General features: G+C 36.5%; 1 protein-coding gene across 1 annotated transcript; it reads right to left on the reverse strand.

Annotated features, from left to right (window-relative positions):
- Nucleotides 1–3707: 3707 nt before the first annotated feature.
- RAI2 (retinoic acid induced 2) lies at nt 3708–139872 on the reverse strand. Its single transcript, XM_012546049.3, has 2 exons — nt 139806–139872; nt 3708–5718 (listed from the first exon to the last, which is right to left on the reverse strand). The coding sequence occupies exon 2, from the start codon at nt 5617–5619 to the stop codon at nt 3949–3951; it is 1671 nt and encodes a 556-aa protein (XP_012401503.1). The 5' UTR covers nt 5620–5718; nt 139806–139872; the 3' UTR covers nt 3708–3948.
- Nucleotides 139873–288358: the final 148486 nt, after the last annotated feature.

Genomic DNA, 288358 nt, shown 5'->3' on the forward strand with positions numbered 1-288358 from the left:
CCTGCCATCTAGGGGAGGGGGTGGGGGAGGGTAAGAGGTGAAAAATTGGAACAAGAGGTTTGGCAATTGTTAATGCTGTAAAGTTACCCATGTATATATCCTGTAAATTAAAGGCTATTAAATAAAAAAAAAAAAAAAAAAAAAAGAAATATAAAAAAAAAAAAATATATATATATATATATATATGCTTTGGCCAACTGAATTTTGAATTCTTTTCCAGAGTTTAAATTTCTGAAGAATTTCTAATTCTTCTAATTTCTCATTAAAAATTCTGATTGTAGTGCAGGTTAATTTTTCCATACTTTTTCTTGAGGGGAGGTGGTAAGGGTAGGAAAGAGGGTAGAATACTCAAAACAACAAAGAAAATCTATAAAAACCAAACAAACCCTCCAAATTCTGCCAAGTCAAATTCTGCAGATAGATGGACTGGGAATTCATTGAACTACAAAGTTAAATAGAATCATTAAGCTGAGATCTAGAGAGAGTGTAGGTGAGTTAGTCACCTACAAAGAACTTGAGATCCACAGCTCAGTAGTTTCTGATGAATGAACCTATCCAAAAGGTGACACTTTTAAACTTATGTACCCTTTGATAATACCTCAACCCCTCCCAAACATTGTTAGTAAGTAATGAAAAAAGAACAATATTAGTTAAAATTTTTTGAAATAATTTATTTTGAGTTACCTTTAGACTCAAGCAAGATGAAGGAATTTGGAGCTGTCAACTGAGCAATGCTGGACAAAATGTCAAAGTAAACTACCCATTAGTACAGGAAACTCAAAGTGACCACTAGGTTACCCTCTCTTTGCTGGAAGAAACTGATAGTAGGGGAGATAACCCTACATTTTATGATAAGACTTTTTATAATAAGATTAAGGGAAGAAAAACATTATTTAAAACTTACTGAGATATGTATTCCTCTTCCCTCGATGTCTTCTTTTTTAGCTTCAATATTGAAACAGACAGGTGACAGATTTATGACATTTGACAAAGTTCCTGGGTGCATCAATTATTTGCAAGTGTGAAATACCTACCAGCTGAAAAAAAAATTGTCACTTGTGAAATGACTGGAGGAGTGATGGTAAAGAGGAATGGAAGATACAGATTCCATTGTCACTTCAGTGACAACCAATCCTTACAAAGAATCCTCTTTTTCAGAAGACTCTAGCCTGCAGTCGCCTTCCACTGGCTGCCATCAGCAGTAGCAGCATCAACCAGAAGCATTTATTAAATGCCTACTATGTGTTGGGCATATTAATAACTAATGGTAAGCCCAAAACAGCTAGATGGTCCAGAGTGCTGGGGCTAGAATCAATAAGAATCATTTTCTCAGAGTTCAAATATGTCCTCAGATATTTCTTAACTGTGTGACTCTGGGCAAATCATTTAATCCTATTTGCCTCAGTTTCCTTAAGTGAGCAGGAGAAGGAAATGGCAAGCCATTCCAGTATCTTTGCCAACAAAACCCCAAGTGGGATCATGATCACAACTGAACAATAACAAAAATCCATTGGACAGTATGTGCCGAGTAGTGGAATTATAAAGGAAGGCAAGAATATGGTCTCCTTCCACAAGGTGATTCAAAAGAAACCTGCAAATGGAGGCAAGTTAAGATACTGTGATAACTCAAGTACCTTATTTCCCATTCACAGAGAGGATCTAACCATCCCACCCATTCACCAGCACAGATAAATGTGAGAAGTAGAAGAGGGGGAGAGATGGTGACTAAAGCAGTTGTAGCCTCTGTGCTCCACATCTGTCTGGCAGAGATGGCCCAGGCTCCAACACTCTTGTCTCCTCCAGAAAATGGTGGGTGTCATGAACCATTAAGAGAAAGCCTGGCTGTGGTTGTTGGAATAGGGGCTACCTCCATCAGTTTTTTTTTTTTTTGTTTTGTTTTGTTTTAGGACATCAGGCATGGCTCCAACCTGTTCTGCTTGGATCCCTGTGATATGAAGAGTCTGAACTTTTCAAAGAAAACCCCTGGAGGGTAATCTTGTGACTAATTACTCTCTAACACTTTTGTATGCATCCCAGAGTAACCGGGAGGATAGACTATTTTTTCTCCCTTCAGGTGGTGGGGAGCTAAGAGTCTTCTCAATATATCCAGGAAATTGAAGATTGCAGGGATAACAAGGGAGATGAACTCTCACTAAGGAGTTTCTGCTCCCCTTCTTCTGCCTCGTCTTCTATCCAGGGACAAGCATTAGGTGATTAAAACTTGTCCCCAAACACAACATTTTTGTCTTGTTTGGAAGCAGAACTAAGACTAAGGGCTCAGGTCAAAAACAAAACAAATAAACAAAAAACTTCAAGAAACATAATAAAATGGGAAAAGTTTGTACCATTTAAAAGCAGAAAACTTCAGGGAAGCAGAAGGGAACAGTTAGCCTGACAGGAAATATTTCATTGTTCTGATCTTACACTTTTAAAAAATTGGGATGCCAAAAAACAAAACAAAACAAAACAAAAAACAAAATCAAGCAGTGCACCTTCTGTGCATGGTATAGGAACAGTTCAAAATATGACTCTATATGTGGAAGCCTGGTAATAAAAGCCATAAAGCAATTGGCCAATTCCTTTTTTTTCCATGTTTGGGCCCATACTAACAAATGGGAAACTCATGGATTCCAATAAGTGAACATGTTTTAAGCTTAAAAGCAGCCATTCAATAAGTAACCTACCTCTGGCACAGTTTCAGACATAATGTGTGGGGTGCCACCTATTAGGTTTATTTTAAGTTCACATTCTTACTTCCTGACTAGTGTGGGTAGTTTTTACTTTGTCAGGTGAAAGTGCTACAATGTGTCTTTTCCTTGTGGACATCCATCAAGAAATAGTTAAATTAACTAATGCTGTCTGTCCCATTTATCTTGATTCAGGCTGGAAAAAAACCCCTTATCCACATATAACTAACTTTCTCCCCTATATCGTATTTCAGGCTGGGAAAAAAAGGAAAATTCTCTTTACCCATTTAGTACCCAACTTTCTTCCTATCTTGCATGACTACCCCAAAGATCCTTTTCATATAAGGGTGTTTTATCACTTAGACCAGTTACAGTAGCACCTTGGAATTTTGGGTGCTTTCAAAGCAGGTTCAGCTGTGGAGATCCTAGGATCATAGATTTAGAATTGAAAGGCCCCTCCACCTTATGCAAACTTATTTTTTAAATGAAGCAACTGAGGCCCAGTAAAGTTAAATGTTGTTCAAGGTTACATAAATAGTGCCAGAGGCAGAATGTGAACCCAGATTTTTACTTTAGAGTTAGGGCTGACCTTCCATCATGCAAACTTGCCTCCCAAATATTACTTCTCTTTGTGTCATTCTCAATTTGCAGATAAGGAAAAAGGACTCCCAAAGGAATGTGAAATGACTTGCTTGGGATCATGTGTAATATGTCTGGTGGTTCCTTTGACGGTGCTATTGGGTAATAGAATTATTCTCAGTCTTCTGGAACCTAACAGCTTAGAGTTATAACCCAGATAAATGTTTCATAGTTTACAGATTTTGGGCCAAACCTACCCAGTTAATCAAAGCAAACTTACAAAGGACAGAATACTGCAACCAATTAGCACATACAAACATTTATTTTGAAATATTCATCCTACCCATTATTAGGAATTACATCATCAAAGCACTTTATGGCAGTGAAAATAGCTTTTACCCCCTCTGACTCATCTGTTATTCCATTAAAGCTGCAAAAATGTGCAATCCACTGGAAAAATAGGTTGCTTTTATTTACTCTTTCAGGAAAAGTTGAAAATTAAAAAAAAAAGAAACCAAACCAGCTTACAGGGAATCTAGAGCTGATCCTTTCCTCCCACCTCCCTACTACTCCCAAAAAATAAGTTACAAAGATAGTTTAAGTTTTAAATGCATTTTTTAAACCAAGTGCATCTTTCCCCATAATATTATAATCTTAATTTTTTCTTTAAAAAAGCCATAATTTACTTTCTTGGAAAAAAGGCAGCCAGCCGTTGCTTTTTGATTGGAAGAATGTGTATTTCCTGGGAGTTCATTTTCTTTAACTTTACACTCCGGTTTTTGATGGGTTTCCTAAGGGATTCTGCATTTTCCCTGGACTCTGCCTGAGCCTTGACATCATAGCACTGCAGCACAGAATCCTGAGGAAGGTCTCTCTTGAAGGAAAAGTTTTTGGTGGACACCCCTGAGAGGCCCTTGATCTTGCCACAAAAAATTGTGGGCACTGCATCTTTGACAGAGACTATCACCTTGGCTGTCTGGGACGTGCTTACAATCTCAATGTTATTTCCAGTCTTGGGTTCACAGCCTGGCCGGCTGGTCTGGTCCACCAGCCACTTCTGCTGTTGCCTCAGGAGCTCTGAGGAGTTGCTGCTGCTGCTACTGCTGTTGCAATTGTCTTTGATGGAGTTTTCATGTGGCTTAGTCTGGGTGAAAGGGATAGCCGTCCCCGACAGTTTCTCCATCAAGGGAAGGGCTGGGCTGTCCATGGCTGAACTGGGACACAGGACTCCTTCAGGGAGAGGCCCAGAACTTCCTGCCTTTCGGGAGGAAGAGAGGGATAGGTCTAGTGCACTGTCTTCAGAATATGGCAGGGGGCTGACCTCACTTGCTTTGAGCAAGGACATGGACTTCATGGAAAGGTCCAGAGCCTCATTCTCATTGCCCATTTTGATCACTGTGTGGCGGCTGAGTTGGGAAAATTCTCGCTGCTGGAGAAAGTTGAAGGGTTTTATCTCTTCCTTTTCTAGAGGGGTCTGAGTTCCTTTACAGGAATACATACTGAAGGAAGGTGGCTTGGGAAAGTCAGGACTGAGCTTGGATTCGGAACTATGGGGCACAGTGATGGGAATGGGAATGGGAATAGGAACGGGAACTGGCAAGGGGACAATCACAGGATATGGCACCAGGAGAGTAGCTGGTGGAACCAGAGGAGACAGTGGAGAGCTAAACGGTTGAGGGGGGATGGAAGTATAATCTGGAGGAGGTTGACAAGGTGATGAGCCTAAAGTCCCCTGGGAAGGAAACAAGTCCTGAAGAACAGCAGCAAACCCTGGTGTCTGAAATACTGGGGGTAATACAGGTTCTTGGGGTTGACTGGGGGGTTTCTGATCTAGCAGCTGGGGTTGTCCCACAGAGGCAGAAGCCCCTTGGAAAAGATTACTGTGGATGGGATTGGTGGGGCAGGGAGCACTTTGAGGCAAGACCAATGGAGAATTTAAATGTTGGAACACATGCTGCTCTAGGAGGACAGGCAGAGGCACTGGACCTTGGGTAGTCATGACATAGGGGGTATTGTTATTGGGACTGATCTGAGGTGTGGTGCTTCCTGCTACTTGCAGATGTATTGGCAGGACCACTGGGCTATCCCCTAAGCAAATTGGCTGAAGTACAGTCGCTGCGACTTTCAGGGCTACCCCACTTTGTGATTCTGCTGGGGGAGTCAGGATGGAAGGGGCTGGAACAGTTACCAAAGGTGAAAGTGCTTTTTTCATCAAGTCTGTTGAGTTGATATTCCATGCCTCAGCTGTGATTAGCTGAGCCACCCCATTTTCCAGTTTGTTATTGGCCAAGGAGGGAGGAGAGCTGGTAACATCCATGGGGAGATTTTGGGTATCCTTGTATAATTCCTCCATTGTATGGAATTTGTGAAGTTTCACAGAATGAAAGTTTACATTGCTGTTACCAGAATCCCTGTTGTTCCACTAAAGACATTTGCACCAACATAACTTGGCCTGGAAGAACACAGAAACATATTTTTAGAATGATATAAATCTTGATTAAAATAATATTTGTGAGTACTTTAAAAATGACTATCACAAACTCTGCTACCACCACCCCAAAATCCAAACCAAAAAACCCAACCCCTTAAGAAAATCCAACCACCCATCCTTTTAAATGTTTCCATATTTTAGCTAACTGTAAACATTACTGATATCTCCTTTAAAATATACAAACATAAACAATCATCTGTGGATGAAGGACACTAGTGAATTTAACATTATTGAGCTATAAACACAGATGATTTAATGAGTAATCTACTAAAGTGAAGTCAAATGAAAAAATTAGAGCTTGGAGGAAAGGCTCTTCCCCTAGGCTAAAACTCAGCTTCTCTGTTTAACTTCTTAAAGTCATGTCAAGTCAAGGAGAGCCTTGACTGTGCAAGGCACTGGGCATTAAATCCAGGGCCATCTCCAGTCATCCTGATCTCTATCTGGCCACTGGACTTAGATGGCTCTGGAGGAGAAAGTAAGGCAGGTGACCTCGCACAGCACTCCCTCACTTAAATCCAATTCACTTCCAAGTCATGGCAGTCCTTCCCTGATGTTATGGTCCTCTTAGAGAACAAAGGACAAACAACTTCTGGGAGGTACTAGGTTAAGTGCTAGAGATACAAAGAAAAAGGAAATAGTAAAATATAAAAATAATAGCTCACATTTATATAATGTTTACTATGTGGCAGACACTATATTAAATATTGGGGATACAGAGAAAAGGAAAAATAGTCCCTGTTCTCCAGGAGCTCACAATCTAAAGGTGGGGACAACATACAAACATTTATGTACAAATAAGATAGACACAGCATAAATTGAAGGAAGGCATTAACATTGAGGGGGACTGGGAACGGCTTCTTGCAGAAAATAAAATTTTAGCTAGGATTTAAAAAGCCAACAAACCCTAAAACATAATCCCCCAAAGCTTTTTTATTATGTGGTCCAGTTAAGAGATATTGAGATCAATATTTACTCTCAGAAAGATAGCAATGGTTAGTTTTCCTGAAAAATTGACTTTAAGAAAAACAATCCCTTCAGGAGAGGGAGGGAAGGAAGGAGATGGGGGGAGGGGCACTGAAAAATAGATATATTTTAAAATTTTTTTGTATCAATGAATCTCTTAAAAATAGAACAATGCATAGGAGTGATCATGTGAAATGTAGAAAACAATGGGGATCGCATTTCTTCCTCACACAAGTAATTTTGTCATTGTCTCTGTGTGTGCAGGCATGTTTTATTAGCCTTTTTTTCCAATAAAAGGAAATTCCCTAGAGCCTGACTGTGCCAATAAGAAGAAGCAGATCTCTTGCTAAATGGTAAAGAATCTAAATCAAAGCTGGTTTATATTTTCTTTAACCAGCTAATCTGTCACCTGACTTCCTCAAATTTTAACCTGACTTGAGAAAGCAGAGAAGGATGAGGAAGCGGTTTGGGGGCTTGCAGAATTGTGGCACTTTTTGAAAACATTTGTTCCTAAGTTGTTAAGAGTCCTTGGGGTCAGAATGACCCTATGTCAGTGAAGCTTTGAATTCTCTTGGTAATGAAACAATGAATGAAGCATATATAGTCCCTAAAGTAAGGATTGCAGCCTGTGATACTAATCACCTTGGAAATTTGTCCATATTTAGCATTGTTACCATTGAGAAGGCAGAGACCATGTCTAACTCTGGGATCTGTACAGTGCCTAGAGCCCTTGCTGATGCTCAATAAAAATGAAATAATGATAGCACCAGGTCTACATCTTCATTTAGACTGGAAAATTCTTCTTCAGTTCAAATTCTGTACCTATATGTAATGATCTTTCTCCTGCCTCAAAGTTTTGGCCTCCAACCTCCAACCTCCTCGTTTCTTAGCCTAGGTCACCAACCCAATAAAAGGGAGAAAAACAGGCTTCTACCAAGCTGGGCACGTTGCATTCTAGGCCACAGGCTGAGATGGTCCCTACATGAGACAGCTTGGCAGTCATAAAGCTATAGTGATAGCGAGGAAATAAAACCCAGCAAATGAAATTAGGGTTAGAAGGGCAAGTTGGGCAGGCCCTGGAGGATGAGCTAAGATTGGGGAGGAGGCTGGGACTGATTCCCAAGAGTTCTGAAGCAAAGCTATTTATTAACTCTAGGCAGAGGCCTTGCAAAACCTCTTCAAATCAAATAGGAGAACCATTAACTAATGAACAGTTGCACCTTGTCAAAAAGAGGAGGTGCTATTTTATTTCCTTGGTTGCAGAGAATGGATTATTTTGAGAGCATTTTTTTTTTCCTATTTTCTTTTTTGAAATGGGATTAAATGAGGTTATCTCTCAACTCTTTCTCCCCTCTCCCTTTTCTTCCTTTCCCTCTCTCCTTTTCACTTAAAAGTTATAGCTAGGTGGGTGAAATCACTGATATGCCAATCAAGATAGATAGGAAGATCTACATTTATCTCTGATTTATTTGTCCGGGGGATAATCTGCCCTTTTCATCACCACTCCTCCTCCCTTCACATTCCCCATCCTCCTCCCCCAGCACATCAAATTCTCTTTCTTCCTCACTCCCATCTCTCCTTACAGAAATAAGACTATCTGGGGCAATCAGAGTTTATAAAGCCCATTATAAATCTTGTGTAACCTAAGGCCTGACCACTCACTCTTATTCTCCTACTGGCCAGGCTTGGCTACTCCTCCCTTCAGAGTTCTTAGGGATAATTCCTGAGTCAATATTCTCAAGATCTCTCTTAAGAAGTTTTGAATCAATTATATGACATAGGAGATACTGGCACAGGACCACCCAACAACATGGCCAGCCCTCATCAGAAAAGGTGCTGTGCCCTATGAGCAAAGCAGAAGTGAATTAGCCCAAAAGAAATAAGATTCACAGTTAGGGAGTCCACCCCAATTATCCATGGGGACTACTGATATCCATCCTGTGGCAGAGCATTCCGAGGTCATATTGGTCTGCTCAACCACAATAGGATACACTGCAACTCAACTCTAAATATAGTGATGTCATTTTGGTCATCTTTGAGGACAATCACTACCATCACCAGTCAATCAGCAAACATTTATTGAGCACTTCCTTTGTGCCAGGCACTGTGTGAAGTGCTGAGGATATGGGGGAAGGAAAGCAAAAAAAGGCAAAAGGCATTCCCTTCAAGGAGCTTACCTTCTACCTTGGGAGATAACTTTCAAACAAATACAAAGCTAAAGAATAGTGGATTAATCAGGAAATGATTAAAAAGAACTGGAATTGAAGAGTGTGGAGAAGTCTTCCTGAAATAGATTGGATTTTTGCTGGGACTTAAAGGAAGACGGGGAGGTGAGTAAGTCAGAACAGAGGAAGGAAATGTTTCAGGTATGGGGGACAGCCAAGAAACTGAGTGTTCTGTTCATAGAACAGCCAGTGTCACTAGATTGAAGAGTATGTTATTGGGACTGAATTGAAAGAAGATTGGAAAGGTAGGATTAGCTCAGGTTATAAAGGGCTTTGAATGCTCAATTGAACATTTTTTTGAGCATTTTTTATTTGCTCCTGGAGACAATAGGAAGCTCCATTTGGTCACTTAAGTGTTTTTCCTAAAATGTAGGACTTTTGTCACTCTTTCCTCTACTCAAACTTCTAAACATTCTAAACTGAGGAAAGAGTTCTTGCAATGGCAGCATTATCCCTTGGAGTAATTCTCTCTTGAGAAGGATCGAAATGTTTAAAGCCATTTCTTAAGAAAGGAAGATGGGGAGTAAGGGTGAGGAACTATAACATGTAAAGATGGAAATCTTTTGAGTGAATCAAAGTTGATAATACTAAAAAGAAAGTATCATATATTACTGGATTTGAACTTGGGAACATAAGTCTTCCTGACTCTGGATTTAGAACTCTATGGCAGAATGGAAAAAGCACAGCATTTGTAGTTAGGGAAGATCTGAATTCAAACCTTCTCAACAAATATTTATTAGCTGTGTGGCGCTAGGCAATTCATTTAAATCCTGCCTTGTCTATCTTCCTCAACTCTAAAATGGGAATAATCATAACACTTTATCTCCCAGGATGGTGATGAAGATAAAATAAGATAATATTTGCAAACCTTAAAACACTATACAAATGGTAATCATCCTTAAGCTTATAATTAAATAAATTGTCATAGATAGGAAACTTCTTGCCTGTGCTTGTTTTATCTCTGAGTGTTCAGAGATTTTCTTAATAAATGTTTATTGCAATGAATTTATAAAGCTGCTTTTTACCCAGTTGGTATCAGTGCACACACATCTTTCTGAGTTCTTCATTTTTTCCTTGGCTATTTTCTCATATAGATCTATTCATATTTCTATGCTTCTCTCAGCTGTCATTGCTAATGGCTGCATTTGACTATCACATGATTCTGTTGTGATTCTCTTGGGAAACTTTCTGTTTGATTTTGGCCTCATGAATATGGTCTGTCATTGGGATCAGGATGTTGTCTGAGGTTTTGGCTCTCAAAAAGTTACAGTCAAAGTAAGGCTTTGTTTCTATTTAGAATTTTTCTGTGAGGTTCAGATTTGGTACCTGATCAGTCAGACATTCAAGATTTTATTAAAAACTCACTATGTTCAAGGCGCTTTACTAGATGCAGAAAATACAAAGAATTGCCCAAACCAGTTCCTACCTGCAAGGAGTTCTGATTCTGATACATTCTGATATGTAAATAACTATGTATTTGTACATACAAATGATATGTAAATTAACTAAGTACATACAAAATCTATGCAGGCTGAGTAGCTGGTAACCTAAAAAGAGGAAAATAGGAGTAGCTGGGGGGGCCTTGGAAAAGCCTCCTTTTTTAGAAAGTGGCCCTGGTTGAATCTGGAAGGAAGCCAGGGAAACAGAGACAGAAATGAAGAGAAGGAACATTCTATGTATGGGGAACAAACTGTACAAAGGACAGTGACAGAAGAGGATTGTCATGTCCAAGAAATTGTTCAAGAAATCTCTATCAAATGAGAGAATTGAACTAGATTTCTGAGTTCTTTTTCTAGCCTAGATCTCTGATCTTAATATCAGCTACTACCATTTTAGTCTTGGGGGGTCTTTGCCTTTTCTGGGGTTAAATCAGTAATACCATGCTGATTAGCTAAGTCCTGTAGAAAACCATAAGTCACAAGAGGAAGCTGAGTGGTAAGGCAGATAGAGAATTGGATCTAGAGTTAGGAAGTCCTGGTACAGTAGATACAGCACCAAGTTTAAAGTAAGGAGGACTCATCTTCCTGAGTTCAAATCCAGCCTTAGACACTTACTATCTGTGTGACCCTGGGTCAGTCACTTAACTCTGCCCCAGTTTCCTCATCTGCAAGAAGCTCCCAAATAGGGTCACAAAGAGGACTCAACTGAAATGACTAAACTATCTTATAGTTAACACATATTCCATTGGGAAATCAAGCACACTGCTAAACCCTAAGTAAGTAGATATTGTTCCATAGATTCTTGTGAATTGAATTTAGCCAAAATTCTCTAAATAGACAGGATCTTTGTTTTTCCTCTAGTCTAGAATATGCAGCTTACCTGATTAAGACCTACAGCAGCTTATCAAGTTCTGACTACAGCTCGGTTGCTAAGTGAACACAGATAGATTAAAGAATTGTTAGTCCACACCAACCACTTCCATTTTCCAACCTCATGATAATAATAACATTTTATGTAACTATTAAATAGTAATAGTATTTATATTGTTTTAAGGTTTGCACAGTTCTCTGCTTGCCATCTCATTTAAGAACGTATTTATTATTTACTTAATAAAATATTTTTGTTAGTTTACTTAATTATTTTACTTAAGTACCAGGCACTGTGCTAACTGAAGAGGATCTGGAAGGGGTTGGGGCACAATGGCTTAGTGTGGGAGATTGGAGGCCTATTTCCTGGGAAGATAAAATAAATACTTATATAACAGAGACCAGGGTCCCAAAGAATATTGTTTGAGATTTGAGTGGGAAAGGAAAAAATGGAACGATACTGCTCTCTATTTCTCTTCCCCATACTTCACATCTCAGTTCTGCCCAGCTTCTTGGTCTTCATTATGACTCTATCAAGGGAGAATTTAATATGAAAATCAATGAATCAGTCTTAAAATGTTACCACTTACAAATAAGTAATTAAAATCCAAACTGGACCTTAATAGAGGACCTGTATGAAGCAACCTTTTGAACTATGCTCCAAAATTTATTATACTGTGCATGCCCTTTAACCCAGAAATATCACTATTAGGCCTATACCATAAAGAGATAAAAAGTAAGAAGAAAAGGACCTTATACAAAAGCATATTAATTCTTTTTCGTGGTGGGAAAAAAGGAAATTAAAGGGAGTGCCATTTAATTAAGGAATTACTGAACAGAAGATGAATATGAAGGAATGCTATTTTGCTATAAGAAACAATGAAAGGAATGGCTTCAGAGAAACCTGGGAAGATTTGTATGAACTAATGCAGAATGAAGTGAGTGGAAAAGAATAATCTATGTAATAGGAATAGCATTGTAAACAATGTAAAATTTTGTCCATTGCATTACTTAGCTGCTTAATTGAAAGTCACATCTCCATGAAAAAATGAGTAAACTTCCCATCTTCTCCCTACCCCAGCCCTCTAATATTTGTTTTATTGATAGGTTAGCCTATTTTGCTTTCCAATCATATGCTTTCTGTTGCTTATATAAATTTAAACTTCAATAAATTGTGTTTTATTGTGATAATACTGAGACTGGGAATAACATCAAAAATGGCAGGAAGGGGATGTCAAATTGAATGCTATTGGATTGAAGGAACTATAGAAAGATGGACAAGGAATGTGGAAGAAAGTAACAATTGCATAAATACAGATGTTTGTATTAATATATATATATATATATATATATTCTCTTCCTCTATTGAATCATAATGAATAATCCAAAACACAAGAGGAGCTGCTTCATTTCATGACTCAATCCAGCTTTTTTACAACTTGACCATAAGAGAACAAACACATTTGATTCTATTTTTAGAACAAGGCAATTGAGGAATTTCCAATATAATGGCAATGCAGACAATTGTATATTTTAGCATTTTCCTAAAGTTTCTATACACATTTCAGCTTCAATAATTCAGTTTGTAGATGTGCTAGAAACAATTTGTAAAGAGCACATTATTAAGATTACACAGCTGTTCACAATGACAGGGTAAACAAGGCCTTGTGGTGTGGTTAACAGGTTCAAAAATTTTCATCAGTGGTGAGAAGATATAACTTGTTTTTAAATGTTGTTTACAGATCTTAAATGTTTGCTGAGTCGTGATGTTCTTTTTCCAAAACACAGCCAGGTGATAAAAGAGTTCAGATCTTTTATTGTGTCCTTCAATATAGCCTGGTTAGCCCAGAGACCTATCTCTCCGCTTGGTTCTAAGAGCTCCGCCCGAATGTCTCCAAATCCAAAGGTTTGTCCTTCCGACTCCAGCCAGCACCAAGGTAGAAGATACAATAAATCTCTCTTGCCTCGAAGATAGGGCTTGTGGGCTTTCTTGCAGAGTGCTCCTCTCCAACTCCTGGGAATGCTCCCAAGAAAACTCTCTCCAGCTCTAAGAGCTTCCTGTATATATATATATGATCTCCCAAAGGTTAACTCCTCCTTCTGGAGAGAGAGGGATTCTGGGTTATCTCCCAGAGTGCTCTCTGGCCCTAAGGGAGGTGTGAATTCGGATATCTCTTTCTAAACCCTGAACTCTCCCAAATGTGTGAACTCCATTGAGTACTTAGATACTTATGAGCTCTCTAAAACACTGTTTCCATCAGTTGTACTTAGTACCTTGTTTCAAGTTCTGGCCCAAAATATCTCCTTCTAAGATCAAATCAATCATATTGAACCATGCCAAATTAGATAATTATTGTCTCTATCAACTCCAATGGCTTAACAATTTGTAAAGATTCCAACACTGAGTACCTACTATGTAGGAGGTTCTGGGAGTAAAGAATGCTTTTGAACAGTATTTAATAAATATTCATGAAGAAATGCCCGAATGAAAGAGGGGATTTATAATCTACTATTCACAGCCTGATATTCAAGTATAAAACTTTAAAAACATGTTAACTTCATGAATATACTGCCTATGCACATATGTAGTCATGCAGACAAAATAACACAATTCATTTCTTGGCCCATAAAATCAATTTTCTTTTCACTCTCAACTAAATTATGTATATCTAGTAGAACCTAATTAATTTGGATCTTATTCATTCCTTCAGTTTGTGATCTCTTCTGAATACTCTTTATGAAAAACAATCAATTAATCAACAAATATCTTTTAAATACCTACTCTGCCCAGGCCCTATGTTAGGTGCTGGATATACAAGCACAAAATATGAAAATATCTCTAGTCCCAGGAAAATTATATTCTGAAGAGGAGAGACAAGTATTATACAAACATAATATAAATAAAACTTCAGGAGTAAAGTTCAGTATATTAAGAAGCAAAATTTTTCAAGTGCCTTTAAAGATATATGTTTAAAAATGTATGTTTGTAAATTTAAAATTAATAAAAAATTAAGAAACATATAAATTGCTCTGAGCATATCCTTTGACCTAGCAATAGGTCTGCATCAGTTGTGAATGACTTAGGTCTACAAAATTTCTAGACATCAGGATAGTGCAGTGGATAGAATCTTGGAATCAGGAAAACTCATCTTACTGAGTTCAAAATTAGCCTCAGACACAATTAATTGTATGACCCTGAGCAACTCATTTCACCCTGTTTGCCTCAGTTTTCTCAACTGTAAAATGAGCTGGAAAAGGAAATCACAAACTATACCAGTATATTTGTCAACAAAACCCCACAGGGGGTCATGAAGAGTTGGACATGATTGAATAATAATAATGGAATCTCTACTGAAGTTATAAAACATAGTTTCTTTAATAATTCTATAATCAATAATTAAAAAAAAAAAAACAAAACTAGCTCAGACTGTACTCCTTCTCCTTCCCCCTGTCCTCCTTAGGTCATGGTGGATAGAGTGTTGATCTTTTAGTCAGAAAGATCTCAAATTAAGTTTCCCTTGGATTTTAACTAGCTGTGTGATCTTCAAATAAATTAATTTACCTTCCTAGATATCAATTTTCTTTTCCAAAAATGAGTGGGATAGACTCAATGAATGGTCTGATCCAGTTCTAAATCTATTTATAATAAATTATGTATATGTATATGTATATGTATATATATATGTATGTATCATATATAATTTATAACATTATTGAGGTGTGGGTATAGAGAGATATTCAGTTTATATATAGGATTAGTAGAACAAAATCAAACTTGAAAGGGCACGGATGTCTATTGCATGGTCTTACAGTTTGGAAGAGCAAGGGAATATTTATGCACAATAATAATAATAAATCAATATAATTATATTGGTTTAATCTCTTATATAAACCAATATAATTATATAATCTCTTATATAAACCAATATAATTATATTGGTTTAATCTCTTGGGGTAAAATATCACTTGCATATTAGGTCACTTAGAGGATACCACACATAAATATCTCTGGCACACTAGTCCTCTATTTTTTTATCTAGTTAACAAATCAGATAATAGATATTCATGCATAAGGTAAGGAGATAAGGTATGATCTCTGCCTTCATGGAATTTATAATCTATTTGGAAAATAAGATGATATAATAGCTAAAAATATGAACTAACATTTTTTATTATTTTAAGAACTTTATATGTATGTTATCTCATTTGAGTTTCTTAACAACCTTGTGAGGTACATTTTATTATTAATGTCATTCTGTAGATGAATAAACTGAATCTGAGAAGACTTAACGTGACTTGCCCAGAATCTGAGGCAGAATTCAAACTTAGGTGTTCCTATTTTCAATCTAGTATTTCATTATACTATTTAGCTTCCTGCTGTTGTTCATTATTTGTGTCTGATTCTTTGTGAGTCCCACAGATTTATCTACAGGGTTTTTTTTTGAGCAAAGATATTGGAGTGGGTCTCCATTTTCTTCTCTCCATTTTGTCCCCATTTTACAGATGATTACCTGAGAATAAGGTTAAGTGTCTTGTTCAGAATCACACAGCTAGTAAGTTCCGAGGTGGGATTCGAATTTAAGTCTTCCTGACTCCAACTCTGGAACTCTATCCATAGCACTATTTAGTTGCCTATATACACCCTTAAAAGTTATCCATCAGATGATGGGTACAGGCAGTAGGTTGTATCAGAGTTTTATCTAGAGGGGTGGAGATCACCCTGTTCTGAAGTGTTATTAATTAACCTAGTTTTTAAAATTACCTAATTTTCTGTAGAGTTGAAAACTTTAATATCAGCTGTTAAAAGGGTCTTGCATCATAATTTGGAGTCCTGCTTTTTCCTCCTCCTTTATATCCACATAAAAGGTATCTAGCCCTTTCTAAAAACATTTTGTTCTAAACACTAATCACTGAGAACTTGGAAATACCCTTTGTGTTTAGTGTTAGCCAAAGATGTCTTTACATAATTATGAATATTGAAATTGAAATTTACTAAGACTGAGCTGGAAATTAAAGGAAGCAGAATAAGCAAATGAAAGATTGGTCTAGTAATGAAAATAAGTGCAATAACAAATTATTTTTGATTCGAAGTCTAACTTACAAGTGAAAGGAAGCAGAAAGATTCTGTTTATATTAAGCATTTGGAAACTTGGGAGAATCCAGCTCTAGGTACTGTTGTTTTTCCTAGTTAATATTACTCACCATAGTTTTGTATTTCAGCATAAAAATCAACATGGGTGATTTTGTTTGAAGACTGTTGGTTTGCTCACAAGCTAAATATTAGAACAGGGCTAAACATAGAACATGCTTAGAGAGCATGAATTGGGGATGCTTATTTTGCTCAGAGACTGCTGCTATGGAGGGATAGTGAAAAACCTACTGGAAAACCTACAAATCTGGGAGTTAGGAGACCTTTGGCTGGGTCCTTTCCTGGCAATTACTAGCTGCTAGTTCAGGCACAAATAATGTGCCAAATGAGTCTGACTTTCTCAATTCAAATAAATTTGTCAAGTCCTGGATCTTGAGAAAGTAAAATTTCTTCAATGTTACTAAAAATAGCAATAATAATTGGCATTTATATTGCCCTTTAAAATGTGCAAAGCATTTAACTGAAACCCAACCTTAGTTTTCTCATCTGTAAAATGGGGTTAATGTTTGACCTCGCTTCCTTACTAAGTTGTTGTGAAGTTCATATGAGATGTTATAAAAATAAAAGCATTTGGAAAAGTATTGAGCAGAACAAAATGCATGTTTTGTATAGGGAGAAAGGGAAACTGGCGCCTGTCAGTAATCAAACTCTGGACCTTTACTCAGTATCCAGGCATGCCCAAGTTAAGTCAACAAGCATTTATTAGGCACCTATTATGTTCTAGGCACTCTGCTAAACACAAGAGATATAAAGAAAGGTGACTCCCCTTCCTCAGAAAACAGTCCCTGATCACATTTTCAGTGTCTGCATATTATCTCCGTCATTAGACTGGGACACTCTTCCCTCACCCACATGGATATATATGTAGGCATGTGTATATGTGTGTATGTGTGTATATATATATATATATATATGTATATATATACATATATATACACATACACATAAATGCAAACACACACGATTCATATATATGTATGTATGCAAATATAAAAAATATTTTGAATGTATGAATATAAATTCATATAACTATAATTCAATATAAAATTAAAATATATAAATACTATAAAGATATGATAAAAGTATATAAAATAAATACATGATATGTGAATGTATAACATATAGATGTAATATAGAAAATGTATTTACATATAAACATCTATTATCCATATATATGTGGGTATATATCTGTATGTGTATGCATATCCATATATATGTTAATATGTAATATAAAATAAATTGGAGATAATCTCAAAGGGTGTTAGACACTGAGGTCTTTTTGACCCCAGGCTCTGTGCTCTACTCACTGTGCCATCTACTTACCTATCTCACCTTATGGAAGAAGGTTTTTTTCATTTTTCCTTGAGTTCAAATCCAGCTTCTTACACTTAGTAGCTCTGTGACTGGACAAGTCACTTCATCCTGTTTGCCTCATTTTCCTCATCTGTAAAATGAGCTGCAGAAGGAAATGGTAGGCCTCTCCAGAATCTTTGCCAAGAAGACTCCTGAACGGAGTCACGAGGAGTAGGACAAGACTGAACAACAAGAAATAAGGTGAGACTTCACCATTTCTCTGCACGGTGCTAACTAAAGTGTAGGAGATAGTGCAGTATAAAGGTCACTATCTTCAGGGGCAGAAGAGCTGGATTCACACTCGGCCTTTGCCAAGTGCCACCTGTGTGACCTACTTAACCTCTCCAAAGCTTCAGTTTCCCACTTAAAGAAATGAGTCGGTCAGTCGAATCTGAGATTACTTCTAGCTCTGGATTTATAACCCTCTTTATCTCTTCAAATCATCTATCTAGACGTGCTCCAAGGTCGCTTCCCTCTGTCGGGAAAAATTATTCAAAGCCTAAATTAATCTTTAGCCTTTAGAGAACTTCACATCAATGAAAAAATCGCCTCTGAATGTGGCATCTCTCCTCCAGGAAGAGAAAGCTGGGCTGCTGCCGCAGCGGGGAGTGCATAATTAAGCTCTTTTCGCTGTGGGGCTGATCGCAGTCAGCGTGGGGGCCCCGCGCAGAGCTGGGCTTTGGGGAGGTAGGAGAAGCGGCTGTGGCCGGGGCTCCGCCATTGTGCAGACCTCCAGCGAGGCAGTCTCTCCTCCCGGAGCTTCTGCCTCCTCATCTGTGAAATGAATAGCACAGACCACGTCACCATGTGCAAATAAATGCTCGTCTGCAGCAAACATTTCCCCAGCTGCAGAGCGCGGTGAAATGGACAGAACTTGAAAAGAAAACCACAAGATAACGAAGGTGGATGGGACACTTTTGTTATTAACTTGTAAAATTATATCCAATACGTATACAATAACAATAACTAGCATTTGTGTAGCGACTTGAGATTTACCTAGGGGTTTTACAGTGTTTTCTTATTTCAGCCTCATAACAGCGCCGGGAGGTAGGTGCTATTATTATCCCATTTTACAGAGGAAGAAACTGAAGCAGAGTTAAGTGACTTGCCCAGCGTCCACAGCTAATGTGTCTGAAATTGAACCTGAACTTAGATCTTTTTGATTGCAAGCTGATTCTGACCTTTACAAAAAATGTTATGCCTTCAAACCAATGACAATAGCTAACATTTATACAATGTTTCCTATGTTCCAAGCACAATTATCATCTCAATTGATTCTCACAACAACTCCACAATCCCAGGAGGTGGATGCTATTATTATTTCTATTTTACAGAGGAGAAAACTGAGTCTAACTGGGTTAAGTGACTTGCCCAGGATCATACAGCTGTCTGAAGTTGGATTTGAACTTAGAGCTTCCTGACTCCAAGCCCTATCCACTGTGCACCTTGCTACAAGCCTTTGGAAGAACTGAGTTTTATATCAGATTGTATCAGATTATATCAAATTATATCAGATTCATATCAGATTATATCAGATATATCAGATATCTATTGATAGCTTCAATTTGGGACTCATGGGAGTATTATTGTTTTCAGAGAAACCAGCTTAGACCACAATGCTGTTTGTTCAAGACTACCCCTAACTTTCATGGCAAAGACCCCCTATCCTCTCCTGCTATTTGAAGTTCTAATTCTAAGAACCAAGGTTCTGATTTAGAGGAACATTCAAATTTTTACAATAGTGAGCTATAAATCAGAAATGTATTATGTGTGAATGTTTCATTGATGACAATTGAAACATATGTAGCCTTTATTTAAAAAAAAATTTTTAAACACATATCAAGTAATCCAAAAAACAATTTAATCAACTTTCTTCAGACAAAAGTATACTCATAATCTTAGTGCTAGTCACTGATCAAGTGATGTCCTATTGGCCCAATGGTTTGCATGTCTTAAACAATTAAAAAAAATTTTTTTTAGAAACCTTGTCTCCAACAATCAAATTTAAACCTCTTGATGGACAGGAATACTTCATTTTTGCCTCTGTATTCCCAGTGCCTACTATAGTAAGTTTTAATAATACTTGTGGACTGACCATCCACTTTATGGACTTGATATGGGAAAAAATGCTTTGTAAACTTTAAAATTCCATAATATAAATTGAATTGTAATTATCTCATCTTCATGAAGAACAAATACCCATGAAACTGTCAAGTAAAAGCCCTAAACCAAACTATATTGCTTAGAAGAACAAACATTAAGGGGTCACAGGCACCAAACAGATTTATTTTTTTAACTGAAGAAGACAACTTGTTTGTCCTAACTGCTTCTAAGAGCTGCTCCCTGTGTCAATTCTTGTACCCCAAGGTTACAAAAGGTTTGGAAGAAGAGGGAATCCCTGCCACATTCAGATTTTCTTGTCTGAATAAAGGACTGGACTTAAAATTATTATTATTATTTCACTTTTAGTTATCATTTATAGAACAGTATTATTAAAAAAGACTTTAGAGAGCATCTGTTTCAATCCCATCATTTTACAGAAAAGTAGTTCCTTGCCCAAGGTTACACAGCTAGTTACTCCCTGAGTGGAGACTAAGACTCAAATTCTAGTCTAGATCACCAGCCCTCTGGGCTCTTTCAAATACTCCATAATTCCTCCTTTTAACCTTCTTTGTTTCAAAAGGCATCAAAGAAAAACCCTTTCCTAAAAAAAGAGACAGCCTTGGGCCCCAGTTTCTAATTTCTAGGTTTTTGAATACTCAATCTAGGAAAATTTTAGCTGTGGTAAATATGTCTCCTTTTTTTTATGTGAAACTAATATATCCATAGAAAATTAATAACTCAAATCTTCTCTCAGATCATAATCTCCTGTCTTTCCATCTTTCTTTTTACTTCATTCCTTCTAAATTGCTTCTCCCTCCTCAATGAGACTCTAATCCTTCCATTCTTCTCTTTCTTCAATCTGGATCCCATTGTTACTTAGTTTAACTATGTATTTACAATCTTTTACTCTTGAGCCCTTAATCTCCTTGTGCTTCTGCAGTTCACATCCCATTTACCCAATTTTAGGTCATCTCCACTATCTTTGCTGTCACTCCAAAGCTACTGAATGTGGAGGAAGTTAAGCAAATCTATCAATTCATGCTATCTAATCTTGTCTGGGACTTAACTGATGCAAAGCAATCCTTACAGTTTTCTTTGGATTAGGTCACTATCCTGCTTCTTGGAAATGGCTGTTCTACAGCTTCTCCTCTCTCCTTAAATCCTGATGCCTTCTCACTGATATGGAAGATTATCTTGTCTCTGATTTTCCTGACAAAACCAAGATTACTCATTGAGATCTCCCTCATTTCATCTTCTCTGCACCTCAGATCCTCTATATTTTCATTGGTCCTCCCTTTCATTCTAGTCTTTGAAGGAGAGGGTTCCTCCCTTCAGTTCCTGTGCCTCTGATCCATATCTCCTCTGTTCCATTAATTACTTTCACTTTTGGTCTCATTTTCAATTTGCCCCTGTTTACTAGCTTTTTCTCTGATGCCTAAAAACATGCTAAGATTTCTTTTACCACTGGAAAAATCTTCATTTGACTCCCTCTCAAAATATTATTCTTGCCAAATGCCTAGAAAGACTCCTATTTTCTTCTGTTTGCTTCCCACACATTATTCAACCTTTTTGCAATGTAATACCCATTGAACTGACACTTCTTTTTTTTTTTTTTCATTCATTTATTCATCAGTTTCTTTTAAAAATTGATAGAATTTAATTTTTCCAAATACAGGCAAAGAAGATAGTTTTCAATATTCATCTTTGCAAAACCTTCTGTTCCAAATTTTTCTCTCTCCTTCCTACCTCTCCTTTCCCCAAGATGCACCTCTTCAGAACATATTTCCATATTCATCATGCCCAAGACAAATCCAATTAAAAGCAGGAAAATGAGAAAAAGAAGAAAAAAAAAAGCAAGTAAACAAACAATAACATCAACAAAAGATGAAAATACTATGCTTTGATCCACATTCAGTCTCCCATAGTTCTCTGGATGCGGATGGCACTTTTGTGTCACAAGTCTATTGGAATTGCCTTGAATCACCTCAATGTTGAAAAGAGCCAAGTCCATCCCAGTTGATCATCACACAATCTTATTGTGTACAGTGTTCTCTTGGTTCTGCTCACTTCCCTTAGCATCAGTTCATATAATGGGCTGACCTTCTTTCTCAAAGATTCACTAAAGACCTTTTCTTAGTCCCTATCCCTTCTTGACCTTACCAAAGCCTCTAATATCAGTAACCACCTTATCCTCCCACATACCCTCATTCTCTTATCAGTACACTCACAGCCCCTTCAACCCTTACCATTTCCATCTTCTGTTATCTTTGCCAGTTTCACAGCTTCTTTCTGATAACTGACCAAAGTGTTGTGTATTTACCTTCATAATTACTATCACTCAATTTGGGTGTCACAAAGAAGTGGTCCCTGTGAAATTTGACATACCAGTCTCAGATCCACCACTTCCTAAGTGGGTAATGAGCAAGTTTTCTCCTTTGAAATTCCTACATTGTCAGGTTAGTCAAATCTGACATTCTGTAGTGTATTTGCCAGCTCATATATAAACATACAGCTCCGCAGGCCCTACCTTTTTTGTTTTGCAAATGCTAGTACCTGGGTGACAAACAGTAGACAATGTAGCCTACTGTGAGACAGCATATTTGATCTCAAGTTGAAATGTGGAAATCTGACATATTATACATGACACACAAACCAAGAAAATAAGCCCAGTAATGTAATTATGAGAGAACAGCACTCAGCCTATATTTGTCAGTTTCCTTAGATCTTACTGGCAACCTGCTTCTTCAAGCTTCGTAGTTCAAACTCAGAGACAAAGTGTGGAGCTTTGAGAATCTACATAGTCACCACCAATTTTCTATCAAGTGTCTGGCTTAGATGTCTCAATATATGCTTTGCAAGCTTCTTGATAAGGCATATTTCCTGTTCTCCTATCTTTGAGTCTAGGAAATAAACAAAAACATGAAGGGTTTTTCATTGTTTTTGTCAGGGAAATCTTTACTTCAAGTTTTAGCTCCCAAGGTCCTCAGAAAATTTATTTTTCTAAACTTAATCTTGGGTTTGTATCAAAGATGTTACAAGGAAAACAGAGGTTTCAATCCCAGGTGGCTTCTTAACAATTCCTATTAATATAATTACCTCATATGGTGAGAGTATCTGACTCTCAGAGAATATGATATCTGACTTAGCACTGGAGACCAAGAGGTCCTGGGAGGTCATGTACAGCTGCTCTAGTCTCATCAGTTTTATGAAGCAGCCATTCCCTTATTTTATAAAATCAATAAGGCCTTGCAAGTTCACTGGAGTCTGCAGACCCAACTCCTAAAAGAAGCTAGGTAATGATGTTGTTCTGAATCCAAAATGATATTATCACTTAGAGCAGTAGCTTAGATGGTGGTGTCTAATCCAAAATCCCCTAGGATAGAGGAAGAGAAAGGAAGCAAGGCAAAGAGGAAAAATCTAGTTTTGGAATCAGAAGACATAGGTTCAAATCTCAGTTGCATCAGATAACTTCATCTCAAGGGTCTCAACTGGAAAATGAACTTGATAGTCCCTTCTAGTCCTAAATAATGATGATGATGATGAATATTTATATAGCACTTTAATGTTTACAAAGCACTTTTCATTTATTATCTTAGTTGATCTTCCTGACAACACAGTGAGATAGATGCTATTCTCACCATGAGGAAATAAGATAGAAGACTTGCCCAGGGTCATGCAGCTAGTAAGAGTTTGGATTAAAACTCAGATTTCCTGAGAACACTTTTCTTTCTTTCTTTTTTTTTTAATTATAACTTTTTATTGACAGAACATATGCATGGGTAATTTTTTACATTATCCCTTGCTCTCACTTCTGTTCTGACTTTTCCCTTCCCTCCCTTCCCTCCCCTAAATGGCAGGCCGTCTTACAGATGTTAAATATGTTATAGTATATCTTAGATACAATATATGTGTGTAGAACCGTACAGTTCTCTTGTTGCACAAGAAGAATTGGATTCAAAAGATAAAAATAATCTGGGAAGAAAAACAAAAATGCAAACAGTTCACACTTATTTCCCAGTGTTCCTTCTCTGGGTGTAGCTGATTCTGTCCATCACTGATCAATTGGAACTGAATTAGATCTTCTCTTTGTCGAAGATATTCCATCAGAATACATCCTCATATAGTATTGTTGTTGAAGTGTATAATGATCTCCTGGTTCTGCTCATTTCACTCAGCATCAGTTCATGTAAGTCTCTCCAAGCCTCTCTGTATTCATCCTGCTGGTCATTTCTTACAAAACAATAATATTCCATAACATTCATATACCACAATTTACCCAACCATTCTCCAATTGATGGGCATCCATTCATTTTCCAATTTCTAGCCACTACAAAAAGGGCTGCCACAAACATTTTGGCACATACGGGTCCCTTTCCCTCCTTTAAGATCTCTTTGGGATATAAGCCCAGTAGTAACACTGTTGGATCAAAGGGTATGCACAGTTTGATAACTTTTTGGGCATAATTCCAAATCACTCTCCAGAATGGTTGGATGTGTTCACAACTCCACCAACAATGCATCAGTGTCCTAATTTTCTCATATCCCCTCCAACATTTATCATTATTTTTTCCTGTCATCTTAGCCAATCTGACAGGTGTGTAATGATATCTCAGAGTTGTCTTAATTTGCATTTCTCTGATCAATAGTGATTTGGAACACTTTCATATGAGTAGAAATAGTTTCAATTTCATCATCTGAAAATTGTCTGTTCATATCCTTTGACCATTTATCAGTTGGAGGATGGCTTGATTTCTTATAAATTAGAGTCAATTCTCTATATATTTTGGAAATGAGGCCTTTATCAGAACCTTTGACTGTAAAAATGTTTTCTCAGTTTGTTGCTTTCCTTCTAATCTTGTTTGCATTAGTTTTTGTTAAAAAAAAAAAAAAAGGCTTTTAAATTTGATATAATCAAAATTATCTGTTTTGTGATCAATAATGGTCTCTAGTTTGTCTTTGGTCATAAATTTCTTCCTCCTCCACAAGTCTGAGAGGTAAACTATCCTGTGTTCCTCTAATTTATTTATAATCTCGTTCTTTATGCCTAAATCATGGACCCATTTTGATCTTATCTTGGTGTATGGTGTTGTGTGATTCCATGCCGAATTTCTGCCATACTAATTTCCAGTTTTCCTAGCAGTTTTTGTCAAATAATGAATTCTTATCCCAAAAGTTGGGATCTTTGGATTTGTCAAACACTAGATTGCTATAGTTATTGACTATTTTGTCCTGTGAACCTAACTTATTCCACTGATCAACTAATCTATTTCTTAACCAGTACCAAAAGGTTTGGTGACCATTGCTTTATAATATATATATATACCTTAATATATTTATAATTATTATAATTAATATATTAATTAATTATATATTTATATATAAATATATATAATATATAATTAATTAATATATTAATATATTATTATAATATATATACCTTAATATATTTTTAGATCAGGTACAGGTAGGCCACCTTCATTTGATTTTTTTTTTTTCATTAATTCCCTTGAAATTCTTGACCTTTTGTTCTTCCAGATGAATTTTGAATTTTGTTGTTATTTTTTCTAGGTCATTAAAATAGTTTCTTGGAAGTCTGATTGATATAGCACTAAATGAATAGATTAGTTTAAGGAATATTGTCATCTTTATTATATTTGCTCGGCCTATCCAAGAGCACTTAATATTTTTCCAATTATTTAAATCTGACTTTATTTGTATGGAAAGTGTTTTGTAATTTTGCTTATATAGTTCCTGACTTCCCCTTGGCAGATAAGATTCCCAAATATTTTATGCTATTGACAGTTATTTTGAATGGAATTTCTCTTTGTATCTCTTTGCTGTTGGATTTTGTTGTTAATGTATAAAAATGCTGAGGACTTATGTGCATTTATTTTGTATCCTTCAACTTTGCTAAAGTTGGAACCCTCTTTTCTATAGCCACCTATCTTGGTCTTAATATGTCAGTGATCTTATATCTTACTTGTTGTTCAGTTGTCTCAGTCATGTGCAACCTCTCCATGATCCCATTTAGAGTTTTCTTGGCAAAAATAATGGAGTGGTTTGCCATTTCCTTCTCTAACTCATTTTACAGATGAAGAAATTGAAGCACACTGGGTTAAGTGACTTCCCCAGGATCACATAGCTAATAAATATCAGAGGCTGGATTTGAACTTGGGAAGTTAAATCTTCCTGAATTCAGACCTGGTACTAGATCTACCATACCAACCAACTGCCTATGTTTTAAAGAAAAGAAAAAAAATCAAAGAAAGATGGTACTTCAGATTAGTTTGGAGTTGGAGAATGCCAAGGAGATAAAAGGAGGAAGAAAAGAACCCAGACTGCTTTTCTGAGGGGAAAATGACAGTTAGGCAGGTTCCACCAGAGGGATGGAGGCAGAGACAATTTGTTGTGAGAATTGGTTTCACATAGGATGAGATAGTTGCCCAGCTGGAGATTAAATTTTAGTCATCCCGATTATTCAATTGTGATAGACTCAAGGGACATATTTGTATTAATTCAAATGCCACGAAGTAGGGAAATTTAATAAGAACTTCAGATCAGTAAAGAAATTGGATTTATTTTAGAGAGTGATAAGGAGGAGGGAAAAAAGTGGACAAGTTCTGAAGAATAACTTTATGATGATTACCTCTTTAGCAGGGACAAGGCTAAAGATTATTTTATACAGGAATGAGATTGTCTATAGGAGACATTATGACTCGATTTGACGAAAATGATATTTAACATACTCACAATTTCTAGAAAGGCAAAAAGCTTAAGGATCTGTATTTTGGGACTTGAGAAAATAAGTCTGAAGCAAGAATGTGGTAAGGACACTAACTATCTGGTGCTTTTCATTTGGGAACAGAGAAGGGTGATAGTTGGCATAGGAGGGCAGCTAAATTTCTCAAGAAATAATTTAATAATAATGTGCAATTATGAAAAGGGCTTTAAGTGTGGAGAAAAAGAACATGGTATCATTTTCTATATAAAAAAAAGGACCTATGTGTATTCTTTTTGGTAAAAAAGGACATATTGCCCTAGAACATGCCACAATGAAAAAGGAGACCTGCATAATTAGACCTGAAGAAAGGAAATACTAACTTTAGAAGAGGCAATCTTGTCTGAAGTCTAGAGGGAAGAAAAAGAAAGGGATATAACATTCAGAGAAAACAAATGGCAAGAAAGACCAAATAAAATGAAAACAACAGATCTGCTTTAGATGGAACCTGAACCTCAGACAAAGAGGGTATTCAAGAAGGGAAAAATCACACTAAGTGTGACAGGATAATATAAGGCAGGTAAAGAAATCCTAGTTTAATAAATTGCCAAAACATTATTCCAAGAGCACGTTAATTCTAATGATAGAATTTATTGATAATATATCAACAGAAGAAAATGATACAAGAATATATATTCTTGTTCTGGCAAATGTTTAACAACTAGTTCTCAGGGGGAGGGAAGGGGAGAAATATATTACTGACACATTTTAAAGTTTAATCTAAATTATTAACATTTTCTACATCACTTAAGTTCGGTTAACAAAATAAATAATTCAAGCCCTAATTTGTAGTGTCCATACATTTAAGAGGAGATAAATGCTCATATCTCATTGGCTCTGGTTAGAGTTTGCCCTAGCACACCACTGCATGAATTTTTATACTCTTCCAGTTGTCTGTTCTGGGTTAAAGTAGCACAGAAGCATAGTATCTTTAGGAAAATTAGTCCTATCTGAACTACAGGGATAAGTCAGAGTGGCAAGGAAAATTAAGACTAATATTGTTTTTTACTCAGGAGGAAAAAAGGAATTGGAACCTTTCTCACATTAGTAATTTAGGGTAATTGGGCCTCAGGAACTTTTAAATACACCAATCATGAATAAGTTACAGTAGATGATGTACACAGTGATTGGTCGAGTTCCTGTGATGGATCTGTCTCATGAATGCAGCCGTTATTTTAATTATTTCTGTTTTCTTGTTCTATCTTTCCCTATGGAAAGGATTCACTATGGTCAGATTACATCACAATTATATTAAGGGAGGACTTTGGCTTCCAAATAATACTTTATAATTCTCTGGCTCCAATTTTTTCCATGGCTAAAAGGGAAGGGAGAAGTAAGGTATATACAGGAGTAGCAATACAATTCCAATTTACTGTAACACTTCTGGATGATATTAGTAGGACATCAGTTGGGAGAAGGGAAGGGACTACTATGTGCCAGGTACTCTGTGAAGTACTTTAAAAATATTGTCATTCACAACAAACCTGGGAAGCAGTTGCTATTATTGTCTCCATTTTACAGTTTGGGGGAAATGAGGCAAACAGAGGTCTTGACCAGGCTATTAAAGTTAGTTAATGTCTGAGGCCATACTTGAATTCAGGTCTTCCTAATGCCAGGCTCAGCTCTTTGTCAATTGTGCCAGCTACCTGCCTCTCATTGGGCATTGGTGGTATGGAGTTAAACAAACTGAATTGTACTTTTCTATTCACAGAATGGTTAAGTCTTTGGAGCAAGCCTACAGAATACTTAAAGATCGCTCAAGTCTAGGAAAAAATGAATAAATCTTATGTTGGAATCTTTACTAAAATGTTAAGACATTTCTTTACAAAGTGTTAAAGACATTGGAGTTAAATTAATCTTAGAGTTATTTTGGGCCAGAACTTGAAACAAGATACTAAGTGGAACTAATTGAACAATGCTTGTGTTCACACCTTTAAAGAGCTCATAAGTATCTAAGTACTCAATGGAGTTCACTCCTTTGGGAGAGTTCAGGGCTAGTATGGGAGCTGAATTCACACCTCCCTTAGGACCAAAGAGCACTCTGGGAGATAACCCAGAATCCCTCTCCCTCCAAAAGGCATAGTTAACCTTTGGGAGATCACATAAATATAGGGAGCTTTTGAAGCTTGAAGTTACTTCTTCAGGTGGGACAGACTGGAGATTGAGAAGCCACGAGTCGGAGCTGGCTGGAGGCTGAAGAAAGCAGAGGCAGAAGCCAAGGACAAAGCTGCAAGATCTCTTGGAGCCAGGCAGAGAGATAGGTCTCAACTAACCGGGCTATTTTGGAAAGAGAAATAAACGTTTGCAATTTTTAGCAGCTGGCTGCGATTTCGGAATAATTATTTATTGCAACTGAGACTAAGGCTGCCTCTTCAAGAAAACCCCTCAACAAACTTATGCTGGTTTAAATGTGGTTCTAATTTCCTTCCTTTTTGTTGAGTTTATAAAATAATATAGAAGTACTGTGTGCAGTTAACATGTCTGTCTATATGGCATGGTTATTCCTAGAGGTCAATCAGATAGCAGATTCAGGAATAGGTGGTTTCCCCATAGGAGAGGGGCTGAGAATTTTTCTGATTGAATAAATCCACATTGCACCCCTAATAAAGAAGTGAATCTGGGCAATATGTTCTGTAGGTTCTTTGGGAACCATAGAACCTTTAGTATTCCTTGGAGTTCCCTCTGGGGTTGAAGAGAGCACAAAACCAATAGACAATGGTATTTTCTTTAGTGCCTTTCTTGTCCTTTTGGTAACTACAATCAGTTTAGTGGTAACAGCACTCCCTGATGTTTAAATGTTCAAGAAATCTGAAATTTGAATTTGAAGAAGTATAATTATAAAAATAAACTGGGGAAGCAAAATAATCAAATGTGTGAATATTCTCATTCTCCCACCCCTCCCCATGAAAAAGGAAAGGGAAAAATTCAACAATGTGGTGTCTTTTTTGAACATTCTTCTTGAGTATTGTTGGAATGGAATTTAAAGTGTTGTTTTAATTGTTCATTCTTCCTTTTTGAAGACCACAGGCATAATGATATTGACTTGTACATGAATCAGTACTCCATCTCAAAGAAAGAGGATAGGACTTGAAGTAATCAATATGCAACTTATGAGAACAAATCAATTTCTAAGAATACAGGATTAAAGAATACTTACTTGGCAACACATGCTTACTATCTCTGGAATAGACTTATTTAATAAGAAGTAGGCCAAAGCAATTGATATATTTCTATGCAAGCAAGAATGAGAGCATTCATGAAAAAAGGATATTAGTTTTTCTAAGCGTGCTAGGATGATAGCTGGAATTAATTTCTCAAGTTAGGATATTTGGCAGAGGTATAGGGGGATTAGCAGATTCCTGTTATAACAGGAAGAAATTAAATATATCATAAGAATGATCAAAGGGAGGCAAAATGTCATAGAGTGGTGGGACATGTTAAAATTTCATACGAAGAAAGTTCTCAAGGAAAGGAGGAAAGTGAAACACTTGGTTAAAAAAAAAAAAAAAGTAAAAATAGATGTTCCCAGCTGCAGAAGTGCTTAAGAGGGAACATAGAAAAACACATAAAGGTGAGGACACACAAAATAGAATGATGAAAGTCAGGGAATAAATCACATTTTATGGATAGGTCAAGTGATTAGAAAAGAGGAGGTTAGACATAAATAAAGATATGACCTACAGATGTCTTAAGCTATAAATGAATGGAGAGACAGGGTGATGCTGGGCTTCAGAAAATAAAAATGGACAAATTAAAAACATGTCAAAAAAGGGTACTTAGGTAATGGATATGTTCTTTTTAGAACTTTTTTAGGAATAACAAAAAGCACATCAAGAAGAGAGAGACAGTGGTAAAGAGCTGGGGAGGTCATGTGTTGAAGAATGGAACAGGGTACAGGCAAAAGGAGAAGAAAATGAATTATTTACAAATGACTTCACAGCCCAAGAAGCAAACAGTACAGCCAAGCTATTAGAAAAAGGAAGTGTCCCTGGGACTGATGGCCTTACTGACAACTTCTGCAAGACTCCTGAGGATACTCTTTGGCTGTTGTTTACTGACATAAGAAAGAGAAGTGAAATAACTAGTACAAGCAAATAAGAATATATCATAACATATAATATATTATCTAGTTAATATCTGGAAGTTATCTAATATTTTAAGTTTAAAAAGTGCTTTATCAATATTTTATTTAATCTGCACAACAAACCTAGAGATACATGCCATTATTATTCCCATTTTACAGCTGAGGAAACTGAAATGAAGGCAGGTTAAAAGAATTTATCCAGGATCACATAGCTAATGAGTATCAAGGTGAAATTCAAACTCAATCTTTTCACATTCAAATCCCACACTCTATCTACTGTGCTGCATTGCATAAGGTCCCTGTTTTTCATGAACTTGGCACATTCTCTGTTAGATTATAGTTTTGGGGGTTGATTTCCCTTATTATAAAATAATGCTTTCATTACATATTCAGAAATGAGGAAAATGCTTTAAATACTTTGAGGTACTACAAAAATGTGAGCTGTATATATTATAAGAAATGATGAGCAGGATGCTTTAAGAAAAACCTGGAAAGACTTACATGAACTGATGCATAGTGAAGTGAAAAGTACTCGGAGAACATGATTTAATTATTCGCAGCAATACAATGATCTATGACAATTCTGAAGGCTCTATGATGAAAAATGTTATCTGTCTCCAGAGAAAGAGCTGATGGGAGTTTGAATGCAGATTGAAGTATATTTAAATTTTTTTCTTTCTTTTTCTTTTGAATCTATGTTTTTTTTTTCACAAATGATCAATATGGATATATGTTTTGCATGACTGAACATGTCAGATTACACATGCACAATTTACATCAAATTTCTTTGCCTTCTCAATGAAAAAAATGTTAAAAATTATTTGTAAATTAGAAAAAATATTAAAGTAAATAAAATCTGTCACTTAAAAAAAACATAATTTGTGTTGTGAACCTCTTGGAGACAGAATCAATCCTATAGTTTTCACCCTACTTCAGGCCCTAATTCCCTGGATTATTTCAGTTGCCTACTCTTTGGTCTCCTCCCATAGCTCTCCCCATTCCAATCCATCCTTCACAGAGCTGGTTGAGTAAGGGGAAAAGATTGACAATAAGTAAAATGGGCAATTAATTTTTTTAGGGAGAACATCCTCATATATGATTTCATTTATGTAAAAAGTTCCTCTGAGAGCAAATTCTATGTACAATTTCTGTTGCAGATCAATAACTGATCAGAACATATTGTACACATATAGAAATGTGTCCAGAGAAGCTGGAGGAAGAGTCAACAAAACTAATGCAGAAGCAAAAAACAAAAAAACCCAAAAAACCAGAGAAAGAGAAAATTTATGCTTTTGACAATGCCAGAGAAAGACAATATTGGTGGGGATACTTTGTGAACATTTTGGAGAAGCAGAAGACACAATAAGAAATAGGGAAATCTAGAAAGTAACATTTCCTAGGCACTGTGTGATATACTTTATAATTATTATCTCATTCCATCCTCACAACAACACTGTGAATATTCCCCTATTATAGATGAGGAAAGTGAGGTTAAGTAATTTAGCTAGTCACACAGCTAAGGTCACATTTGAACTCAAGTTTTCCTGACTTCACACCAGATATTCTATCTACCCAATTAGCCACTGGAGAGAGGAAGGAAGCTGGGTTAGAGCAAGACAAAATTATTCTATAGTTTAAAATTTTTATGTCTCAAATTTAAGGAGACAAAAGATAACAGTTGGGAAAGGGAGATTGAGTTTCATAAAATAGCAACAACAACCCAGTATATTCTATTTAGCAGCAAGAACACACAAAAAAGAAACTACTTGTGGACGCTTGTCAGGATCTGTTGTGTCTCAACTTACATACTTGTCTAGGGTTAATATATATATATGTATATGTGTCTATATACATATAGATATCTGTGTACCTATATATGTATGTGTGCAAGCATCCTTTCCCTGCTCTCCTCTACACATAACAAAAACTCTAAATGTATCACTGTCATGAGTTAAAAATCATATAACAGGCTCTTAATGAAATGTATGTTCTTTTAAATTGAATGAAAAGACTTTTAAAAACTGAAAAGGGTAGTTTTCTACTAAAAGAATATGGCAAAGAGGATAGCATAATGAAAAATAGGGATTGAGGATCCCAAAAGAAAAAAAAAATGTTACCCAGAGAAATTTCAAAGGAGCCTTCTATTTATAGATTAGAAATTGATGGATAGGAGGATGAAGACATTAAAAAGATGTTTAACAGGTTTTTGGGCAAAACAGAGATCCCATGTAGAACACAGTATGTGGAGTACTTCATACAATGTCAGACTTATTTGATCTATTGGTTTTGCTAAATTTCCCCCCATTCCCTTCCCTTTCTCTTTATAATTCTTTGTTACAAGAGATTGCCCTTTAGGAACGAGAGAGAAAGTACACAACAGGAAATGTCAGTGATGTAGGTGAAACAAAAGTTGGGTGGGGCAATAATTTCAAGATTTCATCTTATCATCTGCTGTGCTCTTCAGAATTTTGATCTATCTCCAAATGAGGAAGGGAAAGAATCCTAGATCTCAACACTATATAATTATTTAATAATCATTTCTCTCACATATATTATGTCTATTCACTTTGTCTTTCCCATTAGAATATTAACTCCTTGAGTGAATCAGAGAATTTGTCTCAGTATCCCATTGTGCTTAGCACGGTGGTTGGCAACAATAAGTGCTTTTAATAGCTTCTTGATTAATTAGGAGTAAAAAAACCCAGAATTGATAATACACAGAACTGGCTAATTATAAATTGTGAAGACTATATATATATATATATATATATATATATATATGTAATATTTTTAGACATTACATGGATTATTGTAGAAAGCACTGTTGATTTCTAAGAACAGATCTCTTTTAATTCTAACTCTATTGTAAATTCTTGAATGAAGACCAATCAGAATACCTGAATTCTAGGACCAGTTTTGCCATTAATTAGTTATATGAAAGTCATTTCACTTGTTTAAATCCCTATTTCCTTATTTATGAAACAATACCAGCCGCTGCCTAATTGGTAGTTATTACCAACAGGTAGGCTTGCTAACTTAGTTGAAGTAGCAAAAGTACCCTAAGGAGAGATAAAAATTTATGGGTGCCAAGTTTTCATTTATATAGCTCCATAAAGTTTTCAAAGTGCTTTACAAATATCTTATTTTATCATCACAATAACTCTACTATTATTATTCCTATTTTACAGATGGAGCCACTGAGGAAAACAAAGGTTAAGTGATTTTCACTGAGTCTCACCTATCAAAGCTCATTTGATAAACTTTCAAGTATTTCATATGATGTCAGACTTATTTGATCTATTGGTTTTGCTAAATTTCCCCCCATCCCCTTCCCTTCTTCTTTATAATTCTTTGTTACAAGAGATTGCTCTTTAGGAGTGAGAAAGAAAGTGCACAATAGGAAATGTCAGTGATGTAGGTGAAACAAAAGTTGGGTTGGGCAATAATTTGGAAGAAAGGTATTATTATTGTTCTTATTTTACAAATGGGGAAACTGAGGCAAATAGAATTTTTTTAAAGTGATTTCCTCAGGATCTTAGCTATTCTTAGCTAGAGGCCAAATATGAACTCAGCTCTTCCTAAATCCAAGTCCAATGCTCAATCCACTGTGCTACCTAGATACCCCAATTAAGTAGCACAAATTACCATATTCCCTTGTGCTTTGATAAAGGCAGTCTGGGACTTTGTGCCCAAGGACCAGAGAATAGCAGTACTCTGCCCTTACCCTATGCCACTGGCCACTATTTTCTATCAACCCTAAAACCATCATCCAGCCCCTATAAAAAACCTGGGGGAAGAGCCCCAAAACATTTTTGCCACCAGAGTCTTTGGCACTGTCAAAGCATTCCATGTCAGAAGTAGATATGAATTTATCCATGGAAATGGCACTAAAGAAAATGCATGAGTACCACAAGAGGTTTTACCTATTTGCGTTATTTTTACCATCTGCCCTAAGGCTGAACTCATCTCATATGTGTTATGTCTCCCTTTTTAAGAATGAATGTGAGCTCTGTGAGAGAAGGAGGTGTCTCACTTTTCTATCTGTATATCTAGCATTCAGCACGGTTTTAGCATATATTTCCTTGATAAAGAATTTTTCATTTATCCAAGTACATTATAATATTCAGTTACTGGGATAGACATCTGGTGATCCCATAACATGGCATGTTCAAGCTGGAAGGCACCTTTAAACTATTACCTCATCTGGTACCATACATTGAGAGCTCCAAAGAACTTCAGAGAACATCTAGTACAATCCCCATATCTCATGGAGACTGTGAAAAAGTCACCCAGATAATTAAGTGTCAAAGGTGGGATTTGAAAGTAGCCCCTTGGACTTCAGATCCAGAAAATGTTTCCAATAAACCACTCTGTTTCCCGCTTATATTTTATAGAAGTAGAAACTGAAGTCCAGAGAATGAATTGATTATCCAAGGGGCTCCTCTCTTTCCTTATTCGATTAGATTGGAAACTATATTTGATTGGATCCATTGACTTTTATCTAGCATATTTTATTGCCTGTGAAATACTGTTGCAGAAATATGCCAGGAGATTAGGACCCCAGGGACTATATAAACAGAGGCAGACTTTACAGTATAATTGTAGACATATAGTCAATTAGTGGACATAGAAAACAATTTGAACATATATTTTCCATAGTCTTATTTTTCTCTAACCTCTAATGCTAACCTATTTCTGTATAGCAGTAGTGTCAAATTGAAATAGAAATGGAAGACCACATATTGACACAGAAACCCACAAATTCACATTATCTATGTTGTATTGTATTTTTATTTATTTTGTCAAATATTTTTCAATTATAATCTTAATTATATTTAAATATAATCAATTATATTTTAATTAAAATTAATTTTTAGTCAATTTGATAACTCTGCTTGTAATGTTAAAGGTCACTTTTAATGGGGTGATCAGTTCTTCCATTTGTCCTATTTCATATTCTGCCTTAAGGTTATGACCATCCCCTCTTAATGGTTGAGATAAAGGTGTTATAGACATTCCTTAATGTCATTAGAATATCAGTAACCTCCATCTATGAGGCTATCCCCACCTAGGTATCTGCATTATGTCATTGTTAATGTTATTCCATAAAAGGCTTACTGTCCCGATACTCGGGGCTAGACCCTTTGAGATGATAGTCTAGTCTAGCCCTGGGATCCATTGGTCCCAGTATTTCTCTCCATTTAATAAATTATTAAATTGGTCTCTAATCTCTGTTTTGCTCAGTTTCTTTTAACATTACATGCTGTACAGTATTTTTCATACAGAAAATGGTTAATAAAAGTTGTTTACTTACCAAAACATAGATAATCAAGATTTCAAATATCAGGATATACTAAAATTAGCATTGTTGTTGTTATTCAATCATATCCTTTTTTTCTTTGTGACCCCATTTAGGATTTTCTTGGCAAAAATATGGGAGTGGCTTGCACTTCCTTCTTCAGCTCATTTAACAGATAAAGAAACTGGGAAAAATCGTTTGCCCAAGGTCACATAGCTAATAAATATCTGAGGTCATATTTGAACTCATGAAGATCAATTTTCCTGATTCTAAGCTCAGTGCTCTATCCATTTCATCACCTAGCTGCCCAAAGTTCACATATTCCTTTGGTGATTCAGAAGGTAGTTTGGAATCTAGTAATGTTTCAGAACCATCACTTTGAATATTCAATACCATTGCATAATACTCTAGATCAGAGGTTGGCAAATTATAGCCCAAGGGCCAAATTTGCCTGTTTTTGTACAGCTCTAAGCTAAGAATTGTTTTTACATTTTAAGATACAATGAAACTTGATTTTAAAAAATAATTTCTTAGCCTGCTTCCAGTACATAAGCAAGGCAGTGGGTCAGGTCACAGTTTGCCAACCTTTAGTCCAGAAAAGATGATAGTATAAAAGGTTGAACTTAATCTTATTTGATTTTGGACAGACTCTAGAATTATTTATTTTATTATTTTGGAAAAAAATCCATGACATTAACTTGTTCATTTTTCATCTGTTTCTTCCTTATAAAAATAAAGGACAAAATGTACAAAGAGGGAAAACAACAACAACAAAAACCCAGAACAGGGCAGAGGTCATCAAAGGCCAACAATTCAAAAAAAAAAAATCAACATTACAGCTTTCTACACTAGAAGTAGTCATTTTCCCCAAGTTACACAGGTAGTTAAGTTAAGGAGAGGCTATCCTCTCCTAGTTTGAATTCTTGTTAAGTAGGAGTTTCCTGTTGATAAAGTGCAAATGTCAGCAAGCTGGTGGCTGAACTGTGCATAGATACCAGCTCTCCTGACTCCCTCATTATTCTTCTCCATGCTCAAGGTCAAGGTCAAGGTCAAGGCTTGTTGTGATCACAACCACAATCAAGGTCACTATTCTGGAACTGTCTGCTTGAGGGAAAGGTTTTTTTGTTTTGTTTTGTTTTATTTTATTTTGTTTTTGGCTGGGGGGGGGCTCAAGGTGGGGGGGAGGGGGGGGAGGGAGGGGGAATAGTCTCCAAATTGGCTGGCTTTGGAACGAGCCCGGAGGGTCATTTTTAAAGAGCACATACATCTCACTGAAGACACTCTCCTCTGGAAAGGAAAAAGAGGAGAGAGAACAGATCAGAACTACAAATAGTCTTTTCCTCTTCTCCTTTTAAAAAAAAAAGCAACTGGGGGGTTGAGTCATTTGCTCAAGGTCATATAGCTAGTAAGTGTCTGAGGCAGGATTTGATCTCAGTGAATAAGATGAGGTGAGATTTTTCAAGACAGTTGTTTAAATCGAGTAAGGCTTCATCTACTTCAGAGTTTGAGTAGGCCTGAAGGACTTTGAGCGTTTAGGGTCCCCTTCCTGCTATCCTCCCATGACATCAGTGTCTCCCCCATTTCAGTCAAATATGGGCAACTATAGACTCTGGAGGGGTCTCTGGACAGGATAAGATAAGCCTCCTGTGAGGCCCTTGAGTCTAGTTGAGACTCTGGAGAGGTCTCTGGACAGGATAGGCTTGGCTAGGCCTTCTAGGGTGACTGGAGTCAATTGGCGACAATTGGCGTGTTTGGGCATTTTGGAATTTAGATTCAGTCCAAATTCAATGGGTGTGGCCCAGTCCCAGCCACCCTCGCTGAGAGAAATGAGAAAAATGATCAGAAAATACCGGTAGATAGTCCCTTGGGAGATAAATTAAGTAATTAGAACAAACTGCCAAAATATATAAGGAAAAAGAAAAAGATGATAAGTATTGTTGTTTTGTCTGGGATGACAAAGATATTGGTGGAGGCACTATTGAAGACTGGGTATGCCAAAGACTGAATTTGTACCTGAAAGAGAAAGAAAGGATTTAATTCCATCAGCCCCTCAAGGAGCCCTCGGGCCAGGAGGAAAACTTAGGTCTATTTTGAATTCTCTCTTCTCACAAGAGGAGAGAGGACTAATTGGAGGTGCAGCTATGAAGGAGTGCGACAGGAGAAACCCTCCAGCTGCAGTAGTTTCCGCTGATCAGAAATACCTTTAGCAGATCCCAATTGGGATCACAATAATCCTATACATCGGGGAAGTATGTGGGATCGAGTGAGTGAAGATGGGGACTTCTTTCCTTTCCCTCCCACTGTCCTGACCTGCAGTAGGGCCAAGTGGGACCAAGGGAAAGAAACTGCTATTTGGTGAAATCTATTATTTTATATATGGTGGTGAAAGTGGTTTTATATTATTGGGAATTTAAAGCTGTGTTTGGAATTTTAACTTAAAATATAGGTTATTAAAACAAAATGCTGGTAGCTTACCTTAGGGGAGGTTGGGGTTGTATCTCCCTATTTAGATGGTGTGTTATTTTCTAGAAGTAGTGGGTAATTTGTAACTGGGTTATGCCTTAAAAATTTGTCATTTCTGTTGGGCATGTATAAGTTTTATGAAATTTGGTTCAGTTATTTGAGAACCTTGAAGTTTAAAGCTTAAAAAAAATTTTTTTTTTTTCTTTGACTTAAAGACAAGGGACAAGAAAGATGGATTTTCAAAAGCAATTAATAGTTTAAATTGGTTCTAGTATTGGTTCGGGAGTGTTTAACATGTTGGAGAAGGTTGAGCAAGTAAGCTTTGGAAGGAGAGAGAGATGGGACAGGAAGAGATGGTGTGAGAGAAGGAAGGAGAAGAAAATAGCTCTCCAGAAATGGGGAAGAAAAAGGCACAATTCCCTAGTGAATCTGCCATTTGCCATGGGAAAAGGAGATATATCCCATAAGGTTGGGGCCTGTCTTGAGCTGGTAGATTGGATCCTGGGGAAATGGCACCCTAAAAAAAGTTAGCTGTGATTAAGTTAAGGTTCGGGAAGCATGGTGGAGTGGGGAAGAGTGGCCACGTGAAGAGGGATCTTGTCAGGTGATCTAATCCCCTTTCCCCATTAAGTATGGTGGCTTTTTAACAACTGCAACACCTTGCTAGTTCAGATATTAATTGCTTCTATTGTTTAAAGGAACAGCTTACATTTATATGGTGTTAATAACTGAATGTTTTATTTTTATTTTTCAAGTCTATAGCTGCTCTAAGAAGTTTGTTGGAACTGTTAAGTTATCTGAAAGCAATTTATTTCTACTAAGATCCCAAGCGTCTAAAGCAAATTACTTTATGTTTATTTACATGCATGATAGTCTACTTGTTTAAGGAATATGATAAAAAAAAGTCTAGAGCAGGATTTTAATCTGATCTGATAATTTGATAGTGTTATTTCCAAAAATTCTTTTTTTTTTTTTTAGAATGAAGAGAGTATTAATGTTAAATCTGAAAGATCTGAAAGTTTCTTTTATGTGGAAATGGGATAGACAGCATGCGATTTAGAATTTTTTTCTTTATATTTGAGTATTTTAAAGACAAAATGATCTGTGTAATGTTAAACTTAGAACTAAGCTGTGAATGTTCAAGGACGAACCCTTTACTGTGATTCTTGAGAACTAAATTCATCTGAAGCCTTGATTAATGATAATTGCTGTTAGGAGATAAAATCTTTTGGTACTGCAGCTAATATTTGAAGTTTTGAATTCAGGTATGACTGTCTGCATAAGTCATAAGGTGGAATGGTTAAAACTTAAGGACAGTTACCTGAAGTAAAACTGCCTTAAATAGATATTTTAATTTGTGGCCAGACTTTGGTTGCTGCTATTAATCTTTTAACCTTTTTACTTCCTGGGGCTAGAGTTTTTTTATCTAAAGGCTTACTTCACCCAAGTACTTGGGGCCACTCCCACTTTGCCTTTTGTTCTTTGAGAGAGAGCTGGGAATCTCATCCCGCCCTGATTAGGCCAAGTTTTAGGCTTAGAGTCTTTTACACTGTATGGAAGGCAGGGCTATCTCTGGAACCCCAATCCTAGGCCCCTGATTTACTTATCAAAGATCTATAATGTCTTCAGATGTGTTTTTCATGTTTTGCATAATCATGGGGGGGCTATATGGAAAAAGAAATTTTGACACCCAAACAATTCCCCATTAAATATGCAGAGAAAATGAAATGGTGGGAAATTCACTCTAGGTGAAGGGAAGGAGGCTTATAGGATCAGCTGCCCATGTTGCATTGCTGATCCTTTGCTTCTGACCAGTGGCTTTTCTTTCTAAAGTATTAGACCTGGTAGCCAAAGGATGGCTGACCTGTGTACAAGCAGTAGTTGCTACCACTCTTGGTAGAAGAGAGTAGGAAGCCCACCTTTGGAGGCTGTGTTATAGTAAGTGTCCCACACAAATAAGAACAATATTAAATCAGAGGTCTGGGAGATAGCTCACAGATTCCAAAATGTTGATAATCTTAATCCTGCCTCCTTTTTGTCCCCTGGAACAGAACCAGCCCTGGAGAGGAATATTGTTGTTCAGAGTTGATTGATTTTCAAACAAAAGTAAGAGAGAATTTACAAGAATCCCCAATGCCTGGGGGAGTAAATTGGTTTATAGATGGATCTTCTAGAGTGGTAGATGGGAAATTCTTTTGAGGCAAGGGGAAATAGATTAGCAGATGAGAAGGCCTAGGGAGCTGGAGACTAGGAGATTTCTCATATAATGGCCTTGATAGCTATACTTCCCCCTGGTCTATCCTCTCCCAGTTTTACCCAGAAGGAAAAAGAGAAGGCCTCCACTCTCAGAGCAGTTGAGAATTCGGAAGGATGATGGCTCTTACCTGATGGCAGAGAGGTACTGACCTAACCAAGTATGAGGCTGGTCCTTCAGCAACTGTACCAGGGCAGTCACTGGGATATCCAAAACCTGTGTGATGCTGTGCTGACAAGGTATATTTCCCCTGGCCTATATACTATGGTCTGACAACTGGCGGACAGCTGTCTCGATTGTCGAAGGACTAACAAGGCTGCTCAACGCCAGATCCCAAAAGGGGGACGAGCTACAGGAATCAGACCATTCTAAAGCATCCAGGTGGATTTCACTGAGCTGCCACCAGTGGGTCGCCTCAAATACTTGCTGGTCATAGTGGACCATCTGATATTATGGGTGGAGGCATTCCCCTCAGCCGAGCAACTGCTTCGACAGTAAGTAAGGTCTTATTAGAACAAATTATTCCCAGATATGGAGTAGTGGAGAGGATAGACTCGGATCAGGGAACACATTTTTCTGCCCAAGTATTGCAGAATCTGATTGGGGCCTTAGAAATCACCACACCCCTTGGCATCCTCCCTCTTCTAGGAAAGTAGAAAGGATTGTTTGGGGCAATTGCACTACCCAAACTGACTACTCAGGAGTCACTCCAAATGATGTATACAAAGAATTAATTAGAATCTTGAGAAGCGGATCGCCCTGGCCTGTGGGCCCGAAAGGACAGCAAAGATACCCACAGGAGGAGAGTCATTCACTTGAAGATGCTTACAACTTTTATACATTTCAGACAAAGAACCCCCAAAATCCCACCCTCTATAGGTTGTGATTGGTTACATAAAACTTTATCTCCCTATTTGGTCAGTGGAATGCAGTGACAAAGGTGATATACAGCTTCAGCCACTTAAATTCCTTCTTTGGACAATGGAATGCAGTCCAGGTCTCATCTAAAATCACGTGACTGGGGCCTATAGACCTGAGCTACTTTTCGATCAGCATTTCTATACATTGCTTGTTAATCTCTTCATCAGGATCATTCCCTGCTACTGTCTTCCATCCCTCCTTTTGTAAAATCATCATTTTAATGGCATCCTATGTCTGTCAGATTCTTGACAGTGACCTCCGAACTATTTTTGTTACCAATGTAATCATACGGGGTAAACATAGTGGCAACAGGATGATTCCACTTAAACTATTAACCCATATCGCAACAGTTGTTTCCACCAGCTTCCATCAAACCATGACCACCAACCAGTACCAAAGGGAGATTTCCAAACCTGCACAGGTATATGTGCAGTCTTACGGATGTTCTTGGTGATTTCCTTAACAATTTGCCCATTATCATCAATCTGCATACAGCAGGTGGACAAATTCAGTTTCCCACAGACCCCTCCTTCCTCTGCTGCAAATAGTCTAAGACTAGCCGATGTTGTAACACTGCTTCCCTTGTTGGAGTTGCCTGATCAGCATTAAGTCTAAGGATTGAGCGGTTTGGTTGATTATTGTCTCTAAAGCTGCCTGTAGCCTAATCAACCGATTTAACACATATATCAGCATTCTGTACCCCCAACTACCGTCCTGGGCCCCTGTTGCCGGTTCGGAGGCCGGGCATCTCCCCACCCATTGGCATCATTTGTCTGGGTCAAAGAAGTGTCAATGTGGGTTAGGGAGTGATCTGCACTTCGTGTTTCCCTTTCCAAATCTTTGTATAACTGTATCCCCAATAGCCCGCCAACACTTGATGGGAGAAAGAAAAATTTAGGTCTAATTATACCTATATAACAAACCCCAGTCCAATTTTTGGGTAAATGGGTATAAGCTGTCTGACCACAGATCCAATAATGCCCCTTCAGGGCAAGATTATCATCATACCAAAATATAATGTATCCACTTGAAGGTGGAAAATACTTGACATCCCAGGGACCTAAGGGCCCCTCCTCCTGTATTAGAATTACATCTCCAAAGATGACTTTTAACTACCCATTGGCAGGTGCAACCATTTTCCCAGTTAGCTCCTGATGGCTCCAGAAATTGTAAACATTTTCCTAACAGGGCCTTCTCTATTCTCCCACTTCCATTCCATCGAAGTGTAAGTTGAACCTGGTGCTGTTATACATGTCCATATCTGGGGTCCCTCTGGATCAGGGATTAAACAGGCAGGTGGCATTTTCCTTGCACACCCCTCACTATTATTAGAACATTGGATTACATTGGATACAACAAACTACTGATCCGTCATAACTGGTTTGATTCCATCTATTCACATACCTATTACAGTCTATGGCAATTTCCTTTTCTGGCTTGTGAGTAAATGTCCATGTACATTCACTTTCTCCCATCCATGGCCCTGTACCAGTCTGATTCAGGCAATATCTCCCTCTCATTGTACTGGTCAGAGTCCAGTGCTGCTTTTCTTCTGCTGACCAGAAACCTGTTCCATTGTGCATCACTGACCTGTTGCTCAAGATCCAGGCGGGAGACAAGGGAACAGGAACCCAGGGCTACTATGTAAGCTGATCAGATCCCCCACATATCCAACAGTCAATCAATCTAAAGCTGGTGGCTACTGTTTGGATTAGGGTTTGAAAGGTATTTTCATACCCCACTGCTCTCGAGGTACCAGTACAAAAGGAGTACCCACATAGAATTACACATATATATATATATAGAAAGTGCAGTCCCCAACCCTTCGGGTTTGGTTCACACCCCATTCTTCCTGATAGTATAATATAATCCCCTAATCCTAACAATACAGTTCAACAAAATGTAATATCTAATACAAACAAGAAAAGTCCCAGGAGAGTTCCCCAAATGAGACAAGTCAAAAAGATTTTACATGCACAATTCATCAGTCTTTGCTAGGTTTCTTGTACTTTCAGCCACACTTTCAATGTTCCTGCATCAGTCTCTACTGCCCACTTCTTTGGTGCATCCACGGGACCTTTGACTGGAGTGTGATATGTCCAACCTCTCTCTTTGGTGTGTATTGCTGTATCTGAAGTCAACAGGATCTGGAACAGTCCTTTCCAGCTCAGGGTCAGCTTGTCCTCCTTCCACGTCCAAACCAGGACCCAGTCTTCAAGCTAGAACTTATGCACTGTGAATCCTAAGGAAGGAGTCTGAGCAAGAAGCCCTTTCAGTTGTAAAGTTTTCAGATGTTACAGTAAAGACAGAACATATTCCTTTAAAAACAAATCCTTGGTCTCAAATATTGGATCCAAGGAAGAATTTTGAATCCCCTTTATGGATAAGGGTGACCATACAATAATTCATAAAGTAATAACCCCACATCCCTCTGGGGTTTTGCTCTAATTCTTAAGAAGGCAAGAGGAAGGCACTTGGTCCAGGGCAATTGTGTCTCTAACGCCAGTTTAGTCAGTTGCTATTTAATTTCCTTATCCATCCTTTCCATTTCACCTGATGAGGATGGATGCCACAGGGTATGTAAGTCCCATGATATTTCTAGAGCTTGGGCCACAGATAGTAGGATCTTAGCTGTGAAACAGGTACTTTGACCCGAATCTATCTGCTCCACCATCCCATACCTCAGAATGATATGCTCAAGGAGGACTTTTATGACTGCTGAGACAGTTGCCCAGGCAAGGGGGGAGGCCTCCACCCATGAAGCCAGATGATCCACTACGACCAACAGGTATTTGAGATGCCCTACTGATGCAGCTCGGTAAAGTCCACCTGAATGCTTTGGAAAGGCCTGATACCAGGGGGCCTTCCTCCCTTTTGGACTTGTCATTGGGCCACCCTATTCATCCTCTGACAAACAGGACACCTGCTGACCTATTGCCTCCTATTGTGTACAAACCAGTGCCACCAATTTAGTCAGCACCACATCACACAGGTCTTGGACACCCTGATGACTGCCTTGATGTAAATGTTGGAGCGCATGTCTCATACCTGCTGTGGTCAGTACCTCTCTGCTATCAGGGAGGAGCCAGTGCCCCTCTTTATCTTCCTGAGCGCCAAGGCTTTGGATTTCCTGCTTCTCTTCTGGGGTAAGGGAAGGTGAAGACATTGGAGGCAGAAATGCCAGAATTAATACAATCATTTCCTCCATACTTACAGATTCCTCTTCTCCAGCCCATTTTGCCTCCTCATCCGCAAAGCAGTTTCCCCTTGTCTCAAATGAATCTCCTCTTTGGTGCCCCTGCACATGAATCATTGCAATGTTCTTAGGTAACATAAGATTAGTCAAAATTTTAGTGACCAATGCCCTGTGTGCCAATCCCTTACCTTTACTGTTTCCATTGTTTCCCTCAAATAATTTACAGGATCTAATTTCTTTTTTTCCTTCACTTATATATGTTTTATCTCACGTTTCACAAATTGCAATTGGTCTTGAGATTCTCAGTCCCTGTGGTCCTAAATAATTTAACAAACTGATAGTGACTTGGACAAGGTCACTCTTTTTCCTCCCTGCTACAAGAGGATCATCTACATATTGTAAGACTTTTAACAGTAAGAAATTTATCCCAGAATGTTCACATAATTCTTCCATACCCAAGTAGATGTTTCATAAATTGAATATTATACCAATCATTTTGCTTTAAAAATACCCAATACACAGAAAAATCCCAAACTACATATTGTCCATAACAAAAACTTTTTCAAAAGGACAAAAGCAAAAACTATTATCCTTGGAGTCCCTTTAAATAATTGGCATCAATACAGTTAATTAAAACTTCCTATTTTCACATAAAAGAATCTGAAAAGTTCTTTAAAACATCAATTAAACTTTTTTGAAATAATCCTTTCAAACTATAGATCACATTTATGATCATTTCCTTAAAGAAGAAAACCATTATGTTTCAAAGAAACAAATATTCAGTCAATTAACCAAGCCACTACAGAAAATGACTGAACGGCACTTGGTGGGGGGGAAGGGAGGAGAGAGAGGATTCCATGTGGCCACCCTTCCCCCACTCCTGCACTCCTAGACAAAGGATTCCCTCCAGTTTCTCTACTCAATTTCCTACTTGGGAATCCTTCTCAAGATTTAGGCAATCAGTTTATTTCCTTTCATTTTCCAACTGATTCTTTTTGATCTCATTCAGGCTCTCAATTTGCTCCTACAAACCAATCCTTCAGTCTCCCTGCCTTCTTCTTTCCAGTTCCCTTCAGAACTTTTAAGATTCACAATATAGTGAATAGCTAGAAAAACTCCATAAAGCATAACTTACAATGTTAACAAATTACCCAGTATGTTTCCTTGTTTTCCACATGTCCAACATTCTAAATTTGGATTCCTCAGTGCACCCTTTCCTTTATTATTTCTTGCAGACTCCCAGTCCCTCCTGGGTCCCTTATATTCCTTTTTAGCAGCATCCGAGTTATGGATCTGCTGAATCATGATCCTATTTCTCTCTCTCTCTCTCTTATCCCTGGGCTTTTCCCATTCCTTTCTCTGCCTTTCTTTTTCCTTAGCCCAGTCCTCATCTCTCCTTACATAAACCTTTGTAGCTTCCTCCAATAAAATTTCCAAAGGAGATCACATCCACTCTTCAATCTTCTGTAACTTCTTATTTATATCCGCCCAGGAATTAACTGCACCTTTAACATCTGTTCATTCTCTGGGCTATCAGGATCTATTCCTGAATATTTTCTTATTCCTTCCCTAATTCTTTCTAAATACTGCGTTGGTGACTCATCCTTTTCTTGGGTGATAGCTAAGGCCTTGTTTATATTTTGCCTCTTTGGGAAGGCATCCCTCACCCCCACAACTATTAACCCCCTCAGGTCTTGCATATTCTGTCTATGCGCCTGATTATTACCATCCCACTCTGGGTCATTCACAGGATGCTTCCGTGACAGAGACCGCCCCATCATTCAGGGGTGGGTGCCTCCTTTCCCATTCCCGCATGGCTAAATGCCCTGACCTCACTTCTTGATAGAGGTGCATTCACATATCCAATGCCCCCTTGAGCCCCATCTAAAGGGACTTCCCTGAGGGGAACATATCGGCATCCCCAACCAGGAGGGGGACCTCTCTCTCTATATCCCCCACTGAACTCCATGTCTTTCTTGGGAGTGATCCTGCCTCCTCCCCAAAGGGGAGGCTCTGAATATCTGCAGTTGGTGCAATTCCCTGGAAATGGGAGCATACGGTCCTTTTATTATCTGCTCTCCGGGACCTTCAGCCATGAACTGAGCCTCAACTGGCTGAGGGGGCAGAGCTTCTAAAGGGTCGCGAGCTTCTAAAGGGTCCCAATCCTGCTTTTCTTCCTTTACTACTTTCTCTTTAGCCCCTGGCTCTTTTTCTGTTTTCTCTACTCAGGTTTCTGGGGCTGGTTCAAAAAGATTTTAGCAACCCATCAAGCCAGAGATTAGCATAAACTGATTCCTCTGGGTTAAAAGGTCTTTACCATTCACATGCAAATTCAATTGTTGACATACCCAATCCTCGGAGGAACCAAATCAGTTCTCCCACCAATATTCTGGCCGCTCCAAAACAAAGCTGCAATATTTAACGATCTTTTTTTTTGTCCTTTCCTTTGTATCTGGGAAGTTCCTCCCAGTCCTTAAATCCACTTCCTAATGGGCTGTTGACTGGAATTCCCTGACTAAGGTCCTGACACTCACTTTTGGACTGTGATTTCCCCATCTCACTTAGTTCTCCAATAAGTTCAGCAGTTTCTCGGCAGCCTCCCTTGGCAGTTCTTTACCATTGGGGCTTGTCACAAGTCCAGCACTCAACAAAATTTAGGGAGGGCTATTCCCTCGGGTTCCCTAAAACCCAGCCAATAAGACCCCCAAACTATTCCAAGAGCTTACCAAGCCACACGGTGTGGATTCTAAACTGCGCCGGCCAGTCAGGACATTCATTTCTTCCAAAATATTAGTTTCTGTACATCACTGAGTCCCCCTGCTTCGGTCCGTTGTCTGATAGGGAGGGAGGATGCACACGCTTGAGTCGGAGACCACTGGAAAAATTCTTCCATGGCCTCCGCTCCAGGTGCACACCCCTCTCCCCAAAAGACACCAATCCCAGAGAGCCCCCAAAACTGTTTGGGGCAATTGCACTACCCAAACTGACTACTCACGAGTCACTCCAAATGATGTACAGAAAGAATTTATTAGAATCTCGAGAAGCGGACCGTCCTGGCCTGTGGGCCCGAAAGGACAGCAAAGATACCCACAGGAGGAGAGTCATTCACTTGAAGATGCTTACAACTTTTATACATTTCAGACAAAGAATCCCCAAAATCCCACCCTCTATAGGTTGTGATTGGTTACATAAACTTTTATCTCCCTATTGGTCAGTGGAATGCAGTGACAAAGGTGATATACAGCTTCGGCCACTTAATTCCTTCTTTGGATAATGGAATGCAGTCCAGGTCTCATCTAAAATCACATGACTGGGGCCTATAGACCTGAGCTACTTTAGTGAACAGTCTCTGATCAATATGTACTTAATCTATAAGTTCTTTACCTTTCCACACAGGATGAATCAAGAAATAAAATGGCAAATGACTAAATTATCTTTAGAGACCCAACTACCTTGGACTAAATGTCTTCCTCTTGCTGTGGTCAGAATCAGAACCAAGCCATGTAGAGATATTGGGCTTTCACCTTATGATTTATTGTATGGTCATCCTCTCCAGGCATATCATATGGGACCCTATCTTAGAGACAAAGGATTTAGTTCTTAAGAGATATGTTAAGTTATTGCTAAGGCATTTACAAGAACTTAAAAACAAAAGGGTTAATAGCTCAGACTCCTCCTTTAGGTTTCCTTGGTCATAGAATTCAGGTTGGAGATTGGGTGTTGATCTGTTCCTGGAAGGATGAGAAGCTGACTTGGTGTTGGGACAGACCCTACCAGCTGATACTGACCTCGGACACTACAATTCGCACCGAGGAATGAGGCTGGACATACCATACCAGAACAAAAGGGTGGCGCCACCTTTATCTGAGTGGACAGTTGAAGATGGGGAGACCTCAAATTACACCTGAGGAGGGGATCTCCACTGAATGGGACCACAAATTCTGAATCCAGTGCATTGTAACTGTATGACTTTTCTTACATCAATTACTTTGGGAATTACTTTGGGAACTCTCATGGGCTTTCCCTGAGCTTTGGGTTTGCCTATTTCCTCATAATAGCCATAGAAACCAGACCTCTGTCTTCCAGAGAATAGAACCAGCTCCTCCTGCTCATGCAGATATAGGGAGAACTTTTAACTTATCAAATTGTTGGATCTGTGGTGGATCCCAACAATTGAGCCAAAGGCCATGGGTACCTATCCCCTTAAGCCCAGCCTGGATCCTTAGTAACTGATCCCAAATTCATAATGGGACTGACTTCTGGAACTTAGAAGAGAAACATTAGTGGCCATTGACAGAAGATAGGAAAGGGAAATACTGCTAAAATCAGACAGGGCAAAGTTTGAAGCTGGGAAATAGTGTATGTGAGTGGACTTAACTCTGGACAAGGTAAAAGACTTTTTCTTTCCTTACCTTGCAGTGGACACCCAAGACCTTGCGACGGACTTGGGTCATTGTTGGAGCTCTAAGATCTGCACAATTCTTTACAAATTGCTGTGGATTGACAAAAGACCTTCCCACCTTTTGGAGTACCTCTAACCTAACAGGTCAATGGCCAGTTGCCAATTGTAGTTGGAGGAAGGAGCAGGGTTTATGGAAATGTCAGTATGTCACCTTTGTAGGGGGAGGTACCCTAGGGATGGGAGACCAGCAATATTTCCCTTTTACAAGGAATAGTTCAGACATATTTTCGAGGGAACAACCTGATCTAATGGGTCATTATTAGATCTGTGGCTTAACTGCTTATACTCACCTACCTCTTAATTGGACAGGGATTTGCTATATTGGACTAATAAGGCCAAAATTTTTCTTTCTCCCTCAACAGGCCAACCAATATTTAGGGATTCAATTGTATGATGATTTGGGAAGAGGGAAATGGGGTTTAGATACCTCCATTACTCAGATTGGCGATGCAAATGGTTGGGGTGATGCCTGGCCTCCAGAGAGAATAGTTAAAGAGTATGGGCCAGCCACTTGGGCTCAAGATGGAAGTTGGGGATATAGAACCCCAGTATATATGTTGAACAGAATAATTAAGCTTCAAGAAGTTGTAGAGATTATCACCAATCACTAGATCTGTTGACTGACCAAGCTACTCAAACCAGAGAGGCTGTTTTACAACATAGACTTGTGCTGGATTATTTGTTGGCTGAGTCAGGGGGAGTTTGTGTGAAACTAAATTTGTGTATTTGTTGTATAAAAATTGATGGCAATGGAAATCTAGTAAAAGAAGTCACTAAGAACATTAGGAAACTTGCTCATGTTCCTGCACAGACCTGGACCTTACAGTTCAATACTTCCTGATGGTCCTGGCTTGGGGAAAGCTGGCAGAAGCAGCTCCATTGGTTTGGCCTTAATAGCTCTCAGTAAGAGAAAGCTGAAGGATCTGTTAGATTGATGGTGTTAAAAGGACAAGGATGGGAGCCGGTGGTCCAAGAGGACCAATGGGAGCCAGAAGGGATGAGGAATTCGATAGGGAATGTGAAGTTATGTTACAAAAATTTGAAGAGATCTCAACAGGATGAGGTGAGATCTTTTAAGACAGTTGTGAAAATCGAGTAAGGTTTCATCTACTTCAGAGTTTGAGTAGGCCTGAAGGACTTTTGAGCGTTTAGTCAAGGGCATCCTTAAGTCCCCTTCTTGCTATCTTCCCATGACATCAGTGTCTCCCCATTTCAGTCAAATATGGGCAACTATGTACTTATTGGTCAAGTTCAATTTCTTGGGTAAGCCCCCCCCACGTTTAGAATGCAAGATCCTCAGCCAATAAGGATGAGAGTCAGTAGTGGGAGGGAGTATTTGTGTTAGTGATTAAAAGTGTTGACCCTGCCCCCTACAGGGCTTCCTCCCTTTGTTTGCTCGATGGGTGGGATGCCCTTCTTGCCAGAATGTATAATAAAATTTGCTTTGCTTCTAGAGATCTCTCCAGCTTTTTTTTTTTTTTTTTTTTTTTTTAATTAAATGGTGACCCCTCACCATTTCTGAATTACACATCAGGTTCTGACAAATCCAGGGCAGCGACATTATCCACCATCACATCTAGGTTTCCCTGTCCTTGCCTTTTTTAATTCTTAGAATGGACTTGGCTTTTAATTCTCTACCCTATCTTCATTACTTCTGAGACTCAGATACACCACTCTATCTCTCTGAGTCTCAGTTGTTTCATCTGAAAAATAGGGTTATTGACCTTTTAGGATTGTGAATAAATCACTTTATAAACATAACAGGCTATTAAATTGTGAGACATGATTTGGAGAGGTAAGCAGACTCTTGATTTAATTAGTGTAAGTAATAACTGGAATAGAAACTCCCTCCTCTAATGCAAATTTGTGATACATTTTAATTTATAGTTTTTAAAGAGTTGTTTGGTAAACAGAAAAGTTTGTTTTCAGATTTTAAATATGTTGTCTGTTTTTCCTTCCTATAAAAGCAAGAGGAATTTTGTAGAAATGAAAAGAGCAATAAAGTGGAAAGTGAAAGGAGCAGCACATTTGGGTTCAAATGCTAGTACTCTCCAGTGCTGTAAAATGAAGGGGTTCAATTATATAATCTCTAATGTGCCTTCCAATTTAATAGAATGATGCTATGATCAATTTCTGAATAACTCACACATATGTACCTGAAGCCTCCTACATCATATTTTTTGTTGTTTAGTCATCTGTCTGACTCTTCATGACCCCATTTGAAGTTTTCTTGGCAAAGACAGTAGAGTGGTTGTTCACCATTTCCTTCTCCAATTCATTTTGCCAATGAGGAAACTGAAGCAAACAGGGTTAAGTGACTTGCCCAAAGTCACACAGCTATTGAGTGCTTGAAGCCACATTTAAACTCTGGAAGATGATTCTTTTTGACTCCAAGTCTAAATAATCCTGTACCTACTGTTCCACCTAGTTGCCCTTCTATATCATACACAACTAGAGATTGTATAGATGGTACTTCAAAAGCTCTATTGTGGAGAAGTCCATTACTTTGGATTGCTTTAATTGTTAGGAAGTATTTCCTTAGTCCAGCCTAACTTGTTTCAACTTTCACCAATTTCTAGTTCTGCCTTCTGGGGTCAATCAGAACAAGTTTATTCTCTCTTTCTAAAGATAGTCATTCATTCATTCTAAAGATAGTCATTCATTCATTCATTCATTTAGTGAACAGCATTTATTAGTCATTCTTTGTATGCATAAACTACATGAGAAAAGAACACCCTAGAAAATATATAACAAATGTTTCCCGTGCTGCAGTAACAGCATCTATATGTTTAAGATTAGACAGGTTAGACAGGACTCCCCTGGGCAAATGTCTCTGCCTCCTGTGCCATTCTAAATAGTGTTTCATACCAATAAAATATATGATATAATAGCTAGTGAATAAAAATATCCAAACTGGATATGTTTACTCACAAGTGATTATAGGGATGTATTTTAGGCCTGATGTTTTAATCAGGGCTTTTAAACTTTTTTCCACTTGGGACTTCTTTTCACCGGAGAAATTTTTATGTGACCCTTATGTGTACATAAGTATATAATAAAATAGGTATACAAATCAAATACTTTCTGATAATAAATCATAATTTTGCAACTCCCATATTTGTTTATAAGACCCCATCTGGGGTTGTGACACACAATTTAAGAAGTTGGGTTTAAAACCCAGGAATTTTAATACTTTTTTGCACCTTTGACCTCTATGGTCTGGTCAAACCGACCCTACAAACTATTTCTCAGAATAATGTTCTTTTATATACATTATATATAAAATATATGTGTGTACATATATTTCCCAATTACATATAAATACAATTTTTAAACATTCATTAACATTTTTTTTTTAAGTTCCAAATTTTCTTCTTTCTTCCTTCTCTCATTTCCTCCTGTCTTCCAGGAATGGTAAGCAGTTTAACAAAGGTTATATATGTGCAATCATGCAAAAATATATTTCCTTATTAGTCATGTTGAAAGAAGAAACTGACGAAAAGAAAAAAAAATGGAAAAAATAAAGTGAAAAATAGCATACTTCAATCTGCACAACAATGTTCTTAGAGGCTTAAAATAAAATACATAGGATTACAAAGAAAGCCAGCCTGATTGAGATAGTTATTAAAGTATTGTAAAAAAACAAGATCAGGGACCACATGTTAAAGGCCCAGTTCTACACTATAAATAAATCTCTAAATATTACACAACACCTTCATACCAGTTAAGGAACATTTACTATCTCCAAAAGAACATTAATTTCTCCCACTCTCCCTTCCTCACAGAATCTTTGCATTTTCAAAAGTTGATGAGCTGTAGTATATAGACCAAGAAGCAGCACCTCAATCTATCTCCACATGATCCCACATTACTTGTTTTACAGCCACAACAATGATTTATTTTCAGATAATGAACAAGATTGAAATTCAAAGGAGGATTAGACATTTTCCATCCTGGAAGTTGAAAACAAAAGGTAGTGATATAATCAGTAAAGATTTATTAAGGCTCTAAGAGAATTAACAAGCGTCCAGAGAAGGACATAAGTTACCAGGAAGCAATATGAGAAAAGCAACACTATGATTTTCATGGAGACACTCCATGGCTCTCTTCATACTGTTCTTGTAATGCCAAAGAAACTGAGCAAGACAAGAGATTAGAGACCAATTCAATAGTTTATTAAATGGAGAGAAATACTGGGACCAATGGATCCATGTTGATCCCAGGGCTAGACGAGACTATCATCTCAAAGAGTGTAGCCCCGAGTATCGGGACAGCAAGCTTTTTTATAGGCTAACAAGAACAATGACATAGTGGGGGAGGCTCCTAGATGGGGATAACCTAATGGTGGGGGAGGCCCCTAGGATGACACAATGGAGGGGGGTTACTGATATTTTAGAGACATCTAAAATGGATAAACCTTTATCTTGTCAAACATTAAGAAGGAATGTCTATAACTAAAGATATAAAACCTTTATCTCAAACATTAAGAGGGAAAGATTATAATCTGAGGCAGAATAACTAAATAGCGGAAACTAGGTCAGGACATCAAAATGTAACTTTGGCTCAACATTCTTTCCACCTGGAATTCCTGTCTTATCTACTTGTTCCTATCTCTGTCTATATAATTCCTTTCAATCCCCCAAGTAATGGTTCAAATGTCTTCTCCTGAGAAGTTTTATACTTTTTTCCTCTCCCTTCTCACCCTCCCATCCCTAATTTGTTCTGAATCTTGTATAACATTTGGACCATATTCATATTCTACCCTGTATTATACCTCTCCCTATGTATGTTTTACCTTTGAGGAATATCATTTTTTTTAAGGGTTGTGCTCATTTAAGGCATCAAGACTGCTGTGAGAGCATATAATGTAAAAACAACAACAGCAAACTGAAAAACAAAAACAAACAAAAAAAACCCAAACCCCCAAACAAAATTATAGTTTTTTGAGTTTGTCCTAATAGCAAAGAAACACCCAGGGTCTGGTTCAAAAAGGCAAAAATAAAACAGCATTTAGAAGCTAATTAATTCTAATTAATTCAGAGGCAAAGGTTCAATTTCCATTCTTTTTTTTTTTTTTTTTTTTTTTTTTTTTTTATTTAATAGCCTTTTATTTACAGGATTTATACATGGGTAACTTTACAGCATTAACAATTGCCAAACCCAATTTCCATTCTTGAGAAGGAAACTGTTTATGATCCCAAATCATTAGGAAGATGCTATCCAGGGACCAAAGCATAGCAAAAAAGACAGTCTGAGGATTAACTGGAAAGGGGTGGGGATTTTTGCCCTTCCACGATTGGAATTATGATTTTCTCTTTCCTCTGGAACATGTGACTAGCATCAGGGTTACTAGTGGGGAATATTAACTCCATCTTTACATGTGGCACAATATAATCGTTCCCCATGGAGACAGAAGACCCTATGCTCTTGCCTTACAAAGGCAAAGGTGATAGAGGAGGGCTTTAGAATTAATTGTTGTTGTTTGGACTAGATGTCCAAACTAGATGCCCTTCTCATTCAACATGTGAGGAAACTAAAGCCCACAGTGGTTGTTCCTCAAAGTCCCAAGAAAGTAAGTGTTAGAATTAGGATTTAAACCTATATGCTCTGAAACTGAGTTCAGAACTCTTTCCACTGTACTATGATGCTTTAGGCAAAGATCAAAGAATTATTAAAAAACCAAAAGGGACTTTTAGACAGTTCAACTGCTTCATTTCATACCCAAGGAAACTGAGGTACACAGAATAGGAAATGAGTTTTCTGATTCCTAGTAGTATGTTCTCTTTACTTTTAATATATGAATGGCCAAGAACTTCTGAATATGGTTAAAAGATCATTTCTGGGAAAGTTAAAATTAAGATAAATTTTATTTAGCAGCAACAAAAACAAACCCTAGATTAATTTGGCAAAAATATGAGCACACAACATAGAAACAAAGGATTTAAACATTTTGGCCGTAGGTAATGCCAATAAACACTTATTTATGAGTCTGCATTTGTTTATACAGGCAGTCCCAGAGTATGTCATGAATAGTTATGTTCCCAAACTTTGTTGTTTGAAAAGCATAATGCCTTTTCCCATAGAAACAAAGCTATAAATAGTGGTTAGGTGCCCAGGCCAGACCACAAAAACCTATTTAACCCATAAGGTAGCAGAAATGCAATAGAAATAATCATCCCCAATGTGATCACAATAGGCTCTCCTCTCCATCTCTTCCTATGCCATATCTCTCCTGAATCTCTTCTACTGTCTCATGAGATCACCAATCTCTTTACTTCTTGGTATTTTCTCAGCCCATTATCATCCTCTGACTTCCCTCTATCTCAACCTGATACTTAGTTATTTCAACTCTATATATGTTCTTTGTATTTTGCATTGTAAAGCAATGGGAAAATAGCAGAAAATAGTTAAGTAGCAAAATAAAATGTATCTTAACAAAATTATATAAAAAGATTTCTGTCAGCATTTACCTTGAATGCTAGTTGTTGAAGAAAAGTGGGTTTAATTAATAGAGTGAAGAGATAGAGCTTTGTGGAGATTCTACAGAAAACTTTAAAATATTGCCATCTATGGCCTTCTCTCCTCTCTCCTCCCCTCCCTTCCCTTTCCCTTTCCTTCGTTCTCCTTCCCCTTGGCCCAATTTGCCTTCTCTTCCTTTCCCTTCTTATCTTTTTTGAGATTGTGTCCTTCTATCGCAATCACACTAGAAAACAAGGGCCATTTATAGGCCTAATCCTACTGGTGATCAGCACAGGAGCTTTGATCTGCTTTATTTCTGATCTTAATTTGTCCCTCCTTAAGCAGTTTGGTGGAAGCCCATACTGCTCCCCGACCTCAAGGCTCTACATCTTGGTTCTGGACTTAAAGTTGATAGGAGAGAAAATTTCTTCTTTATAAAAGAAATTCAAGTCAGATGTTCATAATTTGGGAATTGCCTGTATCATGCTTTAAAACAATGTTTGGCTGCTAGGCAAAACTGTGAAATAATATGGATGAGATAGCACATCTAACCTTTTCATTCCCTTTTTAATGATAAACTCTTCTGTTCCCCTGCCATTTGCAAACACTCTCAAGAATACTCTCCATTTCAAAAAGAAGTTGATAAATCATAATCTAAATAACTGATTAGGTTTTAAACTATGAATATATTTTCCTCTTTATTAGATACTATACTTGTTCATTTTTCATTCATGTCTGACTCTTCATGATCTGTTTTAGGATTTTCTTGGCAAAGATACTGGAATATTTTGCCATTTCTTTCTCTAGCTCCTTTTTACAGATGAGGAAATTGAGGCAAAGTAAAGTGACTTATCCAGGGACACACAGCTAGAAAGTCTGAAACCAGATTTTAACTTAGGAAAAATGAGTCTTCTTAACTCCAGACCTGACTATTTACTGTACTACTTAGTTGCCTTGATACTCTGCTAGTAATGCATAATGGTAGGCAGTTTTTATCAGTGGGGACTCCTTTTTCCTTCCAAAATGATCAGATGAATTCAGCTCTCTTATCTCCTTTTCTCCCAAGACCAGCAGAATGTACACCCAAGAAATTTATCATCTGGGAAAACCCCAAGCCAAGACATTATACCCAGAAATTCAAAATGAAATTTGAAATGGGTAAATTTCACAGGGGCAACACCAACTCAGTAAATTAATAGGGATACAGTCCTGATTGTATCATTGGATTGGATCCAACTGATTCAATGATAAGCCCCTTGCTACTGTCCTCTCACAAGTATATTTGCATTTTGTATTGTAAATGCAATGGAAAAATAACAGAAAATAGTTGTCTAGCAAAATAAAATGATACCATGACAAAAATTTCCAAATTATGGTAGCTGTCCTATACTGAGCCTATAGATCATTTTCTCTCTTTTCTCAAATAGTTTAGCACTTAGTTCACTATCTTCCTCTCTTCTCCAACTTCTTTTAAAATAGGAGTCTTTAATGTTTCTGTCGACTAGATATTCTTTAAACTTCTTTACCTTTTTATTCTTCAGCTTTCTTAAATTCCATGAGTTCCTCCATTCCATCATAGTCGTACCTGGGTATCTTACCATTATGTATAGGCTTTCCACTTCTTTAATTAGAAACTGTGAGATTCTCTTTGTTGACCACAATGTGCACTTCCTTGATTGTTCCATCTTTACATATGCCTAACCATTCCTAAACCTATTCTCTGTTCTTATGTAGATCCTTAAGCCCTCTATCCCTCAATATTTTCTCAACAAATCCTCTCCTTTGAAGTCACTTTTCTCCCCTCCCAGTCTTAACTCTATAGCTCTCCATTTCAACTCAATGCAGTTCTTTGCTCTGGAATACTTTGCACCCTCCTCCTACCATCACTCAATTTTTGCCACTCTCCTAGAAAGCACACCAGCATCTTCTTCCTCCATTCCTATGCATAAACTGATGAACAAGATTAGAGAGGACAAGGAGGAATGAAAAAGGGCAGCTACGTGGCACAATGGATAAAAAAAGCACCAGATCAGAGTCAGAAAGACTGTTTGTTCTTCCTGTGTGTGAATCTGTCTTTGGACACTTACTAACACTGTGATCCTTAGCAAGTCACTTAATACTGTTTACCTCAGTTTGCTCATCTGTAAAATGAGCTGGAGAAGGAGATGGCAAGCCACTGCAGTATTTTACTGGACAATCATGTCTAGTAAGACATGACTGAAATAACTGAATGACAACAATAACATCAAAGGGGAATGAAGCAAGCATTAATTAACCACTATGTGCAATGTACTCTGTTATGCTCCCTACAAATATTATCTCACTTTTGATCTTCACAATAACCTTGAGTCCTATTATTGGGTACCAGGTACTATTATTACTCCATTTTACAGTTGAGAAAACTGAAGCAGATTGAGAGTAAGTGACTTGCTCAGGGCCACATAGCTAGTAAGTGTAGACTTGAATTCAGGTGTTCCTGATGCTAGCCCCAGAACTCTATCCACTGCACCACCTAATTAATTACCTCTACAGAAAGTCACACAACAATGCTTCCTCAGGACTACAAATTCATGCTATCCATGACGAAAATGAAGAGAGGTTTAGGAGAATTGCACGTTTACTCTATATTAGATTGCTTGCTATCTTGGGGAAGGGGTAGGAGAAAAATTTGGAACACAAAGTTTTGCAAAGGTGAATGCTGAAAACTATCTTTGCGTGTATTTTCTTAGTATTCCAAATCTAACTCTTTTCATTGGATCATAATGCCTCTCAAAGTATTGGGCCTCCTGTATCATTTCATCAGAATGTGTGGGATAACAACCCCTAATTTTTAGTACATAACATATCCTGCCTACTAGAGCATGTTTCTTAAGCATAGGATCTGTGTAATTTTTCATCTCTGTATTTCCAAGTCCTCTATAGCTCAATGCCTTGAAATACAATCAGCATTTAGGGAAAATTTATTGAACTGAATACCCCTTCTTTTTCCTTTTTTAAGCTATTTTATTTTTTAAATAGTTAAAAAAATTTTTTTCCCCAAATACATGCAAAAATAGTTTTCAACATTCACCTTTGCAAAACCTTGTGTACCATATTTTTCTCCCTCCCTCCCTCTTATCTCCCCCCATTGATAGTAAGCAATCTAATGTAGGTTAAATATGTGCAATTCTTCTAGTCCTTTTCATTGAATACCCCTTCTAAAGGAGATAATGTATAATGATACATTATAATGATCTGCATCCTGTTTGAGAAAGACACCCCAACAGGAATTCCTACAAAGGGTCCTTGGTACAAGGGATCAGGAATCAGTTATGTTAGAATTCATCAGCTTTCCAAAAAGCAGAATGACAAAGGATGGTCAGGATGGGCAAATGCTTCCATTTGCCAAATTCTAACTGTGACTCCAAGGAATGTTCTTTGAATATTATTTACAGCACCCAGAATCTAATCAAGTCCTGAGCTGATCACGGCAGGGGTTTCTTTTTGGTGATCTCCCATTCCAACTCAGAGACAAATCAAAATAAGCAACTTTAGAGTTCATCAGACTAAAAAAAATAAAATCCCAACCTAAGAAGTATGCAGGAAACACAGAAAGCCTAGCCTTGGGAAGATCTAGGTTTTAGGAGGCACATCCTTTCTGGTATTCTGTTTTGTTCAAAAAGCACTCTGGCCTGGAGGCTAGCAGATGACAGAAAGCAGCCCCATTAGGGGCCTAGAGCTAAGCATGCCTTTTGAAGTCCTCACTAATTCATTGTATTTCTTTTACATCAGGCATCTTGTCATAGCTAATGTAACATAAACAATACAAAATCAGTCTGGTAAACCTGGGAGGGAGGTGGGGAGAAAGAATAAAGGCTGCACTATATTTGGCTTGATCCCAACAAAAGATTCTGGATTTCATTTACTCTAGTAGTAAGGTGTTTATATATCCACATGTGGACACACAATAACAATATGAAAAAAGGTATGGTACAGTGGAAAGAATACTGTACTTGGAAGGCCTGAGTTCAAATTTTCAACTGGCCATTTATTATCTGTCAAGTCACTTAAATTCTCTTTCTTTCTTTATTCATTTATTTGCTGAGGCAATTGGGTTAAGTGACTTGCCTAGGGTCACACAGCTAGGAAGTGTTAAGTGTCTGAGACCACATTTGAACTCAGGTCCTCCTGACTTCAGGACTGGTACTCTATGTACTGTGCCATCTAACTGCCACTCTTTATTCATTTATTTAAAAAAGGGGGGGAGGGTGAGGGTTGGAAGAGATGTTTTCAAAGGCCCCTTCTAGATTTACATATATTTTCTTGTTATATGTCTTTGTTGTTTGGTTATTTTTCAGTTGTGTCTGACACTTGGATTTTCTTGACATACATATTGGAGTAGTTTGCTTTTTCCTTTTACAGCTTATTTTATATATGTGAAAACTAACACAAACAGGGTTAAGTGACTTGCTCAGGATCATATAGCTAGTCAATGTCTGAGGCTGGATTTGAATTCAGGAAGATGAATCTTCATGGATAGGCCAAACAAATATAATAAAAATGACAATGCTATCTAAATTAATTTACTTATTTAATGTCATACCAAACTACCACAAACTTATTTTGTTGACCTAGAAAAAGTAATAATGAAATTCATTTGAATTTCAAAGTTCAAGATAAGTCAAGAATATCAAGATAAGTAATGAGAAAAAGAATGTGAAAGATTGTGGCCTAACAGAACCAGATCTCAAACTAAATTGTAAAGGGGTAATCATCTAAATAATCTGGTACTAAGAAAAAAATAATGACGAACTGGTGGAATAGATAGGTATTTAATACATAGTAATATATAATTCTAGAAATCTAATGTTTAATAAATCCAAAGAGCTAAGTTTTTGAAAATAAATTTACAATTCAACAAAAATTGCTAGAAAACTAAAAAAAGTTTGGCAGAAACTTAGTATGTGTAATGACAAAGGTCACTTTTAATGGGATGACCAGTTCCTCCATTTGTCCTATTTCGGATTCTGCCTTAAGTTTATGACCATCCCCTCTTAATGGTTGAGATAAAGGTGTTATAGACATTCCTTAATGTCATTAGAATATCAGTAACCTCCATCTACAAGGCTATCCCTACCTAGGTCTCAGCATTATGTCATTGTTCTTATTATTCCATAAAAGGCTTGCTGTCCCGATACTCTGGGCTAGACTCTTTGAGATGATAGTCTCGTCTAGCCCTGGGATCCATTGGTCCCAGTATTTCTCTCCATTTAATAAATTATTGAATTGGTCCCTAATCTCTGTCTTGCTCAGTTTCTTTTGACATTACATTTGGAGGCCCCAGCGAGATAATTAGAAAATGAGCAGGATAAGAGATGAGACTTTGGGGTCTCTGCTTTGGGCCGGGGTGACTGCGAATCTGAACTCTTGGCCTGGAGAGGTCGGGCCCTCCTGGATTTCTTTCCAGAGCTTCTGGGAAAGAGAGCAGTTTCCAGCCACAATAGTCTGATGGTAGACAACCCCATTTCAGCCACAGGAGAGTAAGTTTGTCTGGGTACCTTTTGGGGTACCATGTGGTTTTGTTTATTTGGTTTGGTTGATGAATAACCGGATTCACCAGGTTGCACGGTTGTACGGTTGTCACTTTTGGGGTGCCCTTTTCTTGGAGTACCGGTTGGTTTGGTTGATTAGTGAATTATCAGATGCGGGTGTCACTTGGGGTTCCCTTTTTGGGGGTGCCATTTGCTTGGTTGATGAGTGGCCTACTGGATGTAGGAGGTCGCTATTGGAGTGTGATGGAATTTTGGACAAGGTAAAAGACTTTTTCTTTCCTTATATTGTGGTGGACACTGCAGTCATCAAGACTTCAGTCGTTGTTTGGAGCTCTTGGGAGCTCTGGCACAATTCTTTAGGAACTGCTGCGGCTCTATCTCTAAAAAGAGATACGAGGGAGGCTGCAAAGGTTGGGAAAACTAAGTTTTTACTTGTCTGCAATCTAGACACTCCGCCACCTCAAAACTCTTTTCCTGGAGCAGATGCTTTGCTTGAGGAAACTCTTTCTGTCCAACTCTTTTCCAGAGACAAAGGCCCGTCCTTTGCATTTCTAAGAGAGGTCCTCCCACTTCTTCCATCGAGTGGGAAGTATGTACATTTGAAAATGGGACTCAGTTTTTCTGTTTGGGTCATCCTGTGTTAGTTAGAGTAATGCCGACCCCTCCCGCTTTTGCATGGTCAGGGGGCTATCTATAAAAGACTCGGGGTTTTAAAAACGCCATTTGGTTTGGCTTTAATGTTAGTGTCCTACTAAATGTTGTAATTGTGCAGTCTAAGTGTGATCAGGGTTCTGTATGTCTTGTATGTTATTGGACAGTCTAGTTGTGCTCTGTGTTCTGTGTGATTTTTGTGAAATTGTTTGTAATTTGTCTGTTTCAGTAACTTAAGAGCTCTGTTAAATTTAAGAACAATGATCAAATTTGGGAATTGGTGAAAACATTTGATTAGGAATTTAAAGATGATTCTAAATTTGGGAAATGAATTGGTTTTCCTTAAGTATAAGATCTTAAAGGAACAATAGCTTGTTAAAGAATGTTTGTTAACTTGCCTGAAAGAGGTGATGTGCCTCTATATGTAACAAGGACTTTTCTGAAAGCTTTATCCCTGGCCAGGCTGGGCTTAGGAGAAGTCCATTGGGAATAATGGCCACATGGGGCCAGAAGGAGAGAAAGAAACTTATGTTTTATTATTTGAAATGAGATAGAAATGGATTATATGCTTTAAATCCAGCTCTGCTGCACATTTAGTTTTATGGGATTCCCCCACCCACCCACTGATTTCTGCTACTTTAAATGTTGGGTGGGGTAGGGATCTTTTGTAAAGATTTAAACTCGCCCCCCTCCCCACTGCTGTATATATGTATATGTATATATATATATATATATATATGTATATATTATATATATATAATATATATATAGATAGATATACAAGTTGGATATGTTGGAACTGGTTAAATGACCAAACCCAGCTGCTACTTCAGCTATAGGAGCCATTTAGTTAGCCTGGAGTGATTTCCCTCCCCACCCTTGTGAAGTTGGGGGAAGGGTAGTCACATGGAATTCTATTCTCCCCCCTTCCTCTAAACTGTTCCAGACATTTTAAAAGCAGCAAACTGATAAGGTTATGGTAAATATCTGTTACTAGAGGTAAAATATCTTGGGTTTGTAGTTAATAATGCACTGCATTTTTTCCCTCCTGTAACTGATTTCTATAATGGTCAATAAGAAATAGTTAATTCAATTATGTCATACCTTGCTGTATGACATCTGATTATGTGTAATCACTATATCCTAAATACTTGAGCAAATAAGTATTTAGTCTGGTCATCTATTGGTTACCAGATATTGTGTCTGGATATTCAAGTTTTTTTAAGGTTTTTAACTAATAAAGAGGCCATCTTGTAGCAGTCCTTGTGGAAGTCTTTCTATCTCAGACTGTTCTAACTTTTCTTTATTAGATTTGTTTTATTTCTGATTTGGTCAAATTGCAGATATATTGACTTGCTTCTGGGACCCAGATCAAACCTTTGTTTGTCAGCTGCCACACTACAGATCCATCCCCTAAGTGGACGAGCATCGTCCCTATTCAGCTTAAAAAAACAAATGCAACCATGCCACTTTTCCTGATGTAATTTGGACTGATGGGGGGAGTGGGAAAGTGGTTGACTTTTCAAAATTTTCACTGTATTACTTGTGTTTAAGATTTGGAATGGAAATTTTAAACTTGTGTAACTATTGCTTTATTTTGAGGACTTTTAGTCTGTTATGTATATCAGATGTGTATAGTTTGTATGTGGGATGGTCATTATAATTCCTTTCCAAAAAAAAAATTAGGGGAGAAGAAATAGGAAATTAGGAAAACTGGTACCTTGCTAGTTCAGATTTAATTGGAAGTTAGGAAAACTGGTATCTTGCTAGTTTAGATTTAATTGGAAGTCCTTACTCCTTGCTTAAATTTACTAGACTACGATTTGCTGGTTGTACTTTAACAAAATCCCTTATTCTTTGGAATTCCTTGGCGACTCAGTTTGGATTTTTTTTAGAAACAACCAGAAATTGGATACCTTCTTGGAACGATCTCTCTGAGCTGTTTCTTTCTCTTTTACTCAGATCCTTAATTAGTAATTCAGCGTCAAAGGGACCTTATTGATATCGAGGCCTCTAAAAGTTTGGGGCTTGCCTGCCTTGGTCTAACCAAATCTGCTCGAAATCTGCATTCTAGTGGCCCTTTTTTCCTCTGGGTGGGACAGGGGGGGCTCTCAAGCCTCACCCTTTCCTCCGCTGCCCCTCTGAATGGGCAACACAACCCCCTTGAGCCTGCTGCTCTCTGTAAGCAGAGGCAGGGTCATGCACAAATGACCACAGCTGTCCATATGCTCCCCAACTGCAGAGGATCTGACAATTGATTGTCAGAAATAATTGAAATAAGGAACTTTGTGTATAGCTGATTAATTCTGGGGTTATCAGGGAAGACTTGCCCTTGCATTGGTCTAGCTTTATTTTGATTTACTTCACATAGGGTTGTTCAAATTATAGTGCTAAGGCCTTCTAGAGGAAGGTAATACAAAGCTTTGAATAGTTCCAAGAGAAAAAGGAGGGAATGTAATGCCAAAGGTCACTTTTAATGGGGTGACCAGTTCCTCCATTTGTCCTATTTCATATTCTGCCTTAAGGTTATGACCGTCCCCTCTTAATGGTTGAGATAAAGGTGTTATAGACATTCCTTAATGTCATTAGAATATCAGTAACCTCCATCTATGAGGCTATCCCCACCTAGGTATCTGCATTATGTCATTGTTCTTATTATTCCATAAAAGGCTTGCTGCCCGGGATACTTGGCATTAGACTCTTTGAGATGATAGTCTTGTCTAGCCCTGGGATCCATTGGTCCCAGTATTTCTCTCCATTTAATAAATTATTGAATTGGTCTCTAATCTCTGTCTTGCTCAATTTCTTTTGACATTACAGTATGGACCAGCACCTCACACTGTATGACAAGATAAAACCAAAATAAGGACCTAATTTAAACTTAAAAGAACTGATACAAAGTGAAGTGAGCAGAACCAGAAGAACATTGTACATAATAAAAGGAATATTATAAAGATGATCAACTTTGAATGACTTAGCTATTTTCATAAATATGATGATCTAAGACAGTTCCAAAGGACTTATGATGAAAAATGTTATCTGCCTTCAGAGAAAGAACTGATGGAATCTGAATGTAGATTAAAGTATATTATTTTTACATTCTTAAAAAAAAAAGAAGATAAGTCTTTTTGACTCTATGCTCAGAACTCTATTGATTGCATCACCTACCAGCCCCATTATATAACTATCAATCTGCTAAAATCCTTGACTGATTTTCAATTTAGTGTCTGGGCTGATGCTTCTACAACATCATTACTTTTTTACTTGTCTATAAGCCATTGGTAATAATAAGGGGTATTTGTATGGAAGTGAATGTGTTCTCAAAATATAGCCACACACATATATGTATATGTATATATACATACACATATAGCTCATTGGATTTTCATAAACATCCTGTGAGGTCAGTATTACAGGTAAGATAACATATACATTTTGTTGATAAGATAAAAGAGGTGACTTATCTAACCTTCTATAGCTTTGGAAATTGGATTTGAACCAGGTATCTCCTGGCCCCAAGTCTGAGGGTCTTTCTTCAGCTGTCATCACACTAAGAGGAACACCAACCTTAGCACTCAGTTATATAACCCTTTAATAAAGAGTACTTTCCTCATAAGACTTTGTGAAGGAGGTACAAATATCATTGTACCCATTTTCCGTTTGAGGGAATTGAGGTATAAAAGATATCATGGGATTTAGAGCTCGAAAGAATCTTGGAGAACATCTGATTCAATCCTGCATTCCAAATCTACTTTATCCCTAACAGCCTCTGTTTTTGCCTTTTTTTTTTTTTTTTTTTTTTTTTTTGGTAAAATGAGGATAATAGTAGGACCCACAGTTGTGAGGATTAAGTGAGTTAGTATTTTTAGGGTGCTTAGCATAATACATTGTACATGCTTAATTAAGACTTATTTCATTTCCCTTTGTTGTGGTAATTTAGTTATTTCAATCATGTCTGACTCTCTATGGCCCCATTTGGGGTTTTCCAGGCAAAGAGAGAAATAATATAGTCAAACAGGTACTAAGGAGTATATGGATATTCCTTCCTCCAAATTGGTTATGTTTTCCATTATATTACTTCTAGAGTCTACTTAGTTTTGTCCTTCATTCTCAGAGAGAACCAAATTGACATCATTTATATTAGAGTCAAGTTACAGAGTGTCTGACTGTGACTCAGAACAATACAAGCTCAGAATGCTTTGCCACAGATCTGACACAAATAGTCCCTATTGTAATGGGCTGAGGTTGAGTTGATGCACTGAGGTCCCAAGTACGTGAGGCTAAATAGTAATTGGGCTATACTCTATTAATATACATGATTGGATAAAGAATGGCCCCCGCCCATTCTCAGTGCAAGTCCTGATGTGTTGTATAGGAAATGACGATTTTGGTGGGTGGAGGCAGAGAGAAGAACAGGAAGAGAAGCTGGGAGAGATTGGGCCTGGGTTCGAGACTCCGAGCTGCTGGTTGTGTGGCTGCTGATCCAGCTAGCTTCTTGACTCAGCTGCACACATTGCTATCGCCGATTCTCTTCCACCTCCGATCCTTCTTCACTGAGAATAAAGACTGACAGTTTTCCCCTAACCTGAATTCCTGACTCCTGCTGATTTAAAAATACATGATCTTCACACCTATGAACATTTGGGGTGGACTCTCTAAGTTGCATATCTCACATTTCTTCTGAGCTAATTAAATTCTGTTTTGCTCATAGAGCATAACACCTCCTCTGATGAGGGCATGCCAAGCTGAGCAGTCCTGTTCCAGTGTCTCCCATGTCACACAATCAATTCTAAAGTCCTTAAGGGAGACTTTGAGAATGTCCTTGCATCTCTTTTTTTGACCACCTTGTGAGCGCTTGCCATGTGTGAGTTCTCCATAAAATAATCTTTAAAAAACTTCTAGAGTCACATGATTATTAAATGGCAGAGCTGGAGCTCAAACCTTCATCTTCCAATTTGAAAAGTAGTGAGTACCTTATTCCACTACCCTTCATTATTATGTTAAAATACATCTAGGTCATCTTTAAAAGAGTGTCAAGACCCTCAACAATTCACTTTGAGAAAAAAAGAGGCAATGAGTAAATCAACTAGAATTTATTATTCATTTGCTATATTCCAGGTACTATGTTAAGTGCTAGGGATGTAAAGAAAGGAAAAGCAACAACAACAACAAAAAAAAAAACAATTTCAATCTCTAAGGAATTCATAATCTAATAGGGAGAAAACATGCAAACATCTGTTTATAAACAAGATATATACAGCATAGACTGGTGGGGTAATCTCAGGGGAAGTCAGTAAGATTAAGAATAATTGGGGAAATGTTTTTACAATAGGGGAGACTTGAACTGAGACGCTGAAGGAAACCAGAACAGCCAGGAGGTGGATACAAAGTGGAAGACCACACAGAGACAGGAGAAACTCTTGGAAGTGGAATTGTCATATGTGAGCAATGCATTAAAGCCAATGTCATTAGATGAAAAAGTCATGGTAGTGGAGTAAAACAGTTTGATTGTTGTCCAGAAAAATTAGCTATGAGGGTTAGGAGGAAGATGAACTAGTACAAGGGGAGTAGATGAGTCTTGGGAGTTGACTGATGGTATAATTGTCATTAGTTAAGTTGTTATGGGCCAGAACTCTTGTTCTTGAAACAAGGATTCTTACAAGGTGCTAAGTAGAATTGATAAGACAATGGTTATATAGTTTAGCATGGTGATTAATAGTTCTTTAGTTCAGTATGACTGATTTAATCTTACAAGAAATAATGGTTCCTTAGTGATATAATGATTGGTTTATACTCAGTATAATTATCTAATTATAATAGAGCATATAAGCTGGGACAAACTCAGCCAGAGTGGGACTGAGAGACAGATTCATTCTATCGTCCACCTTTGTGACGGCTGGAGGCTGAAGCACAAGCCCTCAGACTCAGATTTACTTCATCTCACATCACCGTGGTAGCTGGTCTTCTGCACTTCCCCCACTGAGACCAAGGCTCTCCAGAAAGCTGCCCAGCTCTAGGCAAGGAGACAATAAAGAATTTGGACTTTAATACCTGGCTATTCTCTTAGTGATTACTGAAATGAAGGGTGCTCCAAGGCCTCTGGAAAACTAACTGAGAACACTACATTAATAAATGAAACCATTAGGCTGAGTAAAAGTATCAAATAATTTGCTGGCATCTAGACATTTCTCTTTGGATCTTGATGGGGCAGAGAGAATAGAATTGATGAACATGCTGGCCTGAGGAGAGTAGAAATGGACTCTGTCTTGGGAGAAATTTAGAAATTTAGATTCTCAGTTAAACCCATAGATGAAGCTATTATAATCTCACAGACAGACTCAGAACACTCTCTCCCCTCCTTCCCCAACATGAATCTACCTTGGGAGGCAGCATAGGGAAAGGCTTGGTACTTTTGATAACTTTGCCGAAGATTGCCCATACTACATAGATGGAGTATGTCAGAGACATAAGATAATGTAAATTTGTGCAATGCTAGAAAGACACATCTGTTGGGTAGCTGTGAGGGAGACCAAAATTACCTGCCCACCATCTGAAATTCTACAACTGGAATAACTTTTTGGAGATAAATTATGATTACTATTTTTTGGTAGTCAAATTATTTTTTCTATAATACAAATACTTCTAACATTTAAATACCTTTTGAAACGGTAAGATTCCAACTATCTAGTGAGTCTCAGAGACATAGATAAATAAATTTGTGCAATGCTAGAAGGACAAACTTTTGAGGTATGAGGAGACAAAATTACTGCCACCATCGAAAGTTCTACAACTAGGGAATAACTTTTGGTAGATAAATTGTATTACTATTTTTAGGTAGTCAAATTATTTTCTATAATCAAGATATTAAATTTAGAATAACCTGAGAAGTAAATTCAATATTTAGTCTAGTACCAGTAAATAGGATAGTGATAAATGGAAAATGAAGGGTAATAAGGACAGTAAATAAGAAGTATAAATAAGTGAATAAGTAAGTAAATGTAATAGAGTAGTAAGTACATAAGTGAAAAGTAGTAAGGAGAATAGGTAAGAAAGTAAGTGAAGTAATTAAGGTAGTAAGTAAAATGAAGGTGATAAGAGAGTAAGATAAGGTAAGTCAATAAAGTAATAAGGTAATAAATTAATAATAAGGATAATAAGTATAAGGTATGAGTAAGAGAATAATAAGTAATTAGGTGTAATAAAGGTATAAGTATAGGAGTAGTAGATAAAGGTAAAGGTAGTAAGGGTAATAACTAATAAATAAGGATAATAATTAAGGATAGTAAGTAAGTAAGAATAGTAAGTGTAAGTAGGTAAAGTAAGGATAATTAGTAAAGGTAATAAATAAGGTATAAGATAAGGTATTATAATAAGTATAAGTAAGTCTAGGCAAGTGAAGAGATGAAGATAATCCATAAAGGTAATAAATGAGACTTGTATAATAAAGGACATAAGGTAGCAAGGAAGAGAAAATATCTAATCACCTAGCCTTTAATTAGCCAAGCAATCTTCACTGTTTATAGCCTCAATCATCAGTAAAGATGCTTATTTTTGTCAAAGATTTGTTGAGGTAGGCTCCACAAAGAAACAGAACTGCTCAGTATTCTGTCTTATTTCTGCCCATAAGGCTGTGAAGGAATGGCAAGTTCAAACACTCCTAGGCTGGTAGGTGGGACTTGTACCTTTTATTAGGAATGGGAATAGATCAAGGCACATTAATTACTTTGAGGGCAAAATCAGACAGAGGTTCTTTAAAGCATGAAGCATCTGAGCTCCTGAGCAAACTGTGTCAGCAGGTAAGGAAGTCAGAATTTGGTGTCAGATCAACACTTTGATCCATTAGACTTGTGATGTCTGGGATGTCTAATTATCCCAGAACTAGATTTGCTGCTTTCCCATTGTTTTTCTCTCTCTTAAAATTTTGTTGTCATTGTTATTTAGTCATTTCATTGCATCTGACTTCTTTGTGACATCATTTTGGGGTTTTCTTTGAAGAGATATTGAAGTAGTTTGTCATTTCCCTCTCCAGTTCATTTTACAGATGAGGAAACTGAGGCAAGCAAGATTAGATGACTTGCCCAGGGTCACAAAGCTATTACGTGATTGAGGTCAAATTTGCACTCAGGAAGATGAGTCTTTCTGATTGCAGGTTCAGTGCTCTGTGCACTATGGCACTACCTAGGCATCCTATTGTTTTGCCCTTTTGTTTTTACATCACAATAATTTCCAAATAATCATTTCTTCCCCTAATCTATTAGCCTCTTCTTGTAAAAATGATAAAAATAAAACCCCAAAACAACAAATCTAGAACTATTAAGCAAAACTGACTCTAATTATATCTAGCAATAGAAACATTTCATTTCCACTATCCCTCTATTCCTCTCCAATGAATGGTGAGTGCTGAATATTCTGGACTTTTTCTTGGGCCAAGATTGGTCATTATAAGTATACAATGCTCAATTATATGGATGTGTATGTGCATATACATTGTGTGTGTGTGTATGTGTTGTATGTGTGTTGTGCGTGCCTTTTCTGGTTTATGTGTCTTTCCAAGTTTCTCTGAAGACAGAGAATTTCTTGTGGCTCAGCAGCCACAAGGTTCAGGCAAGGGTCAAACATTGTGAAGCCATTTTCCTACTGATGGTACCCATTTTGTTTCTAATCCTTTACTACCACAAAAAGCACAAAATATATTTTTGTTAATTGGGGAAAAAAAGCAGCTCTGACCTCTCCCAAGTACTGGTCTCTGAAAGGTTCTAGCCCAATGGCAAAAGTCAGAGCTGCTACATCCTAATCCTTAGGTCATCCCTCTTTATCTTGTTTCCAAGATAAAGTTTCCACATGCATATAAGAGATACTGCTGACTGACCCTCCAGAGAGGACGACCAGGCAACATAGTGACTAGAAATGATACATAAAGAAGTGTCTCAATTATTCATAATCAAGTTCCTGGGTTGGACATGGCCCTCCTTCCTTAGGGAAATGAATCATTCCAGCTTTTTACCTTAAGTAGATTTATTAACAAGATTATTTCTTACTTCTAAACTACATATATATCTACCAAAAGACTTTGTTTCTAGCTTGTCACCGACTTGTTCAAAACACTCGGTGGTGTGTGCTGCCAGATGGAAGAGAAAGATAGTGACTTTATTACTCTGCATGAGGCCGACCTAATCCCTGAGGAATATCTCTCCTCTATCTGTGGGAAGGTATGGGAGGGTGAGGAAGAAACATCCCTGGCACTCCAGAGGGAAGCGAAAGAATTAGCAATTTGGCATCAGCAAAATCTCATTCATCATGAATTGCTTCAACAAACATTCATTCAAACATGTGTTGTGTATTGTGCTAGGTTCTAGGAGAGAGAAGGAACAAAATTCTTTCTTGCCCTTAAGAAGAAGACTAAGACGTTGAAAGACAAAAGCCCAAGTGTGAGAAAGAAATTGCCATGTTGAAATTCAGTTATATTATGTAAAACAAAAGGGTTCTGATAATAATAATAATAATAACAACAAGTTATTTACTTATTATCTTATGATATGGACTGGGATTAGAAGGTTCTGGACCTAACTTCCAGTCTAATTGTGTGATTTTGGATAAGTCCTTTTATCTCTCTTGGTTCAATTTTTCTGTGAAAACATGAAGTCAAATAATCTCTAAGGCTTGCCTCTTCCCCTCCCACACTTCTAGCTTCAAAGGTTTTGATTCTAAGATTCTTTATAAATCAGGGAATTCAAAACTATGCCATATATGAGAAAAGATGGAAGGAATTGAACTGATTTAGTCAGAAGCGGAGAAAATTTAGGGGGACACAATGATTATCTTCAAATACCTGAAAGGTTGTCTAATGTGGAGCAGGGATTAGATTTATTCTGCTTTACTCCAGAGGACAAACTGGAATTGACAGGGAGAAGTTACAGGAGACAGAATTTGGCTGACCATAAGGAAAAATTTCCCTCCAAATCTTAGAGCTGTCCAAAAATGAAATGAGGTCCCTTGGGGCGGAGTTTCCTCTAACCAGAGGTTTGTAATTGGAAACTGTGTGATCACTTATCAGGGATGTTGGGGGTAGGATTCATAGTTCAGATAGGAGTTGGACTGTATTACCTTACTAGTTCTTGTAAACTTGTAGATTTATATTATTTCTTTCAGAAATCATGGGCAAAAATGAAAGGAGAGAGAGAGAAAAAACCCCCAGAAGATGTGATTCTTCTCCTCAAGGATTGAGCAGATTTGAGTTTAATGCTGTTAAAAAGGATTTATTTAGAGTTTTATCCTGAGAATGAACTTGTAGGAACTGCAGAATCTGGAGTTTGGTCATCTAGTCTAAACCACAGTCAAAACACAAATGCCAGTGATATCCTCAACAAGTATTTATCCAGACTCTTTTTGAATACTTTCAATGAGAGAGAACTCACTGCTATTCCATAATACAATTATAAGAATAACAAATATTGGGAGATCTTAAGGAGTATCTGATCTAACCCCTTCATTATGAGGAGGAGCAGGAGCTCTTAAGGTCATAGATTTAAAGGTGAATGGGACCTCAGAGATCACTTAGTGCTATGTGCTTATAGGGATCCTTATGTGCAGCTCACTGGCTCCTTCTTATTTAAGTCTGTCACTATCGACTGAGAACATTTATAGTGTAACCTATAACATATATAGTGCATAAAATGTTTGTGGCTACCCTTTTTGTAGTGGCAAGGCACTGGAAACTAAGTGGATGCCCATCAGTTGGAGAACGGATGAATAAGTTATGATAATTGAATGTTATGGAATATTATTGTTCTGTAAGAAACGACCAGCAGGATGATTTCAGAGAGGCCTGGAGAGACTTACATGAACTGATGCTAAGTGAAATGAGCAAAACCAGGAGATCATTATACATGGGAACAACAAGATTATACAATGATCAATTCTGATGGACGTGGCTCTCTTCAACAATGAGATAATTCAAACCAATTCCGATTGTTCAATGATGAAGAGAGCCATCTACACCCAGAGAGAGGACTATGGGAACTGAATGTGGTTCACAAAATAGCATTCTCACTCTTTTTGTTATTGTTTGCTTGCATTTTATTTTGCTTCTGTTTTTCTTTCTTTTTTTTTTTTACTGGTTTTATTTGAGTTTTCTTTTGCAGTACGATAATTGTATAAATATGTATGCATATATTGGATTTACCATATATTGGACTACCAACTGCCAACATATATTGGACCTTGAGGTCATAGAAGAAAGGGGTGGGAATTGGAAGGCAGGATTTTGCAAGGGCTAATGTTGAAGAATTGTCCATGCATATGTTTTGAAAAATAAAAAAGCTTTAATAAACACAGAAACACACAAAACATATATAACGCATATGTATGCAAGTCAAGTATAATGATGCTAAAGAGGCAAAGTAGAACACATTTAAGTGGGACTAATTGGTAAGGCCTGCAGGAGACCTAGCCTATCAATTCCCCTCTGTCCTGATCAGAATGTCCACTGGCTCATATTTAAGCTCCCATCCTTGAATTTATTCAAAGAACATGCTTTAGTTCTTCCTGAGAGGAAATTTCCAGCTTATAATTACTCTTTCTATCTAATCTTTCTATCCAAATAGATATACTTTATTTGCATCATTATTACAAAAATGTACCTAAAATTATCTTTCTACCACATAAAATGGTTCTTTGGCTCAGTAGCAGCAATTCTAGAATACAAATCATGGCACTTGTGCATTTTACCTTAATTTAGGTAGTTATTTTCATTTACTGTTTGATTTTTGAAAGTTTGAGGGAGTGATTGAGTTAGAGATATTGACCTGACTGGAACTTATGTCAAGTGTACCCAGTCACATAAAGTTCCTTTTAAGAAACGTTAGAATATGATATAGATTTAGCTTCAGGGTGTGTGTGTGTGTGTGTGTGTGTGTGTGTGTATGTGTGTATGTTATGAAGTAACATAGTAATCTATGTATGGTCCAGGTGCTCCTGCAGACATTATCCCCAGTGATGTCTGATATTCCACCATTAGCAACCTACCTCTTTTAAATCAAGCAGTGGTCTCTATGGACTGGGTACTACATTAGATAAATAACTTTATCAGATATTGTGATAAAAACCAACTTCCCCAAGAAACAAACTTGTGAATATAAGTTTGTGGGTTGGTATATGATTGCAGTTGTACTTGTGGATGTATATGGGAAGAGTGGGGAAAGGTCCCAGAAAAGTGAAATGCGAAAGAATCCATTCCACTCCATTCAACAAAACTACTGTGTTAAAGATGTCTGTACTAGATGCATGATCTTTTTTATCATGGAGTTCACCATTTTGTAAAGGATAATGCCAAAACACATATATCTATAATTATCTATCTATCTATCGCTATCTAGATATCTATCTGTCCATCTATCTATCTGACACAATTAAAAAGTTATAAACCAAAGCAGTAGGAAGTCTTGGGAAAAAAAAAGTTCTTTGGAAAAAAGGTTGTTTAAAAAAAGGATAAATGGGAAGGATTGCAGAAGCCAAAGAGGGTAAGAGGCCCTTCTAGACATAGAGATTAGTGTAAACAAAACCAAACTTAAACTATAGGGTGTGTTCTGGGGAAAAGAATATCAAAGTTTCAATAGAAGTTTAGGTGAATGAAAGGGAATAATAAGAATAATTTTACTTAAAATTAGCTGTCCTTGTTGGTGCCAGTTAGTGTCTACAGAAAAATCTTATGTATAGCAGGTTAGTATTCTCTTGGATGTATTTTTTCTTTCTTCTTTTTAAAAAAAATTCTCTCTTCATTCCATTTTTTCCCCTTCTGCTTTTTTTTTTTGTTGTTGTTAGTTAAATTTTTCCATTTATGCCTTAGACCTGTCTTGGTGCAGGCAGACATAGTTTAATGGCAGACAATACTTGAGATGACTAAAGAACAGGATTTGGAGTTTAATGAACTGGTCTGATTTGTTTGTTACTACCTATATGCCAGTGGACTTAATGTCTGTGGGCCTAAATTTCCTTCTCTATAATATGAGGGGATTGGGCAGATGAATTCTAAGGTTTTTTCCAGCTGTGGACTTTGTTATGATGCTGGAGGCTGCATTCTGATTCTTTTAATATTTCACAAATTCTAGTGAAGCTCTGCCATACTAAAATAGACTGAAAAGACTAAGCCTGAATGGAAGTAGAGAATTTTGCAAAGAAATGGCTCTCTGAATGGAGGCAGGCAGCCTAGCTCTCATGTAGTTTTACCATAAAGACCTAAAAATAGCACTAGAATAATGTCAAGAAATCTAGTGAGAAAGTACAGTTAGTAACTACAGTTAGTAGTTAGTGGACAAAGGTCCACTTTAAAATTGCAAAGATAGCCAGAAACTCAAGAGCAAAAGAAAAAGGAAACTTCCTTAGGAGCTAGAATAGTCAAAATTAAAGCTTATGAGCATTGAGAAATACTTATGGCCTTCAAAGGTCTGTATGCAAAGGCAGTAAGAGCACGGGGCTTCTATAAGGAAACCCTGGAGTGGTCAGAAACCCACAGAATGGCTCCTAAAACCATTTTCAACAGAAACAATAATAATGACAAGTCCCTTTGGGCTGTTTTCAGACTAGGAAAACTCAAGCATTGTTGAGAGTCCTAAAGATACAGCCTTGCAACATCAAATAGTCAGGGAGACCTAAAACCTATCAGCACCTTTGCATAAACATACTCTGAGAGGTTGAAATTAATACAAGAACCCAAACAATCCAGTTTGAGAACATACAAGAGCAATCCACTCCATAGAGAGCAGATCCTAGCCCTGGAGCAATATCCTAATTCAAGAACTAAAGCTGGACAGAGAGATGATTAAATAGAAGAAAACTTTAATCACTATAAATAATTATCATAAGTACAATGATACAAAAATAAATCTACTCTATAAGAAGAAACTCGACAACAAAAAAGGAGAAATTCAAAGTAAAAATAAAACAAAACAAACAAAAAATTGGATTTTTCCACAAGTACTAAATTAAAAAAAAAAAAACTCTGAAGGAAAGACTTGGAAGAATAATTAACTCAGAACAGTAAATGGTAAACCATATCCAAATAATAGATTCCATGAAGATTAGAATAGATCAAACAGAAATAAATGACTCCTTAAGACAAGAAAGATTGAAAAAAAATAGAAGAAAAAATGTATTTGTTATAAAAAATAACAACTGAAAAACAAATCAAGGAAAAATAAATTAAAAATAATTAGACTCCCTGAAAAATTTGATAAAAAATCTAGACATTATATATATCTCTATCTATCTATATATTGCTGAGGCAATTGGGATTAAGTGACTTGCCTTAAGTGTTAAGTGTCTGAGGCCAGATTTGAACTCAGGATCTCCTGACTTCAGGATCTCCTGACTTCAGGGTAGACATTATATTTCAATGAATCATCAATGAAAATTATATAAATCTATTAAAACCAGAGGACATGGGAATAAAAATAGTCCACCAATCACCTCCTGAAAAACAAAAAAAACAAAAAACAAAGTAAAAGTACAAAGAACAAGAGCTTCCATGTCAAAGAAAAATACTACAAGTATCTAGAAAGAAAAGGTTCAAATACCAAGGAATCACAATTAAGACCACATAACATCTAGTAGCTTCAATAATAAATAAGAAGAGATCTTGATACACAATATTTCAAAAGGCAAAAGACAAAGGCTTTAGAACCAGGAATAATTTACCCTTTGACACTGAGCATAATCTTAAAAGGGAAAAAAATAAATCTTTTTAACATTTTAACCTATTTATTTTTAGCATTCATTAAAACAATTTAAAAACATTAAAAAATATTTTTATTTAAAGCTTTGAGTTCCAAATTCTGTCCCTTTCTCCTTTTCTCTTCTTTCTCTTCCCTGAGATGGTAACCAATTTGATATAGATTATACATCTACAATTATGTAGAATATTTCCATATTAGAAATTTTTTTTTCAAGAAGACTTAAATTAAAAAATGAAAGAAAGTAGAAAAACAGCATGTTTCAATCTATATTCAATTCAATATCAGTTCTTTTTCTGGAGGTGGATAATATACTTCATCTTTAGTCCTTTGAGATTGTCTTGGAACACTATTGCTCAAAATAGCTAAGTCATTCACAATTCTTCATCACACAATATTGCTATTACTGTGTCCAACATTTTTCTGTTTCTGTTTACTTCACCATGGTTCATGTCTTTCCAGGTATTTCTGAAATCATCCTGTCATTTCTTATAGAACAATAATATTCCATTATAATTATATACCACAGCTTGTTTATAATTCCACAGTTGATGGGCACCCCTTTGATTTTCAATTCTTAGTACAAAAAGAACTGCTATAAATATTTTGGTATAATTCCTTTCCTTTTCTTTTGAGATGTCTTTGGGTTTGGCTTGCTTCAGTTTCTATGTATGTCATTAGTATTGAGGATTTCCACAGCACAGCTTCCCAGAGAAGGACTAGTGAATGGTCTAAAATGATTGGCCACAAGCCAAGGCCCTGAATGGTAGGAAAATGATTGAATAGAATAGCAATAAAGCATGGGGTGGGATGGAACCTTAGAGGACAGAAAAGATTAGATAAATGGAAGGGAATTCTTCAGGCATTTAGTCTAAGCCATTCTTTTACACATGAGAAAACTGAGGGCTATAAAAGTTAAATACCTTGGCCAACCAAAGTTGCACTGAGAATAAGTGACAAAGTAAGGATTTAAATCTAAATTTGATTCCGTTGATGAAATCCCATTGACTGGCTAGCAAATATTAGAGCCAGGGTTCAAGAAGCCTACAAGAACCCAGAACTTCAAGAAATTGTCAGGGGTTACATTTTTTAAAATTGTAGGTAATAAGAATTCCAGAGAAGTAAAGATCTACTGAGGATTAACAGTTGGAAAACACTGGCCCCTAGAGAGAGGGGCTAGATCAGTTAAATATGCTAGCCACTGGCAAGACTATGATTCTCAGGAGTGAAAAAGCCCAGATTAAAATGTACTTGGGAAATGTTAAGCAAAATAAATGAAAATACAATAAAACATAGATAATATGTATCCCCCTTAATATATGGTTTGACTCTATTAGGTTAGATGGTGTATTCTACTCCCTATCATTCTAGGAAACAGTCAAGAAAAATTCACATAGGTCAATAAAATCACCTATGGCATTAGAATCTGTCCAAGAAAAAAATCCTGTCCCTCTTTAAGATTAATGCCCACATGTCTTTACTTTTCCATTGAATATTCCCCACTTTCAAGATTTGTTTTTCCTACAAGATATTTTGCCTCATTATAATCAATTAAATAAACTTGTTGAAGAGCTCTGAATCTACACTTCTAAAAATTCCTCCCTTTTAATGTCTAAATTTCATTGTTGAATTCCTATTATTAAAGATGACTGCTGTAATACTCTGTTAATTTTTTTACCTCTATAAATAAAAACAGTTTTAAAATTTATATAGCTGAGATAACCAAGACCTCTGGTTTTAATAATAACTGAACATATATAAAAATGTATGGTACACAGCATCCAGATTATCTTCAATATTGTGGATTTTTAGGGAAAAAAAGACCTCCTTTCCACATGTTAAAATGTATATTTACATACATACACATACGCATAATACATATAAAAACGTATTATACATACACACATGTGTATAATGTACACATATACACATTTTTTTCTTGATTTGTGATTTCATTAGATTAGGGAATTAACAGTAAGGAAAATCTCTGCTGATTCAAGTAGGAATCTGCTTTATAATTTATATCCTGGAACAACTAGGTGATACTGTGGAAAGATTTAGTTCTGGGCCTGGAGACAGGAAGATCTTGAGTTTAAATTAATAGCTGTGTGATCCTGGCAAGTCACTTAACTTCTATTTATCTCAGTTTCCTCATCTGTAAAATGGAAATAATAAAAGAATCTGACCCCCAAGGTTTGTGAGAATCAACTGCGATAATTATAAAGTGCTTAGTACAATGCCTGATACATTATACATCCACCCTTAGCCTGGATCACACTGCCTTGTGGTAGTGGGACTTTCATAGTTCAATGAAATTATGGACTATATGTAAGGTTACCCCAAATAAACAGGTCATAGTGGAGAGTTCTGACAAAAGGTGATTCACTGGAGAAGAAAATGGCAAAACAGTCCAGTATCTTTGCCAAGAAAACCCCATGGACTGTACTAAAATGATTAAAGCAAATCTGCAAGCTAGGCTCAAGCTATATGTGAAATGTCAGAAGAGCAAGCTGGTTTTCAAAAAAGCAGAGGAATTAGAGACCAAATTGCCAACATTCCCTGGATTATGGAGAAAGTAAGGGAGTTCCAGAAAAATATCCCTTCTGATTTATGGACTACATCAAAGCCTTTGACTATGCGGATCACAGCAAATTGTGGCAAATACTGCAAAATATGAGAGTAACAGATCATCTTACTTTTCTCTTGAGAAATCCATGTTCATCCCAAGAAGCAACAGAAAGAATCAAACATGGAACAACTGGTTGGTTTAAGATTGAAAAGAGAGTACAACAAGGTTATCTTATTTATTTGACTCATATGCAGAATACATTATGTGAAATGTCAAGTTGGATGAATTTAAAAATGAATAAGGTTGCCAGGAGAAATATCAGCCATTTCAGCTATGCAGATGATGCAACTCTGATGGCATAAAGTGAAAAGGAATTAAGAAACCTCTAAATGAGGGTGAAAAAGGGAGAGTTGTAAAAGCTGGTCTGAAGCTCAACATCCAAAAAACTAAGATCTTGGCAAACTGTCCTGTGACGACTGCGCTAGCACCCTACACACCCCAGAATCAGCTGGAGTTAAGATAAGCAAAAGTCCTTAGTCTTTTATTCTTGGTCTTCAGTCACAGGATTGAACAGAATAGAAGCAGAATCTCCATGACCACCTTCTTCCTCGGCTACCACAAAGAGTGACTCTGGCTTGTCTTATTCCACCTCCTAGTCCCTCTTACAATCCTCTGTATACACCAATCATTGAGCCAGCACAGGATAGTGGGAAGGACCATTTTCCAAGCATATGCCCATAGAGTATTGTCCAATCAGTAATTAGCCTTAAGTGCTTGAACTGCCCTCAGTGCAAACGATTCAAGAGTTTCAGCCCTCTATACTGTCCCATCACTCCCTGGCAAAAAAGGGAGAAGAGATGGAAACAGTGTCAGTTTTTATATTCTTGTTTAAAGATTACTGCAGACAGCAAGTGCAGTCATGAAATTAAAAGATATTTGCTCTTTGGAAAAAAAAGTTTTGGCAAATCTGCACAGCACACTAAAAAACAGACATTGTCTTGCCAGCAAACGTCTGTATAGTTTAACACTTTGTTTTTTCCAGTATGGCTGTGAAAGTTGGAGTATAAGAAAAGTTGAATGCTGCAAAATTGACATTGTTGAATTATGGTTCTGGAGAAGACTATTGAGAGTTCCTAGGATAGCAAGGAGATAGAACCAGTCAACACTTAAAAGAAATTAATTCACTGGAACGTCAAAAACTGAATCTGAAGCTTAAATACTTTGATCACATAATGAGAAGATGGGATTTATTAGACAAGACCCTGCTGTGGGGAAAGATTGAAGAGAAAAGAACATGGAAAGAACAAACAAGAACTTGGACGAACTTTAAGAGATGGTGGAAAATAGAATGGCCTGACATATTATGATCACAAAATATGAGTCACAAAAAGTTGGACATAACTGAATGACTGGACAACAACAACAAAAATAAATATAGGTATATGTTAGATTTTATTGTTACTAATGAATTGCCTGGATCATGGAGTGGTTTAAGTGACTTGCCTAGAGACAAATAATTAGTATGTATTGGAAGCAGGATTTGGATCCAGGTCTTATTATTGACTCCAGGTTGACTCTCCATCTACCATGTCTGTCTGATTCTCTTTCTCAACTTTAAAGAAGGTTTGCTATATAAAAACCTAAGCTTTAAACAATATTCTAAAAATTCAAAGTAACTTTTGATTCTGGTTAAAATTGAATTAGAAAGTGTTCTATATTAAAAAATATATCCCAGATGATTTTATGAGAATTGATCTATTAAAAAAAAAAATCCAAGCAAGGATTTTGTGACCAGAGTGATATGGTAGGAAGAATTCTCCAATTCCATTATTTCTGTGTATAATATGACATAAATAAGCAAAGAAGAAAAAAATTATTTTTAGTTACTAAAAAAAATTGTTGACATATTTAAACTTCCCTTTCATCCCATGCCATACCAAAGGGTTGATCTTGATTTAATTTGTAACTGGAGTTTCAATAAATGAAATTATTAAAAATGGCCACAAGCAAATGAAAACATTTAAACAATATGGAGCAAGAGAAATAAGTCAGAAGGTAGTAATCATAAATCAGGCTTTGTCCCGTTGAATAAGATACAAAAATAGCTGCTACCATAGTGAGGGGCAAAGAAAGAACTGAAGATAAACATTCTTCCACAAACTATTCTTTTTTTTTTTTTTTTTTAATTTTATTATAGTAACTTTTTATTGACAGAATCCATGCCAGGGTAATTTTTTTTACAACATTATCCCTTGCACTCACTTCTGTTCTGATTTTTCCCTCCCACCCTCCACCCCCTCCCCTAGATGGCAAGCAGTCCTATATATGTTGAATATGTCCTAGTATATCCTAGATACAATGTATGTGTGCAAATCCAAACAGTTTTCTTGTTGCACAGGGAGAATTGGATTCAGAAGGTAGAAATAACCCGGGAAGAAAAACAAAAATGCAAACAGTTTACATTCATTTCCCAGTGTTCTTTCTTTGGGTGTAGCTGCTTCTGTCCATCATTGATCAATTGAAACTGAATTAGGTCTCTTTGTCAAAGAAATCCACTTCCATCAGATTACATCTTCATACAGTATTGTTGTTGATGTATATAATGATCTCTTGGTTCTGCTCATTTCACTTAGCATCAGTTCATGTAATTCTCTCCAAGCTTCTCTGTATTCATCTTGCTGGTCATTTCTTACAGAACAATAATATTCCATAACATTCATATACCACAATTTACCCAACCGTTCTCCAATTGATGGGCATCCACTCAGTTTCCAGCTTCTAGCCACTACAAAAAGGGCTGCCACAAACATTTTGGCACATACTGGTCCCTTTCCCTTCTTTAGTATCTCCTTGGGGTATAAGCCCAGTAGAAACACTGCTGGATCAAAGGGTATGCACAGTTTGATAACTTTTTGGGCATAATTCCAGATTGCTCTCCAGAATGGTTGGATTCGTTCACAGCTCCACGAACAATGTATCAGTGTCCCAGTTTTCCCACATCCCCTCCAACACTCATCATTATTTTTTCCTGTCATCTTAGCCAATCTGACAGGGGTGTAGTGGTATCTCAGAGTTGTCTTAATTTGCATTTCTCTGATTAATAATGATTTGGAACACTCTTTCATATGAGTGGTAATGATTTCAATTTCATCATCTGAAAATTGTCTGTTCATATCCTTTGACCATTTATCAATTGGAGAATGGCTTGGTTTCTTATAAATTAGAGTCAGCTTTCTATATATTTTGGAAATGAGGCCTTTATCAGAACCTTTAACTATGAAGATATTTTCCCAATTTGTTGCTTCCCTTCTAATCTTGTTTACATTAGTTTTGTTTGTACAGAAGCTTTTTAATTTGATGTAATCAAAATTTCACAAACTATTCTTTACTATCAGATCTTTACAAAGGAAAATCTGGGGAGTATGATCATCACTCAAAAACTGTCAACAGGTATATTAGAGAGACCCATGCCTTATCTAGGGACATGAAGATAATGAAATTTATCAATCAACATCCAATTTATTGGACTACTTCCCCTAGAATAAAGTCATCTAGACAAGGCAAGTAAAAATAGAACCCAACATATCATCCAGGATGTTTCTAAAAATGGAAAGAAACAATTTGAAATTTGTTGCAGAAAGTTCCTTTATTCCTCTTAGTCTATAGGCAAAGAATAGGAGGAACCATTTGCTGAATAAATGTTGCTAGGATTGAAATAGGGCTGTGAAATCTGTGAAAGGGAACTTAGACATTATTTACTTCAACCTTCTCTTTTAAAGATGAGAAAATTGGGACCCAGATAGGGCTTCCAAGGTCCTTGAGCCAAAATTGAAATGAATCTTTCTTATCAAAGAGAGGCTGAAAAGCATATTAATTGATTTGCAAAATAAGTCCTAGATGGGAAAGGAAAGTCTGGAAAAAAAATATTTTTCCACTTGCCACTCATAAAGTTGAGCAAGTCACTTGACTTTTTAGCTGCAGAGTATGTAGCTTCTGCTGTCCCAATTTTACAAGGCTTCTTATTTTCCAGGGCCATGTTTGTCATCAGCAGTTAGATTCCTCTTGGAAATGCTCTGCTAACTACTTTACTAACCCATCTTTTAAAGGTCTCTTGTAAGACTGGTTTATCATTCTTTGTTATCTGCTAGTGGCTTCTATTCACATTTACACATGAGACTAAATCCTTCTTAATGAAAGGATCATATTACAATTATTTTAACACCATATTATTCGATCTGTTTTCTCTGATTAGGTCTGTTTAAGATCAACTTTCATATACTATAAGGGAATTGGACTAGCTAGTCTTATAAGTCCTTTCAGACCTAATGCTGGGATCCTATGAATATGGGCAACAGTGACTCATTTTGCAAAAATATACTGTTTTTATTTATATTGAAAACAAGGGGCCTTTAAATTTCAAATAACTTACTTCGGAACTGAGTTCTTTTTCTTTTATAGCATAAAGCCTTCCTCAGCCCTTATTCCTCTGGGGTTAGTAGTAGGTCTTTCCATTAAGATATGCTCCAAAGTTTTGTGCTGTCTTTCCCCCATCATCTGTATTTATTAAACCAAGAGGACTCCCTTCAGTGTGTTTAACAATAAAGGTAGCATAGATACATATACTCTCTTAGGAGATTGGGGGAATGGGAAGTTGCCTTCTACTCAGATGCCTTTGTGAATCCTGTGTGCAGGTCAATATGCCTGGAGAGAAGGCACAATATTCAGTGGATTTTTTTATATCTAATATATATCATTGGGCCTGCTTCAAAATGCTTTCTTTGACTTCATGACAGCTGCCATTTATTTCTAAGAAAAAAATAAATTTACAAAGCCTCTATATTATGATTAACTGGGCCCTAAGGCAAGAGATTAGTTTTTTTTTTTTTTTTAAATAAGTTTTTAGTTATTTATTTAGAAGCATATTCTGTTCTGTTGTTACCCAGCAGGTTGAATTTCTGGCATTAACATCTTAATTCTATGGTTTTCCCTGTAAAAGTTAAGTATATCCAAACATAGTTTAGATATTATTTGCCCCTAGACATCTTACCATCCTCTCTCTTATAACAGTCTATTCAGCCTGTTATGCGATGGGATAAGCGAAGAAACATCATATTCTAACTTGTACTGAAATTGCTTGTATGCATACCTTTCTCCCTATTAGATTATAGATTTCTGGAGGACAGTATTATTTCATTTTTTATATTTATATCCTCAATGTTTCTTTTCAGTGATCCCTTCTCACCCATTTTGGGTGTCCATCTTTTATCCAACTCTTCTCTGTGGCTCCAAGAAGTTGTAGCACAGGCAATACTCTCTGGTAAAACTCTCAGGAGATATAAGCTAAATCAAGTTGAGGTCTCAAACTGTCTGTGATTTAGGGGGATATCTATCCCAGGCATGTGACACTTCCCCCAGTGAAATGGATAGATGAAAACATTTTACACTGCAGTGGCCATGAAGGCTGAAGAAGGTGCAGTGGAGTGCAATTGTTGGCCCCACAATATTCCCAATCGTGGCCAAATTAAAATGTAATTAAGAAATCTTTAATAAAACAAAAATATATTAAATATAGATAATATTACATTTTAAAGGTAAGTCAATATGTCAACAGGAATCTTTATGTACCACTTAATGGCTCTGTTCCTATTTGAATTTGACACCACTGTTTTAAATCAGCTCTCTTATGAGGTATGCAGTATAATGTAAAGGACAGAGCTGACAATTTTCTGGTTAATTTGAGTAATGAAGATGACAAAATCATATAATATAGACCTTAAATTAAACTGGAGAGGAGTTAGTTATTTAGTTTTGATGTCTATAAACCTGCTCCTAATTGAACACTCCGCTTTGGGGAGATAATTCAGTTTAACAAGCATTTACTAAGTGCCTACTATGTGCTAGACATTGTTTTCAATCCTGGAGACAGAAAGACAAAAACTCTGCTCTTTAGGAACTTATATTATGGGGGGAAAACATGTAAATCGAGGGCTAAATACAGTATATAAGAAAAGCAATTGCTGGGGTGAGAGCATAGTTCTCCAAGGAGCAGTTTGTTAATGATATACTAGGGAATCCAGAAAATGCAATGGAGGCTGATGTGGATGGATATGAAGGAATTGCAAATGGTGGTGTAGGAAGGTCACACAATCATGGAATCAAAGGGATTCTGAGGACAGCCATGGGGAAATTGATCATGATTTTGACAGAAGATACCTCAAAGTTCATTTGATTAATAGTACTTGAGTAAGTGGTACACAGAACTGGGGGGTGGGGGGAGGGAGAACAGAGGGAATACTGTGAATTGCAACAGGGCAAGTGAGAAATTCCACTAAGACCTGTCTTTACCACCAGATAAGACCAAATGAGAAATTCTTGGTCTTGTCTGGTGGTAAAGACAGGTCTTAGTGGAATTCCAGGATATGATATGGTAATAGAGGGATGAGGATTACTGATGTACTCACCCTCCAGTTACCATAGATCTTCAAGTTAAATGGTAGACAAATGACTCATACTGTATTTATTTTAGGGGGAAATACATACATACATGTGTACATGTATACACACATATATACACATTTGTATATATACACATATATGTATGACATAATCTTACATATAATGAATTACATATGTATTCATATTGTACATAAATTATATATTAAAATATCTTTCAAGTAGACTTCTATTTATTCACAGTCCAAATAACTTGAAAGTTGTAGCTACCAGAATTTCTTTCACAGTTAGAAGTGATTTTCATAATGATGACTCTGAGGCATTTTTAAATCCATATGTGGCTTTTAGATCATAAAAGGGAAATGGAAGTATATTCCATTGCATTTCTCTGAAAATGGTTAATTTATGTACAGTAATTTTCAGTTAGGCAAGATATTCAGTTAATGAGAACAGCCCATCCTCCAACCAGTTTGGGTAAATGAAAATTACAGGCAGTTCCAAAGTGCAGTACAGAAAGTCCTTGAAGGCAGAGTCCATTGTTAAAATTTCAGTGTGAGTAGTTAAATCTTGGGAAAACCTCAAAAGCTACAAATCAGGGCTTGATTTACTGTTTTGTTGATTGTCTAGATTTAAGAAAGTGATGGAGAAAATGTTCATAATGAAGAATAAATTTAAAGAGGTGGACAAAGAGAGTCATTTGTTAAATGTTTACCAACATACCTCCCCTTTTTTTTTCTTGTTTTTTTTTTTTGTCTGAATTCCTTGTGCCTTGCACAGTACATCATAACAGGTATTTATTTAATACTTTTTAGTTGTTTTCGTTGTTTGTTGTTTGTTGATGCCATTGTACAGAAACAGGGCAGGTTTCAAATTGAAAAGATCTCCTGTTTCTAAGAATCATTTCCTACTTGTTGAGCTGTGATTAATGGGAGATAAAAATATCATAGATTTCAAGTTGGAAGAGGATTATAGATATAGCAATGAACAGGACTTTGAAAGTCACACTACCTAATAAGACCACTAAATGGTCTTACTAGATGTGTGCTGGGCTTAGAGTCAGGAAGGCCTGAATTTTTTGAATGGAGAGGGATGGTTTTATTTTTATCTTTTATCTTATCTCTAAATTTTTATATTTTATCTCTATATATTATCTCTATACTTTATCTTATCTCTATATTATTTTTATCCATAGCACTTAGAACAGTAATTGTTGAATTGTTTTTCAATTGTATCCTATTCTTCATGACCTCATTTGAGGTTTTCTTAGTAAGGATAGTAGAATGGTTTTCCATTTCCTTTGCATGCTCATTTTACAGATGAGGAAACTGGGGAAAACAGGGTCAAGTGGTGACTTGTCCTAGGTCACACAGCTAAGAAGAATCTGAAACCAGATTTGAACTCATAAACATAAGTTTTCCTGACTGTAGGCCTAGCATTTTATTCACTGTGTCATCTAATTGCCCACTTAAAATAGTATCTAGCACATAATAGATATTAATAAATGCTTATTGATGGATGGATTGACAACCAGTTAAAGGAGGATAAGCAAAGAAATAGCAGTCAAGTTTTATTATTCATTAAAGGTAGTGTGAAAATACCTGAGTAATCTATGTGAAGGTGAGTTTGAACTCTTTAGAGAAGATATTCTAATGATGCTAATTAAGTTAAAAACCATTCATATAAAATTGCCCCAAATCTGAGGTTATTTGCTCACTATGTCACCATTCACAATGAAATGGGTGTACACTTGTGTGTTTTTCTATGAGGCCTATGTTTATGGCTCTATGTGCCAGGGTACATCCAGAGATACTGGATTAAAGTCATGAGAAAAGGAAGTGGTGGCCCCTGGCCCCCATTCTGTATTATGAGCCCCACCATGCTGCACATGGAAGGCATTTATACTTCCTTCAGAGAAGGGTAGCTCGTTGTAATGTATAAAGCATTATTATACCTACATGGTTTGACTGTCAAATTGAATTAGATGAAATTGCATGAGATGGCTGTTCAATCTCATTTGTTAAGTGGATTCATGAAATACAGCCATGTCAACTCCAGTGAAATTAGGCTTTGTCAAACAAAGGTGTTGATTTAAAAATTAAAAAAAAAAAAAAGAAGAAAAAGACAACTTTCTGAATTTAGGACTCATTTCACAATGTCTTTCTAGTGGCTGCATTTTGTATCACATCAGTCAATGACAGGCAGCAACCCAGATGTTTGCTGAATTCTGTTTCCTAGTACATGATCATTTCAAAGGTCATGTATATGTTAATTTATTACCTGGCTGTTATTGTAGAGAATTTTTATGGACTGATTTTAGAATGATTTATCTTTTCTCCTCCTCTAAGTAATTGTGAGGTCTCACTCAACCAATGGTGAGGAAGCTATGGGCTCGTGCAGAATTTCAAAGGAATTTGCTGAAGTTGTTTTTCAAATTGAGTATGAAAACACATGTGACATCCTATGCTGGGTTGAGGTTTTGTTTTTCTTTTGGTAAGAAGAAGAAAAAAAAAGATGTGTGTGTATGTGTGTGTGTGAATGTGAGTGTGTGTGTGTATGTAAGAATTGTAGATGGATCTAAGAGAAAATAATTTTTTTTTTTTTACTGTAGATCTTTTGTATTTCCTTTCTGCCTATGGATTCTTGGACATAAAATCCAGGACAAGCTTTATAAAACATATCTTCAAATCAACTTTTATGGATTTTCAGGTGATGGTGGAGGGAAAGTCTCAGAACATCATGAGTTGCTGGTAGGGAGATCACTACAATGAGGGAGATGGGAAGAATAGAGCAAGGTTGGACCCTCCTCAAGTTGCTACAGTTACTGGTTGTCTGACTGTGGGCAAATCATTTAAACCTTAACAGGTCTTGTCTATTCACCAAATGAGTAAAAGGAGAGTTGCTCTATGAAATCTCTTTCAGTTCTAAAACTTTGCTCCTATGATCTTATAATGGCACTGATTATTCTTTCTATCATATGCTAAATCCAGTTGTTTCCATATTGCTGGAATAATATAAGTATTACTTATACACTTTAAATTTCAGTGACCTAGAACAAATCTCTAATCATCCCAACCTACTTATGGATGTGCTTAGAACATATTCCACTCCACCCAAAGAAAGGCCTATCTGTTAAAATCTCACTCAATCTTTGAGTCCCCATCTTCTTCCAGAACTCTGCAGTCTAAAGTTATCCAAGTCTTTCAGTTTTAGTACTTCATTTTTTCTTTTCCTTAGGCACTGAGATCTTTGGGGGGAAAGACTCTTTTCTTCATCTTTGCTTCAAACATTAGAACAAAGCTTTATTACCAGTAAGTTCCTAATAAATGTCTGCTGAACTAGATTGCAATCATTTCATTATACTTTCCCTACTAAGCCTCTCCAGTCGATCAGGATGACTATCCCCACTTAAATCCAATTCACTTGAATATCATGACATCCTCATGTCATGGTCCTTTTTGAGAACAAAAGGACAAACAGCTAAGCAAGAAACATATTAAAACATTCTTCAGAGTTACTGTAAATAATTTGACTACAGAAGCTAACACTAAGAAGAGTGGGCAGGAGAAGGGGGAGATAGAAACAAGAAGGAAAGAATGAGCTATTTCTATATGGCAGCTATATGAGGCAGACTATGAGTTGGGATGCAGTAAGACTGTGAGGCTGTTCCAGATGGCCGACAAGGGGTGAATTGCTTTTTCTTTTGTATGAAAGAAAAAGTGAAATGAAGTGGTGAATAATCCTTTCAAGAGCCAGGACAAGAGAGACAAGTACCAGAGTATAAGTGAGGACATCCAGCCTTTGTTCACTTTTAAATATACATTTTCAGTATTTTGCATTTGCCAGAGTCTTTATTTGGCAAAATCTTCCCAATAATGTATATTGGGGAAACTAAGAGCTCTTGCTTCATATCATTAGTGTAATCCTCTTTATTCTTCTGTACAAATATCACATTCAGAAACACTAACTGTACCATTCAGACATCTATTAATGGCAAAGTGAAGTCATGAACCTCTCTGACCTACTTTTTACTAGGCAGTTTCCACAATCAGTGAAACAGCAAAAACGATTAGAAGATGTGAGTGGTATGTTGTCCCAGATTGGTCCAGGCAAACAGCAAATCCAAAAGGTTAATGGGATGTCATTTCACAGTTTGCACACTTACAAATCTGCCTGTGCAGTGAGATGCCAAGGACAAAATGGGATTTTTTTTTTCTTTTTGTTTCCCCACAGGTACAAAAATATTTATTTATTTATTTTTAATTAAAGCTTTTTACTTACAAAACATGCATGGGTAATTTTTCAACACTGATCCTTGCAAAGCCTTCTATTCTAAATTATCCCCTCCTTTCCCCCACCCCCTCCTTTAGATGGCAGGTAGTCTAATACATATTAAATGTGTTAAAATATATGTTAAATCCAATATATGTATACATATTTATACAGTTATCTTGCTGCACAAAAAAATTTGAATCAATAAGGAAAAAACTGGGAAAGAAAACAAAATGCAAGTGAACAACAACAGAGAGGGTGAGAATGCTATGTTGTGGTTCATCCCACAGTCCTCTCTTTGGGGGTAGATGGCTCTCTTCATCACTGAACAACTGGAATTGGTTTGAATCATCACATTGTTGAAGAGAGCCATGTCCACCAGAATTGTTTATCATATAGTCTTGTTGTTGCACAAAATGGGATTCTTTAACTGATACTACTATCCCCATCCAAATTCTACTGATAACCATCAAAATAACTATTCTTGTTCTTTTCTTAGCTAATAGGAAAAAATGTTCTTTTTTCTTAGTTACAGTTGAATAACATTTTTTGGTCAAGTCAAGAGAGCTTCCATTTTCTCAGTAAAGGTACATTATTTTGCAAATTCCCATGAATTTTCCTTCATAGATATTGAGATAGATAGACTTTTCCTTCATAAAAGTTTTGCTAAACAATTCCATTAAAACAACAACAAAAAAATCAATTAATTTTTTATCTTATGTTACTGGCACTAACACTGATGGATCATAGAAAGAATGATATTGAAATTTCCCTGTGGTCACAGGATCTTCAAATTTTGACTTGTAAGGATTCTTAGAGATAACCCTCATCTTACAGATGAAGAAATCAAGACCAGTAAGTAGAACTGATTTACTCAAAATCGCAGGTATAGTAAATAACTAATATTTAGCTCCATTAGCTAAAATGGAGATGATAATAAAAGCATCTACCTCTCAGGGTTATTGTGAAGATCTAATAAGATAATATTTGAAAAGCATTTGGCAGAGTGCCTGGTATGTAGCAGGTACTTAATAAATGCTTGTTTCCTTTTCTTTGAAAAGTATGAAGTGCTATATAATATATGCTACATAAAATATGACTACAGCTATGACAACAGAAGTGCTATATATAATATATGCTATACCTATAACTTCAGCAAAGTTGTCTCCCAAACTTTAAGGGTCTAACTGCTCTTGAGAAGATAGATAGCCACCTGGAGACATCTATCCTGGCAGTGCCCCCCTGCTTCTTTGGCTGCCCTAGGGTACTTAGGAATGCAGATTCCCTCAGGGGATCTAGATGGGGAGAGTGTCCATCCACATATATTTGGGAGCAGCTTGGTTGTGAGGGCAGAGAAAGAATTTGGGTCAAATTGTTCAATGGTAGCTCCCTCAGGTGCTGAAACTTGAGGGATGGTCCAATAAGGTTTTTGGCCTCAGCCCTGGGTGTGGGGAAAGCAGAAAGCTCCAGATCAGTGTAATACAACTTAGTATCATCTTCAGCTAGAATGAATTGTCAGAGGATCACAGAATCCCCTAGCTGTTAAAGACTTTAGAACCCAAGCAGTCCAACTTTAATCTGAGCAAGAATCCTTTCTATAGTACACAGGAAAAGTCATTATTTAGCTTCTGCTCAATAATGAGCAACACAGAAACTTCTAAGACAGGTACCTCATTCTACTTTTGGACAGCTATAATTATTAAGGTATTTCCCTCTTAGAACAACCGAAATCTGGCACATTTTCACTCATAGTTCTTAATTCTGCCCTTTGAACAAAGCAGAATTAACTCTAACACCTTAACATGTCTTTCTACCTTTACTTCTCCTCCTTGGAGGATCTCAAGAACTGAGATTAACTTAATTCATGCAATATACTGGCAAACTGATTTCCCTTAGGTTTAGACCTGACCATGGCCTTTCACTGCTCAAGACTCTTCAATGGCTCCCTATTGCCTATGCTGTAAAATTAAAATGCTTTAGATTTACAAGCTGGTACCATTCTACTCTCCCATCCTTCCCAAATATTATTCTGCTCCACTGAATGTCTGCTCTAGAACTCTTCACAGTGCCATAAGCTTTTCTGTCTCTGAGTCACCTCATGCTATTCTCCATGATGGACTCTTCCTATCTCCATTCCCTACTCTGTCCCTTCCCCTTCCCTATATATCTTATGCTATATAAGAAAAAAAAGAAATGGGTATTTATTAAGAACCTACCATGAGCCAGATACAATACTAAGTGCTTTATAAATATGTCTTCCCAAAACTCTGGGAAGTAATCAATATTATTATCTCTATTTTACAATTGAGAAAATTCAGGCAGATAGAGAAAGAATAAGTGACTTCTAAGATTTGTATTTGTTTCTGTATTTGAATTCAGGTCTTTGTGACTCTAGGATCAGGGGTCCTCAAACTATGGCCAGATGCGGCAGCTGAGGACGATTATCCCCCTCACCCAGGACTATGAAGTTTCTTTATTTAAAGGCCCACAAAACAAAGTTTTTGTTTTTACTATAGTCTAGTGTTATGGGCCAGAACTTGAAACAAGATGTTAACTCATTAGAGTTGATGGAAACAATGCTTGTGTGTTTAGGATTTACACCTTTGGGAGAATTCACACATTAGAGCTCACACCATTGAAAGTTCACACATTAGCTCACACATTGGAGTTTACAAGTTCAGGAGATTCAAGTCAGAAACCCACAATCTCACTCTCTCAGAGGAGGAGTCAACCTTTGGGTTCACACCTTTAAGAGATCATATATAAGAAGCTCTTAGAGCAACTGACCCCAGTCAGTCAGTTGAAAAGATTGAGAGGGGAGCGTCAGTTGGAGATTGAGAAGCCACGAGTCAGAGTTGAGCTAGAGGCAGAAGCTGGAAGAGATAAAAGACAAACCACAAGAGCTCTTGGAACCAAGGAGGGAGATAGGCCTCTAAGAAAACTAACTGGGAGATTTGAAGAGACAATAAAAGATTTGAACTTTTAACACCTGGCTGCATTTGAGGTAATTATTATTTTGAACTGAAAGTAAGGCTGCCTCCAGAAAACCTTCCCAAGAAACCTGCTCCCACAGAGAACCATCTTATATTTTAAAAAAGAAGAGAACATCACATTTTGGCGCCTGAACATGGGACTGACAGGACCCTTATTTCTTTCCTTTTTTTTTTTTTTTAAGGTTACTGGAAATCTTTAATTAATACACTAGTAGTTACATGTGATAACAAAGAGATGACATCAGTATCTAAAATATTAATAAGCAGATAGGAATGCTTAAGCTGGAATTTAAAAAAAAATCTTTTTTTTAGTTTGTCAGAATGAATCTAAAGCAGGCCAATAGTACAAATTATATAATTGTAATAGTGATTATGAATGAATGCATTCTCCCACATTACATTTCAGGATCAGCATACAGACTGGTAGCCATGTAGTAGGACTACCATAGTGGGTGGGGCTATCAAGAAAAATTTCTAAGGAAGAGAATCAATCATCCCATGGAATAAGAAATTTAGGAAAGTTTATTTTTTTAATTATAAAAGAATTAGAAAGATAATATCAGAACCAAGATGGCTAAAATAGTAGAAATCTCAAACATTATATTGCATAATTAAAGACCACAAAAATGAAACATATTGAAAAGAATTCAATAAACAAAAACTTATCCTAATATATTTTTTTTCCTTTACTCAGAAATTAAAAAGTTAAGGCCATACAAAGAGTTTAAAGAACACACACACACATACACACACACACACAACACAAACATATCAAACAAAACTTCATTACAGAGACTTTAGAATTAAAGAAAACACCCTAAGAACAAGGATGTGGAAAATTTGTGATCATCCTTGTCATACACCTATGATCATCTATATCCACAAAATCCAAAACAATGAAGAAACAAGTCAGATCAAATAAGAATCATAGTCTGTGCTATAAGGAGAATTACATCAGAGAGTTAATTAACATGTTTAGCCTCACTAAAAAACCAGAAAAATGTATATTTGGAGAATACAAATCATTTAAAACTCAAATACTTCTCATTGGTGTGTTAATTACTACAAAAGCACCATCTCAGTAATGCTCATTAATGAGCATCTCAGGACCTTTATTTCAGTGGAAAAGCTCCAATCCTGGTCTCAGTGAAAAAGCCTTTAATCCTGATTCTAGTGGAAAAATCTCCTCAACCCATAAATTAGGGTGAGTACAACAAAGAAATTTTATTAAAAGAATTAAAGTAGAATTTCAGCTAAAATGGGACAGATGTTTAGAAAACAGCCTTCTGTTTCTGTTCAAGGAAAATGTTTAGAAAGCTTTGTCAAGGTTATGAAAAGCCAAGGGTTGATTATAATTTTGCAGCAGATCATTGAACTTTTAGAAACTGTAAAGCACATATGTCCTTATTTCTCTATGGAAAAAGAATTGGATCTGGAAGAGTGGAAATTAGTAGGAGAGGATCTTTGTCAATTCTACAATAAAAATGGACCTGACTCAATTTCCAAAGACATACTTAATACATATAATTTAATACAACTGGTTTTAGGAAATTATATAAGTGTTAGAATAAGGAAAAAGAAGAAAGATCAGGAGGGGGAGGTGCCAACTAAACTAGGTAAAAAGGGTGAAGAATCAGATTCACAGCAGGAGAAATTAGGTCATTCCTCATCTCATGACCCTCCCCCCTCAATTAACCCTTCATGGGTGGAGGAAGAAGGAGGAGGGGGAGAGGCAGTAATGCAATCAGAACCACCTATTAAGGAGCCTGTGACAAGATTAGAAAAGGCATTAATTAAGGCAATGAAGGACAAGATGTATCTGATTTTATAAATGCATATCCTGTGATTGAAGAGCTCCACTCTTCAGGTCAAAAAGGAAGAAGATACACTCCTTTTAATTTGGAAAAAATTAAGAATTTGAAAAAGGGTTGCACTCTTTATGGGGCTACATCATCTTATGTTAAGATGTTACTAGATAATTTGTCTTATGAAATCTTAACCCCAAATGATTGGTAATCTATAGCAAGGACATGTTTAGAACTTGGACAAAACTTATTGTGACTTTTGGAGTATCATGAATTATGTAGGATTCAAGCCCAACACAATAGGCAAACAGGAGCTATTGTACAAATTGCTTTTGACCAACTAGCTGGTGAAGGTCGGTATGGAGAGAATTCAGAACAGATTTATTATCCCAACTGTAATAAAAGCTTGGGGTTCTCTCCCCAGACAGAAAGATGAAGGTAAAGCCTTCACAAAACTAGAACAAGGTCCCAATGAACCTTTTGCTGATCTTGTGGGGACATTTGCAAACAGCTGTCATAAGAACCATTGGAGATAATTTAGCTACAGAAATAATGACCAGACATTTAGCTAAGGAAAATGCCAATGAGGTTTGCAAAAGAATTATATGGGGACTAGACAAAGATGCTCCTTTAGAGGAGATCATAAGGCTCTGTGCCACAGTGGGCACAAATGCTTATTATACCCAAACTATGATGAACATGGGAAGACAGGGTCCCTCTTGGCAAGGGACTTCTAGAGAAATTCGTAGATGCTTTCAGTGTCGAAAAGTTAGACATCTTAGGGCTCAGTGTAGATATGGAGATAGAGTGAGAAGACAGAGTAAAAGAAAACCCAAAACCCCATGGCAAAATGCAACCAAGGCTTCCACTGGGCCTCAGAATGTAGATTGACCCAGAGAAATGAGAGGCAGGGCCCAGCTCCTAGATATCATACAAAAGACTGATGGAGTACAATGTCAGCTGAGGTTACACTAAGAGAATCTTTAGAAGGTCAGGACTCTGATGTGATCAATCAGCCTAAAAGTAATCACATGGCAGAAAGAAATTATAGTTGGGGACAATACAGGCCTTTTAACCCAACAGGGCAGTGTCTAGTGCAAAGAGCTCCAATGTAATTGCCAGATGATGAGGAGAAATCCCAAAAGTGGTAAATAGAAGGGAATTAGATAGGTTAACTGCCTGGGAGAGAGGGTTTGCTTGTATTTCTACAGATGGAGAAGGAATCAGATGGGTGCCAACGAGCCATATTCTCCTTGTCCATCAGAGAGAAATAGAAAAAGAAAAAAACCTCAAAACAAAGGAGAAGATTTAAGAAACATCTGACACTGAAAGAGCATGGCTGACAATGAGACTGTTAAAAGAACTTTAAAATCTTCAGGAACCATTGGATTCCCTAACACAAGATGAACAAAACCCAGCAGGAATCATTGCATTCCCTGAGACGAAAAATTGTTGATGAGACTATTGCAGTACTTCAAAGCTTGTAGGAATTATTGGATTCCTGGCCATGAATTAATGGACAATGAATTCCTTTTGGACTATTTCTAGGACTTATAGACATGTATAATTTCTCTTGTTGATTTATGTTATCACTACTAGCCTGTGTTATATTGCTATGTGCTTATGCAATTATGTGTAATACCTCCTATATTGGTGGATTTACATATGCCTGTTTCAAGTGAGCCCCTTCAGAAATCCGCTAATCTGATTTGATTTCCCTTTTCCTTGGTGTTTTCATATCCCTTCCTGAGCAGTCAGGGAGGGCATGATCACCTTCTTTTTTGGGGTTCTCACCTCATTGAGAAGTCAGGGAGGTCATGACCACCTATGTTCTAAATCAAAAGAATGCGGGAGATGTTATGGGTCAGAACTTGAAACAAGGTGTTAACTCATTAGAGTTGATGGAAACAATGCTTGTGTGCTTAGGATTTACACCTTTGGGAGAATTCACACATTAGAGCTCACACCATTGAGAGTTCACACATTAGCTCACACATTAGAGATCACAAGTTCAGGAGATTCACAAATCAGAAACCCACAATCCCACTCTCTCAGAGCAGGAGTCAACCTTTGGATTCACACCTTTAAGAGATCATATATAAGAAGCTCTTAGAGCTTCAGTCAGTCAGTCAGTTGAAAAGATTGAGAGGAGCGTCAGTTGGAGATTGAGAAGCCATGAGTCGGAGTTGAGCTAGAGGCAGAAGCTGGAAGAGATAAAAGACAAGCCGCAAGAGCTCTTGGAACCAAGAAGGGAGATAGGCCTCTAAGAAAGCTAACCAGGATATTTTTGAAAAGACAATAAAAGAATTGAACTTTTAACACCTGGCTGCATTTAAAGTGATTATTACTTTGAACTGAAAGTAAGGCTGCCTCCAGAAAACCTTCCCAAGAAACCTGCTCCCACAGAGAATCATATATTATACAAAAGAAGAGAACACCACAGTCCAGTCTTCCAACAGTCTGAGAAACAGTGAACTGGCCCCCTATTTAAAAAGTTTGAGGACCCCTGTGTCTAGGTCCTACATGCTAATCATTACACCACCTAGTAGTTTATATATTTTGTTCTGCCTGTTTTTTGAGGACCAGATTGGATATAGTGGGCAGATAGCTACAGAGGTCAGGTGAAAGGGGAAGCCTTCCTAAGAATTAAAGGTGGTATGGATAGGATCAGGAAACTATTGTTTTCACATCACTAGATGTCTTCAAGTAAAGAGATCTCCTAGCAATGTTTCCAACTTCAACACAGATTGTACTAGATGGTCCCTGAAGTCCTTCCCAACTTTTTAGAGTGTATGAATTGCCATACATTCCTGTATAGGCTTGAATACAGTTATCATATCTATCTATAAGTTTTTCCTTCTCTAGGCCAGACATCTCCAGTATCTTTAACTGATCACTAGATGGCATCTGGATGTATGCCATGTAGACACTACTGCCATGAAATTGGTCAGATTCTTCCAAGTCATACATAACTTCCTTTGAATAAGTAAAGCATGTTTGGAATCTGCCTGAATGCTTACAGTCCATTCTACTGGGAGGAGGGGAAGGAGAATAAGAGGAGAAAGAGATTTTCTAAATGACAAGATTTCAAAAGACATGACAAGATTTCAAAAGATCCCAATTTTCATATAGAAAATTATTCAAAATATAAAGTCAATTCAAAAATAATATATTACAGAACAAAAAATCTTCTAGGAAATTTGCTTCTCTCATGTGAATGATCCATTCATTAAAACTTTCAAGTGAGATACAGGAGATGCACTATTTAATTATATTTTTCCTTTCTTCTTCTAAAACTCTGCTTTGATTAAAAAAAAAATCTTTTTCTGACCTTCCTCTGTACAGTGTGGAACTTTGGAGAAGTATACTTGAAACAAGGTGTTAACTCAGTGGAATTGATGAGATGATTGTTTTCTAGTTCACATATATAGTTAGTACTTAGCATGGTGATGAAATGGTTCTCTAGTTCACACATACTCAGTATACTGTAATGATGTAATTACAATAAGGCATATAGGGCTAACAGGGACTGGAAGATAGACATTCTATCTTTGACCAGCATTGTGGTGGCTCTCCTGCCTCCTGCACTATTGGGGAGACTGGAGAACTTGGCAGACTGGTAGACTGGTAGAAGAATCTGGGGACAGTGACTGTGAGTCAGACTGATGGAAGAGACTGTGGAGCAGACTAGTTCAGAGTGGGAGACTGAAGGAGTCAATAAAGACTTTGGACTTTATCCCTTACTATTCTCATGGTGATTATTCTGCTGAGACCAAGGCTGGTCCCAAAGCCCTCCAGAAAGCTAGCCTGGATATTACATTCTTCAGCAAAAATAGTGAAATTCAGAAGACAGTGAATTTAGAGAAAGATAATGAATTTCTTTATGGTCATGTAGAATTTAGAATACTTTGGGGGTAATTATAGGCTGTTAAAGAGTTAAGAATGGAGCTCAAGAAACGATAAATATGTGTGTATGTGTATGTATATGTATTATATATATGTATACATGAAATATATATAGAAATTGTTTACAGAGCTATATTAATAATAATTAAATTATATGTGTTTTTAAATATTTAGTTTTAATTTAATTATTATATGAATAACATAATTAATAAAAACAGTTTTATTGGATTTAGAAATATGACATATATACATATAGATATTATATAGAAGAAAGAAAAAACAGTATGTATGTATTATCTACATAGAGATTCATAACTAAACCTATGGGAATTAATGATAACATAGAAAAAGAGTATAGATGGAAAAGGGAGGAGAGTTCAAGTCAAAACTTTGGGAGACAACCAGTTAAGATTACTTATCAAGTGTGGTATGGTAGGGATTCTTTTCAGATTTCAGTTGGAATAGATAGCCTCAGAGGTCCCTTCTATATTAAAAAAAATTAATGTTATTTATGGCAGATACCTCTATGATTCCTTATGAAGTTTTCTCAGAATATTTATATGATAAAATACACAGGATAACAAAGGAAACTAATTATTCTGAAAAATCCACATATCCCCTGCAATCAGTCCACAGAATTTTTGAGTTTTAGCCTACCGAGGTTAAGAATCCTTTCTCTGAAATCTATGATTCCATAACTATTGTCCCTATTCCAGATTTTATTGTATATAAAACACTTGGCAAAAATTAGAATCCACCTCTGGAGTTTATAAATTTGACCAGAGAAAGAGCAAACCGCACTTTCCAACAAACTGGCCTCACTGGTCCATGCTGGGAGAGATGCCAATCTCCTTTGAAAGGAGCAAGAGCTAGCATTTCTGCAGAAGGAAAAAGAAGTGAGAAGCAGTCTAAAAATCCATGGGGAGGGCAAAGGCTAGGATAAAGCAGTGTAGAGGAACCCTCTGGAAGCAACAAAAATGAGCCCAGGAGATCTAGGCAACTCACTAGGGAATGGGGAAGGGCAAGTCTTTTCCTGTAATTTAAGTGCTAGCAATGAGTTCCTGAGGTATGATGGGTAATTATTTGCTTCTTCCATTTCTCATCATCATCATCATCATCATCATTAGCATCATCACCACTAATGCCAAAATTCCAGTGACATCTCAGAAAGCAAACAGCTGTGCAAATAAACAAAGACATCAAACGGTGTCCTTTTCCTCCTCTTAAAAACTGTCAAGAAAGAACACTTTTTTTTCCCACCTGCTTTTGAATAGCAAATTCTCCTGTGAATGTCTTTTGATGAAATGTCTTCCTTCCTTCTTCTTTCTCCTTCCTCCCTCACAAATGTCCTATTTTCTTTAAGTAACTTGTTCTGCTCCTCATTTTTGTATGTTGCAAACAATTTCCTTTGGTGCCCCAATCTGTAATGACCTCTCTGAAAACACTGTTCTCATTTTCTACACAGCAGGTAACTATGTAGCAAAGCCAGTTGAGTTTCTAAAAGGTGAGTTGTATAGGAACTGGACAGGCCTTTTAATTTCTTTTTATTCATAGATAGTTAGAGCTGGAAGTATCCGTAAGGTTGTTGAGACCAAACCCCTTATTTAACAGATACAGAAATTGAGACCTATAAAATTTAAATAATTTGTCTTAGAGTGCCCAGAAAATTTGTGGGGAGTCTAACCTAAGTCTCTTGATTACAAATCCACAACTATTTCCATCGGAAACCTTCCTCTGCATTGTGCAACCTCCATTATCATGTTCACAATCACCTCTTCTTTCTTTCCCATTATTGTCTCCTATGGGGGTTATAAGAGTTGGAATACAATCACAATGTGAGTCTATTATTATTTATAATAACAAACTAATTCTTCTAGAACTAATTTTCTTCCATCACCCTTTGACACTTCAAGTACAAACGGATTGGTTGGTGCATTAGCTCATACATTTTGCTGTTCTCCTAGACTGCAGTTTCCTGGAAACAGGCACCAGAAAGAACAAGTATCTCTCTAGTCTTTTCTGTTTCTGAGGAGCAAGTTAATGAGGTGAAAGAAACACTTCTCTAAGAACGAAAGCTCATGAGCCTAGGGATTTTCATGGATGGCATACTACCTTTGGCCGATGGCCAAAAAGCCCACCCAAAGCAATGCAAAACAAAAATACTTCTCCTGGATATTTCAGCAAGTTTTGGCATTGCCCTGATATGAGTACTTTCAAACAACCTTAAGAGAAAAGCTAATTTGACCTCTCTGTTTTATTTTCATTGTTCCTCAAACAACTTTGAGCTACATTTGTTTTTTAAAATTACTATCAATTCAGACCATGAATACAACTAGGTGGCACAATGGATAAAGCTCTGGAACCAGTCAGGAAGTCAGATATTGACTTCTTATTGGTTGTGTAATCTAGAGCAAGTCACTTATCCCCTCTCAGACTCAATTTCCTCATCTGTAAAATGATGATAATAATGCCTAACTCAGAGAGATGTTGTAAAGGTCAAATAAGATAATATTTATAAAGTACTTTATAAACCTTAAAGTACTAAGTACTATATAAATAATAGTTTATATTATATGTAGATTTACATATATGTATGCACATATACATATATAAATAAATTTATATGTGCACACACACACACACACACACACACACATACACAATGAACTAGAGCAGTGGATAAAGAGCAGAGTTTGCAAACCTGAGTTCAAAGGTGACTTACTAGTTGTGTATCTTTGGATAGTCACTTAATTGTTTGCCTCAAATTATAATATAATTATAGCAGATAGGAAACAGCTATCCAACAGTAAAAAGGTTTCTCTTGACTGCCAAAGGGGTCTACGAACATCAAAAATAAAGAAAGAAAGAAAAAGAAAAGTACTTGACTTGAAAATTCTCTTGAGAAATGTAAATTAAGACAACTCTGAGGTACTACTTCACACCTCAGACTGGCCAAGATGACAGGAAAGGATAGTGAAAAATGTTGGAGGGGATGTGGGGAAACTGGGCACTAATGCATTGTTGGTGGAATTGTCAAATGATATAACCATCCTGGAGAGCAATTTGGAACCATGCCTAAAGAGTTATAAAACTTTGACCCAGCAGTGTCACTACTGGGTCTGTATCCCAAAGAGATCATGAAAGAGGGAAAAGGACCCACATGTGCAAAAATGTTTGTAGCACCCCTTTTATAGTGACAAGGAACTGGAAATTGAGTGGATGCCCATCAATGGCCGAATAAGTTAGGGTATATGAATGTAATGGAATATTATTGTACTATAAGAAATGATGAGCAGGCCAATTTCAGAAAAGTCTGGAAAGATTTATATGAACTGATGCTGAGTGAAGTGAGCAAAACAAAGAGAGCGTTGTACACACTAACAAGATTATGTGATGATCAACTGTGATAGACTTTACTCTTCTCAATGATGCAGTGATTCAAGTGATTCTAATAGATTTGGGATGAAAAATGTCATTCATCCAGAGAAAGAATTATGGAGACTGAATATGGATTGAAATATATAGTATCCTCACTTTTTGTTTGTTTTTTTCTTTCTCATGTTTTTCCCTATTGGTCTGATTTTTTTTTTTTTTGTACCACATGACAAATATGGAAATATGTTTAAAAGAATTGCACAATGCCCCTTGATCCAGCAGTGTTTCTACTGGGCTTATACCCCAAGGAGATACTAAAGAGGGGAAAGGGACCTGTATGTGCCAAAATGTTTGTGGCAGCCCTGTTTGTAGTGGCTAGAAACTGGAAAATGAATGGATGCTCATCAACTGGAGAATGGTTGGGTAAATTGTGGTATATGAATGTTATGGAATATTATTGTTCTGTAAGAAATGACCACCAGGATGAATACAGAGAGGCTTGAAGAGAATTACATGAACTGATACTAAGTGAAATGAGCAGAACCAAGAGATCATTATATACTTCAACAATAATACTGTATGAAGATGTAATCTGATGGAAGTGGATTTCTTTGACAAAGAGACCTAATTCAGTTTCAATTGATCAATGATGCAGCTACACCCAAAGAAAAAACACTGGGAAATGAATGTAAACTGTTTGCATTTTTGTTTTTCTTCCCGGGTTATTTTTACCTTCTGAATCCAATTCTCCCTGTGCAACAAGAAAACTGTTTGGATCTGCACACATACATTGTATCTAGGATATACTACAACATATTTAACATATATAAGACTGCTTGCCAGCTAGGGGAGGGGGTGGAGGGTGGGAGGGAAAAATCGGAACAGAAGTGAGTGCAAGGGATAATGTTGTAAAAAAATTACCCTGGCATGGATTCTGTCAATAAAAAGTTACTATTAAAAAAAAAAAAGAATTGCACATATTTAACCTCTATCAGATTACTTTCTGTCTTGGGGAGGAGAGAGGTGAGAGAGAGTGGGAGAAAAATTTGGAACACAAACTCTTACAAAAAACAAATGTTGAAGCTATCTTTTACATATTTTGGAAAATAAAATGCTATTGAAATTTTTTTTTTAAAGTTCTCTTTAATCCTTTATGGGAAGAAGAGATAAATAATTTAGAAAGTGACATGGTGTTGCCCATAGTTTTTACACTCAGCTTGGCATTCATGGTTCTTGACCAATGAATGACCTATAGGTTACACATTTGACACATATTACAGAAATTCCCCTATACAATGCTATCCAAATACAGTTTCAGAGAATCATGGGAAGATATGTATGAGTTTGATGAAAAGGGAAGTAAGCAGAACTAGGTGAACAATTTATACAATAACACCAACATTGTAATGTCAAACAACTTTGAAATGCTTAAGAATTCTAATCAACGTGATGACCAACCACAATTCCAAAGGACCACTGATGAAATATGCTATCTACCTTTTGACAAGGTTTATGGACTCACATGATGGATGCAGATTGAGACAGGTTTTTGGTTTTTTTTGGTTTTTTTTTGGCTCTATCCACTAAGGGAATTGGACATATTAAATTAACAATAAAAACAACTCTGAATCAATCTGCATCCATCACCTGAATCCATAATCTCTCTATCAGAAGGTCAGTAGCATGTTTCATCATTAGTCCTCTGGAATTATGGTTGATAAAATGAGCTGGAGGAGGAAATGGCAAACCACTCCAGTACTTACCAAGAAAACCCCAAATGGGGTCTTGAAGATCAGTAAACAAGTGAACAGCCACAACAAAGCAGCCTCTGACACTTAAGTTTAATAACTCTGTGGCCTTAGGCAAATCAGTTAATCTCTCTGGGTCTCAGTTTTTTTTGAACTATTAAAGGAAGAGGTTCTTTCCAGTTCTAGATCTCTGATTCTATTTATGAAGCAGAATGCCCTAGTAGAAAGAGATCTAGTCATATACAGAAAGATACATAGTAGCTAAATGACCTGAGGGAAATAATTCACTTCTTGCCCCAGGCAATTCTTTCCAAAACTAAAAGTTACAAAGCAAATATCAAAGAAGTAAAACTGAATACTTCGTGATATAATGATCTTGGAGAAGAAATGAAAAAAAAAAAAAAGTGTCTCCCTTCCTTCTTTGCAGGGATGGTTGTATATTGTCAGACTCAGCTGATATATTAGTTTTGCTGACCTGATTATTTCATCTTTTTCTTTTTTTTATTACAAGGGATGATTTCCTGGGATAGAGGAGAGGAAAGGATATATTGAAGAATAATGGCAGTGTAAAAACCAAAGATATTGATAGTTTTAAAAAAATTACTACAAATTATGGTTAATTTGGTGATTTGTCTTGTTTGTGGGAGTTTCAATACCAGAAACTCTCCACAAATGAAATCACATGACTGCATCTCTCTCTCTCCTCTCTAAAATGAAATGAGCAAAGCATTTTCTAGGTTCTAGGAACAAAGAAACAAAACAAATAACAGGGCTCATACTCTAGGAGTTTTCATTCTACTGGGCATATACAGAATGCAAACAGATATGTAAATATACGTAATTACTTGGGGAGAAAGGAGGGTATTGTTCAGCTCTCAATTTTGCCCAATTCTTTGTGACCCCATTTAGAATTTTCTTGGCAAAGAAATTGAAGTAGTTTTACCATTTTCTTCTCCAGCTCATTTTATTAATGAAGAAATTGAGGCAGAGTTAAATGACTTGCCCACATAGCTATTAAGTATCTGAGGCTGTATTTGAGCTCAGGTTGTCCTGATTCCAGGCCTAGAACTCTATCTACATAATTATTTGAGGAGAAGACAGAGAGTACTAACCACTAAAGAATTCTCTAGGGGCAGCTAATTGGTGTTATGCATAGAGCACCAGCCCTGAAATCAAGAGGACCCCAGTTCAAATCTGGCCTCATATATTTAACACTTTCTGGTTGTGTGACCTTGGGCAAGTCACTTAATCCTAATTGCCTCAGCAAAAAAAAAAAAAAAAAAAGCAGTTTTCTCTAGAAGTCGATGGACTTCTTTGCTTAGTCTTTTGACCAACTTAAATGCAACAATTTGTTCGTCTATATTCAGTTTATATTAATCAGTTGCTTTATTGCTAAATAAACATATTCTTCATCTAAATGTGTGTGTTTGTGTCTTACCAACTGTAACATAAGCTCCTTCAGAACAGAGATCACACCTTCTATATTTTTTGAGAAAGATGTCTAATTTTGCTTTCTCTATTCACAGAAAGTAGCAATTAATGATAGTGGATGTTCTCTTTGTCCTTCTGTTAATTTCACTTCCTTTGCTAGGAGTGAACAAGGCTTAGATTTGCCAACTCTCTGATGTTAACACGATAGTTCAGAATCTCAGGCTTCTCTGCTAGATAAGAAGGTAGCAGCTTGTCCTCTGCTGTTTTATTCCTGAATTTTTTTCCAGGCTGTGTGCCTTAGGAATAAGTGAGAGAAGCTTGAGAGGACAGAATGAGCACTTTTGAAGTGCCTACTATGTATCAGGTATGGCATTATTAACTCATTTGATTCTTACCACAATCCTGAGAGATAGGTGCTATTATTGCCCCAATTTTACAGTCAAGAAAACTGAGTCAAACAGATCATAGAACTAAAAGGTATCTAAGGCTGGACTTGAACTCAGATCTTCTTAATTCCAGACCCAGCTCTCTGTCTACTGTGCTACATAGCTGTTTTGCCCCTTTGAGTGCCAGCTGTCACTTTCATGGAACTTTGGTGTGAAGACCGTTTATTTTTAAATCAGCAGGAGTCCGGAGTTCAGGTTAGGGGAAAATCGTCAGTCTTTATTCTCAGTGAAGAAGGATCGGAGGCGGAAGAGAATCGGCGATAGCAACGTGTGTAGCTGAGTCAAGAAGCTAGCTAGACCCGCAGCCACACGACCAGCAGCTAGGAGAAAATACCCAGGCCCAATTTCTCCCAGCTTCTCTTCCTGTTCCTCTCTCTGCCTCCACCCACCAAAATCGTCATTTCCTCTACAACACATCAGGATTTGCACGGAGAGTGGGCAAGGACCATTCTTTATCCAATCATGTATATTAATAGAGTATAGCCCAATTACTATTTAGCCTTATGTACTTGGGACCTCAGTGCATCAACTCAAACCTCAGCCCATTACACTTTGGGATCTATTTATGTCTGTATTATAGATTTATAGCTTTGTCCCAAGATAGCAGAATTGGGCATGGCAAGTTGTGGAGAATAGGAAGGGCCTAGTCTGCCTTATTAAAACCTCTTTCTTCCATTTTTCAGTTCAAACAGGCCTTCTGGCTATCCTCCCACAGAGCATTATTTCTCCAATTTCTAGGCATTTGCACAGGGTGTCCCTCATACCAGGAATGCATCCCCTCCCCACTTCCATCTCTTAGAAATTCTAGCTTTCTTCAAAGCTCAGTTCAAGCACTACTTTCTATATGAGACCCTTCCTTCAGTTATTAATGGACCTATCATAGTTGTCATGACCACCACCACCATCTCCCCCATATAAATTACCATCTACTTAACTTGTACACTGTTATGGTGTTTCTGAGAAAATCAAAACATGGAAAGTGCATACCTGCTAGTCTGGGCAGAAATCACACCAATGTTTTCCCTCCTAGATCTCCCAGAATGTCTCCTTGACCTGTGACTGACAATCAGTCTTTGACTGATAAAGAGGCCTTCTTATCCTAAGGAATTGGGGCCAGGGGTAGAGAGGGGGGGAGAGGGGAAGGACCTATAAGAGTGGATAATACATCAGTGCTGAAAGAGACCTGAGAAGCATGAATGAAGATCAGTGAAATTATGTGACTTGGGAGGGGGAAAACAAGGAATGGAGGGAAACAGCCACAGGTTCTGAAGTCTCTGCTCTGGACTCCAGCACTAAGACTGTGTGTGGGCATCCTATATGAAGAGTGTTAGAAGGACAGTACTCTCAGGCAGATAACCCAAGGCAGTGATTTTTCAGTTTTGTTTCTGTCCCTTTTGCCTCAATTGCTCCCTAACCTTAATCAATGAATGTTCATTGTTTCAGTCAGACTGAGACCTGTTGAAGACCTGAACTTAAAAAAGCTCAGGTCTTCCACTGCACCCAGTGTTATCTCCAGTTGTTCTGATCTATATCTGGTCACTGGACTCAGATATTTCTGGAGGATAAAGTGAGGCAGGTGACCTGACACAGCCCTCCCTTATTTAAATTTAATTCATTTGGCAGCACCTTCCTGATGTCATGGTCTTCTTCCAGAACGGAGGACAAACAATAACATCAAAGTTTCTCATAATCTGATTTATCCTTAAAGACTTTATCTTTAAATCAGGGATGATGGTAAACATGGCTAATGGCTGCATTACTAATCCATGTCTGTTCTTAATCAAATGCAGAATAGAAAGGCTTTAAGAGGAAATAGGAAAGGAAAAAGAAGTAGATTTATGACTTTAGCTATATTTTTGCCCCAGTTGTTCTCTGGTTGGGATCTCTGGGCTGAAAAAGGATAATTATTGATTCATTTTTACAACTTCCTAGCTCAGAGATAAATTGTACCTAGATACCTTTAGGCAATGACTGAATGAGGTAGCACTCGCTGGAGAGTGCTGTGAGAAGCTGACCTGTTATATGAGATGAAGTTTTCAGCATTTTCATTTCCTTTTTTTCTGAGCTAAATTTGAGAAGAAAATTCCTCCCAGATGGAAAGAACTATTATATGGCTGGAGAAAGTCATGCCCAAGGGGAATAGACTTTCACACTGAAGGGTAGAAACAAGTACAGGAAGGAAGAAAATATTTATTAATAAGCACTACTTAAGTGACAGGCATTGTGCTAAACACTTTACAAATATTATCTTATTTAATCCCTATAACAACCCTGTAAAGTAGGTAGTATTATTATCCCCATTTTATAGTTGAGGAAACTGAGGGAGACACAGATTAAGGTTTCTTGCTGGGGCTCACTGAGCTAGTGAGTATCTGAAGCCAAATTTGAATTCATTTTTTCCTGACTCCATATTCAGTGTTTTATCCACTGCATTACCTAACTGTTTTTGGCAAACAGTATGGCACCAAACTATCAAGCCATAGCTAAATGTGAGTTTATGTGTGATGCATAAAGAAATATGGACAGTTCTGAAAGGATCTGAAAGAAAACATACTCTCAAAGGAAAGCACTGTGAGAGCCGGAGAGAAAGCAGCTTTTTTTTTTTTTTTTTTTTTTTTTTAAATTTTTACCAAAAAAGTATTTATTTAGACATATCATGGGAAGGGCATTCATTCAGAATAGAACCTTAATGCAGATAAGCAAAGTTTGTCCTTACAGGCACTGATCTTGTTGCTGGTCTATGATTAGAAATCTGACGCATAAGTTTTATGTCTTAAGTCATTTTAGTCATTTAAATCTTAAGCCCCTCATGTCTTAGTTATTTTGGTACTCAGGAAAAAAGTAAAGTATACCAACAGCTCATCAGTCCATTGACACTGAAAATAATTTATCTTTTTTTCCTCTTTTTTTGTTTTGTTTTTTCCCCTTAATTTTAATATTTTATTTCCCCAAATAAATTCAAAAATAGTTGTCAACATTCCTCTTTGCAAAAACTTGTGTTCCAAATTTGAGAAAGTAACTTTTCAAAGAAAAAAAGGTAACTTAAGGAAAGTAGGCTAGATTAATTGGCATAGTGAATAGAATTCTACTCCTGAGTCAGGAATACCTGAGTTCAAATATATCCTCAGACATAACCTGTGTGATCCTAGATGAGTCATTTCATCCTGTTTGCCTCAGTCTCCTCATTTATAAAATGAGTTGGAAAAGAAAATGGCAAACCATTCCAATATCCTTACAAAGAAAACCCCAAATTATGTCATGAAAAGCCAGACAATTAAAAGGACAGAAAAACAACATTAACAAAAATGATAAATATTGGTTGAAGGGGGCTGATTTCCTACCATGCATAGCTAGCCATTTCCTGGAGCCCTATAGTTAATAGTGAGAAAGGACTACTTGATCTGTACAGCAGGAATTGTACTGTTGCCAGTCAGTTTCATTCATGTCCAAAGAACACCAGGTGCTTCGTTTCTCCTGAGTGCAGTTTCCCCCAGCAGTGTTAGAACTTTGAGTACATTCAGTATTCTTCTTGGTAACCACAGGCAGCATCAAAACTCATTTACTGGTTTGGACATAAATTTCATTAAAAAGGATCCAGTTTGCTCAGCCCTTGGCATTGAGGCTCTTAGAGTAGTGTCAGCCAGACAGGATGGTGCCATGCCTCTTCAAATGGTACGGAATGATTTCTTATTTCAACATACTGCTCTATTATTTCAAAATTCCCTGACAGTAACCGCTAGTGGAGAAAAAAAAACATGCATTAATCACGAAGATATTAGGTACCAATTTCCAAAGCTTACTTTTCATAAGGGCTTTATATTATTTTTCAATTAAGGCAGGATCATCATAAAAAAATATTGCTAATGTGTAAAACCACATTTCCTTCCTTTGGTATACTCTCTGATGGTTTATACTTTTAATTTCTTTCTAAGTGCTAAGAGAAGAGTCACAGAAGCCAAACTGAAGAATACCATAGTGAGGCTAAAGCTAAAGAGCCAAACTGCTTCCAATATCATAACAATGCTTTGGGAAGTTTTAAAAAGCAGGCTAAGAGCACCACCAGGTGTGTGCAAAAGGGCAGACATCATTTACAGTGACTATTGTGAAGATGACACATCAGCTCCAAAAACAAGTTGATGAATGGTCCCCAAATGCACTAGGTACCAAGATCTAATAATTTCTCAATCTTGGATCTATTTATAAGTGACAGAATATATAATTGGTTTTTTTTTTTAATATTCTCACACTTTAAAAAAATAAAAAAGCAAAACAGACCAAATAAAGACACTCTAGGAATAAACACATAATCATTCAGACAAATAGATTTTGTAAAGGGCTTAAGCTGATAGCATGAGATTTTGTTTTCAGTTGGGAATGTTATTTTAGAAAAAGTATAAGCAATGATAGAAAATCCACAAGAAACAGCTGTGTATACAAACAGTTCATTTCAATAGGAACAAAAATGCATTATGCATAGCTAAAATATAAATATTTTTATTAATCCTCTGTACCCATGAACATGACTTTTGGACTTAATATTGAGAAAAACAAGTTTCCTATAAGTTTCATCATCTACAGTCTTGTGTATTCCATTTTGTTCATCAAGGAAATACCAGCTGCGAAATCTTATCTTCCATTTTAGTGACTTGTTTCCTATTAGAAGTTTTTATTCCTCCCAAAGAGCAGCTCTGGGCAAGGGAAGATTAGAGAATTTCAGTTTCATAGTTCTGACAAGCTGATAAGTATTCAATCAGTTATTGCTCCATAGACAGAGACTCAGAATAAGCTCATTTCTCATACCATTCCAAATGTGTTTCATAGTTAGCTGTGCCCTCAGTGCAAGAAAAAAAAAAAAAGGTGGATGTGGGGTTTTAGTGGATTGTGTGGAAAAACAGCTAAAAAGCCAATGCACCCTATTAGGGAGCCATATCAGCTACAGCCTGGCAACACTGTGGGAAATCCAAGAAAAAATATTGATGTGATTGTGTGTGTTTTAATGAATCTGCTTGGCTCTGGTTTACCAGAAACATCAATGTGTTCAGAGCACTTGCTGCCATGGCATTGTCCCTGTTTCATTTCATAATGTTTCCAGCTCTGTTTCTCTGTTTGAGTCAGCAGAGACTTCACTAAGAGAGATAAGGTCAGTTCTATCCCTGCCTTTGATAGAGGTGATGCCCTCAGCATTTTATCAATTGGGTGCATAGAAGCCAAATGCTTGACAACAGACCTTCTTTCAAGCCTGAAAGGAAATAGACATGGGCTCCTTCTTCCGGTCAGTAGTGGATGTTGCAGGGTCTTAAAGCAGAAACAAAGAAAGAAAAAAAATCCAAAGCATGCTATTTCCTTCCATCCTCTCCCTGCCAACAGAATTCAAGGAATATATTTTCAATATCTATAATCAGAAAAATACTGAATAAAATATTTTAAAAATAGGGGTTTTTTTTTTTTTTAAAGTGTGTCTTTGTCTAGTTTTATTTTTGGTTTTTCCAGATCAAACAGATAATGAAGTAAAGACTAAGTGATAAACTGTATCCCACCATTGCTTTAAGAAGGAAAACAAATTCTGCTGTCAGATATAATGAATATAAGAAACAATATATTAGCAAAACAGGAAGCATTGTTGTGTAGGGGGAAGGGTATTGAAGTGGGAGTTGAAGCCCCTGGTCTGAATCCCATCATTGTGTGACTTTAGGAAAGTTCTTTTAGAACATTGAGCCTCAGTTTCTTTATTGTAATAGATCAGATAACTTCTCATCTTCCTTCCAGTCCTAAATCTAGGCTTTTATAATCCTATTTGTACTTCAAGGAAATGAGATAGAGGACTGGATCTGGAATCAATAAAACTCAAAGTCAGCTCCTGACTCACCACTTATATTCTGTGAGACTTTTAGGAAAAACGCCTTTACTTTGCTCAGCCTCAGTTTCCTCCCTTATAAAGTGAGATAAGTGTACTGGACAATACCCAAGGTCTTCTTCTGACTCTAAAGCTTATATTCTTATGACCTGCCATTCCTTAAAAGTAAGTAGTGCTCCCCCTACCAATATAGATAGCATCCCCTTCTAGTGATGAACATTATTAAGCATAGCTGTTCTGGTCCTTGAATGGAGATATTGGTAAGGATAAGAGTGGTTCTGGAAAGTCTAGGACCGGACCATAGAATAAGCACAAAAAAAAAAAAAAAAAAAAAAAAAAAAAGACTTCTGAGATCTTGTTTTTTTAAAAAAATATTTTAATAACTTTACTTCAACACAATGAGTTTCCTTTATAATACAGAATATTTAAAAATAATATTCTGAAAAGAGATTCATATATTACCAGATTGCCAACGGGGTCTATGACACAAAAAAGGCTAAAAATACTTTCAGTTTAAAAGATGGCACCAGGAGATCTCTTTATGAGGAGCATAATTATATCTCTGGGGCTTCATCTATAACAGGTAGGTCAACACTCTCTTTCTAGCCCTTTTTCTTTGGCTTTCATATACTTTCAAAAATGCTTGTTGACTAATATACAGCCTGTTTCCAAGTCCTTACTTGAATTTCTTCCATTGGCCAAATTCAATGCTCTATTGGTATTGTCTTGAAGGACCTCGGATCAGTTCTATATCACCATGAAATTCTGACATAAAACTTGAGTAAAGAAAGAAACAGAAAGTAATGAATTAATGGGATGGGGAATAGATTTATGATTTAATTGTTGAAGAAACTCCTTCTACCCAGATCAGCAATTTTGGTAGTTAACCATATTTTATGTTTTGAATCTTTGAGTTACCATTTGGTTTTTAATTATCAGAAAACAATAACAATAATGACCAAAAAAAATTCTAAAGTCATATAGAATGTCTTCCTTGGTTCTAAGTTCAGTTCTCTTATCAACTAAAGCATTTTGCCTCTCATTTTCCATGAAATCTCCCCCAATCCTGAGGTAAATAAACTATCTTCTTAGAGCTAAATTAGCCACTTCAAGGAAGAAGGAAAGGTGGGGACAATATAAACACCCAGGCTTATTTCCATTTCTGGAAACACATTGGGAAGCAAAGGTGTAGGGAACAATGTCTTGATGGCTAATGACTCATTTTGAGCTCTACCATATCTTTCATGACAGTTATGATGAATATCATCAGATTGCCATACTGTTTCTTAGTCCTTAGTCCTTTGTCTCAAAGTGATGTAGGCCATTCTCCCACCCACCCCTAATTTTTTCCTCTTTTCTTTTCCTGAGTTATTTCTAGATTGCCCATTGTTCCACATGTAATAAAAGATCTGGAGGCCACCACAAGACTGAAATCTGAATGTTTTTTTTCCCATGTTACTTTTCTTCTTAGATATGGGAATGGTGTTATTTAGTTTCCCTGGACAGTTTTTTAAACATAATTTTTAAAAAACACGAGTTTGCTGTTCATTTTTAATCTTAAAGATATCACCAGGTCCTAACAAGAAAAATATGTGTCATTAAACTTCTCTTTTAAGAGTTGTTCTGCATTGAACTTTATGGCACATTGTTGATTTAGTTGCTGAGAAATAGGGGAAAAAGGGAAACTTTTGAAAACAGAAATAGAGTTTCAAAACAGTTATGAAGAATAAACTGTTGTCATTTTATAAATTATAATTCTATTGAGTTCTTGTTGCAAACTATTCTGTATTTTGTACTTTAAACAATAAAAAATGTTAGATAGGCTTTGTTGGTACATATGAAACATGATTATGAAGAATCTTTAGATTTCTTTAGATTCTTTAGATAGAGAACTTAGAGACAGATTTTACAGCCTCCTCATTTTACAGATGAGGAAATTAAGGCTTTGAAAGGTTAACTTCCCCAAAGTCATGCTGGTACTAAATAGCATCAGTAAGAGTCATTTCCAAATTCAGTGCTCTTTTAACTAGGTTCAATTGTTTTTCAATCATATCCAATTTTTCATGATCCCTTTTAGTGTTTTCTTGGCCAAGATACTAGAATGGTCTGCCATTTCCTTTTCTAACTCATTTTTTTTTTTTTTTTAGATGAGGAAGCTGAGAAAAACAGATAGGAGTCACTTGCCTAGGATCATATGGCTAGTAAATATATAAGGCCAAATTTGAACTCTAGAAGATGAATCTTTCCTACTCTAGGCTCTACCCAGTGTGCCACCTAGCCCCCCTTTTTCCTACTAAGACATCCTGACAAAATATGGGTTGACCTTAAATTAAAAAAAAAAATCAATTCCTGTATAGGGAAAAAAAAAAAGGATTTCTAAGCCCCAGAGAATTTCAAATTATATTTGGTATGTTAATAGTATAGTATAACCAAAGAATTTAGACAGTTCTTTGGAATATTTCTATTTTGGTGATTACAACCAGATTACTCAATGCTATTTAGCCAAACAGAAATGAGTAAGTTATACTATGTTCTGTTTATATTCCTTCCTACTTCTAGAGCCTTTGGTTCTAACACCATAAAGAGTTGCTTGACTACTTTTAAAAGGAATAATTTAATTCTCAACTCTAGAAATTGTTCTGAAATGCTTCACAATATTCTCTTCAGAGAATCTTTCAGAAGCACTGAAAGATAAAGGGTGTTATCTCTAGTTTCAGAGGCAGTTTGGTGGTACAGTCAACATAGCACTAGATCTTGGAGTCATGAAGACCTGAATTCAAATCTAGTTGCAGATACTTATTAGTTCTGTGACTATGGTTGTTCTTCAGTTGTTTCAATGTTTTCTGACTGTGTGATACTATTTAGAGTTTTCTTGGCAAAGATACTAGAGTGGTTGGCTATTTCCTTCTATAGCTTCTTTTTCAGATGAGGAAACTGAGGTAAACAAGGTTAAGTTAGAGTTTAGCTAGTTTTAGCTAGGATTACAAAACTAGCAATTTAGATTTGAACTCAAGAAGTGTCTTCCTGACTTTAGGCCAGCACTCTATCTTTTTGCACTGAAAATAACCCTTGCAGGGTTATTATGAGGATCAAATGAGATAATATTTGTTTTTAAAAAACTACCTACCAAACCAAAACAATAACAACAACAAAAATCCAAACAACTAAAAAAATATTAAACACAGTGCCTGGCATATTGTAGGTGCTATGTAATATTTATTCCCTCCTCTGTTTTGAGGGGGCATCTATATTCTGGAGAAGTGATGTGGAATTCATACTGTATTTTTATTTATTTTGCTAAACATTTCCCAATTACATTTTCATTTGGTTAGGCTCTGGGAGTTGGGAAGGGGCTTCTTGTAGCTAACAGACCATAAATTTTGAATCCATTTTTGTAGAGAAATCATACATTTGATTTACATATGGTCCCTCTCGCTTTATAGGTAGTAGACCTGAAATAGACCTGAAAATTTGAAGATGCCAGTTGTTTAAAGTCCCCCAGCAAATAAGAACCATAAGTTGAATTTGAACACAGGTCTTCCCCCCCCCCCTTTTAATAGTATTTTATTTTTCCAAATACATGAAAAGATAATTTTCACCATTTACCTTTGCAAAACTTTGCCAAATTCCAAATTTTTCTCCCTCTCTCTCTCCTCCACCCCCCAAACAGCAAGCAATTCAATATAGGTTAAGCATGTGCAATTCTTTTAAATATTTCCATATTTGTCATGCTCCACAAGAAAAATCAGATCAAAAGGGGAAAGAAAATCATGAGAAAGAAAAAACAACAACAAAAAATAAAAACACTATGCTTTAATCCACATTCAGTCTCCATAGTTCTCCCTTTGGAAGCAGATGGCACTTTCCATCCCAAGTCTACTGGAATTGCCTTGAATCACTACATTGTTGAAAAGAGTCAAGTCCATCATAGTTAATCATCACATAACCTTGTTGTTACTGTGTTCATTATTCTCTTGGTCCTGTGCTTACTTCATTTAGCATCAGTTCATGTAAATCTTTCCAAGATTTTCTGAAATCAGCCTCTCTTAATTTTTTTTACAGACTAATAATATTCCATTACATTTATATACCATAACTTATTCAGTCATTCCCTAGCTGAAGAACATCCACTCAGTTTTCAGTCCCTTGCCACTATAAAAAGGGCTGTCACAAATATACTTCCACATGTGGGTCCCTTTCCCTCTTTTAGGATCTCTTTGGGATACAGATCCAGGAGAAACACTGCAGGACAAAAGGGTATATGCTCAGTTTGATAAATCTTTGGGCACATGAACTTAGATCTTTTGAGTCTCAGTCCTGTATGTTGATAGCTGACTCTAGTAGAGAGAGTGATGCTAATGACTGCAACTCTGCCATTAAATTAATTCCAATTAATTAATTAATTCCAGTTAATTAACTCTAATTCACAAGTCAAAACATCCCTGGTGCTGTCACTGGTCCTCTTGAAAACAGACAAAAATATTGTCTCCTACAGTAACTCTTTGGCCAGCCTGAACTTCTGCTTTCATCAGGCCAACCAAAGCATCCATCTTGCTATTGGTCCATTAACCAATAGGAATAGCAGTCAAACATATTTTCAGACAAGCAAGGCAGAGTCAAGTATAGCAGTTCTGTGAGGCCAAAGGAGTGAGCAGTCCTTGGGAGCTCTTCCAACTTGGCAACGTGGACTTGAACATGGAGGGTGGGGGCAAAAATGCCCAATATACAAAGTACCTTTTGATGACCATTTAATAGCCTGTTGGAATAGTATGTTGTGTTTTTTTTTTTTTTTTCCTTTTTCCTTGGAACAGTGCTAAACTTGAATCAATGACAACATTCCAGAGTTCAAATTTTTTTTTTAATAGCTTTTTATTTACAAGATATATGCATGGGTAATTTTTCAGCATTGACAAATTGCAAAACCTTTTGTTCCAATTGTTCTGCTCCTTTCCCCCACCCTCTCCCCCAGATGGCAGGTTGACCAATACATGTTAAATATGTTAAAGTATATGTTAAATACAATATATGTATACATGTCCATACAGTTATTTTGCAGTACAAAAAGAATTGGACTTTGTCTACAATTAGCCTGCGAAGGAAATCAAAAATGCAGGTGGACAAAAACAGAGGGATTGGGAATTCTATGTAGTGGTTCATGCCAGAGTCCAATTCTTAGCATTTTATCTCCATGTCTTGCTCAGGCTGTACCTCATGCCTCATAGGACTCCTTCTTCACTTTGACCTTAGAATTCTTTGCTTCTTTTAATGCTCAGGTGTTAAGGGACAGGTCAATTCTCCGAGAGTCTCCACAGCTGTGGATCATAACATCTGAAGGAGTTGCAAGGCAGCCTTTGTTGACATAGGTATTGCAGACTGGGAATGAGATAAATTGGAGGCAGAGGAAGAGGAGAGAGGTCAGACAATTCAACGGCCTTTCAGTCAGCGAGGTCAGAGAACATCAACTGCTTCTCAGTCTCCTTGTATCATCCTCTCACAAGTGGAGATCCATTCTGGGTTGTCTCTCTAGTACCCACTGTCAGGTGGCTCCCAAGTATTCCAACAGCTCTCCTATGTATTCCAACACTCAGGTCATGTGCTGTTCCCATTGGAATCCTTTTCCTGATCCTCAATCAGCGACTTCTCCTTTCTCAAACTTACATATATTCTTATCCGATTACAAGATGTAGTTCCCCATTACACATCAATTATGGCATTCCAGCATACTGACTGAACTGTATCTAGTCACTAGCCATTGAGTTAGGCTAGATGCCATGTTTCATTATCACAATATATGAAAACGGAATTGCTCAACCAGATTTGTTCAATAGTTTTGATGATAATAGCCTTTAAATTAGAATATGATATAAAAATGTCATTGTCCACTAGTCTAGTTTGAATGTTTTATTTCTTCATGATAAGAATACGTATCAGCATCTACACCGAGGTCCTTTCAGTGGCAGGGTAGTTTTTTCCTTATAAAATCTATACCATGGCTATATATACATTTAGGTGCTTAATAAATGCTTTTTGATAATGGTGGTGGTGGTGATAATAATGGAGACTTTGATGTTGATGATAAAATAGTTTGCAAATATAATTGTAAGGGTGACAAGGATGAAGGTGATGGGGATGATAGAGATTATAATGTTGCTGATGACAAGATATCCATGAGTTACATTACAAAGGATGGAATGGTAGAAAAAGCATAAACAGGAAGGAAGTTGAGAGAATTAGTTTCTGTTGTTATGAGATTATGGTGGAATTATTTTTCCTCTCTGGGCCTCAGTTATCTTACCTTTAAAGTGGGTGGGTTATATACTATTGGGCACATTCCCTCAAAGAAATCAAAGGCAGAAACAAAGATCCAATGTAATCCAAATATTTATGGAGGCATTCCTTATGGTGGTGGTAAAGAACTGGAAACAACATGTGTACTCATAAATTAGTGAATGGCTTTAAAAAAACTATGGTATTTGAAGATAATGGAATATTACTATACAGTAAGAATTAGTAAATGGCTTATAAAAACTATGGTATTTGAAAATAATGGAATATTATTATAAAGTAAGAAATAATGAATATGAGGAGGAACCAGGAGAAATATGTTAAGATTTGTGTGAACTGGGACAGAGTAAATAAGTAGAATCAGAAGACACAAAGAAGTCAAGGTATGAGTGATAGAAAAACCAGAGAAGATCCCACATAACATGATAAAATATAACTGCTATCTATACAATCTTTTCTAACATTCTATAGTTCTATTAATTAAAAAAATAAAATTTTATTGTTCTTTTTTTTTGTTTGTTTGTTTTTAACATGACTTACATTTCCTACTATATCCATTCGTGAATCCTTTCCCAGAGATTCTCAATTATAAAAAAATGGAAAAAACAAGGGAGGAAAAAGGTCAACAAAATTAACAAATTTTTAAAAACAATGACTTTATACGCAGGCTTTTCCACCCATGCTTCCCTACTTCTGTAAAGAAGCTAAGGGAAGTATTTTTTTTAATCTTTTCTTTAGGGGCAAAGCATATTAATTTTGTAATAGAATGCTGGATCTGGAGTCAGACAGATTTGAGTTCAAATTCAGCCTCAAATACTTAATAGCTAGGCAAGTTATTTAATCCTGTTTGCCTCAGTTTCCTCATTTGTAAAATGAGCTGGATAAGCAAATGGCAAACCATTCTTATGCCAAGAAAAATACCAAATGGGGTCATGAAGAGCCAGACATGACTGAACCACAAAAACAACTTAATCGCGATTGTTTTGCTGTGTTTTCCATTTATTTTAGTAGTGATTATGTCTATTATTTTCCTAATTCTGCTTACTTCATTTGATATCAATCCACATAAATTTTCCCACTCTTTTCTCTGTTCATTATTTCATTCACATATTCACATTTCATTGTATCTGTGTACCAAATTAATTTAGACATTCTATCAATGGACATATAATTTTTTGTTTGTTTTTGGCTACCATAACAAGTACTGTTATAAATATTTTGACGCCTTTCTTTTTATCACTGACATTCTTGGTCAATGCCTAGCAGTAGATCAGTGGGTCAAATTATATGAAAAATTTATACACTCCTTTACATAATTCCAAATTCCTTTCTAGAATGAACCGATCATTTCATAGGTCTAAGCACAAAATATACTTCTATCTTAAAACAAATCCTCCCAACACTGATTATTCCCAACTTCTATCATCTTTGCCAATTTGCTGGGTATGAGGTGAAATCTCAGGGTCTATTAGATGTCACATGGTAACTTAAAAGAGTTTGAAATTTTATCTCCAGAGAATGTGATGACATGAGGATGGAAGGAGGTGGTAAAAGCAATATTTCAGATAGTAATTCAGATGATAATATGAAATCTTCTGAAATAGGATGATTTTACATAGGTTTTTACTTTGCCATGGAGATGTAGCAGGTAACTTATATTCAACACCTAAAGACCAATAAAATATAATGAAAGAAACATTGGCCAGAGGATTAGGGCCTTGTCATTATCAAAAATAGCTGTATTGAACATGTTCCTGTTCAAAGAATTTGCTAGGTACCAAAGTTACCCTGGAAAAACCTCCAGTTACTTATTGCTCCCATGTAACTCAAATGTTATGAAAAGAATGTGGATTTGCATGTGAATGACTTCCAAACTATTTTTAAAGTTATTTTTTCAAAGAAGAGATACTCGGAGTTATAGAGGCAACATGCGGTGGTAGCAAAAAGGCTATATAATTGGAGTTAGTCAGATCTAGGCTGAAGTCCCAGCTGTGATACTTGCTAGCTGTGTGATCTCATGCAAGTCATTTTAATGCTATGTCCCTCCAAGACCTTGGTGAAAGGAGTTTTCACATTGGGAGTCCTTCATATTGCTAAAATCATCGTCTCTTCTCATATTTGTCTACTCAAAGTTAGAAACTAAATTTCCTCACAATATTATTTAGGCATTAGTGTTAGGGCTAAGTATCACTGAGCTGTTAGATAAATACCACAAACATCAAAACTTTAGGATCAGCTTCTAATTCCTAGAGAATAAGTTTCTTACTCTCAGGCTCATATAGCCAATCCTCCTGATTTTCAACATTTAGTTTCATAATATTCCATCCCCTTTTGCAAAAATGCCTTAAAATAATTCAATGTCTAATCCTAAATGTGTTTTTTTCTCTGATCTACTCTCTTACTGTCAGAGAAAAAAGTTATATCTTTTGGAGGTAATTGGGGTTAAGTGACTTGCCCAGAATTACACAATCAGTAAGTATCTGAAGCCAGATTTGAATTCAGGTCCCCTTGACTCCAGGATTAGTCAAGTATCCTGTGTACCATGTAAATGCCCAAAGCCAGAATTTGCAAGACTGTCTAGGCCATTCTTTTATTTTTTGCAGAAGAAGAAACTGAGATCCAGAGAGATGATCTAGGCAGCACTACAGAAGGTACTCAAAGTTGGGAGTCAGAATTCTGGTCCTGAGTTCAAATGTTATCACTGCTAATTGTACCCTTAGCTTTTGTGATATGAGGGACTTAGTATCTTTGAGCTTCAGCTTCCTCTTCTATAAAATGATGTATTTGGACTAAGAGATCTCTGAGGTTCCTTCTAGCTTTAAACTTATTGTCCTGAATGATATATTCCAGGTCATCCAATAGGTTTCTGGCATAACCAGGACTAGAAATCATGTTTCCTGACTTTCATTTTGTGTTTTAGTCTATGACACTATAGTCACTTTTCAAGCAACAGACAAAAGATGTTCATTGAGCAAAAGTAGCCAATATAAAATTCCCATTTTCGCTGTGTTTTTTTTTTTCTCCCAACATGTATTTTTTCACATCTATCCTCATCCCACTACACCCATAAAAGAGAAAGATACCAAAATGTCCTTGGGATATACTGAATAAAAAGAAACAAATCATAGTTTTACCAGTCATTTCTTTGCTAATTTGATGTTTTCTTCCCAGATGTATTTCTTGCTCATTTTTCATCTTATTGGCTATATTGGATGCAGGAGGGGAAAAATTGTTTCCATCCAAGCTTTCATAAATCATCATGTGTGTCCAACCAGTGGCTGGGAATATTGCCTTTTCCTTAAAACAACCTAACTCTACATCTTTTCTCCAAGGACCCAATAATTACAATTAACGCATTAAGAAACAACTGCCAGGGGAGTGACCAGATATAAATTGCTGCTTTAATAAGCCTTCTGATTGGGATAGGGATGTCTCCAGGGATAAGGAGTGTGGAAATGAATCTGAGCACATCACAATCTCATTTTAGTGAACTGAACTCTTCTTAGCTGGTCTAGATAAATATAGTTGACTGACTGGTAGCACTGAATTATATCACTTAAAAAAATTTACCCTTCCTTAAACCTAAATTCAAGCACACTGAGACAAAGATTTACAATTTTCTATTCTCTGTGGGGATTTTTTTTTTTTTTTTATGTGATAGATGGGGTCAGGGAATCTGGATACAAAAATATGGGTAGTTAAATCATGGAATGAACTTTCCCCCTTGGTTTTATGGTCTTTCCTCACAGCTATCATGGATCACTACATCCTGATTTCCAACTAGTATTTATACAATTGGTTATACCCTTACAGAATGACCTTCCTATTCTCTGTACCATCTATGGTGACAACTTGACATAAGTGGATTTCACATACAGAATTTAAATTTAAGAGATTCAAAGGAAAGCTTGAGAAATTCAAAGAAATTCTGTAGATCTAAGGTCCAGTAAGTCTCATTATGAATATGTATATATGTATTTTTTTTTTTTTTCCTTTTCTTTAGCTCTATTCTAATTTTATCACTCTGGGGAAGGATCATTATATTGCATTGGCAGGTCTTGAATTGTTTTTCACCAGAAAGTCCCCCAAGAGATTTTATAACTCTCTATGCCCACATGATCCCTCCATATATGTACACACACACACGAATTACGTACACACACACACACACACACACACACACTCCAAAACAAAACATTACAGAGCAACTATATAGAATAAGAGATATTTCTCTTATAATTTTTACATGATCTCAATAGTGTTGAAAAACCATTATTAGGTTGTCTAATTTTGCCAGTGTTTTTGTGATTCCTATGGACTATTTTGACTCTGGCTTGTCTGTATGTTTCTTTTCTTTCTTTCTTTTATTTTCTTTCTTTTTTTTTTTTTTGGCCGTTTTTTTCTCTCAGAAATTAGGTGGTAAATTTTTTGCACTTAATTTAAGAAGCCTGTTTCATTATCATCAAATATCTCATAAATATGAAAACTAATTTGACTATCAGCTGAAATTTTCCTTAGTCTATATGGCATATTAATATGTTGCTTTCATGCAATCTGGCGGAAATTAGGTTTAGACCAGTAACTTAAACCATATCCCACAATTAGTTTCAAATGAATATAAGACTTAAGTATGAAAGGTCACATCATAAAAAATTTAGAAGAGAGTGGAAAAAGTTACATTTTAAAGAGAGAATTCTTAACTAAGGGACAGAAACAAATAGAAATGAATAGGCAGTTTCAATCACACACACACACACACACACACACACACACACACAGCTTTTAAATGAGGATACTTGGGGAGAGAGACAGAGACATGCAGAAACAGAGACAGACAGACAGAGTTGTTGGCTCACTATCATATTCTTTGAATTGTCTTCTATTTATGCTGATGAATTTGCTATGGCCATTTATTAATTGAAACCTTTGGCAAATCACTTAATTTCTATTTGCTTCAGTTTCCTCAAGTGTGAAATTAGGATAATAACACCTACTTCCCACGGCTGTTATGAGAATCAAATGAGATAATATTTGTAAAAAAAAGGGCTTAGCACAGTGCCTGACACATAGTAGACACATAATAAATGTATATTTGCTCTATCTAAGCCTCCCCCCCAAGTTTATTATCTTTCCTCCTAAATCTACTCTTTCCAACATTATGATTTCTGTCATCATTCACCTCATCTTTTATGTTTGATGTCTTGGTATTATCTTTTATCTTTTCTTCACCTAGTTGTCCAATATGCTCAAGGCAACCAGTGTACTTATCTGCGCCTTTCTGCTATACTTTTACTACTAGTGACTTAGAAGAAGCCCTCATTACCACTTGCCTGAATTATTGCAATGGTCTTATAGGTCTTCTCATACATTATCCATACCTCTGCCAGGCTAATTTCTTGAAGCATAGATCATGTTCTAATCTTCTGCTCACAAGGCTTCAATAGCTCCCTAGTGCCTACTGAACAAAGTTCAAACTTTATTATTTTATTCATGGTCCTTCATCATCTGATGTCTTTCAAATGAGACAATAAGGAGTATCTCCAAAAATATTTTTAGTGTAGTCAAAGATTAAAATTACACCAAGATTTTGGGAACATGAAGTGTATATTAAAAAAATGAATATATATATATATATATATATATATATTATATGTAATACTTTGCAAATCCTGAAGTGCTAGGTAAATATGAATTATTATTATCACAATCATTGATATTATTAGTTTTCTACCCTATCTCATATTATACTCCCCTACACTCCATGCTTTAAGAGACCAATGGTAACCTTAGAGAAAATAACTTTAATAAAGTGGTAGGGACAGAAACTAGATTTCAGATGTTAAAAGATTAGATGGTAAGAAAATTGAGGCATACATATTTTTTCACATCTATGCCTTTTCTTATGCCATGTCCAGATTGTTGTTCCTCCCTTCTTTCCTCTGTTGAATTATTAAAACCATCCTCACTTACCTTTAAAACCCAATTCACATACTCCATCTATACAGCTTTTCCCAAATCACATGCTATTCCATTTATTCAGCTTTTTCTGACTTTCCATGAGTAGCAATTTCCCTTTTCCCCCATTTATCACCACACATTTTTTTTTCACCACTTTAATGCACTTATCATATATTATAGTTATTTGTGTATGTGCTTTATCCTCCCACTAGCCTGCTAGTTTCAAGGGCAGAGAATGTGTCTTATCAAAACTTGGCATTGCCCTCAGCCCTAAGCACAGTGCCCCCTACACAGAGGCACTTTGTATGTGTTTGCTTGAATGAATCAAACATATCATAATCTTGTAAATAAGGCTTAAAATTTCTGGTCTGAATATGAATAATAAGGACAAACATTGTCCTACTGGCATTACTAATTGTAGGCATATAGGAACCTTCTTAAAATGCAAATGAGGAAATAAAAAAAATCCTTAAGCAAATTCTGAGACCTGAATATTTTAATATTTAAAGATTTTATCATCTGAAAAGTGAGTAGATTTTGAAGATATCTATCTCTTCCTGTAGTCAATTTGTGATGTTCCTGGACATGATTTAAAATAAAAAAATTCAGAATCACTTCAGAAACCTAGCAAACAGAAGAGATTTTTATTAAAATGTCATTAATTTTTTAAATGAAATTTAAAATATCTGGTTAATTTTTATTTTATTCATTTTTTTCATGTTAAAATTTTAAATGCTCAAGGGAAAATGTTTAAAAGCAATTGAGTATGTCTTCATTCCAAATTTTCTTCACTTATTCCCACTATGCATAATAATTTATAAATTAAAACACAAAATTTGCCATAGGGATTGACATTATTCCCATCCATCAATTTGTTAACCAATCAATGGCTATTTTAATCTGCAAAAATAAATCCAGAATTATCTCTAGTCACCACGAACTGTTCAAAGTCAGTACAATTTCAGCCGAGCTTAATAATGGCACCCAACATAAGCACCATCTGGGAAACATTCTCTCAGAACTGTGAAAGATAGTGGCAGACTTTGTCCAACCTGAATAAATATGCATCTCAAAAAAAAAAAAATTAAAAATATCCAAATTAAAATCTGTTTCTACTTGATACAGCTGCAATAGAGTTTATTTAATTTATCCCTAGTGCAGGAAGACTGTTTGCATTTTTATGACAAGGGCCTGAATGTTTTTCACAGTCATTCTCATTGCCATTATTTTGACTAACAACACACCATTGCTTCGGTGTCAAGATGCACTAGGAGTAGCAGCAATGCTCTATCCCATGGAACTGGTCTTTAGGCCCCAGATTTATGGTCCTGTTTCCTTTAGCAGTGTCGCATCTATCATAAGCACCTTGTCTTGAGATCTGCTAGCAATTGAACCCTAAGAATTACCAAATGTTGTATGTTTTTAATCAATTACTTATCTTCCTGGACTAAATATACAGCAAGTACTTTTTCTTTTAATACAGAATTCTTCCTTTTAGCTTCTACACCAGAGACCCAAACTGATGCTTCAAATACTCAGATGACAGGCATTAATTGTGTGTGTGTGTGTGTGTGTGTGTGAACAATTCTCCTACCATAGTTTTCTTGCACACAAGCCAACCTGGAAAAATACTGCTTTTAAGTTTAGAGTCTAGGGAAAATTTTTGGTAGAAATGTGAAACTTAATTCTATGCAATTATAATAACCAAGCTTGACCATCAAGAAGAACTAGGGGGAAAAATGTATTTTCCTCTTTATAGAGGCAGGAGACTATGAGTGTGAAATATTGCATTTGCAGTCTCATGGTTGATATATTGGTTGTGCTGAACTTTTTTCTCTCTGTCTTTTTAAATGAATGAAAAGGATGGGAACATTAATTATGCAGGTTAAAATTAAAAGTTTCATGGGTATGTTTTCAGAAAGTGGGTTGCTGAATAATTACTAGTATAAACTTACCATATCCTCAAGTGAAGGTGGTATAAACAACAAGTTTCATGTAGTAAACAAAAGTTAATTTGCAGATAACTATCAGTATATACTAATCACATTTTCCTGTTGACATTTTTTTAATCAAATAATTATTGGGTCCAGTTGGTAGACCTGAGAATTTCTAGTGACACTAGATATCCCAGAAAGTTATGACCAAAAAAGATTACAGAGTGGAAACAAATTTTAAAAAAGAAAAGTCTACTTAGGAAAAAAAGTTTCCATTTCTATTGCTTTTGCAAAATATCTCTATCTTTTTAGCACTGACTCATACTCTCAACAGGACTATAAAATTCAGAAATTAGTGGAGGGTAAAAGAGATGCAAAAATCAGAAGCAAGGCTATTACTCTCTTTTCATCAAGTCTCTCCTAAGTACACTAAAGGGCTAATTTAATTGGCTCAAGCTTAAAGAACATTATATTAGAAATGACAGCATGGGGAGAAAGGGATATAGATAGGGATATAGGGATATAGAAAGGGATATAGAAGAAAAATGTCAAATGATTTGGATGTAAAGATTTGAATTAAGTACGTATGAAAAAGAAAAAGTCTTCTATATGACAAAACTGAGAAAACTTAAGTTAGCAGCCTGTTCCTAGAAATTACTGATTACTTATGCAGTTATCTACTTTAAACCTTCCCCCCATCAAACTCTCCCCCAACAATAACCACCCAGATAATAGAAATTTCTAGACACATCTGCCAAAAATTTAAGACTGTTAGGTACAAGTTAGGTATACAAATACATCAGGGTGATATGATGGGTTAAATATTGAAGTTATACTCATAATGTTTGGGTTTGAAGCTAGTTACTAAGTGGGCAGTTAACCAGTTAAGGTCTCAGTTTCCAACTCCTGTAAAATGAGAGATTTGGACTAGAGGATTTCTAGGGATTCTCCTAATTCTAAAGTTTTATGATCCAAGTGAACATACTAAAAAATGGTATACAAGGATATATTAAAGAGATAATTATATATGTACATTTTAAAATTAAACTTATAAAATCACAAATCAAATGTCAAATATCACTGAATTAAAGTCCAAATATTTGACCTTTTCAGTGTGATCCTTAATAGGGTGATCCTCACTATATGTGAGGACCCTATTTCCTTAGAAATCGATAGTTGGTTTAATGAGAAACTAATAAATAATAATTACCTCTCTACTGAGGTGAAATGGGTTCTTACTGGGTAATAAGTGCCTCTGAGGAAATATCACTGGGGGCAAGGAAGGATTAATTAAAAAAATAAAGTTTCCCCTTACATGATTCATGAGATGAGAATGAATATATGGCAAAATAAAATGTTTCTATATTCAATTCCATATGAGACCAAGATCAATACACTGCTCTATCCTGCTTAGCCTGCAATTATGGAAAAATACTGGCCCTGGGAAATGTCATCTTTTCCCACTCTGTCTAGCTGGGCACTCATCTCCCAACATTCCAAGAATATCATTTTAAAGGGGACCTTCCAAAACGAGAAATCCTTGTGGGGTCCTGGAAAGTTCATTGTGTACCCTCAGAATGATCCACTTTTGGATTGCAATACATGAAATCTATTCTTTTGATTCTGCCTTTCTAACTTTTCAAATGCCCTTGATGCTGAGACAATGGCTTGCATACTTTGGCTCCCCTGTTTCATTTAATAACAGACAAAAAGAATTCAGAACACTAAGGCATTAGATTGGGGTAAAGGATTTTTTTAAATTGTGGTTTCATTTTCTCTTTCAAGAAACTGTTTCCAAAGCTTCATAGGGGCAGATGCAGTAGTCATTATTAGAGATTTCCTAAAAGCCCTCCCTTCGGCTCTAGAATGTTGCAGCAGAATGAATTATCTGTGTTCTCTGTGCAGAGACGCGCCAGAGGAATGCAAGGTTGGCAGCTGATGAACGCCTAGGGTGAGCCATCATCTTACAACTTGGCCCTTGAAAATACAAAGGATTCTGAAAGGCAGTGCCTGATGGTTATGCTACAAAACTGCCAAGGGTCTTTCGAAACTGCCATTGCTTTCTCTGAATTTTGAAGGACAATAGTCAACCACACAAAAGCTGGGGACCAAGGCGGGGCGGAAGAAAGCCCTCCCTGCTAGAATCAGCACCACCACTGCCACCATGGCCACTGCCACCATCACTATCATCACTAGCAATAAAAGAATTCTTCCTGCCACCTACCCAGGTTGGTAATGAACCAGTTGAAAATGAACAGTTGAGGGAGTGCAGCTGGAGGAGCTTTTCAGAGCTCTGGCTATTAATTAATTATTTTTCCTCTGGAATGCAACATTCTTCGTGTGCTCCTGTAAACAATCTGCCTTTGCCATGGGAAAGAAAATGACCTCCTTCCAATAAGCTTGGGCGAGGTCAGCCAAAGTTCCTGTTTTCGGGGAAGCCCCCATGTGATCTGTGAGCTCTAGGACTCACCCAGTCTTATCAATCATCATCTTTGATCCCAATTTCATTATTTCATCTATGTATATAAGAGGCCCCACACTGAATAAAGACCCCAGGAGTTTTCTATTTATGCCAAAATATAAAATGACCCAGTGGAAAAGTATAGGAGTAACTCCCAGATTCTAAGTTTGCCTTTTGCCAAATCTTCATTGTATGTAATATTAGAGGATGGGAACAGTCTGGGAAAAGGAAAGCCATGAATGATCTAGAAACTATTTATGAGACAGAAGTTTTAAAGTCCTGGCCTCCTGTATACAATAAGGATGAAGTAATATGAATGTAATGAATATAACATGAATGAGTATAAAGCAATAGTGGAAATGAAGGCTGAACTCAGAGTAAGGAGATGTCCAAGTTCCAATTCTACCTTTGTTATAGACTAGATGTGCGAGCTTGGAAAAATCATTTTCTCTATTTTTAGCCATATGAAAATATGCTCCAAATCATTATTAATCAGAGAAATGCAAATTAAGACAACTCTGAGATACCACTACACACCTGTCAGATTGGCTAGAATGATAGGGAAAGATAACGCGGAATGTTGGAGGGGATGTGGGAAAACAGGGACACTGATACATTGTTGGTGGAATTGTGAACACATCCAGCCATTCTGGAGAGCAATTTGGAACTATGCCCAAAAAGTTATCAAACTGTGCATACCCTTTGATCCAGCAGTGTTTCTACTGGGCTTATACCCCAAAGAGATCTTAAAGAAGGGAAAGGGACCTGTATGTGCCAAAATGTTTGTGGCAGCCCTGTTTGTAGTGGCTAGAAACTGGAAAACAAATGGATGCTCATCAATTGGAGAATGGTTGGATAAACTGTGGTATATGAATGTTATGGAATATTATTGTTCTGTAAGAAATGACCACCAGGATGAATACAGAGAGGATTGGAGAGACTTACATGAACTGATGCTGAGTGAAATGAGGAGAACCAGGAGATCATTATATACCTCAACAACGATACTATATGAGGATGTATTCTGATGGAAGTGGATTTCTTCGACAAAGAAAAGATCTAACTCAGTTTCAATTGATCAAGGATGGACAGAAGAAGCTATACCCAAAGAAAGAACACTGGGAAATGAATGTAAACTGTTTGCATTTTTGTTTTTCTTCCTGGGTTATTTCTACCTTCTGAATCCAATTCTCCCTGTGCAACAAGAGAACTGTTCGGTTCTGCACACATATATGGTATCTAGGATATACTGTAACCTATTTAACATGTATAGGACTGTTTGCCATCTGGGGGAGGGAATGGAGGGAGGGAGGGGAAAAACTGGAACAGAAGTGAGTGCATGGGATAATGTTATAAAAAATTACCCTGGCATGGGTTCTGGCAATAAAAAGTTATTTAAAAAAAAAAAAAAAAAAAAGAAAGAAAAGAAAAAAGGAAATCATTTTCTGCCTCTAACACATTTGATTGTCCTTCGTTCTGAAGAGGACCATGACATCAGGGAGGGGCTGCCATGACTTGCAAGTGGATTATATTTAAGTGAGAGAGAGCTGTGCAAGGTCACCCACCTCACTTTCCCCTCCAGAGCCATTTGGGTCCAGTGGCCAGATAGAGATCAGGATAAGTGGGGATGGCAGTGACTGAAGTGGGAGACCTTGGTCTTTTTAAGCTAAAGTCTTCAACAGGTCTTAGTTGACTGAGGTCACATCCACTCATTGATTAAGGTTAGGTGGCAATTGAGGCAAAGAATTTCCTCTTTCACCTAGTCCAAAAAGAAATCTAAATAAATAAATCTGGCAGAAGACCCTCAGGGTTTCTGGCCAAAGTAGAAATGATTGCTATTTATATTCAATCACGATGTTTCCTGCTAATTCATGTAATACTGTTGTGAGTTTTCAATTAGATAACTGCATGTAAATATAGTACCACATAAGTATCAATTATTTAAAAGGAATTTAGGATTTTAAGACCAAAGTTGGCAGAAAAGAACCGTTAATTTTTGTTGTTGTTGTTGTTGTTTTTTTTCAGGTTAGCCCTTTATTTTCACTTCTACCCTACTCCGACCAACTAAACACATACATTTTCCTTCCTCATCTTACTGGAAGATACCCAAAGTTCTTTCCACAGATTTTTCTTAATTGTAAGATCCCTACTGACACGAGAAAATATTTCTAACATGCTTACCATAGTAGCTGGTACCCAGTAGGTATTATATAAATGCTTATTCCCTGGGAAGGGTAATATTTTAAGTTTTTATTAGTCACTGATATTTTAACATTTAAGACAGTAATGAGCAGGTTTTTGATGAAGGGTAGAGTAGAGGAGAGATGGCATGAGGGAAATAATAGGTTTCATGGGAAGAGTTTTTAATCTAGGCAAGGCTGATTAACAGTTTGCTGTGGATCATCCTTGCCTTGATCCATTTTTTGGAATGTACGGCACCACAGAAAAAACAGCCCTGAATTTAGAACCAGAGGTCTGGGCTTCAAATGCTGCCACTTCCTATCTATCTGATGTTTATCACTTTGTGTTTCATGGTTTTCACTCATAAAATGAGAAGGCTGTGCTAAAATTCTTTCCATCTTTAAATATTAAGGTCCCTTCCAGCTTTAAATCGTAAGTTATTATAAGTTATGATATGACCAAAAGCTGACTAGCTGAAAGAGTCTGGGAAACCATAACTTTCCTGATGTATTATGGAAAAAGGAAAAGTTAAATTGAATTACATTCAAAAACCATTTATTAAATACCTACAGTATGTAAAGCCCTGGGAAACCAAAGATAAAAAACAAGTACAATTACCTCTTCCACATAGCTGGGGTTAAGGGTGCGATCTAGAAAATCTGCATAAAATATTTTGGGCTTTCCTTTTTACCAGAGAAGAAATGTGTTGATACTATATAATACTATACATACATTTTATATATTTCTGAGTTTCAAAACATTTTCTATGTTTTCTGGTGGCCTTTGTGTGTCATCTGTGGCTTCTGCAAAACTCTTCCAAAATTCCCATTAAATTTTTTATGTTGACCGATTATATGTTGAAACTACAATGGGGAAAGTTACAATGTGGAAGGGATAACTATAGGCCCTGTCTTTAACAAGCTTACATTCTAAGGGAAAAATATAATATGGACACGGATAAATAAATACAAGATATTTTGAGGAAGAAGTACAAACAATTGGGGGGAGGAGGAGAATGGAATTGGGGAAAATTTGCATATTAGATGACAGCTGAACTAAGCCTCAAAGGAAACTGAAGATTCTAAGAGGCAGGAGGTGAAGATAGAGTATATTCTAGATATGGGAGATAAGCAATATCGAGTTGTGGGTTGTGCTAATAGATGTGTTTTCTTTCTTTCTTTCTTTCTTTCTTTTTTTTTTTAAGAGTATAAAAAGGAATAATATAAAATTATGGAGAATGAAAGTGTTAAATTGATGGAATGCATATTTTATCTTACAGCCAATAAGGATCGTATATCATAGAATGATAACATAAGAGCTAAAAAGAGCTTTAGATGTCATCTGGTCCAATACTTTCACTTTATAGATGAGGAAACTAGGGCAAAGGGACTTGCCCAAAGTAATAAAGATAACAAGTAGATGCCAGGATTAGGATTTGAACCCAGATTCAAAGGCAAGAACTTTTCTACCAGACCATGTTGCCTCTTAAAATTATTGAGCTACTGACGATTTTTGAGTCTCATGGTCACATTTGTACCTTTGGGAGATTATTTTGACATTTGGTGTGTAGGGGAAGATTACAGAGGGGAGACACTGGAAACTGTCTTATTTCTGATGAAATCTCATTAGGATATGACCTATAACAGTACCCATACAAATGGAAAATCAAATGAAGCCAGAGTGGATTCTTGAAGTAAGATAAGATAACAAGATACTCTCCCCACCCCCTCTCCTCTCAGTCTCTTGTCTCTCCCCTCTGCAAACTATCGGGGTAGTTTTGTCTCTGTCTCTCTCTCTTCCCTCTGCAAACAATCAGGTTAGTTTTGTTATTGCCATGTTAAATTAATATATTTTTAAAAACTCTACATAACAGAAGCTCCTGATTTCACATAATAATTCTCTTTTCTGAGAACCAGCTGTGGTTCTAGGAAACAGCCTACCTGTTACACCACTGCTAAGAACATAACTTATGTATCAGGGTGAGGCAATGACTGCAAACTTGCTAGCTGAGTTTCACACCAAAGGACAGAGAAAACAATGAGAAGGGAAGGGACGTAACTCATAGTTGGAGTTTTGAACTATCCAAAATTTGCTATTTAATTATGAATTGGAATAATCTCAAAGCCCTGGTCTAATCACTAAATAGTGTGTGTGTGTGTGTGTGTGTGTGTGTGTGTGTGTGTGTTCAGTGGTTAGAACTCGCTTGCTTTTAAAAAAAAAACTTTGTATATATATCATATCTTTACTTATGTAGATGTTATATCCCCTCAGTAGAATGTAAACTACACGAGGAAAGAGACAGTCTTTTTTAATCTTCACACTATCAGAACCTAGAAGAATGCTTTGCATATTATAGATGTTTAATAAATGATTGTTGATATTTTAGTTGTTGAATGATATTAGTAGACAGAGGAATCAAAAAATTCCCTGCATCATGAAATACTGTGAAGCAAACAGAGACAGAGTGATTTCGAGTGGAGTGGCTGTAATGGTTTCTGTGTTGGCTTAAAATGGTAGACAGAGTTCAGATCTTGATATACCTCCATTCTGGCTATTCAGACAATAATCTGTGACAGATGATCACCAAATTCATCCAAGTTCTTTCAATGACAATTACAGATTTGCAATCTAATTTAGTGAACCAGATACAGGAAACATTATTAAATTAGGGATATGGATTATGTGTGTGCCTGCCTGGACCTATCCTATTTGCGTCCCTGGCCTGTTGATAGGAAGAAAGATCATATATGGAGTTCAGAAACACTATTGTTGCTGCCAATTAATTTTTTAACTAGCTTTTATTACCATCCTGTCTCAGGTACCTGGAGGCCCATGATATAGGAGTATTCCAGTTGAGTTAAATCAACAACTTCAAATAATACAATTAAGAATCTTAAGCCATTCATTCAACAAACATTTATTAAGTAGCTTTTGTGTAGTTACTTGTTAGTCTCTAGATAAATAATGAATGGTTTCACCTCCCCCGACACTCCATTTTATAATCTAATAAAGGAACTTATAATTGAGTTTTGCTTATTTTAAAACTAAATCCAGGGGCAGCTAGGTGGCACAGAGCCCTGAAGTTAAGAGGACCCGAGTTCAAATTTGACCTCAAACACTTAACACGTCCTACCTGTGTGACCCTGGGCAAGTCACTTAACCCCAATTGCCTCAGGGAAAAAAAAAAAAACAAATCCAAAATAAATTTTAAAGTGTTGGGGCCAGGAGGCAGGAAAACTTAACTTCTTGAGTTCAAATTCAGTCTCACACACTTCCTAGCTGTGTGACCTCAAGTAATACTTAACCCTGCTTGCCAGAATTTTTAATCTGTAAAATGAGATGAAGAAGGAAATGGAAAACCATTCCAGTGACTTTGCCTCAAGTGGGATAATAAAGAAAGGACAGAACTGAAATGAATAAATAATAACACACACATATATGTATAACCATGACACAAGACAGCTTTTGATAAGAGTATGCTCAAGTCTCAAGGGGATAGGCTTTGGAAAGGAGAAGATATGGAATAAGAAATTCATCTTTAATATCAAATCTGAGATAGGTAAGGTAGGGCAAGAATAAAGGGTAATTAGCAGTTCAATAAGTAGACCAATTGGCTTAGTGTATATAATAGGAAGTAGTATAAGAAGACTTTGAGTGATAGATTGCAGGAAACTATTACCATCATCCAGGAGAGAAGTGATGAAGGTTTGATCTAGAATGGTAGCAATGAAAATAGGAAAAAGAAACGGATGTGAGAGAAACTGACCAAAGAGAATCAATAGTACTTTGCAATACATTTGGAAGTATTAAGTCCAAAATTGAGTCCAAAATCCAGATTACCAAAGATAATAGTTGCACATGGATGACTGAGAGGATAGAAGGAACATCAATGAAAAGAAAGAAATGAAGGGGCAAATTTGGGACAGAAGATGAGTTTGGTTTTTGTTATGTTGAGTTTGAGGTACTAGCAGGACATCTAGGTGGCAATCCCAGGATTACAGAGCAAGAGCTAGAAGAGACAGCAGAGGCAATCTAGTTCAACAGAATATACAGATATACAGAAGAGGTCTAGAGAGGTTAAATATTTTTTCCCATAGTCTTAGAGATGGTCAGCATCACAGGTGAGTATTGGAATCTAGATTCTGATTCCAAACCAATGCTAAACCAATGCCAACCCAATGCAAACCAGTTATATCATGCTGACTCTCTAGTGCCCTGAAAGAAGATGGAAGTATGGAGCTGACACTCAGGAGAAACATTTGGACTGCAGATATAGATTTAAGAGACATTTACATAGAAGTGATAGCAAAGCCATGATGGGTGGGCAACTGTAGTTGTCCAGCAAGCACTTGAAAATGAAAGTAACTGGATTTAAGATAGACTTTGGGGATTAAAGACCATTTGTGGGATTATCCAGAGATTAATTACCAGTCTTGTCCTTGTATATACTCTTTGGAAAACACCCCAGTTGGAAAGAACACTGAATTTGGAGCAAATCTTGGTTCTGTTACCTATTACTTGCATCATCTAGGGCAACATTCATCTCTGGGGCTTCAGTTCCCTCTCTAAGATGAGGAGGCTGGAGTGAATCTTGGAATGTGAAGTCTATCACTGAATTTCACGTTTGTCAAAACAATCTTCACCTAAAGGTCATTTTTAATCCTGAAGCTGGTCTGGTCCAAACTTTTCTTCTTGAGGAAAGCTTGATTAAATATTTTTCTCTATCCTTGGTTTCTCCTGTCATTTTGTTATCATGACTTTTCAATTAGTCTCTGCCAGCTCCCATTTTATTGTCAATATTTCCTTGCTCCTTTTTGAGGTTCTAGTAACCCAAGAGCACTCAAATATAAACACAATGATTTGCCATTTAATATTTATTGAGCACTGAGTATATTTTGGATTTTAGCAACTTCTGTCTTTCAACCTAAAGCATGGGAGAAATAAAAGCACATTATTGCTGGACCCCATTTGCTAAAAATGTTGTACTTCAGAACACAGAATTCTGAGTATCAAAACACCAAACCGAAGCTCAAGGGCTCTGTTGCTTACTAGCAGGATGAGTTTATGTAGATCATCTCACCTCCAAATGCCTCAGTATCCTTATTTATTAAAAAAAAAAAACAGACCAAATCAACATTTCCCAGACCAATCTAATCAAAGAACTTTTGTTTTTTTTGACTCTTAAGAGACAAATAGTGTGAACACAGACATTTTTCTCATGGAAATTCCATTAACATTATGCAGAACACTGGAGAACTAGAAAATACAATTTGGGAAACAATGATGTAGATCATTTCTATGATACTTTCTAGCTTGAAGATCCTATGAAAGTAATTCATAACTGTCTGAAATAATAATATTCCAAATCACATATGTAAATTTTATTCAACATTTGGAGAATTTAATGAAAAAAATATATATTCTTAGATTTTATTTTAAATCAAGTACCTCTTTTTGCTGATAGACTCAAAACTATGCGCTCATTGGGAAAAAAAAATGGGTGTCTGAGGAAATAGAGGGGGACATCTCTTTAAACTTTTCCCAGCAAAGACTGGGATTTGGACAGGCTATTGGAAAGTTATCTATCATACTAATTTGATCGGATCCTGCAGAAATTCAAGGAGTTAGAAAGCAAAAGCCTCCTTAAGGCATCTTCCCTTCCTGATAAATCTCTGACCAAGGGAGTGGGATGGGATTGTTTTTCTACTTTGGTCAATGAGACAATAAAAATTCCCTATTACTCTTGCTGGATTCCAAGTCTTTAATCCCTATCTTAAAGGTAAAAGATCCTTGCTATTTTCTCCTTCAGTCATCTTGTCACTAATACTGTTGAATCTTTCTATGCAATTGGCAAATGGCCAATGTGACTATTTTCAGAACATAGATGTAAGTGTAAAAACAAACTGTATTTTCCAATCTCTCATTCTCTTATTGGCAAATAATATGCCCTAGAAAATTATATTTTTCTTTGTTCCTGGTATTGGGCTTTCCATCTTAACAGAACTTTTAGAGGTTTGTTGCCTTCTTTGCATTAAAAAAGGGTTCCATGTTGGGTGTGTGTGTGCAAAATGGCATCCTGAGTCAGTTTAATTGTTGCCCTTCCCCTTGTATTTATTTCAGTCGGCCTTTGGTCACATGCAAGATAAGATTTAATTGTCTCCATGAAGCCCCTAGTGGACATTTGCCTACACTGCAAAGCAATCAAACAACTGCCAACCTGCTCTAAAGCACATTCCCAAGCTACAGAGGGAGAAGATTGGAAGTTCATTGTTACAATGGGGGTATGGAAACTGGCACTTAGTACACTTTATTCTGGGATTTCAGAAACATCTCCAGTTCCAAACAGTGGCAGAACTCCATGTATTTATACCTGAAAAGAAAATATTAAAGAAAGAGACAAGATAAAAACTATTTTCATTATATACACATGTAGAAGGGCTTTGGTAAATGATTCCTTTCCTTTCTCTCTTCCTCCCTCCTCAGATCTCCCTTTCCCTCTTTTTCCCTGTCTCTTCTTCCCTCCTTCTCCTTATTATATAAGCTATAAAAGATGGTTCTCATCATAAATTACATTTATTACTTTATTTTTAAACTTATCAAAGTCACTTAACTGAAGAGGAAGTGTGCTAGAGAAGGAGCAAAGTTATAGTCTATTAGCTGTGAGGCTTAGGTCCTCATAACTTCCAGAGCTCAGTTTTGTTATTTGTAAAGCAGGGATGATAATCTGCTCAGCCTAGGACTGTTACAGAGATGATATGAAATATTGAAGATGAAAGCACTTGAATTGCTTTTCAAATATAAAATATTAAAATAAATATATGTGATAGAAAAGCTAAGAATGATTTTCTTCCTGATGGCTATTTTTGCATTGTGCTCCAAAGATAAGCTTTCAAGAATCAGCTAAATAAAGAGATAATACCAGAGGATATGAGATAATGTTAAACCAACAAAAACAAAGAAAAATGAAACAGAAAAGGTCATGAGACTAAGTAATTATCAAAACTTTGCTTGGTCATATCTATTTACTATCACTTCACACTCAGTCTTTACTGGGTATCTTTTTGTTGATATAGCTTATCTTCAGCAAAATATTTACACATACTTTAAAATGCCAGATAATGTAAGCTCAGGATGCTGAGCACTGAAGCAGCAGCCCCTGGGCCATGATTGTCTAGTTCAGAGCAAGCAATCATTGGGCCCATTACAAAGAAGAGAGGTGAGAATTTCCCATTCCCAGAAATCTTTGCCAGGAAGCCAACAAATTCTTAGGTTTTGTTGCAAATACAGATTCTGTATGTATTTCTCCTCTATGACTTTGGAAGAAACAGTAGGGGTTGACAGAGGTTAATAAATTAATAAAAATGATTTGTAATTAACTATGGTTTTCATTTTTAACTTCCCTTCCCCCTTTTGATTGAAATTCTTAAGCCATTGTTAATGCAAAGATGCTTGCTCACTTGAAAAGTGTGCTGAATCAATTAAGCTTTTCATTCCTACAAAAGGAATATTCATAAAAGTTTGGCAGGCTGCAGAGGGAGACCAATGTACAAGGTGACAATCCTTTCCACCACTCTCTTTCTCCTTCTCCCTCTCCTTCTTCCTTTCCCTCCCCTTCTTCCCCTCTCTTCCTCTGTCTCCCCCTCTCTTTTTTTCTCTTTCCAAAATCTACTCCATGGACAGTCACAATTGAAACACAAAGCAGCAGCTGTTTGGCAACATTTCTAACCCTAAACAGCAACTGTGATGGGATTTTATTTCACTAACCATGTAAACCGGTGGAACAATAGTCATGGTTTAAAAGAAAAACACGAACTCACACACACACACACACAATACAACACAAAACAAAACAACCTGCTTCCTCCTCCTTCCCCACAAATAACCCTCTACACAAACGAAATTAACTCCTTCGGCTGGAAAAGACATACTAAAGACAGAGCTGAAATACATCCAAATGCAAGGAACAGTAAAGCTGTTGAGCCCCGAACATGGCAGACAGCCCAAACTAGGAAACCCGGTTACTCCAAGATTCTGTTATTTCTCAGCTCAAGGCATTTGGTGACTGGGCAAGTGATCATGTTTGTACCTGGGGAGAAGATAGGGGAATGATAAGCATGAATCCAGAGATTTGGCCTACTGCTAGTGATGCGATTCTATATAATATGCTAGCAAAAAGTCACAAAGAGGGATTTGGTAAAATCCAAGTTTCAACCACGCTTTCCAGGGCGGCACGATATACGTCAATAGAATCCATTTTTTGAAGACGCCTGGAAGGGATCATTTTCTTCCGACTAGAGCAAAAAAAAAAAAAAAAAAAAAAAAAAAAAAAAAAAGGGAAAGGAAAGAAGGAAGGAAGAAAGGAAGGAAAGAAGGAAGAAAGAAAGAAAAAAGCAAGCAAACATGCAAGTAAGGAAAAAGCTGCAGCTCCACAATCTCTTTTCCCAAACGCAATTTTATTACTAAGGAATCACTCCCAACGCTGCTTCATCTGTCCTATCAGCCACCTCTTCCTCCAATCATCTAGCTCAGTATCTACCCAAAATGACTACACACACACACACACAAAATCACTTTCCTACCCCTGCCCCGCCCCGCCCCACCCTGTAGCCCCCTACAAAGCCGCCTTTTGGTTCCTACAGAACATTGGCTATTCCTAAGTCTCCATCAAACATCACACTCCTTTGGAGGGTCCGACCTGTCAGTAAAAACAACCTGCGAAGTACCCACCCTATTCTAGCGATCTTTTAATGTTATCGTCTAAGAAACGACAGAACAACCCACTCCCCTCCTACATTTCCTCTCTTAAATCACCGCTGCCTTTTCTTTCTCAATAGCACCATTAACACCTCCAGCCACCAGCGCACCCCAATTCTGCCCGTAAACAGGCTAACCTGCACTTCTCACTAGCATCGGTTTACCTCTTCAGCGTATGCCTCTCCAAATCCCACCTCCTCTAATTTCCGTTTTGCCACACACACCCCACCCCCCTCCAACCTAAGGCCGCTTGCTTTCGGTATTGGTATTCTGTAACCATCTTCTTTCCTCCCCAACTCTTCCCCTTCCTCCTCTCTCTCCTAGTCCCCCACCTCCATCCCTAAACAACAACCTCCAACTATCGCGACCCAGCGTAACCTTTCCCGATCCCCTCCCCCTGCCCCCTTCCCCCCGTGCCCACCCCCACTATGATCTCTTCCCCGACCTGGACTCCCTACCTGCCTTCCGCCACGCTACCACTTGGATGGATATTGCTACTGCTCCCGTAGGTGTAACAGCTACACAACGCATCTGCGCTCTGGTGTATGTTGTGTGGGGAGCGGGGGAGGAGGGAGGGAGAGCGGTGATTGTGTGGGTGTATGTGTATGTGTGTGGTTTTCTGCATAGCTCTGTGCCTCCGAGCTCTGCTTTTTCCTCCATCCCCGCTTTCCGGGTAGCTCTAATCGCCGTCCGGACTTTTTACCTCGTGCAGCTGTCTCCGGACCTGCAGAGATGCCGCTGCCGCCGCCGCCGCCGCCGCTGCTGTTGCCGCCGCCGCAGGCGCTGGGAGCTCGCAGGAGAGCTCCTTCCATGGACCGCAGTGTCACCTCGCTGGTGGCGCCCGCCTCCGCTGCTGCTGCTGCTGCTGCTGCTGCTGCTGCTGCTGCTGCTGCTGCTGCTGCTGACGCCGCCGGTGGAAGGATCAGGGGACAGTGGCTGCCCCCCACCCCGCCCCCACACCGGCACCCCCTTCCAACCCTGAGCTCTCAGAGGAGCGCGGCCCCCTCCCCAAGGTTGCTGACTTCTCTGGGGGGCCTGGGCCCGGGCTGGGGCTCCTGGAGCTCTCCCTGCTCCCTCTCGCCTCCTGGCTCGGGCTCCTAGTCTGCCTGCTCTTCCGTCTCGGCGGGGCCACCGCCGGGGCCGCCGCCCGCCTGGCAGGGGGTGCCCAGCTGTAGGAGTCGCAGCCGCTGTCGCGAATCTGAGTGTGCGTGTGCGTGTGCGCGTGTGTATGTGTGCGTGAGTGTGTCTGTGTGTATGTGTCTATCTTCCCAGCTCTCTGGCTCTCTCTCCCCTGCTGAAGCCAAGTGGGAGGGAGGAGGCGGAGAAGGGGAGGGCTTGGGGGAGGTGTAGAAGAAGGGAGATGAGAAGGAGGAGGAGAAGGGGAAAGGATAGGAAAGGGGAAAGGGGAAAAGGAAAGGAGTGGAAGAAGCTGGGACAGGTGTCCCTGGGCCTCTCCCCCCTCCTTGCCCCCTTCCTCCCCCGCGGGCCAAGCTTGAAAGTACATGGAGGAGAAGGAGGAGGTGCCAAAGGATGGGGAGCCAGGAGAGACTGAGAGGGAGTCGGGCTCGCCTTGAAAGAACTTGAAGACAGATAAACCCGAGAGAAAGGAAACTATGGATTTGGGGAAAGGGAGGTTGAGGGAAAGACAAGGCTGGGAATCAAATCCAGACATGAGAATGATGCCAACTACAGTCAGGATGAGAGGAAAAGGCAATAAGGTCCAAGAAGAAATTAAAGGACAGGATAAAGAGAGGAAGGTTAGATAAAAGGAAGACTAGAGGAATACAGAAGGAGATATGGACACAAAGAGAAATTTCAAATGTGCATTGACGTTAAAAAAAAAAAAAGTGTCTCTCACCAGCCAAAAGTAGAACTCCATCTCTAAAGCAGGATCTTAGAATATGAAAACCATTTTTAGATGGAGTCAATAATGATAGTTTTAAATACCATTAAAAAAACAACAACATACAAACCCAAACACACACACAAATAGTAGTGGGAAAACACAGGATGCATCTATATTACATTAAAATCTGTAAAATTACATTACAATTTGGCCTGTTTTTAAAGACAAAAACTAAAGAAATACTTTTTAGAGAACAAGATCCAACTAATCAGACTTTTTTTAAAAGGTTGAATTTCATTGTCCCTTCCTAGATTTTGAGCCTACACAAATCCCAACATTGAAAGTAGCAATCATAATATTCTTCTTTGGCTGATACCAAATTTGGGGTTGCCACATATGGTGCTTGTCCTCGTCCTGGGAGATAGGTTGGAGACAGTCAGATCCAGTTATAATTGATGTGGGAATACAAATTTCCATTTTAAAGGAGCCTATTTCTAACTGATTTGTCTTTCTAGCCTAATGTGATTTTTTTTTGGGGGGGGGGGAAGAAATATATTTCTTTCTGAAAGGAGGAAAAAGGCAAAAATTAACCATATACAATTAATATCAAGGCACAAAGGAAAACAAATAATGAAATAACAAAAACCAATAGAAAAATCAATGTGCCAATGTACAATGGAAGTTTTGATTCTGCTTCCTCTATTCACTGATTAATAGCACTTTTAGAAGGAAATCTGTTCTTATATAAATGTGTAATAGGTAGACAGTTGAAAAGAGGCCTAGATCCAAGGATCTAAAATCCTGGCTCTCTCTGCTCCTTAATACCTGTGTGGCCTTGGCCATATTACAATCTCTCTGCTTTAGTTTTCCATTCTGAGTTTCTTGAGACTAGGGACTATCTTTTGCTTTTTAATTGTAATCCCATTGCTTAGGACAATACCTGTCACATAAAAGGAACTTAATAAATGCTTATTAACTGACTGATCTGTAAAAATGAATGGAAGGACAAAGTGGATCCCTGAAGTCCAAATGATTATCTGATAAAACTTTCTTTATGAGATACTCTACTTATTCTGAGAACACTTGCCAAATATTTAAGTTCAATTTAATTCAAATTCAACAAGCATTTAATAATCACCTTTTTACCTATGAGGCCTGCTCTCAGGTCAGTTTTGTTTTGCTGGAGTGGTGGTGGTGCTAAAAACCATGAAAAGTTTAATTAATAGCAACAACAATTCACATTTATCAAGTGCTTTAAGGTTTGCAAAAGCACTTTTTCCCCACAACCCCCTTATGTAACAGTGAAAATACTGTTGCTCCCTTTTATAGATAAATAGACTGAGGTTATGTGAGGTTAGAAGACTTGCTGTGGTCACCTCAGGTAATAACTAACAATTCATTTAGTTAAATAATTATATTTAGACAAATTCATGGGTCATTATTATAGCAATTTTTTGGGGGGGGGAGGGTATATCCTTAATCTTTTGATGCTGACAAAATCTCTACAAAGGGCTATATACAGGGTGCTACTTAATGCTGTTTTCAGAGACAGAACATGGGACAGATGGGTCGTTAAATTGATCTAATTATCCAGTTGCAAGTTTTACATTCTTTCATCTTTTGTCCTTCATAGAAATACATTGACATAGGTATCTACCAATAAATAACAAAAAAAGTGAGTCAAGATTTATATGGGATTTTATAATGAAAAAGTGTGCATTCTTCTTAAAATCTCAGTGACTCTCCATGTCCTGCAGTATTTAAAAAAATACATACACACACACATACAAGCCCTTTAGCTTGGCAGTGAAGGTCATCCACATAGTCTGAGTCCCACCTACCTTTCTAACCTTATTTTAAATTGGGCTCTTTCAATACTTTATGTTCCAGTCTGAGTGCACTGTTTCCAGCTGTTTCCAGATCCCATCCTGCTGTCTCCTGGTTTTGTGCATTCATCTGGAATGCACACTGTCCTGTTCTCTGGCTAGTAAAATCCTTCTCTTCTTTCAAGGCTCAGCTCAGGTGCCACATCCTCAATGATTCCTTCCCTGATCTTGGTGACCGAAAGTGATCTCTCCCTCCCTAGTTTTTCTTAGAGCACTTACTTAGGTTCCATCTCTCCTTTTCCACTATCATGTTTTACTTTGCATCATGCTTAATTGTGTGTTCATGGCATGTCTCACTTAGCAGTCTATAGGCTCCTTAAAGTTAGGGACTGCATCATTTTTCTTCTTTGTGCTCCCAAAACTGGCACAGACACATGTAGGAAATTATTATTATTTTTTAATTTAATCATCTTATTTGATTCTTACAATGTTGTGAGATGGGTAGCACACATATTTTCTCCAAATCAACTGAGCAAAGTTAAATGATATCTAAAATCATATAAAATCATATAGCTAGTAAGCTTTAACCTAAGTCTTCTAAAAAACTGGATTATTTTCTATCTAGGATATTGGAGCCAGCTAGAAACCTTTTTCCAAGAGCAGATTGTTCAATTTTCAGTGTGAATATTTAGCAATTGGCAAATAATCATGGTTTGATATATTATTTTGTTAATTATCTAGATTAAAGAAAGTGTTAATAATGCAAATTAAATTTAAAAGTGTCTTGAATATCCTGTCCCAGTTTCAAAATTGTTAAACATTTACCAGTACACTCCTAGTCCCACGCATTTATGACAAGCTTCTTCTGTTTAATGAAAGTTTCCATGAAAACATAGATTTAGATGAGACAATATTACAAGTATAGGAACAGAGAATTGAGAACAGAATCAATTGGCCAGGAAACACTATCCATAATGTTCTGTTCCGCACTCCCCACCCCCAACCTCCTAGCAGCTTAGGGATTGTTAATAATGTGTCAACACTACTATTAAGAAGCTGTAGTTCTGTGGGCTGCTGTGGCTGTTTATATGAAGCAAAGGAAGGAAACAGGAGTAGAAAAGAAATACGATGGAGAGGAGCTGGTGGGAATCAGTTGAGGTAGGTGGGGATGGTGCTTGTTTAAGGCACTTAGATGAAAGAAATGTCTTTGCAGGTGATAGAATGGCTGAACGACAAAAAGAGAATAAAGCAAATAAATCCAAAATGTAGCCTCTTTTGCTTATTATCGTCATTATGGGTGAAATCTGACCTAGTGTGAATTTGGTATCAAAGAAAAAAAAAAACTAAACCCAAAAGGATTGGACAGGATAATCTTTAAAGTCCCTAACAGCTCTAAAATTCTCTGGTTATAAGAAAGAAAATTGGAAGGCTTTCAGGTGTGTTTGCTTTGTTCTTGTTCTGTTCCTAGAGCTGGCAGAAGCAGATCTGATAAAGGATGGAAAAAAGAAAAATACAAAATGCCCCTAACTGCAATTATTTTAAGATTAATCAAATGGACAATGATGATAAAACACTGCCCTCCAAGGAACTTTATGGACGTTATCTAATTTCATTGCACATACTTGCCAAGTAGGTGATTATAATTGTTCATATTTTATAGAAGGAAAAAAAAACAGGGGTTGATCAGAAACTTGCACAAGTTCCCGGAAACTTGCACAAGGACTTCATGGTAGAGCAGAGATTAGAATGCCTGAATTCCAAGCCTGATATAAATACATAGTATTTAACAATGTTTAAAACCTAAGGATCATATTCTGCTGAAAGAATTACTTGAAATATGATATATATTAATTATTTATTTGGTAAATGAACAAATAATAATATGTTCTCTTTCTATTACATACATAGGCAAAGTAAGATAGTGGATAGAGTGTTAAACTTGAGTCTGACAGTCTTGCATTCAAATCTTGTTTTCAAGGCTTGCAAGTTGTGTGACGATGGACAACAATAATAACTAGTATTTATGTAACGTTTTAAGGTTTGCAAAGCTAGTTTCTCATTTTATTCTCACTACAAATCTGAGAGATAAATGCTATTATTTCTATTTTACAGATAAGGAAATTGAAGTAGATAGAAAGTAAATGACTTGCGTAAGATCACACAACTAATAAATATTTGAACTCAGGTTTTGCTAACTTCAGATCCATCACTCTTTCTACTATATTACCTAATTTCCACCACCTGCCTTTTAATCTCTCTGAACCTCAGTTTCCTTATCTGTAATAATATCTTGACACAATCAATCAATAAATCTTCACTAAGTGGCTACTATTTATGATATATATATATATATATATATATATATATATATATAAAAGCAACTTTTTCAAGGAAATTATATTCTATATATTATATAAGGGTCAGTTATTTTTTTATTGTTAAAAAGTGATCTTTATCTCTGATTCTCTACCACTGATGCTTACTACATAGGAAGGGTGTTTAATAAATCACAATCCATATAGTACTTCAAGGTTTAGAAAGCACTTTTCTTATAACTACTTTATGAGATGATTCAGTTTTAGTGTTCCATTTTAGAGATGAGAAAACTGAGGTTCTGTAAGATTAACTGATGAGTATTTGAGATAGAATTTTAGCCAAGGACATCTGTTTCCAATGCACTTTCCAATATTGACTTTCTCTTAATAAAATTCAGTCTCCATAGTTCTCTTTCTGGAGGCAAATGGCATTTTCTACCCAAAGTTTATTGGAATTGTTTTGGATCATTGAACTGCTGAAAAAGACAGTCTTTCATAGTTGAACATCACATAATTTTGCTGTTATTGCATACAATATATTCTTGGTTCTACTTGTTTTGCTCAGCATCAGTTCACATAAATTTTTCCAGATCTTTCTAAAATCAGCTTGTTCACTAATTTTTAATAGAATACTTTATTCCATTATTTTCATGTACTATAACTTATTCAGCCATTCCCCAATTGATGAATATCTACTCATTTTCCAATTTTTTGCCTCCACAAAAAGAGTTGAAAAAAGAGTAATAGCACTACTGGGTCAAAGGGTGTGAACAGTTTTAAAAATTCTTTGGGCATGATTCCAAATTGCTCTTCAGAATGACTGGATCAGTTCACAACTCTACCAATGCATTAGTGTCCCAATTTTCCCAAATTTCCTCCAACATTTATCATTATCTTTTCCTGTCATTTTAGCCAATCTGAGAAGTGTGAGGTGGTACCTCAGAGTTGTTTTAATTTGTATTTCTCTAATCAATAGTGATTTAGAGCATTTTTTCATATAACTATAGATGGCTTTAATTTCATCATCTGAAAATTGTTTGTTCATATCCTTTGACGATTTATCAACTTGGATTCTTATAATTTTGAGACAGTTTTTTATATATTTTAGAAATGAGGCTTTTATCAGAAACAGTGGCTGTAAAAATTTTTTTTCACAGCTTTATACTTCCCTTTTAATCTTGTTTGTGTTGGTTTTATTTGTGTAAACCCTTTTTAATTTAATGTAATCAAAGTTGTCCATTTTGCACTTCATAATGTTCTCTCTAGTTCTTCTTTGGTCATAAATTCTTTCCTTCTCCAAGGATCTGGGGAATGAATTCAAATACTGTTTTGAAGATCTATCTTTTTTCTTTCATAATACAGTTAATTTCAGATTTTGTTCTGTTTATAACCTGAAATATCACATTTATTCAAGTCCCATTTATCCTTAGTCACTTCCATGTCAATTAAAGTATTGTAGCCATTGGCATGCATAAAGCATTAGATAAAAGTTTACTATTGTCTGATAATATGTGCTGGGTTATCTATTTCTCCATATTGAGGTATTCCCTGATCCTGTTCTTAATACCATTGACACTTGTGGGGTTAGTAGAAGAGAAAGCTGTGTTAAATATTTGGAGAGCCAGAACTGAATTCTGGCTCTGTACTTTTCTTCCCCATCATCCCTCTCTTTTTTCTTTTCTTTCTCTCTTTCTTTTTTCTTTCTTTCTCTCTTTCCCTCTCTCTCTTTCTTTCTTTCTTTCCTTCTTTCCTTCCTTCATTTCCTTCTTCCTTCCTTCCTTCCTTCCTTCTTTCTTTCTTTCTGCCTTCCTTCTTTCCTTTCCTTCCTTCCTTCCTTTCTTTCTTTCTTTCTTTCTTTCTTTCTTTCTTTCTTTCTTTCTTTCTTTCTTTCTTTCTTTCTTTCTTTCTTTCTTTCTTTCTTTCTTTCTTTCCTTCTTTCCTTCTTGAAACTAGGTAAGGATGTTTCCCTTATAAAAGCATCAAGGAGTTTGTTGTTGATGTTGAGTTCTCTCTGACTCTTCATGACCCTATTTGCAGTTTTCTTGGCAAAGATACTGGAACAGCTTGCCATCTCCTTCTCCAGCTTATTTTACAGATGTGGAAATTGAGCAAATAGGGTTAAGTGACTAGCCCAGGATCATATATCTAGTATGTGTCTGAGGACAGATTTGAACTCACTAAGACCAGTCTTCCTGAGTCTACATCCAGCACTGTATTCCTTGTGTCATCTAGCTGCCTCATATTAGAATGGTTTGACATTTCCTTCTCTAGCTCATTTGCAATTGAGGAAATTGGAACAAACACATTTAAATGACTTACTAAGGGTCACATAGCTACTAAGTGTCTGAGGCCCTATTTGAACTCATGAAAATGAATCTGTCTGATGCCAGATAACTGCTAGTAATATTGAGTGATGACCATGCATGTTGTTTAATATCTTTGTTGTTAATTCCCTCATTTGTAATTTAAAAATTTTTCTTCACTTTGAGGAAATTTGATTCCACAATTGTACAGTGACTTAAAAGCTTAGAAAATTATCTGGTCACTGATTGGTCACTCACTTATCCAAAATCACTATCCATATGTATCTGAGGTGGATCTAGAGCCACAGTTATCAGAGTTCTGAGTTTTACCTCCCTCCCACAATTCATTCTGCCTCTCTCTATAAAACTAAGGTTGAAAATATTTCTATTACTTACAATAACTTTCCATTACTTATTAATAATAAGTTATATTTTTCTGAAAACAAAGAAGATGCTCATTGATTGGAGAATGACAAACAAAGCATGGTACATAGCTAAAGGAAAATTGCTGCTCTATAAATAATGATGAATATGAAGATAATGGGAAAGATATGTATTACATATCTTACATAAAATATGCTTACATAAACTGATATAGAATAAACAGTGGGTTGATATATATTTAAGAATACAGATGTATACTCTATAATATGTTTTATATGTCCATACAGGGTGCCTCAAAAATCTTAGTGCATTTGTAAACTTTAATATGTTTTAAGCTTAAAATTGTATTAAGGCTTTTGGGACATACTATATATAATAATTATAAATGAAAAGAATAATAAAAACATGCAATCTAATGTTGTGTAATTGTAATGATCAAACTTGGCCCTGAAGAATAGATGAGAAAGATGTACCTCCCCCTTTTCTTTGCAAAAGGGGGGTCCTATAGGTGTGGAACATGACAAATACTATCAGACATGTTGTATTGCATAACTTTGTTGAACTACTTAAATTTTTTTTTTATTTTTTAACTTTTTCATTTTTGTTCTTTGTCACAAGGGAAGTTTCTGTGGGGAAAAGTGAAGGAAGGAATAAATTTAGAAATAATTTTTTAAAAGTCACATTCATGTAGTTCTTTAAGGTGTTCATTATTTTCTTGATGATCTCTGTAACACAGGAAATACAATGTTATTTCTCCTAATTTCTTTTAGTTCCAGACCTTTGGTTTCATTGATATAGGGAATTCCCTGTGTGGAATCTCCCTCCAAATTTGAGGGCCTTTTCATCACTTAAAATCTTAGAGAGTTACCTGGAACAATATAAAATTGAGTGACTTGCCCATGATCATGCATGGTCTGATTTGATATATATCAGTCAGGATAACTGGAACCCAGATGTTCTTGATTCTAAGACCAGTCTTCTGACTTCTTCATATGCTTTTCATCTTATAGACCTAAGTCTCAGAAAAGGTAAGTCATTTGTTTGACATAACATAGCTAGTAAATCATGGAGAAGGGATGTAAAGTACTTTATAAATCACAAAACATTGTTTAAATTTAATTACTACAATTATTATACCACAGTACTTCCCCAATCTGGCTTTCTGATGGGTAGACACTTTCAAAAAAATACAGATTGTGTGAGTTATGGACTAACTTTTCTTTTTATTTACATGGAAATTATTCTTCTAAAAGACTATTCTTAAAACAAATCTTTAGAAAAAACCTCAAAACAGATAAACCAAATGAGTGACCTCATATAAGATGATTAACATAATTTAGATCTTTAAAGGGCATTAAAGACCATTTTTTGGTATATTTTCTATGTAACTTTCATTTTATTTGACTTAAAATTTATTTTCTCTTTTTCTCCTCTCTATCTCTGTCTCTCTCTCTCTGCTTTAAAAAAAGAACTTCATTAAAAAAGAAATTTCATTACAAATGTGTTCAAACAAATTTCTGCATTGGCCATATCCAAAAATGTGTCTCCTTCTGTATGTTGAGTTTATCACCTTACAGTTTGGAAGTAGGTAATATACTTTCTGATTTGTCCTCTGGAATTGTGGTTAGTCATTGCATTGATTATAATATTTTCTGTCTCTCAAAGATGTTTGTCTTCATAATTTTGTTGTTACTGTATAGAAGAATTTTGTTCTGGTTTTTCTCACTTCACTCTTTATCAGTTCACTTAAGTCTTTCCAAGTTTTTCTGAAACTTCACTGTAGTATTCCATTATACATTGTTCACCCATTTTCCATTTGATGTACTCTCCTCTTGTTTCTAGTTTTTTCCCACTACACTAATAGTAGTATTACTATTATAGTATCACTATTAGTATTTTTGTACATATAAGTTCTTTTCCCTATTTCTTTCATCTCCTTGGGTTTTCTCCCTAGTCAAAATTTAGTTTAATGACTTTTGGATATAGTTCTAAATTATTTTCCAGAATGACTAGACCAATTTATAATTCCACCAACAATGCACTAATGCACCTGCTTTTCCATAATCCTTCCAACATTTGTTATTTTTCTCTTTTGTCATCTTTTCTAGGCTGATGGATATGAAGTAGAATCTATGAAGGGAAGGGGAAAGAGAATAAGCATTTATTTAATGCCTACTATGTGCCAAGAGCACTATAAATATTAGCTCATTAAATCTTCACAATAGCCCTGGGAGATAGTTGCTATGAGCTGCTTTAATTCACATATTTTTTCTAATAGTTAACGATTTAAAATTTTTGTTTTTGTTTTTGTTTTTTTTTTTTAACATAAATACTGATAACTTGAGTCAATTAGAGGATGCAGTGGAGAGAGTGCTAGGCCTGGAGTCAGCAAAACCTGAGTTCAAAGTTGAACTTAGACATGTACTAAGTGTCTGCCCCTGAACAAAGGCAAATTACATCCTCTGTTTAGCTTAATGTATTGGAGAAGAAAACAGCAAACCACTCCAGTATCTTTGCCAAGAAAACCCCATGGACAATATGGTTATGATATAATCTATGGGGTCATGAAAAATTGGATACAACTACATTACGCAACAACAAAAATAAGTGGTAACCTGGATATCTTTCTTTAAAAACTGCATGTTCACATCCTTTCAACAATGATGACTTGCTCTTATTATTATTATTATTATTATTTTTACAAATTTGAATCAATTCTTTATTTATCTTGGTATGAGATCTTTATCAGAAGAATTTCCTGCAAAGATTTTAGAGATCCTTCTGTCTAACTCTTTCATTTTACAGATGAAGATCTAAAGGTTATTAAAGTAGAATGACTGGTCCAAGTCATCCATAGAACAAAAATCTAGATTGCTTTATAATTCACATGAAATGTCTATGTATTTTGATATATATATTTTAGAAATTATCTTTTTCTATATTCATCCATATGCTTTCAATTCAAATACTATGTAAAAAGTATTCTTTTAGATGCTGGATATATTGAGGTGTGAAAAAGTCTTTATCCTGAAGAATTTATATTATGGTAGGAGGATATCCAGACAAGATAACATAAAATACAAAATTTGGTAATTTTTTTTTGAGACAGAGTAGTTATTTGTGATTTCATTGATATAGTTGCTAAAGGTTCTATTGACTTAGAGAATTATCTGGAACAGAGAAATTGTGACACATTTAGGGACACATCCACAGTCAATTGAACTTGAATACAGGTCTTCCTGACACCCAGGTTGACTTTCTATCCATTAGAGTTCTATTACCTTTCACACTGCAGTATTAGGGGAAAGCCACAGGTAAGTTTTTATTTTTTAATTAAAAAAATTTTTTTATGAGTGTCTGGAGTGTTCAGGAAGGACTAGCACCTCTGGTGTGAGGGCTTGCCAAGCCCTTTTCAGGGCTGCTCGTCTTTACCCAATTCCCATCTATGACTCCAAGAAGTTGTGATATGCATAATGGCCATAGCCCAGGATTGATCAGGTTGCCCAATGAGTCTCAAATCCAATGGTGACTTAGGGGGTATCTATCCTAAGAATGTGAAAATTTCTGTCCCTCGAGGAATGGGCTTAAGAGAACAATTTGTCCCAATAGTCATGAAGGCAGCTGAAGTAAGAGTAGCAAACCACTTAAAACTTGGTTAGACATCAAAATGGGTGCCAAGGTCACCCATTGTATCCTGGGCCATTGCCACTTATTTTGATTTTTGTCTTGTTACTGGTCTTTGAAGAAAGTAAGACTGAACAGTTCTGCCTCACTTCAATTCAATTCACTTGCAAATCAATATATGACCCAAAATCAATTATCTTCTAATTTACCATTGATTCTCTTTTGAAAATGAAGGATGAACCCCACCATTCACATAGCAGCTATGTAGCATAGTGTACAGAATGCTGGGTCTGAAGTCACAAGGCCCTGCATTCAAATTCAGACTCGGATAAGCAATGTAATCTCAATGGGCTTCAGTTTTTTCACCTATAAAAAAGGGAATAATAATAGAATTGTGAAGATTAAATGAAAAAATAATTGTGCAGCACTTAGAACAGTGCCTGGAATAGAATAAACATATAAATGTTAGTTATTATTCTTATATACACAGTTTTACAAAACAATCTCTAAAGGAAAAAAGAATATTTCCTGAAGGAGGAGTCATATTGTGGAAAGCTTTAAATATCCTATCCTATTCTAGAAGCAATAAAGGGTCATATAAAATTTTTCAGTAGGTGGGAAATGGACAGATCATGATTTTAGAAATATAGAGGATGAATTACAGAGGAAAGAGAGACCAATTTGAAGCCTATTAGGATGGCAACTGACTAAACTGTTTTAAGAATTAAGGTACTTTGGGAACACTAGAGTACTATTTAGAAAAATATTGGCCTAGCGATTAATCAATCAATCAGCATTTATTATTCTTGATATTATATGATATGTGCCAGGTACTGTGCTAGGTATTAAGAGTACAAAGACAAAAAGGAATTATTCTAAGCCCCCCAAAAACTTCTAATCTGCTGGAAGAAAACAACCCTGTGCGCATATATATATAAATACTAAGTAAATTCAAGTTACAGACAGGTCTTGTTTTAATGTAAATTCATATTAGGCAAATTTGACTTCACTTAAAGAATTCTAAAAGATATCCTTATTTTAAAAAATTGTAACAACTCACCTATGTGAATTTTTCTATATAGTACAATGCTCTTTCTCTTTACTTTTGTCCCTTGACTTGCCACTCCCTAACCTCTCATTCCTACCACTTCCAAAAAAACCCTTAAAAAAAAGAAAAAAAAAAAGAAACCCTCTAAGTGAGAGCAGAATAGACTGCATCATGGATGCCACAGGAAGAAGGCTTTGCTTGAGACCCAGTGCTAAAAGAGACTTGTCTACCCACCTAGCATGTGTCAGCCCATCTATAAGTCTGCCTTTCCCTTCCTTTCATGGTATTATTCTCTTGATTCTGTCCAGGTCCTCTGTGTGGCTGGTCCCAGCCTAAGCATTTCTCTGTTACTCTTGTTTCTTTGTCCCTGGCCCCTACATATTCTTGAACGGTGTATCATTCCCCTCCATCCACTGGCCCACAAAACCTCCTCCCTGCCTCTTTTTCTTACTTCCTCCCTTCCTCTTTTCTCCAAGTCCTTATGCAAAAGTATTTCATGTAGAGGTGTGCAGAACTGAATGATCTACTTACTCCAAGTGAAAACTATCTGTAATTTCCAGACAGAGTAACATAAATCCATTGGGAAGAATCAGGAAGAGTCTCATGTTGGATTTGCTGAGTTGAGCTTTGAAGGGATCTGGGGATTCTAAGCAAAGAAGTGAGAAAGTAGCATAATATAATTATGGGGAGACAGATTGTGCAAAGCAAATCCAAGAGGTGATGTTGTGTATGAAATACTAAATAGGTCAGTTTATCAGGCCCATTACAGTTGTTTGAGTGAAAGGTTCTGAGGACCTAAACTAGCATAGTATCAATAAGAGGGGAGGATATGAGATTGTCTTGGCAGACTAGATTATTTGGAGAATTAAAGGGAATAAAGAATTTATATATTGGTACCAGTATAACTAGAAAAATGATTCATCAACTGAAATAATGAAAAAAATAATTAAAATAATGAGTTTTTTTGTGGTGGAGGAGGCTAGAGTGGTGAATTCTATTTTGGACACATTGAGTTTAAAATGCCTATGATCTCATGGTTGTTGATGTGGTTCTAGAGCTCATCTAAAAGTTGGGTATATAAATGCAAATTGTTTAAATGGAAAAAGTAATTGAACCCAAAGAAGTGATCAGGATAGAATCATGGGATTATGGAATGGGACATGCTTGATGATTCAAGAAAGGAAACTGATAGGGAATGTTCAGATAGATAGGAAGAAATCCAAGAAACATGCAAGCACATACACATACACGCACGCACGCACGCACACACACACACACAAACACACATCAACAAAGAGGACTGAGAAAAGTCTTTGGTCAGAGGCGAGGGTAAAGGTAGGGCAATGCTGTGTAACCCTGTTTGACTCAATTCCTCATCTATAAAATGAGTTGGGAGATAAATGTGGAAATATGTTTAGAAGAATTGCACATGTTTAGTATATATTGGATTACTTGTTTAGGGGAAAGGAGTGAGGGGACAGAAGAAAGAAAAATATGGAACAGAAGATTTTGCAGGACTGAATGTTGAAAACTATCTTTGCATGTATTTTGAAAAATTAAAAACTGTTAGAAAAAAATGATCTGGGGAAGGAAATAGTAAAACACTCTAGTATCTCTGTCAAGAAAACCCCAAATGTAGTCACAAGGGAATCAAACATTTCAGGGTCATACCCCAAAATGAACAGATAAAGGAGGAACAGTATAGTAGAAAGAACAGTATAGTGTAAAGTCTTATGTTTGAATCCAACCTAAACTTCTTACTATCTATGTGACCTTAGGAAAGCCATTTTACTTTTTTAGGGGCTGATTTTCCTAGAGTATACAATGAGAGATTACAGAGGATCTTCAATGTCACCTCCCTTTCTAAACTCTATAAGAAGTCCCAGCATACTGAAAGAATTAATGGAGTACATCCAAGTGCCTAACCTATAAGCAAGAATATTGCTTCCTGTCTTAAAAAATGTGTGAAGAAATTATGATGCTTTAATAATGTGAGCCTTCACATTATTAAATCACAACTATGAGAAAAGGTGAGATGCCAAAGATTTTGGAAAGAATATCAGGTTTATAAATGACTAGTATGAAAATTAGTAAATTTATATAAGTTATTACTCAGTATGAAAGAATCTAGGTTCATGTCCACAAAATATCATTCATGTGATGCAGAGATGATTCATTGACAATAATGATTGGTTCATTTCACTTGTAGGGCAAGGTGCTGGCATCAATAATTTGACAGTTCTGCAGAACAGGAGGCAGGTCTAACTTTGCAAAGCTCCTTGGGAAAATACAATCATTTCAAACCTCTTTCTTAGTCTGTACTTTGCTAACATTTTTGGGCATCCTCCCCAGACCCAATGAGGTCCATTGGTGTAGAGATATCACAATTATTATTTTATTTGTCATAGTTACTGTTAGTGCTGCAATTCTTTTTTTTAATAAGAGCTTTTTATTTTCAAAATATATGCAAAGATAATTTTCAACATTCACCCTTGCAGAACCTTATCTTCCAAATTTTTCTCCCTCTCTTTCCCTCACCCCCTCCTCTAAACAGCAAGTAATCCAATATATGTAAAATATGTGCAGATCTTCTATACATATTTCCACATTTATCATTCTGCACAAGAAAAATAAGATCAAAAAGAAAAAAATGAGAAAGAAAAAAAGCAAACAAACAACAAAAATGGTGAAAATACTATGCTGTGATCCATACTCGGTCCCCCTAGTCATCTCTCTGGGTGCAGATAGCTCTTTCCATCACAAGTCTATTGGAACTGTCCTGAATCACCTCACTGTTGAAAAGAGCCAAGTCCATCAGAGTTGATTATCACATAATCTTGATATTGCTGTGTACCATATTTTCTTGGTTCTACTCATTTCACTTAGCATCACTTCATGTAAGTCTCTCCAGGCCTCTCTGAAATCATCCTGCTGATCATTTCTTATAGAACAGTAATATTCCATAATATTCATATACCATAACTTATTCAACTATTTTCTAACTGATGGGCATATACTCAGTTTCTAGTTCCTTGCCACTACCAAAAGTTCCATACCTTGCCACTGCTACAAACCTTTTTGTACATATAGGTCCTTTTCCATCTTTCCATGATCTCTTTGTTATACAGATCCAGTACTGCTGGATCAAAGGGTATGCACAATTTGATAGCTCAGTGCTGCAATTCTTAAACAGAAAACTGAGACAACTATTCTGAGAATTTAGCTTTATTAACCACCCAAATCATAATCTTTTGGTAGTAATCTTCCTATTGAGCCTGGGGGCTCAGAGAAATTCTTGAAAATATATAATAACATATTTTGGATTTCACATATATTTTTACCATGTTTAACACATATTGGATTACTTGACATCTAGAAGAGGGGGTGGGGAAAAGGAGGGGAAAATTGGAACACAAGGTTTTGCAAGGGTTAATGTTGAAAAATTATACATACATATGTTTAGAAAATAAAAAGCTTTAATAAAAATATTTAAAAAGAAAAGAAAATATATGATGATAACAGAAGAGCCTATAATGTCCAAATGTTAAGTAATTATATCAATTCTAATATGTGTAGGTGGTTGTTATAACTCTGTCTACATACTCATCCATTATTACTGTCATTTCATTTATTTTACAATAGGAATTATTAACCTGGGATACATAGAAGGAAGCTCAGCTAAGTAGCACAATGGATAGGATACCAGGTCTGGAGTCAGGAAGACTCATTTTCCTGAGTTCAAATATGAACTCAGACACTTACTAGTTGTATGACCTTGGATTAGCCACTTAACTTTGTTTAACTCAATTTCCTTATCTGTAAATGAATTGGAGAAGGAAATGCCATACCATTCCAGTATCTTTGTCAAGAAAACCCATGGAAAATCCAGCATGATTGAAATAACTGAAAAATAAAAACATGGAAAGATCCATAGTTAGAATTAAGGAAATCTGTGAACCAGATTGGGAAAAAAATGCAATCACATGCTTATTTCAGTGTAATTGGTTTCTTTGTAATTCTACATGGTTTATTTCATATATAAAATGGTATCCTAGAAAGGGGTTAATAGGTTTCTCCAGGTTGCCAAAAGGATTTACTGCAAAACAAAGGTTAAACATTTTTGTAATAGTACCACAGGCTATAATGGAAGGGAAATCCATCTCAAGGATCATTTAGTTCAATCCCTACCAAAATCATAAATCCCATTCACAAAATATCCACAAATGGCTTTGCAGCTTTTGTTTGAAAATCTCCAGTGATGGGGAACTCAGCATTGCACAAAGCAGTGCAGTTCAATTTTGGACAGATCTAATTGTTAGGAAGTTTTCTTCTCACTTATGTTGAATTTAAAATCTATATTTTAGGTTATATATAATCTCTTATTCTTTGGTCTGAACTTTTTAGGGTCGAACAGAACAAGTCAAATCTTACTGTTACATTACAACTATTTCAATATTGGATGACAGTTATCCTGTCCCTTCTATGTCTTTTCCAAGCTAAATAACACCAAGTACTTCAGTTGATTTTCAAAGGACATAGTTTCAAATGTTCTCACCATCCTCCTCCTTCTCGATACTTTTCATCTTACAAATAGCCTTCCTAAGAATGGCACCTATACCTGAAAAACATACATAAGAATTGGTCTTACCAGTAACCAACAAAGAAGGACTACAATTTGCCTTGTTTTGAGTATCCTGGCTATTAATGCAGCCTAAATAGCTTTTGGGATTTTCATGTCATGCTAATGTCTGATATCAAATTTACAGTCTGTATAGATAATTTTCTAGCTCTATTTCCACAATTCTATTAAAATACAGTTGGCTTTTTGAACTTACATGCAGGATTTTATATTTACTTACATGAAATTTCACTTTATTGGAATCTGAAGCTGTTTCATTTCTGTTTTGATCCTAGCAAAACTATCTATAAAATAAATATCATTATTGACACCATTTGAATCATAGATTTGCAAACTTTGAAGAACTTAGAAAATATCTATTTCAACATCCTAGTTTTATAGATTCATTCAGTTGCTCAGGGTCAGCAGCTGGCAGTGCTATGCCCTTCTCTTTGCTAGAAATATCCATCACCCTCAGGAAGCAAGTGGTAGGATATTCCTTTATATCCAGTGGAGCTTAACAAATTCTGGTTGAAGCTGCTGCTCCATATTTGTTCTAAATGGCTTTTATGTAGAGGTGTGCTCAATTTTTGGTGTGCTCATTTATACTGCAGAAATTGGCAACCACTACAAATCAGAGGTTGATTTATTATTTTATTGATTGTTTAGACCTAAGAAAATGATAGAGATAGTGTTAATAGTGCAGTTTAAATTTAAGTGTGTTATACATAAATTTATTTTGGGGGGGAGGATGTGGTTAAAGATTTATTTGTTTATCCATGGCTCCCTGAACCTAGTGGTTAGGGATCTATCATTATGGAATAATTTGAACTATCTTATAAAAATTGTTTCTTTATAAAGGCCTTTCTGAGACTGCCTTAATTAACCACTTTTAAATTAGCTTCTAGAAAATTTTTTAACCAAACATTTAATGCTTCTAAAAAGCATAAAAATTGCCTTGACATACCAGGATCTGACTGATGATCCATTGACAAGCCTAGTAGTTTAACTCTGTCAGAGATATTAAGGGACATAAAGGACAAAGGGCTTCTTTGTCCTTCTTGAGGTCAGTCATAAAGGTTAGGTATATGCTCCGAAAACATATTAAATTTCTTCATTTAACAAATATTTACTGAGAAGTTGTGCTGGATAGGATCTGTGGCCATTACAAAGCAGTATTAAATATAGGGGAGGTATAAGGGTTAAAAAGCCTCTAGAAGCAAGGAATGCAGTTCAAGGCATGTGGGAGGACCTGAAGGATGAGAGGTACCGAGGCACAGGTGAGTCCTACATGGAGGTGGGGCTTAGCTCCAAGAGCGGTATCTGACCCCAGGTACCATGTCTCCCTCCTTAGTGCTCTCAAAGCCTAGCCTACCTCCCTCCCTCTTCTCGGGCCAATCCCATTATGCCAGTTCCTAGAGGACCTCCCCCTTTCTCCTAGATTGGGTTGTGTGTGTGTGTGTGTGTGTGTGTGTGTGTGTGTGTGTGTTAAATATGTGCTATCTAAGAATAAAGTTCTCTTTTGCTTCACCCCTACCTCTTGGTGGTCTGTCTCTATGTTATCCATGGTGCCTGAAGACAGGTAAGTGTGGCCTAGCTGTGCTGTTAAAGGATGGGCATTAAGAATAGCTCAAAGGGGAGCTACAAGATTAGAGTAGTCCAAAGGGGGGTGTAACAAGTGGTGCCCGAACAGCAACAATTTTGGCTAGGACCTCACCTTGCAGCAGGCCTACAGGTGGGAAGAGAGACAGAACTCTGCTCTAGTGAGTGAGTAGAAAGTTAGGAAATGGGACAAATTGTTGTGAGGGTCCCAGACCAGGAGGTACCAGGGAAAGAAGCTTATAGAATATTAAAGCAAGCAGGATTGGAAATGGATTTTAAAACATAGGTAGTCAGATGGCTTCCTATGGATATATCCATAGCCATATCTGGGAGCCATCCCAGAATGGTATCACCTCATTTATCAAGTGATTGGGAATACTTTAAGAGTGCAAACATCAATCCATTAAAAGTAGATAATGACGTGCAAACAGAGAGTCATAAAACAAATGAGGGTTGTAAACTAGCACTCACTGGAACCAGCCATGCCCATAAAATGGAGCTGGTGGAAGTTAGCTGTGGGAAAGAATCAGGAAGTAAACAGGAATACGAAGGAGGTGGATGTGATGTGAAAGAAGAAGAGATAGTGAGGAAGAAGCAGGAAGTGGATATGATGGAACAGAAGGGGGAAGGGATAAGAAGAGTAATGAGAAAGTAAACAGAGAGACATATGACCTTGAGGAAAAGGACGGTGATAAGACAAGGGAGGAGAGAGTGAACAGAGGGAAGGTCGCCTCCGTCTCTGAGACATGGCCTTCTCCCTCATCCCCTGCCCTCCCTGAGGAGATATGTCTCCTGCCTGTTCCCTCTGTGCCCCTTTGTGAAGGCTTTGGAGATTCCCAGACAAGTTTAGAACAAATAATACAGAAAGCTGGAAAGTATAAAAGAAATGAGAATCATGCAGCAGTGTACGCAGCTGTGTCTCAATGTGCCCAAAGAACATTTAGCAAAATTCAAGCTTCTGAAAAGCAGAAGCCCTCAATGACTAAGATTAAACAGGGTCCAGATGAACCTTTTCCTGATTTTGTGGCCCACCTACAGGTGGCTGTTGAGAGGTCAGTGGGCAGAGGAGAAGCCTCTAGCCTCCTTATACAGAAATTGGCAGGGAAGAATGCTAATACTAACTGCCAGAAGGCCATGCTTACTCTAGATGGGGAGGCTGACCTGGAAGAGATGATAAAGAGATGTGAGAATGTTGGCTTCATTGCCTTTCAAATGGATGCCCTTGTGGCTGCTATATTTAAAGGGGTTGCAGTAGAAGACCTGCCTTGGCAATTTGCAGACAAACTCGGGGTATTCTGACCCCTGGTGATCACAGGTCTCAGGTACAATCAATGGGGCAGGGACATATTAAAGGCTTGTTGGGTCTCAGTTTATATACCACCTCCACAGGATTTTTAATTGGGGTCATTGGGTGTTTGGGCACCACCTTTCATATCATGCCCACACCATTAACATAGAAATCTAACACTCTGGTTTGGGTACCCCTATGGCCTTTCTCAATTTATAAAATCCAAACCTTATGTGAAATTATGCAACAACAGTTGAAGGTCAGACATATAGAACCAACGTCCAGTCCATGGAATAACCTTCTATTTGTTATGAAGAAAAAATCTGGAAAATTCAGAATGTCAATGGATCTTAGGGTCATTAATGCTCCCTATTAAACATATGGGAGCCCTATAGCCTGACATGCCATCTCCTAATCTAGTACCCATCAGCTGGCCAGTTACAATAATAGACATACAAGATTGTTTCTTCATCCCTCTGGCCCGAGAGGATAAGAAAAGATTTGCTTTTACCATTCCCTCTATAAACATTGCAGGACCTGATCTGCACTACCAATGGAAAATTCTCCCCCAAGGGATGTGTTGTAGTCCCACTTTGTGTCAGGTGTACGTAGCGTAAGTGCTAGAACCAATTAGGAGGGCATGGCTTCATGCCATGATATTGCACTATATGGATGATATACTGTTATCAACGAGCAGTGGGAAAGATCTCTCTGCCCTGCTTAAAGAGACCAGAAGCATTCTCACTCCATATGGACTGGTGGTAGCCCAGAAAAGATCCAACATAAGTATCCCATCATTTACCTGGGATTCCACATGGGGACTTCTGCAGTTACTAATCAGATACCTAATTTACAATTAGAAAAGGTGAATACTCTGAACCTATTTCAGAAATTAGTTGGACAAATTCAGTGGTTATGGGCTCATGCCCCTATTCCTATTTCTTTGATGCAGCCTTTATATGACATCTTAAAAAGATGTAAGAGACACCCAGAGCCCATTCACATCACATCAGACAGCTTATATGCTGTCCAAGTGTTTGGAGGCATTGAGGATGCTGTCTTACACCTCAGAATCCTTCAATTGCTGACCTCCTTGCTGACTTGCAGCTGATTTTACAGCCTAGGATACATCCCATTTACATCCTGCATGTATATTTTCACCAATGCGGTGCAGAAGGCATATTTGCTGGCAATGAGGTGATGGACTGTGCTTTACAATGCTCCTTTCTCACAGTCACCACATCCCCTGAATGTGCCCATGATTTTCTCCACTTACCTGCTAATTCTGTAGCCTTTATGGCCTCACCTGGGAATAAGCCCGATATATAGGGAAGCAGTGTGTTCAGTGTGTTCAGTTTCTCCCTCCTCCATCCAGTATAGGAATTAATCCCCAATGATTTGTGGCAAATGGACATGACACATGTGGGCCATGTGGCCATCCACGTCTGTATTGACACCTTTTCTAGATTCCTTTGGGCCACAGTGGCCTCCCGTGAGAACACTCCTTTGGTCATTAAACATTTGTATAGCTGCTTCTCCTCTCATGGAATTCCTAATACCATAAAGACCAACAATAGGCCAGCTTATACCTCTAAGCAGATGGCCACCTTCCTTGCCACATTCTCCATTAAACATGTTATGGGGATCTCTATAATCCACAAGATCAGGCCCTGTTCTAGTGGAACAGGCCCATTGTATTCTGAAGGCCACTCTTATTAAACAGAAAGGGGGAGGAAATAGACAGAATCCCTGATGGCCCATAAGACCTTATATACTTACAATTTTTTGTGCATGGATAGGGATAGGGCCTCTCTCCAGGAATGATACATTTAGCACAATCTTATAGACAGGACAAAAAACTAAGCTCCATGAAAACTGCGCTTTAAGTGCCAGAGAACATCCAAAAGGTCCTTTGGAAGGATGTGGAAGGACATTGGCAAGGTCCATCCTTAGTACTTTGGAGAGGGCCGGGATATTTATGTCTTGCAGGTCCTGATGGGGAAGGCTGCTGAATTCCAGAAAGAAGGACAAGGAAAGTTGCCCCTATTAAAACAGGGCTGAAAAAGAAGAGAAGGAGATGACCCAAGAGACACCTGAAACAGCACCATAGCTGTTTAGATAGGTAGATGACTACCCTTGCCAGACTGGCTTGGTGATTAGATACACCATACTTTCTTCCCAACCCCTTCTATTGTATCCCAGGGGCTCTATGTAGCCATTTTGTATTGTTGCTTCTTTTGCTTTTGCCTATTTTTCTAGGATGCTTTATACGTATTCTTAAAAAAATTCTTTAGAGATGCTTATGGAAGAGCTTCTCATTTGTCAACATTGGTCTTATTAATAAAAGAGGGGGAGATGTAGGGGTTAAAAAGCCTTTAGAAGCAAGGAATGCAGTTGAAGGCATGTGAGAGGATCTGAGGGATGAGAGGTGCTGAGGCACAGGTGAGTCCTACATGGAGGTGGGGCTTAGCCTCAAGAGGTGGTGTCTGATCCCAGGTACCATGTCTCCCTCCTTGTGCTCTCAAAGCCTAGCATGCCTCCCTCCCTCTCTTGGGCCAATCCCATTATGCCAGGTTCCTAGAGGACCTTCCCCTTCCCCCAGATCCTCAGGGAGGGTATAAATATGTGCTGTCTAAGAATAAAGTTCTCTTTCATTTCACCCTTACCTCCTGGTGGTCTGTCTCTATGTTATCCAGGTTGGTGCCCGAAGATGGGTAAGTGTGGCCTAGCTGTTTTGTCGAAGGATGGGCATTAAGAGTAGCTCAAAGGGAAGCTACAAGGTTAGAGTAGTCTAAAGGGGATGTAATGGGGAAGGGAAGAAGAGGAAATATTCCAAATATATTTTTGATTAGTTATTTCTTCAATATAAGGATCTTCTGATGAAGATTTCCTCTGCCGATGTAGAACCATACCTGCTCTGTGAGAGAAATGATTATGAATAACCAATATTTGGGGAGATCCAGAGTTCCCCCCCTTTTCTAAAGTCCTCATTTGAAAACTCAATCTTGCAAAGTTACATTAACTTTCTCCTCAGTTGTGTTTAGACTCCACCCAACCTTTCAAGGAATTTAATCTAAGGTAAAGAAGCCCATTGTGCTCCATTCAAGCTTGGGTGGGGAGAAATTTTTGATAATATTACCCCAGGTTGGGCAATTAAGAAATAAATGACATAATCAAAGTTCATTAGAGTAGGTTCAGCCCCTCATTGTAATATTCATTCTTTCTCACTACTTTTTAACTAATCAGAGTTGATTGTCATCCTCTGGAACACTTACTTTTCCAAAGGCATATAAGCCTTGAGCCCACTGCCATAAAGGTCTTTGGCATTTGAGAGTGATAATAATATCTTTTATTATAATACTATTATTATTATTAAAATAATTAATTATCCAAAATTATGTGTCTTGCATCTTTTAACATCACAACTATAAGTTAATTATAATTATCTGGGACACCAAGAAATTAAATGACAGGATCACATAATTAGTAGAGTCAGTGGCTATTTCTCTATTTACTGTGCTATATTGTCTTTAAAATAGAGAGACGGAACCAAAGGCAGAGAAAGTCAAAAATTAGGGTAGAATTAGAGAGAAAGTTATGAAAAGACAATCAATAACACAAAAGACTATAATAAGAGATTACTTCTTGTGAAGACCGAGTCAGCACCCTGGATACCTTAGAATCAGCTGGAGTCAGGATAAGCAAAAGTCCTTGGTCTTTATTCTTGGTCTTTAGAGGTAGGAGTGAATTGGGATGGACTCAGAATCTTCACAACCTCTCCTCTTTGTCTCCCACCCAGAAGGGACCCTGGCCAGTCTTACTCCACCTACTACAATTCTCTTATACACCAATTATCGAGCCAGCACAGGGCCATTTTCCAAGCATATGCTTATAGAGTGTTGTCCAATCAGTAATTGGCCTTAAGTGCTTAGTTGTTCAACCTCAGTGCATTAACTCAAGAGTTTCATCCCTTTACAACTTCTGACTGGGATACTCAAGGAGAAGTGGAAATATGATTTGTGCTTTGAAGGAAGCATAGAATTTGTGTAGGTAGAAAGAAGGAGGGCATAGCAGGCAAGAACAATGATGTAAGTAAAGGAGTAGAGGGAGAAAAAGCAGAAAGGTTGACTGGGGAAGTAATGAAAACGTAATGTTTGCTTGAAGTCTTATTTTGAAGGGTCTTAAATATCAGATCAAGGGGTGCTCATTTTGTTTTGTCCTTTCAAGGCGAATCTCTGAGTAAGGAAGTGGTGAAAATATTGTTTTAGAAAGATTGATCTGGAAGCAGTGGGTAGGCTGGTTTGGAAAGGGAGAGTTTGGAGGTAGAGAATACCAGAATAGAGACTTTTGTGTACATTAGAGAATTAAGGCAGGAATGGACAGAGGAGAATGGATTTGAAAGATTTTGTAAAGAAAGTCACCATGGTGACAGATTAGATGTGGGAGATGAAGAAGAAAAGAGGAATTGATGAAATGAAGTTGTTAGCCTGGGCAACTAGGAAAATAATGCATATTTTAAAGAAGGAATTCTTAGCAACAATCTATGGATTTTTAAAAATATTTTGATAACTATATTTCAATATAATTGGTTAATCGTTTATATATTTTATGCAGTTAGAAACATTTTTCTTTGAAGGAGTTTATAGATTTCACCAGACTGCTAAAGTGAGAATGCAGGAAAAGAGATCTTTATGGTGACTTCAAGGTGAAGGTTTCAGACTTTGGTACATGGAGTTTGGGATTGCAAGCTATCTGTGGGAAAATATCCAGAAGGCAATTGGAGTTATTGGACTAGAGGAAGGAAGGAAAGAAGGAAGAACAAGAAAGGAGGGAGGAGAGAGAGAGACAGACAGAGAAACAGAGACAGAGACAGAGAGATAGACAGAGAAAGAGGGAGGGAGAGAGAGATATGGAAAGAGATGGAAGGAGAGGCAGAGAAAGAGAGAATAAAGGTTAAGACATTATTACTTAGCAGCCTTTAATTTTTCTAAATAATTTTGTTATCTATTTATAGACTATTTTTTATTAATAGCAATTGAAAAGAGACTACTTATTGGGAGGATGAAGTTTTGGTGGGAAGTTTCTGAGTTTTGGCACTCTTAATAAACCAAGAAGCCACATAGGAAAGAATAAGTTGAGAAGTTTGAATTGTCTGCCATTATTAAAGTTTTCCTAAAAAGTGATGTAATGGAAATCCTCTGAGGAACAGGGGAAAGTTCAAGCCTGCTCAGTGTCTGCTCCAATTCACTGGGAGAATCTGCAGATTTGTGAGCAGTAAGCTGATCTATGACTGTTTTGAACCCCAGAGTGAGAAATTTTCTGTTTATGCTTTTTGACTAAACTTTTTATCCAAAGTGCCCCATCCTGGACGTGCATGACCAAGGGAGAATTTCATTGTTTAAAAGCATTTTCCAGTAAGGAAACCATTTCTATTTCCCCTCACCCCCCTTCAATTTGTGAAGACAAATGCAATCTGCTCTACAACATTGATTCTGTATCAGGCAGCCACAATGTGCTGTGATTCTGCACATACCTTCCAACCTCACTGAGGGTCTGGCTGCTTCAAGTGAGGTGGCTCAGGCAGCTTTCTGTGTGAAGTCAAATCAATATGGTTGACCCTGAAGAAGACATGTGTTGGAAAATTTCGGAAGGGAGTAGGGACGACTGACGGGGAGATGGGGTACAAGTCTGAAGGGTTGGGAGACATTCATTCCATGGATGCTTTTTAACCAACTCAGAACTGTTATTATTTAGCATTGATATAGCAATTTGCATAGCATGGAGACAAGCTGGGGAGTATTGCTGGCAAGAGACTGCTATGTGTGTGTGTATAGAGAAGCTGGGGAGAAATAAGATACAGACCACTGAGTGCCCTCAAGAATTTCACTTGGGGAAGATAAAGAGGCCAGGAACATTTATTTCACTGAGTTTTTCTTTCTTTTTTGTTCCAGTCTGTCATGCTGACCCCTCTCTTTCTTTGTTCTTCCTTTTTCCCTATAGCTATCTTTTGCTTTTTGTTGCTTTGTGTCCTCCCTCCTTATTTACCACCTATCTACTGAGAAGAATAGCTATAAAAAAGAACAATAAATCTACAAAATGCTTTGCAATAATTTCTGTTATTCTTTTCTTATAATCATGAAAGACACTGTCTTATTACTGTCTCCATTTTACTGATGAGGAAAAGAGAGGTGGCAAATTATTAATAATTCTCCAGAGTTACAGTTATACTGATATCATCAGTTCCTCTCATTGTCAAACTGTGATTGAAATAAGATTGAAAGGTGAATGGCAGGGATTAAACAATGAGATTGGAAAATATTTTTGTTTTTAATTTTCATATGCTGGACACACAAGTAAGAAAGATGATTATATGATAGTGGTTCCAGCCTTAGTGGAGGCTGTTTAGCATCCCATGACGTCAAGTTCCCTACTTCCTTAGAATATATTCCCAGAATTAAGACCAGCAATTAAAAACACAAATCTATTTTAAGGTAAGAACTCTCATTTCTGTCATAATGGATAGTTCAAAAAAGCAAAGAATGTCCTAAGGATCTGCCTGGAAATTAGGGTAGACTGACTGTATATATGAATTGGTAGACAGAAAGAACCTTTTGAAATGAACACTCTTTGGTCTGCTTTGTTATCAGTCATAGCTTTGCCTGAATCTTTTGATTTATGTTAAGGGATTGGGCAAAGTTCCTTTTGCCATTTAAGAATCTTTCCAATGTCTGAAATTTTCATTTCACTGAATCACGTTGACTAAATCCCACAAATCAGAGATTTGAATTAAAGAGTATCTTCTTTCAACATATAAACAACTCTCTAAGAGGTAAACCATTTCTACCTTAGTATGAATTGATTCAATCAGATGAATTTTAACCTTAATACTATCTGAGTTTAAGGAGAGGGGAATGGAAGTTTTGTTGGGAGGGAGAAAGAATTTTAGACAAAGGGAAATTTTTGAAGGAGAATAAACCATGGAATTTTTTTACTTAGGTGGGGGGGTAGAGGGAGGAGTTGGACAATTGCAGGACATGGACACCATGGAGAATGGCAAAAGATGAGGAGCAAAGACACCAAAGATTGCCCTTTCCTTTGCAATATTGCCCAAAGCCAGCCTCACAGGTCATGTATGTCCTCACCAGTCCTGAGTAGAGCAGAGTCCAAGAGGATGAGGAGGTTGAGGTTGTTTTTGGCACAAATAACTGAGAAAAGACCAATAAGCAGCCCAACAACTAACCACAGATAATTTAGTTGATGCACCATCAGGTTGAGAGATAACAATTCTTACAAGACTAATGGCAGAATGAAAGGAGCAATGAATTTAGCTTCAATTTGAATTATCTTGGGTTATAATTCTAATTCTTCTTCCACTATTTGTATGATCTTGGATATCACCTTTTACCTCTCTGGACCTCAATTTCTGCATTAGCATGATGAAGAGATTTTACTTAAAAATCCTTAAGATACTTTTCTAGCTTGAAATTCTAGGAAACTGGATTCCTTTGACCAGAAGCCATTGGCGTCAGTTGATCTAACATGTTGACCATTTGCCTATGAGAGGCCCTATAGAACTTTTTCTACAGCTGTGAAGCTTTTTGTCATAGTGCCTGAGCAAGACAAGTGTCCAAGAAGAACAAGATGTGATTGGCTCCAATCGCATATAGTAGCCTGCCAGCCAAAGGGAGTGGATCCAACCTAGAGGCTGAGCCAATGGGCAATGGGCCCCAGCAACTGAGCTCTGCTAGGCAGGTCCCTGGAATGGGTGCCCACTCTTGTATGCCGAATTACAGCTTGCCAAAGATGAGCCACCAGCTGAGTGGCTGATTATAATCTTCTTTGAATATAATAGATAATGAAAGTTAATCCAAACTGAACTAAGAATTCTTTAAAGGGACAGTCCTCCAAATGTTGCCTTTTAAAAGACCTTTTAGTATGTATCATTTCTCTTTTACTCCCCCCTCCCCACCATGAATGCTATAGAAATAGAAATTGTCTTCTTCTATAGGACATCTGGCTTTACCAGGAACCTGCTGTGATTTCAAGCTTTCTGCCTTTGGTAGCTTTATGGGTGAATTCTTCAGCTTTTGGAAGAGCAATCAGACACAAATAATGTTTCCTTTTTAGAATATCTTGATCCTGGAAAATAACTTCAGCCCACCATTATTTTCTCTATTTTCTCCTTTTTGTTTTGTTTTCTCTTGAAAATAAATCTTGTACCTGTTGAATTATTTGTTCTTTTGGGGAAGGATACATTTTCATCACTTGATCAGTGAAATGTTTGATTGTTCTCTGAACATTGGTTAGGGAGTCACAGGATCACAGATTTGGAACTACAGAAACTTCAGAGGTAATTAACTTCAAGCCCCTCATTTTACAAAAGAGGTTTTAAGAATCACTTTGCTAGTAAGGGTCTGTACAGGGCTTTGAATTCAAGGATTCCCTTTCTCAAAGACCAACATTCTATTATGCTTTCTCCCGAATGAGGGCTTCACAATGTCCAATATACATTTGTTACCACTTCTTTCTAGTGTTTAGCGGGACACTTCAGGTAGTTACTTTTAAAACTTCCTCCACTTAAAATCTTTTCTAGCTGAGGAAAGCTCAGTAATACTGGAGGGAACTCAGTGGCCATCTTTTAGGTGTGTGCTGTTAAATGTTTAACAATTAATTCCAGAAAAAAAAATTGTACAAGACACTCTCAAAATTTAATCTGCATTAGCATTTATAACATCTCCATCACTTTAATTTTTTTAATGTCAAAATACATTTTTATTGATTCTCCTTGCTATAGAATTTTAAAGCAAATTTATTTAAAGTTTTGAGTTCCAAATTCTATCTTTCACTTTTTTAATACCCTTCCTGAGATGGTGGGTAATCAGAAATAAGTTATATATGTGCAGTTATGTGTAAAACATTTCCATATTAGCCAGTTTATATAAGAAGTCTCAAATAAAAATTTTAAAAAGACAGTAAAAAATAGTATGATTTAATTTATATCCAAACAAAATCAATTCTTTCTCTGGAGGCAGATAATGTGTTTCATTAATCCTTTGGAATTGTCTTGGATCATTGTATTTCTGAGAATTGCCAAGTCATTCATAGTTCTTCATCAAACAATATTGATGTTGCTACATACAGTGTTCTTCTGGTTCTGTTCACTTCACTTTGCATCAATTAATATAAATCTGTTCAGATCACAAATTGGGGTTGATTTATTCTTTTGTTGATTTTCTAGATATAAGAAAATGATGGAGAAGTTGTTAATAATAATGCAAATTAAACTGAAAAGTAAGTTGTATTAATGATATTTTATTTCTGTGGAGAATTGGTTATTGGACATTTATCATTATACTTCAACCTCTAATATGGGGCTTAGCTCAGTCTCTAGCTTCCTCAGAAAAATTGAGATTCAGTTTGTAAAAGTGTGCTTTATATACAACTAAAGTCTTTTTTTTTTTTTTTTTTGATAATCCTAGTTTTTTAATGACCTCCTCTTCCTCAATAACCTGAAATTTACTTGTCTGTATGTATATTATAGCCCTACTTTCCCCCTAAGGGCAGGAATTTTTCATTTTTGTTCTTATATCACCAAAACCTAGCATAGATTTTGGAACTATTGAATTGAACTGATGTGATTTGAATGATCTCTAAAAACCCTTTCCAATTCTAAGACTCCAAGATTTCCTATTAATACTGGGCATAGGTATGCTTGAAGTGTTATGGGTCCAGGATAAGCTCTTAATTCTATGACAAGAAACTTTTCTGGAGCTGCTTATTTTAGGTTCTGGTAAGAGACCTCTTATAGATTCTAGAACCAGGATTCTTAACTTGAAGTACACTTTAGGTCCTTGGATAGATTTCAGTGCATCTATATACTTGGATGGGAAGAAAAAAAATACATTCTTATTTTTACTAACTTCTAAAGGAAATCTAACATTTCATTCAATTATGAATTAAGAAAAAAAAACAAAAAAAATTTATATTGGCCAGCGATCACAGGCTTTATCAGATTGACAAAGGGGTCCATGACAAAGAAAAGATTAAGAACTCATGTTCTAGAGTAAAAACCTCAGGGGTCAACAATGAGGTCTACTTCCCTGATTTTGAATACACTCTATAGTATAAGGTCAAAACACTTAGGAATCTCTTCATTACTTGCAAATGGTAATGATATGAATTTCATCTTGGATCAACTTCATATGTTATTTCACTTTTAGACAGGGTTATTAGACAGCAAAACTGTCCTTGCATGGTAGATCAGAGGAATGACAGATACAATGTACCCTGATTTCAGTAAGGCATTTTGTGGACATTCTTGTGAACAATTTGGAAGAATGAGAGTTATGAGATGGATTCAAGGGTGTATTTTAGTTAATGGATTAAAAAAATGTTGATTAAAGGAGAAAAGTCAGTTTGGAGAAAGATCTCTGATGGTTGCTTTAATGCTTTTCATTGGCCCTGTTTTTTCCAATATTTTTATAAATAAATTGGATGAAGACATGGAGGGGGAGGTAAGTGTGGAATGCTGGGTTTGGACTCAGTTTCCTTGTATGTAAAATGAGCTGGAAAAGAAAATGGCAAACAACTCCAGTATTTTTGCCAAGAAAAACTCAAATGGGGCCACAAAGAGTTGGATACAAATGAAATGACTCAATAACAACAAAAAAGAAGTTATTCTTATGAAATTTGCAGATAACACAATGCTAATACACTAACTGAATGGCAGAATGCTGTTCACAAAGATCTCAACAAGTCAGAATGATCACTTTAAAGGTGACATTTAATGAGCATAGTATAAAATCCTGCAGTTGGGTTTAAAAACTTAACTGCCTAAGTCCAAGGTAGAAAAACTAAGTAAAAAAGACCTAGGGGTTGATTCAACCTGGGCCAACAGTGCTTGCTTAAAAAGAAGCAGTTAATGAACACTTAATTTATGTAGTTATCACCATATAATTTTATATATAAAGAAACTGAGGTTCAGAGAATTTAAATGGTGTATATAATTACACAATTAGGATGTATCAGTTAGGATTTGAACCCATGGCTATATGCATTATACCATACTTTCTCTTTTAGATCTGTGACTCAGGGAACCTTTGCCACCAAAGGTCTCTGTTTCCAGACTCATTCCAAGAAGAATGAAGATGTCTTGATCCTAAAGAAAAGGATCAGTATTTTTCTGTATTTATGGCTCATTATAACCCTGTTATGGAATGAAATTCCAGAGAACATAAAAACCAAAGCTTAAGGGTCATGGTCTTTCTAAAAAGGATTAGGCAGGGTGCATATTGGAAAAGTACTCAATTTTCAAAGTAGATGTTGAGTATAAGGCAGCTATCTATTTTCTCCATGGCAAAAAAAAAAAAAAAAAAAAAAAATTAAAACAAAATAAACGTATTTGAATGAATAAATATTGAAAAATTAAAAGAAACCATCCTGCCCATTATATTCTCTTGGATATTGTTTTTCAGTTATGTCTGAGTTCTGTGACCCTGTTTGAGTTTTTTTTTTTTTTTTGACAGAGATACTGGAGTGGTTTGTCATTTCTTAATTTAACTGATTTTGCAATTGAGGAAACTGAGGCAAATAGGGTTAAGTGATTTGCCAGGGTCATATACAGCTAGTAAGTGTCTGAGGTCATATTTAAACTCAGAAAAATGAATCTTCCTGACTCTACATTAGTGCTCTGTGCACTGTGCCACCTAGTTCTCTTATATTCTCCTGAAAGTAGCAATAAAGATAACTTTGTGGGATTACTGAACAGGTATTTGATTTTATCCTCAGACCTGCACTTTCTGAGTGACTCACAAGGTTTAGACCTATTAGCTTCTCATGGACAACTCTTTTGTTCCTTCACCTTCTGAATGGTCCTTCTCAAGGTCATGAGAAGTGATATAGATATAGGAACTGTCTCTAATTGGGTGGCTAGTATTGTCTTAGGAACTTTCAAGCTCATGAAGTTGTTTAGAAGTTGGGTAACACCCATTTTTTAGGATCTATATTTTGTAACTTGAGTCCAGGAAAGCAACATAAAACAGGAGAAGCAAGATATGACATCCATTTACAAGCTGACTTAGTTAAGGACATATATTGCTGTTAGGAGCTCGAAGCCACTTTGTCAGATGGTAAAGCTAAAAGTTCTAGATCATATAGAAATTTTGATTCAGGGTTTCAAAAGGAGATGTGTAGAGGGCTGAAACTATTGGGTTGATGCACTGAGGTTGGGACTGGCTGAGCATTTGAGCCTAACTACTGATTGGACAATATTCTATGGGCATATGCTTGGAAAAGGGTCCTTACCACTATCCATATTAGCTCAATGATTAGTGTATAGAGGATTATAGGAGGGACTAGGGGGCAGAGTAAGACTAGCGAGGAACACATGCTTGGCGGTGGACAAGGAGGAAGACGGTTGCAAAGATTCTGCTTCCATCCTGTTCAATCCTGTGTCTAAGACTGAGAATAAAGATTAAGGACTTTTGCTTATCCTGACTCCGGCTGATTCTGGGGTATCCTGGGTGCTAGCGTGGTCTTCACATTTGGCGCCCAAGCATGGGAACCAAGGACCCTAACTTCACTGAAAAAGTCTCCAGTGACCAGGAAATAGGGTGAGTATTTTAATAAACAAACAGGGAACTTAACTTTGTTAAGGGCTAAACTTGTAACCTTTTCTAATTGCAATGGGGCAGATATTAGGAAAAGATCCAGCTCCAGCCCCAACCCCACCCAAAAGGAGGTATTGTATTGTATATGCAGGAAGCATACTCAGACTGATAAAGAGACAGGGCTTATTTGTGACTTGGGAGTAGATTGATGAATCCTGGATTCATTAGAATGTAAGTCCCCTTGGTTCTTTGAGGAAGAAGAGATAAGCCTAAATAATTGGAAACTTGTAGGAGATTATGTGACTATTATAATGACAATGGTTCCGACTCACTTTCCAAAGAAACACTATATATATATGTGTGTGTGTGTGTGTATAAACACACACACAACATAATACAATTGGCCTTAAAAAACTCTGCAAGTTATAGAAAAAAGAAGTTTTCAGAATGGCCAGATGCATAAGTGTGAGGAAAATGAGGAGGACAAAGGAGGGATTAAAGGCGATATCACCAGAGGGCATGAGGAGTTAAGTGAGGATGAAGGGTTTGGTGAAGGGCAGGGTGATTTTTGCTCTCACAAAGCAGCTTCAACCCCACCTAAACCGGAACTGGTTCTTGACACGCCCCCATCAACTTCACCTTCCGGGATGGAGGGGGAAGAAGTAGTAGGAGGGGCTGTGACACCACTAGCACCTCCTCCCAAAAAATCACCCCCTCCTATGACTAGATTGCAGAAGAAAGTAGTTAAAGCCAGAGAAGAAGGCCATAATTTAAGTGATTTGCAACTGGAAATGTATCCAGTGATTTAAGAGTTTGACTCTTCAGGTCAAGAAAGAAGAAGATATGCTCCTTTTGATTTAGAAATCCTCAAAGACCTGAAAAAGGCTTGTACTCTTTATGGGGCTACATCAGCTTATGTTAAGATATTACTACAGAATTTGCCTTATGAAGTCTTAACCTCTAGCGATTGGAAATCTATAGCAAAGGCATGCTTAGAACCTGGACAAAACTTGTTGTGGCTTTCTCAATATAGTGAGCTCTGTAGGATACAAGCCCAACAAAATAGTCATAGTAGACTTAATCCTCCAATCACCTGTAACCAACTAACAGGTGTAGGTTCTTATGCAGAAATTTCAGTACAGATTAATTACCCCTTAGCAGCATATGGGCAAATTGCTGCTGCTGCTATCAAAGCATGGACTCTGCTTCCCAATAAGAACGACAAGGGTGAAGCCTTCACAAAAATAACACAAGGGTCAAATGAACCCTTTGCTGATTTTGTGGGACATTTGCAGACTGCTGTCGTATGAACTAATGGTGAAAATGCAGTAACAGACATTATGATAAGGCAACTTGCTAAGGAAAATGCTAATGAGGTTTGTAGAATAATTATACTAGGACTGCGCAAGGATGCTCCTTTAGAGGAGTTCATAAGATGCTGTGCCACAGTGGGCACAAATGCCTTTTATAGCCAGGGTATGATGCAGGCTTCCTAAGATCCAAACATGGGAAGACAGGGTCCCTTTTGGCAAGAGACTTCCAGAGAGACTCATCAATGCTTTCAATGTGGTAAAGTAGGACATCTGAAAGCTCAATGTTGGCATAGAGACAGAGTGAGAAAACAGGGTGGGAGAACAAGACCCAAAATCCCATGTCCAAAATGCAACAGAGGCTTCCATTGGGCCTTAGAATTTAGACAGGTTCAGGGAAACAGGATGAGGGGTCCAGCCCCAGGGCCCCAGGCAAAAAACACTTGGGGCATGATGGCAGCCAATGGTGCACCCAGAGAGTGCCTAGAAGTCCAGTACCCAGACATGAGCAATTAGCCAGGAAGCCATATGATGGGAGAAGGGGATTACACATCAATAATCAGAAAGCAACCTGATGGGAGAAAGGGATTACAATTGGGGAGAATAGAGTTGTATGCAGCTGGGACAACTGAGAACCCCCTGGAGAGGTGAAATCTGTTCCTCTCCAGCCTATGGATCCCTTTGCCTCCAGGCACAGTAGGCTTGACCATTTCACCTCCTGAGAGTACTTACAAAACAGTGTCCTTCCACACACTGATGTGGGAAACTGGGGAATGTGTAGATAATATCCCAGTCACTAATACAGGTAGACAATGTATGACTTATCAAGCAGGAGAAGTAGTAGCATCAGGTTTACTAATACAGACTCCTAATAAGGAATCTGGTGATAGTCACCCAGATTCTGACTCCAAGCAAAAAAAATCCAGGGATATACTGGGCAGCAGCTGTGACAGCTGACCAACCTATGCTTACTATCTATATAAATGGCATACCATTAGAAGGATTGGTAGACACTGGTGCAGATCATATAGTCATTAAAGGTGCCAACTGGCCCAGTCACTGACCAAAGATTAAGATAGACACCTACATGTCTGGCATAGGGGGATCAATAGTAGCTGATGATAGTGCTACCCCTTTGAGATGGATATTTGAAGGTGAAACAGGAGTTTTTACTCCTTTTATAGTTGAAAAAATCCCCACCAATCTGTGGGGAAGAGACATTTTACAACAATTAGGATTAAAAAATAAGTACTTCATTTTTAGGCATGGCTGCTGTTGAAGACTTGCATAGACTTCTAAACATTTTGCACACTTTTGTGCACAGTATAAGATTTTACTCACCACTGGCATACCCTTTAATCCTCAAGGACAGGCAATAATAGAGAGGAGAAACAGAGACATTAAGACGCTCCTCCAAAAACAAAAGAAAGGTAACCCTAGAGAACTTCTAAATCTAGCCATTTATACTATTAATTTCTTGGTTTTTGACAAAGATGCACTGGCTCCTGCAGACAGGTTTTATAACCCACTGGAAGGGCAGTATCCAGTGAGAGCAGCTCTACTATCTTTAGATAATCACCAGGTGATGTGAAGAGACCCACAAAGTGGTGAATGGAAGGAACCAGATAGGCTAACTGCTTGGGGGAGAGGGTTTGCTTGTATCTCCACAGGTGGAGAAGGAATCAGATGGGTGCCAACAAGCCGTATTTGCCTTGTCCATCAGAAGGAGATGGACCAGACACTTGAAACAAAGGAGAAGACCCAAGAAACATCAGATGGTTCCATTGCTGACTGTGCCCACCACTGAAAGAGCATCGCAGTTACAGCGTTTGACTCATGGACATTGAAAATTGTTGGACTTCAAACCCCTCAGGAATCATTGGATTCTCTGAGACATAAGACTTTTGTAGGACTTCAAAATTTGCTGGGATCATTGGATTCCCTGACACATGAAGCAATGGACAATAGATTGGTTTTGGACTATTTCTTGGTTGCTGAAGAAGGTGTATGTGTGATTGTTGTTTACATACCCTCCTTCTAGGACTTCTGGAAATCTCTTATAATACCATATTAATTTATATTGTTTGTTACATCACTATTTGCATATACAATTCATGTCTGTTGCACCACATTAAGCCTGTACTGACTGTGGGGACTGTGGGGAGACTGTGGAGAGAATCATCACTAATAGCCTGTGCGTTATTGCTATGTGCTCGTGTAATACCTCCCATGCTGATGGGTTTGTGCATACCGGTTTCTAATAAGAGCCTTCAGCCCAGAAACTCGCTAGCAATCCCCACTTCCCTTTGATGACTTTCACATCCCTTCCTGAGAAGTCAGGGGGGTGTGATCACCTCCTCTTTGGTGTTTTCACCTCTTTTCCTGAGAAGTCAGCGATGGCATGGTCACCTGTGTTCTAAAACAAAAGAAAGAAGGAGATGTAGAGGGCTGAAACTATTTAATCAATGCACTGAGGTCAGGACTGCCAAGCAGTTGAGGCTAACTACTGATTCGACAGTACTCTATGGGCATATGCTTGGAAAAAGATCCTTTCCACTATCCATACTGGCTCAATGATTAGTGTATAGAGGATTGTAGGAGGGACTAGAGGGTGGAGTAAGACTAATGAGGGACACACTCTCAGTGGTGGACAAGGAGAAAAGTGGTCACAAAGATTCTGCTTCCATCCTGTTCAATCCTGCATCTAAGACCGAGAATAAAGATTAAGGACTTTTGCTTATCTTGACTCCAGCTGATTCTGGGGTGTCCTGGGTGCTAGTGTGGTCGTTACAGAGATGACTTTCCAAGATTTCTGCTAAGTATAACCAGAAGTCTAGCTTTGGTCCACATGTTGGTGTAAGTACCAAAAAAGCAACATATATCTGTTAGGAAGGAGACAGGACACATATACCACTGAAAAAGTTCATGTTCATGTTTATCTCCATAGGAAGTACTTGTATATATCTCCACTATACTTTAATAGAAATAGAAACTAAGCATCTTGAAGGTAGGTAATGTTTTGTCTTGTCTTTGTATCCCTAGTACCTACTACAATTCTTGTATATATCTTTTGGGTTTTTTGCATTTTATCACTTCTTTTTTTTTTCAAAAAAAAATTAATGTATTTTATTTTTTACAATTACATGTAAAGATAGTTTTCAACATTCATTTTTGTAAGATTTTGAGTTTCAATTTTTTTTCTTCCTCATTCTTTTTTCTCTCTCCCCAAGAAAGCAAGCAATCTGATAAAAATTTTACATGTACATTCATTTTTAATATATTTTCATGAGTCATGTTGTGAAAGAAAAATCAGAACAAAAAAAAAGAAAAACCATGAGAAAGAAAAAAACAAACAAAAAAAGATGAAAATAGTATGCTCCAATCCTCATTCCATCTCCATAGTTCTTTCTCTGGATGCAGATAGCATTTTTCATCCAAGCCTATTAGAATTATTTTGGATCACTGTATTGCTGAGAAGAAGTAAATCTATCAAAGTTGATCATTACACAGTTTTGTTGTTACTGTGCACAAGGTTCTCTTGGTTCTATTCATTTCACTTAGCAACAGTTCTTGTAAGTCTTTCCAGGCTTTTCTGAAATCAACTTGTTCATCATTTCTTATAGAACAATAATATTCTATTACATTCATATACATTCATATAACATAAGTTATTCAGCCATTCCTTAATTGATGGACATTCCTTCAATTTCCAATTCCTTGTCCCTAGGAAAAGAATTGTCACAAACATTTTTGCTCATGTGGGTCTTTTCTCCTCTTTTACAATCTCTTTAGGATGCACACTTAGTAGTTACAAAACTGGATCAAAGGGTATGCACAACTTTATAAACCTTTGGATGTAGTTAAAATTGTTCAGAATGGCTGGATCAGTTTACAACTCCACCAATGCATTAGTGTCCCAGTTTTTCCACATTCCCTCCAACATTTATCCATTATCTTTTCCTGTCATCTTAGTTAATCAGATTAATCTTAATTAATCTGATAGGTGTGAGGTGGTATTTCAGAGTTGTTTTTACTTGCATTTCCTTAATCAGTAGTGATTTAGAGCATTTTTCATATGCCTAGAAATGGTTTTAATTTTCTCATATGAAAATTGTTCATATCCTTTGACCATTTATCAACTGGGAAATGACTTTTTCCTGTAAATTTGACTCAGTGCTCTATATATTTTAGAAATGAGGCTGCTATCAGTAATATTGGCTGTAAAAAATGTTTTCTAGTTTTCAGATTTCCTTCTACTCTTGGCTGCATTGATTTTATTTGTGCAAACCCTTCTTAATTTAATGTAAGGAAAATTGTTCATTTTGCATTTTATAATGTTCTCTACTTCTTGTTTGGTCATAAATTCCTCCCTTCTCCAAAGATCTGATAAGTAAACTATACTTTGCTCTCCTAATTTGCTTATAGCATATCTCTTTATTTCTAACCATGAACCCATTTCTATCTTACCTTCATTTAGGGTGTGAGATGTTGATCTATGCATAGTTTCTGTTATACTATTTTCCAGTTTTCCCAGCAATTTTTTTCAAATAGTGCATTCTTATCCCAAAGCTAGAGTCTTTGGGTTTATGAAACAGGGGATTACTATAATCATTGACTATTGTGTCTTGTGTACCTAACCTATTCTACTGATCCACCATTCTATTTCTTAGCTAGTACCAAATAGTTTGATAACTGCCATTTTATAGTAGGGTTTTAGGTCTGATATAGCTAGGCCACCTTCCTTTGCATTTTTTCATTGATTCCTTTAATATTCTTGACCTTTTATTCTTCCAGATGAATTTTATTATTTTTTTCTAGCTCTATAAAATATTTTTTTTGGCAATTTGATTGCTATGGCATAGAATAAGTGAACTAATTTAGGTAGAATTGTCATTTTTATTATATTAGTTTGGCCTATTCATGATCAATTTATATTTTCCAACTGTTTAGATCTTACTTTATTTCTGTAAAAAGTATTTGATAATGTGTTCATATAGTTCTTGGATTTGTCTTGGCAGGTAGATTCCCAAATTTATTATATTGTCTATTATTTTAAAATGGAATTTCTCTTTCTATTTCTTGCTGCTATGCTTTGTTGGCAATATATAGAAATGCTGATGATTTATGTGTACTTATTTTATATCCTGCAACTTTTTCTAAGGTTGTTAATTATTTCAGGTAGTTTTTTGGTTAGTTCTTTAGAATTCTCTAAGTATACCATCATATCATTTGCAAAGAATGATAGTTTTGTTTCCTAATTGCCTGTTCTAATTTATTCTATTTCTTTTTTCTTTTCTTATTGCTAAAGCTAACATTTCTAGTACAATACAATCTTGTTTCACTCCTGATTTTTTTGGGAATGTTTCTAGTTTATCCCTATTACATATAATGTTGCTGATGGTTTTAGATAGATATTGCTTATCATTTTAAGGAAAACTCCATTTATTTCTATGTTCTCTAGTTTTTTTTTTTTTTTGTTTTTTGTTTGCTAAGGCAGTTGGGGTTAAGTGATTTACCCAGGGTCACACAGATAGGAAGTATTATGTGTCTGAGATCAGATTTGAACTTAGGTCTTCCTGACTTCAGGGCTGGTGCTCTATCCACTACGCCACCTAACTGCCCCATTCTCTAGTGTTTTTAATAGGAATGGATGCTGTATTTTGTCAAAAGCTTTTTCTGTATCTATTAAGATCATCACATGATTTCTATTAGTTTTCTTATTGATAAGCCAGAAATTTTCCTGATACGAACCAGCCCTGAATTCTTATATATAAATCCCACTCAATGATAAATTATTGGGATCTCTTTGTTAATATTTTATTTAAATTTTTTCATTACTATTCATTAGGTCAATGATTTTTTCCCTCTGTTTTGGCTCTTCCTGGTTCAGGTATTAACACCATATTTGTGTCATAAACTTATATATGGTATTTTAAAAAAATTATGATTTCATCAGCATGTGGAATTTCCTGGGAGAAACTTCCTCTAGTGGGGCAGATAGGCAGCTTATGTGCAAGTTTTACAGAGTTATGTCTGGGGCACTGAAAAACTGTCTTGCAGAGGATCACATATTTCAGGGCTGGGACTTCAACCCAGGGTTCCTGCTCTAAATCCAGCTCTCTGTGTCAGTGTGCTTAATACACATCTACATAATCAAATTTATTGAAGTGTACATGGTACTTGAATTATATATACCTAATTAATGCATATTCTTTACATATGAAATATGCTGTTCCAGTTGAGTGGCTCAGAATCCACAGGAATTATCTTTTCCTCTTTGCTACCATGGTTTAAGATTGTCCTAATCTTTTTTCCTTTTTTCTCAATTTGATATTTGGGGCTTCTTCCTGGACCACTAAATTATGAAAATGTCTACTACCTTAAACCAGATTCTGTGTCAAAATTCCTAGAAGAAGCCAAGTTTGGCTTTCTTCTAAATTACAAATGAATATTCAATCCTTCAGTTACTAAAAGAGTCACAGCTTTGGATTTATATGAACTAGGCTTAATTTTGGGGGATCTCACAAATTACCTACATCCAGGATTTCCCCTGTGAAAACATCATAATATAGACCATGTTTAATTGGGAAAAATATTTGAAGGAAACTTCTGTGATAAAAGTCTTTATGACTCTGTCTCTTTCTACCTTTTGGATATAGTTCCTTCTTGGTCCTAGAGCTAGGTTATGAAGTATTCACAATTCTTACCTAGCTTTAATCACTGAATAGGTGTTGCTTCAGTTAAACTGAGATTTGTTAAAGACTTGAGCTTTAAAATATCAAGGTCTCCCAATGCATTCAGGATTATTTCTAGTCATCCTCAGTTGTATCTGGCCACTGGATCCAGATGGTTCTGGAAGAGAAAGTGAGGCAGGTTATTTTGCACAACCCTTCATAATTTAAATTCAATTCACTTGCATGTTATGCCATCACCTCCCTGACATCATGGTCCTCTTTGAGAACAAAGGACAAAGAACAATAATAACAACAGATGATTAAGTAGAGTACTAGGTCTAGAGACAGGAAGTCTTGAGTTCAAATGCATCCTTAGACATTTGTTAGCCATGTGACCTAAGCAAATCATGTCTCTCTCTCTCTCTCTCTCTCTCTCTCTCTCTCTTTTTGCTTCTGCTTTATTATCTATAAAATGGAGATATTAAAAGACATTCACTTCCCAGAGTTGATGAGAAGATAAAATAACATTTGTAAAGCACTTTGCCAATATTAAATCATTGTATATTGCTGTTTTGTTGATTAGTCATGTCCATCTCTTTGTGACCCTCCTTGGAGTTTTCTTGGCAAAGGTATTGGAGTCATCTGTTATTTCCTTCTCTAGCTTATTTTAAAGATGAGGAAGCTGAAGCAAACAAGATTAAATGACTTGCCAAGGAACACAGAGCTAGGAAGTGACTGAGGTAGGATTTGAACTCCAGTCCTTTTGATTCCAGAACAGACACTCTATGCACTCTGCTACTTAGGTACCCCAAAGGGTATAAATCTATATCTATATTACCATTACCAACTGTATCTACATTTTTATCTGTATCTATATCTATATCTATCTGTCTACACTTATATCTATGTCTACATTTACATCTATATCACCACTTACAGATATAGATTTCTACATTTACATCATCATCTACATCTATATGTATATCTACATCACCATCACCATATACATTTATAGTTATATCTACATCTACATCATCATCTATATCTATATTTATATGTATGCCTACATTTAAATCATCAGCTATATCTACATCACCATCACCATCTACAACTACATTTATATCTATATCTGTCTACATTTCCATCTACATTGATGTTAGAATCCTTACAAAGTGATAAGTCAGTTGCCTAATTTAGCATGGTACTTGGCAAATTCTCTAGCTCACTAATATATTTAAGTACTCGTTGGAGTTCACACTTTTGGGAGATTCACAAGTCAGTATTCAGTATGAGATTCACAAGTAAGAAACCCACAATCCCACTCTCTCAGAGGAGGAATCAATCTTTGAGTTCACACCTCTAAAAGAGCATAAAAAGGAGCTGAGTTAGTGAAGTGAGTCATTTCAGAAGAAGCCCCCAAGCCCACTCTCGGAAGTGAAGTCAGATTCATTCCATCTTCCACCTTTGTGCTGGTTGGAGGCTGAAGAAAGCAGAGGCAAAGGACAAGCTGCAAGAGCTCTTGGAACCAAGCAGAGAGATAGGCCTCTAAGAAAACTAACCGGACCCAAGGAAAGAGATAAGACTTGGGCAGAGAAAATAAACATTTGGATTTTATCAGCGGGCTGTATTTGAGAAAAAGAAGAATAATACCACATTTAGAACATAGATAGTCATGACCTCCCTGACTTTTCAAGGAGGTGAGAACCCCCCCAAAAAGGTGATCACACCTTCACTGACTGCTCAAAAAAGAAGTGAAAACACCATAAAAAGAAGGTGGTCACACCCTCCCTGACATCTTAGGAAGGGAGATGAAAACACCAAAGGAAATGGGAAATCAAATCAGATCAGCGGGTTTCTAAAGGGACTCACTTAAAAACAGGTATACATAAATCCATCAATATGGGAGGCATTACACATAATTACATAAGCACACAGCAATATAACACAGGCTAGTAGTAATGTAACAAATAGCATGAATCAACATGAGAATTTGTACATATCCATAAGGCCTAGAAATAGTCCAAAAGGAATCCATTGTCCATTAGTTCATGTGTCAGGAATCCAATAGTTCCTGAAAGCTTTGAAATTCTGCAGTAGTCTCATCAACAATTTTTCATCTCAAGGAATCCAATGATTCCTGCTAGTTTTTGTTCATCTTGTGTTAGGGAATCCAATGATTCCTGAAGATTTTAAAGTTCTTTTAACAGTCTCATTGTCAGCCATGCTCTTTCAGTGTCAGATGTTTCTTAAATCTTCTCCTTTGTTTTGAAGTTTTTCTGCTTTTCTGTTTCTCTCTGATGGACAAGGTGAATACTGCTCATTGGCACCCATCTGATTCCTTTTCCATCTGTAGGAACACAAGCAAACCCTCTTCCCCAAGCAGTTAACCTATCTAATTCCCTTCTATTTACCACTTTTGGGATTTCTCCTCATCATTTGGCAATTATATTGGAGCTGTTTGCACTGGACACTGCCCTGTTGGGTTAAAAGGCCTGTATTCTTCCCAACTGTAATCTCTTTGTGCCATGTGATTACTTTTAGGCTGACTGATCACATCAGAGTCCTGACCTTCTAAAGACTCTCTGGGTGTAACCTCAACTGCCATCATGTCCCACCTGTCTTTTGATTGATATCTTGGAGCTGGACCCTGCCTCTCATTTCTCTGAATCTACATTCAGAGGCCCAGTGAAAGCCTGGGTTGCATTTTGGACATGGGGTTTTGGATTTTCTCTCACCCTGTCCTCTCACTCTATCTCTATATCTACACTGAGCTCTAAGATGTCCTATCTTTCCACAATGAAAGCATTTACAAGTTTCTCTAGAAGTCCCTTGCCAAGAGGGACCCTGTCTTCCGATGTTCATCATAGTCTGTGAGTATAATAAGCATTTGTGCCCATTGTGGCACAGTGTCTTATGATCTCCTCTAAAGGAGCATTTTTGTCTAGTCCCCATAGAATTCTTTTGCAGACCTCATTGACATTTTCCTTAGCCAGATGTCTGGTCATTATTTCTGTGGCTGCATTATCTCCAATGGTTCTGATTACAGCTGTTTGCAAAGTCCCACAAAATCTGCAAAAGGTTCATTGGGACCTTGCTCTATTTTTGTGAAGGCTTTACATCCATCTTTCTGTCCGGGGAGAGAATTCCAAGCTTTTATTGCAGCCTTAGAAATTTGCTCATACACTGGTATGGGATAATAAATCTGTTCTGAATTCTCTTCATACTGATCTTCACCAGCTATTTGTACAATATTGTCAAATATTTGTACAATTTGTCAAAATCTATTTGTACAATAGCTCCTGTTTGCCTATTGCATTGAGCTTGAATCCTACATGATTCATGATACTCCGAAAGCCACAATAAGTTTTGTCCAGGTTCTAAACATGTTCTAGCTATGGATTTCCAATCATTCGGGGTTAAGATTTCATAAGACAAATTATCTACTAACATTTTAACATAAAATGATGTAGTCCCATAAAGAGTACAACCCTTTTTCAAATCCTTATTTTTTTCCAAATTAAAAGGAATGTATCTTCTCCCTTTTTGACCTAAAAAGTCAAGCTCTTTGATCACAGGATATGCATTTATAAAATCAATATATCTTCTTAATTTTTTGCCTTAATCAATGCCTCTTCTAATCTTGTCATATTCTGCTTCACAGGAGAAGATTGTGTTTCTGCCTCTCCCCCTCCTTCTTCCTCCACCCATGAAGGGTTAATTGAGGGGGGAGGAGATGTAGAATGATCTAATTTCTCCTGCTGTGAAGTATCACACTCAAAATTGTACTTAACTCCATTTTTATTTGATTCTTCCTCCTTTTCACCTAGTTTAGTTGGCACCTCCTCCTCCTGCTCTTTCTTCTTTTTCCTTATTCTAACACTTACATAATTTTCTTAAGCCAGTTGTATTAAATTATATGTATTAAGTATGTCTTTGAAAATTTCATTTTTATTGCAGAATTGACAAAGATCCTCTCCTACTAGTTTGCACTCCATCGAGTTGTGTGAAGATCGCGTATTTTAAAATCAGCCAGGAGTCAGGAATTCAGGTTAGGGGAAAATCGTCTATCTTTATTCTCAGTGAAGAAGAATTGGAGGTGAAGAAATATAGCAATGTGTGCAGCTGGTAAGAAGGCTAGACCAGCAGACAAACCAGCAGCTAGAGATGGAACCCAGGCCCAATTCTCCCAGCTTTCTTCCTGTCTCTCTTGCCTCCACCCACCCAAATCGTCATTTCCTAACAACACATCAGGACTTGACAGAGAGGGGCAGGGAATTCTTTATCCAATCATGTTGTTAATAGAGATAGCCCAATTACTATTTAGCCCACGTACTTGGGACCTCGTGCATCAACCAAACCCGGCCCATTACATCTCCTGCTTTTTTTTTTAAACACAGGTGGTCATGCCATCCCGACTCCTCAGGGAGGCGAGCCCAAGGGAGGTGATCACAGCCCAACTTCTCAGGGAAGAGGTGAAAGCACTGAAAAGGGAGGTGATCACAGCCTCCCCTGACTTTCAGGAAAGGCGGGGAAAGCATAAAGGAGATGATCACCCCTCCCGACATCTCAGGAAGGGACATGAAAAAGAAAAGGAAGGGGGTTTAGGGTTTCCTTTGAAGGGCTTATTTGCACAAACCCATCAGCATGGGAGGTACCAAAGCACATAGCAAAACAAGAAGCTATCAGTGACTTCCCCAGTTGCAGGTTTGATGTGGGTAAAAAAGAATTGTACAAAGTGCAGAATAGCAAACAGTATAAATCAACATTGTTGGAAAAAATCATGAAGTCTTAGAAGGAGGGTATTAAACAACAGTCACAATACACCTTCTTCAGCAGCCGAGATAGCCAAATCCAATCATTGTCCATTGCTTCACATGTTAGGGGAATCCAATGATCCTCCTGAGTTTTTTGAAGTCCGCAAAGGTCTTTTTTATGTGTTAGGGAATCCAATGATCCCAGATTTTAAGTCCTGTAACAGTCTTTATCATTTCTCAGAGAATCCAAATTCCTGAGGGTTTTCAAGTCCAAACAATCTTATCATGTCTCAGAGAATCCAATGATTCCTGAGGGTTTTCAAGTCCAAAATCTTTGATGTCCATGAGTCAAACGCCATAACTGCCACCTTTCAATGGTGAGACAATCAGCAAAGAACCATGATATTTTGTTTTCCCTTTGTTTCAAGGGTCTGCCCGCTCTGCGATGGAAATGAATATGGTCTTGGCACCCATCTTTCTTTCCCCACCTGTAGAATAAAGCAAACCCTCTCCAAAGGGTTAGTTATTGGTCCTTTCCCATTCAACTTTTGGGTTCCCAATAGGCAATTATTTCAAAGATAGTGGGAGTTTTACCTGGACATGCCCTTTTCTGGTGGGTTATAAAACTTTTGCCGGGAGGTGATTTTTGTAAAATCAAAGTTAATAGTATTTAGATTAGATTTGAAGTTCTTAGGGTTACCTGTGGTTTCCCTTTTTTTTTTTTGGAGGAGGTTTAATTTTTCTTTCCTTTTGTTCCTTGAGGATGAAAAGGTATGCCCGGTGTGTAAAATTTATGTGCCAAAATGTGAAAATGTTTTAAGTATAAGGACATTGTTTTTTTTTGCTTTGCAACCCATAATGGCAAATGTTGATAAGGGTGTGACCACTGGTGTTTTTTGCTGGATTGCAAAAGTGAACCCAAAAAGGTGCACCAACAAATGGATGAAAGACAGACACCAAAAGATTTATAATGGGTCACATCCATTTGCGATTTAGTCTCAAACCAAGGGGTTCTTCCTGAGGCAGTGTGGGAGGTAAAAGGAAGGCAATTAAGGCTTTACTTGTCCTAGCTTCCTCTTGTTATTCCAAATTGTAAAAAAGCCGAGCCTGATGATATTTAGAATGAGATGCCTTTTTGGAATAAAGGGGTATTGACCAAATGTTAGGGTATTGCCTTTGAATTGCATCAAAATGGGGACCTAAGTCCACTATGAGAATGGAAGTATGTTATAGATCTTTACTTATATAGATCTTATTTGAGGTTTTCACTTGTTTTTAAGTTTTTAAAGAGCTATATATTAGAGGCTGAATTTATTTGGGCGGGGCAATTTTTGTACCACACCCCGAACAGGCCGAATCAATATTTAAATTTCTGGATAATAAGTAAGAGTTTGAATGATTGATACAATTATTCTGCTGAGGGATTGGAGTTCTAACTATTCTCTTTATAGTTAGACATGAGAGTACAAGCACAAATATATTTGCACATCGTGAAGATAGTTGGTCCTTTAAGAGGAACGTTAAAAACTTTTTCTTCAAGAATCCATCACCAATTATGTAATAGTTCATTTCTTTAATGGAGACCCATGTATAAATTTGAGCCATAAAAAATTTGCCACTTGATGGTCTCACAACACACATTAATTTGTGTATTGGTATAAAAGGGTATATCTTGTCAGGTCTTGTCCCAGATAATTGTACTGCTGCTTAGTGGCCTTTAATAAAATTCTAGCCACAAGCACTGTAGTGTAAGGCTTTGTTCTGGTTGTGCCGGAGGTTCACCCATTATCACACTGTGTCCTTGATGAAGGACTGCTGTGGTGCCTCTTTGGTGGCAAACTGATATTCCAAGGGTTTTTGAGTGACTCTTTTCAACCACATTGGATAAAGCCAGTTCAACTTCTCTCAAAGCCTTTTGAGCTTCTTTTTGTAAGCTGGGGTGAATTTAAAGCACTGTCTCTTAAAATGTCATATAACGGTTGTAACTGATAGGTAGGGAAACCTAACACTGGTCACATCCATTGGATATCTCCTTTCAATTTCTGAAAATCATTCAATGTGTTTAGCTTTTCTGTTCTTAAGGACAGTTTTTGAACTGTAAGCACCTTAGGTATACTTCATATCCTAAATATTGAAAAGGAGCATGTCTTTGAATTTTTTCTGGTGCTGTTATAATTTGTAACCTTAGTGTTTCTATGGTCTTTGTAGACATGCTTCTAACATTTGTTCCTCAGGTGCACATCCAAGATATCATCCATTAATTAATAGATAACTTTTGGGAATGCTTTTCTTGAGCAAGAGCAGCAGCTACATACATTTGACACATAGTAGTGCTGTTTTTCATTCCCTGTGGCAAAACTGTCCATTCATATCTTTTATAAGGCTCAGCTAAGTTAACGCTGGCACTGAAAAGGCAAATCTTTTCATATCCTCCTTATCCAGAGGGATAGAATAGAAACAATCCTTAATATCTATGACCCAAAGAGGCCATTCTCTAGGCAACTGAGTAGGAGATGGAAGTCCAGGCTGAAGAATTCCATAGTTTCCATCTGTTCATTCACTTTTCTTAAATCAATCAACATCCTCCATTTTCCAGATTTCTTTTTTTTACAACAAACACTGGGGAATTCCAAGGACTTAGAGAAGGTTTTAAGTGTCCTTGGTCAAGCTGCTCCTGTACTATATCTAATAAGGCCTGAATTTTATCGTTACTTAAGGGCCACTGTTCTATCCACAATGGTGATCAGTTTTCCATTGGATAGAAAAGGTGAAAGTGTTGGCAGGTTTTCACCAGCAGCCCTGCTTAAAAACCGAAGTACCATTTTTAACCCTAATTGCTGTAAAACGTCTCTTCCCACAGATTGATGGGGATTTTTCAACTATAAAAGGAGTAAAAACTCCTGTTTTGCCTTCAAAAGTCCATCTCATAGGGGCAACACTAACTTCAGCTGCTATTGATCCTCCTACACCAGACATGTAGGTGTCTGCTTTAATCTTTGACTGTCCAATCTGCACCAGTGTCTACCAATCCTTCCAATGGAAGGCCATTTATATAGATTGTGAGCATAGGTCAGTCAGTTGTTACAGCTGCTGTCCAATATATTGCTGGATTTGTGGATCTGAAATCAGAATCTGGGTGACATCACCAAGCTTGTTATTAGGATTCTGGTATGAGTAAACCTGATGCTACTATTTCTCCAGGGTGATAAGTCACACATTTCTGCTCTGTATTCGTGACTGGATATTATCTACAATTCCCCAGTTTCCCACATCAGTGTGTGGATGGACACTGTTTTGTTGTACTTCAGGAGGTAAAATGGTCGCCTACTGTGCTTGGAGGCAAGGGATCCAAGGCTGGAGAGGAACAGATTTCACCTCTCCAGGGGTATCCTCAGTTGTCTCAGCTGCATCAACCTCTTTTCTCCCTAATTGTAATCCCTTTCTCCCATCAGGTTGCTTCCTTTGATTAGTCATATTGGGGTATTGGCGCTAGGCACTCTCTGGGTGACATTGGCTACCATCATGCCCCAAGTGTTTTTGCCTGGGCGCTTGGGGCTGGGCCCCTCATCCTGTTTCCTGAACCTGTTCACATTCTGAGGCCCAAAGGAAGCCTCTGTTGCATTTTGGACATGGGGTACTGGGTCTTGTTCTCCATCCTGTTTTCATTCTGCCTCTATACCAACATTGAGCTTCATATGCCTACTTTACCACACTGAAAGCATTGGACTGTCTTCTAGAAGTCCCTTGCCAGAAGGGACCCTGTCTACCCATGTTTGGATCTTGGGAAGTCTGCATCATGTCTGGCTATAAAGGCATTTGTGCCACTGTGGCACAGTGTCTTATGAACTCCTCTAAAGGAGCATCCTTGCGCAGTCCTAGTATAAATCCTTCTTGCACACCTCATTAGCATTTTCCTTAGCAAGTTGCCTTATTAAAACATCTGTTGGATGAATTTTCCCCATTAGTTCTTGTGATATAGTCTGCAAACGTCCCACAAAAGTCAGCAAAGGGTTCATCTGGCCCTTGTTATTTTTTGTGAAGGCCTTTTACCTTTGTCATTTTTATTGGAATCAAGTCCACGCTTGAAAGCATTAGCAGGCAGTTTGCTCATATGCTGCACTGAATAATTAATCTGTGCTGTGACGTCTGCATAGGGACCTATACCTGTTAGTAGGTCATAGGTGATCGCAGCATGAACAGCATTTTGACTATTTTGTTAGGCTTGTATCCTCAGAGCTCACTATATTCAGAAAGCCAATGTAATTTTGTCCAGGTTCTAGGCATACCCTTGCTATAGATTTCCAGTCATTAGGAGTCAAGATTTAAAAGCCAATTCTGTAATAGCATCTTAACATAAGATGATGTAGCCCCATAAAGAGTGCAAGCCTTTTTCAGGTCTTTGATGATTTCTACATTAAAAGGGGCGTATCTTGGACTTTCTTGACCAGAGGCATTAAACTGGGAAATTACAGGAAAGATATGTGGCTGGAGCTCCCTGACGTCCACACCCTTTTCTTTGGCCTTCATTAAGCCCTCTTGCAATCTCCTCATATTTAGATGCTGGGGGGGAGGTGCTGGTGCTGTCACTGCCCCCCCTGCCCTCCCCTCCATCCTGGAGGGGTGGAGTTGATGGAGGAGAGTCAATCACTTGCTCCTGAGGTGGAGCTGAAGCTGCCTCCTGAGGTGGAAATTCACCACACCCTTGCTCACTTAAGTCTCCATGCCCTGTGGGGATATGGTCATTAATCTCTTCATTGCCTTCCTCCTTAATATCAGGCTTTCCTATTTGGCTACTCAGAGGAGCAACTTTTTTCTTTCTTCTAGGAATAGGGTTTCTTAGTGGTAACTGAATTATATTGTATAAATAGAATGCCTCGATGGAAATTGAATGAGGACCGTTTTCATTGTAATATGCAGACATCTATTGTCCAACCAGGGACCAGTTATCTCGAGAGATCTGCTCCTGCTCTACGAACCAAGGGGAGATGTGGTTTAATGTACCCAGAAGTCTAGCTACCCTGTTCCAAGTTATAAGTAGCCCTTGTCCTTCTATCAGCTTAAGCATCTTTCTATAGCACCACTCGTGGGTGGGGTTGAAGGGTTGAAGGGTTGGGGGCAGGGATGGAGAGTATTTAGCTAGCATTTGTCCCATTTTAGCCAAAAAGATTACTGGTTTGGTTTTTAAGAAAATAAGTTCCCTGTTTGTCTATTAACAATACTCACCCAAGTTCCTGGTCACGGAGACTTTTCAGTCCTTGGTTCCACCGTTGGGCACCAAATGTGAAGATCGCGTATTTTAAAATCAGCAGGAGTCAGGAGTTCAGGTTAGGGGAAAATCGTCTATCTTTATTCTCAGTGAAGAAGTATCAGAGGTGGAAGAGAATCGGCGATAGCAATGTGTACAGCTGAATCAAGAAGCTAGCTAGACCAGCAGCCACACAACCAGCAGCTAGGAGTATGGAACCCAGGCCCAATCTCTCCCAGCTTCTCTTCCTGTCTCTCTCTGCCTCCACCCACCCAAATTGTCATTTCCTATACAGCACATCAGGACTTGCACAGAGAGTGGGCAGGGACCATTCTTTATCCAATCATGTATGTTAATAGAGTATAGCCCAATTACTATTTAGCCTCACGTACTTGGGACCTCAGTGCATCAACTCAAACCTCAGCCCATTACAGATTTGGATTAGAATTGTAGTATTCACCCAGTTGCTCTCCTATTAATTTCCACTCGTCTAGATCCAATTCTTTTTCCATAGAGAACCAAGGACATATGTGCTTTACAGTTTCTAAAAGTTCGGTGATCTGCTCCAAAATTATAAGTAAACCTCAGCTTTTCATAACTTTGACAATGCTCTCTAAACATTTTTCTTGAACTGAAACAGAAGGCTGTTTTCTAAACATCTGTCCCATCTTAGCTGAAATTCTACTTTAACTCTTTTAACAAAATTTCTTTGTTGTACTCACCCTAATTTATGGATTGAGGAGATTTTTCCACTGGAATTAGGATTTTGTCCCATGTTTGGATGCCAAAATGTGGTGTTCTTCTTTTTCTCAAATACAGCCAGCTGATAAAATCCAAACGTTTATTTTCTCCTTCCAAGTCTTATCTCTTTCCTTGGGTCTGATTAGCTGTCTTAGGGGCCTATCTCTCTGCTTGGTTCCAAGAGCTCTTGCAGCTTGTTCTTTGCCTCTGCTTTCTTCAGCCTCCAGCCAGCACAAAGGTGGAAGATGGAATGAATCTGACTCCACCTCCAAGAGTGGGCTTCTTCAGAACTGACTCACTTCACTAACTCAGTTCCTTTTTATGCTCTTTTAGAGGTGTGAACTCAAAAGTTGACTCCTCCTCTGAGAGAGTGGGATTGTGGGTTTCTGATTTGTGAATCTCATACTGAATACTGACTTGTGAATCTCCCCAAAGTGTGAACTCCAACGAATACTTACATTAGTGAACTAGAGAATTTGCTAAGTATCATGCTAAATTAGGCAACTGACTTATCACTTTGTAAGGATTCTAACATCCACCACCTACATATATATCTAGATCTAGATCTACATCACCATCTATATCATCATCCATATGTCTACATCTACATCTATATATCTACATCACCATCACCATCTACATTTATATCCATATCTATTTCTATATCTACATTTACATCTACATCACCATCTACATCTATACTATCATTACCATCTATATAATCATTGACAACAGTGGGGATGTAAGCAGGTGGCTTTTCCCCTGGCATTCTTGGAATGCAAAGAAGGGAGTAATTGGAAAGTTATTTTAAGAGTCCCTAAGGGTTTCCTCTGCTACTTAATCATTTTTCTTACCAAACTTCATGTTCTATGGTATTCTAGAGTCCTTGTCTTCATCTTTCCCCCAAACTTTAAGTCCTTCCCCATTAAAACTCCTTATCTGGTGTCACCTCCAGTGACCTGGAGCTGGAAGATTCCCTGTTTCCAGTGCTGTGGGATGGATATGGTGAAGGGAGGGCAACTCCTTGATCTCAGAAGTGAGAAATGTGCTCCTGGCCTTCTGTTTTGGAATTTTAAAGTAATTTTTCCCATTTAAACATTGACTTGTAATGCTATAAAATAGTAGCTCAGATGGAAACAACAGAAATAGGATGTAGATCAAATCTCAGATGTGTTATGGGCCAGAACTTAAAACAAGGTGCTAAGTCAATGGAATTGATAGAGACAATGGTTGTTTAACATGGTGCTTAACAGTTCTCTAGTTCAGTGCATGTACTTAGTACTTACTATAGTTCCACAAGATTCACATCTTTGATAAGAGAGCATATAAGCTGGAACAAGCTCAGTCAGAATCAGAACTAGGGAAGACAGAGAAGTGGTGGCAGGATCTCCTCCTTCTCTTTTCCCCTGAAACCAAGATCCAGTAGGCTTCCAGAAAAACTAGCTAAGTCCCAAGTGAAGGAGACAAGACTTTGAAGAAGACAATAAAAGATTTGGACTTCAACCCTTGGCTACTCGTGTGGTGATTACTGAACTGAAACGAAGGCTGCCTCCAGAGACCGGAAGAAAACCTCAACAGAGAATATTACATTTTAGAGAGAATATTACACAGATGTCTCTAAGTTTCAGCTTTCCTTAGCTGCTACTACTTCATTTAGTTTCTTTTCTGAAGCTCTGGTTCTTAGATTGAGTTCATACAAATCTTAGTTCATGAAACACAATTTTCTTTTTTTTGTGTGTGTGTGTGTCTTTAAAACTGTGCCAAATAGTAAAGGAAAAGATAAAATAAAGTAATTCAAAAGCACAGGATTGACACATTTACAGAACACAGGAACTTTATTTCAAGATAACTAACTGCAATCTAGGCAGTGGTTACCATTTCTGAGAAGACAGTATACTTCTGATCTCCTGTTTTGAATCCACACTTTGTGTGGGCCCCTCTAGTTCCTATGACCTATTTCTATGTCTAGATGAGTATTCTAAGGTTGCTTTCCTTTTTTTTTTTTTTTTTTTTTTTTTAGTTGTAAATTGTTGTTGTAATTGAAATCTGGAATCTAGACAGCAATTGCCCCAGGGAGGGACAGGAGCCATTAGTCTGCTATGAGAAGAACAGCAAAACAAATGGAAGGGTCAAGAAAAGGTGGGCAAGTTTGACTAGTCCTTATTTTTGCCACTCACCCACTAAGTTGGGAATTAGGAAAGGCTTCAGAAAAGGCATGTGGTGGAAAGACTGTCAGAGGATCTGAAAAAGAGAATAGAAGGGAGCTTGGGAGAAGATTCCACTTTCTGGGCAGTGTGAGAAAGCTGAGCTCAAAGTAGGATTTGCTGTTTTAAGGTCTGGTCCTTAAGAAAGAAATCTAGCACATAAATTTAAGGACCAGGCCTTAAACCCAAATCACTCTGGTTCTCATTGATGGATCAACAATAAGTCCTAGGCCAAGCCCAGTTAGTTATTGTTCAGATCTTGTGTGGCTAAGAACATAAATAGCAATTGTTTTTGTTTTGGTCAGAAACCAAGGGTCTTTCCCTCCCTAACTGATTTTTTTTTTTTTCCTTAAGTAAATGAGGCCATTCTCTGTCTCATTTCTTACCTAGTCTTAATCACTGATTAGGTGGTTGTCTCAAATTGAAACCTGGGAAAAACCTCAATTTAAAAAGGCTAAGGTATCCATCTGCATCTAGGGCTATCTCCAGTCATTTTGATCTGTGTCTGGTCACTGGACCCATATGGCTCTGGAGGGGAAAGTGAGGCAGGTGACCTTGCACAGAACTCCCTCACTTAAATCCTTTTCTCTTATATGTCATGGTATCACCTTCCTTATATCATGGTCTGCTTTGAGAATGAAGGGCAAACAGAGGAAGCCAGTAATCTATATTTTGTGAATCTATAGTGTGTAAATCTATATTTTATGAACCTCATTTCCAAAGGAAGGCATACTCTAGATGGTAGTTTAGGGCAAGAAAAGACACATTCACGAATAAGAAACCAGCTATTAAAAATAGTTGGTGAATTTGCTTCATGAAGAAACAATCAATTATAAGACAGGCAAGTCAAATATAGTAGACATTTTCTAAAGTTAAAGACTTGAAATCTCTCAAACACAGAGGTCTTTAACTTGGAATCTCTGAGCTTTTTTTTTTTTTTTTTTTTTTTTTAATTTGATGTCTGTATTTTATTTTATGCATTTAAACATTATTCAGAGGAGTTCATAGACCACCAGATAGCTAAAGGGTGGGAACATGACACAAAAATTGTTTTGAACTCTTAAGACAAAGGAGGAAGCAGTAAATTTCTTGCTTCTTGAAGGATAAAGGGAAAAGCTTGAGGAATTTCAAAAGAGAAAAGGATCTTTTTCAACCCCAGAATGAGGAAAGCAAGGACAAGGGTTTCTCTTAGACCCGTGGAGACTTCACAGTCAACAGATTTATGGTGATGGAGGCATTTTTTTCTCTTTTAAATTAAATTGATTTTATTTTCAACATATAGAATAAAACAAACATTTCCATAATATAATACACCTAAATAAAATGATTGTAGATGAAAGTGTTAATGTATTACACACAACTTGCTATTCTATTCATATATACAGCAAAATTATCATATACATTATTTTTCTCCCCCACTCAAGATGACTACCATTATATACAAATAGAAATACACATACACACAATTATTCTAAACATCTATTTATCATTTTTTCTCTTGATGTAGATAGCATTCCTTTATAGAATTTTTTAAAAATCCTATAATCTGGTTGGTTGTTGTCCTTTGTTTTTAAAGAGGACCAAAATGACTGCCTTATGTTAGATTCAAGTTAGTGTGTCCATCTGTGGCTGATCAGACCAATATGAGCTCAGAATGATCTGCCACAGGTCAATACAAATAGTCCCCATGAAAAATTATTTTGCTTTGTTTTTTATTTTCTTTTTCATGATTTTTCCCTTTTGTTCTGATTTTTCTTTCCAAAATGACTCATATAGAAATGTTAAAAATGATTGTATACATATAACACATATCAGACTGGTATCTTTGGCATGAGGTAAGGGAGGGAGAAAAAATTTTAGAATTTAACCTTCCAAAAATAAATGTTCAAAACTCTCTTTACATGTAATTAGGAAAATAATATATTATTTAATAATTTTTAAAAGTTTAAATAATAAGATTTACTTTTACATGTTTGTAAGTTATTTGAAGAGAAATATTGAACTGAAGATCAGGAAAAAAAAACTTTGTTGTTTTCTTTTTTTGTTATTATTACAGCTTTTTATTTACAAAACATATGCATGGGTAATTTTTCAACACTGACTCTTGCAAAACCTTCTGTTCCAACTTTTCCCCTCTTTCCCCCCACCCCCCTCCCCTAAATGGCAGGTAATCTAATACATACTAAATATGTTAAAGTATATATTAAATCCAATATATGTATACATATTTATACAGTTATCTTGCTGCACAAGGAAAATCAGATCTAGAAAGAAAACAAAAATACAAATAAATAATAACAGAAAGAGTGGAAATGCTCTGTTGTGGTCCACACTCATTTCCCATAGTTCTCTCTCTGGATGTAGCTGATTCTCTTCTTTACTGAACAATTGGAACTGATTTGAATCATCTCATTGTTGAAGAGAGCCACATCCATCAGAGTTGATCATCGTATAATCTTGTTGTTGCTGTGTATAATGATTGATGGAGGCACTTGTAAATTCTTTAGGGGGCAGAAACTCAGGAGAAAGATTGTTTTAGGGTAAAGGGAATAATTGAAGATGGGGTGGAGAGGTGGTGCTTGTTGAGATTTAAGATTCCAATACACAGAATTGATTATTAGGGAAAATGATTTTAGAATCCCTAGAAATATATAGCCTTGGCAAATAGCTCATTGGCCAGAATCTGTTGACTATTCTAATCTCTTACTGCAACAAAATTATTTTTAATCTTTTCATCTCATTTAGTTCTAGAACAATGCTTTTCACAAATAAGTGCACATAAGCCATTTGTCAAATTGAAGAGATGAGAGAGAGCATGGAATATTGGAGAGATCATTGGATATGGGTAGAGAAGATCTGAGTTTGAATATTTGCTATTTTGAGGACTTGCTACTTAATATTATGTTTGTAACAGTAGTTACATGATCCTGTACTACTTTCACACCAAGTTACAAAAATTATCTTGGCTTTTTAATTTTTTTGTTTCATATGATTCTTTGCTTTCCTGCTTCAGGAAGTTTATATTAAATAAAAAGTTTAGAAATGAAACCACAAACACTCTGAACCCTCAGTTAGAAAAGTTCCTAATATTTAGGGAGAGGTTTGGCTTTCTGCCTTAATTTACATTTACATTTATCTCTATCTAACTCCTGGTCTCTTTGTGGTTAAGATTTAATTCAGATTACTGGAAAATATTTGGTCAAAGAAAAAGCAGAATGTTATTACAGTATCTTTTAATAGACAGAGACTGGGAGGAAAAGCTGGGAGGAAAATAAATCTTTTCTTGGACCTTTCTTTAATCCTTGTGGAGATGGGTACAACTGGTAGGATCAGTCTAAGTCTTCTGCTCCAAGGTACCTGTAGGGATGATGGTTTATCTTAATCTCTATCTTCTCTCACATAGATTAGTCCTATTTTGTCTTTTGCTTTTGGTTGATTGCCATTGCTTTGCAGATTTTTTTCCATCTCAGCTTTTGATATCTCTACACATTTCTCTTTGCTGCTAGACCCTAGGTATCTCTGGGCAGTTACATAGTAAAGTGGATAAAGTGTCCATTGGAGTTGGGAGAAGTTGAGTTCAAATGCTTTCTCGGATGCTAACTATGTGACTTGGACAAGTCACTTAGCCTGTCTGCCTCTAGTTTTCTCATCTGTAAAATGGGACTAATAGCACCTATCTTCCAGAGTTATTATGAGGATCAAATAATATATAATCATTAGATTTTATTTATTAATATATTTGACATAGTAGCTGTGAATGCCCACAAGGTGTTCACTACTTATGTGAATGTTAATGCCCACTCTGCATTCACTACTGCCAGTCTCTCCTCATTCCCAAACCCTCAGAGAAATCTCTGGTCACTGTCTTTTGCAATGCTTAAACAAATTTTACCAAGCTTACCTCTGCCTGAGGTCTTCAGAGATCTCTGACCATCATTTCATAAGAACAATGGTTTAAATACACGATAGAGCACTTGAGAACAGCCATGTGCAAGCTCAAGATCTTTTATTCACGTGTTCACATCCTGCCTCTAGCTGACCTCCTGCTGACTCCCTGTGAACTCCTGATGAACTCCTGGTCAAAGAGGACCTGCTTCCTAGTCCCCAGTAGGGGTCTATGAGGTCATATGCACAGCCCATCAGAGGAGATGCCTCCTGTTAACTGCGATCTCAATGTGACCAGAGTTCCCACCCATGAGGCAGTCCCTGATTATTCATAGAAACAACTTCCAGGGGTCTCAGGCATTGCTACCTGTTTGCTTCCTGTTTGCATTGTAAGTGACGACCCTTACAATTCCCTTCTCTTGTAAAGTGGGAACTGCTCATCACATCATGCTAACTTTAGCATCAACAATAACTCACTTGATCAATGAGATTACAGAGTATATATAACAGAGCAAAGGCAAACAAAAGTATGACAGAACTAGGCCCAACAGTGGCCAAAACCAAGCATGGATAACATGGTATCCAATCCATTCAATAAAATCATGCTCAAGGAGGTAGGATGTCATAAGTCTGTAGTTTTCATTGTATACAACTTTTGGTAAAGAAAGGCACAGAGGAAGGTGTATACAAGAAAAGTCATGTCCTGCAGCACTGCCTCACTAACTTTGGGAGGCAGGCGTGTTAGTTTTTCACCCACTAATTTAGAGGCATTGTCTATGAGTGGAAAATGGGCCAAGCCTCTCCCCAGGCCACCAAATGAGCAGTGAGTAGCCATGGGAGAAGCGTGCAAGCCCATTGTTCAATTATCAATCTGCAAGTATTGCACATCACCCAAAACAGTCCATTGTATCTGCTACACTGGTGCTGTATCTGCTGTCTTTAGTGTCACAGTAAGGAGGGACATGGCTGCCATCAGCATCTGGAGGGCTGCTGACATCTGTCCGATTCCTCTGGGCCATCATCTAGTCCTTCTCTTCTTGGTTCCCCAGGACACAGATGTTTCTGGTTGGGATCCACTCCTCTGCTGTTGGGTTTGCATCTGGAATGACAAGAGCATATCTAGGACTCCAAACCTTGACCCAACCCGAGCCCTTCAGATGCCATCTAAGCTCTTCCACATCACTGCGGAGAAAGGACTTTTATCCTTGTCAACCAGTCTGTTAGTTAGATGTGCTTTCTGTGGGTGCCAGAAGCACATTGCTGGGGGTAAAATCCAAAGAAATTGAAAATTGCAGGCAATTACTTGTATGTATTGCCACATATTGTGCAAAACCCAAAATTCTCTTCTCTTGTATGGACAGGAGCATCTTGGGGGTATAAATAGTTTGTCCAATGATGATTTGACTAGTAGGGTTATAAGGGATGCCAGTGGAATGAGCAATGCCAAATTCAATGCAAAAGGACCTAAAGGCAGAAGAGGTATAAGCTGGTCCAATACCTGTTTTAAGTGAATGTGAGATTTCTACAATGGAAAGATGACTGATTACATGCCTGACTGCTTCTCCTGATTGGAGTGAAGCCATAAGGAATTGAAAATGTATATCCATGGTTACATGGATGCTCTGCCTCTTAACATGAGTGGAGTCCATTTGCCATAGAGCATTAGATTTCAAACCATGAGGATTTTTCCCTGGAGGGAACATAGGAGTGTGAAAAGGAAGCCAAGCTGTACAGTCTTTTGCTATGCTCCTAGCTTCCTCTTAATTATCCTAATTTGCAAATGTAAAGCTCTAGCATCCTGTTGATAAAATATAGGATCTGAAAGTCCACTATGAAAAGGGACATGCGGGATATAATATTTACCTGAATGCTTTCTCACTTGCTCTCGAAGTTCTTTAAAGAGCTGGTGATATATAATAAAAACTACAAATTTTATTTGGGCTGTGGCAATTCTTTGTATCACATCTACTGAATAACCCAAATCAAAAATTATATTGACATTCCCATGTGCAAGGCTTGGAGCTGTGGCCAATAAATTTTTCCACTCTGGGATGATTTCACAACACACATCAATTTGTACATTGGTATAAGAGGTGTATATTTTGCCAGGTCTTGTCCCAGATAATTGTACTACTCTCTTAAAGACTTTTATTGAAATTCTAGTCTCAAGCTATGTAAGGAATAACATTTTGTTCTGGTTGTGCTGGGAGGCTCACCCACTTCATCATACTGTCTCCTTGATGAAGGACTGCTGTCTCTCTTTTGTAACAAAAACTGATATTTCCAGTACTTTTGGAGATGCTTTTCTTATAGGAGTAAGATCAGCAGCTGCATGCATTTGACATATAATAGAACTATTCTTCATACCCTGTGGCAAAACTGTCCATTCAAATCCTTTATAAGACTCAGCTAAACTAATGCTAGTCACTGAAAAGACAAATCCCTTCATATCCTCCTAATCTAGAGGGATAGAATAGAAATAATTCTTTTTAATCTTTTTTTATTATAGCTTTTATTTACAAGATATATGCATGGGTAATTTTTCAGCATTGACAACTGGAAAATCTTTTGTTCCAATTTTTTCCCTCCTTCCTTCCACCCCCTCTTCCAGATGTCAGGTTGACCAATATATATTAAATATGTTTAAGTATAAGTTAAATATAATATACATATACATGTCCATGCAGTTATTTTGCTGTACAAAAAGAATCGAACTTTGAAACAGTGTACAATTAACTTGTGAGGGAAATCAAAAATGCAGGTGGACAAAAATAGAGGGATTGGGAATTCTATGGAGTGATTCATACTCATTTCCTGAGTTCTTTCTCTAGGTGTAGCTGGTTCAATTCATTATTGCTCTATTGGCATTGATTAGGTTCATCTCATTGGTGAAGAGGGCCACATCCATCAGAACTGATTATCATATAATATTGCTGTTGAAGTATATAATAATCTCCTGGTCCTGCTCATTTCACTCAGCATCAGTTCATGTAAGTCTCTCCAGGCCTTTCTGAAATCATCCTGCTGGTCATTTCTTACAGAACAATAATATTCCATAATATTCATATACCACAATTTATTCAGCCATTCTCCAATTGATGGACATCCACTCAGTTTCCAGTTTCTGGTCACTATAAAGAGGGCTGCCACAAACATTCTTGCACATAGAGGTCCCTTTCCCTTCTTTAAGATCTCTTTGGGATATAAGCCCAGTAGTAACACTGCTGGATGAAAGGGTATGCACAGTTTGATAACTTTTTGAGCATAGTTCCAAATTGCTCTCCAGAATGGCTGGATGTATTCACAATTCCACCAATAAAGTATTAGTGTCCCTGTTTTACCATATGCCTCCAACATTCCGCATTATCTTTCCCCGTCATTTTAGCCAATCTGACAGGTGTGTAGTGGTATCTCAGAGTTGTCTTAATTTGCATTTCTCTGATTAATAATGACTTGGAGCATCTTTTCATATGACTAGAAATAGTTTCAATTTCTTTGTCTGAAAATTATCTGTTCATATCCTTTGACCATTTATATCAATTGCAGAATGGCTTGATTTCTTATTGATTAGAGTCAATTCTCTATATACTTTGGAAATGAGGCCTTTATCAGAACCTTTGATTGTGAATATGTTTTCCCAGTTTATTGCTTCCCTTCTAATCTTGTCTGCATTAGTTTTGTTTGTACAAAAGCTTTTCAATTTGATATAATCAAAATTTTCTATTTTGTGATGAATAATGATCTCTAGTTTTCCTTTGGTCACAAATTCCTTCCTCCTCCTGATTTTCCCTTGGCAGACAGATTCCTAAATATTTTATCCTATCAGTAGTTACTTTAAATGGAATTTCTCTTTGTAACTTTAACTGTTGGATTTTGTTAGTGATATATAAGAATGCTGATGATTTATGTGGGTTTATTTTGTATCCTGCAACTTTGCTAACATTGTGGATTATTTCTAATAACTTTTTAGTAGAATCTCTGGGGTTCTCTAAGTATACCATTATATCATCAGCAAAGAGTGATAATTTGGTTTCCTCATTACTTATTCTAATTCCTTTAATCTCTTTCTCAACTCTTATTGTCAAAGCTAGCATTTCTAATAAAATATTGAATAGTAATGGTGATAGTGGGCAACGTTGTTTTGCTCCTGATCTTACTGGGAATGGGTCTAGTTTATCTCCATTACATATGATGCTTACTGATGGTTTTAAATAGATGCTACTGATTATTTTAAGGAACAGTCCACTTATTCCTATACTCTCAAAGTGTTTTTTAATGGAATGGATGTTGGATTTTATCAAATGCTTTTTCTGCATCTATTGAGATGATCTAGGTTTTTTTAATTTGATTTTGATATAGAATTATATTTGTTTTCCTAATATTGAATACCCCTACATTCCGGTATAAATCCTACTTTAATTTTTATCCTGGGATAATTTTCTGATCTTTTTTTCTTATTTAAGATTTAAAATTTATTAAAAATTGGTCTATAATTTTCTTTCTCTGTTTTCAACCTATTGGTTTAATATATTCCATTTTGTGTCATAAAAAGGAATTTGGTAGGACTTCTTCTTCCCTTTTTTCAAATAATTTTATGCCTGGGGTTAATTTTCTTTAAATTTTGGTAAAATTCAAAAAAATCCATCTGGTCCGGGGTTTTTTTAGGAATTGATTAATAACTTTTCATTTCTTTTTTGAAATGGGACTTTATTTTCCTCTTTAATCTGGGAATATATTTTTGGAAGTTTATCCATTCCTTAAGTTATCAAATTTATTTAAAAAGTTGGGCAAAGTAACTCCTATTATTTCTAATTTCCTTTCATTTGGAAATTCTCTCTTTTCATTTTAAGACTATAATTTGATTTTCCTCTCCTTTTTTCTAATAGTTTACCAAAGGTTTATCAATTTTATTGGTTTTCATAAAAAACCAGTTTTTATTGTTCAATAGTTTTTTTTACTTCCAATATTATTAATTTCTACTTTTTAATTTTGAATGTAAATTTATAATTGTTGGGGTTTTAATTTTATTTTTCTAGCTTTTTTAATTCAAAATTCAATGATCTTCTCTTTTTATTTTATTCAAGTAAGCCTCTAAGGATTAAAATTTTCCCTTATTACCCTTTGGCTGCATCCCACAACTTTTGTTTGATATCCATTTTGTCTTATCTTAGGAATTTTGTGTCTATAATTTGCTTTTCCCAATCATTCTTTAAGATGAGATTATTTAGTTTCAATTACTTTTTGGTCTTTTACCCCTAACTTTTTTTGAATTAGTTTTATTGCATCGTGATATGAAAAAAAGCATTTCTATTTCTGCCTTCCTGCATTTAATTGTGAGGTCTTTATGGTCAATTTTTGTTGGTTCCATGAACTGCTGAGAAGAAAATCCTCCTTTCTTCACCATTCAATTTCTCAAAGATCTAGCATACCTAATTTTCTAATATTCTATTTACCTCTTTCTTTCTTTCTTGTTTGTTTTTTGGTTTGGTTATTTAATTCTGGAAATGCAAGGTTGAGATCTCCACTATTATTTTGCTGTCTATTTCTTCTTCCAATTCTCTTCTTCTCCTTTGGAAGTTAGATGCCCCTTGTACATATACATTTAACATTGCTATTGCTTCATTGTCTATCTACCCAAAAGAATAATTTTTCCTTTCTCTTTTAATTAGATCAAGTTTTCTTTTGCTTGATCTGAGATGGATGCTCCCCTTTTTAAACTTCCCTGACACATAATAGATTTGGTCCCTTTTACCTTTCCTTTGTATGTATCTCCCTGTTTTAAGTGTGTTTCCTGTAAACAACATATTGTAGGGTTCTGACTTTTAATCTAGCCTGCTATCCACCTGCGCTTTATGGGAGAGTTCATCCCATTCACATTTACAAAATTGCTAATTCTGTATTTCCTGCCATCCTAATATCCCCAGATTATGCTTTTCTTTTTCTTACTTCCCTTACTCCCTTCCCAAGTATTAAACTTATGGGTCCCACTTGTGTCACAACGCTCTCCCTCTTTAGGATCCCTCCCTTCTCCCTTGAATCCTTTCCCCTTTCTTGTAGCCTTCCCTTATTACTCTTTTTCCTTTTCCCTTTTCCTCTCCCACTTTTTAATGAGGTGAGAGAAGATTCTCTGTAAAACAAATATGTCAATCATTTTCTCTTTGAGCCAGCTCTGATGAGAGTAAGATTCACACAATGTTCCCCTCTCTAAGTTCCCTCAGATATGATAGGTTTTCTTTGCCTCATTGTGGGATGTAGTTTCCCTCTTTTTATCTCCCCTTTCCCTTTTTCTGACACTCTCCCCTTTCCATTTCTACTTCCCCTTTTTATGCTATATCAGTAAAATCAAATTATATATGTGGTTTTTGTGTATATCCACAACAGAAATACAGTTCTCAAGAGTTCTTTTTACCTTTTTCTACTTTTCTTGAGTCCTATGGTTAGAGATCAAATTTTTTATTTAAATCTATTTTTTTCCTTAGAAACAAATGGAATGACTCTGTTTCATTAAATGTCCATCTTCTTCTATGTAAAAAAAAATGCTCAGCTTAGCTTGGTAGTTCATTCTTGGCTGCACTCCAAGTTCTTTTGCCTTTTGGAATATCAGAGTCCAGGCCCTTCGATCCTTTAATGTTGAGGCAGCCGGATCTTGAGTGACCCTTATTGTGACACCTCGATATTTGAATTGTTTTTTCCTGACTGCTTGTAATATTTTTTCTTTAGTCTGAAAATTCTGAAATTTGGCCACAATATTCCTTGGAGTTTTTATTTTAGGGTCTTTTTCAGAAGGTGTTTGATGAATTCTTTCAATGCCTCTTTTACCTTTTGATTCTGTTAGTTTTGGGCAATTTTCTTTGATGATTTCCTGTAAAATAGTATGTAAATTCTTTTTTTCATCATAATTTTCCAGTAGTCCAATGATCCTCAGGTTATCTCTCCTAGATCTATTTTCCAGGTCTCTTGTTTTTCCAAGTAAATATTTGACATTTTTTCAAATCTTTCATTTTTTTTTTTTTTTTTTTTGGTTTTGCTTGACTGATTCTTGATGTCTCAATGAATCATTCATTTCTATTTGTTCAGTTCTGATTTTTAATAAGTTATTTTCTTCATTAGCTCTTTTTTTTTTTACTTCTTTTTGTATATGTCCAATTGAAGTTTTAAATGAGTTGTTTTGCTCTATGGAATTTTTTTCCATTTCACTATTTTTTTTTTTTTTTTTAGTGAGTTATTTTCTTTTTCCATTTCACAAATTCTGTTTCCCTGCACTTCTTGGGAGTTTTTTTACCTTTTCCAATTCACATTTCAGGAAGTTGTTGTTCTCTTGTATAGCTTCTCTTTCCTTTCCCCATTTTTCTTCTAGTTCTCTTTTAAGGTTTTTAATAGTCTCTTCTAGGAGAGCTTTTTGTGTTGGGGACCAACAATTGTCTGGAGACTGTCTGCTATTAGTCTCCTTGGGGTTGAAAAACTGCCCTCTTTCCATATAGAAGCTATCAATTGTCCTTTTGATTTTTTTACTCATTTTTTAAAAAGCCTGTAGGGTCTGCGTTCAGGGCCAGGAGGTTATCAGCTTCCTCTGCAGAGCAGGGATAGGTGTATGGACAGATAACTGTCCTGCCAACAAGCTACAAAGAGCAGCAAGATATGGGAGTGCTCTGGGAAAGAATTCCCCACCTAGAAGTAACTCAGGCCTGCAGGGCTAAGCTGGGAAAGTGCCCTGCAAAGAACCCTGCTGTGCGGGTTATTAACGACTGTCCTGGGGCTAGATGCTGAGCAGGGATAGTTTCACTAATCCAAGCCAAAGCCCGCCCTGGGGTTGTGGATATTAGTGGCTGAGCAGTGAATAGCCCTGCAGGGACTGGAAGTGTCTCTGCCCTGGGGGGCACAGTCATGATGGGGAAGTTCTATTTCCCCAGGCCGAACCCCCCACTGTGCAGATGAGAGGCTTCCTGGGACTGTGCCCCCCTGCCATGCAGATTTGTGACTGCCCCCGCAAAAGCCCTGTATTGCAGGATGTGTCTGCAGGGCTGTGTTACAGGTCAGCCTGAGTCACTTCCAGATTTGGGTGGTTATAACCAGATCTTGTTAAGTTCTGACATTTTTTTAGAGTAACCTCTGTTTTAGGCTTTAATTTCTCTGCCAGTTTATGGGTTTGTAATCAAGGCAGAGAACTTAGCGTATAGCAGAGTCATCTCTATAACATCTCTATTCCACCCCCCCACCCCCCCCCCATGGTCTGCTCAGGATGCTAGTCTCTTGTTGCCTGCACTAGTCTGTTCCTGGCCTCTCAGATCAAAACTTTCCTGGTGATCTTCCAGATTATCTTTGTCTGGTAAGTTGTGTGCTTCTAATCTTCATGAATTTTAGCAGTCAAGTGCTATTTTTGAGGCTGAATTTAATAGTTGGTTGTGAGGGATGAGAGGAGCTTAGAAAGTCGCATGTGTCTTCTCCGCCATCTTGGCTCTGCCCCCATTTAAGCAATATTCTTATTTTTTTTCCTTGGTCACTGTGACATAGTTGTGAAGTCCATGTTAGCTCCCTGGAGGCCTCAGAATCAGCCAGAGTCAGGATAAGCAAAAGTCCTTGGTCTTTAGGGGAACAAGTGAAGGGGATGGACAGAACTGCCACAAGCTGTCCACTAACCTCCCTTCTCCTCATCCTCCTCCAAAGTGACTCTGGTTTGTCTCACTCCATCCTCTAATCCCTTTTATGATTATCTGTATACATTAAAAGATCAAGCCAGCATGGAATAGTGACAAGGGACATTTTTCCAAGCATATGCTAGTAGAGTTATTGTTCAATAGGTAATTAACCTTAAGTGCTTGGTTGAATGATTCCAGTGCACCTATTCAGAGTTTGAGCCTTTTACACATAGTAGTGGTGATGGTGGTGCATTTTGTTCCTGAGCAGATTGGCCACTAATCAGCAAGAATTATGAATTTAGTAGAATTTATAGGAAGGGACTTCTGCTCTCATTCTCTTCTTTCTCTCTTTTGGACACATGGCTTGGGACTCTAACAAGTCTCTTTCCATCTTACCCTCATGTGGGGAAGTTCTCTTTTCTCTCCTAACCTGCTCCCCACCAAAAATAGCAATAGCAAACAACTCACACATGACAGTGAGCACAGGTGAGATAAAATAATCTTCAGCCTCTTACTATAATATATTAAGAATCGGGGCAGCTAGGTGGTGCAATGGATAGAGTACCAGCCCTGAAGTCAGGAGGACCTGAGTTCAAATCTGGTCTCAGACAATTAGCACTTCCTAGCAGTGTGATCCTGGGCAAGTCACTTAACACCAATTGCCTCAGCCAAATATATATATATATATATATATATATATATATATATATATATATATATATATATAATCTACCTTGATTCATTTCTACATATGTCTATTCTGCATTCTTAGAAGAGAATAATCAGCTGATCCTTTTTGATGAGATTTCAAACTTGAGTCAATCTTAAGTTTTAAATGCTGGAGCATCAGGTTGAGAATATACAGAACCAAAGTGGGAGAATCTGAAGCCTCTTTTTAGGGTCAGACTTCCTGGGAATTCTATTCCATGAGCCCAAAATGTGGGCCTCTTATTGAGAGATAGTACCTTAGTCTCCTACACCAATGGATCTTTATATAAGTATATGCAGAATGAATATGGAAATAAAGAAAGTTAGTTTAGAGAAGGGGGGATATGCAGTAGGAAAGAATTAAGAAAGGCTTTCTATAGAAAGTGGTGCTTGAACTGAATACTGAAGGAATTAAAGGATTTTATAAGGCAGAAGTGAGTAGGGGCACATTCTAGGCACAGGTAATGAATAGTATAAAGGCATGAAGAGATAGACTAACATGTAAATAACAACAAGAAGACAGTTTAGCCACACTGTAGTTTACAGAAAGGAGATTAAGTGTCTTAATGTAAAGAAGAGAGTGAGAAGGGAGGAGGAAGAGAGAGATAGGGAGGGAGAAATGGAGAGACAGAGTGAGAGAAATAGAGATAGAAAGAGACACACAGAGAGACAGAGAGATAGAGAAAAGATACAAAGACAGAAAGAGAGAAGAGATAGAGAGAAACATATATACAGACAGGAATACAGAGAGACAGAAACAAAAAAGAGGGAGAGGAAGGAGACAAACAAACAGAAAGAGAAAGGGAGGAGACAAGGAGAGGGAAGGAGACAGAGAGAGACAGACAGAGACAGAGAGACAAAGAGAGAGAGATAGTGACAGAGAGACAGAGATAGCTCCAAAGAGACAGAGAAAGAAAGCAGAGAGAGAGACAGAGAGGAGACAGAAAGACAAAGACAGAGAGATAGAAAGGCAGAGAAACAAAGAAAAGAGAAGAGACAGAGAGAAGTGGGAAAAACAGACAGAGAGAGATAGAGAGAAGAGACAAACAAAAAGAGTCAAGGGGAAGGGGAAGGTAGAGAGAATTCGAGACAGAGACAGAGAGAGGTGGAATGGAAGGAAGATAAGGGAAGAAGGAAGGAAAAAAATAGATTATGAACTGATCCTTAGGAAGCATATTATTTTAGAGAGGGAAGCATTGACCACTAAGAATTAATGACAGTTTTCATCAAAAACAGGTGATACTAGGCTAAACTTATTTCCCTTTTGGACAAGCTAACTAGACTGGGTATATTGGGATACTGCTATTGATATAGTTTACCTATGGTCCAGTAAGGTGTTTGGCTCTGGAGATATTTGTGACAAATAGAGAAATATGTGGGCTAGATAGTAGAGCATTATATGGATTCAAAACTGGATGAAGGACTGCATCTTATGAGTAGAGTACTTTTAATGACTCAATGTCATCTTGAAAGAGATCTCTAATAGAGTGATTTGAGATCTGGCTATGTTTCAACATTTTTATTGATATCTTGAATGAAAACACAAATGGTATACTTATGAAATTTTGACCCAAAATTTGCAAGTCTATCTAATACGAAAAGCATAGAAAGGATTCCAAAACATGACAGACTAGAATGATGCATCAAATCAAACAAGATCATATTAAATAGAAATAGGCATAATGTTCTATACTTCTTTTAAAAAAATTTAAAATTAATAAAATTTTAATTTTAAATAAAAATTTTTTTTAAAATTTGACCCCATAAGTACAGTATTGGGATGATAGGAAACTATAAACATACAATACAATATATCAAAATATCTGTCAAAAAAGCTATTACCATCAAAAGCTTCATTAAGAAAGACATAATTTCCAGGTTGTCACAGATTGCTGATGGTGATTTGTAGGAAGATTTGGCATATATATGTATATATCTATATCTATGTCTATAGATACACATTTATTTATCTATCCATTTATCTATCATCTATGATATATCATCATTGTGGGAAATTTCCACTGTGGAAATTCCCTTAACCAACAACAGTAGATGACTAATCTGTAACTTATGGTATTAAAATGTTTCCTGGAGGCACTCTAAGATCATGTGTCTTGTTTATGATCAAATAACTAAGACTTAAAATAAAAGCTTTCTGACTTGAAGATGGGCTTCTTATGTACCATGCCATTCTGCCTATCACGCCATAAATATATCAGCTAAGAAATGTGGTAAGTAAAAAAGATGAACTAGTCTTATAGGAACAGAAAAGTTTAACAGATGGGCATCTTAGTGTTGTGTAATTATTAATATAACATGAACAAAAATTTCAAAACCCCACTTTTAAGAGACAAAGCTTTGCCCTAAACAGACAAACCAGTCTTTTTATTTTTAAAATCTGAGGAGGGAATAGAACATGAAAATGTAGTTTGTATTTGAGGAAGAAGAGTGACTTCTAAACCATTATAAAAGTTCAATAGATTTTTCAAAGCCCACTTTAAAGAGCCCATACCTTGTACTACACACACACACACGCACACACACACACACACACACACACACACACACAAATACCAGGTGGGAAAAAGACATGTAGAGGAAGTATGTATGGATTTGAAGTAGTAGGACTTCTAAATCATGCTAAAAGTCCAATAAAATGTGCAAACCCCACTTTTAGGGGGCCAAACCTTATGCCAAACAGACAAACCTGCTAGTTTTTTTTAAAGTCCCAGGAAGGAAAAGGACATGCAAAGAGAGTCTGTGTGTATTTGAGGAAGAAGAGGAACTTCTAAATTGTGCTAAAGTCCAACAAAATTTCCAATATGTTGAGGAAATTGGGACAGGTTTTTATGAAAGTTATTTAAAAATTTGTTCAAGTATCACACAGGTGGAGAAGGCATGGAGATATGACAATTTATATTCCCTTTGGTGAAATCACAGATCTATTAAAACACTGAAATACTAAGATCATGCTCAGAGCACTGTGTTCAATTCTGTGCACCATATTTTAGGAAAGACTTTGGCAAATTGCAGTGTGTTTAGAACAAGATGATCAAAATCATGAGACCATACCATAGTAGAGTCACTTCAAAGATCAAAAGATGCAGAAAAAAATCTTTGATGAATATAGTACTAATTTATGCTAAAAAAAAAAAACAAACAAACACCCAAGGCATGGGATGATTATTTTAACAATGTGATTAAAGATATTAACGTAAAATTAAAAATTAATATTATATGCAAACAAAAATACTAGAAACTTTCCAGTTAAGTTTGAGAGTGATTCAAAGATTCCCCCTTTTGCTGTTGTCATTGTTTTAGAAAAGCTAAGTAATAGCACTAAGAGAAGAGAAAAAAATTAAAAGCATAAAAGTAGGCAAAGAGGTAACAAAACCATTTGCTGCTGACATGATGATTGACTTAGAAAATTTCAATGAAGCAGCAAAAAAAAAAAAAAAAATCAAGACAATATCTTTGGTTAAGTAATGTTATAAAATAAACTCACAAAACCCAATGATATTAATATAAAACAATAATAAAATCCAAGAAAGAATAATAAAAAAGGGAGCCCCATTTAAAATAACTACAAAATTCACAAAATATTTGAGAGTCAATCTACCAAAGCACACTTATTACCTGTATAGAAACAGTTTAAAATGTTCCTTGAATAAATAAAAAATAATTTAAATATTTGGAAGAATATTTAGTGCTAATAGTTGGGTTATGTTAGTATAACAAAAATGACATGACCATTAGTGCTATAACAATAAAACCATGAAGGATATACTCTATAAAGTTGTAGTTAACATAGAATTAACAAAATAGTTAACATAATTCATTTGGATAAACAAAAGATCTAGAATATCAAGGAAAATAACAAAAATATTATTAAAAAGCTGTAACTAAAATTATTTGGGACTAATTTTAAAATAGAAAAATAAATCAGTAAAAGAGACTAGACAAGGAAGAATTAAAAATAATTACTATTAATAACCCAGTGTTTAATAAGTTTCCAAACATAAAATACTAAGGAAAGAATTCCTTTTTTGAAGTGAATTTCTGGGAAAACAGAAAATCAGTTTGATAGAAGTTAGGTATAGACCAATATCTTACACCATAAACCATTACAAAATCTCAAAATGGATATGATTGAATATTAAAGATTATAGCATTTAAAATTAGAAGTCAACAAAATCAATATTTTGCACAGTTATGAATAGAAGGCAAATTCCTACACAAAGGATAGAGACAGTCATAAAATACAAAAGAGATAATTTCAGTTACATGAAATTAAAAAAAAAAACGTTTTTATCAACAGGTTAATGAAATCAGGATAAGAAAGTTAGTGGTTGACTGGGAAAATCTTTGTATCAAATATCTTCAATAAGGGAATAATATCCAAGACATATAATTGGGAACTAATAGAAATAGATAAAACCTATATAATAAGTAAATGGTCAAAGAATATAAATAAACAATTTTCAGAAGAAGAATGTAAAACTGTTAATATTTATTTGAATGAATGTTCTAGATTGCTTCTAATGATGGAAAGAGAAATCAGAACAAATCTGAGTTTTTACTTCAAAGTCAGAAACTTGTCAAAAATGTTAAATGAAAAAAAAAGATGTTAAAAGACATCAATGTTGGATATGTGGTAGAACAGTATCCATATTGATGCATTGTTGGTGGAACTGCATTTTAGTCCTATCATTCTGGAAAATAATTGAGAATTATGTGAACAAAATGATTTGTATGACCCAAAGGTCATACAACCAGAAAATTTATTTTTGGACTTAAATGCTTATTAAGTAATACTACTATATGCTAAGTATTAAGTTATCCTCTGGGTGTCAGTGACAAAAAGAAAAACTCCATATTCTCTAAAATGTTTATAGCAACATTTTTTTGGTAGTGACTAAGTAGATGCCCATTCATTAAGGAATGGATAAACAAATTAGGGTACATGAATGTAATGGAATGTTATTATTTTGTTAGAAACTACGAATATTTTGACCATAGAGAAACATAAAAAGAGTTACATGGACCAAAGCAAAATGAAAAAACAGAATCAGAAAAACAATAATGTAATATAAATGGAAGAGCAAGATGAAATGGTGTGGTGTAAAATTGTAATTGAGAAAGCAGGCTTGAAAAGAAGAGATATAAAAAGCACTTTCCTGCCCCTTTTCTATTGAGGTGAAAGATGATGAGTATCCAATACTGCACACAATGCAAAATTTTCAGATGTTTTGGTTTAATTCTGTTGAATTGTTTTTTCTCCTTTTTAGTTCTTTGTTAAAAGAGATGATTGTACATTAGAAAAATGTATGTTATATAAAATAAGATATAAATAAATATTTTAAAAATTCTTTAAAAGAATCAGGAATGCTTAACATGAAGAAGGGATTTAGGAGAATATGATACTTATGATTCATCTGAAGGACAAGCATGGGAAGGAGGATCTTATTCTGTTTGCCCTCAGATAATAGTACTAAGAGTGATGAATGAAACTTGCAAAAAGGCAGATCCATATCAATTTAAGTAAAAACTTCCTAATAATTAAATCTTGACCCAGGATGTCCAGGATGCCTGATCTGGTATTCTCTTCCTCCCTCCCAAACCTTCAGTAACTCCATATGATTAATTCACTTTTCTGTGTAATAGAATTTAGGCTTACAGTATTTTACCAAGAGCCCGAATTTGGAACATTAGATCTGGGTAAAAATCCTAGCTCTGTCATTGATTAGCTCTGAAGTATTGGACAAATCACTCAACTTCTCTGCTTCAGAGAGGCTAGGCTTTGTTATATGTAGAACTAAAGGGTTGAATTACACAAATTCTGAGGTATTGTCTCATTCTAAATCTTGTGAGGGAGTAGAAGCATATTTCAATATATGAAGAAAATGCTTAGAGAACATGTGTATAAGCAAGTGCTATCTCAATTAGGCTCTCTGGTCTATTTTTCTAAATGGGCCAGAGAGAAAATTTTCACTTTGGTTATGCACTATCTGGAACTCATTTAAGTTTCATGTCTTTTGTCAAGCCAAGGCATGGATTGGATTTATTCCTTTGCCAGCCAGTAATGATTACAATCCTCTTAAGTCCACGAGGTAGTGGCTAAGCCTAAAAAATATTATTGATAAAAATAATAATTGATATTGTGCATGTTTAAGTTTCTGCTGTGATTTGGTTCTCAAAATGCTAGCTATAAGAGCTGACATTTTTATAGAACTGCAGATAGTTCTAGAGCAATTCTCTTCCATGTTAGCATTTGATTCTCACAATGGTCCCATGAGGTATATAGTATGAGTCTATAGTCATTATATATATATGTGTGTGTGTGTGTGTGTGTGTGTACACTCTCATGTATTCATCAGCTCTATTTTATGGATGATGAAATTGAGATTCAGGGAAATTATGTGTCTTATCCAAAGTTTTACAACTCAGAAAACCAGAAGTTGGTAGTGGAGTTAGGAATATAGATCACCTTATCCAATGCCTTCAGATTGGTCTGCTCTTTCTAGACCATCCCCTCATGTTTCCCCCTTCCACAGTTCCATTCCCTTTCCCATGAAATTGGGGAGATGCCATGATAGGCATGGAGATGTACTGAGCTTCCCTGACTGCTTATGCTGGCACATTTGGATTAATATGGAAGGATTCATATTTTGGGATGATGAAGTAACCCCTTTATTGGTACTGTTATCTCTGTAATGGTGGTAGGGGTAAGGCATGAAACTGCCAAAGAGAATTGGCCACTGAATATAAGAGTTGTCACCTTGATAAATGGATTTTTTTTAACCTTGATAAATGTTAGACACAACTTGACTTTTACTTGTCTCTTCCTCATTCTGAATGAGTGATTTGAGAGTTGAACTATCCATAGTTGGGTGGGGAGAGAATTTCTTCTTCCCCTTCCCATCCATAGCAGTGATGGTAACTGTATGTACATGGCAGTACAAATATAGGCAGTACCTAAATAAATAGGTACTTTTTAAAATTAGGTAAGTCTAAGACTGGCTCTCAAAACCTTAGTTATCATTTTTGCTTTCATTTCTTTCCTTGAGCACAGTAACTTCTTAATAGCAATCCTGAGATTAATATTTCTAGACTTGTTCTTTACCTTGTGGCCTTAAGAGGATTGGAATCATTGAGAGAAGTCCAGGGGACTGGTAATTGAAAGTGTTTCTCAATACAATGATCACAAAGGAATAAATCCAAGCCATAACTTGGCTTGACAAAAATCATGGATCCTAAATGAATTGTTCCAGATAGGTGCAGAACCAAGATGAAAATTAAGTGCCTGAAATGGTCCCACAAAATATTTCTTAATTTAATATCCAAGTGTCTGTTTCCTGGAAGAGTATAATAAGAATTGTTGGTTATTGTATTTTAAGATTTTATTAATGCACATTTATGAGTCTTTTGTGTTTCAATAATTTATTTGTGGGAGAAATAGGAATAGGTGTCTTATAACTGATACATCTTGTATAGCTTCTAGAAGTGACTCTGTTAATCCCTTTTGAGGAGTCCCTAGAATTGAGGCAAATGTGAGCTTTAAGTGATCTTCCTTAGGGCTCTTAGATTGAATGTAAAGAGTCAGAGAATATGTGAAGATCTCTTTGAGGCTTAAACTTCCTCGGGACTGAACCTGATCCATACAAATTCAAAACCAGGATCCTTTAGTAGAAGAGGGAGCCTTAACTTTATGGGCCACCAGGTCTGTATTATAATTATAAATGCATATGTATTCTTCCTCAATAGAATTTAAATTCATTGATTTCAGGGACTGTTTAATTTTTGTATTATTTTGTATGCCCAGTGTCTAGCAAAGTGCTTAGATAGTAGGTACTTCGTAAATGATTGCTGATTAATTGGTTCATTAAGTGATTACATCCAATTCAAGAGGCAGCACTTCCATTATGCATAATTGGCAAAGCAATCATACCTATTACTTCTTTCCTCTGTTTTCCAAGATCTATACTCCACTGGACAAAGGGGCTTGCTCTCTCTGGGATCACACAATGCAATGCATTCTCTGGGCTCCTTAACTAATATTTCCATTCGATGGATGAGGGAAAAAAGAGGTCATTTAAATTCTACCTCTTTGACCATCCACAAATCACTTAACTTCTCTGACCTTTAAGCAGCAACTCTAGCAGTTAAACATGGATTGTTGATCTGTCAAAGGAAGGTGTTCCCATATTGAACCTCAGGTTTTTGATGTATTGAAGTAAGTATGGGGGAAATTTAGATAATAAAGGTTTTTCCCTAGGTCACAATTATTATGTTAGATGTAGAAATTGGAGGACACAAAATTTCTTGGTCTATGAACTCATTAACTATATAATGTTCTGTTAAGAATAGAAGAGACCACAGAGATTTTTTTTTTTTTTTTTTTGCCATATGAAAAACTTGAATCCTAACCCTACGTGGCAACTTTTGGGAGGTCAACTAGTGTATATAAGGTCACATCTTATTCTTGCAATAGTTATAGTATATACAGAGTAGCAGACTCTGGGACCTCGACAAAAGGTAGCTGCTTTTTCTTTTTCAAAGATGTGTATTATAACTTCATGTGGAAAAGTTATTTCCTGAAATTCACCCTCTTTCTGAGGGTTTTATATGCTCTATAAATTAGAGTGAGTGCTAGAGGGAAAAATATCTAAATTTGATGTAAAAAGTAGGATTAGTGTCACTGGGGACAGAAGAGAAATGTGTTCTGGATGGTTACAGAGGTGTAGGTGCTAAAGCCTTGGCTGGCTGTGGGTGCTATTAAATATCATGCCATATTCAATCACCCTCCAGGGACAAAAATCTGACTAGCTCCTTTTAATCCATTTAGGTGCATGTCAGGCAAGCACTGTGGTTGTACAATGGCACAATGACTCCCATGAATAGTCTGACATACTGCGTCAAAATGGCATTCTCTCCTTATGGTGACTCTCCTGACTTCCCTTAGAATTATAGCCAAGACAGCTAGGCCAAGATGTGCATTTCTACTGATTTGTGTCATCAAATTGTTTCCCATATTCTCATGATGGGTTTTCCATTGTCTTTCTGGCCCAGGAGAGGTTCCATGACTTGGATTTAGGGATGAATAGGAAAAAGGGATTACCTTTTGAGTGTTCTTCAGAATATAGTAATTTGGGACCAGACATTAATATAAACAAAATACTGAAATAATGAAGTCTTCACATTATTTCAATTGACTATATGTTAAGATAGAGCCCACATGTCAATATATGCTCAAGCAGAGAAGGCTCCAGGTTCAAAATATTGACTAGAAAGTATGAATGTGTCCAGTAAAGATGGTGCTTTAGGTAAGGTTTAAAAACTGGGCCTGCTGTGTTTTTCAAAGCGTCACTGAAAAGTTTAAGCTTTCATTAGGACACATATATGTACCTGACATCTAGTGAAAATGTTTTTTTTTGTTTTAGAATTATGATGAATTTAGAAACAATATGATGCAGTTGATAGCTTCAGAATCAAAAGCAAGTTCAAGTCTTGCCTATAAAATATAATAGGTATGTGGAACTGGGTAAATTAAGTGACCTCTCACTGTTCCAGGCAACTCTTATCAAAAATGTTTTATTACACAACAAATGTGTCTTACTAATGCAATTGTTTAAAAATACAAAAGCAAGATGATGCTGTGTATTTTACCATGGCTCTTTGGAAATCTGGTTCAGGGCCCGAGTTTTAATTCAGAGCAATGTCACTGCACAGCAATAAATTATATTGAAATAAAAGGAGCATATCATAGTAAAAATAGCCTGTGGGTTTTTTCTTTTCTTTCTTTTTGTAAAAAAAAAATATGTTCCTCCCACTCCCAAACCCGAAATGAGCAAAATTTAAAAAAAAATTAATGCCTTTAATACACAGCTATAAGTCTGTGAAAACACTTTCCAACAAGGCCACATCCTAAAATGTGTCTTTTTCTTCATTTTTAAGTTCATTGTCTCTGTCAGGATATAAATGGTATGTTTTATCTTCATTCTTTGAAACTCATGGCTTGCCATTGCATTGATCAGAGTTCTAAAGTCTTTTAAAATTGTTTCTATTTATAATTTTATCATTGGGCAAATTGTTATCTTAGTTCTTTTCTCTTTGCTCGGCATCAGTTCATAAAGGTCTTCTCAGTTTCCTCTGAATCTGCCCATTTGATAACTTATTATGTCACAATAACATTGCATTATATTTATATCTCAGTTTGTTTAGCCATTTTCCAATTTGAGGATACACTAAAGAGGTATTAATTGCCAATTTTTGGTTACTAAGAAAAGAGTTGCTATAAATATTTATGTCTCTGTCTCTCTGTTCTCTTCTTCTTCTTCTTCTTCTTCTTCTTCTTCTTCTTCTTCTTCTTCTTCTTCTTCTTCTTCTTCTTCTTCTTCTTCTTCTTCTTCTTCCTCTTCCCCCCCCCCCTCTCCCCCATCTTCTTTTGATTTTTTGGGGGAGATATAGGCTAAGTAGTCATATAGCTACATTAATAGGTATGAACAATTTGATCCTTAATGGGCAAAATTCCAAATTGCTTTCCATTCTGGAATGGCTAGACCAATTAACAGTTCAATTAACAGCAGACTAATGTGCCTATTTTACTGGAGCATTCCTTATCTTCAACATTTGCCATATTCCTCTTTTATTTCCTTTTTCCAGTATTATGGTTGTGAGAGAGAACCTTAGATTCATTAACATTGACATTTATCTTACTAGTAGTGATTTGGAATATTTATTGATAGCTTATTGGAATCTTTACAAAGTGTTAAGCCATTGGAGTTGATAGAGATAATAATTATCTAATTTAGCATGGTTCAATATAATTGATTTGATCTTAGAAGGAGATATTTTGGGCCAGAACTTGAAACAAGGTACTAAGTACAACTGATAGAACAATGCTTGTGTTCACACTTTTGGAGAGCTCATAAGTATCTAAGTACTCAATGGAGTTCACACGTTTGGGAGATTTCAGGCTTAGTATGAGATATCTGAATTCACACCTCCCTTAGGCCAGAGAGCACTCTGGGAGATAACCCAGAATCCCTCTCTCTCCAGAAGGAGGAGTTAACATTTGGGAGATCATATATATACAGGAAGCTCTTAGAGCTTGAGAGAGTTGGGAACATTGGGAACATTCCCAGGAGTTGGAGAGGAGCACTCTGGGTGGAAGCCCCCAAGCCCTATCTCCTAGGCAAGAGAGATTTCATTGCATCTTCTACCTTGGTGCTGGCCGGAGTCAGAAGGACAAACCTTTGGATTTGTAGACATTCAGAGGGAGCTCTTGGAACCAAGCAGAGAGATAGGCCTGAGTCAACTGAGTTATATTGAAGGACACAATAAAAGATCTGAACTTTTATCACCTGGCTGTGTTTTGGAAAAAGAACACCAACATTTTGGTGCCCTGAATGTGGAGCTGACAGGCCCCTCAGTGGATTTCATTGGAAAAGCTCCGATCCTGATTTCAGTGGAAAAGCCTGTGACCCTGATTGAGTGGAAAAGTCTCCTCAACCCAGAAATTAGAATGAGTACAACAAAAAAATTTTGTTAAAATAGTTAAAGTAGAATTTCAGCTAAGATGGGACAGATATTTAGAAAACAGCCTTCTGTTTCTATACAAGGAAAATGTTTAGAGAGCATTGTCAAAGTTATGGAAAGCCAAGGTTTGATTATAATTTTGGAGTAGATCACTGAACTTTTACAAACTGTTAAGAACATATGTCCTTGTTTCTCTGAATGGATGTCCATCAGTTGGAGAATGGCTGAATAAATTGTGGTATATGAAAATTATGGAATATTACTGTTCTGTAAGAAATGACCAACAGGATGATTTCAGAAAGGCCTGGAGAGACTTACATGAACTGATGCTGAGTGAAATGAGCAGGACCAGGAGATCATTATATCACTTCAACAATACTAGATGATGACCAGTTCTGATGGATCAGGCCATCCTCAGCAACAAGATCAACCAAATCATTTCTAATGGAGCAGTAATGAACTGAACCAGCTATACCCAGAAAAGAACCTTGGGGATGATAAAACCATTACATTGAATTCTAATCCCTATATTTATGCACACCTGCATTTTGATTTCCTTACAAGCTAATTGTACAATAATTCAGAGTCTGATTCTTTTGTACAGCAAAAAATGTTTTGGTCATGTATAATTATTATGTATCTAAGTTATATTTTAATATATTTAACATCTACTGGTCATCCTGCCATTTAGAGGTGGGGGTAAGAGGTGAAAAATTGGAACAAGAGGTTTGGCAATTGTTAATGCTGTAAAGTTACCCATGTATATATCCTGTAAATAAAAGGCATTAAATTAAAAAAAAAAAAAAAAAAAAGAACATATGTCCTTGTTTCTCTAACTGAATGGATGTCCATCAGTTGGAGAATGGCTGAATAAATTGTGGTATATGAAAATTATGGAATATTACTGTTCTGTAAGAAATGACCAACAGGATGATTTCAGAAAGGCCTGAGAGACTTACAATGAACTGATGCTGAGGAAATGAGCAGGACCAGGAGATCATTATATACTTCAACAACAATACTAGATGATGACCAGTCTGATGGATCAGGCCATCCTCAGCAACGAGATCAACCAAATCATTTCTAATGGAGCAGTAATGAACTGAACTAGCTATGCCTAGAAAAGAACTCTGGGAGATGATCAAAACCATTACATTAAATTCTAATCCCTATATTTATGCAACACATGCATTTCTGATTTCCTTCACAAGCTAATTGTACAATAATTCAGAGTCTGATTCTTTTTGTACAGCAAAATAATGTTTTGGTCATGTATACTTATTGTGTATCTAAGTTATATTTTAATATATTTAACATCTACTGGTCATCCTGCCATCTAGGGAGGGGTGGGGGGGTAAGAGGTGAAAATTGAATAAGAGGTTTGGCAATTGTTAATGCTGTAAAGTTACCCATGTATATATCCTGTAAATAAAAGGCTATTAAATAAAAAAAAAAAAAAAAAAAAGAACATATGTCCTTGTTTCTCTCTGGAGAAAGAATTGGATCTAGATGAATGGAACTTAGTAGGAGAGGATCTTTGTTAATTCTGTAATAAAAATGGCCCTAACTCAATTTCTAAAGACATATTTAATACAACTGGCTATAAGAAGTTATTTAAGTGTTAAAATGAAAAAGAAGAAAGTGCCAACTAAACTAGGTGATAAGCAGATTCTTATTCAGATAATCTTATATAATCTTATTCAGATAAGAATGGAGTTAAGTACAATTCTGAGTGTGATACTTCACAGCAGGAGGAATTAGATCATTCCTCATCTCATGACCCTCCCCCTTCATGGGTGGAGGAAGAAGGGGAGGGAGCGAAGCAGAAACACAGTCAGCTTCTCCTGTGAAGCAGAATATGACAAGATTAGAAGAAGTATTAATTAAGGCAAAAAATGAAGGAGAAGATATATCTGATTTTATATATGCATATCCTGTGACTGAAAAGCGTGATCCTTCAGGTCAAAAAGAGAGAAGTTACACTCCTTTTAATTTGGAAAAAAATTAAAGATTTGAAAAAGGGTTGCACTCTTTATGGGACTACATCATCTTATGTGAAGATGTTGCTAGATAATTTGTCTTATGAAATCTTAACCCTGAATGATTGGAAATCCATAGCTAGAACATGCTTAGAACCTGGACAAAATCTGTTGTGGCTTTCAGAGTATCATGAATTATGTAAGATTCAAGCCCAACACAATAGGCAAACAGGAGCTATTGGACAAATCACTTTTGACCAACTAGCTGGTGAAGGTCAGTATGCAGAGAATTCAGAACAGATTTATTATCCCATAACAGTGTATGAGCAAATTTCTATACGGTAATAAAAGCTTGGAATTCTTTCCCTGGACAGAAAGATGGAAACGAAGCTTTCACAAAAATAGAACAAGGTCCCAATGAACCTTTTGCAGATTTTGTGGGACTTTTGTAAACAACTGTAATCAGAACCATTGGAGATAATGCTGCTACAGAAATAATGACGAGACATCTGGCTAAGGAAAATGCCAATGAGGTTTACAAAAGAATCATATGGGGACTAGACAAAGATGCTCCTTTAGAGGAGATCATAAGATGCTGTGCCACAGTGGGCACAAATGCTCATTATACCCAAACTATGATGAACATGGAAAGACAGGGTCCTTCTTGGCAATGGAATTCTAGAGAAACTTGTCGATGTTTTCAGTGTGGAAAAGTTGGACATTTGAGGGCCATGACTCCCTGATATGGAGATAGAATGAGAAGACAGGGTGAGAGAAAACCCAAAACTCCATGTCCAAATGCAACCGAGGCTTTCACTGGGCCTCTGAATGTAGACTTCACCCAGAGAAGTGAAAGGCAAGGCTCAGCTCCTAAGTATCAATCAAAAGACAGGTGGGGCATGATAGCAGCTGAGGTTACACCCAGAGAGTCTTTAGAAATTCAGGACTCTGATGTCATCAACCAACAGAACAGCAATCAGGATAACAGTTGGGGAGAATACAGGCCTTTTAATCAAACAGGGCAGTATTAACACAAGAAGAGACCATTTCAAGTTCTTCAAAACAAAGGAGAAGATTTAAGAAACATTTGACACTGAAGGAGCATGACTGATAATGAGACTGTTAAAATAACTTTAAAATCTTCATAAATCATTGGATTTCTAACACAAGAAGAGACTATTTCAAGTTCTTCAAAACAAAGGAGAAGATTCAAGAAACATCTGATACTGAAAGAGCATGGCTGATATTGGATTCTTGGCACATTAACTAATGGACAATGGATTTCTTTGGGACTATTTTTAGGACTTAGGTAGATGTATAATTTTGTATGTTGATTCATGTTATGAAAAATTGTTTATTTCAAAGCTTACAGGAATCATTGGATTCCTGGCACATGAACTAAGGGACAATGTGTAAATGTGTAAATTCTCATGTTAATTCATGTTGTTTGTTACATTGCTACTAGACTGTGTTATATTGCTATGTGCTTATGTAACTATTTGTAATGCCTCCCATATTGATGGATTTATGTACACCTTGTTTCAAGTGAGCCCCTCTAGAAACCCCCTAATCTGATTTGATTTTTTATGATTTTTTAGGAATGCAGAGCTGGTTCAATATTACACCCAATGCAGATATGGAGATAGAGTGAGAAGACAGGGTGAGAGAAAACCCAAAACTCCATGTCCAAAATACAATCAAGGCTTTCACTGGGCCTCTGAATGTAGATTGACCCAGAGAAGTAAAAGGCAGGGCCCAGCTCCTAAGTATCAATCAAAACACAGGTGAGGTATGATGGCAGCTGAGTTTACACCCATAGAGTCTTTAGAAATTCAGGACTCTGATGTCATTAATCAACAGAAAAGCAATCAGGATTACAGTTGGAGAGAATACAGATTTTTCAACCCAACAGTGCAGTGTCCAGTGCAAACAGCTCCAATGTAATTACCAGGTGATGAAGAGAAATCAGAAAAGTGGTAAACAGAAGGGAATTAGATAGGTTAACTGCTTGGAGAAGAGGATTTGCTTGTATCTCTACAGGAGGAGAAGGAATCAGATGGGTGCCAAGGAGCCATATTTGCCTTGTCCATCAGAGACAAACAGAAAAAGAGAAAAACCTCAAAACAAAGGAGAAGATTTAAGAAACATCTGACACTGAAGGAGCATGGCTGACAATGATACTGTTAAAATAACTTTAAAATCTTCATGAATCATTGGATTTTCTAACACAAGATGAGTCTATTTCAAGTTGTTGAAAAACCAGCAAGAATAATTGGATTCCTTGAGATGAAAAATTGTTGATGAGACTATTGCAGTACTTCAGAGCTTACAGGAATTGTTGGATTCCTGGCACATGAACTAATGGACAATGTGTAAATGTATAAATTCTCATGTTAATTCATGTTGTTTGTTACATTACTACTAGTCTGTGTTATATTGCTATGTGCTTATGTAACTATGTGTAATGCCTCCCATATTGATGGATTTATGTACATCTTGTTTCATACCTATTTCAAGTGAGCCCTTCTCCTAAAAATAGTCCCATCCTAAAAACAGTCCAGACAATGGATTCCTTTGGGACTATTTTTAGGACTTATGGACATGTATAATGTTGTATATGAAAAATTGTTTACCTCAAAGCTTACAGGAATCATTGGATTCCTGGCACATGAACTAATGGACAATGTGTAATTGTGTAATTTCTCATGTTAATTCATGTTATTTATTACATTAATACTAGCCTGTGTTATAGTGCTATATGCTTATATAACTATGTGTAATGCCTCCCATATTGATGGATTTATGTACACCTTGTTTCATACTTGTTTCAAGTGAGCCCCTCTAGAAACCCGCTAATCTGATTTGATTTTCTATTTCCTTTGGTGTTTTCATCTCCCTTCATGAGAAGTCAAGGAAGTCATGACCGCTTATGTTCTAAATCAAAAGAAAAGGGGAGATATTGGAATCTTTACAAAGTGTTAAGCCATTAGAGTTGATAGAGACAATAATTATCTAATTTAGCATGGTTCAATATGATTGATTTGATCTTAGAAGGAGATATTTTGGGCCAGAACTTGAAACAAGGTACTAAGTACAACTGATAGAAACGATGCTTGTGTTCACACCTTTAGAGAGCTCATAAGTTTCTAAGTATTAAATGGAGTTCACAAGTTTGGGAGATTTCAGGCTTAGTATGAGATATCCGAATTCATACCTCCCTTAGGGCCAGAGAGCACTCTGGGAGATAACCCACAATCCCTCTCTCTCCAGAAGGAGGAGTTAACCTTTTGGGAGATCATATATATACAGGAAGCTCTTAGAGCTGATAGAGTAACTTGGGAACCTTCCCAGGAGTTGGAGAGGAGTACTCTGGGAGGAAGTCTACAAGCCCTATCTCTGAGGCAAGAGAGATTTCATTGCATCTTCTACCTTGGTGCTGGCTGGAGTTGGAAGGACAAACCTTTGGATTTGTAGACATTTAGAGGGAGCTCTTGGAACCAAGCAGAGAGATAGGCCTGAGCCAACTGAGCTATATTGAAGGACACAATAAAAGATCTGAACTTTTATCACCTGGCTGTGTTTTGGAAAAAGAACACCACAATAGCTTGTATTTTTTTCTTTAAAAAATGCCTGTGGACCCACACTTAACACCTTATACCGAGATAGGATCAAAATGGGTCCATGATTTAGGCGTAAAGAATGAGATTATAAATAAATTAGAGGAACATAGGATAGTTTATCTCTCAGACCTGTAGAGAAGGAAGAAATTTGTGATCAAAGATGAACTAGAGACCATTATTGATCATAAAATAGAAAATTTTGATTACATCAAATTAAAAAGCTTTTGTACAAACAAAACTAATGCAAACAAGATTAGAAGGGAAGCAACAAAGTGGGAAAACATCTTCACAGTTAAAGGTTGTGATAAAGGCCTCATTTCCAAAATATATAGAGAATTGACTCTAATTTATAAGAAACCAAGCCATTCTCCAATTGATAAATGGTCAAAAGATATGAATAGACAATTTTCAGATGATGAAATTGAAAGTATTACCACTCATATGAAAGGGTGTTCCAAATCACTATTGATTAGAGAAATGAAAATTAAGACAGCTCTGAGATACCACTATACACCTGTCAGATTGGCTAAGATGACAGGAAAAAATTAATGATAAATGTTGGAGGGAATGCGGGAAAACTGGAACACTAATGCGTTGTTGGTGGAGTTGTGAACAAATCCAACCAATCTGGAGAGCAATCTGGAATTATGCCCCAAAAGTTATCAAACTGTGCATACCCTTTGATCCAGCAGTGTTTCTACTGGGCTTATACCCCAAGGAGATACTAAAGAAGGGAAAGGGACCTGTATGGGCCAAAATGTTTGTGGCAGCCCTGTTTGTAGTGGCTAGAAACTGGAAAATGAATGGATGCCCATCAATTGGAGAATGGTTGGATAAATTGTGGTATATGAATGTTGTGGAATATTATTGTTCTGTAAGAAATGACCAGCAGGATGAATACAGAGAGGCCTGGAGAGACTTACATGAACTGATGCTAAGTGAAATGAGCAGAACCAGGAGATCATTATATACTTCAACAACGATACTGTATGAGGATGTATTCTGACAGAAGTGGATTTTTTCAACAAAGAGAAGATCTAATTCAGTTCCAATTGACCAATGATGGACAGAAGCATCTACACCCAAAGAAAGAACATTTGGGAAATGAATGTAAACTTTGCATTTTGGTTTTTCTCCCTGGGTTATTTATACCTTCTGAATCCAATTCTTCCTGTGCAACAAGAGAACTGTTCGGTTCTGCACATGTATATTGTATCTAGGATATACTGTGACATATCTAACATGTATAAGACTGCTTGCCATCTTGGGGAGGGGGTAGAGGGAGGAAGGGATAAAGTTGGAACAGAAGTGAGTGCAAGGGATAACGTAAAGAAATTTTTTTCAAAATAAAAGAAATTAAAAAACAAAAAGTAAAAGAAAAATGCCTGTCCGTATCTTTTGATCACTTGTTTACTGTGGAATAGTTTTGAATCAATTCTTTTTATCTTGGATATAAATTCCTTATCAGAGAAACTAGCTACAAAGTCCCTCCTCCCTTTTCCTTCTAATCTTAATTGCCTTAGTTTTGTTTATTCAAAGACTAAATTTTACACAATCAAAATTGTCCATTTAAATTTGTTTGATCCTTATTATCACTTATTGGTTATGAACACTTCTTTCAGTAGCTTCAAAAGATAATTTTTCCTTGGTTCTTTAATTTGTTTATAATGTAGTCTTTTATATCTAGGTCATGGGTCTATTTGGAGCTTATCTTGGTATATGGCATGAAACATTAGTTTAAATTTGATTTCTACCAGACAGTTATCTAGTTTTGCCAAAAGTCAATTGTCAAACAGCCTATCATTCCCCCAGTGACTGGAATTATCAAATATTATGCTCCTCTATATGTCTCTTTCTCTATGCTATATACTTAACGCTCTACTGATCAACTGCTTTCCCTCCCTCCTTTGCCCATTTTCTCTTTGTCTCTGTCTCTGTTTCTCTTACCAATAACAAATTGTTTTAATTATTACTGTTTTATGGTTTTGAGATATGGTACTGATAGACCCCTTTCCTTCCTTCTCTTTAGAGTATTACCCATGAGATTCTTGACTTTTTGTTCCTCTACATGAATTTAATTATTATTTTTTTAGCTCTGTAAAACCTTCCTTTGGAAGTTTGGTATAGCACTGAATAAGTAAATAAAATTTTACTATATTTCTTTGACCTATCCATTAACTATTACTGTTTTTCTAATTATTTAGCTATCCCTTTATTTTGACAATGTATGTGCTATAGTTGGATTCATATAGCTCCTTAGTGAATCTTGGTAGATACACTCTGAAATCACTTATAAATTCTGTATTAATTTTGAATGGATGCAATAAATATTGGTGCATCCAAGCCAATTTCTTTGTTTACTTATCTCTAATCTCTGAACTGGTTTTCAGGAATTCTTTTCAACCCATAGTACTAACCTATGTGGTTAATATTCTAAATGGATAATATTAGGAGACCAATCTGAAATTATGTGCAAAGAGTTATTAAACTACATATACCTGTATCTATATCCAGCAATACCACTACTTGGTCTACATCCAAAGAGGATTAGGGAAAAAGAAAAAGAATCAATGTGTTCTAAAATATTTATAGAAGATCTTTTTGTAGTGTCAAAGAACCAGAAATTGCAGGGATGCTTATCATTTGGAGACAGTTGAGCAAATTGTGGAATATGATTGTGATGAAAAACTACTATGATATAAGAAATGATGAGCACAAAGATTTAAAAAAAAAAAACTGTGGAAAGACTTGCATGAAATAATGAAAGAACAAAATGAGCCGAACTAGAAGAACATTGTATACAGTGATAGTAATATTGTTTTAAGAATGACTGAGCAACTGAAAACTGTATCTTTGTCAGGGCAGTTAGAAAGAGTATACTTAGAAGATATGGGTATAAGTTGGCTTATGTAATGCTATAAAAAGAAATTGGGGTGGGAAAAGGATTGTACTGGAAGAAGAGGAAAGAGGAGGCAAAATGGGGTAAATTATGTCACATAAAGAGGCATAAGAGACCTATTATAATTGAGAGAAAGAAGGGAAGAGGATAGGCCTTAATCTCATTGGATTTGCCTCAAAAAGGAAATAACATACATACTTAGTTTGGTTAAAAAAAAAAAAAAAAAAAAACTCTGTAGGGAAGTAAAAGGGTAAAGGGAAAAGGAAAGGAGGAAGGGCTGAAGAGAGGGCAAATTGAGGGAGGTGATGATCAGAAGCCAAATACTGCTGGGGAGGGAAAGAGTAAAAGGAGAAAGAATGAGCAAGTAAATTATTTTGACTGTTATAAATACCCAAATTAACCATAAAGTACATATGAAGAAAGATGCTATATGCATCTAGAGAGAAAAAAGTGATAAATAGAAATATGTATAGAATAATTTTACATATATACATACATATATATATATATATATATATATATATATATATATATATATATGTTTTTCAGGTTTTTCTGTGTCTTTAGTTTTCCTTATGTGCAAAATGAATGAATTGGGCTATACCATTGAAATCTTGATTTTATTGAAGGCATTAAGGTTGTAATGATTGATGCTCTAGTGACAAGATCTAAGAAATAAAAGCAGGTCCATGCATGGAGAAGATCAAGCAATGGGAAAACCATTATTAGAATGCAATATCTGCAGCAATAAAAAATATAGAAACTTAAGAGCTTTCTATAAGAAACTTCTTGGGGAATATAAGGCTCTTTTTTTTTATCTTTTTACTCCCAGTTTATTTTTTTTTTATTCTTAATAGCTTTTTATTTTTCCAAATATATGCAAAGATAGTTTTCAGCATTCACTTTTGCAAAACCTTGTTCAAATTTTTCTTCCTTTCTTCCCTCCTTTCCCCTCTACCTAGGTAGCAAACAATCTGATCTAGATTAAACATATGCAGTTCTTCTAAACATATTCCATATTTGTCATACGGTGCAAGAAAAATCAGATCAAAAGAGAAAAAAAACCACAAGAAAGAAAAAACTCAAGCAAGCAAATAAACAATGACAAAAAAGGTGAAGATACTATTTTTTGAACCACATTCAGTCTCCACAATTCTCTCTCTGGATGCAGATGGCATTTTCCGAACCAAGTCTATTTGAAGTGTCTTTAATCATCACATTGTTGAAAACAGTCAAGTCCATCACAGTTGATTATCACATAATCTTGTTATTACTGTGTAAAATGTACTGCTCACTTAGCACCAGTTCATGTAAGTCTTTCCAGGCTTTTCTGAAATCAGCCTGTTCATCATTTCTTACAGAATGATAATATACCACTAATATACCACTACATTCAAATACTATAACCTATTCAGCCATTCCCCAACTGATGGCATCCACTCAATTTCTAGTTTCTTGCTACTACAAAAAAGACTGCTACAAACATTTCTGTTTTTTATGAGAAGATACAGCTCTATACAAAGAAATCTATGGAGAAGAAAATTTTCAATATCTTAGGCTAAAAAATTATAGAGGAGCTTCAAAGGAGGAATTTATAATTGTTGACATAATCCTTTTTAATGTATACCTCTTAAGTTCATTTCCCCAAATTAGGGTATTCATCTAGGCCTAATGACAATATCCCCCAAAGCTGTCCTTCAAATGGGATGGAACCTGATTGATTGTTTAATGACAATATCCTAGAATAGTTTCCAAGCCCCTCTTCAGTCTGTTGAACCTCCAGTGTCATGGTGATGGGAAAAACCCATGTGGTTTCACATTATAATGCAAATATACCGGGATTCAAGTTAGTCATAATATAGAAACCATGCAATTTATGTAAAATCAGTCCAACTCACACATGACATAAATGTGTTGTGACCTTAATGATATACAATGTAAATGTCAGGCTGTGCCTCAGAAATTAGGGTCTGAAAATAGTGACCTTTGCATTGTACTCAATTTGTCCTGTGGACAAATTGCATTTTTATTGCATTACATTATATTACATCACTCTAATGATATGAGAATTTTGCTGGGGTTTTGAATGTTCACCCTTTATCATTTAAACATGTATATGTATATTATATATTGCATGAAATTCGAGCCTGGTACGATGCTATAAAAACAAAATATATTGTATGAAGTTAAACTGAAATATGAACTAATTCAATAACTCATAGAAATACCTCACCAACGAGAGCTGTGATGTAAAAGAAGATCTATGGATTTTAAAGTAATGGTATTTAAAGCATATCAGGCTCCCATATTGTTCCTGGAACAAAGAAACATTTCTACTGATATAACACAACATTCCAGGAAAAAGTGTTTTCACTAAACAATTATAGCAGATTCCCAAAATCATGTAATGAAACTGCTTATAGTTTCTGCAAACAATTAAGGTGTAATCAAGGCAGCATTTTCCCCAAAGACATTTCTGGAAAAGTGCTAAAAATGATCAGTTTGGCTTTCTTCCATTCCCTTGAGGAATATGCTGATAAGGGAAAAAAAGAAGGGTGTGTGTGTGGGGGGAAGCTTACAACAATAAGGCATATGACCATTTCCCCCAACTTCTTACTGTTCAGTGAAGTGACAAAACAGCAGTTTGCAGCAAGATGTCCTGTTTTACAAATATGGAATGTAGCCCATTCGTATGGGTACCCTAGGCATTCTGACCAAGCCAACAGAAAGGGAAAACAATAACGTGTAAATTAAAATAGCACCCTTCTCCATACTGTACATCTATCAGTGCCCCTGACATGCTGCAAAAAGGGATGCCAGGACCTGGATGGCATAAATCTTGAATCTGAAGCCTGCTGTGGGCTCTGTGCAAAGCTTGACTTTGCAAGTGTAGGGGGGTTCTTTGTTGGTGACATGCTGTTTAGAGTAGGAGATGAAAATGTACCATTTGGTCTCTATAAAGGCAGGCCTGCAAAGCAGACGGGTGCTGTGTTCCCGGTCTGCTTTCACAAAATGTTCAAGATCGGCATGTGCTTTGTGCTCCAACACGTAAGTGACAAGTAAACAAACCTGTTTGATTTCCAGGAAAAAAGCAGTCATCATCTTAGGAGAATTGCATCTTCTAAGACACAAAGGAATTTATGAAACAAATGAACCCATCTCCTCAGCATATTTTTTTTAATAATGTTTTATTGATCTCTACTATTTTTTACATTATCACAGTTATCCCTAATTTCCCTCCTTTTCCCTCTTCCAGAGATCCATTACATATAACAAACAGTATTTTTTCAAGATGAAAAGAAAATGAGAATATGAGAATATGAGAAAAGAAATTAGCACAATTGATCATTGCATCCAAAAAGTCCAAAAATATGTGCATTGGCAACACCTGTTGACCTCTCATTTTCATTAAGGGGTAAGTTGGGTAATGTCCTCTTATACTTTATTTTTATAATTTTATTAAATTCACTTTGGACTTTTTTTGTGTGTGTCTAAGTGTATGACTTTTCTTTCCATTTCCTTTGTTATTATATATGTTATTTTCTTACCTCTGCTTTCATTCTGCAGTTTATAAAGATCTGTGCATGTTTTTCTCTATTTCTCATATACAATATTTCTTTTGTCTCAGTAATATTTCATTTTATTAATGTACTACAATTAGTTTGGCCATTCTCTAATAGAGGGGTATTTGCTTTGTTTCCAATTCTTTGCTATCACAAAAATGCTGCTTAAATATTTTGGAGCATATGAAGTCTTTCTTCTTATTAATAGTTTTGGGGGTGTGTTAATTATAATTATATATTATGTAATTATATAATTATAAAATAATTATAATTAATAAATAAATTAATGTAATATTTGTTTCAAAGTGCATGGACATTTTAATTACTTTATTTCTATAATTTCAAACTACTTTCCAAAATGGCTGTTGTAGTTCACAGTTCCACCAACAATGGATTAGTATAGCAATCATTCCTTAACCTCCACCTGCCAAAAAATCCCCACCAAAACATTGACTATTGCCATTTTTGTCATTTTTGCCATTTTCAGAATATGAAATGAAACCTGATAGTTGTTTTGGTTTGCATTTATTTTATTATTAGTGATCTGGAGCATTCTTTATTATTATTAATGATATTAATACTTACAATTCTTTTTTTTGAAAATTATTCATATCCTTATTTATTAGGGAATGTTTTTAGGTTATATATATAATATGCATATATTTTATATGTTGTATATATGTACATACATACATATATGTGTGTATATGTATATGTATATATTATATATATGCCTCTCTACATAATCTGTCTATGTATATCTTTAACACTAAGGTTAATCATTTATTTAGAATATATTGTAGAATATGGTATAAGGTGTTGGTCTAAGGCTGATTTCTGCTGGACCATTTTCAGTTTCTTAGCAGTTTTTAAAAAATCAAATAAGGAGTTTTTTCCTAGGAATTTATGTTTTCCACTTTATCAAACACTAGGTTATTGAATTCCATTTTAAAAAATTTTCATTTGTCTAGTCTATTCCATTGGTCAGTGCCATATGATTCTGATGACTACTGCTACATAATATTGTTTGAGGTTTGGAAGTACTATTCCTCCTTCATCTCTACATTTTTCATCTTTTCCTTTGATATCCTAGATCTTTTATATTTTCAAATGAATTTTGTTAATATTTTATTAAGTCCTATAAAGTATCTCCTTGTTAATTTGATAGATAAAACTTTGATAGTATAATTTAACTTTGGAAGTATTGTCATTTTTATGATATAAGCATGGTCTAGCCATGACTATCACATTTCTCTAGCTTCTTAGATTGTTCTTTATTCCTTTAAGCAATAATTTACAATTGAATCTAGACAGTATTTTTTTTTAATGTTTTGGTTTTTCAATATCCAGGTATTTCATGCATTTTGCAATTATTTGGAATGGGATTTCTCTTTCTACTTTTGCATCTAGAACTTTATTATTATATAGAAATGCTGATTTTTTAAAGATTTATTTTGTATTCTGCAACTTTGTTGAAACTATTATCTCAATGAGTATCTTTGCTGATTCCCTAGAATTTTTCAAATAAACTATCATATCTTTAGTAAATAGGGATCATTTCATCTCCTCTTTACTTATGTTTATGAGTTAATTTCTTTCTCTTTTCTCATTGTTGTTGCTAGCATTTCCAGAACTATCTCAAAATAGTAAGGGAGAGAGTACATTTCTGTTTTATTCCCATATTTATTAAAATGTTCTAATGTATCCTCATAGCATATGATACTTTTGGTTTTAGTTAAGTGCTTTTTAAATGATATTAAAAATTCCCTCTTTGCCTATACTTTGTAGGATTTTTATTATAAATGAGTTTTGTACTTTGTCAGAGGCTTTTTCTGCATCTGTTGAGATATTCATATGATTTGGAATGATTTTGGTTTTTAACAAGATTAATTGGTTGTTTTCCTAATGTTGAACCATCTTTACATCTCTGGTATAAATCTGACTTGATTATAATTAATGATTTCTTAGATAAATTGCTGCAATCTGCTTTTATAGATAGAATTTGTTTAAATTTCTTGAGTCACTATTCATAAAGGAGATTGACCCATAATTTTCCTTCTGGGTTTTATTTTTTGATGCATATTTTTTTTTCATAAAAGGATTGTGATAGGGTGATAGGTTCTCTATTTTCTGGAACATAATTTGTTAATTATGGGTAGTAATTATTTTTCAAAGATTTGATAAAATTCTATTGTGAATACATCAGGACTAGGACTGATTCCCTCCCTTCCCATTAATTCTTTTACAATTACTTCAATTTCCTTTTCTGAAATTATCTATTTCTGAGATAACCTAAGATTATTTCTCAAGTTTGGATATTTTATATTTTTGAAGTCATTCCTTTATTTATTTTTATTTTCTCAATTTTGTTAGCATATAACTATAAATATGTTTTCTTTATCCTTTTTAGTTTTTTTTCTGGCTTTATTATGATTTCATCTTTCTCATATGCTATTTTATTGATTTGATTTTTTCTTTTTTCTTTTCAACCAGATTATCAATTTTATTGGTGTTTTCAAAAAACATGGCTTTTAATTTTAATGATATTTCTATAGGTGTTTTTCATTTCTAATTGATCTATTTCTCCTCTAATTTTCATTATCTTCTTTCTTATGCATACTTTAATTGTGTCTTTTTGTTGTCTTTCTTTTATTTTTCTAAAGATTTTTATTTTCAAAACATATGCATGGATAATTTTCGACATTCACCCCACCTCCTCCCCTAGATGGCAAGTAATGCAATATATGTTAAATATGTGCAATTCTTCTGTACATATTTTCACAATTATCTTGCTGCATAAGAAAAATCCAATCAAAAAGAAAAAAATGAGAAAGAAAACAAAATGCAAACAAACATCTAAACAGAATCAGAAAGTTATCTTTCTATTTTTGAAAAATGCATATTTAGCTTATTAGTCCTCTTTTAAAATTTTTTTGTTAATGTTTATTTGTTAAGAATAAGATTTTCTACCTGATGATGGTTTAGTTGCATTCCAGAAAATTTATATTCTATCATCATACATAATTGTCTTCCAAATAATCATTCATTGTTTCTATGATTGATTCTTTGACCTTCACCTTATTTAGGATTTAATCCCCAGTTAGGTCTGTGACTATTTTTTGTGGTCTCTGAAACAATGACCATTTTTATTATGTTGTGGCTTATATGCATTTGTTTGCTTTTTAACTTTTTTTTGTAAAATCTTTGTACTTGAATACATGTTTAATTTTTGTAAAAGTTCCAAATGGTGCTAAGAAGTATATATATTCTTGTGCACTTTTATTTAGGAGATTCCCTAAGTTTTTCATCTCTAGTTTCATCAGCAATTTATTCACAAAAACTCATTAAAATTGACTTTGTAATTTGTGATGTAAAATAATGTAAGAAGCAATTAAGGCAAACTTAGTTGATCATGAAGGTAAATTAATTACAATAAGTTTTTTTAATTGTTGAAGAAATGTAAATGTTAGATTTGGGTGTTCACTAAATTTTAGTCTAAAATTTACTCTATTAGTAATTTTCAGTCATGTCTGACTCTGTGATCCCATTTGGGGTTTTCTAAACAGAGATACTTGCCATTTCCTTCTCTGGCTCAAATAACTTGGGATGGCTAGATAGTACAATGGACAGCATGCTGGGCTTGGATTTAGAAAGACCTGAATTCAATGCTAGCTGACTCTTACTAGCTATGTGACTTGAAACAAGTCATTTAACAGTGTTTACCTCAGTTTCCTTGTTTTAAAAATGAGTTGGAGAAGGAAATGGCAACTCTCTCTAGGAACTTTGCCAAGAAAACCCCAAATGGGTTCATGAAGAGGTGAACACAACTGAAACGACTGAACAAAAATAATGATTTCATTTTCCACTTCCCTGCCTCTAATCAGTAAACACCAGTGCTTCTTAATACATCTAAGATCAAATAACAAACTTTTCTTTTTTGTATTTAAAGCTCTTCTCATCCTAGCCTCTTTTATCTTTCTGTTCTTCTTACACTTGACTTTCCTCCATATACTCTAGGGTCCAGCCAACCTGGTACAGATGACTTGTCTTCATACTGTCTCCCCTGCCTTCAACGCTCTCCCCTCAATACTCTGACCTTTAGAATACCTGATTTTCTTTTCCTAAGACTCTGTGCATGTCACCTTCCACAGGAAATCTTTTCTCATCTCCTCAGTTGCAAGTATCTTCGTCTCTAAGGTTACCTTGTAAGTATTTTGTCCCCCCTGATATGTATATATGTTGTCTTGCCAATTAAAATTTAAATTCTTGAAGGCTAGATCCATATTTTGCTTCTCTTTCTTTGTATTCCCACTGCTGAGCATAGTACACATAATAAACACTTAATAAATGTTTGTTGATTGATTGATGGATTGATTGATTTCATGCTAGATTCAGTGTTTCCTTCTAGTCTGTTGAGAAGTTTTGGGCTCTTGACTACCATCCACATGTACCATTCTAAAGTGCTTGACTATAAATCTCCTACCCTATTGCACTCAAGTCTCTAATTATGAGATATTAATGGTTAACTCTGAGTCATTAATTATAAGTCATTTGGCCATGCTACCTCTTCTCAGACCATCACATCTACTTCCTTCACAGTGATAATGTGGATTCTACTATTAGATCTGTCAGCTTTTGAATTTTGTTAGGATCTGAGTCTCCATCTCATTTCCCACACTAATCCACATCATTCCTATCCTTTTCAGTTCCCCTTTATCTTTTTTCCCCTTTGCTAGAATGTAAATTTCTTGAGGGGAGAGACTGTCTGACTTGTTTGCATTTTTCTCTCCAGTGTTTGGCACATAATAAGTGCTTAATAAAAGCTTACTCACTAATTCAACCTATCTATTTTTATCCATCTATTCATTCATCTATCATCTATTTTTCTATTTATCAATTACCTATCTATTCATTCATCCATTTATCCATATATCCATTCATCCATCTCTCTGTCTCTATTTATTTGGCACCTATTCTTTGGGTCCAAACATCCAGTAAGTTCAGGATATAATTTATTGTATCATCATTTAACTCACATCTTTCTATCTTTTCCAATAAGGTAGCATGAGAGATTTTGTCAAATCCTTTTGCCAAAATCTATAGAATTCCCTTGATATGACACTTAATCCACCAAGTCATCCTCTGGACTCCTAGGTTTGCTATTTGCATTATAGCTTCAACTATATATATAGTTACACACACACACACACACACACACACACACACACAGGTCCTCTGAATCCTTTGATCCATCTTGCAGCTGGATGGATATATTGTTTTTCCTAAATGGGGTATGAGCATCTTTTTGAGATCAGGGTCTTTTTTTTTTGTATACTACCAGGACTTAGCACATAGTGTTTGGCAACGGTTAAGTGCTTAATAAATGCTTTCCATTCATTCTTTAATAACTCTCACATCTATCTAGTGGTGTTGGTGGTTATAGAGACTACTCTGCTATAGGCTAACTGCTCTGCCTTGATTACAAAGCAGTAAATTGGCAGAGAAATTAAAGCTTAAAACAGAGGGTACTCTAAAAAACGTCAGAACCTAACAAGATCTGGCTGTAGCTACTCAAACCCGGAAGTGACTCAGGCAGACTGAAACACATCCCTGCAGCCACATCCTGTAGTTTGGGGCTTTTGTGGGGGCAGTTACAAAAACGCAAGGCAGGGGCACAGCCTTGGGCAGCCTCTAATCGGCACAGTGAGGGGCTCGGCCTGGGGCAATAAAACTTCCCCAACAGGACTTGCTTCCAGGGGAAGAGACACTTCTGGTCCCTGCAAATCCATTCACTGCTCAACTGCTAATACCCACAGCCCCAGGGTGGGATTTGGCTTGGGGTAGTGAAACTCTCACTGCTCAGTGTCTAGCCCCAGGGCAGTCATTATCTCACACAGCTGGGGCTCTTTGCAGGGCACGTTCCCAGCTCTGCCCTGCAGGCCTGAGTTACTTCCAGGTGGGGAACTCTCCCAGAGCACTCTAGTACCTCACTGCTTTTTGTAGCTGGCTGGCAGGACAGCTACCCGTCCATACACCTTTCAGTGCTCTGCAGAGGAAGCTGGTAACCTCCTGGTCCTGAAGGCAAACCCTACAGGCTTTAACAAAATGAGTAAGAAAATCAAAAGGACAATTGATAGTTTCTATTCAGAAAGAGAACAGCTTTTCAACCCTGAAGAGACTAATAGCAGATAGTCTCCAGACAATTGTTGATTCCCAATATAAAAGGCTCTCCTAGAAGAGACTATTAAAAACCTTAAAAAAGAACTAGAAGAAAAATGGGGAAAGGAAAGAGAAGCTATGCAAGAGAGTAGAGAAAAGACATATAACTCACTAAAAGAAAAATTTGATAAAGTGGAAAAAGAAAACAACTTGCTGAAATGTGAATTGGAAAAGGTAAAAAACTCCCAAGAAGTGCAGGGAAACAGAATTTGTGAATTGGAGAAAGAAAATAACTCCCTAAAAAAAAAATAGTGAAATGGAAAAAAATTCCATAGAGCAAAATGACTCATTTAAAAATTCAATTGGACATATACAAAAAGAAGTAAAAAAAGTTAATGAAGAAAATAACTCACTAAAAATCAGAACTGAACAAATAGAAATGACTGATTCATTGAGACGGGAAGAATCAGTCAAGCAAAACCAAAAAAATGAAAGATTGGAAAAAATGTCAAATATTTACTTGGAAAAACAACAGATCTGGAAAATAGATCTAGGAGAGATAACCTAAGGATCATCAGACTACCCGAAAATTATTATGAAAAAAAGAGCCTAGATACTATTTTACAGGAAATCATTAAAGAGAACTGCCCAGAAGTAATAGAACCGGAAGGTAAAATAGGTGTTGAAAGAATCCATCGAACACCTTCTGAAAAAGACCCTAAAATAAAGACTCCGAGGAATATTGTGGACAAACTTCAGAATTTTCAGACTAAAGAAAAAATTCTACAAGAAGCCAGGAAAAAATAGTTCAAATACCAAGGTGCCACAATAAGGGTCACACAAGATCTGGCTGCCTCAACATTAAAGGATCAAAGGGCCTGGAATTTGATATTCCGAAGGGCAAAAGAACTTGGAATGCAGCCAAGAATAAACTACCCAGCTAAGCTGAGCATTTCTTTTCCATGGAAGAAGATAGACATTTAATGAAACAGAGGAATTCCATCTGTTTCTAAAGAAAAAATCAGACTTAAAGAAAAAATTTGATCTCCAACAACAGAACTCAAGACAAGTAGAAAAAGGTAAAAGTAACTCTTGAGAACTGTATTTCTGTTGTGGATATACATAAAAACCACATGTATAATTTGATTTTACTGATATAACATAAAAAAGGGAAGTAGAAATGGAAAGGGGATAATGTCAGAAAAAGGGAAAAGGGGAGATAAAAAGAGGGAAACTACATGCGACGATGAGGCAAAGGAAACCTATCATATCTGAGGGAACTTAGAGAGGGGGAGGAACATTGTGCGAATCTTACTCTCATCAGAGTTGGCTCAAAGAGGAAATAATTGACATACTTGTTTTACAGAGAATCTTCTCTCACCTCATTAAAAAGTGGGAGAGGAAAAGGGAAAAGGAAAAAGAATAATAAGGGAAGTGTACAAGAAAGGGGAAGGGATTCAAAGGGAAGAGGGAGGGATACTAAAGAGGGAGAGCTGGGTGACACAAGTGGAACCAGTAAGTTTAATACTAAGGAAGGGGGTAAGGAGGACAAGAAAAAGGAAAGCATAATCTGGGCATATTAGGATGGCAGGAAATACAGAATTAGTAATTTTAACCATAAATGTGAATGGGATGAACTCCCCCATAAAGAGGAGGCGGATAGCAGACTGGATCAAAAGTCAGAACCCTACAATATGTTGTTTACAGGAAACACATTTAAAACAGGGAGATACATACAGAGTAAAGGTAAAAGGCTGGAGCAGAATCTATTGTGCTTCAGGTGAAGTCAAAAAAGCAGGGGTAGCCATCCTTATCTCAGATCAAGTAAAAGCAAAAATTGATCTAATTAAAAGAGATAAGGAAGGAAACTATATCTTGCTAAAAGGTACTATAGACAATGAAGCAATATCAGTATTAAACATATATGCACCTAGTGGTATAGCATCTAACTTCCTAAAGGAGAAGTTAAGAGAGTTGCGAGAAGAAATAGACAGCAAAATTATAATAGTGGGAGATCTCAATTTTGCACTCTCAGATCTAGATAAATCAAATCACAAAACAAATAAGAAAGAAATTAAAGAGGTAAATAGAATATTAGAAAAATTAGGTATGATAGATCTCTGGAGAAAACTGAATGGTGACAGAAAGGAGTATACTTTCTTCTCAGCAGTTCATGGAACCTATACAAAAATTGACCATATATTAGGACATAAAGACCTCAAAATTAAATGCAGGAAGGCAGAAATAATAAATGCTTTCTTTTCAGATCACAATGCAATAAAAACTACATTCAACAAAAAGTTAGGTGTAAATAGATCAAAAAGTAATTGGAAACTAAATAATCTCATCTTAAAGAATGATTGGGTGAAACAGCAAATATAGACACAATTAATAATTTCACTCAAGATCATGACAACGGTGAGACATCATATCAAAATTTGTGGGATGCAGTCAAAGCGGTAATAAGGGGAAATTTCATATCCTTAGAGGCACTTGAACAAAATAGAAAAAGAAATGGTCAATGAATTGGGCTTGCAACTTAAAAAGCTAGAAAAAGACCAAATTAAAAACCACCAATCAATTACTAAATTTGAAATTCTAAAATTAAAAGGAGAAATTAATAATATTGAAAGTAAAAAAAACTAAGAGTTGGTTTTATGAAAAAACCAATAAAATTGATAAACCTTTGGTAAATCTGATTAGAAAAAGGAGAGAGGAAAATCAAATTAGTAGTCTTAAAAATGAAAAAGGAGAACTTTCCACCAATGAAAAGGAAATTAAAGAAATAATAAGGGGTTACTTTGCCCAACTTTATGCCAATAAATTTGATAACCTAAGCGAAATGGATGACTACCTTCAAAAATATAGGCTTCCCAGATTATTAGAGGAGGAAGTAAATTGCTTAGTCCCATTTCAGAAAAAGAAATAGAACAAACTATTAATCAACTCCCTAAAAAAAAATTCCCAGGACCAGATGGATTTACATGTGAATTTTACCAAACATTCAAAGAACAATTAGTCCCAATGCTTTGTAAACTATTTGAAGAAATAGGGAATGAAGGAGTCCTACCAAATTCCTTTTATGACACAGACATGGTACTGATACCTAAACCAGGTAGGTTGAAAACAGAGAAAGAAAATTATAGACCAATCTCCCTAATGAATATTGATGCTAAAATCTTAAATACAATATTAGCAAAAAGACTACAGAAAATCATCCCCAGGCTAATTCCCCCCAGGGAATCCCCAGGGAAAAGAAATTCCATTTAAAGTAACTACTGATAGTATAAAATATTTAGGGATCTATCTGCCAAGGGAAAATCAGAAACTTTATGACCAAAACTACAAAAGACTTTCCACACAAATTAATTCTGATCTAATCAACTGGAAAAATATTAAATGCTCTTGGATTGGGCGAGCAAATATAATAAAGATGACAATACTACCTAAACTAATCTATTTATTTAACACTATACCAATCAGACTTCCCAAAAACTATTTTGATGACCTAGAAAAAATAACAACAAAGTTCATATGGAAAAACAAAAGGTCAAGAATGTCAAGGGAATTAATGAAAAAAAAAAATCAAATGAAGGTGGCCTAGCTGTATCAGATCTAAAATTATATTATATAGCAGCGGTTACTAAAACCATCTGGTATTGGCTAAGAAATAGACTAGTTGATCAATGGAATAGATTAGGTTCAAAGGACAAAACAGCCAATAACTTTAATTATCTAGTGCTTGACAAACCCAAAGACCCCAGTTTTTGGGATAAGAATGCATTATGTGACAAAAATTGCTGGAAAAATTGGAAATTAGTATGGCAGAAACTAGGCATTGACCCACACTTACCACCATACTCCAAGATAAGGTCAAAATGGGTTCATGATCTAGGCATAAAGAATGAGATTATAAATAAATTAGAGGAACATAGGATAGTTTATCTCTCAGACCTATAGAGAAGGAAGAAATTTGTGATCAAAGATGAACTAGAGACCATTATTGATCATAAAATAGAAAATTTTGATTACATCAAATTAAAAAGCTTTTGTACAAACAAAACTAATGCAAACAAGATTAGAAGGGAAGCAACAAACTGGGAAAATATCTTCACAGATAAAGGCCTCATTTCCAAAATATATAGAGAATTGACTCTAATTTATAAGAAACCAAGCCATTCTCCAATTGATAAATGGTCAAAGGATATGAACAGACAATTTTCAGATGATGAAATTGAAACTATTACCACTCATATGAAAGAGTGTTGCAAATCACTATTGATCAGAGAAATGCAAATTAAGGCAACTCTGAGATACCACTACACACCTGTCAGATTGGCTAAAATGACAGGGAAAGATAATGCGGAATGTTGGAAGGGATGTGGGAAAACAGGGACACTGATACATTGTTGGTGGAATTGTGAACACATCCAGCCATTCTGGAGAGCAATTTGGAACTATGTTCAAAAAGTTATCAAACTGTGCATACCCTTTGATCCAGAAGTGTTTCTACTGGGCTTATACCCCAAAGAGATACTAAAAAAGGGAAAGGGACCTGTATGGGCCAAAATGTTTGTGGCAGCCCTATTTGTAGTGGCTGGAAGCTGGAAAATGAATGGATGCCCATCAATTGGAGAATGGTTGAGTAAATTATGGTATATGAATGTTATGGAATATTATTGTTCTGTAAGAAACGACCAGCAGGATGAATACAGAGAGGATTGGCGAGACTTATATGAACTGATGCTAAGTGAAATGAGCAGAACCAGGAGATCATTATATACCTCAACAACGATACTGTATGAGGATGTATTCTGATAGAAGTGGATTTCTTTGACAAAGAGAAGATCTAGCTCAGTTTCAATTGATCAAGGATGGACAGAAGCAGCTACACCCAAAGAAAGAATACTAGGAAATGAATGTAAACTGCTTGCATTTTTGCTCTTCTTCCTGGGTTATTTATACCTTCTAAATCTAGTTCTCCCTGAGCAACAAGAGAACTGTTTGGTTCTGCACACGTATATTGTATCTAAGATCTACTGTAACCTATTTAACATTTAACGTGTATAGGACTGCTTCCCATCTGGGGGAGGAGGTGGAGGGAGGGAGGGGAAAAATCAGAACAGAAGTGAGTGCAAGGGATAATGTAAAAAATTACCCTGGCATGGGTTCTGTCAATAAAAAGTTATTTTAAAAAAAATTGCTGAGGTGCAAATGATTACATTGAAAATTTAACAATCTGTTCTTTTAAGCTTATAAGAGCTGATTCCAACACTCTCCAGTATCTATTCTCCCGCTGATTCCCATTACCTAATAGGAATACAGATCTTAATGACTACCTGACTGGGATTATTGTGACAGTTTTCAATGAGGTCTCTTTGCCTTTAATTTTTTCCCCTTCAATCCCTCCAATTCATCCTTTATAGCATTTACTGATCTATTGATCTGATCATGATGCTTCTCTTCTCAAAAATTTTCACCACCTCTCTCTTGCTTATAAAGTAAAGCTTGTCTGATATTTATATGGTGCTACTCAAGTCAAATTGGACTACCTTTTGCACTTCCCCCCCCCCCCCCCCCCCCAGCAATTAATTATCCTTTCTGCTTCTCTTTCTTTGCTCATTGCATTCTCTATCCCTACAGTTCTCTCTCTTTTCTCCTATTCTGTTCCAATCCATCCTTGGAAATTACACTCAAATTCCATGATTTTCAGTCTTGGTAGTGATTCCTCCCTTTTGGACTTTATATAGCAATTTCTTTTAATGGTGTTATAATGAAATATCTTATATTCTCTCTGTGCTATGTGTAGCCCTCTATTAGATGATAAGTTCCATGTGGATAGGTATCCAATTCTATCTAACTTTTCTGTCTCCCTCAATATTTAGCAGAGTGCTTTGTAGACAGCAGACATTTAATAAATTTTTATTGAATGAATAAATATATTTTGATCCTGTTACCTTCTTGAAGCTTTTCATTGATTGGAGGTCTTGGTGCTTTCATTTATCCTCATATGACAATAACTTTATTTCTTGTTTATTTTCACAGTCCCTATCTAGGCTTTCTTCAGTGTCATTCTGCATTTCTTGGGGTGTGGTCATAAGAGCCATGTAGATTGTTGCCATCTGTTGAAATACCAAGGATAACATCATCTGTTTTACTTCTAATGACCCAAATTGTAACTTCAGGATCTATATAAAGGGTATATGTATTATACACTCAGTATGTGGGAAAATGGATGGAAAGCCAGTTTTAGAACCAGGCTGACTTGGATTTAAACTTGTCTTTAACACATACATTTAACCTCTCATTGTCTCAAACAACTTATCTGAGACTGTAAGTCTCAGAGGAAGTTCCAGTCTTCTTTGACATAGAAGATGAAATAATGTCCAGTTCTCACCATTGACCCTTCTACCTACACAGTGCCAACTTAGACAAAATCCTTTATAAAATGGTGAGTTCATTTTCTTCTTCTGTGAAAGGAAAGTTGTGTTTCTTGAACATGGAGAAAAAGAGGACCCTTTTCTCACTACTTCCACACTTTTTTTCCTCCCTAGACATAGGGCCTGGGGAAAAAACCAATAAATAAATCAGCTATATGGCTCTCATTGATGTCATAGTAAATTATGGCCCTGCGAGTTTCTTCATTCTTGTTAGTGTCAGGCAGTCCAATGTAAGAAAATTTCCTTTCTCTCTTCCCAGTGTCAACATTCTTTCTTTCTCATTACACATGGTATATATAATTTTCTTATGCAGGGTGCACAATCAGATGGATAGTGTGCTCTAGAGAGTCACTGGCCATTACTGTAAAGCCTTAAGTTAGGTTAGTGGAATAAGAACTCACAATTCTGTAGTCCATTCAATGCAACAATCCTATGAGAAAGGATTCAATGGAATAGTAGGTTGAACCTGAAAACTATAAGCCCTGAGTTCAAATTCAGCTTCAGACACTTATGAGTAAGGTGACCCCAGAGGAAGTCATTCAACTTCTGCCCACCTCACTTTCCTTATCTTTAGAAGAGGGATGATAATAACACCTATCTCCCAGACTTTTTGTGAGCATAAAAAGAGATATTTGTGAAAACACTTTAAAAACTTCAAAACACTATATAGATGCTAACTATTATTATAGAGGTAGCCCAAGTATTTATCTTATAGATAAGGAAATTCAGACAGAGAGAGCCTAATCTTTTAGAAAAAAGAAATTCATTTTCTTACTTCTCATAGTACTTACATGTATTAGATATTCAAAAAAAATTACTGATGGAATGAATGATCTTTCTCTCTGAATTTTCATAGAACACAATAAGTCTCTACTTCTTTAACACATTTTACTTATTTGTATACATGTTAAAACGTTCCCTATTTAATTGTAAGCTTCTGGAAGTCAGGGGCTAAGGCATTTTGCAGATTAGGAAATTTAAGGTTAGAAAAGTATTTTCAGGGTGGGTAGGTAGTAACAGTGAATAAAGCAGTGGTCCTGGAGTCAGGAATACCTAAGTTTATTTATTTATTTATTTTTATTATAATAACTTTTTATTGACAGAACCCATGCCAGGGTAATTTTTTACAACATTATCCCTTGCACTCACTTCTGTTCCGATTTTTCCCCTCTCTCCTTCCACCCCCTCCCCTAGATGGCAAGCAGTCCTATATATGTTGAATATGTTGCAGTATATCCTAGATACAATATATGTGTGCAGAACCAAAAAGTTTTCTTGTTGCACAGGGAGAATTGGATTCAGAAAGTAAAAATAACCTGGGAAGAAAAACAAAAATGCAAACAGTTTATATTCGGGAATACCTAAGTTTAAATCCAGCTGCAGACGCTTATTAGTTGTGTGACCTTGGGCAAGTCACTTAACCTCAATTGCTTCCTAAAAAGTAAACTAATTAAAAATAAAATAAAATAAAAAGTGTCCACTTGTTTAAGGTCACACAATAATTTCCCTACAGAAACAGAACTAGAATGCTAGGATTCCTTCACTTCTCCATCTTTTCCCAATCTACCATTCTAAATTCATTTTATTTTTAATTATCACCTCACACTTTCATTTTAGTCAGTAAAGCCTAGATTTATTCTTGTATTCAAAGACTTTAGGTTTTCAGAAGAACTTGCTGATTATCCATGAGACTTTGAACAAAATTCCTTTAGCTTATTTTTATAATCATTTCCTTATCTTTCTACTAGTTTCTAAAAGAAGTTCAAACTAATAATTGTTAGAATCTTTACAAGCTGTTAAGTCATTAGAAATGATAGAGACAATAATTATCTAATTTAGCATGGTTCAGTATGATTGATCTGATCTTACAAGGAGATGTTATGGGCCAGAACTTGAAACAAGGTTCTAAGTGGAACTGATAGAAACAATGCTTGTGTTCACACCTTTAGAGAGCTCATATAAGCAAGAAGCTCTCAGGGCTAAGAGGCGGTCTGGGACAGACACAGGAGCACTCTAGGAGATTGAGAGCCAGAAGCCCTCTCTCGGAGGCAAGACAGATTCATTCCAACTTTCACCTTGGTGTTGGCTGGAGACATTCGAAGTTGAGCTAGAGGCAAAAGACTAGCAACGAGAGCTCTTGGAACCAAGGAAAGATGAGGCCTCTAAGAAAGCTACCTGGTCCCAAGGAAGGAGAAAATAAACGTTTGGATTTTATCAGCTGGCTGTATTTGAGGTGATTATTACTCTGAACTGAAACTAAGGCTACCCTCCAGAAAACCTCCCCAAGAAACCTGCTCCCAGAGAGAACGATTATATTATACAAAAGAAGAGAATACCACAATAATTAATTCTAGCTAGCTTGATAATATGAAGCCAAATTTCTAGATTCAAATTCCTACTAGAAGTTTGAACTGTGTCTTTTTTTTCTAGAAACTGTCTCTTATCACTGCCTTCTTTCTTAATACCTGGTTTCCATAAGAATCAAGAATATCTAAACTGAACCCAAGATTTTAATCAATTTCATTTGGGCAGGATGCCATTTTAGAGACAAGCCCTGATCATGTAACTATGGAAATATGAGTTTAATAAAACCTAAAAGAAATAGAGATACTTTGGTTCCTTTACAAATCTAAATAAAATATGCAGGGCTTAGGATAGTTGTGTGAGAGACTACCTTGCAATATATAAGGTTCCATTTGAAAGCCACATATTAGAAACTAATTTGGAGAATTTTCACATTTTCTACTTTTTTATTTTTATAAAGGCTGGCAAAAAGTATATATATTTGCATACACATGCTGATATCTATTCAACTCTCTCTACATCATATAGACACGTCAAATTCTTTTCTTATTTGCACAATTATAATACATAGTTTAGCTATCTATATTATCCTTTTTACTAGACTGTAAATTCCATGAGGGTAGAGACTATTTTTCTTTTAAAATTTCCTTCTTTCCCATCCCAGATAGTGCTCTGCATGCAATAGGTACTTAATTGATGTTCACTAAATTAATACATATATGGATGAACAGACATGGAGATTATTGGATTATTAATCAGAAATAAATTCACAATTAAGAAAATTTGAATGAATTGATGGATGCAGAATATAAGGGCTTCTTGATAGTTATAGGAAGCAAGACAAAATATAGATTGGTCCCAAAGGCATAGGACTCTGAGAATTTGTTGACGCTTTCTTAGTGGGACCTATCTTTTCATTGAAGTTGACTGATCCTTAAAAAAGAAAATGTCTTGGCCTATATTGGGAATAAATTATAAGGTAATATATCTCAGGGTGCCTTCCTCTAGAGAATTCATGTCTGACTATTCTCATGATGTTCTGTCAAGTGAAGTCTGGGATGTATCTTCCAAACAAAGTGATACTGTTCAGAGACCAGGAGTAGTGATCCCTGGGCTAGGATTTTAGTCAATTGATGTGCTAGCGATTCCATCTCAAAGTTATTCTGTGTGCTCTATGATACTTGGCAGTTCTCCTTCACCCAACTGATGCTTTATCATCCTCAAAGCCTTGTGTCACTGTCTACTTAATTAAATACAACCCATTAACTATTCTCTACTGCACCTCATTATACCAATTGATTCATTATATCAATTGATATAATGGTCTCAGAAATGCAGACTGCTAGCTCATCTTTGGGTGCCATTAGTCATTTTTGTATTCATTTAGGTCATCAGGTTGTTTTCAGAGTCAGAATTAGGCTAATCTTAAAACACAACATTTTTTTTAGATTAAATAGCTAAAATAGCTTAAATGTCTCAGACACTTAACACTTCCTAGCTGTGTGACCATGAGCAAGTCATTTAACCCCAATTGCTTCAGGGGAAAAAATATCTCATACAGTTGAGGCTTAGAGAGAAGTTATTGTAAAGGGCTGAAACTTTGAATGGGTGCACTTAAATCAGACAATGGAGCAAGTGAGGCTAATTACCTATTGAAATAAGACAATGACTCTATTAACATATCAATGTTTGGTACACACAGATAATGTAGGAGAGGATTAGAGGGTGGGGTAAGACAAGCCAGACTCACTTGGTGGCAGGAGGAGGAGGAGGAGAAAGGTGGAGAGTCTGGACTCTAGAATGGAGGAGAGATCCTTGGCAAAACTCCTGGCAGTTTGTCTGTTTCCTTCACTTCTCTCCCCAAAACCAAGGACTTTTACTTATCCTGACTCTGGCTGATCCCGAGGCCTCCAGGGAGCTAGTGTGGACTTTAAAAAGTTATACTTTTTTGAGAAACAATTGGGGTTAAGTGACTCACCCAATGTCACACAGCTACTAAGAATTAAGTGTTTGAGATTAGATTTGAACTCATGTCCTCCTACTATGGGGCTGGTGCTCTATCCACTGCATCATCTAGCTGCCCCAAGAAGTTATTTTCTAAAAGTCACATAGATAATGTATAACAAAACCAAAGTGAAAACCATATGTCTTGTCTCCAAATCCAGTACCTTGTTCTGTTAAATTCTGTAAGCTCAGAACCATTTAAAAGTTGACAATAAATGTCTTCAAAAGGTATTCTATCATCACGACAGACACTGCATCGATCAGAAATCTGCGCTACAGTTTTGTAAATCTCTGTCCCTATTTATGTAAATATATCTTCACAAGATGGCATACCTTAAGGCTGAATTTGGTGGCATTTCCTTCACCCTCTGCTCCTCACCAATACAGCTTGCACAGGCTGTTTGATTGTAACTGAGAAAATAGAAACTTAGCTGAATAAGAACTCTTTCTAAAGCATTTATTTGCAAGTGGTTGGCCAGTCTTTGCTTTAAAGCTGAAATAGTAAGTTTTATTTTGTAGTAGTTCCAGTCATTATGATCTACTTTGTACCAAGTCTAAATCTTAACCACTTAACATCTGTCTACCTCAGTTTCCCCATCTGTAAAATGGGGACAATAGTAGTACCTATCTTTCAGAGTTGTTGTGAGACCAAAATAATATTTATTAAATCACTTTGTAAAGGGCTTAAAATATTATTTTAATAATAATATAATCATAATATAATGCTATATTATAATTATTATAACATTGTTTAATATAATTGTTGATAATAAATTAAAACACCGTATAAATATTTGTTATTGTTATTGTTGTTATACCACCACTATTACCACCCCCTACCCTTTTAAGCTTCCTTTTATCTATTGCTTTCCCCCATTAGAATATAAACTCTGAGAGCAGGCATTCTCTTTCTTTTTACAGACCAGATTACTAATTGATGCAGAGTCTGTCATGATGGTAGAATGCCTTTTGAAGACATTAATAGTCAACTTTTAACTGGTTCTGATCTTTAGCGAACTTATGGTAGTGGATTTAGAGACAGGACATATAAGTTCCATTTTGGTACTATAATACATTATGTGACTTTTAGAAAATAACTTCTTGGGGCAGCTAGATGGTTCTCTTCATATTTGTACCTCTAGTGGTTAGCAGGATTCCTGGCACCGATGTTTAATAAGTTTTGTTGACTGATTGACTCTTCACTTTTCTTGTTTTTTTTCCTGCATACTTTCAAGTTAATCTATGTCTTTTTTAACATGTGGATCCCAGAATCAAACACAATATGGAAGGCATTGCCTGATTGAGGCATAACAGAACTATTATCTCTCTATTTCTCAATGTGACTGCTTTCTGAATATAGCTCAATATAACATTAGTTTTTTTTTTTTTTTGACTGCCATGTCAATCAATCAGTAAATATTTATGAAGCTGTGAAACCAGACTCTGTGCTTACCTAGCCCTCGAGAGAAAAAGACAAGATGGAGGAGACCAAAGCTTCTTAAACTGTGGTTCACAATCCCATATAGATCATGTAACTGAATGTGGGGGGTCACAGAATTATGATTTATTATCAGCAAATATTTGATTTGCATATCTATTTTATGTACCTATATAAACGGAGATTGTGCAAAAATTTCTTGGACAAAAAGAGTTTGTGAATGGAGGAAGTCCTGGAGGAAACAACAGGTAGACATATGAGTATATACATGTAATCTGGGATGCTCTAGGCATGCAACGTAACATGGAGACACTTTTGAGAAGTCTTTGGAGCATATCTAGATTGTTGAATATGGAACCCACTTCATTGTCTAATACATAGATAGAGGTAGCTTCATTTGGTTGACTGCCTACCTTTTTCCATAGTGGTGAGCTGAGCTGCCCCTCTTTCTTTCCACCATACTCTCTCCTTTGAACTTTTTGGCCATTCTCACCTATTGCTTCAATAGGATGAAGATCTCAGTTCACCTCCAACTAAGATGCTAAGGCTGAACCAGCTCTTTTCTGTTACTCCTGTATCTGAGAAATAGACCTGTTTCTATTCTATGTTGTTTCTCCTCAGTTTTGTGTGCCAAAGGTGATCCTCATAAATTCCAGGAGTTTGAACCATGGTGACCTTGGAACTAGGGTTATAGGGAGGATGCTATATAACCAGCCAGTCCAGTATGGAAATCCTGACCTGGTACTTCAATCAAAGGAGAGTTTTGAGCTTGAAACTGGGATTGTGTGTTCTGTAGGAACCAAGCTGATGAATTTAGTCCCTTTTCTCTTTTCCAGAGGCTATACCTTTCCAGAGGTATAAGGAGGGGAGGGAAAGGAGGATTATTCCGGTTTGGGGGAGTAACACTATATGTGGTGAAATCTTTGAATATATATTTCCAAATATATTGAGCATTTGAATATATATTGAATAAATCCTTTGAATATATATAAAAGTGAATCTGATTGCTGGTGGCTAATGGAACTGAAGAAGAGGGACCCTTCTCAATTAAGAGAACACCATAGGTGGGGATTAGAATCATCTGTATAAAGCCTGGATAGTCCTTTCTCTAGGACTTAAAGAGATAAACTCTTTAAGGATATAGGAGATAAGGAAAGGATAAAATGATGAAAATATAATCTAGCTGTCCTTCAGGCACTGGGGGCTAGAGTATCCAGTGTTTTATATATACACATACATATATATATATATATAGTAAGTGTGTGTATGTATGCATACTTACAATGTTATATATATAACTCCTTCTGAGTTCTCCTTCTGAGAATTGCCATATATGCCATGTCAGTTGGTAGGGTGGGCTCAGGAGGTAAAAAAGAGCTTGGCCTCTGAGGCAGAAGATTGTGTCTTACAGGTGTTAAAGGTTCCTTGAGATGAGGAGGGGTGTGTCCTCTTGCTGGATCTCTTCTTAGGGCAAAGCACTAACTCCAGGTGTCTCCCTTCTGTGGATCCACCTACACAGTGCTGAGTGGGCTAAGCACAAGGTAATCCCAGAAGAGTGTAAATATAAATAATCAGGAGGAGAGAGAGAAGCAGAGATGGAGATGATGGAGATGATGGAGATGATGGAGATGATGGAGATGATGGAGATGATGGAGATGATGGAGATGATGGAGATGATGGAGATGATGGAGATGATGGAGATGATGGAGATGGATAACTTGCTATTGCACTCTCTTGCTCTTACTTCCTGCCAACTCCTGCTGAGATTACCAATAAAGAAAGGCTGTTTGGCACCTCAAGATATGCTTGTCTTTGTGTGTATCCAGGGAAGATTGGTATGTATGGCCTCAGTGGGAGGTTATATAACTCTACTAGAGACACATTCCACTAGGGACTACTCTTTGGGTGGAATAATTCAACTGAGTGCCAAATCCACCAATTATATTAGCTCTTCTCTAGCGATCTTGTTCATATTTAATCTACAAGTATAAATTTAATTTTAAAAATTTTTAATGAAATTATTAATTTACAAGTATATATCTATATCAGTCCTGTGATCAACCAATCTCATCATCTTTTCTTGATGAAACTATATTGGTTTTTAGTGATCTTTGCTTGCTTCCCAAGTTACTGGACTTGATTAGATTTAAAATGGTATTTGTAGTAATCTCAATAATGCTATTTTCCTGTCACTGAGAAAGTCTCTGTGATTTGCTTTCTTAAATATGCTTTATTAGGAACCTAATCCAATTTGTACTCTAAACTCAACAGCAAAGGTATTTCTGAAATACTTCATTTTCCAGGACGTAGGTCTTTATCACTTCTGGATAATCAGAAAAAAAACAATAGAATTACAGAATGTGAGAGCTGGAAGAGACCCAGCAGGTTATAGATATCATGATCATAGATTTAGAGCTGTAAGGGATCTTAGAAGCAATTGGGTCCAACCTCATTTTACAGATGAGGAAACTGAGGTAAATTGGGTTAAGTGATTTGCCCAGGATCATAAAATTAGTCAGTATCTGAGGTAGATTTTGAACTCAGATTCTGATGACTCCAGGCTGGGCTCTCTATCTACTGGGCCACTTGGTTGCCCAAGGGCTTGAATAGATCTTTCCTTTAATTAAAAAAAAATTCAAATATTTTTAGATAAACCAGTACTTCAAATGGTTAAAAAGCAGTTATCAGGATAGTAAAAGTTACTTCCAAGTAGGTTAAAAGCAAAAGATAAGGAAGTTCTCTTCCTTTTAGGCTGGTCTATGGAAAAGTGATGAGGTTAACCCAACCTTTCCCAGATCCTCCAGGGTCCTGATCTATAATACATAGACAAGTTTCTTAACTTTTCTCATTAGTAAAATGGCACTAATAAAAGAACTTCTTGTGGTAGTTGAGATCAAAAGAGATAATCTATGCAAAGCAGTTTGTAAAAATCAAAGCATTTTATAAACATTAGCTACCATGGTGATGATTAGAAAAGTGGATTCTTCTGGGGCTGTAGATTTGATAAAATAGTTGATGAATTCTTCCCCTTTAAGCTCTAAAGTTCTGCAATTCTATGATACCATATATAGTCTTCTTGTTAATGTGTACCTTCTACTTCAGATCCAGAAGTTCTAAGCATGAGTTATTGGCAATCAGAAGATGCTATGTCTGGACGACTGAGCTAAGTATACAACTACAGCCATTCTGTGCATTTGTTTGTAAAGCTACCTTCAGGAAAGCAATGGAACAGAGAGGGCTGCCTTCTTTGCCCATATAATCCTGATAGCTTTGTTATAGAAGAAAACATATAAGCATTAAAACTATCTAGAAAGGTCCATGGAGTTCAAAGAGACCTCAAGAGGCTATCTAGCCCCCAAGCCTCTCATTTTATTGAAAAAAAAAAAAAAACATTTAGATAGATTATTTGAATCTAGGTCCTCTAATTTCAGAGATGATATTTTGTTCATCACACAGCCACAGCATTTCACAGTATGCTGTTTTTAAATATCTGTGCTATTGCTAGGATCATAGAGCTCTAGAGCTGTAAAAATTCTAAGACACCATCTATTTCCCATTTTATAATTGAGGACATGGAAGCATAGAAAGATTGAGTTACACGGCTAATGTCACACATAGATAGTAATTGTCAGAATTTGAATTCTGGTCTTCTTTACTCTAAATCTAGTGCCCTGTTTTTTATAACCCAGCTTCTTAAACTATGGGTCATGACCCGATGTTCTGTTAATTTAAGAATAGGTTCGGAATGCTCCTTTGAATAACTTTTTTTTTTTTTTTTTTAAACTCAATTAAAATGAAAATAAAATTATAACTCAATTAAAGTGAACGTAAAGTTTAATTATACAATACACGGAATAGATTGCCTACAATAACAACCAATACAGTAAATAATACATAAAAGACAAAGAATAAGGAAAGCTATGATTAAGATAGGAGAGAGAGAGGTAATATACATCACTGATCTAGGAGCACAGCTGGGGGCCCCGTTGCAGCTCAATCGGGAGAAGTGTTAGGCCAGGCGGATAGTCTCCCCCTGGGTGAAGCCCAATGAGGATTAAAACCGAATTGAATTTATAGGACACAGAGCTAATTTGCTTACCTATAGAAAATTAAGTATAGGAGAAGGAAATGCCAGATGGGCTTCCAAGATATGACTTGATAAATGTAGATGTCAGGGAGGGGGCCAACTCTCCCGGACATCTATTGTGTCCCAAGGAGTGGCTAATTCCTGGGATTGTAGAGGTGAAGCTAAACACATGTGGCATATTCCCTGTCTCATAGAGTTAAAGAAAGGCTAAGTTCCCATGGAGAGTCACGTTCTTGAAATGATTTGAAATAACTTACTAATAAGAAGGCATTTCTTATTCACCCCATATGGGGGCCTCATAACTGAATGTGGGGGTCATGAAATTTTGATTTATTATCAGTAAATGTTTGATTTGTATACCTATTTTATATTCCTTTATTCCTGGAGTCATGTAAAAATTTCTTGGGCAAAAAAGGATCATGAGTGGAGAAAATTTTAGAAGTCCTGGTCTTCATCAAGCTATTTCATGGCTGACAATTTCCTTCACAGAGGACATCAGATAAAATTTTAAATAGGAAAAGTTGTCCATCATCCTTTACTATTTGCTTCAGGTCTTCCCCATGTTTCTTTCTCTCTTCCCCCTTACCTTTCACATATCTATTCTCTTAATTCAGAGGCCTTCTTTTGACATACTCCATGTAGACTGACTGTCCTAAGTCCTCCAAGCTCCAGTTATATTCTTATTATCCATTACTACTTAAACCTTTTGTCTCAGATTTCTAGTCTCTGTTCTAATAATCAAATCTATCATCCAGATTAGTTGATATGTTACTTGTTACAACTAGTTGATATAATATGATAATTGATACTAGTAGGTAAAACCTTCCAGGTTGTTCCTTTTTTAGAAATTTTTATCCATTCTACATTTTGGTTGTTTTTATTTAGTTATTTTAATCCTGACCAACTCTTTATGATCCCATTTGGGATTTTCTTGGAAAGCTAATGAAATGGTTTGTCATTTCCTTCTCCACCTCATTTTACAGATGAGGAACTAAGGCAAATAGATAGGGTTAAGTGACTTATCCAGGGTGACACAGCTAGTAATGTCTGAGGCCAGATTTAAACTCATGAAGATGTTTTCCCTGACTGCAGGCCTGGCATTTTACTATATGTGAAGCATTGTGTGTAGTTCCGGAGATATAAAGACAAAAATGAAACAATCCCTGCCCTGGAGAAACTTGCATGCTTTTAGAAAGAAAGCAACAGGTATATGTGTACAGAAAATGAAGTGCAATACATACACAAAATTAATATAACATCCTTTTCCAGAGGATGACACTAGAAACTAAGAGATATGAGAACATGCTTCCTATATCTGTCAGGGTTTATAGGGTCTTGTATCATCCTCTGTCAAATTTTGTTGTTTTTGCTTCCGTATTTCTTGAATCTTTTCCTTTTCTCCCTAGTATAACCCCTGATCACCTCTCATTTGTTCTACTTTAATAGCTTTCTAATTCTTATAAATTCAAATTCCTACTTGCTCCAACCAATTCCCCACACAGCTGCCAAAATAATTTTTTTTTTTTTTACAATGCAAGTCTATGTTATTCCATAACTTAATAAATAATACTGGTTCCTTTTTTTATCGCCATTTTTGTTTCCCCCATTAAATTCTAATATCATTGAGAGGAGGGAATGTCTTTTAACTTTGCATCTCCAGAATTTAGCATAATGCCTGACAAATAATGGATACTCAATAAAGATTTATTGATTGACTGGTATTTAAGTTTCTTTACAACTTACCCCCATCCTACCTTTAGAGACTTATAATCAATCAATCAAACTAGCCTTCCTATTATTCCACACCTGTGACACTCCATAGTCTGCTTCAATGCCTTTACTTGGCCATCATCCAGCTGTGGAATGCACTCCCTCTTCATTTCTTTCTCTTAGAAGTTTTCTTTAAGGCTCAACCAAAGTGCAATCAGGTGCTTTAGTGAGACATTTTTGTACAAAAGCATGGTAGTAGGGGAAGTGATATTCTATATGGAAGGACAAAATAGCCCAGTTTAGTTGGAATGAAGAAGGTATGAGGGAGAGAAATGTGAAGGATTTCTGAAAAGGCAAGCAGAAGCAAGTTTGTGAATCATATTAAAAGCCAAATAGAGGATTTTGGCACAAGACGGTCAGTGGGGATTTTTGAGGAGAAAAAAATGAATTGATCAATTCATAGTTTAGTAGCTGTATGGAGGAAGGACTGGAGACTGGAGGGACTGAATAGAAGAAGACTAGGGAGCAGGTTTTTGTCCAATAGAAAGACTTGTTCAGTAGAAAAGGAATGAGGTCCTGAACTAGGATGGTGATTGCACTTTGAAAAAGAAGGGCAGATGTGAAAAGAAGGCTCTTAAAACCTTAGCTTAACTCACTTTCTGATTTTTTTTCCACTCCCTAATCAGCCTTGTTGGCTTGCTCTTCTGAGTGGTGGAATCCTTAACTGAGATCACTTTATCCTGAGGAGCTCTGTTCAGGATAGCTTCATTCCTTGTTCAACTAACTCTTTTGATTGATGAAAAAATGAGGCAATCTGACCTCCTTTAATATGTACTTTTTCCTCTTCCTCCTCCTCTGTCCTCTGACTTTTCCTAGCTTTCTTTTATGCTTTGTCTTTTCCTATTAGAATATAAACTGCTTGAGAATAGGAATTGTCAAGGAGCAGAGAGAGCCAAGATGGCAGAATACAGGCAACAACCTGGCCAAACTCTCCCAACATTCCCCTCCAAACAACATTAAAATGGCTCCTCAAATCAAATTTTGGAGTAGCAGAGCTAACAAAAGGTCAGAGTAAGGCATTTTCCCAGTTTAAGACAACTCAGGAGATTGGAAGGAGAGGTCTGTGATACTGGGAAGGGAATTAGGAGCATGACAGGAGCACCAGTGGTGAAGTTTGGAAGCAGCAGCAATAGCAGCAGCAACTTCTGAAGAGCTTAACTTGGAGATGTCAAGGGGGTTGGACATCTTGTCAGAAAGAGATAACAAGGTATCCTTTTCCAGCATTAGGTGCAGCTGGTGCTGATTGGCAACTCTATTGCCCAAAGTTCTAACTCATAATTCCAGGGTGGAGAGAAGAGTGTGAGTAGCTACAAGGTGCTGGGGACCTGGTCATAGTTCCAGAGATAAGAGGGGAACTAATACTTGCAGCTGTAGGGGAGCAAAGGCTCTTCCCAGGTGGAGATTAGAGTGTAGACCAGGAGAACAATGACCATACCCTTTCTAGTTATGATCACACCACCTTAGAAGCACTGAAAACTTAGCAGGCTTCCAGAACTAGCTCTGAAAACAGCAACACAAAAAAGGCCTGAAGTTTGGGACAGTGCCTTCCTAAATTCAGGTAAATTCAGGTAAGCAGAGCCAAACTTTAATATAAAGTTGAATGTCAAGCAATAGACTGGAAAATAAGCAAATAAAAATAATTTGATCATTAAAATGTCACCATGGTGGTAGGCCAAAACATAAACTCGAAAGACAACAATGTGAAAATAGCTACAAAGAAAAATTCTAATTTGACCCAAGTCCAACAAGAATTCTTGGGAAAAATTAAAGAAAGAGATGAGTGGAAGAGGAAAAATTGGGGGGGAAAATGAGTGATGCAAGAAAACTATGACAAGAGAATTAACAGCTCGGTAAAAGAGGCACAAATATAGTAAAGAAAAGAACTCCTTAAAAACAGATTATATTCAATGGAAAAGAAGGGAAAAAATTCATAAAAGAAAACAGTTCTTTAAAAATTAGATTGGGGTAAATATAAGCTGATGACTTTGAGACATCAAGACATAATCAAAATCAAAAGAATGAAAAAAAAAAGGAAATATGAAATGTCTCATAAGAAAAACATTAGGCCTGGAAAATTGATCAAAGGAAAATTATTTATAAATTGTAGGACTACTTGAAAACCATTATACAAAAAAAAAAAAAAAAGAGCCCAGACATCATTTTTTTTCAAGACTTATCAAGGGAAACTGCCTCGATATCTTATATCCAGAAGGTAAAATAGAAATTGAAAGAATCCACTTATCACCTTCAAAGTAAAATTGAAAGCTCCTAGGATTATCATTGCTAAATTCTAGAACTACCAGGTCAAAAAGAAAATATTGCAGGCAGTCAGAAAGAAACAATTCAAATATTATGGAGCCACATTCAGGATTACACAAGATTTGACATTTTCCATATTAAAGGACTGGAGGGCTTGGAGAATTCTGACTCTGAAAGGCAAAGGAGCTAGAAGAATCACCTACTCATTGAAACTGAGTCTAAACTTTCAGGAGAAAAATGGAGATTTAATGAAATTGTGGGCTTTTAAACTTTCCCAATGAAAAGAACAAAACTTAATAGAAAATTAAACATTCAAACACAAGGAGCAAGAGAAGTATTAAAAAGGTAAACATGAAGGAGAGACCATAAGACTCAATAGTTAAATTGTTTATATTTCTTTATGGGAAGATGATATGTGTAACTCCTAAAGACTTTGTCATTAGGGGAATAAGAAGGAGTTTTATGTAGACAGAAGGCATGAGTGTGAGTCAATTATGTTGGGATGATCTTAAAAAAAAAAAAAAAAAGTGTGAGAAAGAAGGATATACTGGGAAAAGGGGAAAAAAGAGGTAGAATGTGAGAAAATTTCTCAAAGGAGACTCACAAAGAAGAACTCTTATAGAGGAGGGAAGTGGCAGGTGATATTTGAACCTCACTTTCATCGTAATTGGTTAAAAAAGGGAAGTCTGTCTGTCTGTCTGTCTGTCTGTCTCTCTCTCTCTCTCTCTCCCCCTCTCAGCAAATAAGATTGCTTAGTTCAACCCATTTGTTTTATAAGTGAGGAAATCTGAGCCAAGAAAGTTATTTTTTTGCCCTAAAGTTGCTTGACTCTTTAGAAGCAGAGCAAAAAAAAAAAAAAACTATGTCTCTTAATTCTTAGTTTTGTCCCCTCTCTAGTATACTAGCACTCCCTATAGATGTTTTAGGAAGAGATCAATGGAAAGATAATTTCTTTAAAGCCATGAAAATCCTCAATTATGAGAATTTCTGGTTCTAGACCAACTTAAGGGAGAGTTTTTTTTGTTTGTTTGTTTGTTTGTTTTTTAGGGTAAGGGGATAGACTTCTTCAAAAACTCAAAATTAATGTTCCCTTGAATTAATATCACAAAAAGAACAGGTAGCCAGTTTAGCTTGACCTTGTAGAAGGGTAGCATAATGAAGCAAGCCAGGAATATTTATTCTTGCTTCTGTATGCTATCCATTGACATTGATAATCCAGTCTCCTTCCCTCTAAACCCACTACATCTTTTCCCTTGCCACAGTTCTTACAGAAGGGAAAGAGCTCAGAGAAAAGTCACAGAGCAAGGGAAGGGATGAGTAGTCCCAGGACATGGAACACTTTCTATAATCTACTGCAATACCAATGCCAACCATGATAGAGTCCTATTAATATTTCATACTTAATTGAAAAGGATAAATTGTGCAAAATTTTCAATCTTGGTTTTCAAAGCTCTATCAAAATCAATTTCATGTTTCCTTTGTGTGTCTAAAGCAATTACTTTATAGTTATCCATATATGAGCCTCTTTTAAAGTACAATGATATTTTAAAATGACTTTTTATCCTTGTTATTTCTTAAACTGAAAAAACATCCCAGTCAGAGAACACATTATATTTATAGTTCACATTGAAATAATTTTTATATTTAAGAAATGTAAATAACCAGTTACTTTGATAATAGATTTTACATATTCTATTATTCCAATGCCTTTTAATTGTATTAGCACTTGGGTTGAACTGAGCTTTAAAGAAAGGAAGAGCTTTTATTAGGAAGAAGTGAGGGAGGAATGTATTTCAGGCAAGGAGGCAATTCTGTGCAAAGATGGTAGATGTTATGAACGTTAGTAGAGAGCAGTATAACACTGGAATATAGCTTTTTGAAAAAAAGTTGACTTGCTCCCTGATGTTTTTATAAAGATGCTTTCATCTTTGAATAGCAAAGAAGAGGATCAGGACAGAGCAAGACTTTGGGGAACAGGTCAATTATAACATCTGAAAAATTTTAGAATTTCATTTTTACCCCTCTGTTGGAATCCTAGTGTCAACTCAACTTGAAAAAAGGTGAAAACTCAAGGGAGATGTCAGAATCCTAGTGTTAATTCAATAGAATTGATACAATGCTTATTGGTTCACACCTTAGAATGAATCCTTACAAGGTGATAAGTTGCTAATACTGATAGACAATAATGCTTGTGTTCATACCTTTAGAGAGCTCTTATAAGCAAGAAGTATATAAGTACTCATTGGAGTTCACATGTTTGGGAGATTTTCAGGGTTTAGTATGAGATATCTGAATTCACACCTCCCTTGAAGTTCTTAGGGCCAGCACTCTGGAAGATAACCCCTAATCCCATTCTCTCACAGGAGGAGTTAACCTTTGGGAGATCATATATATAGAGGAAGCTCTTAAAGTTTCGAGAATCTTACTTCAGAACATTGACTGGGGTCAGAGAGGAGCACTCTGGGAGGAAACCCACAAGCCCTCTCTCCGAGGCAAGAGAGATTCATTGCATTTTCCACCTTGGTGTTTGCTGGAGGCTAAAGAAAGCAGAGGCAGAAGCCAAGGACAAAGCTGCAAGAGCTCTTAGAACCAAGCAGAGAGATAGGCCTCTGAGCTAACCAGGCTATATTGAAGGACACAATAAAAGATCTGAACTTGTATCAGCTGATTGCGATTTTGGGTGATTATTTACTTGTAACTGAAACTAAAGCTGCCTCCAGAAAACCTTCCCGAGAAACCTGCTTTCTCCCAGAGAGAACCATTATTATTATTTTAAAGAAAAAAAAAAACACAACATGACCCATGTCATGTTTTCTATAGAAGTTATAACTGATGATCTGTCACTGAGAGCTATGTAGGGCATGGGTGGGGAAGTTGGGAAGGAGCCTGGGGTAAAGGTGTCTTTGGAAGTCAAGCACACTGCTATCATTTGCAGGAATTGGACTTATAATCAAGACATCTGCATCTGAATGCCAGCATTGAGGTTTGCTGTATAGTCACAGAGAAGCCACTTAATTTCTCTGAGTCTCAATTTATTCATGTATAGAAAAATATTAGGAAAGCACCAAATAATCTGAAAGGACTATATAAATGTGAATTATGATGATGACAATGATGGTTTATATCTGACATTTAGTTATTATTGTATTATTGTTGTTGTTATTGTTGTTCAGTTCTTTAGTAATGCCTGACTTTTCAGAATCCCATGAATTTGTCTATGTGTTTTTCTCTTGGCAAAGAAATTTTCTTGGCAAAAATAGTTTGTCATTTCCTTGGTGACTGTGTTCCCATTTTATAGAAGATGAACTGAGGAAAATAGGAATTAAGTAATTTGCCCAGGTTCACACAACTATTAAGTGTTCCAGGCCAAATTTGAAATCAGATCGTCTGACTACAGGCCCAGTTAGGTAAAATTTTCCTAAAATGGTAGTAATTTTTTCATCTTTCCCTAGAAATTTTTCCAAGTTACTCTTAAATAAGAGATCCAAAAGCTAGATATTTTAGGTAAAGAGCATTAGCCATGTTACTTTTATGCAGTATACATCATTGCACTTCACATATTCTATGTTGCTTTCAAATTGAACTATTAGCTGTTCTGGATCTCATCTTTTCCTTTCCTAAGTACATGGAGGCACTCCCTCCTGCTTGGAGCATACTCTTTCCTCACTTCCACCTACAGAAATTCTATTCTTGCTTCAAAGGTCAGCTAGATGCTACTTCCCATATAAAGCCTTTCCTGATACCAACCTTAGTCTCTCCATTTCTCACTCTTCAGTTTTTAGCAGAATATTTTGTCTGGATCTCGTCTTTGTCTCTATGAATTTTGCTTGCATTTCACTTAGCTTTGTTTATATAATATCTCCTTCTGTTCCTCATTATATTGTAACCTCCTTACCAGGGACTACTGTTTTTCATTTTTGCATCTTTAGCACATAGCATGGTATTTTGCCTATAGTTGGCACATAATGGATGTTTTTTTTCTCTTTTTAAATAGAATTGGCTATATGCATCCTGACGCCTCATTTGTGAATATTCCCAGACTGAAATTGGGTGAGATACCCTCATAGAATGTGATAGCTTTTAGGTAGAATCAAGGAGAAGATTCTGGAAACTTATTAAGTCAGACAACATTAGAAGACATTCATATATTTTTAAAAAATTGTTTCATTAACAAGCTTTTATTTTGTCTTCCTCCCACCAAACCAATTTAGAACCAAACCAAATCATTGAAACAAATATGCATAATCAAGCAAAACCAAGTATTTACATTGGCCATTTCCAAGTCTATTTCTCATTCTGCATCTTGTATTACATTTGTTATGCTGCAGCATTGGTCCTCTGGAATTGTGGTTGATTACATTTCTTAAGCCTTTGAAAATCATTTTTCTCTATAATATTATCATGCTATTGTATAAATTGTCTAAGTAGTTCTATTCCCTTCTCTCTGCATTAGTTCATATAAGTCTTCCCAGGTTTTTCACATCTCAGTATTTGTTCTGGGCCTTATTGATTTTTCTTAATAACTTCAGTCTTCTTCCCCATTCACAAATAGGGGAGGAAAGGGAATGATTTTTCATTCTATGATTTTTTTTTTGGTTTGGAAAATGTAGATAGCATGAGATATCCATGGGAATTTGGAAGTGAGGACCCATTTGACAGAACAGCTCAGCCTTTGTCCCCCAACCATCTTTGTTCCTCTGGTGACATCATTTCATATATTCCTGGTCCTCCTCCATCCACTTAGCTAAGTGGAAGGGAATATAGAAATTGTTAGGAAAAGGTGTAAGATAGGGGGAGGAACTCTGAGATGGGGGGAGGGATACTAAAAAAGGGAGGGCTGTGAGAAGCAAGTGGTGCTCACAATTTTAATACTGGGGAGGTGGGTAAGGGGGAAGGAAAGGAGAAAAACATAAGTAGAGGTTAACAAGATGGCAAGAATTGGTAATTTTAACCATAAATGTGAATGAGATAAACTCCCCCATAAAGAGGAAGCAGATAGCAGACTAGATTAAAAACCAGAATCCTAAAATATGTTGTTTACAGGAAACACACTTGAAGCAGGGCGATACACACAGAATAAAGGTAAAAGGTTGGAGCAGAATCTACTATGCTTCAGGTGAAGTCAAAAAAGCAGGGGTAGCCATCCTGATCTCAGATCAAGTAAAAGCAAAAATTGATCTAATTAAAAGAGATAAGAAGGGCACTATATCTTGCTAAAGGGTAGCACAGATAATGAAGCAATATCAATATTAAACATATATGTACCAAGTGGTTGTAGCATTTAAAAAATCATCTTAAAAGAGAAATTAAGAGAGCTACAAGAAGAAATAGACAGCAAAACTATAATAGTGGAAGATCTCAACCTTGCATTGTCAGAATTAGATAAATCACACCACAAAATAAATAAGAAAGAAATCAAAGAGGTAAATAGAATACCAGAAAAGTTAGATATGATAGATCTCTGGAGAAAACTAAAGGAAGACAGAAAGGAGTACACTTTCTTCTCAGCAATTCATGAAACCTATACAGAAACTGACCATATATTAAGACATAAAAACCTCAAATTCAAATGCAGTAAGGCAGAAATAGTAAATGCATCTTTTTCAGACCACAATGCAATGAAAATTACATTCAATAAAAAGCTAGGGGAAAGTAGACCAAAAAATAATTGGAAACTAAATAATATACTAAAAAATGATTGGGTGAAACAGCAAATCATAGACATAATTAATAACTTCACCCAAGAAAACGACAATAATGAGACGTCATACCAAAATTTGTGGGATGCAGCCAAAGCGGTAATAAGGGGAAATTTCATATCTCTAGAGGCCTACTTGCATAAAATAGAGAAAGAGAAGGTCAATGAATTGGGCTGTCATTTGATTTCTTTATCTTTAAATGAATGGGATGACTTATCCAGATCCTCTTGCCAAGCTTCCCTTCCCTTTCCCCATTTTTCTTCTAGCTCTCTTGTGAGAGCCTTTTTAATTTCTTCTATGAAAGTCTTGTGTGTTAAGGACCAGATCATATACCCCTTTGGCAATTCATCTGGAGTCAGTCTGTTTTTAGTCTCCTCAGGGTTTAAGGTTTGCTCTCTATCCATATAGAAGCTATCAATAATTAGAGTCCATTTTAATTTTTTACTCATTTTGTCAGAGAAGAATCAAAGAAGACAGACTAACAAAAAAACAAATGCAGTCTGCTTACTTTTTTTGGGGGGGGAGCTGGGATGGTATTACCGAGCATCTTCTTCTAGGACTGCGGGGAGGGGGGGGCAGCAGTGAGGCACTAGCAGGATAGCAATGGCTGCACTGCATCTGCGCTGTGATACTCTGAGAGTGTGCTGAGACACTCCAGGTGGATGTGGCCAGGTCCCGAGAGACCCTAGCTTTTCCGGTGTTACGTTCTTTATCCCCTGTGTTTACAGTTCCTCTGCTAATCTACTGGATTTCTGCCAGGGCAAAGTATCCACACTGTGTTAAAGATCTCCCAGCAGAAAGGCTGAGATCACACCCCACCCCACTCAGTCAGCTTCATACTCTCACTGTGTGCTGTGCTGCGGCTGCCTGCCTGCCTTCAGTCTCTGCTGGATCTAACTGTCTCCACCCATGAACAAAAACAGATCTTTTCTGGCAAATTTCAAGGATAGCTTCTGTTGCTAAATATTTGTGGGTTTGGTTTTTTTTTTTCAGTTAAGCATTAATTCTGAAGCCTTGTCATGAAATAAATTCTGAGAGCAAAGATGGAGATGAAGTAGATGTGTGTGTCCTCTCTTCCATCTTGGCCAGAAGTCCCTGAAGATCATTCTTGATCCCAAAATAGATAATTTTGATTATATTAAGTTTAAAAGTTTTGTACAAACAAAACTAATGCAGGCAAGATTAGAAGAGAAGTAATAAACTGGGAAAACATTTTTACATTCAAAGGTTCTGATAAAGGCCTTATTTCCAAAATATATAGAGAATTGACTCAAATTTGTAAGAAATTAAGCCATTCTGCAATTGATAAATGGTCAAAGGATATGAACAATTTTCAGATGAAGAAATTGAAACTATTTCTAGCCATATGAAAAGGTGCTCCAAATTACTATTGATCAGAGAAATGCAAATTAAGACAACTCTGAGATACCACTACACACCTCTTAGATTGGCTGGGATGACAGGAAAAGATAATGACAAATGTTGGAGAGGATGTGGGAAAACTGGGACACTGATACATTATTAGTGCAATTGTGAACGAATCCAACCATTCTGGAGGGCAATTTGGAACTATGCTCAAAAAGTTATCAAACTGTGCATATCCTTTGACCTAGAAGTGTTACAACTGGGCTTATAAGCCAAAGAAATCTTAAAGGAGGGAAAGGGACCTATATGTGCCAAAATGTTTGTGGCAGCCCTCTTCGTAGTGGCTAGAAACTGGAAACTGAATGGATGGCCATCAATTGGAGAATGGCTAAATAAATTATGGTATATGAATGTTTTGGAATATTATTGTTCTGTAAGAAATGACCAGCAGGATGATTTGAGAGGCCTGGAGAGACTTACATGAACTGATGCTAAGTGAAATGAGCAGAACTCATTGTACATAGCAAGAAGACTATATGGTGATCAATTCTGATGGGCATGGCTCTCTTCAGTAGTGAATTGATTCAGACCAATTCCAATTGTTCAGTAATGAAGAGAGCCATCTACACCCAGAGAGAGGACCACATGAATGTGAATGAATGAATGTGGACCACAACATAGCATTTTCACTCTTTCTGTTGTTGTCTGCTTGCATTTTTGTTTTCCTTCTCAGGTTTTTTTCCTAGATCCAATTTTTCTTGTACAGCAAGATAACTGTATGGATATGTATGCATATATTGAATTTAACATATATTTTAACATGTATTGCAATATCTGCCATCTAGGGGAGGGGGTAGGGTGGAAGGAGAGGAAAATTTGGAACAGAAGGTTTTGCAAGGGTAAGTGTTGAAAAATTACCCATGCATATGTTTTGCAAATATAATTTTTCTTGAAGATTTTGAAGAGAAGGGAAAATAAAATAAAATAAAAATATGCATACAAATACACAAATATACTGTCACTCTCTCACACACAGAGATCTATATACCTATATCATCTATTATTATTTCTTTTTAGTCAGTGCTTCAGTGGAGTAGTAGTCACTAAACCATCTAATAGGGTTTCACAAGACCAGCAGAAGGCAGCAATCTCTGCTTGTTTCTAAAAGAAAGGTTGAATTTATCTTACAATTTTATTTCACTTATTCAAAGACTGTCTTACATCTACTGTTTTTCTTTGTCATTGTGTTTTTTTTTTCTTTTGCTCTCCTTATGTTTTCTCTCATCCATTTTCCTTATTCCCCTTCTCAGTCCTCACTCCTTAAAAATAATACTTTGAAAGCAGGATATAGTTCTTTGTCCTCTGGATTCAAATTCTGCTTTTGTCACTTTTTATTATGGAGATCCAGAGAATGGACTATAGAGGACAGTGACAAAAAACATTAGTTGCCAGGGCAACTGACTTTGAATCTAGTTCTGCAATTTGCTACCTACTCTGGGTCTGCCACTTCATGGTTTGAATTCCCTTTGGAAGGGAATGGAACATTATGCTGCTGCATAGATATCCAGTCTGATGTGTCCCTCTTTAACTTTCCCTTTTCCCCTAAGAAATCCACTAAGAACTCAGCCTTCCCTAAAGGCAATGAAACACACTTGGACAATTCCTTTCTCATTGGATTTGCCAAGTTGAAATAACCTACTGTAATTGCAACCCTATTGAAATAGGTTAAATCAAGGGGGTTCCTTGATACTCCATCACCTGGTTTTTGGTCCCTTGTTGCTGTTCTACCACTTAGAAACACATGTATGATCCTTTTTTGTCCCAAAGAAGCACACTGCCTTGGAATCTCATCTTTCTGTCTATATAGGAAAACTCTAGTTTGAAATAAGACTTCAAGAAATCATCTTGTCTTGGAACTCCTCTTTGGAATCAATTAGGAAAACATGCCTACCTCTATTATTTGTCTCTTTAAAGTCTTCATTAAAAACTTTTAGAATCTCTTTGGAAGTCAGATTGGAAACTTTTTTTTTAAGTGAAAAGTTCTGAGTCCTTGACAAAGACTCCCTCTTATGGACTGGCTTCAGGTGTGTCCTGTCCCAAACAGGTCTGTGCTCCTAGGAATCAAAGTCAATCAGTTCATTTTGGAAGAAGTCTCTATCAGTAAAACTCATTATTCTAAAGGCACCAACAAGTGGTTCTAAATCATTCGGAGGTCAAGCAGATTTACTATGATTTTAATCATTTGTCTTGGACAAAACCATACAGAGAAGAATATCTGTCATCATCTGGTCCTAAACAAGAGTCATCAGCTCTGTAAATTCATCAAATTGATGAAAGAATCCCCCTGATCAATCCCTAACTCTTAAAATACAACAGCCGCTGGGTTCCAGTAGCATTTCAATATTTACTTTTCTTGGTGGAAATACGCCTTCCACTGATGTATATCCTATTCCCTTTATAAGTGGTAGAATTCAGAATTTTAAACTTTTTTTGTCATAAATTTTATTCATAATAATATTAATATTCAGAATAATATGTTTAAATGCATAGGATTATAAAATAAATTTATATTCTTATATTGAAATAAAAATGTAATTTCCTCTTATCCAAGTTCATGGACCTTTTAGCAAGTCCAAGAATTTTAGATTAAGAATGACTATGTTAAATGATTTTTAAAAGTTGTTAGGGCCCAGAAATTAATTACTCTATGCCACCCCAGGGATAAATATGTTGAAACTGAAACCAGTCTTTGGGCAACATGACTAATAGTTTAACACTGATGTCTATACTGAAAGCTTTTCAATTCAGGATTTTGTTACCAAAGGCATTAATTTCAACAAATGAAAGTTGCTTTTATACTGTAGTGGGTTTTTTTTTTTTCGGTATCTTTTTTTTTTTTTTTTTTTTTTTTTTAAATTTTAACAGCCTTTTGTTTACAGGTTATATGTATGGGTAACTTTACAGCATTGACAATTGCCAAACCTCTTGTTCCAATTTTTCCCCTCCTTCCCCCCACTTCCTCCCCCAGATGGCAGGATGACCAGTAGATGTTAAATATATTAAAATATAAATTAGATAACAATAAGTATACATGACCAAACCGTTATTTTGCTGTACAAAAAGAATCGGGCTTTGAAATATTGTACAATTAGCCTGTGAAGGAAATCAAAAATGCAGGTGGACAAAAATAGAGGGATTGGGAATTCTATGTAGTGGTTCATAGTCATCTCCCAGAGTTCTTTTGCTGGGCGTAGCTGGTTCAGTTCATTACTGCTCCATTGGAACTGATTTGGTTGATCTCATTGCTGAGGATGTCCAGGTCCATCAGAATTGGTCATCATATGGTATTGTTGTTGAAGTATATAAGGATCTCCTGGCCCTGCTTGTTTCACTCAGCATTAGTTTGTGTAAGTCTCTCCAGGCCTTTCTGAAATCATCCTGTTGGTCATTTCTTACCGAACAATAATATTCCATAATATTCATATACCACAATTTATTCAGCCATTCTCCAATTGATGGGCATCCACTCAGTTTCCAGTTTCTGGTGTACTGGGATTTTTATAGTAGTGGACTAGTTTTATTAGCATTTAAAAAAAATTGTCTTAGTTCTACGGGTGGCTTTGTAGTCTTGTGAAACTTTGATCCTGATGCCCTCCAGAGAGCTAGTCTGGACATTATGCTATGTATTTCATTTTATGCATTTAAACACATTATTCTGAGAGGTGGTTCATAGGTTTTGCTTAACTGCCAAAGGAGTCTCTGACACAAAAGAAGCTTAAGAACACTTGTCTTAATGGAAAGAGAAAAGATAGGAGCTAATTGAATGTATGTTCCCAGACAACCAGCATAGTTTCCCTCTGTAGCAATGAGATGGGTCCATCTGATGTGAAAACTTCTCTCATTTACCTGCCAAAGTAGGACTACTTTTTAATTTTTATTTTAATCATATCACTTGTATTTTAGTTGCAAGAGCATTAGACTGATTAGCAGAAACCTTTGGTTTCAGTCTGGAGCTCAACTCTTATGAGCTCTGTGAATCTGACCAAGTCACTTAATATTTCTGTGTTTGAGTTTCTTCATCAATTATTATTGTTGCTGTTGATCCTTCTTCTTCAAAGAGGACCAAAGACATCATGAGTGATATCTTGACTTGCTCATGAATTGAATTTAAGTATGGCAGAGTTGTATAAAATCATCAGCGTCATTCTCTCTTCTAGTCATTGAAGTCTAGTGGCAGGACAAAAAATCAGGATAACTGGAGATGGCTTGGGATACAGTGAATGACCTTGGCATTTCTGATGTCTGACCAAGCTCTAAAGTGCTGCGCAGAGCTTGCTTGAGTCACCTTCATGATCATTGGAATAAATTATTCTTTTTTGTTCATTTCACTATGAGAAGCAGGGATAAATTAATTAAAAGGACAAGGCAGGTAGTAAAGGCAAATATGAGACTAGAGGAGAGAGTACCCAGTGTTAAAGAGACACACCAGATAGAAATATTTATAAACTTTCTTCTTGGTTAATGTAGAGTTTTATTTTTTTATGTGATAGTTTGGGGAATATGATAGTTTTGAAGAACAAAGAAGAATATTTTGTTTGGAAGGAATCGATGCTGAATTATAAAGCACGATGTGTTACATACAGGGGTTAAGGAATGTTTTGTAATAATAATAATTTTAAAAGGGAGGAATTGCTATCTTTTGCCATTAGATTCATATGGCTCTGGAGGAGAGAGTAAGACTGCACAGTTCTGCCTCACTTAAGTTACCTCCCCACACACACTTCCCCCCCTCCTGAGATCATTGGTCCTCTTTGAGAATAAAGGGCAAACAGCAATGCTCTGTTGCAATCTCCTGTAAACTCAATACATTGGCATTTACTATTGTCATTTTAGTTTTCTCCCCTTTTTTCAGATCTTTAAAAGGAGGCCCAGGAAATGGGCTGCATTTAAATGAGTAGGCTAAAACACAAGGTGAAAAGTTTTCTTTCCTTGCTGTTTTCTCTTCTCTGTGGTTGGGAACATTAGGAATATCAATAGAGATAAAGCAATTCCTCCCTTTTAAAACTCCTTCAATGGTGTTTGAGTGATAAATGAAGGTGGGGTGTCATGTAATTACGATTTGGAGTTGGTAGGTTCTGTTTTTAAAGGCTGTTTATAACCTGTGTGACCTTTATCAAGTCCCCTCTCTGATAGAATTGGATTAGATAAAGCCTTGAGTTTATATTCCATCTCTAAATTTATGGTCCTGTGAGATGTTCTGAGACTAAGTCTGGCTATTGCATTAAAGAAACTTGGACTTAAGGTCAGTAAATTTGACATTCCCTCCTATAATCACAACCAAAGATCTTTCAACACTTCTCAATTTATTCAATTCCACCACAAGCATTTATTAATTACCTGCTATGTGCCACATACCATTTACAAAGTGCTGAAAGTTTTACAATCAAGTTACAATATTTCTCAGCTGTTCTTTGTTCGCCAATGAGTGGTCACCCCTTATGAGTTCTTAGACAAGATCTTCCCGAGTTGGTGTTGTAATGCCAAAGAAACTGAGCAAGACAGAGATTAGAGACCAATTCAATAATTTATTAAATGGAGAGAAATACTGAGATCCATGTTGATCCCAGGGCTAGACGAGACTATCATCTCAAAGAGTCTAGCCCCGAGTATTGGGGCTAGGAGCCTTTTATGGAATAACAAAAAAAAAATGACAGAAAGGAGGGACCTAGGTGGGAATAACCTGATAGAGAAAGGTTACTGATATTCTAATGACATAAAGGAATGTCTATAAAACCTTTATCTCAACCATTAAGAGGGGATGGTTATAACCTAAGGCAGAATTACGAAATAGGACAATTGGAGGAACTGGTCACCCCATTAAAAGGGAACTTTGGCATAACAGTGTCTTCTATTAATATTTATTTATTCATCATGCAGGGGTCCTCAAACTTTTAAAATAGGGGACCAGTTCACTGTCCCTCAGACTGTTGGAGGGCCAGACTATAGTGAAAACAAAGACTTTGTTTTGTGGGCCTTTAAATAAAGAAACTTCATAGCCTTGGGTGAGGGGGATAAACGTCCCCAGCTGCCGCATCTGGCCCTTGGGCTATATCTTGAGGACCCTGGTAGAGGATGCTCAGGGAGGACTAGTCTTTCTACTGAATGGGCTTGCTAAGCCTGCTAATCCATCTTTGGTATTCACCTGTCACTAAACTCTCAAGCTTAGCATGTGCACTGGCTATACCTTGGTAAAAACCATCTGGGCAGATGGAGTAAGCCAAATTAAGGTTAAACCAACAGGTCTCAAACCTATCAAAGGTTTGAGTGAGTTATGAGAATGTCTATCCTCCAAACATGGGAAGATTTTCCCTGGCAGAACTGGTGGATGAGAACAATTTGTTTCAAAGGCTATGAAGGTAGCCAAAGCAGGCATTGTCTAGTGCTTAGAGCTTGATAAGACATCTAAAATGGCAAGATCATCCACTATATTCTGGTCATTGCCAGTCATATTGATTTTGTCTTGCTACTGCACTTTGGTGCCTGGAAAATAGAGGCTGCAAACTTTGTGCAACTTTGGCTCACTTAAATCCAGTTCTTAAGCAAGTCAAGACATCACTTGCTTGTAATGTAACACTGGCCTTCAAAAAAGGACAAATAACATTCACCCAGACTATGTCCTCTTTTCTGGTGGATTATCAATTAACCCCTTTAGTATTTAGCATGAACGAGATGAGGTGAGATCTTTCAAGACAGTTGTGAAAATCCAGTAAGGCTTCAAAGTTTAAGTAGGCCTGAAGGACTTTTACGCATCAAGTCAAGGGTATACTTGAGTCCCCTCCCTGCTATCCCCTAAAGGCATACTTAAGTCCCCTTGTTATCCTCCTGTGACATTAGTGTCTTTCTGTTTAGGTCAAATATGGGCAACTATGTACTTACTGGTCAAGTTCAATTTCTTGAGTAGTTCCCAAGTTTAGAATGTAAGATCCTCAGCCAATAAGGATGAGGGTCAGTAGTGGGAGGGGGTATTTGAATTAGGGATAAAAAGTGTTGACCCTGCCCCCTATGGGGCTTCCTCCCTTTGATTGTCTGCTCAATGGGTTGGACGCCTGATTCTGGTGAGAACGTATAATAAACTTTGCTTTGCTTCTAGATAGCTCTCCAGCTTTTTTTATTAAATGGTGTCTGAACCACACAAGCTCAATCAGATATTTGATTAATGCTGATTTTTGAAGGACTCCTTTTGCCCCCAAAGCAATGGGTATACAATGAGCATCAAAGTGACTCTCTGCAGATGGATATATTTCTGCAGAATAACAAATTTCTTCTTTCCACACATTTAAAATGTTGAGTATAACATTGTCCAAAGTCCTGTTTCCAGTGATGAATTAGAGTCAGTGTTTTCATTAGCAGCTTAGTTACTCCTTTTTTCTTTGTCCTTTAGAATTCTTGGATAAATGCTGCACTATTTGGGGTGATTTATAGTCTTCTAAATTTCCCAAGTTCTTTGATTTCCCTTTTCTCAGTCTTCCTAGAGCTTCACCTCCACTGCCCTAAAAAGAAATGGGAGGGATTGTTGAACTATCAATTCCCTAGTGAAGACAGGGGCAAAGGAATTATTTACAGGAGCTTTTCTGTAATCTCTTCATCTCTCTTTGATTGTATCTGTTTCTTCCCAAGGAAGCAGACAACTTCATCTTTCTTTGTTAAAGATTAACAAAAATGCTTCCACCTTCAGTTTCAACCCCCTTGAAAAGTGTAGTCTTAGTCTGCTGCCACTTTATTATTTTCTCAGTACTTTTTCTATCTAAGGTACCTGTGTGTCTCAGATGTTGCAAACATCTTAACTGCCCTCATCTAGGCAAAGTATTAGCCACCTTTTTGTTGCCTTTGTTGGCCTCCAGGCTGTGTTTAATCCAATTGGGAGGCCTCAAAGATGTAGGACAAGGAAGGTAAACCTGGAATCCAAGGCCAGGAATTAGTTTCCAGTTCTCACTTTTCAATAGATCAAACATAGGAAAGGCCCTTCACCTTTCTATGCTTCAGTTTCCCAATTTGTAAAATGGAGATAATATATCACTACTTATAGTATACATTCTATAAATCTTAAATTTATGCTACGTTCATTTTTTTTCTTCTCTTGTGGTTTTCCCTATTTTTGATTTTTCTCTCTCAACATGATTCATAGGAAATGTTTTGTTAAAAAAAAAAAGTATATGTATAACAAAAAATGTACTTTTTACTTGTAACTAGGGAAAATAAAAATGAAAAAAAATTGTATGTGACTCTGGACTGTGACTATCTTCCTGATATTAGTGTCACTATCTGTGTGACCCTGGATAAGTCACTTAACTTCATTTGCCTCAGTTTCCTCATCTGTAAAAATGAGTTGAAAAGGAAAGGGCAAAACACTCCAGTATCTGTGCCAAAAAAAAAAAAAAAAAAAAAAAAAAAAAAAAAACCCAAAAGAGATCACAAAGAATCAGTCATGATTGAAAATCAACTCGACAACAAATACCTTCCTGAAACTTTTTAACCTACATTTCTAGAGTACTTGTCTTTTTCTGTTTACTTTATATTCCTTAAGTGTAGTTTCCCTTTTCCAAGGGTCTCTTTGGAAATCTCTAGGAAATCTTGAAAAAAATCTCCAGGTCTATTGCTTTTTTTTCTTCTTCTATGATTGTTCCCTCAGAGATTCCTGCCTCCTTTATAGTTTCAGATATCATCTATATACAGATGATTCCAGAAACTACTTCCTACTTCCTACTACTTGTAAATTATTTCCACTTGGATCTCTTTATTTCTAAAAATGATACAATCATTCTTTCTGCCAATATAGTAAGAAGAATGGGGGAAATCTTAATATGTAGATATCTCTGGAAAAGGCAGATGTGAAGAGGTAAAAAGATGGACAATGCCAAATTCTTAATGAAGGCCTTTGTTCAGAGGCTAGCACTTTGCTCCAAAACAGTCTGATCCCCTGAGAGCCAGAACTAACCCATTATGTTGGAAGAAACCCCCATCAATCAAACCTATCTTCTTGGAAGCATCAAGGGCTGGCTCTAAGGAAAGAAATCATGTCTTTTTAAGGTCAGTCAGAGGGGAACAGCTGTGTGCAGTGAAAGTACATTGCACTAATATTTATTTTAGTTTATTTAGGGGCATCAGATGGTGGAATTGAACCTGGCATTTTATTGATTATAGAAATGCTTATGTCAAGGATCATATAAACTCTTTGTGTTGACCACAGCACTTAAAATGATAGCTTTGTGCAGTAACTAGGTGACCCAAATGATAGAGGGCTGAGTCTAGAGTCAGGAAGGACTGAATTCACCTCTGGCCTCAGACACTTATTAGCTGTGTGACCCTGGGTAAGTCACTTACCCTGGAATTTCCTCAACCATTAAAAAGAGAATAATAATAGCACCTGCCTCCTTTGGTTGTTGTGAGGAACAAATGGGATAATATATTTATAAAATACTTAGCACAGTGTCTGGCACATAGATGCTTATTTCCTTCTTCCTAGTTTAGAGGAATTTAAATAAATGTTGGTACTATTAACCATCCTTGTCCTAAAATATCTTGTTGATACTTCAGACTCAATATATCAGAGAAAGGAAATGCCCTGAATTTATTTCCTCCACCTTACCTCAATCTTTTGTTCATTTTAACAATTTAATGCCAAATTAATGTCATTTCCTTTTTGGATAGAGCTATTAGATTAATTTAATTTTCAGCACTTTTTTAATGATGTGTTTTCATCAAGACAGACAGTTGAATGACCACCTATTATTGAAATTTAGTTTTTGAGGGGCTCCATGAAGAAGTTGGAATAGTATTTTGTAAGTTGGAAAGAACAGCTCATCTGGATTATTGTTGTGGTTCGACCATTTCAATCATTTCTGACTCTTTGTGACTTCATTTGGGGATTTCTTGGCAAAGATACTGAAAGATACTGAAGTATCTAAGGGAAGTTTTCATTCCCTTAGACTCTATTGTCTCACTACTCTCAGGAAATTTTTAAGGGGAAAAAAAGACACCCATACAAAAGTATTCATACTATTACTATTTTGTATAAGTAAAAAGTTGAAAACAAACTATATGTCCAACAATATGTGTGGGGAGTAGCTAAATAAATTGTGGTTTATCAATATAATGGAATATTAGTGTTCTAAGAGGAATGACAAAGATGATTAATTCAAAAAATTATGGGAGGATTGATGTGAAAATGATTAGAATGAAAATAGCCAAAAGAACATTATACATACTTAACAATAACTATATGAAATAAGACAACACCAAAATTCAAGTCAAATTCACTATGCAATATTGGTATCTTCTTAAAGTTAATGTACCTCATTTCTTTTAATATACAGCAGACAATATGTGTATGCACAATTGTTCATAATCTTTTATTGTCATTTTACCTAAGTGTTCTTGGGAATAATGTATATTTTTATTTTGTTAAGAAAAAAATCTATCAACTAAAAAAAGAAAAAGGCATAGCAGTTTTGTTTGATTGGATGACTTTAAGCTCAACATGAATCAATAATAGAATGAAACTGCTTCAAAAACTAATTAGTTATAATATTAGTTTGCATTGGTGGAAGTAAATGTTCAGGGGGAAAAAAGTATTCATAATAGTCTTGTACTCGAGTTTTTCTGAACACATTTAGAAAATTGTGCTCAGTTCTGACCTTAGAACAGATATATTAAAAAACACCTAGAGTATAATAAGCAGGAGATCTTATTGGTCCTATTGGTTAAAAGGCCTGGCAATACTTAGGAAGAAAGGAAACAAACATTTATTGAGTATCTACTATGTGTTGGCACTATGCTAAGTGCTTTATAAATTATCATCTTATTTAATCTTTACAGCAACCCTCCCTGGGAGGTAAATACTATTATTATCTTCATTTTACAAGGGAGGAAACTGAGAAACCAAGGTTAAATGTTTTGCATAATTGGTCTAACCTGAAGCTAGATTTTAATATAGGTCTTCTTGACTTTGAGTCTAGTACCACTTAGATGCCATGGGAAGGATATGATAAATGATTTCTAATACTCAAAGGGTAGGTAACTGGGGTAGGGATTTGATATATTTTGGGTGATTATATAAGATATGGCATGAATTAGCTAATTCCTGGCCATTAACCCTTCTTACCTGTTTTTCCCTTCTGCAGCTCACATCTTTACCAGTTGTTGGGCTCATGATGGGGTGATTGATAGCTTGGGATAGTTTGGACTCATGTATAAATGAATTTCATTCAAGATACCCCAGAGTTCTCTCTCCAGGCTTATCCCAGCCTCATTCCTAAATTCTTTGTACTAAAAGAACCTTGTGCCAAGGATTTATTTTTACTGTGTTAAAGTATTTAATTGAAGCAAAATACTGCTTCTGCTTAGGCTTGAACTCTTAAGGATAATTTATATTGTGGGAAATTATCTTATGTTTGTCTTTCTTGACAAATCTTCTAACAGAAAGAACTGTCTCTTGTCTGTATCCCACAGGTAAATATATGATTCTCGGAAAACACTTATCCTTTAAACAATTCAAGACCAAACACTGTCTGGACAACTAAAAATCAGTTTATTAACCAATGGATTGATGAAAGTAATCCTGATAGTGAAGATTACCTTTAAATTAAAAAAAAATCCACATTTTTTTTTCAGGCTATCTTGATGTCCAAATCATCATACTCAAATAATTTTATTCAGGACAGACTTCCTTTGTATAATAAAATTACTTGTTCAACCTAGTAAAGGAAATTTCTCTCTATTTTGGCCATATGGCCTTTTGGTGCTTCTTTTTTTCTAGGGTGTAGACACAAGCAATAAATTTAATATAGGATTCAAAGGCAGTCTCCAGACCAATTATGCAAATTACAAGTCTCCAACTTTACCCCTTTGGGATCTCTTTAATTAATTAACTTAATAAACAAACTCCTCTTGAGGAAAAGTTAGGTAATAACACTGCTCTGTTTTCTTGGGGGGAGGAGGTGGGGCACGATTCTTTTTTCTAAGGTTTTAGAAAATATGATAGTATAGATAATGGATAGAATCTTGGACTTGGAATCATAAAAATTAAGATTCAAATTCTACCTTTGACACTTACTGATTGTGTGATTATGTGTATAAAATACTTTATCTCTCTGTGATTCACTCTCCTTATCTGTGAAACAGGATAATGGTAATAGTAGTATCTACCTCATATTGTTGTGAAATTCAAATGAAAATCATGTTATGGAAAGTACTTTTCAGACTTTGAGGTGTTATAGAAATATTAGCTGTCACTATAATTATTGGTTTAAGTACACTGGGGCTCAATCATAATCAATTCAGAAACTATTTCTATGAATTTATTTCAGTTTATAATAACACACATTCTCATAGGATTTTGTGATTATAAAGAGTTTTATAACTATTGTCTCAAGAAATCTGGGAAAGAAGGAGTATTAGATTCTATTTTTGTAGATGAGGAAACTAAATTCATAGATGTTGTAACTTATCCAATATCACTGTTTTTTTTGTTTTGTTTTGTTTTGATTAACTCAGATACCACCATTTGCAGTTTCCTCCAACCCAATTAGGCAGACATTTATTAATTGCCTACTCTGGCACCACGGACAGAGTACTGAGCCTAGAGTCAAAAAGACTCATCCTTTTGAATTCAAAGCTGGCCTCAGACACTTAATAGTTGTGTGATCCTGCACAATCAACTAATCTGGTTTACCTCAATTTCCTAGTCTATAAAATGAATTGAAGAAGGAAATGGCAAGTCATTCTAGTGAAATTCCCAGATGGGATTATGGAGAAGTGGACACAATTGAAACAACTGGACAACAACATGGCACAAAGCCAGGCTAAGTATTGGAAATATAAAGATGGAATAAAAGAATAGTTGCTGGCCTCAGGAAGCTTACATTCTACTATTTGTAGCCCTCTCTGCTAACCTTTGAAGCATAAGGTTTCCAGAAACAATCTGGTTCAGTAAGAGCTTCTCATTTTTGTTCTCCCTGGTCTAGCTAATAAGCAGTCCATTCTTTTATTTATATCTTCCCATTTATTTATTTATTTATACATCTATTCTTTAATTAATTAATATATCATATGCAAAATATATAAATGTAAGTATATTTATATATATGCATAGATACACACATAAAATATGTGCCATAAATATATTTATATCAATTTACATATTAATATTCTTTTGTTCACAGACTTTTGGAAGGAAGGGAAAGAGAAATTAAAATTTATTAAGTGTTTACTATGGCCAAGCACTTTGCTAAACAGTTTAATAATACTATCTTATTGATTTCACAACAATTTTTTCAATTAGATGGAAGCCTCCCCCCTTGATACTACTTGTGTGACTTTGGATGTCATTTAATTGTTCTTATCTGTAAAATCAAAGGATTGGACTATATTTGGCTTCTGAAGTAACTTCCAGCTTTAAAGAAATGATTCCATTATCCATGGATTTTGAATTGCTTCTCTTCTATATGTTACTATGGCATAGATATATAGCTGTCAGATATATATGCTCTGCAAGGCACATACAATTGGCTCTGGGAAGAAAGCTATTGATTCCTGCCAGCCATCTCTCCCCATTCTCCTTGGCTTAGTCATACATGGAAAGTGTTAATATGGAATATTGTAGAAAACCATTATTTAGCATTTATAGCATGCCATGTATTTGCCAAGCATTTTATAAATTTTTTGGTCTGTTATTTCTCAGAGAAAAGCAGGTGGTCACAAACTATAAATCCAGTTCCCCATCTCCCACCATTTTTCTTTGTGGAGATGAATCAAATCTCCAGTCTCTTATCCCAATACTTCATGCTCTTCATTTATTAAATCAATGAAGTAACTGAAAAACAAAAGAAACAACCAACAAATAACAACAAACCCAACTTGTTGCTTGCCTCTTCCTCGTAAGCACTAGAGTTCTATATATTTGAGAAATAGTCAGAGGACCCTAAAGAAAAGAGAGAGCTAAGCAGAGGTGAACAGATAATTGGGCTATGGTAATTTTCTTTGATGTCTCCATTGCTAAAATGGCACCAAGGGGAAGGGAGTCGGGGGAGTTGACAGGGTGTTGAATGTCAATGCCTCTGGTTTAGCTATTTGGGGAAAATGAGCTATAACAAGACTGTACAACATTATTAGACAAAACTGTTCCAGCTGTTTGAAAGAGGCAACAAAGACCTTGAAGGCTGGGAGAAAAAAATTCAACTTCAATCACAGTTGGGCATCCATGGTTAGACTGTGAAACAATGAATACCAAAAGTATAGAGAAGTCTTGCTGAACAGAGTGACACTTAAACATGACCTGAACTTAATAAATTTTTGTTGAATAGGCTTGAATTGTACAGAGTGGGACTGTTGTGAAGAAAGTTCCTATTGAATGTTTCTTAATGAAGTAGAGTTGCAGATGAGTTTTGTAAAAGGGAAAAAAGACCACTTAGATTATTAATAATAATGATACAATAGTAATAATAAATTGGAGAAGGAAATGGTAAATTGCTCCATTTTGCCAAGAGAACTCCAAATGGGGTTATGAAGAAATGAACATGACTGAAATGACCAAACAACAAACAATAGCTAACATTTATACAGCATTATGTGCTAGGAACTGTGCTAAGTACTACGAATTTTATCATTTGGTCGCTCAAAGACTGTTCTGTAAGGAATGATATTTATTTTTCTATATGATTTGGTAAGCAGCAATAGGCTTTAATGAAAATTTAAATCTAGTTTATTTCTATGTAATATTCAACAGCCCAATGGTTTGATGGGGAAAGATAATCCTTTTGTCTTACTGCTGGTTATTTTTTCTTACTGTTTACTCTTCTTTTATTTGGTAAATTTCTAAACTAGACTATAAATTCTATGAGAACTAGGCCTTTTATTTAGGTGGTCTAATGAAAAGCTTCTTAACTGTGGGTCATTTTTCCATATGTGGTTTTGTAACTGAATGAGGGGGTTGTGAAATTGTGATTAATTATCAATAAATGGTAGATTTGTATACCTATTCTATATCCCTATATACCCAGGATTGTGTAAGAATTTCTCAGATGAAAAGAAGTTGTGAGTAGAAAAAGTTTAAGAAACTTGGTCTAGTAAATAGGGTAATGCTGTACTTGGAGTCAGAAATTGTGAATTCACATCCTGTTTCAAACATTAACTGTGGGATGCTGGCTAAGGCAACCTCTTTGAATGTCATAAACTAGAATAACAGTAGCATCTATTTCATATGGTTATTGTGAAGATCAAAGGAGATGGTATATGAGGCTCTTTGCAAATGTTGGTGACTGAGCATTCCTGAAATCCAATACTCCAGAAGTCCAAGCAAGGAAGAGAAGATGGGACAAGGAGTCAAATGAGAAGCTAATTCATTGTCTCTTTTTATCCTTAGTCCCATCAAACTCCTGTGAATTACATCTGTGCCTTATTTTTGCTAGAATCTTGGGATTGACCAAACTTTCTTAGCTTTTCTCATTGCTCAAAATCTAATCATGAATTAAAAAAATAAATGACTATTTTAATATCTCTGAAATTTGTATTCATGAGTTCTTAAGGTTGGAGTATTTGGGGAAGAAAAACACTCAATCTTAAACTGTGTCCATAGATTCCTTAGCTTTACCATTTTGTTTTGGATATAGTAGGAAGGCCATTAGGATATATGGAAATTACAGCACTGTAAGTTTTTTGAAGGTAAAATTCTAGATATTATTTTTTAATTGTTAGCAAATTATCTCAATTGCCCATTCATTAAGTAATCATTAATCAAAAGCTGGGAATATCATAGGTATTAGTCTCCTAAGGAATATTTATTTGGCAGCCTTTTTTTCCTTCTCTATTGTTGGATTCATCAAAGAATGGCTGGAGTCTATTTTTCTGAGATTTCCACCACCATCATTTAAAGTATAATTAGGTATCAATGACAAGTAACCAAGATATGCTCGCAGTTCTTAACAGATCATTTAATTTATGTGGTTTTTTGAACATAGGGTATAATTTTTTAAAAAAGATGACACTTAACCTGGTAGAAACCCAGTGGACATTGAAAAAACCCAAACAAGAACAAGAAAACTTTATAGCTGTCTACCAGATGTTTCAAAGAATTTTTCTGAAGAAAAAAAAATTGGCTTGGTTTACCTCCCAATTATTTTACCCATTGGAGTTGCCATTGTACAAGATCGAAGCAGCAGTTTTATCTCTTTCTTGATCTTGGTTATTTTTGACCCTAGTAAGTTGAAATAACTTAAAATAACTGCAATGTAAACAGCTTAGTCAAGTCCACTCTTTGTTTTATGTCACAGATCTCAAATAATAATATTATAATGACTTCATTAGCGAGTAGAAAAGACATGCCTCAGGACTGCATAAGAAATTGTACTAGAAAGATTCTGAGGGCAGGAGTCAGAATGGAAGGAAGCAGCTATTTTCCAAAGAATCAATTAAGCATGTTCTTCCTTCTTTGGTAGTCCGAAAGAATTTCTAAGCACAACCATTGAAGATTCTCCTCTTTATGCAATGGCTTTCATTTGACTTAGCCCCACATGCTGGCCATGTCGTGAGGTAGCATTAGTCAGTGTTTCATTTAAGCCACACTGGGGGATGTATACTCTTGCTAAGTTTCCTATAAGGAAAATTTTAAATTGAAATCAACTCCACTGACAATACTCCACATCATTAAGGGATCTGAGAGCCTTTGAAATTATGATAGTTGCCCTCTGGTCTTCTGCCTGAATATTTTGTTTACTTGGCAAGACTCAGAATTTTGTTGAGATCCTGGACAAAATCCGGTGACCCTCCTCTGGATTATACCAAAGATGTGGCCTGTATGGATTAAGTTAAAGGTTATTTCCTTTAGTAATGGGAGATTTAATGGCAAAAAGTGGAGGTATATGAACTTATGTGAGGGATTGAGTTCCTGGAAGAAAAAAATACAGACCTACTCTAGAACATCTAGGTATTGTCCACTTTACTGGTATACATTTTAGTTCATCATATTTGCCATTAGAAGCATAGAAATATCAGTCATAAAAGGAAGTTGAGATTTTCTGGATCAATTCCTTAATTTTAGAGACAAGAAAACTGCAGTTTGGAGGATTTTTTTGTCCAGGGTCACACAGCTAGCTAAGTTGATATAGCCAAGATTTGAATGTGGTTCATGATTCTTAGTTCCATGTCTTTTTCACTACAGCATGTTGTCTTAATTATAATAAAAAACAATTCTATTCAATTCAACAAGCAACTATTAAGTATCTGCTGTGTGCTAAGAACTGAATTAGGACCTTAAGCTCCAGTGAAAACACATCAACCATGGAGTGTATGATTTTTCAGGCAGACTTGCACCTCTGGTGTGAGGGTTTGATGAGCCCTCAAGGCTGCTCATTCACCTTTGATGTGTACCTTCACACAGCTCACATCTGTGGCTCCAAGAAGCCATAGTATTCACAGTGGCCATACCTCATTAAATGGTTTCAACAGACACACTTAAACCAGGTTGAGGGTAATAAACGGGCCTCAAATCTGTTGGTGAGTTAGGGGATAAGAACAATTTGTTCCAATGGGCCATGAAAGCATTGAAGCAAGCATTGTGAAGCACTCAGAGCTTGCTTAGACATCAAACACCAAGGTTATCTGCTGTATCCTGGGCCACTGATGGTCATCTTGATTTTTGTCTTGCCCCTGGACTTTGATCAATGAAATCAGCGGGGCTGATGACTGTGTAACTCTACCTTGCTTAAATACAATTTATGCTGATTCAAAAAAAAGACATCAGGAACTGGGCACTGAGAATACAAAAATAAGATAGTCCCTATCCTCAAGCTTATATTCCCTATTATGGATTATTATTGTTCTATAAGAAATGACCATTATGATGCTTTCAGAGAGACCTGGAGAGACTTACATCAACTGGTGCTAAGTGAAATGAGCAGAACCAGGAGATCATTGTACACTGCAACAGCAATATTATACAATGATCAATTCTGATGGATGTGACTCTTTTAACAGTGAGGTAATTCAGGCCAATTCCAGTGGTCTTGTGATGAAGAGAGCCATCTGCATCCACAGAGAGGACCATGGGGATTGAGTGTGGATCACAACATAATATTTTCACTTTTTTGTTGTTTGCTTGCATTTTGTTTTCTTTCTCATTTTCTTTTCCTTTTTGATCTGATTTTTCTTGTGCAGCATGACAATTGTGGAAATCTCCACAGAAGAATTTCACTATTTAATATATATTGGATTACTTGACATGTAGGGAAAGGGTAAGGGAAAAGGAGGGAAAAAATTTGGAACACAAGGTTTTACAAGGGTGAATGTTGAAAATTATCTATGCATAACTTTTGAAAATAAGAAAAAGTTTAAATTTTAAAAAGCAGCTTACATTCTCTTGGAGTGAAACATGTACACATATAAGTAAATATGAATTGAAGCTAGCATTTACAAAACATTTTCAGGTTTTCAAAGTGCTTGCAAATGACACTACTAACTATCTAGGGAATCAAAAAAAGATCTTTTGTAGGAGGTGATACAAACTAAGTCTTGAAGGAATTTAGGAGTTCCAAGAGGCAGATGTGAACTGACAGAGCCTTTCAGGCCTTGAGACTAACTTGTGCCAAGGCAAAGAAGTAATAGATAGATATAATGTACTGCGAACAATAAAGTAATGTAAAATGAGGGGAAATAATATGTAATCAATCTGGAAAGTGAGACTGGAACCAGATTTTACTGTCAAACAGTAGAGTTATTTTAGGTTAGAGGTAATAGAGATTCTTTGAAGCAGCCATATGAAATGGACAGATCTCTATCTGAGGAATGGACAGGTTGTTGTGTATAGTAGTATAAAAGTCATACAATAAAATTATATAAGATTTCAAGAAAATTTGATTATTAACAACATTAGCTAATGTTCTGATCAACTTCTTTGGGGAATCCAGAATTCTGCTTCCCTTTAAGGTAGGGAAAGTCCCTTTAGTAATGAAGATTTTCCAGTTTTACAGAATTGCCTGAATCACTGAGAGGCTAAATGACTTGTTCATGATAATTCTGTTAGTATACATCAGAGGCAGAATTTGTGTGTGTGTGTGTGTGTGTGTGTGTGTGTGTGTGTGTGTGTGTGTGTTGAGGCAATTGGAGTTAAGTGACTTGCCCAGGGTTACACAGCTAGGAAATGTTAAATATTGGAAGCCAGATTTGAACTCACATCCTCCTGACTGACTGAATGCTGTTTGGGAGTTTTAAAGCTCCATTCTCTTATGTGCTGAAGGTTGAGTTTTAACTGCTTATGTTATGTTATAGTTATGTTCTTGCATTTTTTCTTCCTGTGACTGATTTCTATGATCAGAGATTGCTCTGATGTTCAATAGAAACTGTTAATGCAATTCAATCATGTCATACCTTGTTGTTTCTAATCTGATTATATGTAATAATTATATTCTAAATGCTTAGGCAAATAAGTATTTAGCCTGGTCAACCGTCTGTTACTGGACATTTGTGTTTTGTTTTTAAAAGACTTCTAAATGATAAGACAATGGTCTGTGAAATCTAACTGCTGTTTTATTTATTGGGAATATAACTGACAGTCGTTTGCCTGCCTTGTGAAGCAAATTCAGTTGCTAGCTCTTCACATTTGGCAGCAGTCTGGTGAATCAAGTCTTTCTATTTCAGACTGTTCTAATCTTGTTAGATTTGGTTTTGTTATTCTAGATCTTGGTCAAATGACAGATTATTGAACCTATTCTGAGACATGAATCGGCCCATCTGAAGTTTTGGTAGCTGTTAGCATGCCACACCCACCCCCTGCATGGATTGAGAGCTTTCACCCATTTCTCAGCTTGAAGCAACTTAGATTGAGACCATTGCTCCTTCTCCTAATGTAATTTGGACTGATGTGGGGGAAGTAGGAAAGTGGTTGATGAATTATTGTCAAAATTACAACTGGATTACTGTGTGTTTAAGATTTGGAATGAAAATTGTTAAATTGTACAATTATTGCTGCTATGGATGTATAGGAACTTTATATGTGAGATGGTTATTTCATGCTTTAGCTTTGAAATCCCTTATTCTGTTGGAATTGCTCTGGCAGACTATTCTCTGATTGCCTGTTTTTAGGAAATCTCCAAGATATAGACAGCAGTCTTGGGACAGGCAGTCTCCAGTCCTGTAACCCCAATTTCTTGGTATCTCAGCATTTTCAAAGGACATTGCAGTTTTGAGATCAAGCCTCTAAAGTTTGGGGTTTGCCTGCCTCCATGGTCTAACTGTGTGTATTCTGCTCAGAAATCCTTTCTGGATCCTAGTAGCTGCTCCTGTTCTATCAGAGGAGATAGATGGAGCTACTCCAGGCCCCACTCTTTTCCTCCTCTGAAACCCCTGACAGACTTGGGGTGCCCTCCTAGCATGGGCAGCATGACTGTCTTGAACGCTGCTACTCCCTAAATAAGCAGAAGCTGAGTTAAGTGCACAAATGACTGAAGACCACCTAACACAGTGAACTGTCCATCTCAAACTGGATTCTCTAGCTGAGATAAGGGCCTCTATACTGCCAATAACTCTGGGGTTGTCAGGACAAGACTTGCCTTTGCCATAAGTTCTTGCATTTCCTAGTTTTATTTTTTATTTATTTGCTTCACATTTCGTTGGCCAAAATTATGGTGCTGAGACCTCCCAGGTATCTAGGGGAGTTAATTCAAATATTCAGAAGGAGAGTGTGTCTCAGTTTCCCTAGATTGTCATCTTTGTTAATTTACCTTTGAATTTTTATGTCTGTCAAATGCCAATCTGTTCTGTGATAATTGTTTCCAAGACAGTTGGTGGAAGCAATTTTTATGGTATGGATTTATTGCAATCAATGATATTATCCTGTTGCCACTATGTCTACCCTGTATAATTACATTAGTAACCAGACTAGTTCAATGGTCCCTATCAAAATATTGCATACAGAAAATGTTATTAAAATGATGATTCTTCAGAGAAAAGGCTGGAATGTATTAGAGAGGGATGATCTTGATGATGAACTTGATAAACAATGTATAGATATGTTAACTGATTTTGAACAATGTGTAAGTTCTTCATAGAAATATGATAAAAATCATTTACATATAACAAGGGGGGAATTGTGTGGAAGAGAGATAAGGTGAAGAACTTACAGGAATGTATGAATTCTTTTTCTGTATTTTATTTTTATTATTTCTGTGTTTCTCCTGTGACCTGTATAACATGTGCAGGCCCATATTTACTTGAGCCTTGGTCAGCTATAAACATATTTACTTAATCTGAGCTGATGACATTTATCAGTATTTGACATTTATTGATATTTAGTCTATAAGCTTGACCACTATCTGCTTGATTAAGCCTGAAGGCCTGATTTTCTGTTTCCTAGAAATCAGGTGATTTTGGGGAAATAGAAACCTTCCATTCCAATCTCTCCAGATAGCAACAACCAATTAGATGCCTCCCCCTTCTCAATGCTCTCTTACTTGTGATGTAATCTCTTATATAAAAGCTGTGTATCTTTACTACTTCCTTAGTTCTCCTACCACGAGCTTTCTTTTTCCCTTATCTCATGATAGAAGGGCTCATCTTCTGGAGGTTTTAACCTTTCTGCTTTCCACTGAGTGATCTCTGAGTAGTCATTTTGGGTAAGGGTCTTCTACATTCCCTCACAGGTCCATGAAGATTGTGACAAAAAACAAAAAAGTCTTTTAGAACTTCTGATAATTTACCCCAAAGAAGTAGGGGTAGTGGTCTGTAGAGTATACTGGGAGCTGTTCAGTCATGTTTAATTTTTGATGCCCCATTTGGGGTTTTCTTGGCATAGATACAAGAATGATCTATCATTTTCTTCTCCAGCTCATTTTACAGATAAGGAAACTAAGGCAGAGGGCTAAGTAACTTGCAAGGGTCCCACTACTAGTGTTTCAGGTTGGTTTTGAATTTAAGAAGATGATCTTTCTGATTCCAAAACAAACGTTCTATCCATTGCAAGACCTGACTGCCCTCAGACATTGGGAGACCCTACTTTCCTGCCTGTAATGCAGTAGGAGAGCAGGTTCCATGGGTAAAAATTATCAAGAGAGCCAGATTCATTTCTCTGAGTTCCTTTCCCTCTCCATCTCTCTTTCCTTCCTCAGTTTTCTCCTCCCAAGATAGGCATGTATTTTTGATCGAAACTGACAAGCTCTTTCTGAAGCCTCAGACCTTGAAATACTCAGGAAGACCCAAACTTCCTAGACCTGGCTAATTGGGTAACAACATCCCTCAAAGAAATTTAACAAAAGCCCTGTTGGGACCCATTCCATGTAGTGACCATGCACAAAACACCTTCCCTCCATTGGCCTGGTTTTCCTTGTAAAAAAAAAAAAAATAAAGGATTGGACTAATTGATCTCTGAAGTTCCTTATCACTGTTCACTGAAGCAAAATTTTTCAGTAGGAATAAACCTATGCCCTTTGGTAGCTCCCTCCTCCCCAACTTGCCAACCACTTATTCTCTTTGAACACGTTGGGTCTTGAGATTGAATATACTCCTGAAGAAAAAAAGGATAATGACAATGAAAGAAAATTGTTTTCTTATAGATTTGTCTCAAGCTCATAGGATGCTTGAAAAATAACCAAAAGAATCAGGCAGCTGCCCTAAATAGCGGGCACGCTAACTCACACAAAAGGTCCTAATTTTACTTTTCCCATCTTTATTATCAACTTGCCACTTCTGCTTCCTTTCCTTGCAAAGTTGGAAGGGTAGGGGAAAAGGGTGGAACATGGGGGAAGGGGAGATAAGGAATAAGGGCCGAAGGATGGGGGAATGAGGTGGGGGGAACTCCAAGGAGCAACATTCTTTTTGACTGATTTGCTTTAAGCCAATTAACTGAAGAGCCCTGGGATGATGCAGAAGCACTCCTCTACTCCTTCACAAGCAGCACAGGGGTTTGCTAATAGCATCTGCAGTGGGAAACTAAATGACAATCTTTAAATGTAAACAAAGGGGAAAGCTGGGTTTCATTTATTGGTCTTTTTCGTCCCACCTGCACACTAAGATAGTGATTGGCATCAGCTCTAGCTGGAAAGAGGAGAGAAAATTTTATAAGCAGCAGGAGTAAAAGGAAAAAAAAAAACCCACTCGTAGCAGCCAGCTCCCCCCTCCCTCCTTGTTCTCTCCCCCTATGGGTTTGGGTGCTGTGTGGCAGTAAATTATGTTATCAGCTGCACAGCAGGAGCCCAGCAAGCACTAAATATGAACAATATATAAATTATAGGGGTCATCAAACTAGAAGATCAAATGCAATTAAAATGCAAACACTTCTTTTTCACCTGACTCAGAAAGAGGAAAAAAAAAGTCCTTCAAGTCCTGTTCCATCCCAACATCCTTTCTTGAATCCCTGACTACCTAGCTCTCTCCATCTCTTCCTATAGCCCTTGCTTGCATCCCTCCCTGCAACTCTCACTGCATCCTTCTGTGCTTTGGTGCTAACCAGAATGACATACTGTAAAACCGAAAAACTGCTTATTAGACTAAAAAAGGCTAACCTGCAATTTCTGTTCTTTTTATGTATATTAAATGTATTCACTGTAGCTTGTACAGTTTAGATACGCAGCAGGGAGTCAAAAGCTTGGGTATCAGTCAACTGCAGCTAGCAGCTAAACCACAGGCCAAAATCTGTTGTTGCATGTTAGTCACTTAATCAAGTCTAATGGGAGTGAGCTCCACTGGACAAATAAATGTGCATTAACATCATCAAGTTAGTTGTGATGTTTGAAAAAGTGGTGATAACCTAATTAATGACTTATTCATCCTTCTTGCATTTCTCAGCATTCAGGCCTTTAAAGTGCTGGTTTCTAGCAAACAACTCTCATCATAACAGATTCTCCTCTTGGAATTGGAGGCTGAAAGGAAGCTTAGAGGTTATCCATTCCAGATCCTTCATTTTAGAGATTTGAAGGTATAATCCATTCATAGATCATAGAACCATAGGATAGAAGTGTCATAAAACATCATGTAGTGTAATTTCCCTGTGTTTCAGATGAAGAAATGAAATAGTAGAGAGATGAGATCATTTGCTTAAGATCAAGTTAGTAGTAATCAGCTTTACTACTTGGATTTGAAACAAAGTAAAGATTTGAATCTAGGCATTTTGCCACCAACTTTAGTCCTTTCTACTGCCCCACTTTAGTGAAGGAGTTTAATGAACTAAACCAGTGAAGCTTCAAACTCAAGGAGTACAAATGAGGCATGTTATTTTGGACCTCATGGATTTACTCCTTTTCATAGCTAAAGATTGCCAAAAGTCTCTAGATAGACCTTTTATCCTGGCGGCTCCTGATACAAATGGACCTATAGTCATCAATGCTAGAAAAACAAAATCCATGCTTTAGTTACTAATTGGCACAATTGGACAGTTATTTACACAAAAAGACATTATGTCTTATCCATGGTGACTTAAGTGGGAAGGAAAGGAAAGAAGACAACCCAAATGTAGAAATCATTTAGTGTCTTTTT

Source organism: Sarcophilus harrisii, chromosome 3, assembly GCF_902635505.1.
Source record: "Sarcophilus harrisii chromosome 3, mSarHar1.11, whole genome shotgun sequence".
In the NCBI taxonomy this organism is placed as follows: Eukaryota; Metazoa; Chordata; class Mammalia; order Dasyuromorphia; family Dasyuridae; genus Sarcophilus; species Sarcophilus harrisii.

What these genes read in the sequence shown, in the direction of transcription:
- RAI2 (XM_012546049.3), bottom strand. Translation starts at nt 5,619, where the DNA reads ATGGAGGAATTATACAAGGATACCCAAAATCTCCCCATGGATGTTACC.